The following is a 277,329-nucleotide window of genomic DNA, read 5'->3' on the forward strand; positions in this document are numbered from 1 at the left end:
TTTCGACACAGCCCCCAGCATTCCTTCTCACCATATTGTAACTCCTACACTCTGAACCCCAAGCCTCGCTCACACACAACCCCGTTTCTTCCACAGCAGCACTTCCCTTTGCCTATTTCCAATTTCCTCATCAGCAAAACCTGTTTTCAAAACAAATATTACCCAGAACCCAAAAGGTATGCTGGGCTCCTTCTCACACGTGGCTTGGTGGCTCCTCTCTGGACGGAGGCCTGTGCTGTCCCACATAAAGTTGGGAATGAAATACCTGCCCCTCCAAGTACCCCAGGGCAGTGCTTCTCAAACCTCGATATGCATACCAACCACCTAGGAATCTTGTTAAAGGTCAGATGCTGGCTCACCACGGAGGCACCTGAAAGTCTGCATTTCTAACAAGTTCCCAGGGAAGACAGCACCATCAGTGGGTATCACCTAAAACGAATTTTAAATTACACACGCACTCTTCTCCTCACTATACATTTAGGTGCAAAATCCTCAGAATGGAATCTGGGAGCTGCAACTTTTAAAGCTCCCAAAGCCAATTCTATTTACAAACACAATTCTAAAACAATGTATTTCAAACTCCCTCATGATAAGACCCACCTGAGACACTTTATTAAATTCCAGTCCCCAGACTCTGGCCCAGAGATGCTGACTTAGCAGGTTTGGGGTAGAATTCAGAAATCTATTTTATAACAGACACAAATGATTAGGAGGCCAGAAGTTTGGCAGACAGTGGGCCTCAAACATGATTTTAAAACCATTCAATTCTGGGGGCTCCTGGGTGGCTTAGTCGGTTAAGTGATTGCCTTCCGCTCAGGTCATGATCTCACAGCTCCTGGGTTCAAGCTCTCATCAGGCTCTGTCGTGACAGATCAGAGCCTAGAGCCTGCTTCGGATTCTGTGTCTCCCTCTCTCTCTGCCCCCCTCCACTTGCTCTCTGACTCAAAAATATAAACGTTAAAAAAAAATTTTTTTTTAATAAAACCATTCTGTGTTCTAGTTCTCAGATTTCTCCATTCTTTCATTGTCATTAACTTCTGAATTATCTCCTACAGGTGTTGATAAGCTGCTCCCTTTCTTTATATTTACCTTAATCAGACTTTCCAATGCTGAGTCTAAAAGGAGCCCAAGCATTCCCAGAGGGCAGTTTAGAACGTTTAATTATTGTTTATGTAGGAAAAAAAATAACCCAAACATTTCAGCATGAGCTTTTATTAGAGAATGCCTGGCATGAGAAATCTCAAGAGGAGCAGTCAATTTAGAAGAAAAGAGTAGAATGCTTTATAGGACTTGAGCAAGAGGGGTCTGTCAACGCTCAGATTGTTTTGGGAATGGAGAGGAATTGTTCTAGAGACTTAGCAGCCATACCTTGAGCAATCTGGATTTTACCTGGAGTGATGGAGAGGATCAAAAGCGGCTAAAGTCCTGTACAAGAAGGCAGAAGAGCTGCAGAACAGACACCTGCCAGGTCCTCAAGGGAAAATGTACAGTCTTTCAGTGTCTCGAAAGCTCTCGTCTTGGTCAACAGGGACACCAAGTTTCATATCTTGGTCTGACCATATCTAAGTTTGCTTAGTTCACGAGGTCTACACTACTCCTAAAGACTGCTATCTCAGACTCTGGTAAGAATGAGCATCAAGGCTCCCCATGACTTTTACCTTTGTGGTGAAATTCTAATCATTTGTCAAGTGAGTGGTTGCCCAAAGGAGAAAATAGAGAATGACTGTGGAGACAAATATTAGCATGAGACTTATCTGAAGGTCTTGAACAGTGCCTCTAAGTCACGTTAGTACTGACTGTGTGGTTTGCATGTTTATATCCCCCCAAAATTCATATAGTGAAACCCTAATTCCCCATGTGATGGTATTTGAAGATGGTGCCCTTGGGAGGTAATTATGTCATCAGGGTGGAGGCCTCATGATGGAATTAGTGCCCTTATAAGAAGAGATAGGAGACAGCTTGCTTCTCTTTCTATTTACCACCATGTGAAGATAAAGCAAGACGGTGGTCATGTGTAAAACAGGAAGAGGGACTTCACCAAGAACCCAACCATGAGGCTCCCTGCTCTTAGACTTCCAGTCTCCAAAACTGTGAGAAACATGTGTTTGTTGTTTAATCCATCCAGTCAATGGTATTCTGTTAATTCTGAACTAGCCCACCTGGGGTTAGGAGGGAAACTAAATCTCATTCCCATCCTAAGTCTGTAGAGAAATGAAATTTGATATTAACAGTTTTGTGTAACCCTTTCTTTATCTTCCATATTTACCCAAAGTACCGTATATTAGGGAAGGAAACCTTAAGTATTTAATTTTAACAATAAAAGCTCTAAACTAACAGAGAGAAAAGAAAGCCAAGAAATGGAAGGGAAAGAGACTAAGAAGGATGTGACAGTCAATGACTCCCGGTTTGCCTAGGCCCTGTTTTCACGATCTTGGGTAGAATTTGTTCATGTCTAGCCACTTGCTGTGTAGTCTCAGGCTCTTGGAAAAACCATCTCCTTCATGATGTTTTCTGTTTCTGATAAAGTTCCTCCTGGTGCTGTTAAAGAACAGTCTTACATTGATATGCTTTTCAATATGCCCAAGTCTCTGGGATGAAGGCTTATGAAGGGATTCTTGTGGTTTATCTTTTGGATTTGATTAGAGAACATACCGGGGCACTTGGGTGGCTCAGTCGGTTCAACGCCTGACTTTGGCTTAGGTCATGATCTCACGGCTCGTGAGTTTGGCTCATGAGTTTGAGCCCTGCATCATGCTCTGTGCTGACAGCTCAGAGCCTGGAGCCTGCTTCAGACTCTGTCTCTGTCTCTCTCTCTCAAAAATCAGTAAACATTAAAAAGAGTCTCTGATTACAGAACTTAATTTGTATGATTTTAATACTTTTAAACCTATCAAGACTTATTTTTTCCCTTAGCATATTGTCTATCCTGGAGAATGTTCCATGTGTATTTGATAGGAATGTATATTCTGCTGTCACTGGACGTAGTGTTCTATCACTACCTGTTAGATGTAGTTGGTTTGTACTGTAGTTTGTCTTCTGTTTTCTTGTTGATCTTCCATCCAGTTGTTTTATTATCAAAAGTGGGGTATTAAAGTCTCCATTTATTAAATTTTCTATATCTCCTTTCAATGCTGTCAGTTTTTGCTTTATGTATTTTGTGGCTTCATTGTTAAGTGTGTATAAGTTTATAATTATAATACATTCTTGATGGATTGGCCCTTTTGTGATTATGTAATATCCTTTTTTGTTGCTCATAACTATTTTTGTCTTCATTGTCTGTTTTGTCTAATACTGTTTTAGCCACTCCAGCTCTCTTCTGTTTACTCTTTTCATGACAATTTTCTGTTGTTTACTTTCAGTTGATTTATGTCTTTGAATCTAAAGTGAGTTTCTTGTAAACAGCATGTACTTAGATCATGTTTTTTTTTTAATCCATTCTATCCATCTCTGCCTTTTAATTGGAGTTTTAATCAATTTATATTGCATATATACTGATAAGGAAGGACCTCTACCATTTTGCTACTTTTTTTCTGTCTCGTGTCTCTTTTGTTCTTTCATTCTTCCATTGCTGCCTTCCTTTGTGTAAAGTAAATATTTTAATTCCCTATCATTTGTAATAGTATATATTTTTTGAGTAACAGCAGTCCCCCCATTATCCAGGATTTCATTTTCCATGGTTTCAGTTACCTGTGGTCAATCTTGGCACCTATTTTGAGAACAAAATCTTTGTCCTAATTGAGTCTTCTTTTTTCATGGAGTACACAGATAAAATAAATAAAGGCATATAATAGCTATTGATAATTTCTAAAGGGAAAAAAACAGAATAAAGGGATTAGGGAAAAATAGGTCGAGGTCAATAATGTTTTATATGGAGTGTCAAAGGAGGCCTCACTGGTAAAATGATGTCACTGAGGAAACGCATGGTAAGTGGCACAGGATGGAAAAGGAAGGAGAGAAAGGTGAGAAAAAAATCAGAAACAGTCATGTCCTAGAAACTAAGGAGAAAGAGAATTAATAGTTGCAAATGCTGCAGAGCGGCCAAGGAAGAGAAATGTTTTAAAGTGTCTAATGATGACCTTGACCAGGGCAGTTTCAGCAGAGCTGTGTGGGAGAAGCCATCCTGCTGATGCCAGACCCAGGCAGCATTTTACCATAAGTTTTCAAGGCCCTTGCTGTGCAAATCGAAGGGCAAAATAGTGTGACTGCTGGATGAGGAATACAAACCAGAGGACAACATTCTCAAATTGGTAACTGCACTTTAATTTGTTTCAAATTGAGGAGAAGTGAAGAACAGCATAGACAGGAAAGCTAAAGTTACAGGGATTGACTGATGGAGATAGTACCCAGGACAAAAAGACATGTCTGTAGGAATTACTTTTCTTCTCAGAAAAAAGCCAAAGTCCTTACAATGGGTTTTAAGGGCCGTCCCTGATGTCACCCCCAACCCCCTTGCCCTTACCCTGTTGAGGATTTAGTCACCCTGGGCTTCTTTAGTCTCCCTTCACCCTGGCTGCTCCTCACATGAGCTAAGCCAGCATTTCCACTGCCCTTTCGCTCCCCACCCCAGACAGCTGAGACTCTCCCTTGCTTCCATCAGGGCTCGGCTTACCTTTTCATGGAGTGTCCTTGAACACCCTCGATAATGTAGCAACACCACCATGCCCACCCCAGCATACCCAACCCCTCCCCTAATTTTTCCCCTTGTATTTATTACCATCTGACAAACTCTATGTCTTGCTTATTTCATTGTCCACTGCTTATGTCCCCTCACTAGAATATAAGCTCCACGAAGACACGGACTTCGCCTTGTTTACAACACTGAGGACATTGTGTGGCACATAATAGGCACCCCACAAATATTTGTGGAATTAATGAATGTGCAAAGAAGCAGCAGAGACAATATATGAATTTAGAAAAAAGAGTCGTCATTGTGAAAAGGCTCAGGTCAGAGAAGGCAACATGGATAACAGCTGAGCGGACATGCTTTGGTCACACTAACCAGTGGATAATGGTCTAAGTACTTTACTCGAATCGTCTCCTTTAAGCTTCAAAATAAGTCTAGACTTACTTGACTTCTGCTTTACAGGTAATGGAATGGAGTTACGGGGAAATTAAGTACCACGCTCCCTCGAGGTCTCATAACTAATTCGCAGGGGAGCTAGGATGACCGACCCAGCCAGTCTGGTTTTGGAGCTGGGCCCGTGTAGCTGTGCACCAGGCTTTATCCCCTCAGCCTTCTAGGATCTAGACTTGGTAACGAGAAAGAAGAAAGGTGTTTTAAGCACTGAGTGAAGGGCAAGAATTTACATGTTTGTTTGTTTGTTTTCTGGAGAGAATAAAAGCTCAGGCCAGCTAGAAGGGAGCATCCCTGCACCAGGGACTAGGAGATGAAATGAGGAGAAGGTGGGGGCCAGCTGGTGGAGGGTCTCAATGGCTGGGCTTAGAAGCTTGGATTCCATCAGAAATTTTAACTGGGAATCCCGGTAGGTGTGTGATCAGAGGAGTAATAAAATGAAGACGGCAGCTTTGTACCTTGTCAACCTGTTAATGGCCTCGGAAAATAAAGTACACAAAATAAGGAACGTTGGGAAGGTGAAGGAAAAGCTTTCTCATCACCAAGCTCAAACTACTCTGTATTTTAATTACACATTATAAAAAGACGGAAATATAGCCAGGTGTCCTTACCAACTTTCCCTGTCTCTAAAAGACAGACTCAGACGTACAAGTCAATAGCCAGTGTTAATGGTGGTGACGGAGTCGTGACCTGGCATCACCCATGTTACTTCATTTCACGTCCTTTACATCAAGTATTTCATTTAATCCGTGCAGCAGTCGGTTCAGAAGAGGAACACAATGCTCAGTTCTAGAATCTCAGGCTGTTAGAACAGAAAAGAAACTTTCATGTCACCCACACTAATGCTCAGGTTTTTTTTCTGCAACATCTGAAGATCAGTAGAGTCACTATGATGGAGCTTTGGCATGGTGGGGGTGCGGAGCCAATGGCCAAGGAAGAATTCTTGAGACATCTCCGGTGCAAAAAAAGTGATTTTATTAAAGCAGGAGGACAGGACCTGTGGGCAGAAAGAGCTGCACTGGGGTTGTGAAGAGTGACTGGTTATATACCATGGAGCTGGGGGAGGTAAAGTCAAAAGGGAGGCTTCCAGAAGGACTTTCATATGTTAAAGGAGACTCCTAAGATACCTGAGGCCTAGCTATTGTCAAGCTAAGGTTGTTTTCCCTCTAGTAAAGCATTAACATTATGACAGTAGGGGGTTCCTGGAAAAAACTCTACACTCTGTATTTGCCTCAAATAGCTATCAATGGGCTGCAGGTTATAAGGAAATTTAATTTTATCTGCCATCTCCTTCTCGCTTTGTTTACCACATCACTAGGGAGGGGAGGATGATGTTGGGGCTCCAACATCCTTAGTCCAAGAAACTAAGTCTCTAGGTTTCTGGAGACTAGGTTATTGATAAGATTGCCTTCTTATAATTTACTAAGATATGTGTAAACTGATAGAGACTCCTGTCTTGCACGATTGTGATCTCTATCAGTTAACCATATGTTTTCGTTCCTTTTTTTTGTTCTTGGGCAGCCAGGCGTGACTGAGGAATGTCACACACATCCCACCTGGGGTGGGGGAGGGGGGCGGGTGTTGTTAGCTTGTGCTTTGTCCTCCATTGCCCTATGCTCCCTCATCAACTAGACTCTAGTGTTCTGCCTAGTGAGCCATGTCTGCCTTCTGAGGCAGCATTTCACAGACTGTCCCCAACCCTCAGCCTGCAGTGATCCTCAGAAGCTGAGGGTTGGGGACAGTGCCCGTTCCCCTTTGATTAAATCAACATGTATGGCACTGAGTAGGGCATGTCCTTCAGGTGCATATGGCAAACATAGAAACCTTGTGTATGATGGCTAATAATAACCATTAGAGAGATGCCCCAGCTAGCTCAGTTGTCAAAACTCTACTGAGAATCTGCTAGGGGTAGACACTGTAGGAGAAGCAAAATGGATGAGACTTGGTCCCTGCCTTCAAGGAGCTTTAATATGAATCTCAGAAGTAAACTGAGATTTTGAAATATGCCTATGTTCCAAAACAAGTTCTGTAAAAAAGCAGAGCACAGCAGCTCTAAAGTCAAACTAGTCCACCACCTAATAGCTCTGTGAGCTTATGATGAAGTGACTTGGCCTCTCTCTGTTCCAACATTCTTGTCCATAAAATGAGACAGTGAGAGGTAGGTACCTGTGTCGTAGGATTGAGGTGCAGATTGAATGAGTCAATGCATACAAACTTTTGAAAGCAGGGCTTGCCCATAGAAAACATTCAGTAAATGTTTATGATTATTATTATTATTTAAACTACCAATGAGTATTCTATCCCTGCATGAGTCAAATGAGCTAGAATTTTTATGAACTCAGCACAAGAAGTCCTTGTCTGTTTGTTATTTCAGGAGTCGGAGTATATCTTTACACAGAAACATTGTAATAGATGATGCTTAATTCCCAGGCCCTGAACAAAAGGCTCATTAACCCCACGCTATCACTTAAGACTTGCGTGGTTGTAGCTTAAAAACAAATTTAAGACCATTCTGTTGTAATAGCAGAAAATAAATGGAACAATGATTAAAAATATAAACTGTCGCTTTTTATTTATCTTGTAAGTTGGCACTTGAAGAAAATCAGGGTAGAATTTTAAAAGGATGAAAAGTGTGGAAATTTGTGACATGAGGAAAAGAAATATCTGAGTACTTGAAAGGTTTTAGAGGTTGACACTCTAGTTTTTTAGAAAGTCTTATTTTATTCACTAGTTCTATGGCTTTTGTTTTTCACCACGATTAGAAGTGGTTTTGCACCTGTACATGGAATTTAAAAGGACAGAAGAGGACTAAAAGAAGTTATATTTCCCTTATACCTATGTGTATACACATGGGAGAAAAAAAACCTATCTGGAATGGAATTAAGAAATAGGGCAGGCAGGAACCTGGGTGGCTCAGTGGGTTGACCTTCTGGCTTTGGCTCAGGTCATGATCTCAAGGTTCCTGAGTTTGAGCCCCGCGTTAGGCTCACTGCTGTCAGCGCAGAGCAGGCTTCAGATCCTTTGTCCCTCTCTCTGCCCCTCCCCCATTTGTGCTCCCTCTCTCTCTCCCTCAAAAATAAATAAACATTAGAAAGAAAGAAAGGAAGGAAGGAAGGAAGATGGGCTAGAGTTCCCCAAAAGAAAACATATATATCAGCAGCTCTTGTCTTTCATAATTTCAACCACTGCATGTTTCAAACCTGTACTTTTACGTTGTAAATATTGGGACCCAGCAAATGATGGAGTTAAGCCCTTCTGCAGAGGTTTCTGCTGGTCAACAGTACAGTCGCCATCTTTGTTTGGCATTGTTTGCCATGTGATTTCATACCCTATTTTGTTTTCCCTTGTTTGAATTTTAAAAATGTGAAGAAAACATTAAAAAATGTGAGAACACTTAAAAATAAAGAAAATATGTAGACCACATAAGTAGAACACAATTGAGATAGAGAGGACTCTCAAAGGAACAAATCCTAAGTCTCAGTCAAATATCCACTGATCTACCTGTGAAGGAAAAGAAAAAAAATTAAAGAACATGTGCCCACTAGTAGAAATATATATTTGAAGATTGTGAAATAAAAGTGAGAATTCGACTACCATTTGGCTCTCTGGAAATCAAAACTCCCATAACATATAAATTGATACAGATTACATAAATCCAACTTTTTTTACTCTTAATTATAAGAAATGCTGCGTATAGGCACAAGAGTAAAGAGATTACAAACACAAAGCGAGGAGGCGCGCTCTGCCCGGTGATTCCCTGTGCTGGCCACCAGGGGGCTCCATCAGCTCAGAACTGCCTGGCACTGGGAGCTATGAGTGGGAAGGGCTGTTTCCAGGGCAGTTAAAGAAGGAAAAAAATCAACTTGCTTTTCATGCATTCATTCAGCTGAGATTTTTACAAATTAGCATTTGTAACCTAGAGACTGCCAAAGATTTGGGATGTAATTAGGTTTTTGCTGTGTCACTAAGATACCTTGTATACATGTTTTTAAATGTAGTCTTGGGGGTAACTGACTTCATTTCTCCGTTCTCTCCAGAGCCTGTAGAAATATTCCAGTTCTGACATGGCCCGGTAGCTTTTATCTGCCAGAGTAGATAATCTCATCTCTATGAACTCTGAAACACCAAATCTAAGTAAGAATCTGACCTTAGATTTGTATGTCTTTAAATTAGATAAATTAGTGAGTAAGTACTATTTATGTCAAGAAGGGAGTTAGATTCTAGACCAAACCAAACCTCCAGTCAAGAAAATGGCAGCCATCCAGCCCCACTCCGTTTCCATGGCTCTGCTCCTCATGAAGATACGTACTGTTACTGCACAATAGGTATGGGGACCCCTTTTCTTGCATTAATGCTGTTCAGTAGTTTGCTTTTGCCTTTCAGCTGTTTCCTCTTGCTGATGATCTGCCTTTTTAAGGCCTAAGTTCCTTTAAACCACTTAAAAGACAACTGGGCTGCATGAGAAATTGTAGCTGGTAAGCCTCGCTGGCTGCTAACGTAGGGCGTGCTGGAAAGCAGAAAGCTGGTGGGGACCTCACATTCCAGGGTCTGGCCCTCCTTGACACACAGTCTAAAAATCAACTTAGACAGGGCATGATGGTTGAGTCTTACACTACCACATTCTCAAGAGATTGTTACACAAAAAACAATAAGTTGCAATTTATTAAGTCATCATGAACAACTAGGGCATAGGAATAATGACAGAGGCACAGAGTTTAATGGAAAGAGCTCTTGGGTTATTAAAGTTGGGTTGCTGAAGTTACTTTAACAGATGGCAGTTTAATCTATTAAATGTGAGTTTTGTTGGTTGATTTCCCAGTGGGTACATTATTTACAAGTATGGGGAATACATTTACCTGTAATATACCATATATACTACAATATGAATGTGTCTTATTTTATAGTCACTTACCACACTGTATATCCCTGAACTTTCAGGATCTTAACACCATAAAGGTTTATTTCTCATGCATGTTGGTGTTCTGGGTCAGAGGGTTCACCAGGCAGCTGTTCTCTAAGCAGCAAATTAAGGGACTGATGCTTCTCTATCATGTGCCTCCGCCATCCTGGAACCTTCACTTCCAGCCATGCACAAGGAAAGAAAGCCAGCCTGAGAGATTGAGAGGTGTTTTATGCAAGTGGTGCTGGGAAATGTAGTCTTCCTCAGAGCTCAAAAGGACAATGAAATGGTTCCATGAACACATGGAACTGCCTTTGCCACAATTGTTAATCATTATTTTTTAACAAAGGAACTTCCTATAAACATCAATTTCATCTTTCTGTGTCAATTCCACCTTCCGGATTCTGCAAAATTTCTAGTGACTTTTTTTTTTAATTCCTTTTTTTTTTTTTTTTTTTAAGATTTAAGATTTAAGACATTTTTAATTTTTATCTTTTTACAGATTGTATTTTTAAGTAATCTCTGTACCCAATGTGGAGCTCAAACTCACCTCCCCAAGATCAAGAGTCTCTCACTATTCTGACTGAGCCAACCAGGCACCCCCTTGGATTCTGTAAAATTTCTAATTAACAGAGAGAAGTTAAATAAAACTTTCATGTTCTTGTGACATTATCAAAGACATGTTAACCTACATACTTAACCTGGAGGAACATTTTAATTATAAACCACTCTCCATAGACAGAAGAACCCTCCCCCACCATTCTTACCTTTAGGCTTCAGGCCATGTTACGGTTAGAACCTAGAAATCACTGGTAAGTTCTTGCTTCTCTGCAGTTGTAAAGCCTTAACCCTCCTACACATAGCTAAGAACATTAAACTAGAGTCATGTTTCCAAATTCCTGACAGATACTGTCTTTGGGATTCAGGCATGAGAAATCAGAGTTCCCAGGAATTCCAGAAACCTTAAGTTCTTCTTAAAGTACTGCCAACATTCTTCCTATTCTTTATGCATTGTTATGGATATCTGACAAAATTTAATAATTAATAGACAATAAGTTTACTAATATTACGAAGAATTGCAGCCTATAGCAAAGAGTCAAACACTGAAGAACGATGAGCGAACATTAGTAGTTGCATAATGTGACATCAAGACCTGTAATAGCAGTACCCAGGCACCTGGCTGGCTCAGTCGGTAAAGCATGTGACTCTTCATCTCAGGGTTGTGAGTCCGTGCCCCACATTTGGTGTAGAAATTACCGAAAAATAAAATCTAATAGCACTACCCAAATCACATGTGGAAATTGTCAACTTAAACATTTATTTTGCTTCCTAAATGTGTTATTTCTGTGACACCACTCATAGGATTTGCGTAAGGTATACCATGCACATAAACATGTTAATATTTACTTTATATGCAAGGATGACTTCCTGTTAGCAGCAGATAGGGCCATGAATATGCACAATAACATGGAAAGAGCTACAAGCAACACCGAGTGGTTCCATGGAGACCACCTCTAAGTGCTGACGTCAACCGTTGGCTCCATGTGTCAGCAAAACCTTCCCAAGCAAAGCTGGAAAGGAATTCTGACTCAGACACAGTAAATCGGGGCAAGGGCAGCTAACACCTGCACCAGGACTAGCAATGGTAACCCGGTTGCCAGTTCACTCCCATTGACTGCCAGGCTCCTGCACTGAGGCTGATCTTTTGAAGAGTTCTTTGCCTCTCATCCTCTTCCCTGTATTTATTAAGTAGTTCCTATTCACTTTCTGAGTCTCCCAGCTCCGAATGCTCTTCCAAGTCAGGTTCTCTACTTGTTCCTTCTCACGCTTCATACACACTTCTCCCTGCCCTACATAAGGAGCCTTGGTTCCCCCCACCTACCTCCCAGACCTGAGGACTGCCAGCTCCCATCGACACACTCATGTTGACAATTCACCTTACTTGTGTGGCCCTTAATGGGAAATACATATATAAAAATATCTTAGGGGCCCTTGGCTGGCTCAGTCAGTAGAGCATGAGACTCTTGATCTTGGGGTTGTGAGTTTGAGCTCCACATTGGGTGTAGGGATTACTTAAAATTACAATCTTTAAAAATAAATAAATAAAAATTAAAAATGTCTTAAATCCGGAGCACCTGGGTGGCTCAGTAGGTTAAGCCGACTTCATCTCAGGTTACGCTCTCGTGGTCAGTGAGTTTGAGCCCCGTGTCGAGGTCTGTGCTGACAGCTTGGGGCCCGGAGCCTGCTTTGGATTCTGTGTCTCCCTCTGTCTCTGCCCCTCCCCCACTCACACTCTGTCTCTCAAAAATGAATAAGTGTTAAAAAAAATTTTTTTTAATGTCTTAAATCTATACATTGAGATAAAATACCTAATATATGATCTTAGTCTCATGACATCTCTGAGAGGCTGAAAAGATGGGGGACGCTATTCTCTCTTAAGATGAGAAAAACACGCATACGGGAAGTGTGATAAGTTTAAATAAATGTCTCAACGTGTAACAGAGCTGGACTGGGACTAATGTTTCCTTTTTATTCTTTGAATAGGTATTTGAATGCCTACTGTGTGCCAGGCACCTAATGCAGCTTTTACTTTACTGCTCTGCACTCCTTAGAAGGGAATGCACTCAGAGTAGCAGAGAAGCATAGCATTCTACCATTACAGTATTTCAGCCAGATATTCATAACAAGAGGTTACAGAGGTAGCGTCTGTGATGTTTGAATGTTCCGTAGAAAGCACTGATCATCTCTGATCACTTTCATTCATTATTTCATAATAATTGAAGCACAGAGCTAATTCATCCATCTTCACAGCCCGAGAGGAATTCACAGGGGCACAAGTCAGAGATAGTGGCTTGGAGTTCTTCCCAGTTGATAAAGTGCCTTCAATTAAATGTCCTCTAATATCATCTTCACAATTTTCTGAAGGAACAGGGCCAGGATGATTCTCACCACATAGATGAAACCGGGATGTGGCTGCTAAAAGGATTCGAAGACAAATCTACTCTTTCACTCTTGATGAATTGGAACAGTATCTGAAGAACCCAGTTGGGTGTCAGGAATGCGGCAAGAAAGTGGTTGTGATGAACTATTCCCAAATTTAATTTTACCCAACCGACAAATTGTGACAGTTAAATAAATCTTGCAGTTTCATTCAGAAAGTCACCGAGTTTTTGATAACACATACAGGCTTAGATTGGCTGCATTTGTAGCTTCAAGCTAGCAGCACTTTATTATTTTTTTTTAATTCCAGTATAGTGAACAGTGTTACATTAGTTTCAGGTGTACAATATAGTGATTCAACAATTCCATGTATTCCTCAGTGCCCATCAAAACAAGTATTCTCCCAATCCCCATCACCTATTTCTCTCATCCCCCCTACCCATCTCCCCTCCAGTAACCCTCTGTTGGCTCTAAAGTTAAAGTCTAGTTTTTGGTTTGTTTCATTTTTTCCTCTTTTGCTCATTTGTTTTGTTTCTTAATTCCACATATGAGTGAAATCATATGGTATTTGTCTTTCTCTGACTGACTTATTTCTCTTAACATGATATTCTCTAGCTCTATCCATGCTGTTGCAAATGGAAAGATCCCATTATTTTTTCTTTATCTATTTATTTATTACTAGACACTTGGGCTGTTCCCATAATTTGGCTATTGTAAATAATCCTGCAATGAACATAGGGGTCCATATATCCCTTCGAATTACTGTTTTTGTGTTCTTTGGATAAATACCCAGTAGTGTGATTACTGGATCATAACATAGTTCTATTTCTAACTTTTTGAGGAACCTCCCTACTGTCTTCTATGGTGACTATACCAGTTTGCATTCCCACCAAGAGTGCATGAGGGTTCCTTTTTCCCACATCCTCACCAACATCTGTTGTTTCTTTTTGATTTTAACTTATTCTGTCAGGTGTGAGTGGTATCTCATTGTGGTTTTGATCTGCATTTCCCTGATGAGTAGTGATGTTAAGCATATTTTCATGTGTCTGTTGGCCATCTGGATGTCTTCTTTGGAAAAATGTCTGTTTATGTCTTCTGCCCATTTTTTAATTGGATTATTTGGTGTTTTGGGTGTTGACTTGTATAAGTTCTTTATATGTTTTGGATACTAACCCTTTATCACATATGTCATTTGCAAATATCTTCTTCCATTCCATAGATTGTCTTTTAGTTTTGCTGGTTGTTTCCTTTGTTGTGCAGGTTTTTATTTTTTATGTAATCCCAATAGTTAACTTTTGCTTTTGTTTCTCTTACTTTAGGAGATAGATCTAGAAAAATGTTGCTATGGCTGATGTCAGAGAAATTACTGCCTGTGCTCTCTTCTAGGATTTTTATGGTTTTAGTCCTTAATCCATTTAGTCTAATGGATAGACTAATCCTGAATTTAGTCCTTAATCCATTCTGAGTTTATTTGTGTGTGTGGCGTAAAAAGTGGTCTAGTTTCATTCTTTTGCATGTAGCTGTCCAGTTTGCCCAACACCATTTGTTGAAGAGACTCTTTTTCCAATTGCATATTCTTATCTCCTTTGTCAAAGCTTAATAGACCATGTATAATTGTGGTTTTTTTCTGCATTTTTTTATTACGTTTCACTGATCTATGTGTCTATTCTTGTGCTGGTACCATACTGTTTTCATTGCCGTAGCTTTGTAATATAACTCGAAGTCTGGGATTGTGATGCCTCCAGTTTTGTTTTTCTTTTTCAGGATTGCTTTGGCTATTTGGGGTCTTTTGTGGTTCCACACAAATTTTAGGATTGTTTGTTCTAGCTCTGTGAAAAATTTCTCTTGGTATTTTGATAGAGATTGCATTAAATGTGTAGATTGCTTTGGGTAGCAGACATTTTAACAATATTTGTTCTTTTAGCCCATGAGCATGGAATGTCTTTCCATTTGTTTGTGTCTTCTTCAGTTTATTTCAGTTTTATGGTTTTCAGGGTACAGATCTTTTGCCTCATTGGTTAAGTTTATTGCCAGGTATTTTATTCTTTTTGGTGCAATTGTAGCTAGCAGCACTTGGAAAATAGTTCCTCTTGTGTTTATTACTGCAGGGAAGTGTCCCAACAGTTCTGATTCAGCTGCACGAAGTTGCCCAGTAGTTACCAGTGCACTGAATATCTACACAGAACTTGCCTATAGTCAACTCAACTCCTCTGACTAGCAAACCAAACAGTAGCTGGGATGATACTGAACTTGCCATTGGGAGGCAGCACAATGTAGTGGTTGAGAGTTTGTGACACTGAACAGACAGCTTGATTTCAACATCTGGCTTCATTATTTACAGTGGTACAACTTGAACAATGTAGTTACCTCCTCTGTGATTTGAGCTCCTCAGCTGTAAATGAATAAACAATGGCCCCAGCCTCAAGGTTGTTGCAAAGATGAAGGGTGTTATGGAGATGAAGCGTGGCATAATATGCCACCCCAAAATAGGCCACTTTGGCATAAAGATTATTTTGAGCTAAAGGCACTTAAAACCAAGGTGGGTGCAAGGATCGCTGTCTCTCCTTTTTCTTCCTAATGGCAGAAGATAAAACCCCCATGTGGATGATGTCCTCCTTATACCGCAGAAAGTTGAAAGCAAAAGAATTTTGTACAGACCTTGTTCAAATAATTCTATCTTCATTTAACCTCCTGTATATTTAGTTGCTTTTCCACAATTGCTTCTTTTTGTCCAACTTGGTATAAACGCATTTAGGTCTTGCCACTTCTTTGGGTCTTCATTTCCTTATGAGGGCTCCCATGTCACATAAACCTTCTATTAAATAAATGTGTGCTTTTCCCCTGTTAATGTCTTTGTCTAGTTAATTCTCAGGCCCAGGTGAACACTCTAAGAGGAGAGAGGTAAAATTTTGCCTCCCCAACATGGATTAAATAAGATAACAATGTATCTGAAACAACAGTACAGAAGAAATGTTTACTATTGTTACCTACCAAATATGTGCATATACATGGATATAAATGCAAAACACATGATCTGGAAGGAAGCATGCAAAACTAGAAATAGTGGTGATTCTAGGGAAGTGAGATTTTGGGGGAAGGGGTCCAGAATGATGACTGACTTTAACCATTTACTCCATATATTTCTGAATTTTACTTTTTTACAATGAGAATTTATTTATCAATGAATTATTTGTGGAACTTTAAAAGTGATGTGTAGATATGCATGGTCATTGCAACACTGTTAGAAAACATCACATCACATACTAAAAATATCCATCATTTCATTAAGTAATACAGGTTTTCTATTTTCTAAAATTACCTGAAAATATCTGGAAAAAAATACAAATGCGTTTAAAAATTGTATTGATTCAGGGGCACCTGAGTGGTTCAGTCGGTTAAGTGTCTCACTTTGGCTCAGGTCATGATCTCATTGCTTGTGAATTTGGGCCCCACATTGGGCTCTGTGCTGACAGCTCAGAGCCTGGAGCCTGCTTCAGATTCTGTGTCTCCCTTGCTCTCTGCCCCTCCCCCACTCACACCCTCTCTTTCTCTCTCTCTCAAAAATAAATAAATATTTTTAAAAAATCATACTGGGGTCGCCTGGGTGGCTCAGTCGGTTAAGCGTCCGACTTTGGCTCAGGTCATGATCTCACAGTTCGTGAGTTTGAGCCCCACATTGGGCTCTGTGCCGACAGCTCAGAGCCTGGAGCCTGCTTCAGATTCTGTGTCTCCCTCTCTCTCTGCCCCTTCCCTGCTCATGCTCTGTCTCTCTCTGTCTCAAAAATAAATAAACATTAAAAAAAATTAAAAAAAAATCATACTGATTTTACCATAAGGGATTGCTTTAGGAAATATCTAAAGCAGTGTCATAGAAACCTGCATTAACATGTTCAATCACATCACTTTAGAATTCTCATGTAGTATAATTATAACAGAAGCCAAGTGCATGACAATGTTATCCATTTTCCTTACCATGTTCCTGCATAAAGTCTTCAGTCTACTACAGCCATACCATGTGTATTTGAGTTTCGGCGTCATAAACTTACATTCATGTGATACAAAGCGTTATAGATATGTGTTTCTGTCATTATTTCGTATGGGCCACAGCTATGAGTTTTTACATAGGACATTATCTACAGATAATAAAAGAGTTTCAACAAAAATAAAACGTTTTAATTTAGAGCCAATGTCCTGCCCCTTAAACAAAAAATTTTTGTGATTCTTATGATCAGTATTTGGGAATATTAGTAAGAACAATAATTGAGGTGTTCAAATGGTTTTCTCCCTCACCTCAAGGGCCCAACTTAATTTAAGTTACATAATTCAAGAAGTAAACTGGGAAGCGATGCTTCTGGAGTTCCTATTGCACAGATGGAATCTGAATACACCAACAGAGGTCTCTGTTGACGCCTCTCCTTCATTTTCGGATGTGTCAAGAAACCGCAGGGAGACTTAGCGTTCTCCAGCTGGCAAAAGTGAGTTGAAGATAACCAAGTTAGACCTCTTCAGTATGGTAAACCATTTGCAGGATCTCAAAGGAAATAAAGCCTTTTCCGGAGGTAGCTGAAGGGGAAGATGGCGGGGGTGGTGTTGGAGGGGATGGTTAAGAAAAAAAGAGAAGAGGAGGAGTGCTAAGCAGAAAGGAGCAAGCAACCCCAGGGGTGGCCTTTCCGGAACCAGCCCAGGTAGAAGCTCCTGCCATTACAAGATGTAACCACCAGGTGGAGCCTAGGGAAACATCAAATCTGAGCCCTTACAGAACTCCAGGTTTGTGCTAAAGCCCACCAGCCTACCAGGTTCACACCTGCAATCACATAAAGTAGGGTTTATTACTTGCTGTAGCAAAGATAATTATAAATCTTGGGGCCTGAGCAGCATCTAGATAAGAGGGAATTAGGAGGGGTTTATATTAGGACTTGGGTTTCTGTTAGATGGTTTGGGGGATGATTCAGGAGAGTGAAGTTTGTTCTGAATTGGGAGCTGTCAGAAAATAGGGGTACTATCGAGATTGAGTATCTTGATTTTTATCAAGGAGGTGGCAGGAGTGGGATCAAGATAACACTGACATTGATAAAGAAGTAGCAGGTGCTCATGTTAGCCAGGAGAGTGAGATGTTTTGTTGTTTCTATGGTTCACACAAGGATCTTGTTTTTGTGCTAAAGGCATGATTGTGGAGTGGGCTGTTTTGTGTCACTCTATGACAGCCACAGAGGGACCTTACTAGACATGCTGCTATGTGAAATGGTTTGTGTTTGCTAAGTATTGAACCAGTTCCCAGCTGTTGATGCCAGGCCAGTTCCCAGCTTACACTTGTCAGGACTCTTTTTTTTTTTTCTTTTCACATGCTTTCTATCCACAGATAGAAAGGAGCAACCATGAGAAGGAGCATCCCCATGAGTCCATCCCTGAGGAAAGCTGGGGACGTGGTGGTTAAATGCCAAGCTGTGGCCTTGGACCAACCTGACTTTGTGTCCCAGCTCTGCCACTCATTGGCTATGTGACCTTGAGTAAGTTATTTAACTTCTCTGTGCCTCAGTTTCTGCTTTTGTTTTTTTTTTTTCTTTTAAGACTTATTTTATTTTTAAAGAGAGAGAAAGAGAGCATGTGAGCAAGGGAGACGGGCAAAGGGAGAGAGAGAAAGAGAAAGAGAATCTTAAAGCAGATTCCATACTCCACACAGAGCTTGATGTGAAGCTCAACCCCATGACCCTCAGATCATGACCTGAGCTGAAATGAGGAGTCAGTCACTCAATGGACTGAGCCACCCAGGCACCCCCCCCCCCCGCCCCGCTTTTAAAGAGTTTCTGCTTTTGTAAACAGAACTAAAAACAATACCTAACTCTTATGGAATTTGGGAAAATTAAGTGAGATAACACATATAAGCACTTAAAACAAGTGCCCAGCACATGAAAAGCATTTAACTTAGATTATTTACCCTTTTCATCATTTGTCAGAGGTCACCTTCCCTTGGTAAGGCACAGTCACTCTGGAAACCCATTCAGGTGGCTGAAGAACCAAAGAATATTAGGTTTCTATAAACTTCTATAGATAGAAGGAGCTCAGAAAGGGAGTTGATGGGTTGTCTTCCACATCTGGTTTAACAAATTAAAAAAAAAAAAATTGCCTGACTTAGTAAGAGATTGTATCCAAAAAGACTATTGCAAAACAACAACAGCAACCAAAAACCAAAAGGATTTGCAAGAGGGGAGGAGGAAAGGGACCACTGCAATAGGAGAATGCTGTGAACATGTCTGCCAGCAGCTTAAGAGTCAGGTAAAAAGAGTTTTTCTGTTATAGAGAAGAGTAAACAAGGCTAAGAAGAATCCATGCGGAAGTGAGATGTAAGAGTGGCATGATTGGATAGTAAGCCAGAGAGTGTTTGATCCTAAGGCCTACCCGTTCTCACAAGGGGCTGTGTGCGGGGGCTCAGGCTGACAGTGGGCCAAAGTTCAAGCGCCCAGAGGTAGAGAAGCTTAACCAAAATTTGGTTAACAGCATTTAGTTGCAATTGATCAGAGAGGACAAACAGTTCAGCTAATCATTTATGAAGCAAACAAAGGGAATTTAAAATCCGTGTCCAGCCTTGTCACAGATAAACAAGGGGACATTAGTGACTCTTATTTAAGTCATATGGGGAAGGGTGGTTCTTTGCAGTAGGCCCTTTTCCAGAACATAAAGGGTTGGGGATTTCTTAATCCCCATTACTCTTTTCCAGGAACACAGGGCTCAGGTCAAATTCAACATGTTTCCTAATTCTCAACGTGTTCTATTCCAGATAAAAGACAACATTTGGGCTTTGATATGACCTGAGACATTCTGGGTCCTTATGCAGAGGCACAGTTCTGTAAGCGAGAGGGCTTGGAGAGAGGACTTGTTTATTTGTGATGCCCTTGGCAAACTAAACTGTTTGGAACATACTCGCTTGTTGCATAGCTTGTGTGGCTCTGCACTTCTTCTGACCCCCCAGAGGATCCATGGGAAATAAAACTTCAAATGAGGCAACATCAGCACAAGTGCTGAAACTGTACTTGAGTTCAACCCATATTGAGGGAACAGCTCTCTCTCCGTCGCTTTAACCTATTCTCTGCCTGTAACTCAGCATTGAAATGCTGCTCACCGGCAGACTTCCCCTGCACTCCCTCTGCCTCTGCCACATGGCTGAATGTTTTCCTGTGTTGCTTACTGTGCTTCCCTTGTAGGAATGCAAACATTTCACTTGCAAGTTGGGGCTTTCTCGACCACTTTGCCCCTATAACTTCTCCCCTCTCACTCTTTCCTTTTCATTGCTTTTGTTAAAAGTGACACGGCTTGAGGGCTGATCATTCATTCTGCAGTAGAACCTGGCCATCTTGCAATTCCTACAACTTGCTGTATTTTTCTGGAAGCCAGCCTGGATGGGAAGTAGGGCCTGAGAGATGACTGCAGATCCTCAAGCCTGCCCCCACCTCCCATGAACATCTTTATTAAGATTTCCAGTCAGGTTCTGAGCAGTCAAGCTCTGATTTACTTTCCCCTTCAAGAGCCAAGGGAATAAAGCTGTCAAGTAAGCAGCTGATGATTTGAACTAATTCTGAGGATTTGTGGAAAGGCTCAAAATCCATGTAGGAGGGAGGAGCAGCCTGACAGCTACAAATGGAAAATGGGTCAAGTGTGTCTATCTGCACTCACCCTTCCCTTCCTGCCCCTTCCCTCTTTCCTGAAGAGACTCCTTCCTCTCCACCAGTCTCCACTTCAGGAGCCAATGCCCTCTACCTTTCTTCTTCTCCTTCTTTTTTCTTTTTATTTAAAGTAGACTCCACACCCATGGTGGGGCTTGAACTCACCACCTCCCAGATCAAGAGTCCCATGCTCTCTGGACTGAGCCAGCTAGGTGCTCCCGCCTTTTCCCCTTCTTAAAAACAATACCCCCAAACTGACTGTTCTGAAAGAAGGGCTGTGAATCATAGACCCCTATCCGGAGGAGGAACTCTAGAGAGTTGTCTAATCCAACGCCTTCCTTTTGTAAAATACTTCTCACTCCACATTCGGAAATCTAGCTGTACCCTTTTTCTTCACATCTTGGAAAATTTTAATTATGTATTTTCCTGGGAGCGGAAGGAAAGAAGTAGCTTTTCATCCGCTGGCTTCCTTCCTTCCCCTGGAGGCTGCTTCTCCTAGGAAAGAAGGGCATTTTGTGGCACCTCAAAGGAGAAGTGGCTGAACTTTTAGAACTATCCTTGCATCAGTACACTAAAACAAAGCTGAGGCACTGTGAATCCCTGGTCCAGAGATAGCACTTTTAGAGACATTGATTAAACTGGGGCTGGGGGTAGTATTTAATCAAACAAGGTTGGAAGTCAATGCTCAGTGACACCATAGTGTCTGCAGAAAACTCCTGTATAAGAGGAAGAGAAGCCAGATGTGTTCTTCTGCAGCTACATCCGGGACCTCTTACTCCCTCTTACTTCCCCTCTCCCGCTCTCAGTAAGAAAGTTCGGGAAGAGGGGCGCCTGGGTGGCTCAGTCAGTTGAGCCACCGACTTCGGCTCAGGTCATGATCTCACGGTCCGTGAGTTCAAGCCCCGCATCGGGCTCTGTGCTGACAGCTCAGAGCCTGGAGCCTGTTTCGGATTCTGTGTCTCCCTCTCTCTGACCCTCCCCCGTTCACGCTCTGTCTCTCTCTGTCTCAAAAATAAATAAACGTTAAAAAAAAAAAAAAAAAAAAAAAAAAAAAAGAAAGTTCGGGAAGGGGAGGACTCAGGGCCAGGATGGAACATGTGGCCCAGCCTAAGCCAATCAGTGCATCCTGAACCACGTTCCCCACACCCCCACCCCCCATGTGGCTGTCAGACGTGGGCGTAGGATCTGAGATGTTAACAATCCTTGAATGCCAGGGCATGTGCAGCAGCTCCATGGAAGAATCTCTCTCTCTTTCACTGAACTGGAGCCCACGAGGCTGTGCGTTGGAGCTGCTGTCTGAAGCAACCACTCAGAGCCTGAGAAAAGCACCAGTGCACAGAGGGGAGCAGAGTCAGCCACGAAACGGAGAAATCCGTTTTGCTTGAGCTCCGAGTCAGGCTTCTCCTGAAACCAGTCCTCAATTCCATGTGCCAATCAATTCCCACTCGCCTTAATCTGGTTTAAAGTAGTTTCTATCACTAGATACTCAGAGTCCTACCTGAGAGAATCAATGTGCTTGACACATAGTAGCTACTCCAAGAGGTTTTGGAATGAGTTTATGAATCAAGCATATGTTTGCCTTTAATGTACTGTACTGGTATCCACACCCACTTCAGCCCTTCTTGGTTTCTTTCTTAAAGGAAGTTCAAATTGCTTTATATGTTTCAATTCAAACTGGGTGAGTGGCAGGTATTATTTGGGGGGGCAGGGGATGAGCAGAACTTAAAATGGGGGGGGGGGGCGGTGTGGACAAGAAGGAAGAAGGACATAAACCAGAGATGGTGAGGGTGAGATAATCAGCGGAGGGCTTCCAAAGAGAGCAGTTAGTTGCCTTCTCAGAATAGAGACAAAAATAAAATCCCTTCCGAAGAGTTTAATGCTATTGCTCTCCCTTAAATGAAGTAATTCCAAAACAGGGCAGACAACAAAATCCTTCTAAGGCTTGCACCTTGAAAAGTATAGACTTTTTAAGGCATTATTCATTGTATAAACTGGTTCAGTCCCGTTAGAAATGCTTTTGCCAGCATTTGGATTTTTTTTTTTTTTTTAATCTTTTGACCCATGTCAGGAAGGAAGAATTTCCTCTGCCCTTCAAGGTCCTCCTAGCTGGACTAAGAATTAAATTGACATGAGACAGATTAACAGGAGAAAATCAAATTTAATTTCATGTGTAGAAGGAATCCATACAGAAGACAGACAAAAAAAGGTATGCGTGTCATTCTGAATTAAGGAAAAGTGGGTGAGGATCTTGGACTTCGAAGGGAAGGAATACAATTCACAGGAAGGTGAAACGGAGTAAATATTTGGTAAACAAATATTTGCTGGGCCCCTCAGCAACAATGCAATATAGGAGACTTTGATCTAACCCATCTTGCTAGGTTCCTCCCTGTCTGCCGTAGTAGACCCTCTCAAAACGTAATTATCTACGGTGATAACTCTCTTCCTAGAGCAGGTTGCCCATCTAAATTCTTTTTAGGCAATTGAGGCAGAAGAAAAGAACTTTTCCCGGATCTGCTGGGTTTTAATTGCTTTGCTTTTTAAATCAAAATAATCATGCCAAAGTGGCCCATCTTCAGACAGCCTGCCCTTGGCCCATACACTCATGTTTCAAATACCTATGACTAAGTAACTATCGCAAAATTTAGTAGCTTAATACAACCATTTATTTTGCATGCAGGTCTGTGGGAAGGGCTCTGCTGGGAAGTTTGCCTGGCTCCAGTTTATGAGGTCTGTATGATACATTTCCAAGGTTGTATCTTTGTCCACATGTCTGATGTCTCACTGCTGCTGGGATTTTCTTATTGTCACCTGGCATCTCAGAAACCAGGGATTCTTCATGTCACTTGGGTCTCTCACATCATGGTACTGTCAGGATAATTGTACTTTCTAGAAGCAGGAAATAGATGTTGGGGGGCCAATTAAGGGCTACACTTGAAACAGGTGCAGTGTTACTAATACATTTTTTTTTAAGCTAGGGGGAACCTTTTATTTTTTTCTCTTTACAAATATATATATACATGTATGTATATATATATATATATATATATATATATATATATATTTTTTTTTTTTTTTTTTTTTTTTTTTTTTTTTTAATTTACATCCAAGTTAGCATATAGTGCAACAATGATGTCAGGAGTAAATTCCTAACACCCTTTACCCAATCCCCTCCCACCCACAACCCCTCCAACAACCCTCAGTTTGTTCTCCATATTTAAGAGTCTCTTATGTTTTGTCCTCCTCCCTGTTTTTATATTATTTTTGCTTCCCTTCCCTTATGTTCATCTGTTTTGTATCTTAAAGTCCTCCTATGAGTGAAGTCATATGATATTTGTCTTTCTCTGACTAATTTTGCTTAGCATAATACCCTCCAGTTCCATCCACGTAGTTGCCAATGACAAGACTTCATTCTTTTTGATTGCTGAGTAATACTCCAGTGACAGACATGGTATTCTATTGGTCAAAGCAGTCACAGAGCCCACCCATGTTAAACGGGGAGTGTCAAGGTTGCATTGTGGAAGAGCAATGGGATTGGGAGATATTGTTGTGGCCATCTATAGAACATAAAATCTGCCACAACTTATAATCTTAGGAATTTATCACATGGAGAATATGCCAAAGAAGGTATAAAAACAGAGATGTTCATTATAACTTTTGTATCCCAAAAAAGTGAAAACAACATACTTGTCTACTAATAGATTAATGACTAAGTAAATTATCACACATCAACTGATAGGAAAATGAAGCCATGATAATTAAGAAGATTATGAAACAACATGGACAAATGTTGCTATAAAAGGAGAAAAGTAAAAAATGAAAAGCATGTGCACTATGATGGTAATTATATAAAAACCGGCATGTGTCTGGACAAAGTCTGTAAGAAAATATGTAGAATTGAAAATAATTGCATTGAGGTGGTAAGATTATACATGCCTTGCATTTCCTCCTTTATTGTTATAGCTTCAAAAATGAGAAGAAAAGAAGAGGATTAAAGCTTTAATTGTCAGTGCTCAGAACTTGAAAAGTACATGGAGGTCCAGGAAAGACAAAGGGAACCCACTGTCTCCACACATATTCTTACTTATACCCTTCTGCATTGACCTCTCATCCTTGGAATGCTGATTGTCACGAAAGCAATAATTATTATATTAGTCTTGCTATGTTTCCTCAGCTGTTTATGATATAAGACTGAAAATGCTTTAAAAAGCTTCTATGACACATAAACCTAAGGTAATATTTTCATCTTTCTCATAAATGAATCCATCTTATCTAGGGTTTCTAAAATAGTTAGTGGCAATTTGGCCTGCACATTTACCCTAGAATGCTCTGGTGAGAACTAGATTAACTCTAGTCCCCCTTTTTACAGCTTTTGTTGGCTTGGGGACTCAAGGAAGAGGCTGTGGAGTCTGGAATATTCTATGCTAATGAAGCTGTAAGCGAAATTCCTGGAGTGGCCCTGAATTAACCTGAGTCTCAAGAGACCAGGGACCAGCTCTCCTGGGACTATGACACTCATAGCTATGAGTGACTTCCAACCCTGCACAATCAAAACCGACCTTTGAACGAGCACTGCTGTCCAATATTACTTCAATTTGCCAGTCATTATTGTGGGGTTTTTTTTTGAAGGCCTTTAAAAAGAGTTATTAAGGAAGGTGAAAGAAAATGCAACAAAGGTCAAAGTCTTAAAGTCTGATTAAGTATTGCAAAAACATATTTTAAAAAAGAACTGATTAGTTGGCATGTGTTTATATAGTTAATGATTGGAGAAAACTTGGAGGAGAGAAGGGTTTCTATTACATCCTGGTAAACTATTTTGATTTAGTTCAATTGCCTTTCGGAAAGTAAAAAAAAAAAAAAAAAAAAAAAAAGATTATCTACTGTTTGATTAATGTAAGTACTGATGTTCTTAGAATTCACATTTTAGGGTTTTTTTTTCCTGAAATTTGTGTTCCATTTAACAAATGCTTACATACCAGTCACTACGTGGCATTATCCTGTACTTTACAGATAGTAACCAACTTAATTCTCAATAACCCATAATGTAGTTACTATTATTACTATCCTCATTTTACAGATAAGGAAACTGAAACATGAAGAGGTTAAGAAACTCGTGTGAGATCACCAGCTAGTAAGCTGTCTAGCCAGGACCCAAATCCAGGCAGTCAGGCCCCAGAGACCTGTACTGAACTATTACGCTATGCTCCTTAGATAAGGATTCCATTAGAATTCCATTTCAACAGATATAACTACAAAGTGTCTATAATAAAACACATCCATCTCCAGGTGTGTGCTTTCTGACCAAGTTGTAGCAAAGACTCCTAAACTCGAAATAGTTAATCATCTTTCTCTTATTCTTATTCATATAGGAAATATGCTCTTATTCATATAGGAAAGATGCTCTAATATGCAATGCAGGCAACTCTTCAGGGAATTTCCTCCTTCAGCTACTGGGTAGTTATAATAACAATAAGTAAAATATACTGAGCCTTTGCATAGAGTGCTTGCCAATTTCATTGGCTACCCCCCTGCCCAACCATCCCCATGAAACATTCCTGGTGTTCATGTCCCCGTGTAATCCCTTGAATCTGGGCTGTCTTTGTTGACTCTGTTAGCCAACAGAATATGGCAGAAGTGATGCTGTGCTAGTTTCCAGGCTTAAGTCTTTAAAGGACAGCAGCTTCCACTTTTTCCCTCTTGGGAACCCTGAAGTGCTATGTAGGAAATCCAACTACCTTGATGTAGAGACCATATGCAGAGGCCATGTGGTGAGGGTGGGGGAGGGGGAGGTCCAGCTGAGCCCAGCCTCCAGCCAATCTGTTGCAGCTACACAAGTGACTATTGGCAAGACCAATAGAAAAATCACTCAGCTGAGTCTAACCAAAATAAACAGTTGTTTTAAATCACTAAGTTTTGGGATAGTTTGTTTTGCAGTGATAAATAACTGGAACACTCGGTGCCTTTGCCTTTTATTGCACTCATACAAATATTGAATCTCTAGGAACTGGATATAATGTTGAAAATTAAACAGATAAGTCAACAACGTAAGTACTCTGAATAAGATATAGTCAGATAAAAGGATAAAGAGTGATTGGTAGGAGTGGTTATTTTAGATGGGGAGGCCAAGGAAGGCTCTTCCAAGGACATTACTTTCAAGTAGAGATCTGAATGTAGATTAGAAGGACCAACCACACAAAGATTAGTAGGAAGCAAGTTCCAGATGAAGGGGGTAAGTTAAAAGGCACTGAGGTGGGAGGGGCTTGGCCTGTTTGAAAAGCAGAAGTCCTGGGGCGCCTGGGTGGCTTGGTCGGTTGAGCGTCCGACTTCAGCTCAGGTCATGATCTCACGGTCCGTGAGTTCGAGCCCCACGTCGGGCTCTGTGCTGACAGCTCAGAGCCTGGAGCCTGTTTCAGATTCTGTGTCTCCCTCTCTCTCTGCCCCTCCCTTGTTCATGCTCTGTCTCTGTCTCAAAAATAAATAAACATTAAAAAAAAAAAAAAAAAGAAAAGCAGAAGTCCCTGGGCTGGCCCACAGTGAGTGAGGGTGGAGTGGTGGGGGGACACAAAGAGGTGAAGTGGGACTAGATCATGTTCCAGTTCTGGTAGAGTTGGGATTCTATTCCACGTGTAAAAGACCATGGGAGGTTTTTACACAGTAAAGTGATATGCTCTAATGTGAGCTCTCAGAAACATAGCTCTGGCAGCTGTGTGAAATAAAAACTTCAAGGACACCAGGCGGGAGCAGGGAAATTAGTTAGGCAAGTCTTGCAATAGTCCAGACATAAGTGAGAGTGGCAGAGACGAGGGAAGTGGTTCTCAGACTGTGGCGTCTAGTTTGGTGGTTCCTCAAAAAGTTAAGTGTAGAGTTGCCATGTGACGTAGCAGCTCTGCCTCCAGGTATGTACCCAAGAGAATTGAAAACATGTCTACACAAAAAATTGTACACTAATGTTCATAGCAACATTACTGATAATAGCCAAAAAGCAGAAGCAAAACCAAATGCCCATCAAACGATGAATGATTAAGATGTAATATATCCAGAAGCGCCTGGGTGTCTCAGTTGGTGAAGCTCCCAACTCTTGATCTTGGCTCAGGTCATGATCTCACAGTTTGTGGGTTCGAGCCCCATGTCTGGCTCTGTGCTGAGCATGGAGCCTGCTTGGGATTCTCTCTCTCCCTCTCTGCCCCTCCCCTGCTGTCTCTCTTTTTCTCTCAAAATAAATAAATAAAGTTAAAAAAAAAATAGAGGCACCTGGGTAACTCAGTTGGTTGAGTGTCTGACTTCAGCTCAGGTCATGATCTTGTGGTTTGTGAGTTCAAGCCCCACATCAGGTTCACCGGTGTCAGCCTATTAGCACAGAGACTGCTTTGGATCCTCTGTGCCCCTCCCCCACTTGCATTCTCCAAAAATAAATAAATATTTTTTAAAATTAAAAATAAATAAATACATACGTAAATAAATAAAATAGAATGGGCTATATCCATACAATGGAATAGTATTCAGCCTTACAAAGAATTAAGTATGATAAATGCTACAACATGGATGAACTTTGAAAATATTATGTTCAGTAAAAGAAACCAGAAAGAAAAGATCATATATTATATATGGGTTAAACTTTTGTGATGTGTCTAGAATTAGCAAATTCATAGAAACAGAAAAATTAGTGGTTACTAGGTAGTAACAGGTGATGGTATTGGGGGAATGGGCAATGACTGCTAATGGAATGATGAAAACGTTCTGGAATAAGATAATAGTGATTGTCGTACAACTTTGTGAATATACTGAAAACCATTAAACTGTATAGCTTATAAGGGTGAAGTTTATGGTATGTAAATTATTTTTCAAGTTAAAAAAATATTAAAAAGTGTAGCCTGAGGACCTCTAGGAATCCCTGAGACATACTAATGGGTCTGCTATTTTCAGGTCAAAACTATTTTCATAATAACACTAAGACATTATTAGCCTTTCCTATTCTCATTCTTTCATGAATATAGTTTTCCAGAGGCTATATGACATGATATTGAAGCAGAAGTTATTGAATGCAGAAGTAGATATGAAAATCCCCCCCCCCCTTTTTTTAAACTAGATATTAAGGGGATTGGCAAAAAACTAAAGCAATGCCACTCTTCTCACTTAATTTTTTTGGAAAATATGGATGCATTACATACACATATATAATTTATATTAACATGGTATGGACTTTTTATATTTTATTTTATTTTTATTTTTTAATAGATTTTTTAAATGTTTATTTTATTTATTTTTAAGAGTGTGAGCAGGGAGGGGCAGAGAAAGAGGGGCAGAGAAAGAGGGGCAGAGAAAGAGGGAGACAGAGAATCCCAAGCAGGCTCTGCACTGTCAGCACAGAGCCCAATGTGGGGCTCAAACCCATGAACTGTGAGATCATGACCTGAGCTGAAATCAAGAGTCTGACACTCAACTGACTTGAGCCACCAGCCTCTTCTTTTTAAGAAGAATTTTAGTATTTTATTTATTTATTATTATTATTTACATTTATTTCTTTTTGAGAGACAGAGAGAGACTGTGAGAGGGGGAGGTACAGAGAAAGAGGGAGACACAGAATCAGAAGCAGGCTCCAGGCTCCGAGCTGTCAGCACAGAGCCCAACGCAGGGCTCGAACCCACGAACTATGAGATCATGACCTGAGCTGAAGTCAGACACTTAACCAACTGAGCCACCCAGGCACCCCAAGAATTTTAGCATTTTAAAGCTGAGTGCAACATAGCAGTGTAAACAAACTGAAAGTCAGCCATGGCATTAGGAAAGATGTCAAGATATTTCTCTTTCCATTCTGGACTCAGAGAAATTATTTTCAAAAGCAGAGAGGTTGGATTTCAGTTTTGCTCTGTTTGTTTTGTCTTACAAATAATCAACTTTCTCCATTTCTAGTTCTTGTATAAAATAAATCAACCAACCAATCTATCAAATACAGGAATGTGATTTATAAGATATATTCATTTAACATACTTTCAACACAACAAAACAATGCAAGTATTGCATAGAAATTCTTAAACTCAAAAATTCAGATTCCTATAAAGTTCAATCTGAAAAAAATGTTGTATTACTACTAAATATTATTGAAATTAGATGACTATAAGTAAAACTTGACATTACTGACTGTATATTATTTATAATAAGGTGTTCATTTTTTTAATGTTTGAAAATGGCAGTATGATGATGCTTTTAAAGAAGTCTTTATCTCTTAGATATATATACTACAGTATTTTCTGGTGAAATAATATGCTACCTGACAGTTTATTTCATTTTATTGTTGAGGGCTTTTTTTTTTTTAATTGAAATATAGTTGGCACACAATGTTACACTACCTTCAGTTCTGACAGTTGCTGTTAAATAATCTAGTGTGGTTGGGGTCAGGGGACAGCAGGGTTATAAACAAAATTGGTCATATGCTGATAAATGTTGAATCCAGGTAATAGATACATGAGGACTCATTATCCTATTCTTTCTACTTTGTGTATGTTTGGAAATTTCCATAACAAAAAGTTTAAGAAAAGAGCTCAATATTTATCCAATGTTTGGAGACTGTGGCTGCTGTTCAAAAAAGAACACACAAGATCCGAGACTGTAAATTGTTCTATATTTTACTCACTTGAAGTTTTTTTTTCTTGAAAGGATTTTGTGCAATTGTACGTTTCAAGACAAATATAAAAAGTAGTGTGTATTTATCCATAACCTCCTTTATAGTAAATCCTGGTACCTCCTATACACTTCCAAGCATAGCAATGAGAGTAAATAATTCCCCCTAATTTGGTCTTCTCACTCAACTGCTGTCACATTAATTGCTACTTTTGTGTAGCTACTGCCTGCCTGTAGCCACTGATAACATTTTAAAATATATCACTAGACAAGACAGATATTTTAGTGTCCAAATTCACATGTTAATTTAGCAAGCTTTCCATTTTTCAGTAATTATCTTTAAGTTAGAATTTTTAAATTCTGTTATTGACTTAGTTCTTTATTATAATCCAATCGTATTTTGCCTTAGAGGAGTCTTCAAAACTCACTTTTTACCCACCAGTGTTGAAAAGGTCACTCCATAATATTTTAACATTCCTATATATAAATTATATAATATACACGTATGTCAGTAAATAAGATATTCTGAACCCTTTACACTGCTTCTCCACCCCCTCGTGAGGACATAATGCAAAGATGGCCGACTGCAAACCAGGAAGAGGGCTCTCTCCAGACACGCAATCTGTTGGCACCATAATCTTGGAATTCCCAGATTTCAGAATAGTCAGAAATAAATTTCTATTGTTTAAGCCACCCAGTCTATGGTAATTTGTGACAGCAGCCCAAACTAAGACAAAGAATTTCTGTTTTATAAGCCTGGATAGTCAACAATTTTGTGTAATGATAAAGAGGTAAGCAAAACCAAATTTAAGGACAGAGCAGCTAAATACAAGGAGTTGAAGTTATTTAATTCAACTCAAACCTTGAAGAAATGAGAATATACATTTTAAAAGGTTTCAAGCTCCTGTTTTTTCACTACTAGATAATGCTCTTTCCTACTCTTAGTTAATAACATGCATGTCTAAAATTAAGCCTCTTGTGTTGCCTTGGATTCTGTTACTTTAAATAGGCACCCACCAGATTATAATTTTTACTTGTTTGAAGATTGTTGGAGTCTGATATTAATTTTTTTCCTGCCAAAAAAAAAAAAATATATCACAATGGGCAAGCTGGAAGTCAGAAACAATTATTCAGCATAGTACAATTAAATTGGCTTTTCTCCCGGCATCTTTCTTGCTACCTTTAATTATTGTTTGAGTCTGAAGTTCAAGGAAATCGTCATAGGACAAGAATTCTTTAAAAGAGAGAGAGAGACCATTGTTTTTCTAAGACAGAATAGATACTTTTCACAGTGTATTCCAAAAAAACTATTATGTAAGCTAAAATTGCTCCCTGGAAATGATGCCTACTGAGGGGGCTATCAGCTTGAAGGGTAACAGTTGCTTCGATGTGAGCTAGGGTGAATAAACATCCTGACATTTCTCTCTAGGACCTGAAGCCTAATTCAATGATGGGATTATGTCTAAATTGCTAAACTGAAAATAATTACCTCAGGAATAGTTATATTGATTATGACTGAAAAGCACAGAGGATCCGCCTTCTATTTTTAGTTTAAATGTACATTCTTTGTTGAGGAAGCTGAGGGATGCATTTAGTCAACCAAATTTCTGAAAGAATAAACTGTGGTGTATGATTGTGAGGAAAGAGAAAACAGTTTGTGACCTCCAGAAGCTCTCAGCTACACAAGTTAGAAAGAAAAGATTTATATACCTGAATTAATTAATATTGGAATACTAAATTGTATGGGACTAATTACAAGTGCCTCTGAATTCAGAGTGGGAGCAAATGAATGAGTATGATAACCATGATTTAAAAGAGGTGTTAGAAATTGTATGTTAAGTCTGGAACTGAAAACTCAGTTTCAAATTCTGGCATGTGGTAAGGGTCTAAAGATACTGCATCCAAAATATTCTAGTTAGCTATCCAATTCAGTGCTTTCAACTATAAAGTTTATAGATGAAATTGGGAAAGATTACAAATTTATAACAGGAAATCAAGTTCATCATTGATTAACCAAATTAAATGTTTCTGATGATTGAAAATTACACATACATAAACGTACATATTTTGCTTCATTTCAATATTTATTTACATTCTTGAGACTATTTTGGACCTACATATGTGCAGAACAATATATCTATAGGACTTTTACTCATTTATAGTAAGCACACAGTAAGAATTGTTGAATAATGATCATGCATACATGTGTATATATGCATATATGAATAGATATAGTCATTTGAATTAGTCTCAATAAGTCAATAAAATAATTACAAGTTTGAGTTATTTATATACAATGGCCATGATTCACAATATTGATGATCTTTTCTCACAGAAAAATACATACATACACTTTAAAAAGAAAGGTTTTGAATTAAAAAAGCGATAGATACCTTTTGTATCTATTGTAAAAATTTTCAACAATACTGAAATATGAGAAAAAAGGTGGAAGACTTTCATGGTTTTCTAAAGCGCAGACATGTATACAGCTTATTTTCAACACAATAAGATCATACTATATGTTTTTCTTTCTTGATTTTTCCATTCAATTATATATTACATAATTGTTTCCTATCAGGGCAACCTCATCGCTAGCATTGCATTGTATAGATATACCAGAATTTTTTTAGAATGTTTATTTATTTTTGATAGAACGCACACGAGAGCAGGGGAGGGGCAGAGAGAGAGGGACACAGAGGATCCGAAGGGGGCTCTGTGCTCACAGCAGAGAGCCAGATGTGGAGCTCTGGCCTATGAACCGTGAGATCATGGCCTGAGCTGAAGTTGGACACTTAACCTACTGAGCCACTCAGACGCCCCTAGATATACCAGAATTTATGCAACCATTTCCTCCTGGTGGATATAGAATTGTCTCTCCTTTTTAAATATCACGAATAGCGTTTCAGGGAATATCACTGCACGTATATCGTTTGTGTGTTTTTATAGGAGAGATTCTGAGAAGCAGAATTGATGAATCAGAAGGTATGAGTGCTCTAAATTTTGATAAAAACTACACATTTGAATTCTTGTATTCTTGTATTCTCAACCTTCGGTTAGTAAGAAGGAATACAGCCAACCAAGGAAAATGTTTTCTATAGAAAACATCTTACTAAAATATCTTACTCATCCAATGGACCCTGATTCTAGGGGACAGCCTGCCTTGCCCCCCTGAGGCTCTAGTGGCATAACACTGTCACCTCCTTAAGAGACGGCCCTGGGATTTTTTCCAGAATATGGAATTATATATTTCTTTCCTATTAAATTTAGGATATGGTTTGTGTTTTTTTTAAGTGAAAGGGAACTTAGAGATTAATCCCCTAATATTTGGGGCATACTTTTATTTGCAAGTAAAAGAAATAACTCCAACTGGCTAAAACAATAAAAGGAGTGTAATTGGCTTACATTCACTGACAAATGACAGATATTGGGCAGGCTTCCTGTGTGATTTGATCCAGGGTTCACAATATGATTTGCTTTTTAGAATTTCTCTTGGCTCTGCCCTATTCTGTATGTTGGCTTCATCCTTGGCCTGGCCTTCCTTACAGGGAGGGCGACCAGCAATTCTAGGGACTGAATACTTCCTTATTTCTATCCTGAATCCCACACTAATTAGACCAACTTGGGATAACTGTCCATCCCCGAATCAATATCTCTTACAAGGGAAATAGGTCCACAAACCCTCAACCTAGAGCTAAGTGTAAGGCCAATCCCACCCAAACAATATGAATGCTATGTAGTAAGGGAGGAGGGGAATGGATGCTGATTAAACAACCACTTCTTAGGGAGGAACTTCCTTTCCTCTTGCCTCAGGTTTCTACAGAGAGGAACTTCTAAAGAAGTAACCCCTTCCTTACTCCTCCCCTGACTGGTGGATACTAAATTCTGGCATTCATGTTCATTTCTCCACTGGATAGAGCTAATCTAATGAAAGGTTGCAAGCACTGGAGATTTAGCTATTTTTTTTTCTTCCTGGAGTTTAAATGGGACAGCAATACTGGGATAAATGTGGATCCTTTGCAGGCTCAAATATCCCCTGCTGTGTGCTGTGCTAGGGTCTGGCATAGGGGAGGAGGAGGTTAGAGGGACAGGGAGTAAATTAGCAGCAAGGCTTTTTGTCCACAGGTCTAAATTTCTCTCTTCTAATCAGCTTTATTGATAATAGAGTCTGTATTTTGTTCTCTACCTCTTGGTGTCCTGTGTCTTTACTTCTCAATTGGTTCTGATCTTGAGGCAGAGAGACAAAGTTGCTTATTGACCTTTTAAAACCCAATATTGCACCATTTCAGGTTCTGGTCTTTTCGAGGCTTTTCCTTCCCATGGATGGAAACACCTGAATGTGATTTTCCAGGCCTATTCTTACCCCATTTTCTGCTTCAAATCTAGACCTTCTACCCAATCTAGTCCCTGCATTTTCTATGTAGAATTTGTTATTATGCTTATGTTATTGGAATTGGGCTTCTGTCTTATATGCGAAGTCACTCTCTCTTGATGAGCCCTAGGTCCCATGTATGTTGGGTCCAACTTTGGTAACCTAGGTCTCCAGTTCCTTTTTCAGACTGGACCTTGGCCAGTTCCCCTCTATGTTATTTTCCTAGGGCTGCTGCAACAGATTACCGTAAACTTGGTTACTTAAAAGAACAGAAATTGATTTCCTCAGTTCTTGAGGCCAGAAGGTCAAAATTAAGGTACCAGCAGTGTTGGTCCTTTTGGGAGGCTGTGAGGGAGAATCCAGTTCATGACTCTCTCCTGGCTTCAGGGGTCTCCAGGGAAATCTTGGCATTCCTTGGTTTGTGGCAACATCACTCCAATCTCTGCCTCTGACTTCACATGGTCTTCCCTTCTGTGTCTATAAGGACATCAGAATTGGATTTAGGGTCTACACTGAATCCAGAAGCCCTCATCTTGAATCCTTAACTTTTTTTTTTTTTTTTTAAGAGAGCTCCATGCCCAATGTGGGGTGGGGCCTGAATTTACAACCCTGAGATTAAGAGTCAGATGCTTCAGGGCACCTGGCTGGCTCAGTCAGAAGAGCATGCAACTTTTGACCTTGAGGTCGTGTCCCCATGTTGGATATAAAGATGACTCAAATAAATAAAAACTTAAAAAAAGAAAAAGGTGCTTGTGGATCGGTTAAGTGTCTGACTCTTGGTTTTGGCTCAGGTCATGATCTCTCAGTTTGTGAGACTGAGCCCCATGTCAGGCTCCACGCTGATAGTACAGAGCCTGCTTGGAATTCTCTCTCTCCCAATCTCTCTGCCCCGCCCTCCTCACTTGCAGTCTCTTTCCTTCTCCCTCTCAAAATAAATAAATAAACTTAAAAAAAAAAAAAAAGAGTCAGATACTCCACTGACTGGGCCAGCCAGGCACCCTGAGATCTTTGAATTCATTACATCAGCAAAGACCCTATCTCCAAATAAGGTTATACTCACAAGTAACAGAGATTAGGACTTGGACATATCTTTTGGGAAGACACAATTCAACCCATACACCCTCTTCACTTTTTAGTCCACCTGGAGAAACTGACTCCTGTGACTTCCTGAAGCTCACTGCTTGCACAGACTTCTGAATGCTGCCTGCATTGGAGCCTCCCTTCCGCTCTCCTTTTCAACAACTAAATCTTATGACCCCTTTTGTTTACTGTCTAGACACCATCTAGGGATGTGGCTCACCTTGAATGCCAAGTTTGACGGCCAAACTCCAACTATCCTATTATCTGAGCACAGACTCATGGTCCACCCCACCCCATCACTCTGCTATTTATCATACATCACTGAGTGTGTCCATGGCTAGGGTCTAAAATCCCCACTGCTGCATATGATTATAATTGGTCATGTCCTGCTGTATTCTGAGGTGCTACCCAAGAAGCACTAGACCTCTTAGAAATCTCATTAAGAATTTCAAATATTTAGTGGGGTGCCTGGGTAGCTCAGTCAGATAAATGTCCAACTTTGGCTCAGGTCATGATCTCACAGTTTGTGGGTTCGAGCCCCGTGTTGGGCTCTGTGCTGACAGCTCAGAGCATGGAGCCTGCTTCAGATTCTGTGTCTTCCTCTCTCTCTGCCCTTCCCCCACGCATGCTCTGTCTCTGTCTCTGTCTCTGTCTCTGTCTCTCTCTCTCTCTCAAAAAATAAGCATTAAAAAAGTAAAAAAAAAAAGAAAAAGAGAAAAAAGAATTTCAAATATTTACAATAATATCCAAGCACTAGTTTTCTGATGCCATAAATTCTGTTGAAGTAAACTAATGAGGTATTGTACATTAAAATATTTAGCTCAATGCCTGGCACATAGAAACACCTTCCATCTATTCTATAGTTTCTGTGTACCATGCACGAGGCTAAGCATGTATCTTATCTCCTTTAAACTTTACAACAACCCTATTTTGATCTCTATTGTACAAATAAGAAAATTAAAACTTAATAACCTTAAGCAAGTTGTCTTTCAGGCAAGGAAGGAAGAAGTGAGATCGGAACACAGGCAGTGTGACTCTGGAGGCTGTCCCCTTCACCAGCACACCTAACTGCCTCAAAAAAAGCCAGCTGAAAAATGAAAATTGAACAAGATTTTTGCAAGAGTTTAAATCAGTTCTTGTCAGTCAACTAAAATGATTGGAGCTTTGGAATTGCAACATTTTGAAACATAGAATGCAATTAAAAATTGCCATATATATTTTGGCTATTTTTTCTTTTTAAATAGACTTTATTGAAGTATAATTTACATATATGAAAATGCACCCATCTTAAGAGGATAATTCAATGAGTTTTGACAAATGTATGTATCTGTGAAATGACCACCATAATCAAGATATAAGATTTTTCCTGGGTGCCTGGGTGGCTCAGTAGGTTAAGCGTCTGACTTCAGCACAGGTCATGATCTCATGGTTCGTGGGTTCCAGCCCTGCATCGGGCTCTGTGCTGATAGCTTGGAGCTTGGAGCCTGCTTCAGATTCTGTCTCCTTCTCTCTCTGCCCCTCCCCCGCTTGTACTCTGTCTCTCTCTCTCAAAAATAAACATTAAACACATATATATTATATGTATATGCCTAACCCTAATATATATAGACATATACATATAATATATATATAAGATTTTTGCATCCTCCAAAAACTTCCCTTGTGCTCTTTTGTGGTCAATTCCCTACCCCACCCTACCCCTGACCCCAGGCTGCCATTGATCTGCTTTCTGCCCATTTTAGAACTTCATATAAATTCACGAATGCACTATGGACTCGTCTGGATCTGGCACCTTTTGTTCAGCATATTTTTGACAATCGGCACCTGGTTGCATGTACCAGTAGTTCATTCCTCGTTACTAATGAGTAGTAACTAATGGTGTGAGTATATCACACCATATTTATCCATTCACCTGTTGATGGACATCTGGATTATACATCTGTCAAAAGACAAAAACCAGTCATTTGAGCAGGAAAATGTAATATAATTGTTGACTAGTAAAAGGTGGTTAATGATGTAAAGGGGTAAAAGAGGAACTAGAAGTAGTAAGCAGGGTGAAGGACAGCAGACTCAGGAGGAGCCAAAAACTTACAAGAGGATGTCCTGCCCCTCACAAGGCTTTGATTCTGACCTCTTTGAAAACAGGGTGCCTGATTCTTCCTATTGATATTCCCCCAAATCACATTTACATATATGCTCTTTTGGCTGCAAGTGCCAGAATTCTAATTTAAATTAGCTTAGGCAAAAAAGTCAAATTCATGATAACAATACAGGATGCTTGCTCTGTCTTCTGTGTTCTGGCAGCCTCATTCTTCTCTCTTACCATCTTTCTTCATATAATAGAAATGTGACCACTGATACCTCCTGAGATGTTCAGCTTACAACGTTGGTCACCTGCAGAGAGACCACTTCAACTCTCTGGGCCCCAAGCCCAAGATCAATGGCAAATGGCTCATTGGCCCAGGTTAGGCCACAAGCCTTCTAGATCAGTAAGCTGTTGTAGAGAGGAGGGAGAAATGTGTATGTGAAGTTATATCATATCATTGTAGCTTCTGAGAGAACAATTTGGATGGAATGAAGGAAAAGGGCTCTCGGAAGAAGAAGGCAATCCTGAGGAAACAATTACATATAAATCTACTATCGTATTATTGGGGGAAAAAAGTGTGAAAATACGACTAGATGATGAATAGGAACTAATGTTGTATATTTTATGTGAGGTAAAGGGAGAAAAGAAGTTCTGGCGATTTCACTGAGAAAGTAAGGAGACATTCATGTGAAACTTCAGATAAACAGACATAATCAAAATGTCAACAAATATGCCTCATTTACTTTCAGTACTTCAGTAAAAAAAAATAAATGAAGCAAAATGACAATGTTAATATTAAAACTAGATGATAAGTATATAGAAGTTCATTATTCTCAGGGCGCCTGGGTGGCTCAGTCAGTTAAGCGGCCGACTTCAGCTCAGGTCACGATCTCGCGGTCCGTGAGTTCGAACCCCGCATCGGGCTCTGTGCTGACCGCTCAGAGCCTGGAGCCTGTTTCAGATTCTGTGTCTCCCTCTCTCTCTGACCCTCCCCCGTCCATGTTCTGTCTCTCTCTGTCTCAAAAATAAATAAACGTTAAAAAAAAATTTTTTTTAAAGAAGTTCATTATTCTAGTCTGGTTATATTTGAAAATTTTTCATTATATAAAAAGAAGAAAAAATTATCAAATTCCAAAGTGGATCACTAAAAAGAAGTAAGCAGCATACAAGAGAAAGATTAGTCAACTCAGATAAAGAGATTTCAGAGCACTATAGATATTAGAAGTGAAAGGCCTTTAAGATCCTACAGCGCAGTCTTTCAGGCTTCGCTCCTAGTTCTGCCACTAACAATGTATGTTTTGGGTAAATCACCAAAATTCTGTAAGAGTCACATATTTTTATTCGTAAAATGAGAAGACTGGCTTAGCTGATCTCAAATATTCTGTGTCAAACCCACTCAAAGCTAGGTAAACTAGCATTCAGGGATCAATCCATGAGGTAACTAGAAGAGTGTAAAAACGTGAATCAACCCTACTCCCCTGGCATTCAGGGTTCTTCATGCTCTGGAGCCAAGTGAACTACGGTCCTCTAGACACTCCCTCCCCCCCTCAACATACTTACACATTTTTTACCCCAGTCATTTCTTCTGTGCCTGGAATGTCCCCCTTCCCATCTCTAACTCATAACATCCTATTGCTTTTGTAAGACCCATCTCAAATATTATCACTTTCATAATAATATCTTATTGAATTCCTTAATAAGATTTGACATTTCTGCTCAGTAAATCCTATGTTGCTTCTTGAACTTGTCATGTGGAATATACCATATTTTACTTTTTATCTATTTTTGGTTATTTATTTGAGAGAGAGAAAGAGAGAGCATGGTGGGGGGAGGGGGGGACAGAGAGGGGCAGAGAGAGAGGGTGAGAGAGAATTTTAAGCAGACTCCACACTGTCAGCCCAGAGCCCAATGGGGGGCTCAATCTCACCACTGTGAGATCAGGACCTGAGTGGAAATCAAGAGTCGGAGACTTAACTCACTGAGTCACTCAGGTACTCCTCTATTTTTGGTCTTTTAATTATTTTTGAAAATTATTTTCCTTTCTACTAGACTATAAACTCCTGAAGAGGAGGGATTATGTCTTTTTAAATTTCATATTCTCAAAGCATTAGCACAATAACTTACACAAAAGGAAAATTAATAATATCGAATTCATTATAAAAGGTAAAAACAGATTTATGCAAAATTGTGAGTCAGCTATTTTCCTACCAAGCTCTTATTGGCATAAACTACCCTTTTTCTAAAACTATGATGAGAGAATATGATTACCAATTTTCCAAATCAACTTCTGCAGTGATAAGATTTTCCCAGAAAGCAAAAACCCCAACAGAAGAAAATGGCACTCAGGATTTCCTTTTGTTGGAATTGTGATTATTTGGCATGTTTTGTGCTACTTAAAGGTTAAAGTTGGGATTATTGCCTCTACTGCAGGTTCTTAATTCAGGCAGCAAATACGCAAGAGACAATGGCAGAATGGAAGGCAATGTTCTAAGTATCTGGGTAATGATTTGTTATCTCCGATGGATTCTGGTAATTCCTTAAATGGAGGGCATGATTTATGCTTGGAGTAGCTGAACTCCACTAAGGTCCGCTGTCCGCAGAAAGCTAAAGAATGAGTAATTGAGCACTGCTAACCTGGTGGTGTAGAGTGATTCTGGTTATTAGTAAAATGCGGTCCAATGAATGTCTGCGGCTCTGAAGTTACTTTAGCAATTCCTTCTGTTTTGGTTTTGTGTATGTGTGGATGGCCTGGTGGAGGTGAAGAAAGGTACTGACAAGGGTTGTCTCAGCATGGGAAGAGGTATACGATCCCTCTCCTCCTCAATACAACTTAAATATTTTGGATGACTTATTTCAAGTCATTTTTATTTGTTTAGTGAAATTATATCTATGTCATTATTTTACAGGAAAATATGTATGCAATGATATATAGTTATTCTTGATTATCCTTTTATTTCATTGCAAGTTAATGCAGAATATACCTACACAGTGTAATTCTGAAGTGGTAATTAGGAATGCATGCAGGTAGGGGCACCTGGGTGGCCTAGTTGGTTAAGCGCCTGACTTTGCTCAGGTCATGATCTCACAGTTCATGGGTTCCAGCCCCCGTCGGGCTCTGTGCTGACAGCTTGGAACCTGGAGCCTGCTTCGGATTCTGTCTCCCTCCCTCTCTGCCCCTCGTCTGCTCACACTATGTCTCTCTCTCTCAAAAATAAACATTAAAAAAAATGTCTTAAGAAAGGAATGCATGCAGGTATTTTCAAATTAGAGTTTAATTTTGTAATGTGTGACTCTTGGAAGCTTTGGGAAAGATTTTAGAGATTTTGTCTATTTTGATGGGATTTATATATCATAATTGAATAAATTCTGTTCGTATTTCTATTTTTTCATCTTAAAGATATTAATGCAGGGCTTACAAGCTCCTAAATCCATTGCTTTTCTTTCTTTTTTTTTTTTTCTAAGCAGGCTTCACACCCAGCCTGTAGCCTAACATGGGGCTTGAACTCACCACCCTGAGATCAAGAGCTGGGTTAAGATCAAGTCCGATATTTAACCAAATGAGCCACTCAGGTGCCCCTACTTGCTTTTCAAGTGAACAAAAAATGACATCTCTCTTGGCTAGTGGAAATGGTAAATTAGTTTTCTCTCTTTCTTTCTTTTTTAATGTTTATTTATTTATTGTTGAAAGAGAACGGGGGAGGGGCAGAGAGAGAGGGAGAGAGGATCCCAAGCAGGTTCTATGCTGTCAGTGCAAAGCCCAATGCAAGGCTTGAACTCACGAACTGGGAGATCATGACCTGAGCAGAAATCAAGAGTCGGATGCTTAACTGAGCCATCCAAGTGTCCCGGTAAATTAATTTTCTATTGTGCTTTGTTTGATTAGTCTAGAATCTAATATTCTGTAAGAAGCTATCACCAAAAATAGGAGAAACACACATCCCAGTGACTCCCTCTCTTTCTTATTAGTGAAATTGTTTTATGTATTTCAGTACTCTCTGTAGGAGGAAAAGCAATAATTGTATAACACCAAATTAGCATATGTTCACAAATGTTACAGATACTAAAGTTTGTATATTTTCTCATAGCATCAACAAGTTTTTTACTATCTGAATAACCTTTCTTTCATTCATTCATTTAATAAAAATAAATTAAGGGGCTTAATGGGACCAGGGTTCTTCTAGATACCAGAAATACGATGAAACACAGAGCATGACTTCTGCTCTCTGGAGCTTACAATCCAGCTAAGAAACAGAAAAAGTCATTACAAGTGCTTTGAAGAAAGTACAGGGTGCATTAGGAGCAAAAGGTCAATTACCCAGGCTGTGGTTCATTCTGATTTCTTGATTTTTCTTACATTTAAAAATTGAACAGAGAAAGTGAAGATACAGGAAAGTGAAGAAAGAAAGCTATAGTAAATGATGGTATGCATGCATACATATCTTTCAGAAAAAAACATTAGTCAGTCAAATAATTGAGGTCCATTCTCTCAGTCTACCTCCCTGGAAGGGAGTGGTATTCATGATGCCCCCCACCTCTCACTATGCCCACCTTATACCCAAACCCTTAGAGTAGGGATTGGTACGGAAGGAATGACAATGTGGAAATGGAATCCACTGGGTTTTTCACCTTTCAAAGGAATAAAACCCGGTTAGTGAACTCCTGAGTGGAAAATCAGAGGGAAGAGCAGGGTAAGAAAGCCATGGCCTTGTGAGGAGCAGAGTTCAGGGTCTAATTCTTGTTGCCTTATCAGTCGCTGATTATACCTGCAGGGAGAGCTGATTATATCAACTGAGTACAGCGCTGGGGAACTGGAGTGCCTTGGCTACTTTACATTGACCTGGAAAATGTCAGGGTAAATTACAGAAGGGGAGCGGAGAGTAGGTAATCGTCCTTTTAGAAGTCTCAACGCTTTGTGGATATTAAGTTGTCACCAATTCACTAAGGATGGCTTGTGGATGGGGTGAGAGCTGAGGGAAAGATTCAAGGATTAAGGTCTTAAAACGAGACAGGCATCTGCACACGCCGCAGTTTAAAAGATGTTAATGGTCCAGGCCGTTGTGGGAAATGATCTCAGACCAGCTGGAACCTTCCCCAAAGCCGCATTGTTTTTTTCTTTTTAATTAGGATAGGTAGCATCTCCTTTAGAAGACAGAATCCTGCTCTGCGGCTAACCCCTCCAGTTGGCGGGCGGAGGCCAGCAGGCGTGTGTGCGGCCGCCCCCAGCGCCGCGGCCCCGGCTGGCGGGCATGAATCCTGCGCGCGCCAAGCGCTCCCTTGGAGTCCACGGGGCGCGCGCGCGCACACGGCCGAAGCGCGCGCTCCTGCACCTCGCGAGCGCGCTCCCCCCTCCTTCCCTTCCCGCCCCACGCGCAGGTCTTCGGCGCCCCCGCCCTCCCCGCGCTCCCACAGCCAGAACGCCGCTCAGCTGACCGGCGGGCGCCAGACGCCTCGGCTTCCAGTTCGCAAGCGCAGCTACGGCGGCGCGAGCCTCTCACGCCGACACTCCCCCTGCGCGCCCCTCCCCCACCCTGGACCGGCTTCGGGACCGACTGAGCGCGAGCTCGCGGCCGCTTCTCGGGCGCCGAGCGTGGAGCGAGGCTGCGGTGACGAGCGGCGGCTGCGCGGCCATGGGCGCGCCGGTGTCGCCCTAGGACAGGCGCGCGGAGACCGCAGCCTAGGCAGCGAGCCTTCCCGAGCGGCGGCGGCGGCGGCAGCAGCGGTAGCGGCAGGAGCAGCTCGGCCGGGATGAGCGGCGCGGCGCCCGGCCCCGGCTCGGGCTCCTCCCCGGCCGCCTGCCGCTTCGCGCACTACTTCGTGCTCTGCGGGATCGACGCAGACAGTGGGCTGGAGCCCGACGAGCTGGCGGGTAAGGCCGGGCTGCGGCGGCGCGGGGGTCCCCTCAGGGACGCGAGGGACGCTGCGGGGACGCGCGGGAGGCGGGTTCTAGACAAAGTCGGCTCCCGGCGGCGCCCGCTCTCCATCCGGACTGGCGCTCGGGCGGCGATTTAATGACATTGTTATTTATTCCTCGTGCAGGGTGCGCTGCTGAGCCCGCGGGCGTCCTGCTGCTGAGGGCGCTCGCCTAGGGCTTTCGCCTCCCAGGCGCGGGGTTATTAATAACGGGGGCGGGGGCGGCCCCTAGGGCACGGCCTCCACCCCGCACGCAGGCCCCCTCACCCGCAGCTGCTCGCGGAGGCGGCGGGTGAGTCACCGGGCGCACTAACTCCCCGGCCTTGCTGCGATCCCGTGCATCCTACCTCCCTCCGCCTGGCTGCGAAGTTTCAGCCCTGGCACGTGACGCGGCGCTCAGACCCCTTCGGGGGAGGCGGCGACAGAGACCGCTGGGCGGCGGGCGTCGCGTCCACTGAGGCGGTGATGGCCCGCTGGGCGAGTGCAGGCAGGAGGCTGGTTGGACTTAACATCCTTGACTGTGCCGGGTCTGCGCCGCTTCCCGCCTCGCGTTCTGCGATGACGGTCGACTCACCTTTTGGAATCCTGTCTATTTGGCAGTGTCACGGGAGCTGGCGAGGACCTTTGGACGCTCGGGACTCGGCACGACGCTTTGTTGACACTGCCTACGCTGTTTCTGAGTTTAGTAGTTGGACATTCTCCCCTCAGTTGGGTGCACCGTGTGTTACTGCCTGGCTTTTCTTGGAGGAGCACCGTTGCCTTCTTTTTACTTATTTGATGGCGCAGTGCAGGGCTGAGCTGGGAACCGATGCTGGGAAAGGGGCCGTTAAAGGATGATTGTGTTGAGGGGGGGCGGGAGGGATGAGTGCGCAGTGTTGAGAGGAGGCCGTGGAGGAATGACCGATTTCATTTTTCACGTTCCTTTATGCTTGCCTTCTTGGGATCTAAATCTTGGTTTTTTGTTGTTGTTGTTGCTAATGGGTGACACAAGTGACATCTATCGCCTGAACTTTATCTGTGTCAGTGTCAAACACTTAGCTCATAGCCTTTCAGAACAGCTTGCTTTGGACATAGCATGCCTTATTGATTGCACTAATGTGTATTTTTGTTTTCTCTTTTACTTTTTTGGGAGTAGGAGAGGGGATTCAGAACAATGTATTAAATAATAAACAAACTAGACAAAAGTGTTCAGCTGTAAGGTCCACTACTGATCAACTCGTGTCTTAGCTAAGACAGTATCTTTTAAAGCCGGGCTCACAACAAAACATTTTCAACAAAAACTCTAAGTCTAGTTTTAGTTAAAGATTTTTTTGGAAAAGAGGGATGAGTACCAGGTTTTTCTGTATGTGTAATTATATAGTCATGTTGTTTCTTCAATTAAAATTTCATGTACATATTAAGAATGGCTTTGTTAAGTGATAATGAAGTTAGAAAACATGTCTGCAGAGAGATTTGGAGAGATTCCTCTTTTGGGATTGAAGGGATTATTTTATTTTTCTAGAATCTTTTCTTCCCTAAACTTCGTAATCGTTTGTGGTACTGGATCACTTGGAGGCCTTTTGTCAGTAGTGATGATGAAAGGAAAAAGCCTGTATTTTTTCCTTATCTGTTTCCAATCTATATGCCTAGTAAAGCTAAAACACCTGTAGATGGGGCCTGGGACTCTTCAGGCACAGTGCAGATGGCTTTAATAAAATTAAGTAGTAAAAAATTAATTTTTAATTCATTTTTTAGACACCAACTGGCTTCTCATTTTGCAGTATTATTCATGAGTGTGGATGATTGAGATTTCTGCCCCTCATAATATTTGGCGTTTTGAAGTACTAATCACTTCTGCCTGATAATATTTCAGTACAATGATTCATTCACCAAATAGTTTTGAAAGCCTTAAGGTGTGGATTGTGTTATAGGCACTGGGGACAGCTATGAACAAAGCAGTCAAAAATCCCTGCCGTCATAGTGCTTACATTCTAGTGTAAACAAAGAATGAAAATACAGAGTGCCAGATGTCAGTGAGTGCTATGAGGAAAAATACAGCAGGGAAGTGAGACTAGGGTAGTGCCAGCACAATGGTGGGATGGTGGGGTTGCAGACTTTAAATAAGATGGTTAGGGAAGGCCTCAGAAAAGGTGATCTTAGAACAGAGCCATGAGGGAGATGAGGAAGCAAGCCATGAGGATTGTCTTGGGGAACAGCATTGCAGACAGTACATGCAAAGATGAGGTGGGAGAGTGCCTAGTTTGTGCAGGTAACTGTAGGGATGCCAGGGTGGTTGGAGCTAAGTGGGGAGGAAAGTAGTAGATATGATCATAGAGAAAGGGTAGGGAGATTGTGTAGGGTCTAACAGACAATTGTTGAGCTTTTACTCTGAGATGGAAAACTACCAGGAGGTTTTGAGCAGTGGAAAGATAAGATTGGAAAGATTTGATGCACTCTCTGAAAGGATTGCGATGGCTCTCTTGTTGATTAGACTATGTCAAGGGCAAGGTTAGAAGCAGACCAGTTAGGAGGCTCTTTTTCATTATTTGAGGTGGGAGGTGTTGGTGGCTTGGATCAAAGCAGTAGCAGTGAAGTGGTAAGAAACTGGATATATTTTGGAAGTAGAGCCAGCAGGACTTGCTGATGAATTGGATATGGTATTCATAGACAAAGAAAGAGATCAAAGATGATTCTAAGATTTTTGGCCTAAACAATTTTAAACATCTCTATTTACTGAAATAGAAAGATGGATGGAGAAGCAGGCTGGAGATTAGCTCAGTTTTGGACGTGTTAAGTTTGAGGTACCCATTAGACATTCAAATGGAGATGTCAGGTAGGCAAGGCATCTCTCCCGCAGTCAAAATTTATATATAGACATGAGCTGAAAGCCATGAAATTGGATGACCCAAGGAGTGAGTATAGATAGAAAAGAGAAGAGGCTCAAGGACTGAATCCTGGAGATACTCCAACATTCAGAGGTGAGGAGGATGAAGAGGAAACAACCAGAAAGTGCGGCCAGTAAGATGAGAGGTAAACAAGAGAATGTAGTATCATGTTCTCAACTAACAATCTTCTTGACTGTTTCCACAGAGCTACATTTGAGGATGAGGAAACAAGGCCAGTGAGTTAGGCAAATTAGTCAGGAGGTTATTTTCTGTTTTGCTGCATTAATTTCAAAGTTAAATATAGTTAAGTTTCTATTTTACTTTTATGGAACTGATCTATTTTTATCACACTGTTTCTTAGCAAGTTGTTACCCTGCCTGTAGAAGGTCTAAGTTGACTTCTATTAAACATAAATTTTACTCATTGCTTTACAGATTTTTTTTCTTAACATATACATGTCCCTAGGATTCATGCTTTGCAGGTGGTGGGGCATTGAAATAAAATTAAGAACACAAATCATATGATGAAGTAATAGATAAAGACCTTATGATAGAGTTATCAGGGCTTTAGATCGATTTTTAGACACTCCTCCCAGTAAAGGTTAGCTTTACCGACAGTGGGAAAGATTTCTTATATATATATGTGTGTGTATACATATATACATATACACACACACATATATATATAATTATATATATACGTATATACACACATACAGATATACTGGTATTTCCTATTGTCCTTTCTTTAGCTCATCGTAGCTGTTGTGCTTTTCCTATTCACTGCATATTTTTAAAATGCACTGTATCCATAAAAAAGTCCTTTTGATATTAAAGTAGAAATATTTAAATTTTATTTAAGTATTAAATATATGAAAAGGATTTCAAATTGGTTATTGCATAAGACGAAAGGAGGTGTAAATAGAAGTTGTTAGAATTAGTTGACATGAAGGCAGACGACATTTTGAAATTTTCTTTTATGTCTCTTACTCCCTCTAAGACCTAGCTGTAGGAATTTACATGGCTTGATTTACAGCAACAAATCTTTTAGGCAATTAGAAAAATGAAGGACCTTTATTTGAGTAACATAAATACGCAAGCCCCCGGAGGGGCCTTACGGTCTTTGCCCTCTCTCTTTCATAGAACCGTATACACAGTGTTTAATAAGTGAATGAGTATAAAGTTTACATATGAGTCCACAAATTGTGTGGTGACCAGAATATTTTAAAGCATTTCGGCGGTGGGGCGCCTGGGTGGCTCAGTCGGTTGAGTGTCCAACTTTGGCTCAGGTCAGGAGCTCACAGTCTGTGAGTTTGAGTCCTGCGTCGGGCTCTGTGCTGACAGCTCAGAGCCTGGAGCCTGTTTCAGATGCTGTGTCTCCCTCTCTCTCTGCGCCTTCCCTGCTCACACTCTCTGTCTCGCTCTCTCTCTCTCTCTCTCTCTCTCTCAAAAATAAATAAACGTTAAAAAAAATAAAGCATTCCAATGGTAGCATAGATTCAGTTCTGCTGAGGGATACTGAAGTATGACGGGTGCAATCCCTGTCACAGGCCTTTGTTTAGATATCTTCCTTGGTGCCTCTATTTATTTTTAGCTTTGGTTGTCTTGGGTGTGGTTTCCAGAAGAGCTTTGAGGCAGTGAAGACTATGGTCTAAATTCAAATACAGTTAACCCTTGGTTAGGAGGGCTGAACCCCCCTACACAGTTGAAAACCCACATATTATCTTTTGACTCCTCTAAAACTCGAGAAAACTTACCGATAACATAGTCAACACACATTTTGTACATTACATATATTATGTAGTGTATTCTAACAATAAAATAAGAAAGAAAAGAAAATATTAAGAAATGTTATTGTAAGGAAGAGAAAATACATTTGCAGTACTATGCTGTATTTGTTTTTTAAAATCTGCACGTAAGTGGACCTTCACATTTCAATCATGTGTTGTTCAAAGGTCAACTGTACAAAATTTAGTTGAGACTGACAGTATGATGCCATAATAGTCCTGGAAGGGACCTCGGACATCATTTATCAGGGAAGAAACCAAGGCTAAGAGATTAAGGACCCTCTCAAAGAACACATTTGACTGGCAGCAGACAGACAACTAGAGCCTGGTTCTTGTAGTACACTACTAGGCTCCATAGTTATTTTATTTAAGTTCAGAAAAAAGATGAGCTTGACTTGAGTTTAGCAAGCATTTCAGGCTTGCCTTTATTCCAGACTACATGTCATAGTTAAGACTGCTAAAGTATGACTTTAAAAGCAATGGCCTCATGTACAGGCTTGGGTGGGTTAGAGCTGCCCTGATATGACCACCATTGGAGGTATCTTGGTTGTTATCTGTGTTGACATTATTAATCTTAAAAATAAAGCCGCCAAGTTATTTTACCAGGAAAAATGGGTTTATTCAGGAATAGCAGAGAATTGCAATTCAGGACATGCAAGCCACAGCAAAACCATAGGCAAGTCTGGAGAAGAAAGTAGAGTACTCCTCTTTTACAAAGGAAAGAGGGGAGTCGGGGAGGGCCTCTTATAAACACAAAGTCCATTGGAGTAAACTGGGAATTCAAAATGTGGTGGCTTTGCAGTGTCACTGAATTGTAACAGTCTCTTATTGGGTGGGCTGTTGCCAGGCGAGGAGAAAACCTTTCTTCCTTCTGCTGAGGCAGTATTTTAGACTTGCAAGATCTCTTTCTGTTGGTTCTGCAATCGAAAAAGTGTGGACAAAGGAAGGTATGATTGTTTGTGAAACCATAATTAGAGCTGGATGCACAGGCAGAAGCCAGAGTCCAATCCTGGCCTGATACTTAGGACATCTGTGGGCTTCAGTGTTTTCATCTATTTTGAATGGGTAAATGAAGTGACTGATTTCTGAACATACCACCCCTCTCTTTCATGAGCCTGAACTTGTTTTTGAGTGAAAAAACTAAACGTATCTATTTAAAAAAAATTAATTCTAGATGACATAGAGTAGACTTCACATAGTCAGTGAAGCAACTGCCTTCAGCTCAGGTCATGATCTCATGGTCCATGAGTTTGAGCCCAGCATTGGGCTCTGTGCTGACAGCTCAGAGCCTGGAGCTGCGTCGGATTCTCTGTGTCTCCTTCTCTCTCAGCCCCTCCCCTGCTCCCACTCTGTCTCTCTCAAAAATAAATAAACATTAAAAAAAATTTTTTTTAATGGCATAGTGTACAAGAACTGATATATACCACATATGCCACATGAGGACCGATTGAGAAATTAAAATTTCAGCCACAGGGGTGCCTGGGTGGCTCATTCGGTTAAGCACCAGACTTCAGCTCAGGTCATGATCTCACGGTTTGTGGGTTTGATCCCCTCGTGGGGTTCTGTGCTGACAGCTCAGAGCCTGGAGCCTGCTTCAGATTTTGTGTCTCCCTCTCTCTCTGCCCCTCTGCCATTTGCACGTGCATGTATGTGTGCTCTCTCTCAAAAATAAACATTAAAGAAAAATTTTAAAAATTTCAGCCACAAGGAAAGGGAAAAAAAAGGTCTATGCAGTTCCCTTTATAGGAAAGGTGCAGTTTTTTTTTTTAATTTTTTTTTAACGTTTATTTATTTTTGAGACAGAGACAGAGCATGAATGGGGGAGGGGCAGAGAGAGAGAGGGAGACACAGAATCGGAAGCGGGCGCCATCAGCACAGAGCCCAACGCGGGGCTCGAACTCACGGACCGTGAGATCGTGACCTGAGCTGAAGGCGGACGCTTAACCGACTGAGCCACCCAGGCGCCCTGGAAAGGTGCAGTTTTTAATAAACTTTTTGAAATATTATATCAGTTCACAGACTCTCAATTACTATCTATATTGGTTCTTAGGGAGCCAGGGACCCCTGTTTGAAATCACTGTATTAGATAATCTCTAGAAGTCTGTACTAGTAGTATACGTGACACTGCCAGTTATCCACAAAATAGGCAGTGGGATCTAAGAATAATTTTTTCGGCTTAAAATTCTTCAGTAGCTTCCTTTGTATTTGGATTAAGATTCAAACTCTTTACCCTGTGTCTCAGTTTGTTCAGGCTGCTATAACAGTACTATAGACTGGGTGGCTTGTAAATAACAGACATTTATATCTCACAGTTCTGGAGGCTGGGAGTCCAAGTTCAAGGTGCTAACATATCCTGTGTCTGGGGAGGGCCCTCTTCCTGGTTCATAGATGGCCCTCTTATGTGGAAGGGCTGAGAGAGCTCTCTGGGATCTCTTTTATAAGGGCATGAGTCCCATTCATGGGGGCTCCACCCTCATGACCTAACCATTTCTCACAGGCCCCATCTCCAGATACCATCACATTGGTATTAAATTTCAACACACGAATTTTGGGAGACACACAGATATACAGCACCCTGGTTTGCAAAGCTCTTCATGATCTGGTCTTTACCTACCTTTCCAGCTTTTTCTGACTGGATCATTCTTCCTGCTGTGTTGTTTTTCTTGAAGGTCCTTAAAAACAGCAAGCTGTTCGGGGCGCCTGGGTGGCGCAGTCGGTTAAGCGTCCGACTTCAGCCAGGTCACGATCTCGCGGTCCGTGAGTTCGAGCCCCGCGTCAGGCTCTGGGCTGATGGCTCGGAGCCTGGAGCCTGTTTCCAGATTCTGTGTCTCCCTCTCTCTCTGCCCCTCCCCCGTTCATGCTCTGTCTCTCTCTGTCCCAAAAATAAATAAAAAATGTTGAAAAAAAATTTTAAAAAAACAAACAAACAAAAAAAAAACAGCAAGCTGTTCTTGTCTCATGGCCTGTTCATCTTCTCTCCTCTCCCGGGAATCCTCTTCCCCTAGACCAGTATTGTCCATTATAAATATAATATGAGACACATATGTAGTTTAAAATTTTTAATAGCCACATTCAAAAAAAGGTAAAAAGAAACAGGTGATATTAATTTTAATGGTGTATTTTATTTATCTATCTAGGATATTATTTGAGCATATAATCAACATGAAAATTATTGAGATATTTAACATTCTTTTTTTTCTTACTAAATCTTAAAAATCTCAAAATCCAGTGTATATTTTACCTCATATCTCAGTTTGGACTAGCCATGTTTCAAGTGTTTAATAGCCACTAGTGGCTGGCTACCCTCTTGGACAGTGTAGCCCGACATCTTGGCAAGATGTGCTGCTTCTCCTCATTCAGGTCTCTGCACAAGTATTACCTCCTCAGAGTTGCCTTCTCAGGCCATCCTGTATAAGATAGTGTCCTTCTTTCCCCTGCTTGCCCCACTCTTGCCAGTAACCCTGCTTTATTTTCCTCATAGCACTAATGGTTCCTGGCAATATATTGTAAATGCATTTATTTACTTCACCTTCTTTCTCCTTTTGATGTTTTTATTTTTGAGAGCAAGAGAGACAGAGCGTGAGCGGGGAGGGGCAGAGAGAGAGGGAGACACAGGATCCCAAGCAGGCTCCATGCTGTCAGGGCAGAGGCTGACCTGGGGCTCGAACTCAAGGACTGTGAGATCATGACCTAACCTGAAATGAAAAGTTGGATGCTTAACTGACAGCCACCCGGGTGCCCCATGATTAATTCTTCAAAAAGGTATTTTTCAGTTTTGGGGTGAGCTACTAAAGTTTCTTCTTTTTTAAACAATATTTATTTAGGGTACCTGGGTGGCTCAGTCAAACATCTGACTTCAGCTCAGGTCATGATCTTGGGGTTCGGGAGTTCGAGCCCCACATTGGGCTCTGTGCTGACAGCTCAGAGCCTGAAGCCTGCTTCAGATTCTGTGTCTCCCTCTCTCTCTCTCTCTCTCTGCCCCTCCCCCACTCACACTCTGTCTCTTTCTCTCTCTCTCAAGAAAATGAATGAACATTAAAAAAAATTTTTTTTTAATTTTTTTTTTAACGTTTATTTATTTTTGAGACAGAGACAGAGCATGAACAGGGGAGGGGCAGAGAGAGAGGGAGACACAGAATCTGAAACAGGCTCCAGGCTCTGAGCTGTCAGCACAGAGCCCGACGCGGGGCTCGAACTCACGGACCGTGAGATCATGACCTGAGCCGAAGTCAGACGCTTAACTGACCAAGCCACCCAGGCGCCCCCAAAAAAAATTTTTTTAAAGTATTTATTTATTTTGAGAGAGAAGGAGCTCAAGCAGGGGGAGGAGCAGAGAGAGAGGGGAGAAAGAATCCCAAGCAGGCTCCAGGCTCTGAGCTTTCAGCACAGAGTCCAGTATGGGGTTTAGTCCCTCAAATCATGAGATCATGACCTGAGCTGAAATCAAGAGTCAGATGCTTAACTGACTGAGCTACCCAGGCGCCCCTAGAATTTGTTAGCCTATTACTTCTCTCTTGACATAAACTGTGATGAATAAATGAATAACCTTTTTTTAAAAAACAGCTTTATACAAACAAGTATGCAGGTATTAGCAAGTTTTTTTTGCTCGTTTTTGTTTTTTAAGCATATAACATGTCTTATTTATTTAAAAACTAATGCCAGGTGATGAGCACATAAATGGTGGCTAGTGTTTATGAAATTTTAGAAAGTGGTTGTACTAAAGATCAGTTGTAGCTTCCATTGTGATTTTAGAGGAATATCTTAGGAAATTGCATTCATAGTTTCCTTCTTCATGAGCATCCCATATCAGTTTTGGATATGGTCAGCCAGGACAGTTTCTTTGTTTCTCTAAAGTTTTTGTCTTTATTGTAACCTGCATAATGTTCTGTTCCATCTAAGACTTGACTTGTTGAAATGGCACCATGTAATGACCAAAAACTTTCGGTAAGACTGTCTTTTCCTCTTTACTTTTCAAACAAAATGAGTGTAAGGAGCTAAGAAGTGAGAATTCTAGGAATAAAAGTGGAAGTATTTTATATGCTGCTGGAATAGCACATCATGAGGATAAAAACATGAAACAGTTGCTTTCTTAGACATCCCTGAGCCTTTTCCAAGAATCCGTGACTTCGACTAACTTTATTCTAAATTAAATATTATAACTGTTCTAGTTAACATGAACATTTTGAGTTAATACCTTACATTTTTTTTTTATAAACTTCTATATGTCACTGGTACAAAGCTATTTTTGAAATAATGTTTTCTCTAAATGACTTTCAAAGATATGTGTTAGCATTAAGTCAGAAGGCGCTCTAGGAAGTCACCTTTATACAATGAAGCTATGAAAATAGCTAACATTTATGGAGTCATGAATTGTGGTTGGTGATTTATAAGCATTATTTTTAGTCTTCGTGATAACCTGAAGGTATCATTTCCCTCATTTTATAGATGAGGAGGCTGAGGTTCAGTGAGGTGTTCCCCAAACTCACAGAGACCAAAAACTGGGATTGTATCCCAGCCTCTCTGACTCCAGCATACGCCTCTTCCACTGTGCCTTGCTGCTTCTCCAAATCATCTAGACCAGCTATCCTCAACTCCTAGGTGGTGACATATTAGTGGGCCTGTCTTTTCTGAGCTGAGTCACAGTAATTATTAACAGTAGTTGAAATACTGAGGCTGTAAATGATACGTTTAAAAATAAGTGGAATGAAAAAAAAATAAGTGGAATGGATTCAAGGTCTTCCCTCTAATGACGCCATTCTCTCTCAGTTCCATTCTTATGTGCTTTTTTGGCTGGAAGAGAAAGAGGTGGCATTTTATGCACCACGACAGTCATTGTGTATAGCCAACACATAATGGGAAATATGTGTAGTTAATGCTGCTGCTAAGCTACTGTTACTGATGAGCTGTGAATAGTTTTCACATGTTCGTACTCTCTTAGGAATACCACTACAAAAGTATTCTTACTTGCTTCCCTTCCCTGTAGATTAAAAAAAATTTTTTTTGTTCATAATCTGAGGACATACATGGGAGTATGTTTTTCAACACTTAGGCTGATCTAGACTACTAGATACTTGTAATTTCAGCTCTGCTGTGAGGACCAGCATGCTGAATACTTCGGTATTGGTCTAAACTGTGAAACCCAGTTTAAAGATATTTTTCAGTAGTCTGTCTAGATCTCAGAGGCCTTGTGATGTCAGTCCATCTGTTTTATGTAATTTTCTCCTGGTCAAACCTGGAGAATCGGGTTTCTGCTTTGAAGAGCATGTTTTCTTGCCCTTTCCTGTCGTCCTTTTTTCTGAGTACAGTACATTCTTATAGTCATTTATTAACACAGGGAATTTTTCTATAGTTTGAGGAAACATGGTAGAAGTGATACATAAGGTTCTGAGAGTCTTAATTCTTCTGTACAGTTTGGCATAAATTTGCTCAGACCAGGCTTTTTGTACCTTCCCCGCACCCCCCCCCCCCCCCCCCCGTCCTTTCTACAAAGATCGCCCTTTCACCTTAGTCCTTATGAAGTCACTGCCTATTGCTTTTTTGGTTGTCTCTTTATATGAAGAAGAAGAAATATTCTTTTTTTTTTTTAATTTTAATGTTTTTTAAAAATTTTTTTTAATTTTTAATTTTTTTTTTATTTTTGAGACAGAGAGAGACAGAGCATGAGCAGGGGAGGGGAAGAGAGAGAGGGAGACACAGAATCCGAAGCAGGCTCCAGGCTCTGAGCTGTCAGCACAGAGCCTGACGCGGGGCTTGAACTCACAGACCGTGAGATCATGACCTGAGCCAAAGTCGGACGCTCAACGGATTGAGCCACCCAGGCGCCCCAGAAATATTCTTTTGATCAAAATCTCCAGTGTCATCTTGGTGAAGAGTTGTTAATGTCTAAGTAGATCTTCCAGTTACTTCATCCCAGCAGAAACTGGGCAGAGTTTCTGATTTCCCCTGGCTTTTCAGGTTTAATACTTTGTTTCTACTATACCTTTAGTTTCTTTCCTTTGTCTTTTCTCATCCTTCTTTGAGGAAACAGGGACAATTTGCTAAACAATATTCTTTCTGTATGCTAAATTTATATCATTCTTTTTTTTTTTTTTTTCCTTTTTGCTGTAGTTTGGGACTAAAATAGCAAGGAGGGATTATTACCTCCTAGGCAGATAAGACAGGAATTGTTTTGAAGGGGAGTGAGCATCTTGGACTCCTGTATGATTCCGTGACATGGAAGTCTTCCCTGTCACAAGACTTGGCATTAGCGTGTCAAATGGAATTTGATGAGAATCAGCTACAGACTTGGGTTGGAATAATTTGAGCAGCAGAAATTTAGGACCAGTTATAGGCTTAAAGTTTATGGATGATTCACTTCCAGGACCACAGTGTTTTGTTTTATTTTCTAGGTTACTTTCTCTTCACTTCAACTTTAACCCTAACCTTTGAAGAAATTTAAATGGCTGGGGTAATAAGATAACAGATTGTTTAAGAATGTTCCCCATCTCCTGTCTCAAGTGTATTCTTTTTCTTAATAAACTTTTGTCTGGCTTTTAAAATGTTCTGGCTCAGCTCCAGGGAAATGAGCTTTCCAACTTGACTTCATTTGCTTTGTGCCATTGTTCACAAGAACAATGACTGATTTCACAGTTTATTAAAACACAAGCATTGGTACCATTGAGGTGAGTATGCCAAAATAGGTTATTTTGTTTAGTTGTTCTCACTCCTGTCTGGCAGTGCTTATTTTTTCCATTGGCAGTTCTAGCTACCATTTGATTTAAAATAAATATAAGAAAGCTGTGTGTGCTCAAATGTAATATTTTGTGTACTCCTCACAGTGAAGGATGGACGGGCTTCAATGTACTGTGAACCACTTGTAAACTAACCACTTGTAAACTGTCTTGTCCCTGGTGGAAGGGGTCAGTGGGGAGAGAGTATGGGAGGGTGGAAGGCCGTCGAAAACCCCACCTCTTATTCCAAAAGTCCTCTTTTCCTGATCTTTTGATCTCTCTCTCTCTCTCTCTCTCTTTTGTACTTGGAACACAGATTTTATGGTTAGAGTGTGAGAAATTGTGCAGAGATATCCAGACAAATGTCCTAGAACTTGGAGCCCTCAGATTTAATAGCCTGCTGGAGGAGTCATTATAAAGTCTCCAGCACAAATGCTGCACTGACTGAAAGTTTAACAAAATCACATTCATTCTTCCCTGGAAGAGTGAAAATTTAGATTTTTCTGAATGTGGCCTAGGACCACAAGAAGTAGACATACTTTGTTGAATCATTAGGGGGCAGAGGCCTTGATGTGAAATGTCTGTTGACATGTATGCACATTTAGTATTTATTTCTCTGCCCCATTGAACTCCGTTGAATTCGTCAGGTGACAGCTTTTAACTGAAAGTCAGTCTTTGATGGACAGCTGAAGCATTGGTGTATGTGTGTGAGAGATTTGTTTTTTTTTTTTTCTTTTTTTAATATGTAGGGGAAAGAAGTAACTTCTTAAATTCCTTGCTTTTAAAAATAAATTCTTTTTGAAATACAGATTCGCTTTGGGACTTAAAGGAGAATGTAAATGGTTGTATTATTTTAGTAAATACAACTGAATAGCTTTTGACCATCTCCTGAAATGAGATATAGTCTCCTCTCAAGTGTGGGAACTGTTTTTCACCCTGTTCCCCTGTTCCCTGACCTCTGCCTTTTGACCCTGCTGCTTTGTGATGAGATTATGGGCCTTTGAGCTTTTCCTCAATGTACCCAAGTTTCCTTACACAGCAACATTAAAGCTTTATGCTTTCTTAAAAGATGTTCTTAGAATTGAGGAGAACATTCAGATTTAGTTGTAGACATGCGTTTTTTCTTTAAATTTTTTTCTTTAAGAAGTCTATTTTTTTCTTAACATTTTCCAGAGTATCTATATATTCTCTAATAGGAACTTTGAAGTTTTGTGGGTGTGTGTATGACTAAATATGTTTTTTATTTGGAATAAAACTTTGTAAAGTAATGTTGCTTATTTAGGGAGAGGCCAAAAATTACAGCTTTCTAGGATAAGGAAACCCAAGAGAGACCCTATTTACTCCCCATTGTTGTCTGTTTGGAATGAAAAGTTAAAATCTGGATTCAGAGGGTATCATGCGAGAATAACAAATTGAATATTTTCAGAGAAAATCAACCCTTTAACCTGCTTATTTGATACTAAATGCTTTTTAGACACCTTATTAGATGCCTAAAATAGAGTAGGAAGAGCATCAGGGATAGACAAAAGGAGATCATTTGATTTTGCTACTTGTTGGTAGAGCATATAAGTTTGTTTGTTTTTTGTTTGCTTTTTTAGACAGGATAAAATTAGTGTCAAAAATAAAATGTTGGGGATGATCTATTTTATTATTGTTTTGCATACTGTCTTTAGGTTTACCCAGAAAACTAAGCATTTGCTGTTTCAGACATTTTAGTAGAACTTTCTGAGGAATGTCTGTTTTACACACTGAAATGTTCCACCAGAGGTGAAGATAAATAAAATAATTGGTTTGAATTAATAAAAGGCAGTAAGTGCTTTTTAAAAAGTTGTGGCATTAGAGGGCGCCTGGGTCGCTCAGTCAGTTGAATATCTGACTCTTGATTTTGACTCATGATCTCACAGTCGTGGGATCAAGCCCATGTCAGGCTGAGCATGGAGCCTGCTTGGGATTCTCTTTCTCCTTTTCTCTCTGCCCCTACCCCACTCGCACTCCCTCTCTCTCAAAATAAATAAATACACCTTTAAAAAAATTAAAAAGTTGTGGCTTTTAAATTATAGAAGTAATATATGCTCATTTTAATGAGAACAATAAAAACAAAAATAAATAAAAACTAGAGAATACAGGATTACATTAAAGAAAACAATGAACACCTGTTATCCCAGAGGGGTAGAATTTAAAATAAAAATAGAAGTTCTGATTTCTGGTCACTAATTAGATGCCAGAGTGACCATTTAACTGAAGTGATGTGGCTAAATGAGCTGAGCAATAATCCGAGAAACACAGTAGCATTTTTTTAGGTTGAAGTCATTGCCGCTGATTTAGTATATGACATCTTTAAAGATCTCTGTAAATAATTATTGATTGAAAGAGTGAATAAATAAATGAAATGGAGTTCTCTACCTCAGGTGTTTAATTTGAGGGATAAACATTAAATCCTTAGTACTTGACAACGCTTTCTTTTAACCAAAATGCTTTATACCACCAGGAATTAAAGTGAAATGGGAAAAGAAAGTAGCTTTGAACCCCAGGAGTTTAATGCTAAAATAATCTATTTTTTTTTCCTTTATGGAAAAGAAAGGGGAAAGTGCCGATGACAAATGAGATGGGAAGACAGAGGAAAGAAGCTAATAAGAAAAAGAGGCAGTTAGTTCAGTGACAGATAAGATAAACTCTGGATTTTTGTCTTAGTGGGAATCTGATTTATTTGTAGTTATATAGCAGAATGGAAATATGTTTAGGTGGTATGAGATACCTCTGATGGAAAATCTGATTGTCTCCCTTCAGGTTGCTGGGAGAGAATCATTTTAGGGAGGCTGAATCTAGAAGCAGCAGCAGATTTGACACTTATCCCTCACAGCTCCCTGCCTGCCTCGTTGTAGAGGCTGTGTAAACATTTCATGGTTAATGCTGGCACTAGCTGCAGAGAACACAGTGAATGTCTGCAGTTTTTCTTTTCATGTAGTGGAGTAATAAGAACAACGACAGTCTTTGATTGTCTGGCAGTGTTTTGGCTGTTGGTGCTTTTAGATCCCTTCTGTAAATGACTTTCCTCCTAAAATCCATTTATCGTGAACATATAAAACATCAAAAACATATGAAATATGTTTAAACTAAATGAAGACCTTAAGAAAGCAAAGAAGGGGTATTTATCATAGTAATTGGAAGAACTTACACAAGGGCAGATGTGCCTCTTTTTCTTTATTTTTTTAATTTTTTTGCCTCTTTTTCTTTAAACTGTCAATTTACTGTTATGAATAGGACTTCTGTCAGTAATGACAGTGCATTCTAAAATTTTTTTGAGTAAATGAAACAAACTCTTCTAAAAAAGAAAAAAACTCAAAAAAGAAAGCACAAGAAAGAGAGAGAACCCTAGTTAGTTTTTATCTGGAGAGTTATTATTTGCATTTTTGTTTCTGTTTAGTTATTTTTTAGGATGAGCCAAATTGAGGTGGATTTTAGTTGCTTTAAGTACTGTGACTGGCATTGATCCTTGAAAACATTTTTGGAGCATATAGCATAGTAACTAAAGAAAGTAGAGGGGCACTGTGGAGAAGAAGGGGCTTATTTTTTCCCACATCTGTGTTCCTACATTTTGTTTCTAGGACCAAATGTACATGTTAGTCACTCAGAACAGGTGTGTAGATTAGCCTGCTTTAAGTATTTCATGGAGTGGGAGATGAGTTGGGAAGACAGGCTGAATCTAGCTTTTGGATGATTTTTCTGTCAGAATGCTTCTTGTTATAGGTCAGAGAGGACCTAAGAAATAAAGGAATTTGGCTGGTTCACATAAGTTTTTTTAGGGGGTGGGATGTTCAGGTATAATTTGAACAGAGCTCTAGCTTCATTTCATTGCAGTTCTTTACGCTCTATCACCAATGCTGACTTCCTTTACAGGGTGCCTTCATTCCTTCATGGTTATAAAATGGTAGGGGTGCCTGGGTGGCTCAGTTGGTTAAGTGTCCGACTTCAGCTCAGGTCATGATCTTGTAGTCTGTGAGTTCAAGCCCTGTGTCAGGCTCTGTGCTGAGAGCCTGTTTCAGATTCTGTGTCTCCCTCTCTCTCTGACCCTCCCCCACTGATGCTCTGTCTCTCTCTATCTCAAAAATAAACAAACGCTAAAAAAAATTTTTTTTTAAATGGTGACAGTACTTCACACTTCACATTTGCACATCACACCTTCCTTAGATTTAACTTTCCTCCTCCGCTCCCCAGTCACATCATGAAACAAAAATCTGGGCTTTGCTATGATTAGACCCCTTTAGGTGACACTTCCCTGAGGCCCATTCTTAAAATATTGGTGTGGTGAGGAAGATGGGATTAAATGGACTGTTTAGAGACCAGTTTAGGATGAAAACTAGGGCTGCTTCACAATGGAAGGGGAAGGGAAATGGCTGTTAGGAACCAACCGGACTGAATGCCAGACTATGAACAATGCCCTTTGAGAGACAGAAAAGAGCCCCTAAAAGGTTTTGAACAAAGGGAATGTCATGTTCAAAGCTGTGCTTTAGGAATATTACTCTGGATGAGGGGTGTAGAGTGGAATTAAACTGGGGAGAAACTAAAAGTGCAGATACCAGTTAGGAAATTGTTATTTTGCAATTTTACTGAATTCATTTATTCTAATAATTTTTTGTTGGAGTCTTTAGGATTTTCTGTGTATCCTATGCCATCTGCAAATAGTGACAGTTTAACTTCTTTAGTGATTTGGATGTCTTTTTCTTGTCTGATTGCTGTGGCTAGGACTTCTAGTATTATGCTAAATAAAAGTGGTGAGAGTGGGCATCCTTGTCTTGTTCCTGGTCTTACAGGAAAAGCTCTTAGTTTTCCACCATTGAGTATGATGCTAGCTGTGAATTTTTCTTATATAATAGCCTGTATTATATTGAGGTGTGTTTCCTCAAATACACTTTGTTTATTGTGAATAGATGTGGAATTTTGTGAAATGTAGAAGACAGTTCTACAAAACAAACTAGAGGGGAAGGGCTTGAATTAGGATAGTGGCAGTGGGAATAAAGAAGAGAGGATGGATACAAGACGTAGGAGAAACATTAGATGAATTGACGTGGCAGCTTTATTGTATGTGAGGTTAAAGGGGAGATGAGATGCACATGACTGAGATTTTGGGCCCAGACAGCAGGGATATGATAGTGCCATTCATAGAAGGGAAGAACACAGGAGAAAATAAGTCTCAGAGGATGTTTAGGTCAGTTTTGAATTTGTGATAGTGATAATGCTGGTATAACTTTATTTTCCTTTACAGGAAGGAGAATTAAAACTGCTTTTTTTTGCATCTAGCCATGGTAGTAGTGATTAAATGTTAAAGGGCATTTGTACAACAAATGGTGGAGCTAGAACTTGAATTCAAGGCTTCAGACCAGGAGTTCTGTGTTCTTTCCATAACGTGACACTTACCTCTATTTGTAGACATAACTCATGAATTCTTTCCCTCCCTTCTTCTCGCCCTCCCTTCCTTTTATTGAAGGAACCAAGAATGGGTGCATGTTAATTTACACGAAGTGTAAAAATTCTGTAATTAAGAAAAATATAGAAACTGGCCAGATACAAGCTGAGACTTATTTTTGAATTAGGATAATTTGCTGGGCATTAATTAGTAAATAATTTACCTTCTTTTCTGCAATGCTTCAGTTTGTAGCTAAAATGCACATTTCTTCTGTGACAAGTTTTAGCAGCGCATTTGGAATGCATCTGTATTCTTCAGCTATGAGGCAGTAAACCATATGCTCTTTAACATTTTGGAGTTTGTACGGCAAACAACCATCTAACCAGTTGGAATGATTGCAGGTGCTTGCAGTGGGTTCTAGGCATTCCCACCTAGAATGTCCAGGTCATCTGTTACTGCTCTAGAACTGTGTGTGCCAATTAGCTGATAATGCATATATAGTGTTTACTATAGAGCCTGACTGGATGTAATTGCTCCATAAACATTAGCTATTATCCTCATAAACATAATTGATTAGAGGAAGCCTCAGATACTTTGATGAGATTTAAGGGGTTGATGGAACTAACTCTATTTCAGATGTTCCAAGACAATCCTTGGGGTTGTATCCTTTTTTACTGACAGATAATTTTATCCATTTAAAATAAAATAGATAATACATTTATGTGGTATCATTTTCAGAAGGTAGAAAAAAATTATATTAAAAAGTGTATCTCATCCTTTTCCCTAGCCTTCCAGTTCCTTTCCCCAGACACACTTATAGTTATCACTTTCTTTGTGGATGTTTCTAGAGGTATTCTTTGTGTTCCGATATGGTTTTTTTTATTAATCTTAGATTATACTCTTTGAACTTTGATGTATTTCTCTTACCCATGTTACTGCCTTTTTACTTCACTTTATTTGATGATAATAATAATGAAGGTATTGCTCAAATTATATTTTTTATTTAAAGCAAGTCAGGGGCGCCTGAGTGGCTCAGTCATTTAAGCGTCTGACTTCAGCTGAGGTCATGATCTCACGGTTCGTGAGTTTGAGCCCCACGTCGGGCTCTGGGCTGACAGCTCAGAGCCTGGAACCCGCTTCAGATTCTGTGTCTCCCTCTGTCTGCCCCTCCGCTGCTTGCACACATCTGTCTCTTGCATTATCTCAAAAATAAATAAACATTAAAAAAATTTTTTTAAAGCAAGTCAGATACAGTCCCTAGTTTGCAGTCATGTTCAGAGATGTTAAATGAATTGTATAAGTTTACATTGCTAGTGGCAGAATTAGAACCAGAAGGAAGGTTCTTCTGCACCCAAATCCAGGCTCCTTATTCATTACAGAGGAACTTAGCCATTCTCTTATGTGAAAGAACCCACCTCCCTAATTTGATGGAAAGCAGTGCACTTATACTTAAAACGAATAATAGTAAACCTGTTATATGTTGACTTAAATCACATTCTAAATGAAAACAGGATTAACTTTGGGCCATTTTACATGGGAATCACAAATTTTGTTGACTGCCCATCTGTTTCCAGAGTAGGTTTTCTACATGTAGTTGACTAAAGGCATCCACATAAGTAAGACATATAAATTAGTCAAGAGGGCTCAACCACATAAATGTAAGAGGACTCCATAGATACACTCTTTTCTTTTTAGTAGGTAGTTGAAGGTTATACACATGTTGAATTAATAAAAGTTTTACTTAGAAAAAAACTTTATTGGGGGGGGGGTGCCTTGGCAGCTCAGTGGGTTAAGCGTCTGGCTTCAGCTCAGGTCATCATCTCACAGTTCATGAGTTCGAGCCCTTGATCAGGCTCTGTGCTGATAGCGTGGAGCCTACTTTGGATTCTTTCCTCCTCCCTCCCCCCTTGCCCCTCCCCCCCTTGCCCCTCCCCCCCTTGCCCCTCCCCCCCTTGCCCCTCCCCTGCTCATGTGCACACGCTGTCTCTCTCTCTCTCTCAAAATAAATAAACTTCTAAAAAAAAGTCTCTTTCTCTTAACACCTTCATTATAAATAGGCTTGTCAATAGAACTACTTGATTATGTTAGTTAACTATTCCTATGGGACAAAGTATCCTAACATACAGTGCTCAAAACAGATGTTTATTATCTTGCATACTTTGTGAGGGTCAGGAAACCAGAAGCAGCTTAGCTGGGTGGTTCCAGCTCAGGGTTTCTCTTATAAGTTTACAGTCAAGCTGTTGGAAGGGGCTGCAGCCCTCCTAGGGCCTGGCCCAAGTGTGGCTGAAGCATCAGAGTCACAACCTGTGTGATTGTGGGCAGGCCTCTCTGTTCCTCACCACTTGGGCCTCTCCATAGGCTGCCTGCATGTCCTAATGGCATGGCTGCTGGTTTCCTTCAGAGCAAGTGCCCAGAGACAGAGAGAGGTCCGTGACGGAAGCCAACATCTTTTACAACCTAATCTCAGAAGTGGCATACCATCATTTCTGCCTTATGCTTTTGGTCACACAGACCACCCCTGCTTGGTATACTGTGAGAGGGAACTCCACAAGACTGTGAGTTACCAGAGGCAAGGTCGTTGAGAGCCATCTTGGGGGCTAGCTACCACACTGATTTGGGCAATGTTAAGGCTCTTAAACTTCTGATTTAGAACCTACAAACTTTAGGAACAATTTTTAAATAGAGTATACAAAAGCTGTAGTGGTGTGCAGGATTTTAAAGCAATTTGTATTTGCAGTAAATAATACAGATCTATTTTAGAGAAGCAGTACTGCAGAGTTTGAGCTTGGGCTCTGAAGCCAGACTGCTGTGGACAAGTTACTTCAATTCTCTTTACCTAATAGTAATAGTACTCTTAACTGCTCTTTGGATATGCTGGTCAAATGCTTAGAATAGTGCCAGGCACATAGGGGGTGCTCAGATGTGATGTTTATTATTTTTATTGTTAAAAGAACTTGAGAATACACGTGCACTCAGCTGCTTTTGTGTCTGGAATATATGGTACAACATTGGAAGTTGAGTCTGGAGAGCTAGGCAGGAACAGTGTGCTCTGGGAAGGATGGGCCTTCACCTCTGCTGGCTATGCATAGTTGATTTGTGTTTTTGCTGTTGCTTACCCTTGGCAATTAGTGTTTATTTTAAACTACTTTGTTTAAAAAGAAGTGGTTAGCTTTTGTAGCACTTTGTCCATTTCTGCTTCAGTAGTAACACCTGGATTTATGCTTCAGCCTCAGCAGTTCATGGCACACAGGTGTTCCTTTCTTTTCTCTTTTAAAAATTTTATGTAATAGTCCTAATTTGAAAGAGAAGTTATGATGGTATTGCTCTTTAAAAAAGAAAATGAAAATGAGAAAAAAAGGAATGAAAAGCGTTGTAGTGGAGGGGAACAGAAAAGTGCTTGATAAATTATGTAAGGAAGCATTTGGCTTTGGTCAGAAATTTAGTTGTTAGCCAGCTGTAAGCAAACCCATCTGGCACACTTTTCATTTATTCTTCTGAAATATTCATGGACTCCAGCAGTCCCTGCCTTGTTTCCATTAGATCCTCACATATTCTCATCTTCTGGTAGCCAGTCTGGAGTTACAGTGGGTTGCCCTTGTTTTGTTTCCTTGTTGCTGTCGGTGTAATCAATAAAGAATAGGCACTCAAGGAAAAGTTTATATATACTCAAGTTTCTTACAAAATAAGTTGTGGAGCAAATGAAATAATGTAAGATTTGAGAACAGTCAGTCACTACAGTGCATTATGCTTTAAAGTATTTGTGGTACTTTGAACATCTCTGAATTATGAATCTCTCCTGATTAGTAAGCAGTACCCTTCATTTTTATTAAAGATATTTTATTTTGATTTAGAGACCATGTGATTAGTAAACGTAAATTTTTTAATTTATAAAAGACATTTGCATGTTTCTTGTTAAATCCTGGAGATCTTTTGAAATCAAATGATTGTAGATCAAGGAGATCATAAGTAATCCTTTTTTATATTTTAAAATTAACTTTTATTTTGGATCATTGATACTAGGATTATTATTTGGCATTCAAAAACAAGTTCTGAAAATTTGTCATATAAATTATTCTCAAAGCTCATGAAACTGCTGTTTTACTGAATAGTAACTTGAGATTCACCTGGTTATTCCTACTTCTTTTTTTAAGAAGAAACTTGGCTACTATTTAGGAATGTCGTCGATGTTTAAATATGATTTCCTTCCATTAGCTCCCTGTTTTACATGAGAAGACAGCCCTCATTTTTTTTTAAAGGAGGTTGGCAGTTGTGTTCATACCAACTGCTGAGATTTTACCTAGTTGAGTGATAGATTAAGATTTTAAAAACAGTGGGGTCAGTCTTTTCATTTTTGTAGGTTAACATTGTGACAGCAGTGTTGAAAACTAGGGGCTGTTTGTGTCAAATTTGTATGATACGGATTTTAATGTTTAAGTCGAATCTTCCTTTGGTTTATCTTTTTTTTTAGCTTTGGCTCTTTTGTCTGCTCTGGCTTTGCAAGATGAAGAAACATAATGTCTTTTTTGGGGTCAGTGCTTCCCAGAAACCTGGCTGACTCTAATGGTCAATAGGACCCATTTGCCACCTTTTGAACAAAGGATTTGAAGGCCTTGCAGGCTGCCCGTCTGTCTTGGGAAGCTTTGTGCAGCCAGTGTGCGAAAAGAAGTTTTATTGGCAGAAGCAAGCCTTTTCTACATAAGTGCTAAGAGTGTGTAAGATACAGTTTCTCTGTAAATACTTAAAGTGTATTTAGTTTTGTGCTGTGTTATAAGTCATCTGATTTTGTTCCCATGTTTAGGAAGAGATGAGTTGGACAGAATTAGAATTGAAGTTATTATGCAGTTTTTTTAGAGTTGAAAGAAGATGAAAATTAGTTGCTTGTATCACCTATTATTTCATTCATTTTATTTTTCTTGTAAAATTATCATTTCCCAAATCATATACAAGCCATTTTTTTTTTTTTTTAATTAAATTTGGGAGTCATTCTGTAGTATAAAATGTGTGAACTCTTTACCCATGAGTACTTAATTTGCTATTTTGTCAGGTAGACTTTTGGGCACTGATGAGGTAGGGCTGGTCAGGTGTATTAACATTATTTCTAAGCATATCTTTCTGCCCTCTAATCTTAAAGCTATTTGAGGGAACCAGGTTAGCATGGTAGTTAAGAGCATGCGTTCTGGAGTTTAAAGTGCCTGAGATTAAATGTTTATTTATTTTTGAGAGAAAGAGAGAGAGAGAGAGGGAGCAAGCGAACACGGGGCGGAGAAGCTCCGACGAGGGCTCCGCTCTGTTAGCAGAGAGCCATCAGGAACTGTGAGATCATGACCTGAGCTGAAGTGGGACACTCAGCCAACTGAGCCACCCACACATCCTAAAGTACCTGAGATTACATCACAGTTCTGCCACTTGTTGTGTTGCCCCTTAAACATTCTTCTTTTTTTTTTTTTTTTTTTTTTTTTTTTAAGTTTATTTATCTATTTCAAGAGAAAGGGAGAATTCCAAGCAGGCTCCACACAGGTAGCCCAGACCCTGAAACAGGGTTCCATCCCAAGAACCATGAAATCATGACCTGAGCCAAGATCAGGGGTCAGGCGCTCAACCAACTAAGCCGCCCAGGTGCCCTGTCCCTTAAATTTTCTGGGCCTTACTTTATTATTATTTCTAAAACAGGGACGGGGGCACCTGGGTGGCTCAGTCGGTTGAGCATACAAATTTAGCTCAGGTCATGATCTTGAGGTTCGTGAGTTCAAGCCCCGCATGGACTCTGTGTGATAGCTCAGAGCCCGGAGGCTGCTTCAGATTCTGTGTCTCCTCTCTCTTTCTGCCCCTCCCCCACTCGTGCTCTGTGTCTCTCTCTCTCTTTAAAAAATAAATACACGGGGCACCTGGGTGGCTCAGTCGGTTAAGTGTCCGACTTCGGCTCAGGTCATGATCTCACGGTCCGTGGGTTTGAGCCCCGCATCGGACTCTGTGCTGACAGCTCAAAGCCTGGAGCCTGCTTTGGATTCTGTGCCTCCCTCTATCTCTGACCCTCCCTCATTCATGCTCTGTCTCTCTCTGTCTCAAAAATAAACACTTAAAAAAAAAAGTAAATAAATACACATTAAAAATAAAACAGGGATGTATTTAACTATAAAGTTGGTAGGTTGATAAGTAAGATAATGTACAATATCTGGGATACATAGGAAACAATACATATAACCTATTATTCTTAGCACCTTGTACAGTGCCATGCACATAATAGATGCTCGCTGCACATTTTTTGAAATGGGAAACTTCCAGAATACGTAGCCAGTGTGGTCAATATATTTGATAAATTTACTGAAAACAAAAAATTCTCATGTATTTGATATTTATTTTAAGCACAGTCACCATACCTGAGGCCACATCTGCTCCTATCATGGGCCTATATAACATTAGGTGCTCAGTACATGATTAAATAAATTATTGATTTTTCATTTCCCCATTGAAATGTAAGTTTTTCCAGAAGAGACTCATAAATATGGAGAACAAACTGAGGGTTACTGGAGGGGGTGTGGGGGGGGGGGGATGGGCTAAATGGGTAAGGGGCACTAAGGAATCTGCTCCTGAAATCATTGTTAAACTATATGCTAACTAATTTGGATGTAAACTTTAAAAAATGAAAAATAAAACAAGTTAAAAAAAAATAAATGTAAGTTTTTCTGTTTGTCACTTTATGCTAAACTGATTGTTTTTAGGTGTCTTTTTTTTTTTTTTTAATGTTTATTTTTTGAGAGAGAGAGAAAGCAGGAGCGGGAGAGGGGATGAGAGGGAGACACAGAATCCAAAGAAGGCTCCAGGCTCTGAGCTGTCATGAGGGCACTGAGCCTGACGTGGGGCCCGAACCCATGGTCCGTGAGATCATGACCTGAGCTGAAGTCTGACGCTTAAGCAACTGAGCCACCTGGGTGCCCTTTAGGTGTCTTTTTTGAAAACTGAAACTGTGAATTCAGGAAGTCAGATGTTGGCTAATCGGATTTAAATGATGAGATTCTTTTTTTAAAAAAAATTTTAAACTAAGCATCAAGTCTCAGGTAAGGATCTTAGAGACAAACTGTTAAGGGTATATGGATCAGAAATTATTATTTAATATATTTGCATATGCCTGGAATTAGGGTATATTTTCTTGCTATTTCTCTGTTGCCATGTGTAGGTAAGGAAATGCTTTGCTATGCTTTAAATTGTGTTTTGTTTTCCCCCCATGACACTCTCACATTAGTGTGTAGCAGCTGTATGTTTATGACTCAGATAGAACCTCTGAGTATATACAGATTCTTTTTTGGTAACTGACCTCTTTTCTTCATCCTTTGTATATGGAGTTATCTTTTCAAGTCCCTAAACTTGAAACTTTGTCAAGTAGGGTCTTGACAAAAGGTTCTAGCTAATCCCTTACTCCATTTTCTCATGGGAATATTCCCTGTAATTCTAGTTTTTGGTTTTTTTTTTTCTGCAGTCTTTGTTAGGTGAGATGAGGTCACCAAAGGTAAGTTCCGTGTGTGTGTGTGTGTGTGTGTGTGTGTGTGTGTGTGTGTGTGTAGGGGGGGCTCTGGTTGCAATTCAAATAGCATGGACAGAGTAGGCCTCACTCAGAAGTGATTTTTGAATAGAGACTTGAGAGAAGTTAGGGGAGTTAGCCAAGTAGACACTTGACATAAATGCCTTTTGGGCTAGGAGAACAGGAAGAGCAAAGGCCTTCAGTGGGGCCATGATGGTTTTCTAGTGACTTAAAGGAACCTTTAGGAGACTGGGAGAGTGAACAAGGGGGAAGAATAACAGGGCAGAAGGGTTACAGGAGGTCAGAAAGGCCTTGTATTTTTGAAAGGGCTTTGGTTTTAACTCTAAGGGAGATGGGGAGGCATTGCAGGTTTGAACACAACACAGACCCCTGACTTACTTTTAAAAAGATAAATTTGGCAGTTGTATGAAGACTAAATTTAGAGGTACAGGGAGATTTGTTAGGAAGCTTGCAATAATCTAGGTAAGATATAATGGCAGCTCGGAACAGATGGTGAGATATGATCAGTTTCTGGATATATTTGGAAGATTGAAACAATAGGATTTCATTACAAGTGGTGGGGTGTGAATGAAAGGGGGAAATCAAGGGTGGCTGCAAAGATTTTGACTTGAGTAGCTTGAAAGATGGAGTTGCCATCGACTTAAATGGGGAAGACTGTGTTGGACGGGTTAGAGAAGGGGTGGCAAATTAGGGATTCAGTTTTGAACATGCTGAGTTTGAGATGCCTGCTAGATATCTTAGTCAAGAATGCAGTTAGATGTAGGAGTTTGGAGTTAGAAAAGATTGAGCTGGAATTACAAATTACACATGTGTTTAAGTCCTTGGGACTAGATAAGATCACCAAGGGAGAGATACAGATTCAGAAGAGGAAAAGGGCCAAAGATAGCTCTTAGACATTCTAACATTGAGACTGTATCAGTAAAAGAAATAAAAAAAGAATAAGCACACTTAAAAAATTTTGGGCACAAAATTAAGAGGGTTTTTGTTTTTTGTTTTTTGTTTTTTTTGGTTTTTGAGAGAGGAGAGAGAGTGTGCTTGCGTGAGGGGCAGAGAGAGAGAGGGAGAGAGAGAGAATCCCAAGCAGGTCCTGCGCCATGACTGCAGAGCCCAGTGTGGGGTTTGAACTCACGAACTGTGAGATTAAGACCTGAGCCAGACCAAGAGTTGGAGGCTCAACTGACTGAGCCACCTAGGCACCCTAATTATGAGTATTTTTAAAGGATATAATAAAGAAGATGGCAATAGCACTCAAAGTATCTTTTTCTTTCCCCTTTTTCTTCTCATAAAATTCTTAAATTTTTAAAATTTAGTAGTAAGCTTAAGGTCACAGTAAACACACAGCCAACTCTTTTTCTGGTAGATTAACATCTTTTGATTTTGTTCCTTTCACTACTTCATTGGTGTTCTTTTTTTTTTTTTTTTTTAAGCTTGTTTATTTTGAGAGTAAGAGAGATGGGGAATGGGGAGGGGCAGAAAGAGATGGAGAAAGAGAGAATCCTAAGGAGACGACACTGTCAGTGCAGAGCCTGATGCAGGGCTCAAACTCACAAACTGTGAGATCATGACCCAAGCTGAAATCAAGAGTCGGATGCTTAACTGACTGAGCCACCTGGGTGCCCCTACTTTATTGATGTTCTTAAATCTTTGATTAAACTTCTTTAATTGCTAAACAGATACTAATAAATGCTATCAGATTCTTATATTTCCATTATACTTCCATTAAACTGAACAGTGAAACAAAATACAGACAGAATATCCTTACTGCCAACAATATATTCATCTATAAATTCTGAAAATGATCAGCTATTGAGCACAGTAGGTTTTAAATTTTTTGCTTGTGTTTTTACTCCTTGCCTGAGATAATTCCAAAATATTTGTGTTCTGGCAACTTTATGTGCTGAAGCAGTACATCATAATGAATGATAGAAGGTAGCTGATATAGCTGATGGAAAATCCTTGCCAGTGCTTCCAATTAGATTAATGGATCTGATTCTGAACTAAAATATTGCTTAGGGGAGAAGGTGTCTTCCTTCTCTCCTTCCATTCTGTGTTCCCTGTTCTTAAGCTTGTCTTTGCATTTGATTTGTTGAGGAAAAGTATCTTATGGAGAGTACCTTGATTTGCCATTAGTTCATTTATTGTACTAATGGAAGAGTTCAAGTAAAATAGGTTGGAGATGGATTATTTTCCCTTTCCTTGGTAATAAGGATTATCTGTCAGTACTAAGATGGTAGAAGGTTTGTTTTTCATTTTTCACCTGTGGTTAAAATGTTTGTTCCAAATGATGTATTTACCGTTGAATTAAACTGTATTTGGTGATTGAATGACTGATATTTTTAGGGAAGTATACTTTTCTCTTTCCCATATAGATAATGCTTCAACAGTGCTGAACAAATGACAGTCAAAAGAGTTTTAAAGCAATCCTAATGAAGGATGAAATGGTATTAGTTGCATTTGTTAATAAAAATCAATGTCAGACTATGTTCATGAGGTTTCTAGTTTGAAGAACCACAGAGTTTCAAATACTAAAATAAACTTTCAATTGCTAAATGGACACATAGTCAATTCTTATTCATTAGATTGATTTGTGTCTGGGTTTTTCTCTATAATTGAGCCAGTCCTTTATAAGGAGGGAAGTAAATGAAAGTTGATTTTAGAGCATTGTGCAAAATGTGTTTTTACCCATCAGTGTGAGTATTTTTCTTGTTTTGTTCATGGAGTATGGGTTCAGAGAATTGTTAATACAATACCAAATTTTATTTACAGGGTCAAAATAAGTCTTGTAAATAAAAGTTTGTGCCCCTTGGATACTAAAAGGCTGGGAATTGAGTTATTTGGATCTTGCATCTAAATTTTTGGAGTTCTAGGAAAAATTTTATGTTAGACTCAGGAGGTCTTCAAGTTTCCATAGATCAAGGAACTGTGGTTCGGTTTTCTTACTTTGCCATTCTTTTGGTTTCACTGGAATAATCTTTGATGGGAAAACTGAGAACTCATGTCACTGGGAAGTGTCACCAAGTGCAATTGCCTTTCACTCCATGCCCCAGAAAAAGAAAAAAAAAGGAGGTGCAGGGAAGCTGTGATCCATATTGGTACATCACAAAGAAGGAAATTTAGAACTGCTCTCTATGAGGAGTTACTAAGAAGGACAGTAAAACTTTGTGCTTTGTGATAAACGTCCATATTACTTGAGAAAGGACTCAATGAGTATAGTTACAGCTAGATTATCACCATAGTGAGCTCCTAAAACTGGTCTGTGTGGTTGGTTTTGTTCTGGGGGGTTAGTTTTTGAGAGAAAGAGAGACAGTGGGAGTGGGGGAGGGTCAGAGAGAGAGGGAAACACAGAATCTGAAGTAGGTTCCAGGCTCTGAGCTGTCAGTACAGAGCCCGATTTGGGGCTTGATTCATGAACTGCTAGATCATGACCTGAGCCGAGTCAGACACTTAACTGACTGAGCCACCCAAATGCCCCATTATCTTAACCTTTTAAAACTCCATAATATAATTTGGAGATGACCCCATGTTAGATCTATATTATCCTTTTTTTTTTTTTTCTTTTTTTAAGAGAAGGAGAGAGAGGTAGAAAGTGTCAGCAGGGGAGAGGAGCAGAGGTGCGGGGAGAAAGAGAGAATCCCAAGCAGGCTCCACACTCAGCGTGGAACCCCATGCGGGTTTTGATCCCAAAACTGTAGGATCATGACTTGAGCCGAAATCAAGTTGGACTCAACTTGACTGAGCCACCCAGGCAGGCGCCCCTGCATTATCCTTTTAATGGCAGAACATCATATACTTTATGATGTACTTTTATTTATTTACATATTGTCTTCCTATAGGTTCTTAGATTGTTTCAAATTTTTTATTATAAATAGTATTGCACAGAACTTCTAGTAGGAAGATATTTGCACACATTTTGAATTATTTCCTTAGGTCACATTTCTGAGGGAAACTGCTGGGTCAAGCAGCGTGTGTGTGTGTGTGTGTGTGTGTGTGTGTGTGTGTGTGTACACACATATATTACCAAACTGCCTTCTGTAAAGGCTGTACCAGTTTACTTTTCTACCAGTATTGTTGAAGGAATAGTATTGGTTTTGACTTTTCTTTTTTACCCTCCACTGTGTATTTTGTTAAGAAGACATACTCCACTGAAAAATTCAGAATCTCTTCATTCTATAAATAATAGGTTTCTTAATATTGTTCTGGAGAAACCTCTGGAATTCCCATGTGTCATAAAACTCTCTTCTGAAAATTAAGAATGGCTTCTTATGAAAGCCCATATGGCTGAAAAAAAATTTTTTAAACAATACAAAGATACCATAATTAAGGTAACATTTACCTTTTAAAATAATTTTAATCTAAGGTTTTATTCATAATTTTCCTTAGTCATAATTTTTTCCTTAGAATTAAGGGAAAAAGGCAGTGCTTTTTTAGTGTAACAAGAAGATTTGGTTATCATTGCTGATGGGGTCGGTGGTACATTTTAACTCATTTCTGAACTTTCCTGCTGAAGCCACAATTAGAAAATGAGCCTGGCTTTCAGTATTGTGTTTATTGATCCTATGCTAAAAGGCCCAAGTTTTCAGCTGCACTCGATAATATATTCTCTGTATAAGGAGACTATAGTACTGACCTTTGAAAAAAATACATAGCCATTAATTAATTAAATTGGTCTCCTTGAAGGCACTCTTGCTGAAAAGGTCTGTCCTTTTACCCAAAGGAGGAAGAGGTTTGATTAATTTACAGATTCTGCTCTAGTACGTATTACAGTATTTGGGAAAATGTCAGGTTCTCATGAATTTAAAAATATATATGGGAAATTCATTTGTTAATTGAATTCATTTCCAGAAGGATGTGGTGGGAATCAGCTTTGTTGAGAGGCAGTATGTCATGTAAGGAAAAAACCCCTGGTCTCACAATCAGATACTCTGAATTTTATTCCTTTTGGGAGAGTCATTTAACCTCTTTAAGCCTCTGTTTTCTCAACTGAGTGGAGTAGTTTCAGCTGCCCTTCAAAAAATTTAATGAGGATGCCAGTTACCTAAGGATCGTATTAAAATACAAGCTGGATTAAAAAAAAAAGGGGGGGGGCACCTGGGTGGCCTAGTCGGTTAAGCATCCGACTTCGGCTCAGGTCATCATCTCATGGTTCGTGGGTTCGAGCTCGCATTGGGCTCTGTGCTGACAGCTCAGAGCCTGGAGCCTGTTTTGGATTCTGTGTCTCCCTCTCTCTCTGCCCAGCGCTCACTCGCTCTCTGGCTCCCTCTGTCTCAAAAAATTAAATAAACATTAAAAAAAAAAAAATACAGGCTGGTTCCGTAGGTCTGAGCTGGGCCTGAGGCTCTGCATTTCTAACAAGCTCCTGATATGTCAGTGCTACTGGACCAACTATCACAATTTGAATAGCAAGAAATTAAATATCTGTCTTTCCTTCTAGTTCTGAAAGTCTGATTCTAATTTAAGCTATTGTTGGCATTAAGACTACTATCTTAATGTTTTAAATATTTTTAATATGGTAAGGTTTAAGTAAAATAAGACAAACATTTTTACAACTTTCAAGTTTGCTAGTAAGAATTTTTTCCTGATCATGTCTAAGACTTGTTTTAAGATACTCCAACACTCACTTCCTTCCCATAAAATGGGAGAGGAATAGATAAAACAAGAATAATAAAATACTGATATTGTTGAAGATGGGTGATGAGTACATGGGGGTTCATTATACTTTGTCCTTATTCTCTGTTCTTAGGTATGTTTGAAAATGTATAAAAGAAAAAGTAAAATACAAAAATAAATGTGAATCTGCCAGGGTTATAGACTAAGGTTTTATATATATATATATATTTATATATATTTATATATATATGTGTGTGTGTGTGTATAGTGTGTGTATATATGTGTGTGTGTGTGTGTATATATATATGTGTGTGTATATATATATATACACACACATATATATATGTGTGTATATATACACACACACACACACATATATATATACACATGTATGTGTGTATGTAGCTTCAGGCAATGGTTTCTCAGTACTAACTTGTCTTGTAGGAAGCAATGTGGTAATAACCTGAAGGAAACTCTTGGAAGGAAACAAGCATAATGGCTAATGAAGCACATTTGCTACAAACAGAGAAACTCAGAGCTGCCATTCTCCATGTGCAAGTCTTGGGCTGTTTGTTTCTGTTAAACATTGCAAATGTGTCTATGCCAACTAAACTTGAATGTGTTAGGGTGATATTTTTGGAAATTCACTCTAAAAACTGTAAACTCAACATAGATTTTGGTTGCTGTTGTTGAATGTATCAATCAAATATTACCATATTTTTATAGGATGAAGATACTTAAAATAGGGTACAGGAAGTGCACATTAGGCAAATGTTTTCTTCTGTTCCAAGGGTCTCTTAGATATAGGCTTATAATGTTGCTTTTAAATCCAGAGTAATTTTATACTCTGCCGTAAAATCTTGATTCCTACTAAATAGCTATTTTTGAGGGAGGAGTTGAAAACAAATAAAGTGGAGAAAGAATGTAAGTTGAGCTTTGTTTTGATAAAGATTTGGGGAAATGCTCAGAATATGGTTATATAGAATGATACCTGTTTAGGAAATAACAAATTTAATAGGAGATAAACAAATATCTAATATAAAGTTAACTTATCTGGATTAGTTGTTATATAGGTCCTATATATAGTTCATAATTTGAAAATAATATTTAAAAAGCACAAATTAGGGGTGCTTGGGTGGCTCAGTTGGTTAAGTGTCCAACTCTTAGTTTCGGATCAGGTCATGATCTCACGGTTCATGCATTCCAGTCCCATGTTGGGTTCTGTGCTGACAGCGCAGAGCCTGCTTGGGATTCTTTCTCTGTGTCCCTCCCCCACTGACTTTCTCTCCTTCTCTCTCTCTCTCTGTATGTGTCAAATAAATATACTTAAAAAATATTTTTTAAAAAGCACAAATTAATGCTAGGTTATTAAAGAGAACTAGAAAATAAAAAAATGTTTTAGAAATGTAAACCCCAGCTACAAACATTGTTAATGTTTTGCTGTGGTTCCTTTCATTTTTCAATGTGATTTATATAGTTTTTCTCCTACCTTACATTTCCTTTTTGTCCTATTTTTTTTCACTAAACATTGTAAATATGTACTTTTCATTATTCATTCTTCTGTAAATATTATCTGAATGAAATAATTATCTGTCAGATCTGGGTGAAGACCTCCATGGCCTCAAATAGGAAATCTAGAAATATCTTTCTGCTTTGATATATTTTTAGGCCAGGTGCACGTTGTCTATGATGGTGAGTAGAATGGATACAGGAAGTCATTTTATGCTGGAGAGATGAAGGCATTTGCTCGGTCTGTCCAATATTTGAGTTACTTTTGAACTGAATGAGATTATGCATCCTGGAAAGAATGTAATCCCATGTTGAACAGAGCCACAGTAGTGCTGTTAGTGCAGACCTGTGATAGCTCTGATGCCAGGATGCAGGACTTTAAAAACTCTTCTTTCAAAGTCATACTTCTGAATCAGACCCCAAAGTGAACCTTCAGGGATAACTGGGATGTTATACTGGTAATTCTTACCAGTCCAGAGAATTCAAGGCTCAACAGAGATTAGTTTACCATTGTCCTTATGGACAAAACAAAATATATATACACACATGTGAATTAAGTGAGCTCTAATACAAATAAAGTGTTAAGAACAGTTCTTACCACATCATAAGAATATAAGTGATATTGTATACAGAACTGAAGAGACTTTTACGTCAGCTTTTATGTCTTATGTTAAATGTATCAGGAGCTTTTTGTTTCAGGAAAATGTGAATTTCCTTGAACACTGAATAAACTGAACCAAGGTGAAAATAATGATTAAACTTGTTTCTGCCTCTCCTTCTCTTACATGTCTTACCCATTTAACTGAGGACCCTTTTTGGCTTTATCCATTTCTCTAATTTAAAAGCCTTTTTTCAGATGCCTGGAGTAAAATAGGAGATGAATGTTGACTGATCATTAGGAGCAGGAGGAATTAGTTAATAACCTTTTTGGTAACTGACAGCAGCAACTTGAATTTAAGGTCCTAGGTTTGTGTTCCTCTAAGGTTTAAAGCTTTCAGAAGTATAAATGTTCTTTTAAGGAAATTCTTTGGAGCATGTGTTCAGAGAATTTTCATCATGTCTGAATGTGGCTTGGACTTAACACATTTAATTTCTTATCATCAATGTAATTATTTTTAAAGGCGTGAAAGTGTGTATTCCATTTTTGAAATACAGTGGTTTTTTTAATTCTGACACATTCAGTTCTGCAATTCATTGCAGTTTATTTTGATTTCCAGTTCTCCAGTTTTCAGTTAATTTTCAAACCTGAAATTTTTTAACTGTGTGGATATCATGGATTCTATTGTAATGTTTGAACTTTTTTTTCTAGAAAAATGTATGTACACTCAAAATGTTATATACAATTTTGGACTTTGTTCACAGAAATCCTGAAACTTAGCCACACGTTTTTAAGTTGAAATATAGTTGACATACAATGTTACATTAATTTCAGGTGTACAGCATGGTAATTTGACCACTGTGTATGTTACACTATGCTCACAAATGTAGCTACCATCTGTCACCATACAGCACTATTACAGTACCATTGACTATAATCCCCATGCTGTACCTTTCATCCCTGTGACTTATTCATTCCATAGCCAGAAGCCTGCATTTCCCCCTCCCCTTCACCCACCTGCTTATTTGCCTCCCCTCACAGTCCCCTCTGGCAGCCATAGGTTTGTTCTCTGTATTTATGGATCTGTTTCTGCTTTTTGTTTGTTTTTTAGATTCCATGTATAAGTGAAACTACATGGTATTTGTCTTTCTCTCACTTATTTCACTTAGCATAATACCCTCTAGGTCCATCCATGTTGTCACAAATGACAAGATCTCATTCTTTTTTATGACCAACATTCCATTTTACACATACACACACATACACACCTCATATTTTCTTTATCCATTCATCTATCGATGGACATTTAGATTGCTTCCTTGTCTTGGCTATTGTAAATAGTGCTGCAATAAATATAGAGGTGCATATATCTTTTCAAATTAGTGTTTTTGTACAATAAAGATATATTGAATTCCTACTTTATGTAATGCACTGTATTAGGTCTTGGGAAAGTGGGTGCAAAGAAGAATAAGCAGTTTTTACCACTCAGAAGCTTAGGTTCTAATAGTATAGGTAATACATAACGAATATACTTTAATATATAATAGCAACTGGTTTGCCAGTATAGAGGAAATTATTAATTTTTACTGAGGAGGTGAGACATGGGTGAGGCTTATATTTGAACTTGCTCTTAAAATATGCATAGAATTTTTTTAAACAACTTGATTTAAATATAATTCACATACCCAATGTGTAACAAACATACTATTTAAAGTAAGCAATTCAGTGTCTATTAGTATATTCACAGAGTTATGAAACAATCACCACAATCAACTTTAGAACATTTTCATCACCCCCCAAGGAAACCTCATACCTTTGTCGACTCATTATGCTCCTCTCTGTCTGCTCAGACCCTGGCAACTACAAATCTTACTTTCTATCTCGGTAGATTTTTGCCTATTCTGGACATTTCATATAAATGGAATCATGTAATGTGTCTACCTTATTTCCCTTAGTATAATAATATTTTCAAAGTTCATCCATGTTGTAGTAAGTATCAGTACTTCATTCCTTTCTACCAGCAAATATTCCATTGTGTGGGTATACTACATTTCATTTTCCATTTTTCAGTTGATGGACATTTGAGTTGTTCCTACTTTCTGACTATTATGAATAATGCTGCTGGGAACATTCATATACAAGTTTTTGTGTGGACATATATTTTTAATAATTTTGAGTATTAAAACTGCAGTGGAACTGCTGGCTTGAGGAACATTCAGACTGTTTTCCAAGGCAGCTGTACTATTTTACGTTCCACAAGCAGTGTATGGGGGTTCCAGTTTCTCCACATCCTAGTCAACCCATATTACTGCATTTTAAAAAGATTTTTAGCCTCATCCTAGTAAGTATGAAGTGGCATCTCATTGTGGTTTTGATTTGAATTTCCCTGATGACTGATGACATTGAGCATCTTTTCATGTGCTTATTGGACATTTGTATATATTCTTTTGAGGCATAGAATTTTAATAGATGGAGAGAAAAGGGAAGTAAAGGAAGCACTTCAGGTATGAAGGCCTGAGAAATGGTGAGACAATGAGTAAAACTAGAGTCAGGTCCCTGGGACCTGTTTAGACTCTAAGTTTATTTTTTGATGGGTCAAGTCACACTGTCCTCTGCTTATCTTCAGTTTACATTGCTCAAATTTCAAGGATATTCCTTCTTTTGTAAATGTCAGGAAGTGTTGTGGCTAGCTCATTCAATTGATTCATTCAACACTGAAGAATTGTAGAGGGCCTACTTCATTCTAGGCGTTCTGAGTCCCCTAAGTGAGGGGGGTAAATCAGTGAGCAAAAATAGACAAGATCCTTGGTTTTCATGGAGCTTTTTTTCTAGTGGTAATGATTTTGTACCAATAAAAAACCCTTTTTAGAGGCTGCCTTTATCCCAGCATTTCAGGGTGTGGTAAATAAATCCAGGTCTGCTTTGTTCATGCTGTTGCTGATTTTATTAACTTGGGTCATAGCTCCTTTCAGCTTTTACCTTTTCAGACTCAAGTTTTAATCTTTAATCATCCTTTACACAGCAGCATCCTGAAATCCCTTTTGGCATCCTTGTTTCTTTTCTTTTCTTTTTTTTTTTTTTTTGGACGATTGCAGCTGAAGTCCTTTTTTCCACTATAATTGGTACCAATTAATCAAAAAGTCTGATAAACTATAAAGAAAAAGTGCAGGCATATTTTAAACCTTTTAAAACCTGCATATGTATATTTCACCAACCTTTTGTTTTAGGATCAAGGCTTTTCCTTTGAAGAAGGATCTGCCGACTATAATTTTTTTGTGATGTTTCTTACATAAACCCCACATACAATGAATCATGTATGATTTTTAGTTTCTATATCTAAAGTAGAGTGAGAATTTAAAGCCATTTCAAAGAAATCTGAGTGAAAATCCTCCTAGAGTTTTATGATTTTCCACCCTAATCTTTAGTCTTCTGGTATCTAATTAGCAGTTTTGTGTTTAGCAACTTGGATATATATATATCTATATTTGTCTAGATATAGATGTGGATATCTATATATAGGCATATATATAGATATTCATATTTATTTTCAAAGAAATTACAATTCTTGGGGCACCTGGGTGCTCAGTCGGTTAAGCGTCCGACTTAGGCTAAGGTCATGATCTCATGGTTAGTGAGTTCGAACCCCGCATGGGGTTCTCTGCTGTTAGCGCAGAGCCTGCTTCAAATAATCTGCCCCCTCTCTTCACCCTTCCCCTGCTTGCACGCATGCTCTCTCTCTCAAAAAGAAATAAACATTAAAAAATATCTTTATATAATAAAAGAAATTACAGTTCTTTTCAGAATCTTAATTCATAGGTTTACTTAATAATTAAATTATGAATTCACTATCATGTTATACCTAAAGAGGTTGGAAATGGGTGTGATGAGCAAATTCAAGTAGAGGAAACAGAAGTGCTACTGGCCATGAGCACTTTTGATTTTTGGTCTACTGAGGACACAAGGAGTTTAATCCAGGTTATTGGTTAGGAAAACTTAACTACTATATATTCCAAGTTACGTACTCCCATGTGTTCTCCTTTTGAAATAGTATATGTTTGGCATACAATCATATATTCACTTTTAAGAAATGAATTGACTACAGGCTCAGTATAACTCAATAAAATGACCAGGCTGTCAAAAAAACAATTTTAATGTGACTCCTCGGTTGCGTCATTATATGTAGCGTTTAGAATAATTCCACTGTATTCATATTGTGTTGAACTGGAGTGGTAGATTTTGAGATACACATTGATTAACTAGAGTATATCCCCTAAAGTGTTAATTTTATGAGATAGGGACTATGTTTTAGTTACTGCTGTATATCTAGTACCTACAATATAGAATGTTAATGCCTGGTGGACAATACGTGTAAGTGCATTTAAAAAAAAATTACTGGGACACCTGGGTGGCTCAGCCAGTTAAGCATCCGACTACAGCTCAGGTATTGATCTCATGATTTGTGGGTTTAAGACCCACATTGGGCTGTGTGCTGACAGCTCAGAGCCTGGAGCCTGCTTTGGATTCTGTGTCTCCCTCTCTCTCTCTGCCCCTCCCCTGCTTGTGTGCTCACTCTCTCTTTCTCTCTCAAAAATGAGTAAATAAACTTTATTTATTTTTAAATAAACTTAAAAAAATTACTGAATCCACAGGGAATAGAGAATAGGACGGTGAAGGTTCTTTACTGTTTATTGAGAAATGGTAAATAGAATACAGGGTGTGCTTCCTTAGAAGAGGAAAGTTAGTGAATATATCAGCCAATTTTGAAAATTTGAGGCCTGGTTAGACAGAAGAAAATGTGGATCTCTTAGGTCTGGAGAGCCAAATTGGGACTAAAGAATTATAGGAAAAATATAGGACACCAGATTACTTCTTAAATTTTTTTTCTAATTTATTAAAATTGTTATTAAAATAGATATTACTTCATGAGTTTATTGGAACAGAAGTTTAATGACTTATGTCAGGGAGGTAAAAACAAATTTTTTTAATAGGAGATGTGAGATTAGTCTAGATAAACTCTAAATTCATCTTGTTCTAGGCCCTGATCTCTTGCTTCAGTCTTCTATTAATATTCTTTATCAGAATATTATATTTGTCACATAACTTATATAGGTCTTATGGCATTAAAGAGCAGTAAAAATGATTTCTTGTCTCTCCATTTGATTTTTCTTTGGTGGAAAGCAGATATTGTATATTATTACAGTACAAAAAGCCTTTTTAATGGTATTCTCATGGTCCAGAAATCTTGATGGATTGTCATTTGATAAATCAGATAGATTTTGAAAAGTTCCAATAGTCTGCTTCATTCATTAGTTGTACAGGTGGTTGTGTCAATTAATCTGACATCAGACTGCTAATAGTACAGTAACATTTGTTGAATTTGCTGAGTGCAGTAGTCATTATATTCCTGCATATGATATGTAATGAATCCAAATATTATAATGACTTAAGTTCTGTGAGATATTACTGTGAGATAGTACCATGGAAGTCTGAGTTTTTTACCTTTCCTGCCTCATATCTCTCACAGCACTTAGCAGAGTCTTACTCATATAGCTATTCATTATATATTTGTTAAAATACGGCTGAAAATCTCAAGTCCTTAAAAAAACCAATCACCCTTATGAGGAATTATTTTTTGTTATACGAAATGTTGGCAAATCAAAAGTATTTTGGTTCAAATATCAAGGTTATTAAATTGCCTTGTTAATTTATTGTTGTTATGTCACCAAAGCTTAATTAATGATGTCTTGTTCATTTACCCCAAGCTTCTGTGGTATATAACTATAAAAATAATTTTCCTCTTTGCCTTATTGCCAAAAAATTTACTTGCTTATGTGCCTTCTTCTTCTTTCTTTAGATGAGCTTCTTCTAGTTTTGCCATATTAACATTTGTGGGGCATTCCTTTTTGAACAGTGCCCATTCCATTCATATCTACAATATTACTTTTCTTGTAGACTCATGTGTATGTGGCCAAAAGAACAATTCTGTTTTCTAAAAGATCTAGAGAACATACAGCAAGTACCTTTCTTGCTTCCCTTTGCATTGATCATTTTGACGAATTACTGGAGGATGATGCTTCTAGCTGATAAGACCATAGATTAGCTTTTGAACTTCATATGGAATCTTTTGTTTGTCTTCTTCCGCTCAACAAAATGTCACTAAGATTCATCCATATTGTTGCATGCATCAGTAATAGTTTATCCTTTTTTATTACTGAGTTGTATTACATTGAATGAATGTACTACAATTTGTATGTCCGTTTGCTTGTTGGTGGGCTTTGAGTTTGTTTCCAGTTTTTTTGCTATTATGAGTAAAGCTGCCGTTATTGTACACAACATTTTGTGGATACAGGTTTTCCTAATAGAACTGTAGGTAAATGGGTAGGTATATGTTTAATTTTTTTTTAATGTTTATTTATTTTGAGAGAGAGAGATGAGAGAGAGCTCGCGCACATGCAAGTGAGTGGGAAGAGGGGCAGAGAGAGGAAAGAGAGAATCCAAACAGGCTCCACACTGCCAGTGAGGAGCCCTAACGCAGGACTCGATCTTACAAATTACGAGACTACCACCTGAGCCCAAAGCAAGAGTCAGCCCCTCAATCAACTGAGCCAGCCAGGCACCCTGGCATATGTTTAAAATTATGAGATAAATTGCCTAACAGTTTTCTAAGATGGTTTTACCATTTTTATTTAAAATTTTTTTGAAATTAAAACAAAAATTTTTTTAATTCTTGCTGGAATTTTTTGTGGCAATTTTTTAATGACATTTTACCACAGGGGAATAGATGCTTAGAATTTACGAATAAAAGATAATATTATAATTTATGGTATTCCTATGCTTATTGCTAAGCGTCCTTCCAACTCTTTTTATTCCATGCATTTGTGTATCCCTTCCCATATACATTCTGCCACTGATGTTTCTAAGACATGATGCAAAACTTTTCATGATTAAAAAAAAGTCTCAGTAGTTTTGACTTAAAAGACAACAAGAAGGCTCACTGAGCTATTACAGATGTTAATTAGGATTCATTTCCTTTAATATGCTAGAAAGAATGTTATGATGCCACTTTACTGATGAACAAAATGAGCTTAATCACATCCTAGGAGTTAAGTATTCTGACATTATAATCTCCTCTCAGAGCACATCATAGCAGTCTTAGGATACAAGATCTATTCCTGGACATTCTAGAACCAAATGTGTCATGTATACACTTTGAAGGAATTTATGATATACCTGGTAATCCTGTAGTATTTTTCTCATTATATACTTTTTCATTTTTAAAAATTGAAGTAAAAATTTGCATAACATAAAGTTAACATTTTAAAACGTACAATTTAAGGGCGCCTGGGTGGCTCAGTCGATTGAGCATCCGACTTCAGTTTAGGTCATGATCTTGAGGTTCATGAGTTTGAGCCCTGCGTCGGGCTCTGTGCTGACAGCTCAGAGCCTGGAGCCTACTTCGGATTCTGTCTCCCTCTCTTCTGCTCCACCCCTGTTCTCTCTCTCTCTCTCTCTCTCTCAAAAATCAGCATTTAAAATAAAATAATAAAGCATACAATTTAGTGGCATTTAGTACATTCACAATGTTATACAATACTTCATATATTTTTATTTATGTATTTATTTTATGTATGTATGTATGTTTATTTTTGAGAGAGAAAAAGAGACAGAGTGAGTGGGGGAAGGGCAGAGAGAGAGAGGGAGACACAGAATCTGAAGCAGGCTCCAGGCTCTGAGCCGTCAGCACAGAGCTCAACACAGGGCCTTAATTCACTAACGGTGAGGTCATGACCTTAGCCGAGGTCGGATGCTTAACCGACTGAGCCACCCAGGTGCCCGTATTTACTTTTTAAAATGTTTTTTATTTATTTTTGAGAGACAGTGTGAGCGGGGGAGGAGCAGAGAGAGAGGGGACTGAGGATCCAAAGTGGGCTGTGCACTGGCAGCACAGAGCCCAGTGTGGGGCTCCAACTCATGAATTGTGAGATCATGACCTGAGCTGAAGTTGGACACTCAACTGACTGAGCCACCCAGGTGCCCCTTCATATGCTTTTTAATTAAAAAAATTTTTTTTAAGATTTTTTATTTTACTTTAAGTTTTGTTCATTTTTTTGTTTTTTAATGTTTATTTATTTTTGAGAGAGAGAGACAGAGTGTAAGTCGGGGAGGAGCAGAGAGAGAGACGGAGACACAGGATCTGAAGCAGGCCCCAGGCTCTGAGCTGTCAGCACAGAGCCTGACATGGGGCTTGAACTCAGGACTGGCAAGATCATGACCTGAGCCAAAGTCAGACACTTAACCAACTGAGCCACCCAGGCTCTCCCCTTCATACACTTTTTAAAGAAAGAGTTTATTTTCAGGGAAATGAAGAACAATAAAATTATGGCAAAACAGACTAAGAAGATGTCCAAATAATAACTCAAAAATAGTGTTTCTTTGGTGGAATGATATAAGAGATAGGCCACCTTACCCTGGGGCTACCGCTTTCCCACTTAAATGCCAGTGTCTGATCAGCAGCCAAAAGGCCTAAGCCATCAATCCCCTTCTTGCCTGGTGGAAGCCTTCTGATTCCTCCAAAATTGCAAGAATAGATCAATTTTACCTTCCCTTCCCTCTTCTTCTAGGGAATCCACCAAATTGGTCACCTGTACCCTATGGCTTGAGAGTTTCATAGACACATTCTAGGCCTGAGAACAGCCCTTTCCCTAGGAGTAGGGAAATCGGACATTCCTTAACCTCTCCTGCAGAGTGACTGACACATGTTGGTCTGAAGACTTTGGCCACAAGTTGCAGGGTGGCTGCAAGCCCTGTTCCTTTCCCCCTAAAAGTGGAAAGGTATTTAGATATTTTTGTCATTGGTGCTTTACTGGGATCAGATAAGAAGTTATCAGAGATTTAAAGGTGTTTTTAAAAATTTTGCTGTAGTCTCCCTCCCATACCTACAATAGTCTCAAGAATTAAATACCATCTTTCTTGACCTAAAAAAGAGTGGAGGAATATGGGAGGAGACATCTGTGAAGAAAAAAATACTCTGTCCAGAAGAATGATCATTCCAACATCCATCTTAATGATTAGAATGGGATAGAATAGAAGCAAGAAGAGAAACAGAAAAAATAACCTCCTAAGATAGTAATGATTTTTTTTTTAATTTTTTTTTTAATGTTTATTTATTTTTGAGACAGAGAGAGACAGAGCATGAATGGGGGAGGGTCAGAGAGAGGGAGACACAGAATCGGAAACAAGCTCCAGGCTCTGAGCTGTCAGCACAGGGCCCAAACTCACGGACCGCGAGATCATGACCTGAGCCGAAGTCGGCCCCTTAACCGACTGAGCCACCCAGGCGCCCCAATGATTTTTTTTTAACAAGCTGTTGGGAAAGCAGTGTGGATGATTATGGGCATACTAAGGATAATGTTAGCAACCTTACTATTTGAAATGTCATACCAGCCGTAATCTCTTTGATATTTGCCTCATCTGTGAAGTGGAGATCTGCCCATTTCCCAGAGGAAGATGCATTTGGGACTGCAGAATACAGCAAATTTCAGTTCCCACTATGGCCATGCTTTCCTAAGAAATTTCCTAAGGTAATTTGAGTCTGATTTTAGACTTGCAGGATCCTATTAGAGCCAAACCTCATAAAATCTGACACCAGTGCACATTGTGACAGATGCTATAACAGGGAGTTTAGACCAATACATCTCTGATTTTCCCTGGTGGGAAATGGGAAGAATTTCACTGAAAATATAACACTGAACTGGGAGCAGATGTTGCTAAATGTGCAAGGATTGAGGGGAGGATGTCTTAAATAAAGGGAAAACATTTAAAGGCAGGAAGGAGTGGGAATATGACAGCAAGAAATTTACTACAGCTAACATGGGAGAGAAGAGGAAGAGTAGTAAGTATAACTGGAGAGGTAGCCAAGGCCAAATATAAGTTTTATATTACAAGCTAAGGAATTTGGATTTTTATCCAGCCATAAAGAGCCACTGAAGAATTTTATGCAGGCGACTGTAATAATAGACTGTCAGATTAGCATATTAAGAAGATCATTTTTTGGCAGCAGTATAGAGGCTAGATTGACAAGGAGAGCAGTTAGGAGTCTACCGGAATAATCTGGGCAAGAGATGAGTACTTAAAGTAAGGCAGTCCCCTATGATGAATTCACACAGAAACTAAATGAATAATCTAAGGCTGTGCTATGCAGTATGGGAGCCATTTAGCTACATGTGGCTATTGAGCACTTGAAACTTGACTACTTCAAAATGACATGTGCTGTAAATGCAAAATACTCACAGATTTTAAAGACATAGTATCCCACCAAAATTTTTGTATGTTGATTACAAGTTGAAGCAATATTTTGGATACATTGGGTTAAATAAAATGCACATCATTGCAATTATTTTTTCCTATTTCTTTTTACTATTCTAAAAATGTGGCTAGTAGAAAATTTTAAGATGTATGTCTTACATTAGATTTGTCTCACATTCGATTTCTGGTTTATTTTTTATTGCTGACTAAATGTATTTCTGTTCAATTACCTGCTTAAATTTTATGTTAGTTGTTTGATCAAAAAGTGTTTCATCTTAGGGCTGCCAGGGTGGTGCAATCAGTTAAGGGGTCCAACTCTTGATTTCGGCTTGGGTCATGATCTCACCGTCTGTGGGATTGAGCCCTGCATTGGGTTCTGTGCTAACAGCACAGATCCTGCTTGGGATTCTCTCTGCCCCTCCCCTGCTAATGGGTGTGTGTTGTCTCTCTCAAAATAAATAAGCTTTAAAAGAAAAAAAGTGTTTCATTTTAATTCATAATAGGTATCTGGAAATAGCAATAATGCAAAATTGTTTTCATATATTTGGGAAACAAAGTTGAAAGTTTTGTAAGACCTTATAACTATTTTATTGGTAAGAACCTCAATACAGAGTATCAGTTGGAAACTGGCTTTTGCAGGTGAGGTCACAGTGCGTTTTGAAATCCATAAGTTGGGTAACATTTATTCACTCTTCCTGCAAATAGTTTTTGCAAAGAAGGTTCCTAGTAAGCTGGTGCATAGATAAACTGGACGAGAGAAAAAGTTTATGTGAAAAACATTTTTTGTGAATTTTTATGTGTTGTTTAAACACTCTTAACGGTTTTTTTGTTGTTTTTTTTTTGCCATGTTCTGGTTGACAATTTCAAGAAATCCCTGTACAGGTAACAAACACGACTAGCAATTAGGGATGGCTGCCTTATCAAAAACTGTCTACTGGGGCGCCTGGGTGACTCAGTTAAGCACCCGACTTCAGCTCAGTTCATGATCTCACAGTTCATGGCTTCGAGCCCCGCACTGGGCTCTGTGCTGACAGCTCAGAGCTTGGAGCCTGCTTCAGGCTCTTTGTCTCCCTCTCTCTCTGCCCCTCCCCTACTCGCACTCTGTCTCTTTGTCGAAAATAAATAAATGTTAAAAAATGAAAATAAAAAAAACTGTCTACTAATGGATACAGGGTTTCTCTTTAGAGTGATGAAATCTTTTAAAATTCATGGTGGTAGTGATACACAACTTTGTGAATATGCTAAAAACCACTGAGTTGTGTGTCTTTTTTTTTTTTTTCAAGAGGATAGTAAATTGCTTATTGATTATACATGATAATGGATGATACACAAGCTTTAATCCCATCTATAATTTTATCTGCTACCATAATTCAATTTAGATATATTGCATAGGATGTGCCAGCAATCATATTAATAACCAAATAAACTCTATGACTTTGCTTGGGTGACCCTTTTAACAGTGAACTCCAGGTCACAACACATTAATGTCAGTTCAGCTACACCAAAGTTTGTGGAGACGATGGCTTCTCTGCCCAAGCAAGTTACAAATAAATTTCAAGTGGAACCTGGCATCATCCTGAAAGAATTCCACCTTCACACTGTTGGAGTGGTTTACCAAGATGGCTTCAGAGTAGACTACACAGAACATTTTTAGAAAGACACATTTATTCAGCATCATGGTCAGACTGTTACAGTTAGCAATCAACAGCATGAATGCAAAAAAAAAACACCCCACATTAAAACCTTTTGTTGAAGTGCTTTACACTTTCCACAGAAGAGAAACTAAAATAACCTGTTACACAATTAGTCACAAGTACAATCCTCAGGTTTTTCCCCATGCAGGAGTATCCTCTAAAACATGTCCTCTTTGTAGCAGCTAGGCCCTGCCCCCACTCTGCTTGGCTGAGCTCACAAATCTGTTGCAACCTGTAGCTTCCCTGTCACTTTTCTGGCTCTCCTCTCCTACTAAGCTTTGTTTCCTGGCAATAATTAAAACCTTCTGCCACTGCCGTAGCTACTGCTGCTGCTGGAACCGTCATAGCCACTTTGGTTTCATGGTTTGGCAAAGTACTGACCTCCACCACTACAGGGGCTAGAGCTTCTGCCTCCAAATTTCCTCCTTCCATGGGTTCAGAACTTGAAGATTGTTTGTTGTAATTGCCAAAATCATTATAGCTTCTGCCACCTTCAGAATTGCTTCCATCATTACCAAATCCGTTACAGCCGTCCCCACTGCCACCAAAGCCACCTTGCCCACTGAAGTTTCCTCCACAGCCAAAGTTCCACCTAAACCACTTCCATGACCACCACCAAAGTTTCCAGAAAGAACCTCTTTGACCTCTTTGGCTGGATGAAGCACTAGCCATCTCTTGCTTAGATAGGACTTCCCTTTCTTCATAGTTGCGGCCATTCACAGTGTAGTACTTTTGAATGATAGTCTTGTCTACAAAGTCACGATCATCAGATGTTACAGAAGCAAAGCTTCTCTTCTTGCCACTGTCCTCAATCAGTCATGATTTCAGTCACTTCAATTTTCCCATACTTTTCAAAATAATCTCTTAGATGATGTTCTTCAGTGTTTAATGCCACCAACAAAAACCATTGCCACAGTTAAGTGGGCACCAGGTCTTTGAGAATCTTCTCTTGAAACAGCCCGCTTGGCCACAACTCTTCCATCCACCTTGTGTGACCCTGCATTCATGGCTGCATCCACCTCCTCCACAGTGACAAACCCAAGGTCACTGGAGTGCTCGGTGTTTGGATCCCTTGTTACCACAGCGTGTGAGCGTTCCCCATTGCTAAGAATGGCTCCTCAGTCTCTCATCTGTTGGTCCAAAGCTCAAACCTCCAATGAAGAGCTTCCACAGCTGTTCAGGCTCTTTGGGAGACTCTGACTTAGACATGACGGTGGTGGAGTGGGGGGACTTTAATGACGCCTCTTCGGCTGCGTCCACGGGCAGAAAAGCTGAATTGTGTGCTTTTAAAGGGTGAATATTAAGGTGTGTGAAATATATTTCAGTAAAGCTATAATAAAAAAAATCTCTTGAAGTTACTGACTTACTAGCCATTTAATGAGAATTATGTGAACAGACGAACCAAAAGCAGCCATATGTTCAAGAAATACTGTGATCAGATAAAAATGGACTGTCTTTTTTTGGCTTCTGCAGCAGTCCCACAGAGCTAGTGGTAAATATTTAGGAAAGCCTAGTGGCCTATTAAAAAATACATGTCTAGATTACAGGATTGAAAGGCTGACTGAGTACACTACATTCTCATTTAAGTTCTAGTACAAAATGTGATACTCTGAAAGGTGTAGCCTGAATCCTGCAGTTGAGTAGAAAAAAATACTCCAGTATTTGATTATTTGATGTTGATGTATTTATTCCTTAATAATTTTTTTTAGTCAAATTTAGATGTTTATATCTACCTTGGATCTTATTCGGCATGTCTCCTGTTTCTTATTATACCTCAAGTTTGTCCTGTAGAAAATCATGCTGTGTTTTCAACTCTAGAGTGGCAAAGGATGCATTTCTTTCTTTTTCTTTTGCTACCATCTGAAGTAAGGAACATTTCCTGGCTAGCCACCAAGCACCCATCATCCCAGAAAGAAAGAAATATAGCAAATTTGGTGGATCTCTTTTCTCTCCATGTCCTCTTTCCAAGTTATTTCCACAGAAGTGCCAAAGCGCAGAAAGGAAGCTGGGCCTCAATTTTACTGTCATGAGCAAAACTCGTCACATAGATTTTTACACAGCTGCTGCATTTGTCCTCATCCCTTTCCTCAACAGTCTTGTTCCTGCCGCCTTGCTCTAGGGCTGCTTTCAGTAACCTTTCTGACACAGGTTTAATGCTGATTAGTCCCAAAACAATTCGAGGGCAGGGCTCCCTGCCAGGATAAAGAATGAACAAAATTGGTTTGCACACAGGCCAGCTGCATTTGCTGCAGCTAGAGTCTGTCAAATGCAGACCATTTTCTTGTTTACCAAGATGAGGTTAAATTAGCACAGCATGAAGCGAAGGAATAAAAAAAGAAAGAAAGAAAGAAAAGAAAACTAGCTGTGCTAGTTGAATATGATGCAGTGAGTGGAATTCAGGTGATTTTAAATTCATTTGGGAAGGGAAGGTAGTATAGACAACACTAAGAGTTTGATTAAAAGCTGCTTGAAAGATTTGCTAGCTCTAAATGGGGGAGGGTAGATGGACTGCATAATCTCCTAAAGATTATTCAAGTCTGGCATGTTATGAATTATTCATTTATGCAGTGTTATTTTCTAAAATATTTGAATCAGCTTGTATGTGTTTATAGAGCCATCTTTGGTAGAGGGACTTTCTGTCTGGATGAGGAGGTAAGATGAACCATGTAATGAGAGAACCCAAACTTAAGAGGTTTCTGACTTTCAAGCTTCAGTTTACCAGGCTCTGTTTCCCTACCTTTCATCTCTCTGCACCACTCTTGTTGCAGAGCTCGCCCACAGGAAACCCAGGCTTCTTGCCCTTCTAGTGCAAGGCTAAGTTGAGGAAAGAAGAACCTCCTTGGAGCCTGCCAGGGCAGAGTAAATAGCTGAGGGTAAGAAGGAGAGGTGTGGGAAGGGGAAAAGGGAAAGAAAAGGCAAATCCAGAGAAGAGAGTGAGACAGAAAGGCACAATGAAGGATGAACTCCATGTGATGATGCTCTGCAGTCTCATCAGACTCTCAGGACCTTTAAGCTTCACTTCCCAGCCCTTCAAGAGCTGTGGAATCGAGAGCTTCCAGACTTTTATGTCTGTCCCTCTCTCCCTCTGACCCTTCCAGATTCCTGTCCTGGGTCATTAAAAGTACCCCTATTTCAGGGCTAGGAGAATAGGGAGACTTAACCACTGTAGCCACCTTGAAACACTGTTCTTGTGGGGAGTGAATTCTCTTACAGACCAACCTCTGAATACAACTATCAATGAAACTAAGGCTATTAACCTAAAGTGTACTTGGTATGGTTAGCAAGGGATCCTTCTTTTTTTTTCCCACTGTGCACTTTTCATTCAGTATGGTGCTGTACTTTTCGCTGCCCTTCACCTTGGCTGAGATGGTTTTACCTTATGTCTCAAGACCAAGGCAGCAACTATAGTACCGAATCAGGATGCAGAGCAATGTAGTCAGGGTGTTAACTACTCACAAGCCACTGTAAGCTCAGACTGGAAGAAACCATCCCAGAAAAAATGAAGATCTGCTTATATGAGATACAGAGTGGTTGGGGTTTAGAGAAAAGAGGAATCACTGTGGCTATGGTGGGATAGTTTATACAAGTAGGATTTAAGCTGAGCCCTGAAAGATAGGATGGATGGAGTGAGAAGAGGCTGATGTCCTGACCTTCAAGCCTAAAGCATTCAGTGAGGGGCACAAAGAGCATTTTAATTTTATCTCTAAAGTTTCATTTCTGTTTTAAAAGATTGTGAAGTAAATACAGTATGTTAACATTAGTTGAATTTGGGTGGAAGACACCTGTTTTCAGGTATTCATTATTTCTGTTCTACTTTTCTGTATGTTTGAAATATTCTAATTACAAAAAAGGAAAATAGCCTTAAAGCTGAGCAGCACAAGAGAAAAAGGAAAAAAAAACCTTAAATAATATGCAAATTGGTAGCCAGCTCTTAAGTAGGCAAATGGTAATGGTAGTCATTTATCAGGGTCTTGAAGGAACACACAAATAGTCTATTTTTTTTTTTTTTTGCAACCAAAGAACTGTAAAGTGACCAAGATCATACATAGTAAAGGAACAAATTAATGGAGAAGTGTAAAAAATAATAACAGGTCAAAACTTATTCGTGGCTTGGCCTTAACCTCTTTTAGGTGTGAGATATCCTAACACAGAAAATACATTGTGCATCATTAGAAGAATTTAATATAAATAAATGACTTATTTTAGTCATTATTACCAGAAAGAAAAAGTTTAGGAATACTGCACAAGAAATAAGGGTAATCTGTATACCTGATTTTCACACGTATGTATATAACATGAAAAATAAACATAAGCACTTTTCTGAAAGAGTGGCTTTAATGAGTGTATTTAGTTTTTTAAAAAATATACTGTGTAGTCTCTCTTTTTGATATAATTGTGTTCACCAGCTTGAATTATTGCCTTCCTAAGAATTTCTTCTTATAAGCACTGAGAGAAGAACCATTACTAATAATTTTTCTGTATTCCTAAAATGCTTGGTTAAGCTTATAGCAAGAACTGAATATATTTGTTGATTGGCAGTATAGAATTTTGAACAGTCTATTCACCACCAGTAAAATTGTGTTCCTAATGAATAAATAAATTTGAACTTGTACAAAAAGTGTTTCTACGTAACAGTTTTTCTAAATCACAGTCTACTAATTATACGTATTTGAAGTTCGAGTGTTGTTCATTCATTCATACAAAATTCTTTCAAACTCATCCTAAAGAATTTGACTTATTATATTCTCTCACAGAAGTATAATTTAACAAACTTATGGCAGTAATATTTGTTTACCATATAAGTATATCTGCAAAATTGTAAGTATCTGGAATGGTCTTACAGGTATACAAAATCCATAAAGCAATTTTCCTATTATTTCTCAGCTATTTCTACAGCTATTGTTTAAAAACACCCACTATTTTTACAATTATTAATGATAATTTTTAAAAAAACCTTTTTTTCCAGTATAGTTAACATATAGTGTTATATTAGTTTCAGGTGTACAATGTATTAATTCAGCAGTTCTATATATTACTCAGTGCTCATCATGATAAGGGTACTCTTTTAATTACTTCCCCCTCTCCTATTTCATCCACCTTCCCTGTGGTGACCATCAGTTTCTTCTGTATAGTTAAGAGTCTGTTTCTTGGTTGTTTCTTTTTCTTCTATTGTTTTTTTTCCTTAAGTTCCACAAATGAGTGAAATCGTATGGTGTTTGTCTTTCTCTTATGTCACTTACCATTATACTCTGTAGCTCCATCTATGTTGTTGTGAATGGCAAGATTTCATTCTTTTTTTTTCTTATGTTTGAATAATATTCCATTGTATATATATATACCACATATTCTTTATCCATCTATCTATCACTGGATACTTGGGCTGCTTTCATAATTTGGCTATTGTAAATAATGCTACAGTAAACATGGGGGGGTATATATCTTTTTGAATTAGTGTTTTTGTATTCTTTGAGTAAATACCCAATAGTGTGATTATGGGATTGTAAGGTAGTTCTATTTCTAATTTTTTGAGGAACCTCCACACTGTCTTCCACAGTGGCTGCACCAATTTGCATTCCCACCGATAGTGCACGGGGGTTTCTTTTTCTCCACATCCTCGCCAACACTTGTTGTTTCTTGTGTTTTTTATTTTAGCCATTCTGACAGGTGCAGGTTGATATCGCATTGTAGTTTTGATTTGCATTTCCCTGATGATGAGTGTTACTTAGCATCTTTTCATGTGTCTATTTCCCATCTGTGTGTGTTGTCTTTGGAGAACATGTCTGTTCATGTGTTGTGTACTTTTTAAATTGGATTATTTGGTGTTTTGGGTGTTGAGTTGTATAAGTTCTTTATATATTTTGGATACTAACCCTTAATCAGATATGTCACTTACAGATATCTTTTCCCATTCAGTAGGTTGTCTTTTAGTTTGTTGGTTATTTCTTTTGCTGTGCAGAAATTTTTTACATTTATTTATTTATTTATGTGAGAAAGTGAGTGCAAGCACAAGGGACAGAGGGAGAGGGAGAGAGAATCCTAAGCAGGCTCCACTCTCACGGCTTGATCCCACAACTGTGGGGGAAATGTCAGGAGTTAGATGCTCAACTTATTGAGTCACCCACGCACGCCCCCCCCCCCCCGCATCTTTTGCTGTGCAGAAATTTTTTATTTGATGTAGTCCCAGTATTTATTTTTGCTTTTGTTTCCCTAACCTCAGGAGACATATCTACAAAAATGTTTTTATGGCCAGTGTCAGAGAAATTACTGCCTGTGCTCTCTTCTAGGATTGTAATGGTTTTAGCCCTCATATTTAAGTCCTTAATCCATTCTGAGTTAATTTTTGTGTGTGGTGTAAGAAAATGGTCCAGTTTGGGGAGCCTGGGTGGCTCAGTTGGTTGAATGTCTGACTTTGGCTCAGGTCGTGATCTCATGGTTTGGGGGTCAAGCCCCACATCAGGCTTTGCACTGACAGCATGGAACCTGCTTCAGATTCTCTCTGTCTTCCTCTCTTTTTCCCCTTCTCCTGCTTGCTCTGTCTCTGTCTCTCTCTCTCTCTAAAATGAATAAGCATTAAAAAGTTTTTTAAAAAAGTGGTCCAGTTTCATTTTTTTGCAAGTAGCTATCTGGTTTTCCCTACACCATTTGTTGAAGAGACTGTCTGTTTTCCCATTGCATATTCTTGGCTCCTTGTCAAAGATTAATTGACCATATAATCATGGCTTTGTTTCTGGGCTTTCCATCCTGTTCTATTGATCTATGTGTCCGTTTTTATGCTGATACCATATTGTTTTATTTTATTTTATTTTATTTTATTTTATTTTTTTAATTTTTTTTAATGTTTATTTATTTTTATTTTTGAGACAGAGAGAGACAGAGCATGAATGGGGGAGGGGCAGAGAGAGAGGGAGACACAGAATTGGAAGCAGGCTCCAGGCTCAGAGCCATCAGCCCAGAGCCCAACACAGGGCTCGAACTCACGGACCGTGAGATCGTAACCTGAACTGAAGTCGGACGCTTAAACGACTGAGCCACCCAGGCGCCCCAATACCATATTGTTTTAATTACTACAGGTTTTTAGTATAACTTGAAATCTGAAATTGTGATGTCTCCAGCTTTATTTTTCTTTTTCAAGAGTACTTTGGCTTCCTGGGACCTTTTGTGGTTCCATACAAATTTTAGGATTGTTCGTTGTAGTTCTCTGAAAAATGCTGTTGGTATTTTGATAGGGATTACATTACATCTGAAGATTGCTTTGGGTAGCATGGACATTTAAAAATATTTGTTCTTATCCTTGAACATAGGCTATCTTTTTATTTGTGTCATCTTTAATTTCTTTCCTCAGGGTTTTATGGTTTTCGGAGTACAGGTCTTTTACCTCCTTGGTTAAGTTTATTCCTAGGTATTTTATTATTTTTGGTATATTTGTAAATGAGATTGTTTTCTTAATTTCTCTTTCTGTTGCTTTATTATTAGTGTATAGAAATGCAACCAGTTTCTATACATTGGTTTTGTATCCTGCAACTCTACTGAATTCATTTATCAGTTCTAGCAGTTTTTTGGTGGAGTCTGAGTTTTCTATATATAGTATCTTGTCATCTGTAAACAGTGAAAAGTTGACTTCTTTCTTACCAATTTGGATGCCTTTTATTCCTCTTTCTTGTCTGATTGCTGTAGCTAAGTCTTCCAGTGCTCTGTTGAATAAAAGTGGTGGGAGTGGACATCCTTGTCTTGTTCCTGACCTTAGCAGAAAAACCCTCAGTTTTTCACTAATGAATATGATGTTAACTGGGTTTTTCATACATGGCCTTTATTGTATTTAGGTATATTTCTACAAACCTACTTAGTTGAGGGTTTTTATCACGAATGGATGTTGTACTTTGTCACATGCTTTTTCTGCTTCTGTAGAAATGATCGAATGGTTTTTATCTTTTCTCTTATTGATTCAGTGTATCACATTGGTTGATTTGTGCATTTTGAACCACTCTTTCATCCTGGGAATAAATCCCACTTGATCTTGGTGAATGATTTTTTTTTTTTTAATGTAGGATTCAGTTTGCTAATATTTTGTTCAGGATTTTTGCATCTGTGTTCATCAGAGATATTGGCTTGTAGTTCTTTTTTTTTGTAGTATCTTTATCTGGTTTTGGTTTTGGGGTAATGCTGGCTTCATAGACTGAATTTGGAAGTTTTCCTTCCTCTCTTGTTATTTTGGAGTAGTTTGAGAATAGGTATTAACTCTTTTTTCAGTGTTTGGTAGAATTCACCTATGAAGCCATCTGGTCCTGGACTTTTGTTGTTGGCAGTTTTGTTTTTGTTGTGGTTTTTTGTTGGTTGGTTGGTTGGTTTGGGGTTTTTTTTTGGTTTTTGGTTTTTGGTTTTTTTGAGTCTGGCTAGAGGTTTATCAATTTTGTTGATCTTTTCAAACAACCAGCTTCTGGTTTCATTGATCTGTTCTATTGATTTTTAGCTTTCTATTCCTTCCTTCCTTCCTTCCTTTCTTCCTTCCTTCCTTCCTTCCTTCTCTAATCTTTATTGTTTCCTTCCTTCTACTGGTTTTGGGTTTTGTTCTTTTTCTAGCTTCTTTAGATGTAAGGTTAGGTTGTTTATTTGAGATCTTTCTTGCTTCTTGAGGTAGGCCTATATTGCTATAAACTTCTTAGAACAGCTTTTGCTGCATCCCAAAGGTTTTGGACTATTGTGTTTTCATTTTCATTTATCTCAATGTAATTTTTTATTTCCCCTTTGATTTCTTAGTTGACCCATTTATTGTTTAGTAGTATGTTATTTAGCCTTAATGTATTTGTGCTGTGTCCAGATTTCTTCTTGTGGTTGATTTCTTGTTTCATAGTGTTGTGGTCAGAGAAGATGCATAGTATGACTTCAGTCGCTTTGAATTTTTGAGATTTGTTTTGTGGCCTAATATGTAATCTGTTGTGGAGAATTTCTGCTCCATGTCCACTTGAATGTGTATTCTGCTGTTTTAGGATAGAATGTTCTGAACATTTAACAACAGATATCTGTTAAATCCATCTAGTCCCATGTGTTATTCAAAGCCATTGTTTCCTTGTTGACTTTCTGTTTGGAAAACTAAGTGGGTATTAAAGTCCCTTACTATTATTATATTATTCTCTCTTCCTTTATGTTTGTTATTAACTGCTTTATGCATCTCCTATGTTGGATGCATAAATATTTACAGTTGTTGTATCTTCTTTTGTTGGATTGTCTGTTTATCATTGTGTAGTGTCCTTCTTTGTCTCTTGTTACAGTTTTTGTTTTAAAGTATATTTTGTCCAAAATAAGTATTACTATTCTGGTTTTCTTTTCAGTTCCATTTGTATTAATAAATATTTCTCCATCCCTTCATTTGCAATCTGCATGTGTCTTTAGATCTAAAATGAGTCTCTTGTAGGCAGCATATAGATGGGTCTTTTTTTTTTTTTAATCTACTCTGTCACTCTGTGTATTTTGATTGGAGCTTTTATTCAAATTATTCAAAGTAATTTCTGATATGTATGTATTTATTATCATTTTGTTACTTGTTTTATGTTTTTGTAGATCTTCTCTGTTCCTTTCTTCACTTGCTCTTTTCTCATGATTAGGCTTTCTTTAGTGATATGCTTGGATTCCTTTCCCTTTATTTTTGCATATGTATTACTGGTTTTTGATTTATGTTTAGCATTGGGTTTATATATAACATCTTCATATAACAGCCCATGGTAAGTTGACGGCTGCTTAGGTTTGAATCTCTTCTTTATTCTTCTTTCCCCATGTTTCTAGGTAAATGGTGTTATATTTTACATTCTTTTATGAGTCCCTTGACTGAATTTTACAGATATACTTATTTTTACTGCTTTTTGCTTCTCAATTTTTTTACTTTACTCTTACTTTTGGTCTTTGCTTTCCACTCAAAGAGTCCCCTTTAACATTTTTTATAGGACTGGTCTATTGGTTATGAATTCCTTTAACTTTTGTTTGTCTGGAAACTTTTTATATCTCCTTCTATTCTGAATGATAATCTCGCTGGATAGAGTATTCTTGGCTACCGATTTTTCCCTTTTAGCACTTGGAATATATCATTCCCTTCTGGCCTACAGAGTTTCTGCTGAAAAACCAGCTGATAGCCTTATGAGATTTCCCTTGTACGTAACTGCTTTCTTTTCTCTTGCTGCTTTTAAAATTCTCTGTCACTGCTTTTTGCCATTTTAATTACTAAGTGTCTTGGTGTGGATGGACATGTTTGAGTTGATTTTGTTGGGAAATCTCTGTGCCTCCTGGATTTGGATTTCTGTTTCCTTCTCCAGATTTGGTAAGTTTTCAGCTATTTCTTTAAATAAAATTTTTATCCCCTTTTCTGTCTCTTCTCCTTCTAGGATTCCTAAAATGTGAATGTTATTATGCTTGATGGAGTCGCTGAGTTTCCTAAGTCTATTCTTATTTTGCATAATTTTTTGTTTCTCTCACCTTCTCACCTGTTACTTTCATTTTGTCCATGTCTATGTGTCTGTTTTTATGTGTTAGGAAAGTCAGCTATGTCCCCTGCTCTTGAAAGTAGTGGCCTTATGAAGAAGTGGTTCTGTAGTGCCCTGCAGTACAGTGTTCCCTGTTTACCAGAACCTGGTGCTTAAGGGGTGTCTTTTGTGTGTGTTGTGGTTGAGTCGCTTTTTTCTTCAGTCTAGGTGTCTTTAGTGGCTCTTTGCCTATTGTGGGTAGAGTGTGGTCCCTGTCCTGTTAGTGGGCAAGTCTGAGGCTTGAGTTGAGTTAGATGAGGTGTTTGCCAGAGATGCAGTAGCAACAAACTGCAGGACACTTTCCCTGTGCTGTTCTCTGAGAAGCTTGCATTGGTGGGTAGAGCCTGTAGTCAGACCACATGTCTGCCCCCAGTCCACTGCAGTCTGTTTGTTATCTTTTTCTCTCCCTGGGAAGGAGTCATTTTGGAGTATCCCTGGCCCCTATCCAGGCTGCTTGCACACTACTGGGCCTGTGGCACTGCCCTGGATGGGCCCTGGCCAAGAGCATATTGATGGGGTGGGGGGTGGGGGGGGGGATGGGAGGGAGGTGGGGTGGGTGGAGTACGGACCCAGAATGTGCAGTGGGAGGGAGGGTAGTGGAGTTTGGTGTAAGCAAGTTAGGTAGTAAGTGGGCTGTGCTGGTTCCAGCAGGTAGTCTTATGTTTATTCTGGGGAGGGTGGGAAGAAAATGGCAGCTGCCAGTTCCTCTGTTCTTGGAGGAGTCTCCCAAGGATCTCTGTTCCTCCAGGACACCTCTGAGATGAATAAACTACTCTTCCTCCTGTATGCCCCAGGCGGTTTTTAAACTGCTGCTTCTAATAGGGGCACTTGTACCCCAATGTTTATAGCAGCACTCTCAACAATAGCCAAATTATGGAAGGAGCCTAAATGTCCATCAACTGATGAATGGATAAAGAAATTGTGGTTTATATTCACAACGGAGTACTACATGGCAATGAGAAAGAACGAAATATGGCCCTTTGTAGCAACGTGGATGGAACTGGAGAGTGTGATGCTAAGTGAAATAAGCCATACAGAGAAAGACAGATACCATATGTTTTCACTCTTATGTGGATCCTGAGAAACTTAACAGAAACCCATGGGGGAGGGGAAGGGAAAAAAAAAAAAAGAGGTTAGAGTGGGAGAGAGCCAAAGCATAAGAGACTCTTAAAAACTGAGAACAAACTGAGGGGTGATGGGGGGTGGGAGGGCACCTTTTGGGATGAGCACTGGGTGTTGTATGGAAACCAATTTGACAATAAATTTCATATATTGAAAAAAAATAAATAAACTGCTGCTTCTATGCTGTATCCCCAGGGGCTATTTTTGTACCAGCTTTTTTTTTTTTTTTAAGTTTATTTATTTAGTTAGAGAGAGAGAAAGTGCTTGGATTTGCATGTGTGCACAAGTGGGGGAGAGGCAGAGAGAGAATCCCAGGTGGACTCGGGCTCATGAACCATGAGATCATGACCTGAGCCATAGTCACATGCTTAACTGAGCCACCCAGGTGCCCTGTTGTGCTGTCTCTTTAAAGGCAGGGACTCAGTATCCTTTCACCCGCCTTGCTTTCCTTCCTTATTTTTAAAATTCCAGGTTTGAAGTCCTGCTGGTTGTAAGAACTCACAAAATTCAGATCCTCTGGTTTTTTTACTTTTTAATTTATTTTTTATTTTTTATTTTATTTTTTATGAATATAACTTATTGTCAAATTGGCTTGCATACAACACCCAGCGCTCATCCCAACAAGTGCCCTCCTCAATGCCCATCACCCATTTCCCCCTCTCCTCCACCCTCCCCATCTACCTTCAGTTTATTCTCTGTATTAAGAGTCTCTTGTGGTTTGCCCCCCTCCCTCGCTGTTTGCAACTACTTTTTCCCCCTTCCATTCCCCCATGGTCTTCTGTTAAGTTTCTCAAGTTCCACATATGAGTGAAAACATGATATCTGTCTGTCTCTGACTTATTTCACTCAGCATAATACCTTTCGGTTCCATCCATGTTGCTGCAAACGGCATGATTTCATCCTTTCTCATTGCCAAGTAGTATTCCATTGTATATATAAACCACATCTATTTTTATCCATTCATCAGTTGATAGACATTTAGGCTCTTTCCATAATTTGGCTGGCCTTCTGGTTTTCAAAGCCAACTGTTACAGGGATTTATCTTCCCTATAAAGGCTCCTCCATGTGAGGGTCTGTTTTTTTCCCCTCTCCACCCCCTTGACTCCCTGCAGGCTGCTTTAGCTCCTTACTGCATTTCTACCCTACCTACCCTCCTCAGTATGGTCTCTACTCTGCATTTAGTTGTGGAGACTGTTATGTAGTCTTCGGGTAATTTTCTGGGTTATTTACATAACCATGTAAGTGTTACCTGGTTGTATCAATGGGATGAGGTGAACTTAGGGTCCTCCTACTCCACCGTCTTCCAGTAATAATTTTAATTTATAATTTCAGTACAGTTATAATCACAGATCTTAAATTCTTATTAAACAACCTTTAAACTACTATAAAACTATCCTGAAATTTGTATAAACAGGATAAAAGTCTTCCCACAAAGTCAGTAGCAGTCTCATTCTTTCAACTAGCCCATGTTCTTAATTATTCACTTACTTACTAGCAAATGGTCCTTGAATTTATATTCTACTGGACACTGTGTACGCCCTGGGGATTCAGTAGTAAACAAGATACAACTTTTATCCTCATAGAGCTAAAGGCTTTTCTAGAAGAAATGCCTATAAACTTAGATCTGAAGGGAGGCCAGGAATTTACAGGTGAGATGTAGGGGTGGGTTGGTGGGGGCACTACCAGAGGAAATATCTGTAGCAGAACAACATAGGTAAAAGTTGGCTAATTTCAAAGAATATTGTACATATGGTGAGCAGCTATTAATTTCTTCATGCCTGGAGTACAGAATATAAAGGATATGGAAAATCCTGTGGGAAGGGTTAAGACATAAGCACTCAGATTGTGAAAAATTTTGAAAATCTGTTAAGGAATTTGAGATTTATCCTTAGGATGATGAAGCACTATTGAAAAGTTTCAAAAGAGAGTATATCACATTTGTATTTAGAAAGATTTCTTGGCTGCATTATGGAGTAAGAGTTGGTGGGAAATAAGCTTGGGGGCAGTTAGGACAGTGATAACATGTGTAGTAACTCAGATGAGAGATGAAATTGGATCAGACTCTAGCAGTGGCAGTGGGGATGGGGAGAATTAAATAGATTTTTTGAAAATAGGAGGTTAAATCAGTAGGGTGAAGTATTTGATTAGATGTGGGGAATAAGAGGGAAAGAGGAATCCAGGATGACTAGCTGTCCGGCTTGAGCCATTGGATCAGTGGTTGTTATTACTCACTGAGCTAGAGAAATTACCAGGTAGGGCTTTGGAAGTGATTCCCTCTTTGGTCTGTAAGAACTCTTATGAGTCCAAGAATTTGTGATTCTTGACTAAGAAAACGTATTCTGTTTCCTGCAGATTAGACTATTTTCACTGCTACTCACTTAAAATTGGGAAGGAAGTAAATATGTCATTTCCAGGATATCCATATCTTTGGCTACTCACAGACTTCAAAATAATAGTTAAGATTCATTGTAAGAGTTCGTTGGTTTATTTGTTAGAGAGAATGCTGTTTTCTATAGGTAGTGTATAATTTTGTCTTGTTATATATATAACTTAGTTATATATAATCTTTTATTGTCAATACAATCCATTGTTAAGTAACTTACAAAGTAGCTATAATGATGACAGAGCCATTGTTGTCAAGGGTGACAACATAAATATAATGTCTAACCTAATAAATGTTAAAATATTTAACAACTCAATTGCCAGTTGGAATACAAAATGGTACACTTTGGAAGACAGTTTGACAGTTTCTTACAAAAGTAAACACACTTTACTGTCTGATACAGAAATCATACTCCTTGGTATTTACCTAAAAGAGTTGAAAACCTATACCACATGAAAATCTATACCACATAAAAACCTAAGCACAGATGTTTATAGTAGCTGTATTCATAATTGCCAAAACTTGGAAGCTTGGAAGCGTTGTTTCCAAGATGCTCTTCGGTAGGTAAATGGATAAAAAGACTATGATACATCCATGCAGTGGAATACTATTCAGTGCCAAAGAGAAATGAGCTACCAAGACATGAAAAGACATGGAAGAACCTTAGATGCATATTACTAAGTGAAAGAAACCAAGCTGAAAAGGCTATATATGTGTTATATGATTCCAGCTATATGACTTTATGGAAAAGACAGAAAATGGAGACACTAAAGAGATTAAGTGGTTGCTTCGGGTTAGGGGCAGAGAGGGGTATTCGAATAGGTAGAGAACAGGATTTTTAGGACAGTGAAACTCTTCTGTACGATACTATAAATAGTAGATACATGTCATTACAAATTTGTTAAAACTCTGAGATCACCAAGAGTGAACCCTATTATAAATTATGGGCTTTGGGTGATGATATATGGATCATCTTCTTCCAGGGTTACCTTTTATTCAGAGGTACACACAGACACACATACATAAATATTTTTTTGTGGCTTTTACAATATTTGTTAGAAATACTGCTTATATTGTTTTATATTAGTAACTATAGGGCATTTCTTCCAACTACAAATCAGTCCTGAATAATAGATTCATGTTATTGAAGGGTTGAGTGGCTTTTTTTTTTTTAATGAAAAATTGATGTAAGCAAATGGAGAACTAACTCTACAAGTCAAGAATGCTGTTAGGCATGCTGCTGTCATGCTCACTTCTCCTAACATTTGAAGGAGAATTTTGAAAATACCCTTTATGATTGATAACAGCCACTGGGAAAAAACAGTATGGAGGTTTCTCAAAAAATTAAAAATAGAAATACCATATGATCTAATAATCCCACTACTGGGTATTTACCTAAAGACCACAAAAACACTAATTCAGAAAGATCTATGGGGGCGCCTGTGTGGCTCAGTTGGTTAAGCGGCCAACTTCGGCTCAGGTCATGCTCTCGCGGTCCGTGAGTTCGAGCCCCGCGTCGGGCTCTATGCTGACAGCTCAGAGCCTGGAGCCTGTTTCAGATTCTGTGTCTCCCTCTCTCTCTGACCCTCCCCCGTTCATGCTCTGTCTCTCTCTGTCTCAAAAATAAATAAACGTTAAAAAAAATTTTTAGAAAGATCTATGTATGCCTATGTTTATTGCAGCATTACTTACAGTAGCCAAGATAATGGAAACAACCTAAGTGTCTGTCAGTAGACAAATGGATAAGGAAGATGTGGTGTGTATATACCATGGACACACACAGACACAACCATAGAAAAGAGATCATGCTGTTTGCGACCATATGGATGGACCTAGAGGGTATTAAGTTGAATGAAACAAGTCAGGGAAAGACAAATACCATATGATTTTACTCATGTGGAATCTAAAAAACAAATGAATAAACAAACAAAAGGCAGACTCAGACCTATAAATACAGAGAACAAATTGATGGTTGCCAGAGGAGAGGGGAGTGTGGGGATAAAGGGGATTGGGAGATACATGCTTCCAGTTAGGGAAGGAGTAAGTCACAGGAATAAATGGCACAATATAGGGAATATAGTCAGTGGTATTGTAACAGTGTTGTATGGTGGCAGGTGGTAGCTACACTTGTGAGCATAGGATAGAATTGTCCAATCACTATGTCGTATACCTGAAACTACTGTAACACTGTGTGTCACTATACTCAAAACAATTTTTTTTAAAGAATAGAATCTTTATGATAGTTAATATTTTTAAAACATAACTTCACTTATCACTGCCATATTCCTTTATGAAAAAAAGAAAAACTAGTTTACCCACGGTCATACAAAGCTTAGTTATCTATATGTATGCTCCAGAAACGAACAGCTAAGATTCTCCATGTTATGAGGATATTGAACTTTGTTTATTACAGAAAACACTTTGTATGCTAGAAGGAATTTCTTTCATTGCATTTTGTTTTTCTCCGCCTTTATTTATTTATTTATTTATTTATTTATAATTTTTTTAAATATTTATTTTTGAGAGAGAGAAAGTGTGAGCAGGGGAGGATCAGAGAGAGAGGGAGGCACAGAATCCGAATCAGGCTCCAGGCTCCGAGCTGTCAGCACAGAACCCAACACGGGGCTTGAACTCACAAACCGTGAGATTGTGACGTGTGCCAAAGTTAGAGACTTAACCGACTGAGCCACCCAGGTGCCCCTTTCTCAGCCTTTTTTAAAGAGAAGGAAGAGTCCAAAGGAATAGAGAAAGAAGAGGTAGTCTGAAGGACATACGAGGAGTTCAAATTAGAATACATTGTGGGGTGCCTGGGTGGTCAGTCAGTTGAGCGTCTGACTTCAGCTCAGGTCATGATCCCTGTGGTTCATGAGTTCAAGCCCCACGTTGGGCTCGCTGGGGTCAGCTTGTGAATGTGGAATCTGCTTTGAATCCTCTGTCCCCCTCTCTTTTTGCCCCTCCCCCACGTGCGTGCTCACTCTCAAAAGATAAAACATTTTTAAAAAGCATATAGAATATGTTGGCTTTTAACAGCCTGTGGTAAAGATTTCCCATAGTACTTGAAAATGTTGACCTGGAGCGAAGAGTGATTAGGCTAAAGATATATATTTGGAAGTCATTAATGTAGGTGGTAGTGTGAACTGTGGACTGTAACATGTAGAGTAAGAAAAAATGAACAAGGACAGAACCCAATGGAACACAAATATGTAGGGAGCAACAAAAGAGAAACCCATGGAGATAACTGAAAGCAAGCTCCCTTGATAACTGCTCAGTTCTTAAGAATTGGTAGAGAAGAGAGAAGACCAACTTGGATATGAGCAGCTGAACTTTCCAATCCCAAATCTTATTGGGGATCTCACCAGTCATTGCTGCTACGGCTATGCTGGTCTTGCCGAGTACAGCTTGTTCTTCCTGCACTGGACTCTCTTATTTCTTATAGCTGAAAACAGTAACACTTCACAAAATACTTAAAGATGATAGAAGGAAATCATAAATGGAAAGTGACATTAACCAGCTTAGGAAAATATCAGTGTGACTGCTCTTATTACTCATAGAATCACTTGGCCCCTTGGGACTCTTTAGAGAGTTGTGTTCTTTCCCTGATAGAGGTTTGCCTCCTTGCTGAAACCAAGATCTGCTTCCACATGGAAGATATTTATTTTTTTCCCAAAAGTGAGGAGAGTTGTTAGGCACATTTGGACTGCTCGTAGTCTAGGCTCAAGGTAATGAAGTCTAGAGAGAAGAGTTTCTTCTTCATGTCAGTCTAAGTTCGATCTTTCATGGTTTCTTTTCATGTCATGAGGTGTATTTTCCCAAGCTGATTAACAATGGCACTGTCCATCCACCTCCTTTGAGGGAGACAATACTCTACTCACAAGGGTATAACCTTAGTCTGTGAAGCCACACAAGTGACCATCTCAGAATATATTTGTCCAACAAAGGAATAAGGGCTAGGACCCTCCGTTTCTGTCCTTATGGGCTTTTCCAGAGGCTGCTTGGGCTTTCTGACAGCACTGTATGTAGCTACACTCTAAGGGCATGTATTCCAAGAGAGTGAGGTGGAAATGCATGGCACTTTTCATATGATTAAGCCTTGGAAACCACAGTCTCACTTCTGCTATAGGCTTTCATTTGAGACAGTCATGAGGCCCTACCAGGTTTAAGGACTAGTCATGAGATTAAGCCCCGCATCAAACTCCACATTGAGCATGAAGCCTGCTTAGGAGTCTCTCTTTCCCTCTCTGTCTCTGTCACTCCCTTGCTCACACACACACTCTCTCTCTCAAAGAAATAAACATTAAAAAAATACTTGTTGACAAAAGAAAAAGAGGGACAGAGAGAAGAGAGAGAATGACATGAATTAGAAGGGGAGTTCAGTGTACAGTGTATGGCAGGGAGACCAGTTAGTTAGGAAACTGTAGCAAGATTCTGAGTCTGGCTTGAAGCTCAGAATTCACAAATAGCAGTGAAGATGGAAAGGAAACCCTGATTTGGAGGGATGTTAAGGAGGTATAAACTGCAAAATTTAGTGATTATTTGAATATGGAAGGAAAGGAGATGGGTCCAAATGGAGGAAGAAGAGAACCAGATAGTACTCTGAGTTCTGGAGTAAAAACAGTGAATATGAGTCTCTTGATAGGATTGCTTTTAGTGTTGATTTTTTTCTTCATGGATGAATAAGTAGATAGCAGTACTTAGTAACTACATGAATTGTGGCACTGTTAACAGAGGAAAAGCTTCATGGGAGAGGAATTCAGTTTCCAAGTGTTAAGTAAAGGCTGCTGGTAACTGAAACAGGTGAGCAAGATTCTTGGTGGATAGTAGGAATTGTGATTTGAAACTCAGGGCTTGAGATCATCTTGAGGGTTTTCTTTTATGTTTGTCTGATGGAGGGAGGAAGACCTTGTTTTTCCTATAGGGAAGAGAAAAATTCCACTCTTCGCTCTCATTTTTAGCCTTGATTGTTTTCTGTTAATTTTGAAAACTTTAGGAAGTTATTAAAATTTTTTTTTCTCTCTACCATAGATGATGTGACTTAACTTTTTAAAATATGCTAGACAGTAGCTTTGGGAATCATAGCCTCTGGGAAGGTCCTTGTTATCTGGCAGGTCACGTTGTCTTCGTCCTAGAATATGTGGATCATAATTTCATAGTTCTGTGCTATCCCTTGATACCATTTTAAGAATTAGAGTCCATGCAGTTCATTTTAAATTTTTACAGAATTAAAAAAAAAAATTTATGGGGCGCCTGGGTGGCTCAGTCGGTTAAGCGTCCGACTTTGGCTCAAGTCATGATCTCGCGGTTCGTGAGTTCAAGCCCCGCGTCAGGCTCTTTGCTGATGGCTCAGAGCCTGGAGCCTGTTTCGGATTCTGTGTCTCCCTCTCTCTCTGCCCCTCCCCCGTTCATGCTCTGTCTCTCTCTGTCTCAAGAATAAATAAACGTTAAAAAAAAATTTATGTATTTTTGAGAGACAGAGCATAAGCAGGAGGGGGGCAGAGAGAGAGGAAGACACAGAATCCAAAGCAGGTTCCAGGCTGCATACTGTCAGCACAGAGCCTGATGCAGGACTGAAACCCATGAACTGCAAGATCATGACCTGAGCCAAAGTCAGCTGCTTAATCGACTGAGCCACCCAGGTGTCCCTAATTTTTTTTTTAATGTTTATTTGTTTTTTTTGAGAGAGAGACCGAGTGTGAGCAGGGGAGGGGCAGAGAGAGAGGGAGACACAGAATCTGAAGCAGGCTCCAGGCTCTGAGCTGTCAGCACCGAGCCCGATGCGGGGCTCGAACTCACGAACCTGTGAGATCATGACCTGAGCCGAAGTCGGATGCTTAACCAACTAAGCCACCCAGGCATCCCATGCAGTTCATTTTAATTGTTTTTAACATTTATTTATTTTTGAGAGACAGACCACAAGTGGGGGAGGGGCAGAGAGGGAGGGAGACCCAGAACCTGAGACAGGCTCCAGGCTCTGAGCTGTCAGCACAGACTCCCACATGGGGCTCAAACTCAGGAACTGTGAGATCATGCCCCCCATGCAGTTCATTTTAAAGCCTCAATATTCTAGCTAACACTTAGCATGTTAGAGGAGGGCCTTGAGGGCCTTTGGATAAAAGTGCATACTGATGAAGAGACTCTGAGGTCACTCTTACTTAGCAACATTCACATCAGCACAGCCATTCTAGCTGCAAGAAAAACTCCAAGTAATTGTTGGAATAATAATGCTTCTGCTTGATTCTTATAGGAAGATTTTGTTTCTCAGTGAATTTTAGTAACATTTTTTTGCCCTATCTTGCTCATATGATAATAATTTCATAGACGGTGAGGTAGGGGAGCATTAGTAAATCACATATACTCCTTTTCCTACTTTGTAATGTGTATCTTTCCTTTAGAGAACTTTGTTGATTTCTTATGCAGGTTTTTTTTTTTTTTTTTTTTTTTTTTTTTTTAAAGAGGGTACGAGGAAGAAAGTGGTATTCTTGTATATGTCTATTGGTATCCCTGTGTAAACTAAACTGAGTTACTGGTTTCTGACTCCTTATAAAAATTTTGGGGGGGAGAGTATTGGCAGCAAAAAGTAATGAATGGAAATGAAGGGAAAAATCTAGGTTGGCTCTGAGCAAATAACTGCTTCTTTGAGTCATACAGCAGAAATATTTCAGTTTGAATCATCTTAGAACTCTAGCCCTATAGTGTTACTTGTCAGTTATAAATATTTTAATGCTAGGAGCCTTTCTTTTGTTCCTGGAAACAAAGGGTGGCTCTCCCAATGTCATTTTACCAGAGAATAAGTTCTTTAGCAATAGGGAAGATTTGTTTTATATTGTATAACATGCAGCATCAAATAATAACATTAATATGCTTTCTCAGAAATACATTACATAAATGATCCTCATATAAGTTAGATGTCAATACTAATGTGTTGTTGTTATATAATCTGTATTTTATGTATGAGGAAACCTTTGCTCAAAGAAATTATGATTTGCCCTAAATTACTAGAACCCAGGATATTCACATAGAACTAGAGCCTTGTTTTCTTGGCTATAATTATTATTTGAAAATCACTGTTATATTTTTCAGAGTAATAAAAATCACTTACTAAGCACTGTTTTTTTGATGACTAACCTAAAAATTATGGACCCATTTCTCTTATAGGGTTTTATAATATCAGTTACAGTACTTAAGTGATTAAAGTTTTTTTCTTGTTTCACATTTTATTAAAAAAGGAAAAGTATGAAAAGCATGGCTTAGAAGCAGAGTGCTTTGTTTATTCATCATTATCAGAGGACTCTAGGTCTCAAATTAATTGCAAAGGTTATTTTTGCAAATAATCTGCCTACTGTGTTCTGTGTTTGGTGATAGAAGGCACAGTGCCTAATAAGAATTTGTTTGCTCTCTGTCCTAGGTTCCTGGCACAGATCTCCTAGAAGCCTGGGAATTTCCTGAGTAGTAAGAGCATTATCCTAGTGAAGTAACTAATGAAGCGCCCCTAGATAGCTTCAGAATAGGGGCTAGTTACCAGAGGACTTGAGCCATCCAGGCCTCTGGGGAAGAGAGGAGGTTGGAGATTTGAGTTCAGTCACATGGCCAGTGATTGAATCAGCCCTGCCTATGTAATGAGGCCCACTAGAAACTCTAGATACCGGGGCTCCTGGGTGACTCAGTCAGTTGAGCATCCAACTCTTGGTTTTGGCTCCGGTCATGATCTTGCAGTTTGTAAGATCGAGCTCTGTGTTGGACCTGTGGCTGACAGTGCAGAGCCTGCTTAGGATTCTCTCTCTCTCCCTGTCTCTCTCTCTGTCCCTCCTCCTCTCCCCACCTCTTCTTCTCTCTCAAAATAAATAAACATTTTTTTTTTAAACCCTCTAAATACCAAAGCTTAGTGCAGCTTTTTGGTTGATGGACACATTGTTGTGTATGTGTAGTGGTGGTGAGTGACATACCCTGATTCTACTGGAGAGACCATGAAAGCTCTGCATTCCCTCTAAGACTTCACCCTGTGTGTGTCTTCATTTGGTTCTTAGGATTTGTATCACTTGCAATCAAACTGCAGTCATAAGTATAGTGCTTTCCTGAGTTCTGTGAGTCGCTCTAGTGAATTATCAAACCTGATAGTCATGGGAACACCCCAGATGTATAGCCACTATGTCAGAAGGGCTAGTGGGCTAGGGACCTCTGAAGTAAGGGCTGTCTTAGTGGGGTCCATGCCCTTTAACAGGTAACATCTGTGCCAACTTCAGATGGTTAGTAACAGATTAAATTATGTAAATTGGAGTTGAAACAGAATAACTGTGTTGTATACTCTTTTGGCTCCCAGTGAATGAACTTCAGTAATTGAAGTGTATTTGGTGTTAGCTAAATATAGCATGGCTCTTTAATTTTGATGTAATCAATAATGAAGTATGTTTTGAATTTTTATCGCTTCTTGGCCTTTTGGCTAAGATCAAGTGTAGTATCTGTTCTTATCAGTGAATTTCTTAGAAATTCAAAATTTACTAAGTTGATGTTGATATGCTTATGTTAATATCTTAAACTCTTAAGATTACCAGGATTTATGTCTCTTTAACTGATTTTTATTCCTCAGTAGGGTCTATGAATTTTCAGAGATCCCTTCAGCTTCTTTTGCTTGATTCCCTTTGTGACCAGCAACTTAGACCTGCAGGATCGCTGACTAGATTTAGAAGTTGTGTATTTAGAAAGGCTAACAGGACCATCATGGGTTAAAACCTTGGTCTTGATTAATAGCTTAGTAGTGAGTATATGGCTTCTATGAAAGGTAAGAGCATCCATAAAAAATGGGCAAATTCTCCTCCCATGTTTAAAGAACTGCATTTATTATGTATTTGAGCACACTGAAAAGCAATCTAGAGAATTACCAAGGAAGAGAAGACACAGTATAGTCAGGGACTGGTATCATAGTAAGAAGATCAACAGTAACACAAATAAAAACTCAGGGTAATCCAGAAACATATAAATAGCTAATTGCTATCACAACAACACAAACTGTCAATGGCTTGAGACAGTAAAAGTTTATTTCTCTTTTATTGTTTAATCTAATGTAGGCCAGGGTGGGAGGGGCTCTTTTGTAGAGACATTCAGTGACCGAAGTTTTCTTCCATTGTGTGACCTTCTCATTTTTTTAAGGCCTCATCTCCATTTGCCTTTAGCTGATGGATGGCAAAGGACAGACAGGTTATGTGCCTCAGCCTGGAAGTGACACACATCACTTCTGCTCATATTTCATTGGCAAGAACTAGTGATTTGGCCCTCACCCAGATGCAAGGATATTGACAAAGAGAGAATATGGATGTTGGTGAGCACCTGAAGGCTGTCACAGATCCAGAACCAGTAGTGGCTGCACACTGGTGCAGCATGGCTTATCCAAGTGAGAATGCTTTGGGGCCATTTCTAGGAGTACCAGGAGGAAAAAATGTAATGGAGAGAATGTAGTTTTCAAGGGATTCAGTATCCTGTTTATAACCTTATGAGGATAAAGTAGGTAACCTGTATGCTGGGGATAGAAAGTATGGTTACCTGGGCAGTACAACCTGCATCAGCCCCATAATAGCATATGGAATGGGCAAAGTCTGCTCTCTATTGTGGCATTGGGAAGGGAAGATAGGAGAATGAGAGCTCTCCGGAGGACTGGACTGTACTAATCAGTCCTGTCCGCAGCATCAGTCACTGTGCCTGGCTCAGTGTAGGCATTCTGGATATGTTACTTGAATGAGTTAATACCTCTTTGTCCTTAAACAAACAAAACCCTTTCCCTCCCTTGTTCTCCTTCAGTATTTTCCATTTCTCATGTTTCCAGGAAAACTCTCCAGAAGGCTTATTTATACTCTCTGCCTCTACTTCCTCTCTTTGCATTGTTTCTTGGAACAACTCCACACAACTTTTTACTCCCACTACTCCACAGAAATCTCCTCAAGGTCACCAGTGATTTCCATGCCGTCAACTCTCTCCTTGTTAAAACATTGTCTTTACTTGGCTTCTGTGATACCCATGCTTCTGGTCTTTCTGTTTCATCACTGGCTGCATTTTTCATTTACCTTTTTGCCAGTTCCTCATTCTCTTCCTAACCTCTTAACGTTTATTCTTGAGCCTCCCAGGGCTGTGACCCCAGCCTCTCTTCATTTATATTCATTTCCTCAGTGATCTTATCCAGCCCTGTGATGTCCAATACCATCTATTTGATACTGAATTTTCTAACTTTTCCCTGAATTTTAAATTCTGATTTCTAAATGCTGACTGAAAAATTTCACTTGGATAACTAAGAGGCATCATAGACTTAATATATCCCAAACTGAATTCTTTATTCCAGCCTTCCAACCCTTCAGTAAGACCCTCTCCTTCTGCATTATTCCCCATTTCAGTAAATAGCTATCCTATTCATCCAGGTGCTCAGACCAGAAACTGTGGTATTGTGATATCTTCTTGACTACTCCTTTCTCTCACATCTAACTTGTCAGCAAATCATATCTTTTATGTCCTCAAAACATGTTTCCTAATCACCTGGTATCTTCGTTTCCACTCTTAACCCTCCACAGCCTCTTCTCAGAGCTGCCAGGGTGAGCTTGTTAAAACAAAGTCATTTCTCTGTTTAAAACACTCCACAGTTACTTCCCGTGATGCTTAACACAAGATAGAAAGATCCTACCAAGGCTTGTGAGGCCCTGTCTTATCTGGCCCTAGCTACCTCTCTGACTTCATCTTCTACCAGCTCACTCAAATGCATTGCACTGTCCTCCTTGCTGCATCTCAGCCATGACAAGCTCACTGACACCTCAGAGATTCTGAACTTGCTGTTTCCCCTGCCTGAAATATTCTTTTCTGAGATGACCTCACATGTAGAATTGAAAGCACAGTCTGGAGCCAGACTGTGTAAGTTTGAATTTTCTAGTTGTCTGACCTTGGACAAGTTATTTAACCTTTTTTGTGCCTCAGGTCCTACATCTGTAAAATGGTAAAATAGGAGCTACCTTATAGAGTAATGGTGATGATGAAATGCTTTTAATGTATGTAGAACACTTAGAATAACACCTGCCCTATAGTAAGCACTATATGTTAACTATGATGATTATTATTACTTCATCAGGTCTCACCTTAAGTGTCACCTGCTCAAAAATTATTTAAATTGTGGTAGAACCATTAGAGTGAATAATGAATATGCAGCCTCCTGGGGGAACTGTTTTGAAGAGGACAATTACATGTGATGAAGAGAAAATGCATGTATAGGAAATGGCTTTCTGTGAATGTCAGAGGAGTGCTCCTTTTTTTTCCCCTTTTTTTTTTTTTTTTTAACCAACGTGTAAAGTTGCCCTGCCCCTGCTTCCCTTTCCCTAGTCAGTCTCCCTTGTAGGATCTACTGCTGTCCAGTATTCCCTCTCCAACTCCAACTCATGTCAATTTAGGCAGGGGTTTTTAGAGACAAACAGTTGGGAACCTATAGGGATAGATATGGGAAGGAGAAAAATTACCTCACCACCACATTCTCCCTTCTCTGCCTCAGCATGGATTTCTTAGGCAGCATCCCACTTCCTCCTATCACCTTTAGCAAAATAATAGGAAAAATTTCTTGACCCTAAATATTCTGTCAACCATTTATTACCTATGTGTATCTCTGTGTGTGTTTTTAAACTTTCCCTTTAGAGGGAAAGGGAATAAAATTGAAAAGGGACAGGACAAAAGAGATTACCTTTTAACTTCCCATCTGTTGTCATTGTTCCTATCAGCAAGCTTTTTTTAAAACACCTAGACTTCTGTGGTATTCTTTGGGGACAGAAGGATGGGGAAATACTGTGAGGCTTGTCCTTGTTTTATGGAGAAAATGCTGTGGTCAGACACAGGCTACGGTGGAAATGGATAATGAGGGAGGGGATTCACCGGGACCCTAAGAGTGGGAAGGTTCAGAGAAAGGGGTTAACGCGACCACTCAGGCTGAGAAATAGCTCCAGTGCTCACACATCTCACAAATCCTTCTCCACTTGCAACCCCAAGCACAGGCTGTAGAAATCTCTCACCACTGGCTCAGAGCTATGGGTACCTACTGTCAGTGCCAAATGAGAGGAAGCATGGAGCCACCAAAAAGTCAGATCTTATGCTTCCAGCCACAGTGAAAAAAGGTTATTCTTGGTATTCTAACATCATCTACAAACATAGTAGCAGACTGTGTATTGTAACATATTTCAGATGCTTTATGAGAGTTAAGAATTTTTTGGAGCTCAGTCCTTCTAGAACTACCCATTTACATTCTAGTATGTTAGGTAAAAATATTTGTCATATTTCTTTTTTTAGTTATTACATTATCTTTTAAAATATATGTGTTATAAAGTGAGCTTTGAAATCCAAATTTGATGTAATGGTGAGTCACATTGTAGCTTTGCATGAAGCAGATGCACTTATTTCCCTGGAAATTCTCTGAAATATTTAGACCATGGATAATCAGACTTTGGCAATCTGGAGGCAAGGATAAAATAATTGAATATCTGAATCTAAAAAGATTTTTGCTTATGTATAATTCTCTGTGCAAGTGGATCTGGAATACTTTCTATATTTTTTCTTTTTTTCTTTGGTAAAACCAGAAACAGGGTCTATATGAAGTAATTGAACTACTGGTTAATATTCCTAACGATACCCTCAATGCAGCCAAGAGTTTCTACCTTGATCAGGGCATAATAGCCTTTAGACGAGAGCTAGGCAGAATTGTTAGACTAGTGAATGGATTAGTTTCCCCACTTTGCATCTCATTTTTGTGAGAGTGATATTAGTTGTCAGTTGTAAAGTCCATATTTGTTTTTATTTCCAAATGAGATTTTTTTTTAATGTTTATTTATTTTTGAGAGACAAAGGCAGAGATTTTTCTGTCATGGTCTAATACTTCTCTACTCTGCTACTTCTTTACTCTAATGAGTAGTTATTCCTGTAAACTACAAAGGCAAAAAAAAAATAGGTATATATTTAATGAGTGAGGTCTGCTTCTCAAATTCTTCCTTGCTGGTCCCAGTCATAACAGTTGTTTGCCTCCCAGGAGTGTGCGATATCCTGGAGGAGTGCACTGACTTGTGTGCCCACTGGGGCACCCTCAGCCAGTGACCTTGCACACTGGGTATATGTGTGAGGGCTATTCAGAGGTCCGTTAGGGGACATAATATTCCTGATGACAAATGTCAGTTCAGCATCTGACTGTCTGGAAAGATCCAAATAACTTCCTTGGTGATTTCAGGGTGTCTTTGGCCTTTGTAATGGATCAGTTCCTTTATCTTCAGTTCACGAGTTCCATGGGCACCTTCCCCAGCTCTTTGTTTTGTTGCTGTTTTGCGAAAGGAGAGTGTACAAAGTTTCGGCAAATCTTGATGAGGATATAGAACTCTCACAATATCTGTGGTCAAATAGCCCCCCAGATTAGAAGTTTAGCCTTTGTAATTGCCTTGAGATAATTCAGACTTTTGAGGTATGGATAGGAAGGTTCCCTGGCCTTTAGGACCCTACGTTGTCATTATTTTGCTCTTCAAAGGGAAGACTGAATGTCTAAAAGTTGTAGATATCTGGGTAACCCATTCAGAAGTTTTAACACTCTTCAAAGCTGCTAAGTTAGAGAGGTCTAGTGTGAATTTTCTAATAGCCTGTGTCCTTACTGTAGTAAACTTTCCTTCAAGAGTTGACACTTCCTAGTTAATAGCACATAAAGGGATTGTTGATTAAATGGAATCTCATTAGAGAGCATACTTTCAGCCCATTATACTCTATATATGTCAGATCTCCTTAGTGTTTACTTAGTGTACTTTTTTCTCTTGGGGCATCTCATCCAATGTACCACATTATATTCCGTTATCATATCTCCTTAAGCTCCTCTTGACTATGACTGTTTCTCAGACTTTCCTTGTTTTTAATGTCCTTGATAGTTGTGACAAGTATTCATCAGGTATACTGTAGGCTGCTCCTCTTGGTATTAGGAGCAATGGGATCATATGGTAAGACTGTGCTTAGTCTTGTAAGAAATTGCAAAACTGTCTTCCAAAGTGGTTGTACCATTTTGCATTCCCACCAGGAATGAGAATTCCTGTCACTTTACATATTTGTCAACATTTGGTGCAGTTTTTTCGACTTTAGCCATTTTGATAGGTGCACAGAAGTTGGGATGTAATTTTTAAAGTTGGTCATTTCGTCTATCATATTTTTTTATATCTGACTATGGAAACATTAGTTTTCTCCTAATACTTCTCTTTAAATCAGCATCAGGAGGAATATATGTGCTTTTTTCCCATATGAATAACTGTTACAGATGTTTAAATAGTATTTCACTTATTATGTTGATACAATTACCTGTTCTCTTTGCTTTCTTATTACTAATAGCTTATAAACCACATGCTGTTGGTGTTAAGCTACATTCCATTGATGTTAAAGTCTCATGTTTAATTGCTTTCGTTTAATTTTTTATTCTCGTTTTCCATTCTTCAAAGTCATTTTGTTTTTGTGTTTGTGTTTCTTTGTTTATAAAGTTTTTTGTTTCTGTTACATTATGTAGTTTTGTACCAATGGCTAGAAGCAGATCGTCATGGCAAGAGCCAAGATGCTGCAAATACGACTTCAGGTAAAAATAAAAATAAAAGTAAAAATAAAAGTTGAGATGTTAGAAATTATTTTAATTCACTTCAAGCCCATCATAATTGTTTTTTTATTTGGTTTTGCTTGGGCAAAAAAAATAGGTATTATTTTGTATTTCTGCTCTCTTGTCTGCATCTTAATTTTTGGAAAGACCTCATTTGCTTCAAGCCTTGAAAAAATTATTCACTAGTCTTTAAGCTGTCTTGGCAGATATGTCTTGTTTTCTTGGGAGAAAAGGCTTAATTGCAGCTTAAATTTAGTAGCAGGATACTTGGCAATATGACTTGGAATTAAGTTTATATGTATTTGTAGTGGGCATATTAATATCTGCACAAATTTAAAATCCTTGTTCATTTCAGGACAATGTTTAAAAGGTGGATTTTAAGTTAAGGATGCTTATATATAATTTCAGTTGCCTGGGAACCCAAATTCATAGACAGATTCATTTCTCCTGCCAAGTTCTAGCAGTAAATTCCAAGTTAGGGGTTCATATAACATGGATTCAAAATGAGAAGAATAGGTTGTTCCCCTACCTCTCATCTCCAAAAGGCATCTTCAAGATTCTCTTCTTTGGCTGGTAGGAGTAGTAATAGCTACATATACTCATTTCTAAACCCTTAAAATGTTATCAGAATTTCTACATAGTTGGTTCTTCCCTTAATTTACTTCAAAATAATATTTGCCAAGACAGCTGTATATACAGCAGTGATCTTTCCTATTGCTCCCCTTTTTGGCAGTCTAATAAGTGATGGTGGTGGTGGCAATGGTGGTGGTTCTGTTTTGCTTTGATTAGATTTATGTTTCTGTTTCGTGAGTTTTTTCATCTTCTGTTTTTGTGAAATTTTTTTCTCTGAAAAAGGGTTTTCCTTCTTTATCTCTCTTCTGGGTGATTCATTGTGCTTCAAGAGGTGGTGTTCCTTAGTTAAGAGAACAATCATATTGAAAATAGCACTGTCATGACTTTTCTGATTTATTTTCTGTCCCATTAATAACTTGATATATGAATGAAGATAATGTTACTATTTTAACCAACTTAGGCAGGAATTCATTAAAAGGTAAGTGTTGCAAGGAATTGCATCTTGCATTATGTGCTGTTTCTTTTGCCTCCACAGTGTTTCATATTTTATTTATACTTATGATAAAAATACACATTTCTGGTATGTTTTCGTGGGTATAGGAGAGAGGCTTTCTTGGTTGATGTGTATTATCTGAGGATATCCTGTTCCTGTGTCAGTAAGCAAAGTCAGCAGCATAGACTTTAGAATCAAGAGGGAATATTTGTTTTGTGTTTTCTGTGACTTAAAGTGAAGTGAAAAGTAGTCTTTTTTTTTAATAAATGTAGAAGTGAAATATCTAAAAATTTTTAGTGTTTTCATGAGAATCTAGAATCAGTTTAAAGATACCATATACCCTTCCTGAAATTGGGCATTCTGAACCCTGACTCTTCAGGCATACTGACTCATGGACAGTTCCACATTTTTCCATTGACTTTGTTGATCCTTACATATTCCAGAAGTATGTTGCAAAAACTCATAAACTGTCCCTAGGGACACTTTTGACAGTTTTCCTTCTAGAAGTGAAAGTTCTCTATTCTGTCATTTAGAAGGCGGAAATACGGAGTCGAAAGAGAGATGAAGTGTTTGCCTAAATAAGAGGAATACAGAGGAAAATGACCATTAGCCAAGGGCTTAAATTGGAAACAGTAGGCTAGTTGCTGCACCAAATCTATTTAAACTATGTTCCTTTATTCAGAAAAGCTGTGTATTTTATATCACAGTTTCCAACAAGATTTTAGAGTGTGACTTTTCCCTCCTTCTGTGATCTGTTAAGTTTTGCACTAAAAGGTGTTTTACTATCCATCTTTTCATAATTTTTACCCACAATGGAAACTGAGTCTACCTAGATGCCCCATTATGATTTATCAATTACTTGTTATTTTTACTTGTACAAATACTGGTACTTCATGTTTTGCATTTAATTAGAACTTTAGAAAAAACACAGAAGACAGAATGATACTCTAAGGTCTTCTAAATCTCCAGTCTCAACTTTTTGACATTGAGAATTTAAGAGCCATCCACATTAATTTATTTTATGGAACTAAGGCATTTGGGGGAAACAGGTCTTATGGGAAATAATTTGGTCAAGGAGATAAAGAACTGAGCTTGACAACTCATTATTGAGTTTTGTTTTTTATATATACATATGTAATAATCAAAGTATAGCCTGCCTTTATCTTTCCAGAATTTTGACAGGTGATGAATTTGGCTTAGAATAGCTTGTTTCTTTTCAGAGGTTAGTGTGTTTAATATGTTCTGTCTACTGAACTAGACAACTCAGTGATGATGTTTCTAATTCTGTTAATTCTGTTACTTATAAAAGCCTGGATGCAGTCACATTTGTTGGGGATTTCTGTGGAAGCTGAAGCAAAATTGCCTCCTTTGAGCACTGCAGCATTGTGTCTATTCGTGTATAAAATTTCAGGATCAGAAGAAGTATGATTAGCTTAATTCAAGATGTTTCTTTAGTAAATTAAATGTTTCTAAATAGACTTTTTTTTTATCACCACATATTGAAATAAGAACAATAATTAGGTTACAGCAAAGTTTATTTGTAGTAGACCTTGATTTTTAGTGCCGTTGTCTAGCCGGGATATTGAAATTCAGATTCTGAAGTTTAAAAAAAAATTATTTTATGTTTTTATTTTATTTTTAAGAGAGAGAGAGAGAGAGAGAGCACAAGCAGAGAGAGAGGGAGACACAGAATCCGAAGCAGGCTCCAGGCTCTGAGCTATCAGCACAGAGCCTGACATGGGCCTCAAACTCACGGTTGGTGAGATCATTATGTGAGCTCAAGTTGGATGCTCAACCAACTGAGCCACCCAGGCGCCCCCAGATTCTGAAGTTTTAAATGCAGATCTTTTTATTAACAGTTCCTTTTCAGTCATCCATTGAGAATTTTACCACTCAGACTGTTAGAGGTAGAAATTGAATCAGATTTCAACATCATCTGTTAATACATCTGCAAAGTAAAAATAAAATTTTGGCATGCTTCTGAAAAAATTCTAGATATAACTAATTATTAATTATTTGTTGTAGGTGAAAATTTTGACCAGAGTCCTTTGAGAAGAACATTCAAATCCAAAGTTCTGGCCCACTATCCTGAGAATATAGAATGGAATCCTTTTGATCAAGATGCAGTGAACATGGTATGTAGTTTGTTTTTTTTACCTTTAGCTTTATTTTATTAAGATGACCATAGTGACTGTATTTTGAATGTCAACATTATTTCATTTAATGTTTTAAATAAACAATTCTATATAAGACAGATAATATTTTCCTCATTTTATAGACGTGGAAAATGAAACTCAAAAAAGTTAAGTAACTTGCATAGAGTCCCTACAGCAAATAAGAGTGTACAACAGACCCTCAAAGCTCATTTTCTTTTTTTTTTTTAAGTTTTTATGTAAATTCCAGTTAGTTAACATACAGTATAATATTAGTTTCAGGTGTACAATATAGTGATTCAGCACTGCCATATATCACCTGGTGCTCATCACAAGTGAACTCCTTTATCCCCATCACCTATTTTACCCATCCCCCCAGCCACCTCCCTTCTGGTAACCATTAGTTTGTTCTCTGTAGTGAAGAGTCTGTTTCTTGGTTTGTCTCTCTGTCTCTGTCTTTCTCTCTCTCTCCCTCTCTCCCCCTTTGCTCATTTGTTTCGTAAATTCCACATATGAATAGAAATCATATGGTATTTGTCTTTGATTTATTTCACTTAGCATAATACTCTGTAGCTCTATCCATGTTGTTGCAAATGGCAAGATCTCATTCTTTTTTATGAGTAATATTCCATTGTATTTATATACCACCCTCTTCTTTATCCATCAGTCGATGAACACTTGGACTGTTCCCATAATTTAGCTATTGTACATAATGCTGCTGTACACATTGGGGTGCACATGTCCCTCAAAGCCTGTTTTATTTTCCTACTATTAAGCTGTTTGTGGATTTGTATTAATTAATACATAGATGCTTTGATAAACAATAATATTTCTTGGTTTGCCTGGAGAGGAGCCTGATAGAAGGAACATGATTACACTTTTGGTATTTCAAGGACTGTTGTATGATGGGCCTGTAATTTAACATAATCACAAAGTAAAGAGGGAAAGTAACTTCATCATTTAGGCATTAGTAGGAATTTTTTTAAGGAATTTGAATTAATGCAATGAGTTACCAGTGGTAGTTACAGGTTCCTTTAAAGATTCTTAGAGTCATAGTTTTCAGATCATTTAGGAAGGGCCCTGATTAGAAGCCTGGGTAATATTTTGGCTTCCATGAATAGAACTCTGTGATTATAAAAATCAGGGTGCCCCAAAGTGAGCAAATCAGAGATCAGGCCTAATAGGCACAGAAATAATTAACAGTGGACTGAGACACTGATAGGTGTAGTTCTTTTTGAGTATTTTAAAGATAGAGTCAAAAGATCCCACTCTGATATGGTACTATAAGGGAAGGAAATTAATATATAGTAGATACCTGCTAGATAGCTCATGTATGTTACTTTCGCTTACATGCGTCCAGTGAGGGTTCTTAATCATATTTTACAGAGATGATTTAGCCAAAGTTTTGCAGGGGGGTCTCAGAGGGCTAAATCCAGATCATTTTTACTCTCTAGCTTACTTTTTTCCCATCTTACTGCCTCCCCCAAAGAAAAATGATGTGACTTAGTTTTGACCTGCGCCAAAATGGCATGGGTCACATTGGACCTTTTGTGGTATTTCTGTATCACAGTAACTTCATTCCAGTCTGAGTTTGCTGCAAGGAGGCAGTAGCATGGTACTTTTTCTAAGTATAAATGCCTGAGGCACTGGCATTTTGACATTGATTCTTCATAGAACACAGTGTAGTTGTTTCGCTAAACTGTTAGCCAATACCAAAATAACCAGAGATACCATTTTTCTGGAAATTAATACTGTGGGGCCTAGCCTCATCTTTGGTAAAGACAGCACAACAGATATTAAGTAGAACACAACTCTTTGTTATATTTATGACACTGGAGGAGCACAGGCAAGCCTCTGACTAAAATAGTCAACAAATAACAGTGACAAAAAATAACTTATCAGCTGCTCTGCCAGCAAATTAATAGGAAAGTATTAAAGAAAAGAGTGCCTAAATGAAGTAATAGAAACCTAGATAAGAATGTAAATAGATCACAACACTTGACTTCTTAGGTATTTCAAAGTATAATCTGTGATAAATTAGAATGGTGTCCAAAACTAGGTGCTTATTACAATATGAATCCGTAGTTGTTTGGAACAAAATGCCACACTTGGTATATTTTCTTCTGTTAATCATTTGAATGTATTAATAGTGAGATATCCATGATAGCTTTAGCCTCAGTTTGTAAAACATTCATCTCTAAGAGAGTGATCAGCTTCCTTAATCTGTCTTTGATATTTTCTTTACCCTTGCCTCTGAGATTTTTTATGTAAGCAACCAAAGTTTCTTACGAAGAATAAACACATATGCTTGTATTTTGATGGTTAAGCACCATACAACATTTTGGGTTTTGCTGCAAATCTAAAAGGATTTGCTAGCATTCCTTGAAAATCTCTGAAAAGCATTCCATTAAACTAGTCTGCATTTGGGTCATAGATTTACTGCCCTTAATTTCCTGATTTATTAGTAAGTGCAATTGTATGAAGCTATAATTTATTCCTACCTAGGGATATAAAACTTTCTTCTTGCCTTTAGCAAAATCCCACTCTAATGAGTCATCACCTTCTGCAATATCAGTCATTTCTTTAACAAGCAACAGTGATGGATTGAGGAAGGATCATTAATTTCACACAGAAATTAAATATTCCAAAGCAATGAACTTTGTTAAATAAAAAAAAAAAAAATTCCATGTGTATGAGTGCCATGCAAATATAATAGAAAATAAATATAAATAACAGGTGAAATTGTTTCTAAATTAATTGCTTTTATGTCTCTTTTAGTACCTGATTCAGAGATTTTCACAAAAAAAAAAAAAAGGAGGGGTGGTGTATCATTAAACAGAACAATACAACAGTCATATCCCCAGAACTAACATATATGTCCACATTGACAAATTTGCTTCAGATCTGTACTTTTCTCTCTTTTTTAAGTTTATTTATTTTTGAGAGACAGAGTGAGTGAGGGAGGGACAGAAAGAGAGGGAGAGAATCCCAAGCAGACTTTGCACTATCAGCACAGAGCCCAATGTGGGACTCAAACTCAGGAACCGTGAGATCATGACCTGAGCCGAAACCAAGAGTTGGACACTTAAGTAACTGAGCCACCCAGGCGCTCCTGTACTTCTTCTTTTAAATGAAGCAAAGCAATGCAAATGGAGCTGAAGTTCCCCTGCCTCCCTCTCCCCCATTAAAGATCTCTTTGAGGTAATCTGCAAATTGGCATCCATGGCTATTTATATAATATTCTGGTCAGTAGATCTTATCCTCAAGAATGTAGTGAACCTAGGGAATATTAGGAAGAAAATATGGTCAATACCTTTTTAAGCGAGTTGTGAAGTATAAAGATTCTGTTTTGTATATTTGTACTAAGTGAAACATCTGATATATGATATTTTAAGTAACTAAAAGTCATAACTGTTGTAAAGCTCTTTATAATCTGTAAAGCTCTAAGTTTACAATTTACTGTTTACTTTGATGACAAAGAAGGATAGGGTGGAATGTTAAGCAAAGAGTAAAAAAAAGTAAAGGGTTGACTGAAAAAAACCTATTCAGGTGCCCATCTTGGAACATTCAAAGGAAAAAGAGCTGTGTATACTTTTTATAGATTCAGAAAGTACTTGAATTTGAAGTGGATAACAGTTACATTAATAGATTTGACATTAGAATGAAAGTAGGCCTTAATTTTCATCCAGGTTTTAAGTTTATGTCTCACAATGAAAACTATAGGAATGGGGCTCTAATCCAGCCATTACTGAGGAGCCCACTTGTTTCCTTAACTTTGCAGCTAGAATATTTCACTGGCATCTCAAACTCAACATGTCCAAAACTGAATTCATGATCTTCCCATGAGCCTTGGTCGGTGAACCATTCACCTAGTACATCCACCTAGTTGCCTAAGCCAAAAATCTGGATTGTCCTTGAAAGTTCTCACTTTCTTGCCCTCTCCCATGTGCGATCAGTTACCTACCTACTTCTCTCTGTTTCTACACACCCACCTTAGTCCGAATCACCAAGCTCTCTTACATGGACTGCTGCTCCTGTCCTTTCCATTCTTCACGCTAAAGCTTCTGCTTTTGCTGCCTCTTCTCTGTGGAAGGCTCTTCACTTCGCCTTCCTCTAGTGAATTCTTACTGAACCTTCAGATTCCATTTTAAACACACCTTTTTCAGAGAAGCCTTCCCTGACCACCCTTCTGTCTACCTTTCAGTTAGTTCCCTTCAGGTTCTCTTAGCACCTTGGAGCTTTTTGTAGCATCTGTCACAGCTGCAATTAAATAATTGATTATGTAGCCAGTTATCAGCTGTGTGGGTCCTGCTATCATGTAAGCCCCACGAAGACAGGCACACTGTCTCTTATTCATTGCTCTGTCCCTAGTTTTACACACAGTAGAGGCTGAAATCATTGAATAAATGAAGGAATGTTTGCTTACTCACAATACTTCCCTTCCCTGTCTTTGTCTGTTCAGGTGTTACCTCCACTGCAAAGTCATCTTAACTAGGAGTAGTTAGGTACTCTCTCCTCTCTGTTTCTATAACTTCTTGAACATACTCCATAGCAGCACTGGGCATATTATTTTGTAACCATTGGTTTGTGTGTGTGTCTTTCTTACCAGACTGTAAACTTCCTGAAAATACTATTTTCATATTTGTCTTTTGAATTACTAAGATATAATGTAATATATGACATAAAATAAATGTTTATTAAAGGGAAAAGGAGGGAGAGAGGGAACAAAGGTAGGAAGAAAGGAAAGGCAAATGGACCAACTCTGAATAATTTATCTTTTATTTGTGTAATAAGAGAGGGCATGGAAGTGATAGAACTATAGAAAATGAAAAAAGGAATTGTTAAAATTCTAGCCTGCCTGAAATAGTGCAGAGAGGTAAGGACATGTACTGACATCAACTAGGAGAGTTACCCAGCATTGTGAGCCCACTTTGGCTAAAGTAATCTGATTACCAGTGCAATCTGGTAAACAATGACAACCCTGAATATTTAGTTGTTTTATTGTGGGAGAGTGAGGTGGAGAAGCAATAATGTTAGTATATGGCAGTATTAGGGATAACAAGAGATTGTTGAATGCCATAGTGAGCAAATCTTGATTTATATCTCAGGTTTTCTGAAGAGTAAACCTGACAATTCATACAAGAATTCTCACTTTTAAAAATGAAAAAGCAATAGCATTTTCCAAGTCATGGTTCCCAGATTAGAAATATAATTCTTACTTTTTTTGATTTTAGGAAGAGAATTTAAGAATTCTTACATCTGTTATCTGTAGCAGAGAAAATCATTCTTTACTTTGAGCACAACTTTTGGCAAGCTTTTCCTGTAAATGTTTGAATGCATGCTCAAGAAAGCTACAAAACCTTAAGGGAATATTTGGTAGCTGTTCCAAAACAGTTTGAGCTATAATTTTATGGTTTATGATGTCAGGAAAGCCTATCAATTAAATTAAATCTTTATTTTAACTTTGGAGGTCACTGTGTTTCTGTATTGCCTACTACATGTAAAAAGAGAACTCTACACTTAATCAAGAGAGGAACTAAATCTGGTCCTGTACCCCTAGCTGTTGTTTTTGGTTTTTTGTCCATTTGTTCGTTCCTTTATTCATTTAACAAATACATGTATGTCATGCACTATGCTAAAGAAATTTGAGCAAAGCCTAGAGCAAGAAGGATTCACATCATCCTTTCTGTAATCTTTATTGACTATAATAAATGTGTCAGATGAGTTTTTATTCACAATATCAACAGAGGGTCTCATCTTGTACAATGAAAGCAGTTTGAATGTGAAGACATAATTATGAAAAGGTCCTGACATGACCTTTCCATACACAACTATTCCCAAGATTAGGAATAAACAAATTTTTCCTCTAGCAGAGTTGGGTGTTTGTGTGTTTTACCTGACTCTTTATCTTCTTCTACCCAAATATACATAGTAAGTTAATTATTTTCAACATCTATAAAAATAATTAGGTAAAGCTACTCTAGTTATTTCTAGGTCCCATATTCAGCGATACAGAAGACTTTTTCACTGACCAATAATGCTAAGCTTCATGGTGTTTGCTTTCTATCTTTACTATCAATCACCATTTATGGCCCCAAATAGTATATTGTTCTATGTGTGGTACTCTTGTATGTTTACGGTTCTTGAAATACAGTACCAGTCCTTGAGTCATTGCAGTCTAGAGAGCCAAACAAAATAGAGAAACTAGTAACGTGTGTCAGTGTACAATGTACATATGTATAGAGCGGTATAAGACTTTAATTGCTTCCCCATTCACTAAAGATGTTTTAGAGGAAAAGTGACATTTTAATAGCACTTATAGGATGAAAACAGTTATTTCTTATGGAATGGTAAAGGAAGCTTCTAATTTAAGGTAGTGTTTATGTGGAGACTCAAAGAAAGTAAGAGAGGGTTTCTATTATCTATTGCTGTATAACAGACCATCCCAATACTACTGAAGTGGCCAGAAACATGGGTTGGCAATTTTTTTCATAAAGGGCCAGTTAGTAAATAGTTGAGGCATTATAGGCCATACAGTTTCTGTCAGTTACTCATCCCTGCTGTTAAAATGCAAAAGCAGACACCGACAATGGATGGGCGCTATTGTGTTCCAAATATTTTATTTATAAAAACAGATGGCAGATTGGGTTTGACCTAAGAACTGTAATTTGTTGACTCTTGATTTAAAACAACAAAATCATTACTTTGCTTACAAATCTGCAATTTAGGTAGGGTTTAGCAAGGTAACCCCACTGCTCTACTGGGTGTCAGAGGGTTTGAAGACTGAAGACTGGAATCATCTGAAGGTTCACTCACTCACAGGTATGTTTCCTGTGCTAGGAATATAGCTGGGGCTCCTCTTTCTCTATGCGATCTCTCCTTGTGGTCGCTAGCATGGCAGCTTCAGGTTAGTCAGATTTCTTATATGTTGGCTCAGAGCTTCCTAGTGTGTGTGACCAGAGAGAGAGAGAGGGATGGAAGTTGTATTGCCTTTTTAAGTCTAGCCTGAAAAGCCACTTCGTTTGTCACTTGTCACCTCCATTACATTTTATTTGAACAGGCCAGAGGTGGGCAAACTGTGGCCCTCGGGCCAAATCTAAGTGGCTACCTATTTATAAAGTTAGTTTTATTGGAACAAAATAATGCTCATTCCTTTATGTATTGTCAGTGGCTGCTTTTACACCACAATGATAATGCTGCATAGTTGTGAAAAAGACTATAAGGCCTACAGAGCCTAAAATATTATTTGGCATTTTTTTACAGAGCAAGTTTTCTGGTCCCTGATGTAGGCATTTTCAGCCACCCATGCTCTTAATGGGAGAGTGGCAAGTTTCTGGAACAGCTTGTAGAACTAGAAATATTGTTGGAGTCATTTGTAGAAAATACAGTCTGCCACAGGGAATGAACCAGGTGGAAACTTAGGAGAAGATAGCTCCAGCCGGAAGGAACAGCAAATTTTGGCAAGTACCTACTCCTGCTAGGTGTTTTCCACAGAAGACAATGTGGCCAGTGTTGCTGGAGCAGAGTACGTGAGCTAAAGAGTAGTGGAAAATGAAGGCAGAGAAGTTGCCCATGCCAGGTTCATGTAGGGCCTTATAGGGGACTTCTATTGTAAAGATTTCAGCTTTTAGTGAGATGAGAGGCCACTGGAGGTTCTGAGAAGAGTGACAAGAGCTAACTTCTACTTTTTAAGCATCACTTTGGCTACTCTATGGGGAATAAATTATGGGGGACAAGGGCAAAAGCGGGGATACTGTTGAGTAGAATATTAAATAGTCATCTAGGCAAGAGAAGAAGATGGCTTAACTGAGAGTGATAAGAATAAAGGTAGAAAGAAGTAATTTGTTTCTGAGTATATTTTTGAAGGTAGAACCAATGGTCTTTGTTGATGGATCGGATAGTGGAGTGGAAGAGGAGGAGAGAAGTCAGTGACTGTAAGGCCCTGAGGCATTTCTGCTGCCTCCTGGGAACCTCTTTGAAAACCACAGGCCTTCAGTGTAGGAAGATTGACATGCTAAGAGACACATCTAATTCTGTCCCCCTCCTCCTAAAAACCCTTCAGAGGCTTTGCATGGTCCACTTCAGACTTTTTTTTTTTTTAATGTTTATTTATTTTGAGGGAGAGAGTGCATGTGCAACGTATTTGTACACACTGGAGGGAGAGAGAGAGAGAAAGAGGGAGAAAGGGAGAGAGTGGGGAGAGAGGGGGGAGGAATATCCCAGGCAGGCTCCATGCTGCCAGCGCAGAGCCCAACACGGGGCTCGATCTCAACAAAGAGTGAGAGCATGACCTGAGCCAAAATCAAGAGTCTGACGCTCAACCGACTGAGCCACCCAGGCGCCCCTCCTCTTCAGACTTCTAATATGACTCACCAACCCCCTTCACGATCTAACCTCTAATTATTTCTCTTGTGTTCTCTCTCACTTCCCCCAATCTTGCATTCTGTTCCCCACCCACAAAAAAACATGTGTCAGTTCCTCAAACCCTCGTGTTCTATCTTCTGGGTTTCTTGTACACATGTCCTTTCTGCCTTCTCTTCATCTCACTAACACGTATACTCATCCTTAGGTTTCCACTTGGACCTCTTTTATTTTTTTTTTAAGTTTTTCTTTTGTGTTTATTGATTTTTTGAGAGAGAGGAATGGGAGAGGGGCAGAGAGAGATGGAGACACAGAATCTGAAGCAGACTCTAGGCTCTGAGCTGTCAGAACAGAACCCTGTCAGTGCAGAGCCCGATGTGAGGCTCGAACACACCAAGTATGAGATCGTGACCTGAGCTGAAGTTGAACACTTAACCGACTGAACCACCCTTTCCCCTGGACCTCCTTTGTTTTTATCTGGTAGCTCCTTTTCTAATCTCCTCGTAATGTCCTCCTGTGATGTTGTTTTCGTGGCAGTCTGTATTTACCCTATCGTAGTACTTGTCATACTTTACAGTTTATGATTTTTTTTTTTTTAATTTTTTTTTCAACGTTTTTTATTTATTTTTGGGACAGAGAGAGACAGAGCATGAACGGGGGAGGGGCAGAGAGAGAGGGAGACACAGAATCGGAAACAGGCTCCAGGCTCCGAGCCATCAGCCCAGAGCCTGACGCGGGGCTCGAACTCACGGACCGCGAGATCGTGACCTGGCTGAAGTCGGACACTTAACCGACTGCGCCACCCAGGCGCCCCTACAGTTTATGATTTTTAAGTCGTGTGTTGTCCTTATTGGACTGGAAGCTGTGTAGGAGCAGGAGCATGTCTTTCTCACCAGTGTATCACCATCACAGGGCCTGGCTCATAAAGGCACTTAATAAGTGTTTGTTGACAGCTTGAATGAAGGACATGTAACTTTTAAGGTGAATTGCATTTTCTTAGTAATGTGGGGAGAACTTCTAAATTTTATGCCAGATCAGTTGTTAAATCTGAAAAAGAAAAATGTAATGTAATAACTGGTAAAATTATTTCTATGCAGAAAGCATATTGCAATACAAAAATAGAAAGGAATACGTAAAAATTAATAATGATCATTAAGTTAGGGTAGTTAAATTACAAGTTTTTTGCTTAGTATATTTCAAATTTTCCATAACGTTTTATTTCTTTTATTTAAAATGTTTTAAAGAATCAATTCGAATTGCATTTTAAGAATCTTAAATATGGCATCTTTAATTCTTCAGGTAATTTTGTTCCCAGGTTTGGCTCAGTCCTGAGTAGTTACCAACCGAAAGCGTAATATCTACTGGAACAAATCTAAAATGTCTTTTTTTCTACCTTCTGCTTCAGTAAATCAAAAAATCATTCTATTTTTAAAGTTTCTAAGATCAAGTATCCTGTTGTTCACAATAGTGAAAATGATACTATTATTTTTATTCTTCTGTTTAACTTTTTTTAATTTATCAAATGAGATTTCACCTACTTCTCTATTCGTCTGAAACATTACCATCATTACTCCAAAAGTAGTACTTAAGTATTTTTGTGTGTGTGTGTTTACTTCATCATGAAACTGTTTATTCCAAATTTTTATTGTTAAATGCCTTGTCCTTGAATTGTGGTATAGAGCCTGGCAGCGTGTTCTAACTTGGCACAGACTGGGTCCCCAGGTCTTTTTTGTGTTACTAGTCTCAGGGACCAATGTCAGCAAATGCCGCCCATGCACAAAAGTAGGTGCTGAGTGCACAAGGCTGAGCAGGAAGAGGGTGAAGGCTCTGAAAGGTTGGCAGAACTACCAGGCTCCCCTCACGGAATCCGTCCCAGTGCAATGAGAATGAGAAACCAAAAGGTAAATCAGAAAGGAACTAAAACCCAGACCCCAAAATAGCTGGAAGCGGAGATGGGGAGGCATAGATGGAGACTTTAGGAGAGAACGTTGCAGCTGGAGGTCTCAGGGAGACAGCAGAAAGCACTCGGCAAGACCACCCAAACACAAAATCTGAACTAGCCTGCCTTGGCGGGATGAGTGGGCAGAGCTCCCTTAGTGTGGTGTGGCTCCCACAATGGAGCATAGTACTTAAATATTTTTAAATATTTGAATTTAAATATTTTGTCTTTGAATATTTTGAATACCTCTGAATATTGTCTTTGAATACCTTTGAATATTTTGTCTTCAAGGAATTGATTAGCAAATGTAGATAAAGAAAGTGAGGCTCAGAAGAGTCACATGCTGTGCTGAAGGTCACAGGCTTGGATAAGATTGGGTAAGAGGTTTACTGGGAGTAAGTCAAAGATCTTCTCATTCTTAGTGAAACATCCTGCATGTAATACACAGCAAAGATGTTTTTCCTTGTGTATATATTTCTTTTAAAAATAATTTTATCTACGTGTGAATGAGGAACTTACAATGTATTTCTAATTTAAGACTGTGGCTAGTAATATTAAATCCGGATAAAACCTGTGTTCTTTTGAGTCCTGTTATGTTAAAAACAACGAACATTTTTTCTGGTTTGAAGTTCTTTGTGTACTGCATTCTGATGCTTTTTCCCCTTCCTCCACAGTTGTGCATGCCTAAAGGGCTGTCTTTCAGAACTCAAACTGACAATAAAGACCCTCAGTTCCACTCATTCATAATTACCCGGGAAGATGGTTCTCGTACCTATGGTTTTGTTCTCACTTTTTACGAAGAAGTTACCAGTAAGCAGATCTGCACAGCAATGCAGACGCTCTACCAGATGCACAACGCAGAGCATTATAGCAGCGTGTATGCCTCATCCTCCTGCAGCATGGATTCGCTGGCAAGCAGTACTGACGAAGGAGATACAACTTCCCTTTTGAAACTCCAGCGCTACAACTCCTATGACATCAGCAGAGACACCCTGTATGTTTCAAAAAGTATATGTTTGATCACACCACTGCCTTTCATGCAGGCCTGCAAAAAATTCCTCATCCAGCTTTACAAGGCAGTTACCTCACAGCAGCCGCCACCCTTGCCGCTTGAGAGCTACATCCATAACATTCTTTATGAAGTACCCCTTCCACCTCCGGGGAGATCACTGAAATTTTACGGTGTTTATGAACCTGTCATCTGCCAGAGACCTGGGCCCAATGAACTCCCCCTCTCCGATTACCCTCTTCGAGAGGCCTTCGAGCTTCTGGGATTGGAGAACCTGGTGCAGGTGTTTACCTGTGTTCTTTTAGAGATGCAGATTCTTCTCTACTCACAAGGTAGGTCTTCCCTGGATTTTAAGTCTCTCCCCCCAAAATACTTACGCTCTTCCCAACTACTGCATTTCCATTGGGTATATTACTAGAACCACACACTTAATGTTCAGAAGTCTTCTGTTTTGTGTGAAAGAAGCAGGTATAGGTGGGACCAGAGGCTAAGATGTTACTTCTCTTTGAGGTGTCAGTGGACCGTGGAGAAAAACAGGAAAGAATACAAAAGCATTAATCTGGCTGACTTAAGTGTATTATTTTTTAATGGAAATAGGCCCTTTCTTCCAGATAATGCATCATCATCATAAAAGAAACATTTCTTTTCATAATGAAAGTGAGAGAATGATGTTAGTACCAGGAACATGTAGACATCTTATTTTCTGCAGGTTGGTAAATGTTCACATAAAAACTCAGTTGACATTGGAAAGGGATAAATGAAATTGTTGACTGCAGCTTCCTAAGGCAGTCAACTTTGGATCTTTCCCCGTGGGAGATGTCACTGGATGTGACTCTCTTGGGTCTAAGAGTTTCACCAGAGTTATGTGGAGTTTTTTTGTTTCATTTTGCTTTTTTTTTTAGTATCTAAAAAAAATTTTTTAATGTTTATTTTTGAGAGAGACAGAGTGCAAGTGGGGAGGAGCCGAAAGAGAGGGAGACACGGAATCTGAAGCAGGGTCCAGGCTCTGAGCTGTTAGCACAGAGCCCGACGTGGGGCTTGATCTCACAGACTGCAAGATCATGACCTGAGCCGAAGTTGGACGCTCAACCGATTGAGCCATCCCGGTGCCCCGTGTTTTGTTTTGCTTTTAATTCCAGAAGGAAGTGACCTTTGTGATGTTTTTTATTCAGAGTTCTCCCAGCACATACTTAAGGAACTAACAAAATTTGAGTTTTATTTTTATGAGTGCATTTATGATGTTGAGCCTAGAATACTGGTTCCAACCTGAACATGATTTTGCAGAAGAAATAGAGATGCTTTGTCTTAATGGATATGTGAATTGAAGGAAAATATAAGATGGTTGCTGTGCATTGATGGGTCCTTTGAAAAATGTGGCACAAATACTTGGGTTAGCTTTTTGCTAACTTGTATTTAAGCTAGCAGGATTGTAGTGCAGTCTCCTGACTGCTGCCGTCAAGCTTATTTTACCACTTTCCTTTTTTTCTTTTCTATTTTAAATTATAAGTGAGCCTGAGCCAAGTAGGCTATATTTGTACTTCCCCATCTTGTGTGTATGTTGACACTATTTGTGTGTTGACAGCCCTTCACGAGGTTGTATTTTCTTCAGTTTATCCTACATAATGTTCTTTGATAATGTGTTCTGATGTCTCAGTTTTTGTTGTCAGCAAGTTCTCTCATGACCAATCTAAACTCTCCTTTCCTCTTGCTCTTACTTTCTTAGGGTTCATCATTACCTGTAGATCACTTGTTTGTATCTAAAATGTGAAACATTAAGTAATTCTCCCTCCCTTTCTCTTTCTTCCTCTCTTGCTTTTTACCCTGAGCAGGGTTAGGGTTAGAGAGTTGTTGGAAGAGGCAGGGGCTTGGAGCTTGATTCTCTCAGGTGTATTACCCTATGCAAAAAAAGAACTTAGATCCTAGATTGGCGAGGGATCTTCAAGGTCATTTAATTCAGTTTTAGTTCTCCCTAGGGAAGTAGTTTGGGCCAGACAGAATATTGGTTTTTGAAATCATAGCAATCACAGGTTCAACTCTATTCTCTGTCACGTACCAACTGTAACCATGGACAAGTTATGTAATCTTCCCGAGTGTCAGTTAATTCATCTTTATTGGAGATAATGGGGTTTTTTCCTGTCTCTCACTGATTTATTATGAAGGTTAAATAAAATCTGTACACAATAGTTGGGGCATAATTGGCACTAAATGATAGCTGATATTATTGTAATTATTATTAGTTTTATTAGTCCTACACAATCCTCTATAAATTATGCGTATTTTCAGTTGTGTGGGTCAGCATATTATTGCATTTAAAGTATAGCTTTGTTAAATTAAATAGGGTATTTGTTTCAGTGTTGAGAACCTAATAAATGTTCTCTTATCCTGAATGTTAGGGCTTTCTTTTTTTTTTTTTTTTTAGGAAAAAACCCTTTCATTACTACACTTCCTCTTTTAAGAAGCCCTCTATGTCTCACGGCATGTGGTCTGTCCTGAGCTCTCATCTTTCTGCTGTTTGATTAGCTTATGCCAGCTGGTTCATGGAAGCTGTTAAAAAGTTATAGTTGATTAATATCTACCACTTTAGTTCAGTTTCAGATGAAGAAGCATGAGTATTTATGAGCATGTTTTTGTATTAAATGAAGTGCTTTTTGTTTTTTGTGAGGTTTTTTTGGAGGTTTTTTGTTTTTTGGGGTTTTTTTGGTAATTTGGTTTTATGCTGAGAACAATAGATGAATCCCTAGATTGTAGGACTCTCTCTGTCTCTAAATGAGTACGTGTGTGTGTACATTTTAAGTGTCATAAAAAGGAAAATCTTACACAGTAATTTTATAACCATTCATTGAAATCATTGTGTTAGGAATTATTGCTATAAAAATGCCTTGTATGTTTTAGCTTATTTTTTTCTCTCTTCAACAGTGAGTTACTGTTCTTATCTGTTTTATCAAAGGGAAGTTGAGGCTCAGGGAAGCTAAGTATTCTTCCTAAGATCACGTAGCTATTAGGTAATGTGGTAGAACTAAGAATGGGGCTTAGATTTGTCTTTCTCCAAATACTTAACCACCATGTTAACTGTATTGGGCCTGCACTTAACCTTTCCTTATCTGTCTCAATATTTATTTTTAAATTATTAACTCACTCTGCCAATCTATTATTAAGGTATCATGCTAAATAACTGTACAGCATAGAATGAAAGCTCTGTGTAAATACACATTTTAACATTGACAGTGTCTCTCCCATTAGAGAAAGAGATTTCATTTAAATGAATGAAATAAAGAGTCATTATGTTGATTTGTACTCTGGTGCCCTCCTTCATTTTTCCTGTGTTGAGAGGCTTTTAATAACATCTAATACTTCATTTCTTATTCACTGATAAAGCTATGCCATAAAATTTAAAAACATTGCAAGTGCTAAACAATTACCAAGAAAACCCAAAGTGAATCAGAGTAGATGGATTTTAGTGATGAAACTGTCCTTCTAGACTCATTTGAAATTCTGGTCCATAGCCCATTTAAACAGATTCAATCTGCTATTTAGAGAGTTTATATATCACACTCCCTTCGTGGTGGTAACTAGCTAGAAATTTTAAGTAGAGAATGTACCCAGGAGATGGAGGCTCTTTTCTAGGACCCCAAATCAGAGAATATCACTTTTTTCTGTACCCTGAAAATACCTGAAACAGGACAGTGGGAAGATTGGAGTATAATCTTCTTTACAAAGGACTAGTGGAAGAGGGGTACCTGGGTGGCTCAGTTGGTTGAGTGACTCTTGATTTAGGCTCAGGTCATGATTCCAAGATCCAAAGATTGTGGGATTGAGCCCTTCTTCAGGCTCCACACTGAACGTGGAACCTGCTTAAGATATTCATTCGTTCATTCATTCTCTCTCTCTCTCTCTCTCTCTCTCTCTCTCTCTGTCTCTTCCCCTTTCTCCCCCTCCCGCCTTCCTCCCTCCTTCTCTCTCCAGCTTGAACAAATATATGCACATACTCTCTCTTCTATCTAAAAAAAAAGAAAGGCATAGTGGAGGAATAAACGATAGGGGAACTTAAACACTAGTGTCTAATTTTTGATACCAATAATTAAAGTCTCAGGAACATTTTGAGGCCTTGCTTACCTTCTTTGACTCCTTACAATGGAAATAAGCAGTTACTCACAGCTCACACTAGACTGACATGCCAGCTTGTATGCCTTCACAGTGCCTCTCTCCCCTCCCTTCTTCCCCTCTCTCTTGTAAGTTGTGCATGAATTAACCTTGTCAGAAAGTAAAAGCCACTTAAAAGTTTTCTTGAAAAAGATGGGAGCCTTCTAATCACAAATTGCTACTCATGCTCAACTGAACATCATAGCTTATGGGTTATAGAGTTTTTAAAACATAAAAGTAAACTTGGAATTTTGATGGCAGACAGTAGGATTCCATGACTTATATCCTAAAAGTAGTAGAGTTGTTTTATTTTATTTTTCTATGTTTGTTTATTTTTGAGAGAGAAAGAGGGACACACAGAACCTGAAGCAGGCTCCAAGCTCTGAGCTGTCAGCACAGAGCCCGACTCAAGGCTCAAACTCAAGAACTCTGAGATCATGACCTGAGCTGAAGTCAGACACTCCACTGACTGAGCCAACCAGGTGCCCCTAAAAACAGTAGAATTTGACTAACTTTGGACAATGTCTTTATATTAGCTTTATTTTGTGATAAATAGAATCTTAATATTAAGACTTTTTCTTGTGGCACCTGGGTGGCTCAGTTAAGCTTCCAACTCTTGATTTCAGGTCAGGTTATGATCTCAGGGTTTGTGAGTCCTAGACCCTCATCAGGCTCTGTACTGACAGTGCGGACATTCTCTCTCTCTACCCCTCCCCTGTTTGTGCATGCTTGCTCTTTCTCAAAATAAATAAACTTAAAAAAAAATAAAATAGAAGGACTGGGACACCTGGGTGGCATAGTTGGTTAAGCGTCCAACTTCGGTTCAGGTCATGATCTCACAGTCTGAGTTTGAGCCCTGCATCTGTGCTGACAGCTCAGAGCCTGGAGTCTGCTTCAGATTCTGTTTCTCCCTCTCTCTATGCCCTTCCCCCACTCTCATTCTGTGTCTCTCTCTGTCTCAAAAACAAACACTAAAATTTTTTTTAAAAAACAGGACTTTTTCTTGCTGATGTTTTGTTGTATATTCAAGAAATTAATCTTTTGTATATTATATGTGTAGCACATACCTCCATTCAACATGTGGCTCTTAATTTTCTTTTAGGGGTCTTTGATGAATTAAGATACTCATAATATTCATAAATTCAAATTTACCAATATTTTAATTTATAACTTTCTTTTCTATTTAAGAAATGCTTTAGTCTGAGATCATAAAACAGACTATATTTTTTTCTAAATATTTTGAAGTTGTATTTAGCATTAAAGACCTTACTCTATAAGAAATTAATTTTTGTTTTAAGGAAGAGATCAAACAATATTTTAGAAATATTTATACTAGTTATCCCAGTTCTATTTCTTGAATAGACCATTGTTTTTTCCTGTGAGTAGGAGTGCCACTTCTATCATATATAAGTTCCTGTATGTGAGGGTTTATCTGGTGTATTTTAGTTTATTCTGCCAATCTTTCTGTCCCTGTACTAAATTAAATTACTGCAGCGGGGTGTCTGGGTGGCTTAGTCAGTTAAGCATCCTACTCTTGATCTCAGCTCAGCTCTTGATCTCAGTGTCATGAGTTTAAGCCCCACGTTGAGCTCCATGCTGGGCATGAAGCCTACCTAAAAGAAAAAAAAAATTGCTATAGCTTTAAAGTACGTCTTGGTATCTGGTAGGACAGTTCCCTCACTACCTTATTTTTTCCCCAAGAAATAGACTAATTTATTCAATATACATTTTTTTCATGTGTGTATATGTACATTATAATACAAAATAGTGACATCATTTTAGCACTTAGCTCAATAAGAGCTTTCAAAATCATTAATCTTTTGAAGTTGCACCATCATTAGAGCTTTCTAACATAGATAATGCTGTGTTACAGATAATGCTCACTCCCTATTTTTATTGAAAGTGCATTGAATGCAATTTGAGGACAGTGATATACTTACAATTTAAGTTTCCCTTTCCATAAAAATGTAATCTCTCTCCATTTCTAAGGGTCTTGTTTAATGTCTTCCAGTAGTAAAGTTTTACAACAGTAGATTATAGCAAATAATGACAGTTTTGTTTATTCTATTCCAGTATTTCTCATTTTTACTTATTTTTCTTGTCTTTCTACACTAGGCTCTCGAGTATAATATAGAATAGAATTAATAGTAGCAGACATCCTTGTCTTTTTCCTGATTTTAAGAAGAATGATTTTAATGTTTTGCTATTAAGTGTACCATTTGCTGTAGTGTTTTTGGTAACTACCTTGTACCAGGTTAAAGAAGTTCCCTTTTATTTCTAGTTCAAGTTTTTAAAAATCATGAATTCATCTTGTATTTTATTGACTGCTCTTTCTGCATCAAGAAAGATGATCATGTGTTTATCCTTTTGATCACTTAATAAGGGGAAAAATCCACCCCTGTACTCCTGAGTTGAACCTTACTTGGTCATGATATACTATTGCTTTTTTAATATAGGGCTTGATTTAGTTGGCTAATATTTTTATTAGAATTTTTACATCTATGTTTTTTAATGATTTGACTTATAATGTTAATTTCTTGTACTGTCTTATCTGGTTTTTGGTATTCAGCCTATTCTAGTATTATACATTGAGTTGGAAAGTGTTCTCTTTTTTTCTGGAAGATTTTACTTAAGGAAGTGTTTATTTAAGGTTGTAATTATTTGTTCCATGACTGAGAGAACTTGTCTGTAAACTGTTTGGTCTTGTTGGGAAGATGTAAGATACCAATTCAGTGTTTTTAATGGTTTGTTTAGTGTTTGTGTTTCTCCTTCCCCTTTTGCCCCTCTCCTTCTCCTCCTCTTCCTCCTCCATCGCCGTCATCATCGTCATCATCGTCATCGTCGTCATCGTCATCATCGTCGTCATCATCATCATCAACCATGGACACAGACCAACTAATGTTTTATTATACCACAGGCTGCCCCCTGGTATTTGACCATGGATCCCATATAGCAAAACATGCTGTATCCCGTATAGTTAAAACATGCTGGCACATTACTAGTCCCATCCAGTCATTAACAATTAGTTCAGTCCATCATCCTTATTGTATGAAAGTGTCTTCCAGGCTGAGGTCACTCAGGTTTGCAGACTTCTATTCAAACTTGTTGAAGGTTCCCAAAGCAGTAGTGGTCTGAGCAATATTTGGCTTCACCCTTTCAAGGTATCTGATATTTTTGAGCTAAGAGACAATGTTACCTCTTTCTCTAAGCCTCTTTTGAGGTGTTCATGTATATTGGATTTCCCTTACTACAGACTCATTTATTCTTTCCTTTACCCTCAGCTACTGTTCCTCCTTCATTTTATTTGTACCCAAATTCTTCCACCTTTTGACGGGAAGACACACCTTAGGTTCATTTACAGTATAGGTAGGTTGTTGGGGCACCTGGGTGGCTCAGTCGGTTGAGCATCCGTCTTCAGCTCAGGTCATGATCTCGCGGTTTGTGAGTTCGAGCCCCGCATCTGGAGCTGTGCTGACAGCTCAGAGCCTGGAGCCTGCTTCAGATTCTGTGTCTCCCTCTCTCTGTGCCCCTCCCCCGCTCATGCTCCATCTCTGTCTCAAAAAAATAAACACTTAAAAAAAAAACACAGCACAAGTAGGTTGTAGGATTCTACAAGTGACGATGGGATCTGGCAACTCCTTACACATTCCACAGTCAGTCCTATGGGAAAAGAGGCTCCTGGCTGTATCTCTACCTTGCATTCTCCTTGTAATTAGGTCCTACATAAACAGTTTCCATTTTATTTTGGAATCCATCTTAACATTGCCTTCTCCATTAGAGTGTTTTTCCAACATTACTCGAGACAGCATGAGTATTTCAGGTTTTAAGATTATTTTATGTCTTTCATTCATAGGAACAGTTTAAATTAATATTCCAGTAGCAAGCTAGTAATTGCCTCTCAAATGGGAATTCTCTAGTCCAACATCCCAATACTTATCATTAGGAGATGCTCACAGATTTTTACCTTAACCCCAGATTATGCTCTACACATAGGGCTGTGGTACAGAATTTGTCCATACCATGACTCCTGCTGCTTTTGTACACTGTGTAGGCTCAGGCAGTTATTCCCATTTAGCATGTCCAGTTAATATTGCTTGAAGAGTAATCTATGTGCTTTCTGTTTTTCTTTTGGGGGAGGTTTTCCACAGACATACATAATATCCACTCCCATAAAACATTCAGGTAAAGCCTATTTAAACATTGTAATTTTTACCCAAACTTTTACCTTAATGCCATCAACCTTAAAACTTTTTTATATTCTATCTAATTGTAGCCTGTATTAAAACTTCACTGAAGGGTTTTAGTACCACAGTGCATGAAGCTCCTGAGTAAAGAGTCTCAGAAACTTCTCTTCACCTGCTGACCATTTTCCCCATTCTTGTGCATTAGGTTTGGGTCTCCAGCAGGGGGGTGAGTCAAGAGACCTTAGCCCTTTTATCAATCTTTATCTTGATTAATCTGCCTGACTGTTGCCCTAGATGATTCCAGGTCTGGTTTCTCATTGTAATCTTTGCCTTTCCCATATTTTAAATTTCTCCAGACTGGGGTAAATAGACCCAACTTGTTTGGCGCCCTTTTATTTTATTTTATTTTATTTTATTTTATTTTATTTTATCTTATTTTTTAAGTTTATTTATTTTGAGAGAGGAAGAGTATGAGCAGGGGAGGGGCAGAGAGAGAGAGGGAGAGAGAAGGAATCCCAAGTAGGCTCCACGCTGTCATTGCAGAGTCCAGCACGGAACTTGAACTCACAAACCACAAGATCATGATCTGAGCCGAAACCAAATTGGACACTCAATTGACTGAGCCACCCAGGCGCCCCATATTCACCCCATTTCTTAATAACTCTCTCTTCTATCTAAAAAAAAAGAAAGGCATAGTGGAGGAATAAATGATAGGGGAACTTAAACACTAGTGTCTAATTTTTGATACCAATAATTAAAGTCTCAGGAACATTTTGAGGCCTTGCTTACCTTCTTTGACTCCTTACGATGGAAATAAGCAGTTACTCACAGCTCACACTAGACTGACATGCCAGTCAGATGCTTAACCAACTGAGCCACCCAGGAACCCCTTATACTCTAGGTTAAAAGTTTTGGGTTTTTTTTTTTTTTACTCTCTTAGCACTTTGAGAATAATGTTCTACTGTCTTCTGGTTTCCAGTGTAGCTCTTGAGATATAATCTATCACAATCACCCTAATTGTCATTCCTGACCAGAAATCTGTTTTTTTACTCTGGCTGTATATGAGATTTTCTTTTTGCCTTTCATGACCTATATTTTGACTGTGATTTATCTAGATAGGATTTCTTTATTTGTTATGTTTGTGATTTGTTGTATTTCCTGAAATCTTGTGTCATTGTGTTTCAGTAGTTTCTGGGAAATTTTCAACTATCTTCCTAAATGTTACTTCTGTCCATCTTTTTTTTCTTTTTTTTCCCCTTTGAAACTCTAATTAAATCTGTTAATCTGTTTCACTCAGTCTTTCATATCTTCAAACTCTTTTTCTGTCTTTTCTCTGTGTTCTCCATGATTTCTCCACATCTGTCTCCAGCTTATTTATTTTCATTTTACCTGTGTTTAATCTGTAGTTAACCCTTCCTTTGACATTTTACTTTCAGTGGCCCTAAAACGGTTTTATTTCTTAATTCTTTCTTTAATTTCCTTAAATATATTAAACATATGCATTTCATATTATTTATCAGATAAATTCAGTATCTGATAGGTTGAGGATTGAGGGTTTCTTCCTTCAGGAATGATTTGTATTTTCTTTCACTAAACATCTAAGTTCACTGGCAACACAGGTCTCCTTTATTTTGTTTTATTTTATTTTATTTTATTTTATTTTATTTTATTTTATTTTATTTTATTTTATTTTATCATTTTTAAAATTTTTATTTATTTTGAGAGAGAGTGTGCACAAGCAGAGGAAGGGCAGAGAGAGAGGGAGAGAGAATCCTAAGCAGGCTCCACATTGTTAATGCAGAGCCCAAAATGGAGCTCAATCCCATGAACCGTGAGATTATGACCCGAGCCAAAATGAAGAGTCAGACACTTGAGCAACTAAGCCTCTCGGGCACCCCTTTATTTTGTTTTAAGTAGGCTTCACACTCAGTGCAGAGTCCAACATGGGGCTTGAACTCATAACCCTGAGGCCAAGACCTGAGCTGAGATCAAGAGTCAGAGGCTCAACTGACTAAGTCTTCGGACACCAAAGGTGCCCCTTCACATACAGGTCTACTTTAAATTAAAATTCTTCCTCTTTGTGTTTCTTTGGGTCATACAGATAGCATGACTTTGGGCCCTAAATATACCTGAATGTTGGCCAGTAGATAAGAATTCTCAAGGGGTTTTTTTTTTTTACCTCTTCTTCCCGGAGCAAGGACCAGGACAGATAAATTTCTTGTCAGCACAGTGGCTTTTTTTTTTTTTTTTTTTTTTTAATTCTTGTTTCATTTTTGTTTTTTCCTTTTTCCATCTCTTTTCCCTGAGATTTCTACCATTTGGGGGTCCTGGCTTTATACAACAGGGTCTACTTTCTGAATCCCACCCCTTCTTGGACTTTGTTCTCCAACATGCACAAAAATAAAACTGAAGCTGTAGGCCACCTGGGATCAGTAAATGCCTCAAAGATAGCTAGACTTTTGAGCTTTACCACACTGGACTCTTGTTCCCATTTTGTTTCTGGCCCTAATGACTTCTTCCCCTAATTTTTGCAAATCGATATATTCATGAACTGAATGTTTTAAAATTGTTTTTTTAGTATTTTAGTTTAGGTTAGGAGCTCTGCGGGCGCCTGGGTGGCTCATTTGGTTGAGTGTCTGACTTCAGCTCAGGTCATGATCTCACAGTTTGTGAGTTTGAGCCCCACATCCGACTCGGGTTCACTGCTGTCAATGTAGAGCCTGCTTTGGTTCTTCTGTCCCATTCTCTCTCTGCCCTTCCCCCGCTCATGCTCCTTCTCTCAAAAGATAGAGGGGCACCTGGATGGCTCACTCAGTTGGGCGTCTGACTTAGCTCAGGTCATGATCTCGCGGTCCGGGAGTTCAAGCCCCCCACCTTAGGCTCTGTGCTGACAGCTCGGAGCCTGGAACCTGCTTCGGATTCTGTCTTCCTTGCTCTGTGCACCTCCCCCTCACACACACACACACACACACACACTCTCTCTCTCTCTCTCTCTCTCTCAAAAATAAATAAACATTGGGACGCCTGGGTGGCTCAGTTGGTTAAGCGGCCGACTTCGGCTCAGGTCATGATCTCGCGGTCCGTGGGTTCGAGCCCCGCGTCGGGCTCTGTGCTGACAGCTCAGAGCCTGGAGCCTGTTTCAGATTCTGTGTCTCCCTCTCTCTGACCCTCCCCCATTCATGCTCTGTCTCTCTCTTCTCAAAAATAAATGTTAAAAAATAATAATAATAATAATATAAATAAACATAAAAAAATTTTAAAAAGATATACAGGTAAGATGATAGATAGGTAGATAGGTAGATAGGTAGGTAGGTAGATAGGTAGATAGGTAGGTAGGTAGGTAGATAGATAGATAGATAGATAGATAGATAGATAGATAGATAGATAGATAAAGGAGCTCTAGTCCACCATACTGCCATAAATAGAAGTGTTTGAAAAAGATCACTGGGGCTCCTGGGTGGCTCAGTCGGTTAAGCGTCCAACTTCAGCTCAGGTCACGATCTCGCGGTCCGTGAGTTCGAGCCCCGCGTCGGGCCCTGGGCTGATGGCTTGGAGCCTGGAGCCTGCTTCCGATTCTGTGTCTCCCTCTCTCTGCCCTTCCCCCATTCATGCTCTGTCTCTCTCTGTCTCAAAAATAAATAAACGTTAAAAAAAAAATTAAAAAGAAAAAAAAAGATCACTGAAATAAAATTAAAATGAAGATTGATTGTGTTACTTACTACAGAACATAACAACTGCTAGGTATAATTTAACTATTAATAATATAAAATAGGAAAGTTATCTAGGTCTGTTTTCTCTTTTACCAATAATTACCAATTGTATTTAACCTACTTTCAATAATTCAAGTACATAGTTATATACATAGATACTTAATCTTCTGTTGAAGCAGTAAGAGATCTCACTTTTCACGGGTAGTCATGGGTATTAGAAAATTATATTCTTACCAATAGATACATATATTTTTATTTTAAATAATTTGTTCTAAAAAATGCCTGATGTCAGGGCGCCTGGGTGGCTCAGTTGGTTAAGTGTCTGACTCTTGGTTTCCTCTCAGGTCATGACCTCACACTTTGTGAGTTCAAGCCCTGCATCAGGCACTGTGCTGGCAGCTGACATGGAGCCTCTCTCGCTTTCTCTTTGCCTCTCCTCCATGCACACATGTGCTCTTTCTTTCTTTCTCTCAAAATAAATAAATAAACATTTAAGGGGTGCTGGAGTGGCTTAGTTGGTTGAGCGACTCAGGTTCAGCTCAGGTCATGATCTCACAGTTGATGGGTTCGAGCCCTGCATGGGGCTTACTGCTCTCAGCCTGTCATGGAGCCTGCTTTGGATCCTCTGTTCTCCTCTCTCTCTGCTCCTCACCTGCTCACACTATCTCTCTCAAAAAATAAATAAAACATTAAAAAAACTTAAAAAAGTTTAAAAGAAATGCCTGATGTCAAGCCATTGCCAATGATTTTTTGAGGCTCTACAGAGTGTCATGGCTAACTTGTGATTAATGTACTTTTTACACTTAAAATTGTGAATTAAATAAGAATTTTTAATAATAAAAAAATTCTCGATGAGTCCTTGGTTCACTACCTATTTTGCAAACCTTATTTGACTTTGAGACACGTGTATATTTTTGTAAAAATCATCCAATGTCAAATAAAAAATCCTTTTCAGTTAAATTCAGATTATTCTTATCAATTACCCATTTTTTTGTGGATTTTTTGCCCACAAAGTATCTTTATATAGATTAGATTTAGCAAGTTTTTAGAAAATTGTGTTTAAAGAAACACACGTACAATTGGGGCACAGTTTGTTGAGCATCAGTCAGTTGAGTGGCTCAGTCAGTTGAGCATCCAACTCTTGATTTCGGCTGAGGTCACGATCTCATGGTTCATGAGATTTGGCCCCTCCTCAGGCTCTGTGCTGACAGCATGAAGCCTGCTTGGGATTCTCTCTCTCCCTCTCTCTCTGCCCCTCCCCTGCTTGCTCTCACTCTCAAAAAAAAGAAACATATACAATTCACCATCTTAATTTCTTAGTGAACAGTTCAGTAGGATTAAGTATATTCACATTGTTATGCAGTCAATCTCTAGAATTTTTCATCTTGTAACACTGGAACTTTATACCTGTTGGACACTTCCCTTCCCCATGTCCCCCTCCTTCCAGCCCTTGGCAACTACCATTCTACTTTCTATTTCTATGAATTGACTACTTTAAATACCTCATATAAGTAGAATCACATAACATTGGTCTTTTTGTGACTGGCTTATTTCACTCAACGTAAGTGAACCTTAGGGTTCATCCATGTTTTAGCATGTGTCAGAATTTCCTTCCTTTTTAAGATTGAATAATATTCCAGTGGGTGTATATGCCACATTTTATTTATCCATTTATCCATTGACAGACACTTGAGTTGCTTTATCTCTTAGCTACTGTGAGTAATGCTACTAAAAACATAGATGTGCAAATATCTCTTCAAGTCTCTACTTTTAGTTCTTTTGAATATATACCCAGAAGTAGAATTTCAGCAAGTTTTTAATACCTAGCTGCTGCCAAGCACCCTTTGGTTTTCTATGTTTGTAATATAGATGTGCTTTTAATAGGTCCAGTATATCCCATTATATAACTGGCCATAACTATTTTAACCAGATTCCTCTTGCTAGATATTTAGGATATTACAAATAATTTACTGTTATAAACGACACTTTATACATAAAATATTATGTACATATATTTTTGTACACTTAAATGATAAATTCCTAGAATTGGAACTGATAGGTTAAATGATCTTATCTGTATATTTTCAATTTATTCCATATGTCATTATTTTAGTCCATTCTTTTTTTAATTTAGTGGTTTTTTTAAGTTTATTTCTTTTGAGAGAGAGGGAGAGCACGAGCAGGGGAGGAAAAGAGTGAGAGAGAGAGAGAGAGAGAGAGAGAGAATCCTAATCAAGCTCTGTGCTGTCAGTGTGGAGCCTGATGCAGGGCTTGAACTCACAAACTGTGAGATCCTGAGCTTAGTTGAAACCAAGAGTCAGGTGCTTAACCTACTGAGCCACCCAGGCGTCCCTGATCTATATATTTTTAAGCTTTTGATAGATACTGCCAAATAGAAAGCTCTACCAACTTGTGAAAATACTTTTTCCTCCACACCTTTATTGTGATTTTCTTTCAAATTTTTGTCAACATGATAAGCAAAATGTGGTTCATTTTCCCCATTGAATTTTTGAGGTTGAACTTTTTCATATTGATTTGCATTTGTACTCTGTCTTTTGTAATATCTTCATGAGCTTTAGGCAATCTTTGTTGCTGTTATAATAGTTTATTATGAAAACAGGTCAGGGGCGCCTGGGTGGCGCAGTCGGTTAAGCCTCCGACTTCAGCCAGGTCACGATCTCGCGGTCCGTGAGTTCGAGCCCCGCATCAGGCTCTGGGCTGATGGCTCGGAGCCTGGAGCCTGTTTCCGATTCTTTGTCTCCCTCTCTCTCTGCCCCTCCCCTGTTCATGCTCTGTCTCTCTCTGTCCCAAAAATAAAATAAAAAACGTTGAAAAAAAAAATTAAAAAAAAAAAAAATAAATAAAAATAAAAAAAAAAAAAAAAGAAAACAGGTCAGTGTGGGGACAAGGGGACAAACAAGCATGTTTAGGTTAGCTCAAGTGAAGTGTGGCACAGGTTCTTCACTTTGAAACCATACTTGGTGAGGTCAAGCGTCAGGTTCTCTTTTGTTAGAAAACTTGTAATCCTTGGGGCACCTGGGTGGCTCAGTTGGTTAGGCATCCAACTCTTTTTTTTTTTTTTTTAATGTTTATTTATTTTTGAGAGAGAGAGAGAGAGAAAGAGAAAGTGTGAACAGAGGAGAGGCAGAGAAAGAGAGAGACACAATCTCAAGCAGGCTCCAGGCTCTGAGCTGTCTATATAGAGCCTGACACAGGGCTCAAACTTGTGAACTGCAAGATCATGACCTCAGCCAAAGTCAGATGCTTAACTGACTGAGCCACCCATTCCCCCCTAGGCATCCAACTTTTTATCTCACCTCAGGTCTTGGTCTCAGGGTCATGAGTTCAAGCCCTGAGTTGGGCTCCACACTGGGTGTAAAACCTACTTAAAATAAAAAGAAAGAAAACTTGTAATTCTTGCTCTTGTTTTGAGAGCTTCCAGAGGCTATCCTCTTCATTTTGCAATATTGTAGGGCATTGTTGGCAGTATCTGAGATGAATTTCTGGAGCCAGAGAGATGAGCCGAATTATGCATGTGCTAGAGGCCTGAAAGCCAGCATCAGGTGACATCAAGTGGTAACCAGTCACTGCACCCAGGATTGTAGGTGTGTAATCTTCCAGCTCTATCATCATGTTCACCAAAGGTGTGCTGGACACTACCAGCCTCATTATCTCCATTGGCAGCACTTTGCAGTATGCAAATCTCATTAGACATGGCCTCCCCCTGGGACACTGAGCCACCAGCCAACCCTGGAACTGCCTTGTGCCACTACATGTCCTGTGCCCTCTGCCTCAGGTCTAACTGCAGACCCCTCAGCTGTCCCAGTGGGGCTGACCTTGTTCTTTACAATGACTGGTTAGGGGGCTCAGTCAGTTAAGCGTCCGATTTCAGCTCAGGTCATGATCTTGCGGTTTGTGACTTCGAGCCCTGCGTCGGGCTCTGTGCTGACAACTGGAGCCTGAAGCCTGCTTCGGATTCTGTGTCTCCTCCTCTCTCCGCCTCTCCCATGCTCATGCTCTGTCTGTCTCTGTCTCTCAATAATAAATAAACCTTAAAAAAAATTTAAAAAAAAACAAAACAATGACACTGGTTAGAAAGGGGCTGAGATGGCGGAGGCAGGGCCATCTCAAAGTCTGCATATAAGCCACTGTGAGGCAAATTTTTGACAGTATATTCTGTATAATGTGGTAAAGCATAATTTTTTAAATATCCAAATAGCTTTATTTTATTTTGCTTACCTTAGATATTAGCACATTAATTTTTTTTAAGTTTATTCATTTTGAGAGAGACAGAGACAGGGCGAGTAGGGGAGGGGCAGAGAGAGGAAGAGACTGAGAATCCCAAGCAGGCTCTGCACTGTCAGCAGAGAGCCCCACGTGAGGCTTGAACTCACAAAACCATGAGATCATGACCTGAGCTGAAACTGAGAGTTGGACACTTAACCAACTGAGCCACCCAGGCACCCCAACCTATTAATTTCTTAACATGCATTTACTGACCACTCACTACATAGTAGGCCCTATACCAAGTTCTGAAAATTGTGAGATTAAAAATACAGTCATTGTTCTCTGGCAGATGATGGTACAGTAAGGAAGACAGACACATAAACAGATAATTATAATAGAATTGTAATAGTTTTAGTGAGATGAATAATTACTGTGATGGAAATAAAGTTAGGGTACTGTGGAAACATGTAGATGGGGCTCTAGTAGTGATAAGTATTTAGAGAAGGCTTTGCAAAGGAACTGTTACCTAAGGAAAAAGTGGAACTTAGCCAGACACTACAAGGGAAAGGGACCTCCTGGGCAGAGAAAAAGTGTATACAGAGGCACAGAAACCTATGAAAACATGTTAGATTCAGTGAATGAACTATAGGCAAATTATTTGACTGCCTGTGGGGTGGTGGTAAGAAATGAGGTAGGAAAGGGACACATCATGAAGAGCCTCATATGCCATGCTGACAGATGTCTTAAATATGAAAATAATGTCTTTTACACATTCACCACTTTGAGTATCAAAGAAAAAATAATTTTCCTAAAATATTTAAATATCTCAAATCATACCTAAAAAAGAAAGCTCTTTTATTTCTTGATTCAGTTAAAAAGAATTGTCGTTTCCACTAAGTAATTGCCTTATTAAAAAGAATGTGACATTTCAACCAGTCTTGAAGAAAACATAGAACTGGAAACAATAAACATAGAATATCCACAGCAAGTGGGAGAATTGTGCTGAAAGAAATATAAACCATTTATATCAGTCTTTCAGTGTCTGGTAGAAGAGGGAAAAGTATATAATTGATTTTCACTCTCCATGTGAGAGTTTTCCATAATCAAACCAGAAAATAGCCCAGGGTGCTACTTGCCATTACTAGAAGAATTTATTTTCTTTAAGATTGAACATTTTTCCTACCAATAGTAAAAAAAAAAAAAAAAGTGGCCACGCTATTAGGTATTTGATTTGACTGCTTAAAACCCTGGACCTTTCAGCCTAGGTCCAATCAGGAAACAGATTAAACCATATCTGTACTTTAAACAGAGGAATATAATATGAAGAATGACTAAGCTATAATAGAAAGTGACTATAAAGACGTGAAGAGGGGCGCCTGGGTGGCTCAGTTGGTTAAGCGTCCAACTTCGGCTCAGGTCATGATCTCATGGTTCGTGAGTTCAAGCCCTGCGTTGGGCTTTGTGCTGACAGCTCAGAGCCTGGAGCCCACTTTGGATTCTGTGTCTTCCTCTCTCTCTGCCCCTCTCCTGCTCATGCTCTTTCTCTCTCTCTGTCAATAATAAACATTAAACAAAATTTTAAAAAAAGATAAGAAGAAAACTCGTAACAGATACCCAAGGAAGGACAAACTTGGAGGGTAACCCATTTCCTAGGGCTAAGCTTTGTAGTTCATTGAAGAAAGAGCAGTTGCAGCCCAGTGGAGAAGGTCGATGGGTTGCCTGGTCCAGAGCTGATCCTCAGTCACTGGGCAAGTGGAAAACAAACCTCTGAGGTACAAGTGAGCTTGAAGCTGGTGAGTGGGAACACAGAAGTTGTCAGGACACCACTGTGGGTATGAAATCTGGGTATGTGATATCTGTGTTAGGGGGGCCATGGAAAGATGACTACTGGCCCAATCATTGAGGCTACTCCCACTCGGCATGTGGCTGGGGAAGTATACAACCAGATGTCTTCACATATCCACACTACGGATCAACCGTGCAAAAGGAGCAAAAACAAACAAAACACTGCGGTTGTACCGTGGAACTAGGAAGAGAAGCTCCTTCCTGCAGTGTCTCAGCATTACCTTCTACTGGCAAAGCTTAACATTGTGCTTACTGTAAAAGAAAATGCTTAGACCATTACTAAGTACTAAGTACTAAGTGAATTTGGAACTAAGAGGCAATAAATATGTAACTGACACAGGATCTGACTGCTTACAGTCTTGAGCCTTTCACCAATGTCTGGCTTATAATTGAGAAAGAAATATTAAAGTAGCCCTGACATCGAGGAACTGATCTAGCGCTTAAACTAGGGCTCACTGTAAGTGCACACTGATCCGATGCTCACAGCTGAGCCCTGTTGTTCTATAGAACATATAAATAGTCTCACAGGAACATCTACTTCAAGCAAGATCACTGTGCACCTCACAAAATACCAAACGTCCTCTTCTCTTGCTGAATTAGTAGCTGCTGTTCTACTTTCTTACCAAGTACAGTTCTAGCCACCCCCCTTAGTCTGCATTCCCCATAGGTCAGATTTATTGAGATACCCTGTCATAGAACTGCCTTGATTTTTTTTTTTTTAATTTTAGAGAGAGAGAGTGCACATGAAAGCAGGGGAGAGGGGCAGAGAGAGAGAGAGAGAGAGGAAGAGAGAAAGCGGGAATCCCAAGCAGGCTCCCTACTAAGCACTGAGCCTGATGCAGGACTTGATCCTACAACCTTGGGATCATGACCTAAGCCAAAATCAAGAGTCAGGTGCTCAACCAGCTGAGCCACTCAGGCACTCCTAGAATTGCCTTGATTTCTGACAGTATCTAATCCAAAACAAATCTCTACTTCCTTAGACCCTACCTAAAATTGTCCCAACCCAGCCCAAATGCTGTAATACATTATCTCTAAACCCTGTCTCTTACTTACTAAGACATTCCACAGATCCCCATAGTGTGTGTTCTCCCTCTCCATAAGGAATAAGTAGTAAACCCAACTTGTTCAAATACAGGTGTGTTTCTGAAGTTTTTAACTGAAGTGCATTGACAGAATAAATGATTACTACTAAGTATTTCTCAACCGAATGGATCTTCTCACTCCTCCTTTTCCTTAAAAACATTCTTAAGTAAGGTTTTTATAAGTTGGAGGTGGGTAAGGGACTGGAGGAAGAATATCCCCCTACTTTAAATTACTTAAAGGTATTTTAGATTTTTCTCCCATTTAATGTGTAAAAACTGTAATTCTTTTTTAAAATCTAGATTTTAATGTTTGGTTTTTTTTTTTTAAGAAGTTAGCTAAGTTTGAAACAGACTTTTTTAAAGGAAATAAGTGTCTTAGAAAACTAATCTTTAATCAACAATACCAAAAAAACTCCTGAAAATAGTTTATTTTGATCACGATTTTTAGAACCATAAAACTCCATAGAAACCCACAGTAAATCTAATAGCAGTTTTTAAAAGTTAGCAAACATACACCAGAACAATCAAGTTATTTTTCTAATAGTCCATCTATGTAATACATACTGTACATTTTGAACATAGTCAAATCATAAAATATGTGAATGAGATTACTATGAAGTTAATTTTTTTCTTTCTCTTAAGTTTTCAATGAGCTCTGTGTTTCTCAGACTTCAGGAGTGACATGTGGAATACCTCTCCCTGGTAGAGCAACATTGTGCTTTCATTCTCTCTTTTTTTTAATTTTTAATTTTTATTTTTAGAGAGTGCACAAGTAGGGGAGAGGGGCAAAGGGAGAGAGAGAGAGAGAGAGAGAGAGAGAGAGAAATCCCAAACATGCTCTGTGCTTAGCATGGAGTCCGACACAGGCCTCAATCCCACAACCCTGGGATCATGACCTGAGCCAAAACCAAGAGTTGGACGTTCAACTGACTGAACCACCCTGGCACCCTGTGCTTTCATTCTATCGTCACTTCCAAAAAGCTGTGGAAGCTTCCTGAAGGTCCCTTCCTACTATGAAAGGCCTTTGAAAACTTGCATTATATTCCACTATTAAAATCTTTACATTTTTAATATAGAGGAGGGAAAAAAATGTTTAAATTTGATTGTTTCCAAACAGTAGTTCTGATCCATATAAGTTCTGGACATTTAAACATAGTAAGTATGAGTCAGTTGGTAAAAATTCTCTGTAATGAGCAGTATCCACAGCTTAGTAAATGGGTATTTGAATTTTCTTCATAATGTGGCCATGCAGATAATTAAGTGAATATATGAATATGCAAGAAGTGTGATTTTTGAGTGCATAGTTTATTGTCTGAGTAGTTACCATTTTCTCCTACTGAAAAATTAAAAGTTCTTTAGTCTCTTCTGGACAAAATCTAATCAAGTCTATTTAAGTTGTAGATATGCAGCAAAATTATATAGTATTATTCCAGCAATCATTTATTTATTAAAAAATACCTTTGAGGGGCACCTGGGTGGCTCGGTCAGTTAAGCATCATGCCCAGGTTGTGATCTCTCAGTCATGAGATTGAGCCCCCTTGTTGGGCTTTGTACATGTGGAGCCTGCTTGAGATTCTCTTTCCTTCTCTCTCTGTCCTTCCCTCACTTGTGTGCTCTCTCAAATTCTCAATATAAATAGAAAAAAAAAAAATACACACACACATACATATGTATGTATGTATATTCCTATAAACAGGTTTTCACCTAAAAATTTACATCTTTTTAAAAACTTTTTTTAAATGTTTATTTTTTGGAAGGAGTCACAGAATCTGAAGCAGGCTCCAGGCTCTCAGCTGCCAGCACAGAGCCCAATGTGAGGCTTGAATTCACGAACCACGACATCATGACCCGAGCCCCAAGTCAGATGCTTAACCAACTGAGCCACCCAGGCGCCCTTAACATTTACATCTTAATAGTGAATCAAATAAGGAAACTTCTAATTTACTTAGGCTATGAATAGCTGATGATTCATTACCAAAAACCCACTGTAGACTATTAAAGATAGTTGTATACGAATTATAAAACAACACAAGAAAGACTTTTAAGCAGAAAACATCCTGTTTATGCTTGGACAGGTGTTCTTTGGGTGGACATGAACCAGATAGCATCTGGTCATTTTCTTTAACCTTTTTTAAAAGACTCCTCAAAATCTTCCTTCCCCAGATTTTACTCCTTTTGTGCTTAGTGAATTCTGTGAGAGCGAAATTACAAGTCCATAATATCTCTTAATTTTTAAATTCTTAAATCAAATTCTTAAATCCAAAAAAATTCAGAAAATCAAAGATTCTTTTTGTAACTCATTTATTAGAAAACCAGACTTGAACCAGGCCTATTTAAATTCTTTATCTTGCCTACTAGGACACTCATAAAGTTTGCTGCAGAAATATTAATGTGTTTTTTTACAGGGCCCTGCCCCGGCTATTTCATGTATGTGGTATATGCACAATATTACCTTTATAAATTTAAAGAAAAAAACTGAATTCTAAACACATCTGCCTCTAAAGGTTTAAGTAGGGATTATAGACAGTGGTTATATAAAGTAATCCATGGCAGAGTGGTTTAAGAGGACACTTTATTTGTAACTATGTGAAGTAATGGACATTAGCCAGACTTACTGTGGTAATCATTTTGCAATATATACATAAATTATTATGTGTACACCTAAAACTAATAGTATTATATGTCAATTATATCTAAAATGAGAAGGGGGCACTTTAATATTATAAGCAGTTTTTAGTTTTGATAAATTAATTAATGTAAACAAAACACAGGCAAAAACCAACTTTTGATTTTCTGGTAACTTTCACTTTGTTTTTAAATTTGATAGTTATGTAGTTGGGGGTTAAATATAGGACGTATGATTATGAATGCATGTATTTGTTTGATTTCTTATACCCACGAAATGAAGGCTAAAATAAATATTACCAGGATAACCATAGGCCATCATCACCATGATCATACATGCAAGAAAAAAAAAGAGCCTCTGAATTGGGGATTATATAGATCTGCATGTATACAAAAAGTGATCAGTAGCAATATTCTTATACATTTTCAATAGGAGACATGCCAAGAACAATTCTGTTAGTTCTTGTTTCCTTCACATTTTAAGGGAATGTAAATTTACATACTGGTGATTTCAGAAGCAAAAATATGATAAGGTTTCCCACCTATTCCTACCCCCTTAATACCATTCAAGTGGAAACCATTTAACTCTTTAATTATAGTGGGATAGACCTATTTTCTGCATGATCATAAAGAAACATTTTATTTATTAGAACAAGAGTTTATTCTGGAAATTAATATTTTCAAGCTTAATGCAGTGATTATGTTTTTATTTGGAATCTTCCCCTCCTTTTTTCCTTGTTCTGTACAGATTATCAACGCTTGATGACTGTGGCGGAAGGCATCACCACACTTTTGTTCCCATTTCAATGGCAGCATGTTTATGTGCCCATCCTCCCTGCTTCTCTGCTACATTTTCTTGATGCTCCTGTCCCTTATCTGATGGGCCTTCAGTCAAAAGAAGGAACTGACCGTTCTAAACTAGAACTTCCTCAAGAGGTAAAACTTATAATGGGTGATGAAGCATTTGCTGTTTGTTGATTTAGGTCAAGGCCACTTTTCTTAGCATTGTCTTTGTCTAAACTGTGTCTCTGACTGTCCTGCATTTTCCAAGTAGGGCTAAGGTAGAGCCTGAACCATAGAGTGCAGCTGACTCCTGATGCTTGCTGGGACTAGTCATTAGTTAAGTAAGCATGGTTCAGACAGGACAGTGGCAAGTTTTCACAGCGATAAATCTGTGAGGAGGGAGCAACAGTAGCATTATCTAGTTGCTTTATTATTCAAATAGCATTTAATTCCTTTTTCCCCTCATTTATTTTATAAATTCTACTTTTAAACAAAATAGCCCAGGTTTTCACATCTTCACATCATTAATTGAGATGAATTTGATTCTTGACTTCCTTCAAATGAAAAGTAACATCTTTCAGCAAACTATAGATAATGGAAATATCAAATACTTTAGTATTCTTTGTTTTCAGACCTAAAGCTAGTTATCAGCTTTTTTCTAAATGTCAGCTTGGCTAGGTGATTGAGATAAAAACTCTAACCCCTAGCTTTTAGGCCACCTTACTGTTACTGTGCTTTCTGTGTGTTGTATTTTCAGATGTTGTTTAAGAAAATTAGGAATTCTTGAAAGTATTTTGAATGTAGTTTTTATCTGTTGTTAATGGTACTCAGAATTGGACTGTAAAACCTTTGAAATGAAATAGTGATGAGAGTGCCATGGCCTATTAAAAAACATTAAATAGTTAACTATATGATATTATTAGCTATTTAATTAGCATCTTTCTTAATAAGATCTTTCATGCTGTGCTGTGCTTTTATTTGTTCTTATTTCCCATAGAGATTCTCATTTTAATAAGTGAATTTAAAATAACATACTAAGCTACAGCTGTTATACCCATTAATGATTCCTGTAATCATCCATTGCTTACTTTATTCCAATGAATATTTCCCTTCCAAAATTAACATTTTTGTTCAGGGGAAAATAGCTTGATTGGGATCATATAAAATGCTTGTAAAAGTTGTCTTGCTCTTTTGAGCTTATGCATGTTCTCTGCTTTTGCCTCCCCATTATCTCTCTTTTCTCTATTACCTGAACTCTCTTGTTTTCTCTTTTATTAGATTAATCTAAGTATCTTGTCAGTTCAAAAAGTAATCCTTTAAATGTTCAAGGAAAAAGAAATAGATTAGCCAAATGTATTTTAAATGCAATTTAAGTTTAAGGACTTAAATAGTGACATGTTTTAGTTTCTTGTTGAGTATCTGGTCTGTTTGTATATTAATCAAGTGATATTTTATAAGACAGTATGTTTTGGTATATAAATATTATCTTCCCATTTTTACATGAGTTATAATTGTTGAGAGTTTTTAAATGCCAACTATATATTTTTGGAGTGGGGAAATCTTTCTGTCTCCCTATATGTGTATATTTTCTGACTCTAAAGATAAAAATTCTGAAAGTTCTTGCAGCAGTGACTTTGATTTTCTAACTTTTTACTTTTTAAATCAATACGTTTTTAAGTTTATTTATTTGTTTTTTGAGAGACAGAGAGAGTGAGAGAGAGCACAAGCAGGGGAGGGGCAGAGAGAGAGAGAAGGAGACACAGAATCTGAAGCAGGCTCCAGGCTTCTAAGCGTCAGCACAGAGCCCAGTGCAGATCTCGAACTCATGAACTGTGAGATCATGACCTGAGCCAAGGTCAGATGCTCAACTGACTGAGCCACTCAGGTGCCCCAGTCAATACTCTTTAATAAATGTACATATCCATCTATTCGTAGAGTAGAATAATATGAAATAACCTGGGTCAGCTGTGAAAATAGCAGTGCTTCTGTATAGAAAGTATATGTTAGTACATCATTATTTTGGAAGAAAATGCTAACAGCTGACCCAGATTATTTCATACTCTTCTACTCTATGAATAGATGGGTATGTACATTTATTAAAGAGGATTGATTTAACGAGTTAAAAGTTTAGAAAATCACAGACATTGCTGCATTAGCTCTCAGAATTTTAAAGTTTGCTTATCTTTAGAGTAAAAAAAATACACACAGATCACTTTGTGCTCATAACATTTTACAATGAGATAAATAATCTACTTCACATAATTTGAGGAAGATGTAGGTATTAAAATAGCCATTTTTAAAATTGACTTAAATGCACTCACTAGTAATACTCACCTCCTCCCTCCTTTCCCTGAAAACTATAAAATAAAATAATAGTTAAAAATAGTGATGGGAAAAAAAATAGTGACAGGGCTTCTTAGAATAGTTATGAAGATGATAAGTTTGCAAAATGATTATTTTAAGAAGGTATGATTTTAGTTGTTAGCTAACTAATGTAACTACATAGACTTATAATTAACCACCCACTTACTTTCCCCATAGTTCTAAAATGATAGGCACAGGTAGCCATTTGTTAAATTGTTTTTTCAGGGGGTGGGGTAGAGAAAGTGACGGTAGAAGGATACAGCACTGGGGATGAGCTGCAGAGAAGGGTACTTCACTTATTCCCGTTCTTGCTTGTCTTTACAGTAAATGGTGGGCAAGAAATCCAGAGAAAAACTGAAATTGCTTTTTCTACTTTGTTTTTGTTATGTCTTGCCCCTGAGATTCTGTGGGAATATTTTAAATATTCTCTCCATGGGGCACCTGGGTGGCTCAGTCGGTTGAGCGTCCGACTTTGGCTCAGGTCATGATCTCATGGTTCGTGGATTCAAGTCCTCTTTTGGGCTCTGTGCTGAGCTTGGAACCTGAAGCCTGCTTCAAGTTCTGTGTCTCCCTCTCTCTCTGCGCCTCACCCACTCATGCTGTCTCTCTCTCAAAAATGAATAAACATTAAAAAAAAATTTAAATATTCTCCTCCAGTTTACCCTTATGCCAGCTTAACTTCAGCCGTTGAGAAACTATATTCCTTAGTAAGCATGGAGAGAGCTGCCCTGGCCTCACATTCCTGGATACTTCTTCCTCCTGTGTACATCTTTGGGGTTCCACAAAATGACTGTCTCCTTGAGTCTTATTCATTCATTCACCAAACAGTGTCTTCTCATACACTACCAGTGTAGGATACATTAGAAGACATCAAGATAAATAAGATGTAATTTTTGCTTTCCAAAGTAAGTCATTTACAAATATCAATAACAGAGGTTAAAAAAATAATTAAGAGGAATGAATGAACTAAGCATATATGCAGAGGAAATCAGAATACCTTTAGGGTAGGGACATGGGAAAGCTTCGTGGCAGAAGAAATGATTAAACTTTAAGTCTTTGTTCCCTTTCTTTTAAGGGAACTTTTCTCTTTTTTTTGCATTTTTCATTTTTAACTAGACGTGATTACTTACCATGAATGTGTGTAAGCAGCATTGATAGTAAAAAATAGAGAAATATTTAGTCCTAAAACAATATAAGATTGAGATGTCAAGAGTGTTTTTTATTGCATATGTAATATTTCTTGAGCTCTCCTGATAGAATTTTTATTTTTATTTTTATTTTTTTCTGTTGGAATTTTTTAGTTTAATGGTATTAAAAGTGAAAAAGTGACTTAGCAGAATGCCCTATTATATGGAGTTCTTGTTTGTTTTAGAAAAAAGGCTTTTCGGTTTTTCTTCCATAAGTCTTCAAAATGCAACTTAACAGTCCTATTTTTAGTTCGCGATAATCAAAGCCCCAACTTGGCCCCAATCTAAGCAGTCATAGGAGGGTATGAGAGACTCATGGAATCATGAAGGCAGGCCAGTTAGCTGTGGTGCTGGAACACCCGCCTTGCCCTACGGCCCTTTCAGCTCAGCAGTGGTTATATGAGCATAACAAGCTTTAAAATTTCCCAGATGTATCATTTTCTCTTTTCATAGAAGGATAGAGGAAGATAGCAGGAAGGCATTAATGAAGGAGATGGTACAAAATGTAAGTGGTGGGAGGTTGCTGGCTAACATTTAGATTAACAAGTTAGTGAATTTTTTTCTTCCATTTTGAAAGATACTGAATCATCCATTTGAATTATAGTGACCTACTTTCTCCCCCTAAGTCTTTCAACATACCCTGCTTTCTAGAGACTATAGTTACATATATAAGGATGTGGATTTACAGAAAACTGTAGGCAGCAATACTGTCTTCAGCAAGATTTGACTTCACCTCTTATTTTAATTAGAGGAAACTACTGATGTTGGAAATGAGGAAAATTGTAGGGAAAAAATCTTTTAAGCCACCAGGCTGTTTGAGGATGCTTATCTAGAACAGGTGTCAGGAAGTCACCTAACTTCTTGGGCCTCAATTAGTTCATCTGCAGAATAAACAGTTGAATTCAGAGGTCACTTCAGACTTGAGGAATCGTTACTGATTCTCTGTTCCTAGATGGAGGAAAGTCTTCTTGAGTTTCGATTGAGCTAAATGTAGAACTTTGCTGTACTTCTTGTACATCAGCACCTAACATAAAGATCAGGGATCAAAAGAGAAAAATAAAAACCCAACTCTTTGCTCTCCTCCTTTTATCTTACCTGGCCATACAGGATCAAAGGACAGTGTGAATTGTCTCCTTGCTGACCTGGGTGGCCGGGCTATAGGAGAGACAGGGAGACACAAGGTGAAACTTCTGTTCTGCTGATTGACTTCCACTCTATGCCCTGTGTCCAGCCACTAATGTAGTCAGCATCAGTTTTATGTGTTGGGCTATACCTTTGGCCTCCCTCCCTTCCAGAGTCTATGAGCACAATCTTCCTTTACACTGACAACCTTGTTCTGATTAAGAGAGTGTGAGCAGTAAAAGTAAAATATTGTTTCGGAGTCTACTATAATCAAGTACCTGAGGGATAATCAGAATTGCATGCATGTACTTGGCCTCTTGAATTGTCCATAACTATTTAGAAAATATTTAAAAGTCTTTTTATTCAATATAAAATCAAAATCTATTGCATAAGCAAACTCAAAAAAACTTTCCTCTGATTTCTATTTCCTCTTTTTTTCAACTCAAAAATATCTCCTGAATCAGCTCTTAATTATTGAAGGGGCAATCATTTATAGTTGTCTAAGCACTTGCCTCTACTGCTGTCTCCTGCTATTTGTCTAATAACTTCTGAAACAGTTTGCGGTCTAAGAGGTTGAAGCTAATTTTGGATAAACTGAAAATTTGTGAATTTTTTGTGAATTGGATTGCTCTTTGCCAATTTTATCCCATTTGGGGGTACTAAGCTTGCTAAATTTTAGCAATTATTAATTCTAAATTACAGATGGTGTCAGAGCAGTGGAATGGCATAGGAAGTTCAGGCTGGATTCATCCATTGAACATTTTACCCAGTGCCTTCTATTTGTAAGGTACTATGACTCTGTGTACCTTTACTCATTTAGGAATGCCTAAAGGATGTTCTGTGTTACAGAATCATGTCCAGATTATAACAAATTGCTAAGTCCCAGAGAAAATTATCCGTATATATTAAATATGGTATAAAATACTCACCTAGGGAAAAAAATGCTGGAAAAAGATCTTTTTTTTTTAATAACTGGCTGCTTTTTTTCTTTATTTATTTTGAGAGAAAGAGAAAGTGTGAGCGGTAGAAGGGCAGAGAGAGCATCCCAAGCAGGTTCTGCATTGTCAGCACAGAGCCTGACACGGGGCTCAATCTCACAAACTGTGAGATCATGACCTGAGCTGGAATTGAGTCCCATGCTTAACTGAAATTTGTTTTTGAAGAATAAAAATGCTAGAAAAAAAATTTTTAAAGAATAAAAATTCTTAGCCTTGAGAAAGTTAGCATAAAAGGCACTATAAAATCTTAAACGTTCTCATCACAAGAAAAATTGTAATTATTTATGGTGATGGATGTTAACTAGACTTACTGTGGTAATCATTTCATAATCTATATTGATTCATACACCTGAAACAAAATGTTACATGTCAGTTATATCTTAATTTTGAAAAGTCAGTGTAATCTATGACTTTATTTATAATAGTTGGCAAGAGGGCACCTGGGTAACTCCATCAGTTGAGCATCCAGCCCTTGATTTTGGCTCAGGTCATTATCTCATGGTTTGTGGGACCGAACCCCATGTCAGGCTCTGTGCTGACAGCACGGAGCCTGCTTGGAATTTTCTCTCTGCCTCTCTCTCTCTGCCTCTTTCTCTCTCTCAAAATGAATAAATGAACTTAAAAAAAATAGTTGGCAAGGATATTTTAGAATATAAAATTCCTTTATTTTAAAACCTTTGTATTACTTTTTTTCTCTTTCAGGCTAATTTGTGTTTTGTGGATATTGACAACCATTTTATTGAATTGCCTGAAGAGTTTCCACAGTTCCCCAATAAGGTGGATTTTATCCAGGAACTCTCTGAAGTGCTTCTTCAATTTGGTATCCCTCCTGAGGGCAGTCTCCATTGCAGTGAGAGTGCCACAAAACTGAAGAATCTGGTTCTTAAGGACTTGGTTAATGACAAGAAGAATGGCAATGTCTCCACTCATAACATCAGCATGTATGAGTTACTGAAGGGCAATGAAACCATAGCCCGCCTCCAAGCTCTGGCCAAGCGGACTGGTGTGACCGTGGAAAAAATGGACCTCTCTGCCTCTCTGAGTGAAAAAGAAAAGGATTTAAAGCTGCAGTGTGAAGAGGCTGAGCTAAGGGACTACCAGCTCAATGTGCAGCTCCGCGAGGTCTTTGCCAACCGCTTCACACAGATGTTTGCAGATTACGAAGCATTTGTGATTCAGACTGCCCAGGACATGGAGTCCTGGCTTACCAACCGAGAACAGATGCAGAACTTTGACAAAGTAAAAAAAAAAAACATAGTTTCCCTTTTTTTATGACTCTTAGTGGGCTGTCTTACTAATTTGGTTAACTTTTTTAAACACAGATTTTTCCTCTCTCCCTTCCCGTTAAGAACTTATTCTTATATTTTGTCTTTGTCCTATAATGACGTCTCAACTTGTCCATGCAAAGATAACACTCTAGTTTCAGAAGACAAAGTTTTACCTCATCTTAGGATCAAAAAGAGAGGAAAAGTGAATAAATTAGGTTTTATGACTATAAGTCTAAGGTTCTATTCCAAAGTTTGTGGGAAAGGAAGACAGAAAATGACACTGGCTTTTGATTGTCCTGCTGAAGTTGAAGCTTCTGTCTAAGGTTTACCATAGAGTTTTCTGGCAGATTTTCTTGGCATATCTACCAATTTTTTTGTTTATTTTTGTTTTCCAGATAAAAGCACTTAGAGGTGTGCGTTAACTCTTTTGAGTCACTAGGGTATAGTTCAGTCCCCTGCTTCAGTTTTGCCAAGGCACGATATTGCTATTAGAATGCATTATGGCTTTTTGCTAAATGGTATCTTTGTGTCTTGAAAGACCTCTCAAAGGAGCTAATGTATTCTAAGAAGCTAATTTATAATTATGGAGTCTCTGACAAATATTAATAAAAAATTTTGTAAAGGTGGGTAGTATCAAAGGTTATTTTCTGATTTCCTCAGACATTTTTTCAGTTGAAGTATATAAACTACACTGAACGGTTAAGTTCTGATACATTTTATGTTTGAGAAAACTTCTTCAATAAATTAAGAAGCCTTCACTTCTCCAAATGTATTCCTGCTCTTAGGTTCCTTTCTTATTAAGCTTAACCATTTTTTCCTCTCCAACTTGGAACTAATCTGTGTACACTCATGATTTATCCTTGGGGCAATTCAAATTCTTATCTAAATCGAGCACTGGTACTTTCTTCCTTCTTAATCTTTATGTAGCTTCAAACTATAAATGGAATTCTTTTTATGTAACGACTAGAGAAATGAAAGTTTCATGCGGATTCCAGAAGGCTTGTAACCATCTCATTTTTCACTAGGAAAATGTACAGGACTATCACATGCTAGTTCTCCAAGCCAAGTCTTTCCTGATTTCAGTGTTGTAGTCTGTGAGGGTCTGAATATCAAAAGCCAGACATTTGGTCCATTTAGAGGGGAAAAAAAAAAACTATTTGCTCTAGAAAAAGTAAAATTGATACTCACCTGTAAAATATCTTTTGAAGAGGTGTACTGATTTTTAGAGACTACCGTGAACCTTTCTCTGGCTATTCAGATTTATGTAAATACATCTGAACTATGGAAGCACTTAAATTGAATAAGTAAGTTTCCATAAGGAACTTTTTTAAAGGCTTCCTAAATTTTAGAATGAAAAATAAACATGCTGGTAAGAAGCCAGTGACTATTAAGGAGGAGATTGTCAGAACTTACCCTTCTGTCTTCCGCTTTCTGGCTTCTGCCACACTGCACCTACTCAAAAGAATGGAAAGCAAAACCAACCCAGCAGCTGAAATAGTAATTCACTTCCATATTTCAGCCAGTACCAAACTGTGACTAGAATTCCTGTACACACATGGACCTGACAAAAAGAACACTTTGAATTAGGAACTGGTTACAATTTACTGAACCATTCCGTGCAGCAGAGAGTCTGGTAACAGGAACCTGCAGCTTGTTGCACATGTTTTCTCCAAAGGCTTGAATAGCTTTGGATGGGTTTTCAGGCAATACTTGTTTTAGTTAATGCCCAGACTCTTCAATCAGCACAGGTCTGGAAGGAGTTTGATCTTGAACAGTCTTGAACAGTCTTGATCAGTCTTGAACAGTGTTGGGGCCTAGAAAAACATCCACTTGAAAAACAAAGATTTCACCCATAGGCACAAATTCCATGTTTTTAGAAGGTTATGTCTTATGTATATATCACAGTCGTATCCGTTGATCATGTCAGTGCCTTATGACTCAGAGGTATACTGCATAGACTAGAAATAGAGAGCAGAAAAAAATCATAGCTCATTAGAAAAAGGGTCAAAAATTATTGATAAGTGAGGAGGATGGTTGATGATATGGCAGCATCTGATCCGCCATCTTTCACTAATTATGCCCTATTTTCTATATAATGATCATGAGTTTCAGAATGTAAATTAATTTTGAAAGGCTAAAGGACTAAGTCACCTAAATTCATGACTTTAAAAGGAAAAGTAAATTTAAAAATTTTTTAATTTCATGCATCAGTTTTGCATGTTACAAGATCTTTTTTAAATGACCTCAGCAACAAATAATTTTCAGATTTACCGTGTAGTACTAAGATAGTGTCTTTGCACTAATAATTTCTAATTATCTCATTACAGGCTTCCTTTCTGTCTGACCAGCCTGAGCCTTACCTGCCATTTCTTTCACGCTTCATTGAAACACAGATGTTTGCTACCTTTATTGATAATAAAATTATGTCTCAGTGGGAAGAGAAAGATTCTTTGCTACGGGTCTTTGACTCTCGGATTGAGAAGATAAGACTGTATAATGTAAGGGCACCCACCTTGAGGACATCTATCTATCAGAAATGCAGCACTTTAAAAGAAGCAGGTACATTTGTCACACCTTTTAAAATTGACTTAAAATTCATGATTTCTTTTTACACATTGTTGGCCTTATAAGCTGAAAATTAATTTTCAATTTTAGATTTCATGATTAATCCTTATACTCTATCAAGTGTTTTCTATCCTTTTGTTTCCTTCTGTTTCTGTGAATTAGTGTCCATCCTATTCCTATTTGACATTCCTCTCCCCTTAAAAGAGGAAAAACAGTGAAAAGTTGAATATAACCATAAGGTTGCTATGATTTTTGTCTTATTCTCTTTTATTGCCTTAAGTGAAAAAATGTAAATTTCTTTCTTGCTGTTTATGTTGCCTTTTTACTTCTCACCTCTTTTCTCTTCATTAAAAGAAAGATAAGTATTAATTTAAAATAGTGAATCTGAGATGCTGCCTAATTTACATAACTACAACAATTTATTTACTTTCTAGTGGTGCCACTAATTATAATTCATTTATTGAAATTAAAATCTCTGAATTCTTACATTCAAATTAGAGGTTTTTCTAGGGCGCCTGGGTGGCTCGGTTAAACATCTGACTTTGGCTTAGGTCATGAACTCACGGTTCATGGGTTCAAGCCCTGCATCGGGCTGGGCTCTGTGCTGTCAGCTCAGAGCCTGGAGCCTGCTTCAGATTCTGTGTCTCCCTCTTTCTCTCTGCCCTTCCCCCACTTGTGCTCTGTCTGCCCCTCCCTCCCTCTCTCGCTCACTCTCTCAAAAAATGAATAAACATTAAAAAAAAAAGTAAATTAAAAAAAAATTAGAGGTTCCCCAACCCTGACACCAGTTTTTTCCCTGAGAGAACCATCAGTCTTGGCCATCAGTAATATAGTCCATTAAATAAATAAACATATTAATAGTATTTTCTGAGTACTTACTATGTTCCAGACATCATATCACATGCATTTTTGGATTTGACCTTAACAATGAGGGAGTTTATTTCAGAAACATTTATTTCTGTTTTATGACTGTCCTCATTTTATAGTTGGGAAAGCTGAGAGGTTAAGTAACTTGCTTATGGTTGCTTGGCTAGTGATTGATAGAGCATGATTTGAACTCAGGGTTGACTGATTCTAGCACCTGAAGCCTTACTACCACATTAGATGTTTATTTAGTAAAGAAACATGAAGTGTACCAGTCCACACAATTTTATACATTTCTACCTTGTTCCTAACACTTCCTTTGCCAAATAAACTGCCTCCTATCACCTGAATGCCCCTTTCTTTAATTTTTTTTCCCCTTCAAACATAGTTGCTATTTGAGAGCAAGTTTTTTGCTGAAGCAAAAAGAAGCAGGAAAAGAGTTTCTTTGTTCTGCCTCCATGTTTGCCTTTCTCACTTTATTTAAATAGATCAAAGTCACAGGAGTAGTGATGCTATAGTTGTAGCATATTTAAGGAAAGAAGTATGTGAATGATGTCTTTAGTCTTAAGAGGTCTCTTTGAGAATTCATGATTATGCTGAAACATCATTCTGTTTTATTCCCACTTAGGAGGGTAGATCCTTGGAGCCCCTTCAGGAAATGGCAGTTACCTCCATATTTCTGGAAATTGAGGGAGTGGAATGAATGAAACTGTCTGTGCCTATTCAGAGAATAGTATGACTTTCAGTGCTTTAATAGCCATGTGAATAATATAATGCCTTGTTGAGAAAATTTCATTCCAACCTTCATGACAGAATTTTTTAATGGAGCTAAGCATTGATTCCTTTATTTGTGTGCTTCCAGAAAATCTTTTCAATTAAAATAGATTTTCTGTCAGCCCCTCAAAGAGGTTGACATTCCCACTATCATCACAGAAATTATATTATATAATACTCTTGAAAATACACCATTATAGGTTTAACATATGAAAATGTGATTAGACTAAAGCACTAGACTCCCAGGAACCTAATTTATCAAAAGACTTTTTTTTTAAGTGAAAGAAGGCAGCTGGCTGTGACTGTGTCTATATCCCCCATAAATGGTGCAGTTATTTCTTTCATCATGTAAAATTATCCTCATCCCACCCCAAACAAAAGTATAGAGGTTGGCATTTGTTGTTTATTATTGACTTTTATTGGGTATTTTTTTGTCCTTTGTTGTTTTGATTTTATTTTTTGTTTTGCCTCTAACTAAAAAGAATTTTGATTTGCAGGTGAAGTCTTTAGGCAGAGGCTATCTGCTGTTGATATTGTGGCACCAGAACCGCATGATTTCTGTGCAGAAAGACAAGTTGATAGTAATACAGAGTTTTTCTTTTTTCTTACCAATCACAGAAAATGAGTATTGGCACAAAACCTTGAAAATCTAACAGGCCCGTGACCTCTCAAAGCAGGCATTTAATAATTTCTAAATGTTCAGTATTCACTGGTGGTATAATTACTGAAAAGTAACATTGCGTTACACTCCCAAGGCAATCTTAAATATAAACCCTAGAGTAACTCATTATGAATCATGATTTTTGTTTTCAAAAAGCTTCCTGACTAAAGGAGAATAACTCAGTATCAGATGGATTTCTCTGTCATTTTAAATCCAGCGGAAAAACTGAAGCTACCTTTTTTTTCCCCTTTCATGAGAACAGAAGCATTCATTGGCAGAGATGGAATTTTGTAGTATTTCATGGAACATAAAATTGGCAGGGACTTCAGAGAATTCCATGCCATGAATCTAAGCTTTATTTTGCCTAAACCATCTGTTAATTAAGTGTTTTATAAATATTAGGAGCACTGAGAGTATAGATAGGGTTGTGAAGAGCCAGGGGGCATCACTGAAAACTTAAATATCATTTCATATTAAAACATTGCATTCTTTTGCCTAACATAAAACATATGGACTGTGTTTTAAGAGAAGTTAGAAGTTACACATTAAAAATAAAATGAAATTCAAGAAGTTTTGGATAAATTATTCTGAATTCTAAAGGAAAAATAGGGAAGTTTGAGATAGATATCTAATATTGTGAAGTTTTAGTCCTAGAGGATAATAGTGACTTCTGCAAAGTATCCCTCACTGCTGTCATCAGACACAAGCAACTGACTTAGGTGAAACATCAACCACACACAAGATGGTATTAAGCATGTTCTTTTGAGAAGTGTGGAATATGCCATGGACAGATCCACTTTCCACTCAAAAGGAAAGTTTTTTTCAAAAAACTTTCTACTCAAAAGGAAAGTTTTTAAGACTATGTATGGGGAATAACCAGCAGTACTCAATCTGCTGGTATTGAACCGGGCAAAATAAATTGGTTCCATGAAATACTTATAAAAATACCTTTTTACTTCTCTTAAATCCCAAGATTAGCAGTTCCCACGGTATGATCTGTTTGTCACACAACCACAATTACTGCTTGTTCTCCCCTTTTGGTAATCTAAAGGATTAAAGACCTAGTCTCGCTTCACAAATATATTTTCTCTTGAAAATTCAGTTCATAAAAACATTTAAGATCAGATTTTTTTTTTTACCAGAGAGATCATTTGCTATTTCTTGGGTCTTTGAGATAATCTCCTAGCTTTAAGCAATTTTAAATAGAAATGTTGAGTAATTCCTATCTTTTAACTTTGGCCTATTTTATTCTTCAGAAGGCCAGTTTCTTATCCTCTGGACATTTTCTAAATGCCTGCTTATTTTATTCTCTGCATTACCCCTCCTGATCTAATAAACACTCCTAAATGACTCCTACTAATGAGAATGTGAGTGTTGCTAAAAGTGAAGTCATAAACTTTACATAGTTTCTTGTTTTTACAAATGGAGAACTATGAGTATTTAATGGATCTGTGTACAAAGAAATAAAAGTAAAAAAGGCTACTGTGCTTGCTTTTCCTTCCTTGTCTTTCATTTGAAGGACAATATTTTATTTGCCATCATTTTCTTAAATTTGTACTTAGAACATATTTTCATTAAGAAAATATTTTCTTAAATATTGAAATATTTAATATTGAAGTATTAAAATATTGAGTATTCCACTTAGGGGAGACTTGTTTTAGTACTAAATTATAGATTTTTCAACCCTGCTGCTCTGCAATTGACAAAGGCAGAAAATACCATGAAAATTAGTCATCTAGTGTTTACTTAAAATTAACCTTTTTATATTTACACTGATTTCTAAAGAACTTTTATAAAAATCTGTTTTAGAGTGTCAGAAAGATGGAGTTCCTTGTTGGTGCATGAGTGGAGGAAGCATTGTTTTAAGGTTTAGCCAATGAAATGTCTCTAATTTGTTATAAATTTAATTTATAGCCCAATCAATTGAGCAGCGACTAATGAAAATGGATCACACTGCAATCCACCCACATCTGCTTGATATGAAAATTGGTCAAGGCAAATATGAGCAAGGGTTCTTTCCAAAGCTACAGTCTGATGTCTTGGCAACAGGACCAACTAATAACAAGTAAGCACGTTCTTCACTTGAATAGTCGGTTGAAGGGATAATGAAGGGTAGGTACAATGCTGTGCAACTTTAATGGGGTATTGTAACCATTAACTATCTTATTGATCTGATTACGTTTCCAAAGACCAAAACAACCCATTTGAAATATGGATTGGGGCACCTGGGTGGCCCATTCGGTTAAGCATCCACCTCTTGATTTTGGTTTAGGTCGTGATCTCATGCTTTGTGGGTTCAAGCCCTGTGTCAGGCTCTGTGCTGGCAGTATGGAGCCTCCTTGGGATTCCCTGCCCCTCTCCCCTGCTTGCACACACACAACTCTCTTACTATCAAAATACATACATACATACAAACATACATATTTTTAAAAATATATGGATTGAGGGGCGCCTGGGTGGCGCAGTCGGTTAAGCGTCCGACTTCAGCCAGGTCACGATCTCGCGGTCCGTGAGTTCGAGCCCCGCGTCAGGCTCTGGGCTGATGGCTCGGAGCCTGGAGCCTGTTTCCGATTCTGTGTCTCCCTCTCTCTCTGCCCCTCCCCCGTTCATGCTCTGTCTCTCTCTGTCCCAAAAATAAATAAAAAAAAAAAAAAAAAAAAAAAATATATGGATTGACATTCTATGAGTATTTGACTTTTAATTCCATCATGTAAAAAATCTAAAGACTAGACATATTTTTCATTTTTTAAGTAGTATGTGCTTGGGAATAGTTTCCCTTTATTTATTTATTTTTTTTAATTTTTTTTAATGTTTGTTTACTTTTGAGAGAGAGAGAGAGAGAGAGACAGGGCGTGAGTGGGGGAGGGACAGACAGAGAGGGAGACAGAATCGGAAGCAAGCTCCAGGCTCTGAACTGTCAGCACAGAGTCCAACACGGGGCTCGAACCCACAAGCTGTGAGATCATAACCTGAGTCAAAGTCAGACATTTAACCAACTGAGCTAACCGGGTGCCCCATGGGAGTAGTTTCCCTTTAAATGACCAAATGTAATGCCATCTAATGGAATTAGAAAAATGATACTTTCACTATCTGTATTAGTTTCCTAGGACTGCTATAACAAAATACTACAAACTTGGTGGCTTTTAAAACAACAGAAATTTATTCTTTCATAGTTCTGGAATCTAGAAGTCCAAAATCAAGGTATTGGCAAGGTCCTTCTCCCTCCCAAGACCTCTAAGAAAGGAGCCGCCTTTGCTTCTTCCAGTGCTGAGGCCAACACTGGCTTCAGGCATTCCTTAACTTGTAACAGTATTAACTCCAGTCTCTGTCTCTGTCTCTGTTGGTCAGGAAAAAGGAAAATATAGTAAATTATCTTTATAATATGTGATGGTAACACTTGGTTTAATTTAATAAACACTATTCTAAGCTAGGTACTGTGGTATTTGGAATTTGTTGAGGTGCATGTATATGCGGTAATATTTGTGTATCCTTGTGTTTGTACTGCTGATACTCTATTTTTAATAACCTGAAAGGAAATCCTTTCTAATTTAAGTAAGGATGAAATCCTTACTAATTTCCTAGCTGAAGGTGTTCCTTTATTTTTTTTATTTTTAACTTTTTTAATGTTTATTTATTTTTGAGAGAGAGAGTGGGGGTGGGGGGGGTGGCAGAGACAGAGGGAGAAACAGAATCTGAAGCAGGGTCCAGGCTCTGAGCTGTCAGCACAGAGCCCGACATGGCGCTCAAACCCACGAACTGAAAGATCATGACCTAGCCGAAGTTGGAAACTTAACAGACTAAGCCACTCAGGTCCCCCTGAAGGTGTTCCTTTAAATATGTTTCTAAAATGTGTCAGAATTATTAATTCATTTAGTTCCAAATGTGAGAGAGCTGTATAGTGAGAGCAGACATATTAAAGGGAAAAAATGCTGTGCATGGATTACACAGTTGCAGTACTGTTTGCATTGTTGTTTCTTTTCCTTTCAGAGTCTAGTATTCATCATTCATAAATATATACCCCTTTACAGCTCTTAGTCAGAAAACTTAGAAATTTTCATCACCATATTTTTTCTGCTTTCAAATATACCTTTCCTGCCAGTGGAGCCTTCTCCGTGCCAACACAGGGTTGGTTATGGAGTTGATCTGCTGATAACTAATATTAAGCTGATTCTACACTGGCTTCTCTGCTGACAGCATTGAGTACATTAACTCATTTTTACAAGCATATCCCTATATATAAACCTACATTGTTTTACCTATTTAATGAGTGAGTTTCAGAGAGAGTCAACAACTTACTCCAAGATCACACACCTAAGAAGTGGTAAAACTAGAATTCAGACCTAGGTCTGCTAATTCAGGGCCCAGGCCCTTAACTGTTACACCACATACACATAGTGTCTGGCTCAGCTACTCCAAAACAAGGGTGACACATGCCTTGTCTTACTTTTGGAGTTGGAAACTGTGCTTTGGTAGCCCCCAAGAAATTTTGAGTGACCTAAAATATTGAACATAAAGGTGCACTATGAGGAAAAAAGGTAAGTACCAAAAATTTTGTAACATACATAGTTTTGCAAATCGTCTGAAAGAAACATCTTACTTTTAAGCCATCTTTCAAGAACCTTCATATTATTTACTTATTTAGTTTGGGCCATTTAGTCAAAAGGCATAATTCTACTTCTTTTTTATTCCCTTCACTGAATTCTCTGCTTGCCTCTTCTGAAAATTCAGGTGGCTCACTGCCACTTACATTTTGTGTACCCAGTGTAACAAGATCTTCCACAATGAAAGAGCCCTCAGATACCTCACTTCTACCTTAAAATGGACTCTATTAGGAGGGGTGGCCCCAAAGAAGATAAGATAATACTCTGAGGAGCAAGGTACATGTTAAGCGCCATCTTTCCTAGGGAAGAACTACATGAAGCAGTGGTTGAGATCAAATGGCCTAACCCTGAAGACAGTGGCATTATAATGTGTTGGTAGAAGTCTGAGATTGGGTTACTGGCAAAGTTAGGATTAGAACTCAGTTCTCCTTACTCCAGGGACCGAGTTCGGAATTCTCATTCATAAAGCCTGGAGGTCTGGAAAGTCTTCAGTCCAGTATCCTTTTACATATTTGGAAAAGGAGTGCTGTACAGTGAAGTAAAAGAATTATGTCGGTGGAGTATGCGACTTTTGATCTTGGGATTGTGAGTTCATGCCCCACTTTAGGTATAGAGATTACTTAAAAATAAAATCTTAAAAAAATAAGAATTTTAAAAACTTTGATTAAACTCTTTTATTTAAATAGATTGTCTAAACTTCAATGAAGTCAGTAGTGGAAGATGATTCATGAGGAAGGTGGAAAAGTTATGTATTCACAATGAAATCTTACCCTCCTATAGAAAATGCAAGTCTTTATACTAAGATCTTGGAAAGGAAGATTGTGGAGATAATTTAATGTGCTGCTTACAAGACAGAAATAAATAGCTAATGACTGAAAATGTTACCTTACTTAGGTAATTTGCAGGGGTTTGCCCTCCATTAAAGAAGTGTTTCTGCTCTTTTAACCCTTTTTTTAAGTTTATTTATATATTTTGAGGGCATGGGGGCAGAGAGAGGGGGGTGAAGAGAGAATCCCAAGCAGGCCCTGCACAGAGCCCAGTGCGAGGCTTGAACTCACAAACTGTTAAGATCATGATCTGAGCCAAAGTCAGGAGTCAGATGCTTAACCGACAAAGTCACCCAGGTGCCCCTATTCCTACTTTTTTAAACACTGAACTTAAAAGTGTGCTAAGACATATTGACCAGTATGGGGGTTCAAACCTTCCAGATGATTGTACTAGATATAATATTCTATTTTTCAGAAATGAATGAGAATTTTCCATCAGAACAGACTAGTCATCAGCTTGCTTATTTTTTCCTACGCTTGTAAAATATCCTAATTGTATGAATTACTTTTATATTAGTGGACTATTAATTTAAGTCGTTTTCATTTCATTTAAATAGTATTTCCTTTTAATAGCATTAGGTTGTTCATTCATTTATTTATCAAATATTTATGGAACCCCTACTGTATGTGAGACAGTGTCCTGTTCACTGGGAATTTAGCAGTGAACAAAACAACAGAAGTCCCTGCTTTCAAGGAGGAGGAGACAAAGGAACTTAATATGTAAAATAAATAACCTATCAGGTAGTGATAAGATTTGTGAAGAAAAATAAAGCAGAAAAGGGAAGTGTAGGGAGTGTTAAATAGGGAAGATTTCAACTTTAAAATCTTACTGCAGTATTTTCTTGCTTTTAATCTTGTATATAATCCCAAGGTTGAGCCCTAAGCATTACATTTTCAGGTATATTGTAGTCTGAAAGAGAAAAGGTCTAAGAACTCATGGCAGGATAAAGAGATTTATAACCATGCCTCTGCAAATGGCTGACCAACTATTAGAATTTCATAGGCTGCTTATGAAACAAAAGCAAATAAGCAATCATTAGTATTTCAGCAAATGTGATCATCTTTGGCAACAATATGCTTAGTAAATGAGACTTAATAATGAAAAGAACAAAATAATTCCTTGACAAGACCAGGAATGGGTATAGTTCATCATAATTTTCTCAAGCAGATGATCATTTCCTTGTTTTGAAAATAAAATAGAAACAAAATTAAAAATTTTTGTCCCACAGGAGTGTATAGTGAGATGCTACTTACATCATGTAAATTAATATTTACCCTTTTCTTTACCTAAAGCCTTTTCCACTTTTGCCTGCCAAGGAAACTGTTCTGCCATTTGTATTCTCCTTTTCTTTATTTATTATATAAATTCATTGGCTTGTTTTTATAGTCTATTTTTACTATTTATTTGACCCACTCTGTCCAGTAACCCTAATTTTTTAAATTCCTGAACAAATTTTACTATGTTTTACTGACCTTTTTTGCTACAGGGCTATTTCCAAAGCCCCCAGCCCTTTATACATTTTGTTACTTATACTTCCCCTTTGTTTATTATATAAATTTATCATCTGGTGTTTATATTCTGCTTCAGAGTTGTGAAAGAAAAACAATATTCATGGTTCCTGTTGAAGATTTGAGACACACTTTATTCAAGGGGGGCCATGTAGGGACCGTTGCACTGAGGGCTTGCAGTGGGAGAGAGGGAGATTGAACTTTATTCCAAATACAATATGTGGTAAGTAGGAATTTATAGTCAAGTAGCAGAGTGGAAAAAAACTTACTAAGAGGAAACATCAAAAGTAAGGTGAGGGGTGGATTTTGACTAAACCAACCTGACAGGATTCTTGCTGAAGGCAGGCCTGGGTGATCAGACATCACCTGGGGGGTTATGGATGATGTAGAAACTGATCAGACATTGAGAATGATCAAATACTGAGGATGGGGGCTCTCCTGCTAAACTGACTTAGCAACGTTCTTGTCAAAACTGGATTTTATAAGGAAGTGCACAGAGTGACCTAGGAGAAGGTTCAGAAGCCTAACTAAGGTTTGATCAACTGAAGAATCTTTCTTTGTCAGTGCCTTAATATTCTTTTTTTCTGGATCTTCCTTCTCAGTCACCCCAGTTTTCTTTGTATCCTTTTTACAGTCTTACTTTAATACTTCGTTATTGGGACATTTCCAAGGTCTCTACTTCAACGATTTATCACTAGGACTTGGTATTTTTTGTCCCAATATAAACCTATTTTTTAATTTTTTTATTTATTTATTTTTATTTTAAAGCCTATTTTTTTAAACTATTTTTAGAGGGACTACCTTTCTTGATGTCATTTTTATCATAATTATTCAGTGTTCCTCTAAATAGCAGACTGAAATGAGATGATTCAGAAGCTTGAAACCAAAGGCATGCATAAATTATTTTAAAAGCAACAAAAGAAGCTGCATTCTTATTTTAAGCTTTTTGTAAATTGCATACTTTATTAAATAAAAAAATAAAAATGATGAACTGTCAGTAATACAATATGACTTTTCCTGAGTGGCAAAAGTATGAATTCATTTTTTAAAATTTACATAGCTCTGTGCTATCAAGAATATACACAAGAGTAGATATTCTTAGAAAAGTGTGATGAATACATAGTCATGGGGATAACTCAAGATTTGAGAAATTTTTAAAAATGGTTTGATTTAAAATAATATACGCTCACTAGAAAATTTAGAATACTTGAAAGTGATAGGGTAAATTTTAAAACACCCATAATGCCATCACCATGAGATGTCAACATTTCTTGTCATGCTCTTTCATTGCATAGATCATGGTGTGCATGTCCATGTTTACTTTTTCACAAAATTAGGAGATTATTTATACAATGTTTTATCTTGTTTTTCCCATTCATTATTGTACCATGAACATTCTCCTATCTTAATATTCCTAGCAGCTTTTTTAATGATTACATATTTCATTATATAGCACCCCCTACTGTTGAACAGTTAGGTTGTTTTGAGCACATTTACTTGATCCTGATTAACTCTTGGTTGTAAGATCTGTTATTAACTCAAAAGCTTTTTGGAAAATTTATACATTAAACATGTATATGGAATAGAAGACACATTAATTTTAGGAACATTTAAAGGCCAAACTATGAGTCTTGGATTAAGGAAACAATTTGTTATTACATACATGTTGTGAGGAATGTCTGTAAGCCTAAATGTTAGACTGGATTTCTGATTATGTATTTAGAGTGTATTTATAGAAAGTCCAGGTGATGTACAGACTGCCAAAAAAACAGTGACAGACATACCAGCTCTTCGAGAGTTTATAGTAGAGAGGATTTTATAGGAATAGAGATAAGTGATTGTAACACAATGTGATAGGTAATAAAATTGGGGAGTATAAGAAGGGCAAACAGTTTAGAATTGAAAGAATTAAAGAACATTTTCTGTGTAACATTGAAGCTATCTGAAAGAATAGAAATTGGGAGGAAACTTCAGGGACAAAGGCTCAAAGGTGACAGAACTGACCCCATTGGAAACACTGACTTAGTTGAAAATAACTGGAGTTATAAGATGGTACTAAGTGTAGCAGAGAGATTGGGTGAGCTAAGAATTGAATGATAGCCATTGGATATGACAGTTAAGGATATAAATGGCTTCAAGAGCATTGTCGGGGGAAGCTTATTTGAGCTAAACCGAACATCCATAGGTAACTAAGTAGAAGCCTTATATGTAATCTTTTAAGAATTTTTACAGGAAAGAGTGAAGCAAGAAACTTACACATAACTGTAGAGGGTCAAGAGAGAGACCAGCATGCTTGTAAGCTGAAGGGAAATTATTCAGTTGAGAAAGAAAAATTGGAGATTCAGAAAAAGATGACTAGGGTCACCTGGGTGGCTCAGTTGCTTAAGCGTCCAACTTCAGCTCAGGTTATGATCTCATGGTTCGTGAGTTCAAGCCCCACATTGGGCCCCACACTGACCTGACCATGCAGAGCCTGCTTGGGATTCTCTCTCTCTCTCCCTCTTTCTCTCCCCTCCCCCATTTGTACACTCTCCCTCTCAAAATGAATAAACTTAAAAAAATAAAAGAAAGAGATAGTTAATGCGGCAGGTTGAAGAAAGCAAGAGAGAATTAGTCAAGGAGTTTCTTACAGGTGGCAGTAATAGTTTTGAGCTATGGCCAGTATATTTTATACTTTGGGATTAGAAGAAAGATGAAATGTCTGTGTATACATCGTTTAAGCCAAAGGCAGGCAATTGAGGGGAGGCCCTTGAGGATAAAGCGAAAGGTTTGGAACAGTTTTTGAGGGGAATGGGAGACAGGTGATAAAGGGCATGACAAATCAACCACTAATCTACTATAGATATGAGAAGTTACACGATAGTATTCATCCAGGGTTTGGGGCTCTGTTGGACAGTAAAGTGGAAAGGAGAGGATCATTATGAGGTGATAGTATGTATTTTTTTAACCTCAGTTTTTAAAAAGTACTGATTGTAGTGATGGTTACATGTCTCTGAATATAATAAAAACCACTGGAATTGTATGCTTTAAATGGGTGTATTGTGTGGTATTTAATTACATTACAATAAAGACATTACATATTTAAAGAATTGGTTGAAAAATAAGTATTGTTAGTCTTTTAAACAGTACATTTTTTCTATTTTAGAGATAAGTGATCGCTTTCTTGTTGTTTGTTTTAACCTGCACCTTCTTGGGTATGGCTATTTTTCCAGTCGCTGGGTGAGTCGGAGCGCCACGGCGCAGCGCAGGAAAGACCGCCTTCGCCAACATTCCGAGCACATTGGATTGGACAACGACCTGAGGGAGGTATGTGGGCCGCCTTCCCAGGACGCCTCCATACAAGAGCCATGAACTAGCCTTACTCAGCTCAGCAGTTGTCATGGTGCAAGTTCTTCCGATTTCTTTACAGAATGGTTTTGTTTTATTTTAAAATAGTAATCCTTTTGTACTGACTTTAAAAGAACACCTTTTTGTAATTTTAATACACCTAAAATACGGCCCTAAAACAAGTCTCCCTGTGTACCACATCAAGTAAAGGCTAAGTTTAGGATACATTTTTGGTCAGTATGTCTCCTGTGGGGGGAAAAAGTATACAAGAAACATATTTTAAGTTTCAAGCATAATTTAAACCTAGAATAAAGATGCATTTCCTTGTGCTTTATCCTTGAATTGTGGACACCATTTTTTAAAGTGTTTAGAAATTATTTTTGAATTAAGATTTTTATGCTTTATTTGTACTACTTAAAAATACAAGCATAGTTATACATTTGAATAATTATAAGTAAGTTTTGGTTATTGTAATCAAAGAAAAATGCAATCGGAAGATCTGTTAACTATTTTCTAAACTCAGATGTGTAAAATAAAGCAGAAAACATCATTCCAAATATCTATTGCTTTTTTGTTGAAATGTTCATACATTTATGATTTTAAACATTTTCTTTAAAATTGAAGCATAATCTGTCTAGTGCTTTTCTTTGTGCTATCATATTTTCTTCTTTCCCCTCCCTTTTGCTGTGACTTTATATCATATGCATGCACATTTTGCTGGTCTTTTTCTCCCTGTCCTTCTTTTTTTTTTTTTTTTTTTTTGGCTTTTCTGTCATTGGCACTTCTCCATCCTCTTAGCCTTCCGGGGAACTTTTGGTCTGTCAGAACTCCATGGCATTCTGGGAGTGGGATCAGGGTCTACCTCCTCCTGCACGACTTCCTAAAAAATCCTTCTCTGAGTGCTGCCTGGTATGTTCTTTGCCTGAAAGTGCTTTGCAGATGTTCCTGAATCTTGTCTTTGGTGTCCTTGAATTATCCACATGTGTGTGTGCATATAGCTGTAGAGCCTCACATCACCTTGTGACGTGAATTGTCAGCCCCTCCATTTTGCTCTCCACTTCCTGTTATGTTTGATACCTTTTCTTGGTGGTGTGCGCTAATGCAAGTAATTCTGAACTCTTGGCAGGTAAAACTAATTATTCAGATTCCTTATTAGTGGTATTTTGACAGGTAAGGGGGGAGTTGTGGAGGGACCAGACGTAGCCCTTGTGTTCTTTCAAAGGAGAAATATATTAAATGTTCAAACTCCCTTTAAGTATTTTGCAGAAATTCAGAAATAATTCATTTTTGAGCAGTTTTTCTTTTCTGGCTGGGTTTTACTCCACAGTATTTTAATGAACTTCCTGATCTGTTTTTTGAGGGTTTTTGTTGTTGTTGTTTTGGTTTGGTTTTTTATTGTTTTACTTTGAAACGTGTTTCCTCTCTTCCTGGTCTGTATTTTATGTGGTAAGAAAAGCAGATCATCAGTATAGAATTTTAGTTCTAAGAGGAACCCTTGAGGTCACCTTGTCCAACATTACATGAAGTCCAAGAGACTTGCCCAGAGTTAAATGGACACACAAGGCAGAGCTGGGCCTATAGCCCAGGACTGCTGATAGCCAAACTGGTCCTCTTCCCAGTAACCCTGTTTACCAGGTTGCACTCAACAACTCCTCACCTGAGGACAAGAGGAACTTAGGACTCCTGGTTTGTTATTTTTGGCTTTGACAGAAATGAAGAAGAGCATAGTAGAAATCTCAGAAGAAATCTGGGGTCACTTCCTTTTAGTAGTAAAATGAACTTCTTATAAAGACATTCCTTGTGAAAGATTTCTCTTTCTTCTCCACTTTTCACCTTAAAGTACACCTTTTCCTCCAACTGCCCCAAAGAAAATTACATTTTTATCATCACTTGTTTACTATAAAGGCAAGTGCTCTATTTCTTGCAATGTACATAGGCAGCCTCACTTCTTGTGAGGAAGGGCCTCCTGCCACCCCCTGTATCCTCTGTGTGCATGTCCGAGGAATGTTGCTCATTCCATGGCTTCACCAGAGATGTTCAGGAGAAGACTGGGCCCTATGGCATTCGCTGTTGGCTGATAATCATATTGCCCCATATGTGCTGTGTACTTGGTAAATATGACCAGTCAAAGGATAACCCCATTCTAGCTTGTTTTCATTTATAAAATAGAATGCACACTTTAACAGGGCTTTATTCTTAATCCAGTTATTTACTTAATAACATAATTGTTCGTATATTTTTGAAAAAACAAATGCCAAGACCTGTTTCTAGTCTCTAGCCTGACAGTGTTCCTCACTCCTTCTAGCCAGTGTTTCTTCCTAAGCTAAGACTGAATCTTCACTCTTCTGGAGGACTGAGTCACAGTAGTTCTCTGCATTTGCACAAGTCCTAAAGGTGGAAGAACAGACACAGGGAAGAAACAACCCCTTTAACATTTGCCAGTTAACATTTGTTTTTACCAGCCTTTTATCTCTGATTTGTAATAATCCAGATAATATCTATACCACCTGAAATGTTAGGAAATGCAGGTGTTATAATTCTCATATAGGATCTCTGCCTTGTATCTCAGGTGGGTTTTGCTGAAGCTTTTCATTTCCTGCGTTTTGAAAACTAACCTTCAGGATGTTTTGGTAGACCTTATTACCCTTAACTTCCCTGGTGGTGATAGTTGTCTCTCATTTTCAATTTTCCCTCTTTCTTTGACCTTCTAAAAAAGATTTGAAGCCAAAAATATAGACACAAATATAATGGAAACTAAGTATTTGTAGCGTTCATTTTTTAAAAATCTTTCCTTAAAATGATTGCGCTAGAAAGGAAACATTTTCTGTTTATGCAGTAGCAGGTACACTGATCAGCCAAATCCCTAATCAGTGGGATTTTTTAGAAATTTGTACAAGATTTAGCAGATTATTTGTCTTCCAAAGGGAAATATTTTAAATGTACAAACTCCCTTTTATTTAAAGAATGCAAAGGATTTTACACATCTTCCCTTACAATATCAAATTCTTCCCTTAAGATAGTAAAGATAGATTTCACATATGTGCCTGTGGGAGGATGTGCTAGCTTACAATCTCTCTCTCCCCTCAACAAACTGCTAGTTTTACTATATCACTTAGAGTAGTTATTCTCTAAAAATGGTCCTAAGACACTTGGACTTTGCGGAGATTCTGCCCCGTGGTCCTGATGCAAACGTAAAGTATGTAGATGAGCTTTTGCAGGTGGCACAGAAAGAAGAGGGACAACCAGCGTCCTGTGGTAATCACCCATAGTGATTTTTTTCCTCCTGGACATTCACTAACTAAAGCTCAAGAGCAGTGGACTGGATTTCTGTGGTACTCTCTGAGCCATCACCTTCTCTGAAAGTAATATGTTTCCACTTTCTCTTGATTGTGGAACAAGGCACGGAAGGGGGGAATGTAGCAAACAAGTTCAGAGTGAGTTCATGGTCTTTCTTGTGAGGTATGGGGGCATGTATTATGCCCATTTTACAAGTAAGCAAATATGCCTGAGGTTATAAAATTAGTTGCAACCAGGTTTTAGAGCTCCTGATTTCACTGTTGTGACTTGATTAAAAGCAAAAGGTTGGGTTGGAGAGCACTGCCCAAGAGGGTAGGAGTGTGTTCAGTCTCGATCTGTGGGGAGAGGAGGAAACCAGTGATCTGAGAATCACTGGTTTCTTGTAGAACCTTGGATTAGTAATCCAGAAACCCCAATTTTTTTCATCCCCATCATGCTCCTGACTAATCACAACCTCGGATATTCCCAGTAAAAAGATTAAACTAGATGAGATTAGATTCCATCGTATTTTGAATGTGTTTTAACCTGATGAGGTTTCTGTCACCCTCATTTTCACAGGGGTTAACATTTGGAAAGTGAGGAGAGTACGAATGCCCTCTGCCTTTAGGTGGCGCTAAAACTTGAATTGCTATTGCATGAATACACTTATGGCCTTCTTTGCATCTTGTTGTTTCTGCACTTATTTGTGTAATGTTAAGAAAGGAGAGTATCTGATGTTTACGTATTTAAAAATACTCTTTAATTTTTAGAAATATATGCAAGAGGCGCGAAGTTTAGGAAAAAACCTGAGGCAACCCAAATTGTCAGACCTTTCTCCTGCAGTGATTGCACAGACCAACTGCAAATTTGTAGAAGGCTTATTAAAAGAATGTAGAATGAAGGTACGTATTACTCACTGATGGAAGACGGTGTGCTATCATGTTAATTCCATTTGTGAGGCTAAGATGAACTGAATCAGCTCCCATCTGAGCCTGCAGCTTTCTTCGAAGAAAACTTTTCCTGGGGTATAAACCTCACGTACTCTTTACTGAGGTCATGAATTTTCACGGGTTCTCTGTTGCCCATAGAATCAGTGACATGGGAGCCCTGCACAATTTCTCTCACCTCTTCAGTCATTGCTGTCTTTTTCTCCAACATGAACAGGATAGTAAGCCAGTCAGAAGTTGTGTCAGGAATGTGGTCATCTTATGCGAAAGGCAACACGGTTTTTGTGTAGAACCTTGTTCATGCCCATCATGTATGTATACCCATGAGGAAGAAGACCTTAGCTATAGGTTAGGTTTGTATATATTAACACACTAGTCTCTTCTCAGATAGCTGTGTTCATCAAAGGCGATAATACAAACTGACAAAATTCAGGACATCATTTTAGCCAGTAATTCCATTCTTTTATTTGACAGTCACTTCTGGAGTACCTTCTGTGTATTCAGTATATACACTGGTTTCAGTATCAGCATACAGTGTTGAATCAGAGAGATGGTCTCGACCTTAAAGAACTAGATTCTCTCTCACTTTACATTTGATAAGTGCAGCTAAGACTGCTGTAAGTTGCTTACTTGAAACTAATTTCTATTTCCTTTTTATTTTCTGGTGCATACTCATGAGCAGAGACAAGATAAAAGAGGAAAAGAGGAAGGAAAAAGAGACCTGGTTCACTCACAAATTAGGGAGTTCTGAAAAAATTTAGAGCTGTTTGTGTTGTCGTTTTTGCCTAAGTGTAGTCAAAGCTAACTGCAGGTACCTTCAGTCTGCCAACGTGCAGGGGCAGTGGAGGCTTAGTTGCAGTGGCAGGATGGGTTTCACATTCTTCCCATTTCCTGGGTCTGGTGTGATTCCCCAAAGTTATTCAAGCTAGTATTCTGAAAACTGTCCATCATAAATGTTTACTTGAGGATACTTTCATATAATATCATATTCTCCCACTAGTGACCCCGTATTTGTCTGACAAAATAATAAAACTATATGTGATATTACTGCAGTTATTTGACCACAGAAATTAAGATACTTTTCCCAAAGTGATGAAAAATCTACAATTATAAGTATAATGAAGGGATGGGGGACTGGCTCAGTAGGTGGAGTGTGCCACTCTCGATCTCGGGGCTGTGGATTCAAGCCCCACGTGGGGTGTAGAGCCTATTAAAAAAAAATAATCTTAAAAAAAAGGTGTAATGAAAGGAACCCAGGTGTCTGATCTAGTAGTTGACTTGTTGGCTTTTTTACTTCACTACTGGGATAACACTTGTGACCACATGTGATGTTCTCAGACAAAACGCATGTTGGTGGAGAAGATGGGACATGAAGCAGTGGAACTGGGCCATGGAGAAGCAAACATAACCGGCTTGGAGGAGAACACCTTGATCGCCAGTCTCTGTGACCTGCTGGAAAGGATATGGAGCCACGGCCTGCAGATTAAGCAGGTAATAGTCTCAGGAGGTCCTGGTGATGTGGCTCGTTAGGAACCCTGTCAAGAAATGTCACAAAGAGAAAAAGATAAACATTAAAGGGTATGTTTCTTTGTCACGGGATAACGGGAAATGCACCATAGGCTTTTTAATTCCAGAAAAAGAAAATAAAACCCATGATTAAGAGGTGGTTTGGGGCTCTTTTCCTGGTAAACAGAAAAGGATAAAACAGCACATTTACTGCAGAGGCCATATCCCCTGTTGAGTGTCTGCTTTCGTCACTGTCCAGGAAAAAAAATCTGTTAGCCAGAATTAACCTTCTTTACCATTTTAAGGTACCTAGTTATTCAGGGTGCAAAAAATCAAATGGTTTCTTTGTTTTTGTCCCTCTTATCTCCTGTTCTGATTGTTTTTTGTTGTGAGCATGTTCTTTCTTCCTCCCCTTTTCTTTCTCCTCTGGCTTTTTTCTTCCATAGTTGGCATTCCATACACACAAACATATTTTGCATATGGATACACATAAATACACTCTGTGCTGCTAGAGCCTTTTAATTCTGTGGTTACTAGTGTGGCCAGTGTAGACAGTCCTAAACATACAATTAAATAACAATTGAGCTGAAGTTCAGAAGTCTATGCGTACTTCTGGCGTCTCTTTAGCTGCCCTTCCCCAGGCTATTGCTAATCTTCTCAGTGAGACAAAGGATGACCCTCCTTTCACAAGGAGTGAGTTGCTCAGAATATTACACAGCTGAGAATGGATGAGCTTGTATCTCCAAACATCAAAATGGCCATTTCAACGTGAATGGTTTTGATAAGAAATTATTTTTTGATTAATTAGTTCTTATAAGATGAAAAATTTTTTGTGCCTTGTAATTTCAGGGGAAGTCAGCTTTGTGGTCACATTTAATTCAGTTTCAGGACAGAGAAGAGAAACAAGAGCATCTTGCAGAATCACCAGGTGAGAGTTCATTGGTTTGTTTCTGCGGAACTGGTGGCATTGGACCATGGGAAGAATCAGTAGGATACGGCTTTGTCTATACCTCCTCTCTCTCTCTCTCTCTCAGGCTGAAACTTACCCATCTTGCCAGTAGTGGGGTAAGGCAGAAGGAGCAATAGTCACTTGACCTTTCTGATCTTCATCCACAAGACAGGGAAAATAATGTTACGCTATATAAGACTATAATGTTGATTAAATGAGATAACATGTGAAAACCCCTAATGAATTGTAAAGGATCATACAAGTATACCTTACTCTCACCACTGTTAGGCTGTAGTGTATCCTGGGTTTTTTTCCTTAAAGTTTTATACACCCATCATTAATAATCTTTCAGAGAAAAAACATGTATATGTATATATGCCTCAAAAGTCTTCAGGAGTCATATTTCTTCTTCAGTTTACAGCAAGACATCACTTGTTAGAAGTGTTGTTATACTTTAGCTAGTTAGAGTTATATAGGGTTCGTAGATATGTATTTTTCTTTATGTAAAATAACCATCTATTTCACAAAAAGTAGAAGTAATGGTGGAAATCTAGTAGAGATAAAATGTTTTATATTAAATCAGCTATTTGGGAACCTTTTCTAAAATTATAGATTACCCAGGATGCCTGGGTGGCTCAGTCAGTTAAGCATCTGACTTCAGGTCATGATCTTGCAGTTCACGGGTTCAAGCCCTGCGTGGGGCTCTCTGCTATTAGCACAGAGCCTGCTTCAGATCTCTGTCCCCCTGTCCCTTTGCCTCTCCCCTGCTCATGCTCTTTCTCTCTCTCTCTCTCTCTCTCAAAAATAAGCATAAAAATTTTTAAATAAAAAATAAAGTTACAGATTATTTTGCACATTCAGAAATGTTAAAAAAAAAATAGATTTGAAAAAATAAGCCAACCAGCAGCTTAAGAAGGCATTGCAAATATAATTGAAGCATACCCTTCCATTCCCTTCATTGCAGTACTATCCTAAATGTGTTTATTGTTGGAAACCTAGGGGGTTTTTTGTTTTGTTTTGTTTTTTTAATGTTATTTATTTTGAGAGAGAGAGGGAGAGAGAGCGCGTGCGTACGCACACAACGAGGGAAGGACAGAGAGAAAGGGAGACACAGAACCCAAAGCAGGTTCCAGACTTTGAGCTGTCAGCACAGAGCCCAGTGTGGGTCTCGAACTCATTAACCGTGAGACCATGATCTGAGCCGAAGTTGGATGCTTAACTGACTGAGCCACCCAGGCACCCCAGAAACCTAGTTTTTAAATGTGTTTAATCAGACAGCTAGGAATATAAATTGATACTATATGTTATCCTGGAGCTCCACTAAATAGAATGCCTAGGTTCTGATGTCCCAAGATGTAACTGTATTTGTAAAAATTGAGATCAAGTTTAAAAGCGTTCTCTAGTGTCCATCTCCTTTGCCCTTTTCTCTCTTGAAAAAGTAAAAATGCAGGGCGGTTGGGTGGCTTAAGTCAGTTGAGCGTCCAACTTCAGCTCTGGTCACGATCTCACAGTTAGTGGGTTCAAGCCCTGTGTTGGGCACCGTGCTGACAGCTCAGAGCCTGGGGCCTGCTTCTGATTCTGTGTCTCCCTCTCTCTCTGCCCCTCCCCCTCTCATACTCTGTCTCTGTCTCTCAAAAATAAATACTAAAAAAAATAAAAAGGGGGCACCTGGGTGGCTCAGTGAGTTAAGAGTCCGACTTCAGCTCAGGTCACGATCTTGCAGTTTGCGAGTTTGAGCCCCGCATCGGGCTCTGTGCTAACAGCTCGGAGCCTGTAGCCTGCTTCGAATTGTCTCCCTTTCTCTATGCCCTTCCCCCGCTTGTGCTCTGTCTGTCTCTCAAAAATGAATAAATGTAAAAAAAAATTTTTTTTTAATTAAAACAAAAATAATAAAAAGTAAAAATGCATGTATGCCCTGAAACGATCTCTAACATTTACCTGTGTTCCTAGAAAATTTAACTGTTCGGACCATAAAACCATAACCAAGGTAGCTTACCCTATTTAGAAAAAATAAATTCCTACGAAGAAATAAACCCTTTATAGGATGAAATGTTGGAGAACTGAGCAGAGAGATGGAAGCATTTGACTCTTTTGCCAGATGAGGCATGTGAGAATGTCCAGCTGTTAAAGCGAGCAGCTGCCTGGCAACACCAGCAGCTTCATGGCTTTGGCTGCTCAAATGATGGGTGGTTGAGGTGGAGACCAGAGACTCAGCTGTTTGCAGTGGCCTTTTGTTAGTCAGTAGTGGAGCCAGCAAAACTCTCAAGTCAAGGCTAAAAAGTATCAAACGTGTTCCAAGCCTCATGTAGTCACTATTTTTGCTGCACTGTCAAGTGTTGATAAAGGGCTAGTCATAAGAGAATGAACAAAATCTAAATATTTTTACTGATCCTAAGTAGGACTAATGTAAGCCATGTAGCTTTTGAAATCAAACTTATTATCTGTTAGGTGTAGATTTTATTATAAATATTGCTGTAACACTTCTGATGATTCAGCCCATGAAGTTAGAATTTTAAAATATGACAGTGTGAAATATATATAAAAACATTAGTTAAAAAATAAAATACTTCTTTATTGAGAAGCAGTGTGTTCTGATTATACAGAAATTAGCAGTTTATTGACTTGCTTTTAAATCTGGGTGAGTTTTTTTTCCCCCCAAAATTACTTTTTGTTTACCAACTGTGAAGCATCCTAATTAATGGCAATAAACAGGCTACATTTTCATATTAAGGAGTGATCCTCTGTGTACTTAGAGTTCAAACAGTAGGTTTGAACACCACTGTTACTAGCATTGAGCCAGGATGAGACTAGATGATAGATCATTATTGTTCCTTCAGAAGCAACACTGAACAGGAGTCAGAGACATTTTAAGGGTTGCAGAAGAATGGAAAGTCTGTCTTAGCGAGAAGACCACAGCAGGGTAGATTGTCTTAATTTTTTAAAAATAGACTTTATCTTTTATAGCAGTTTTAGGTTCATGGCAATATTGAGCACACAATACAAGATTTCCCATATACTCTCCACCCCCACATATGCACAGCCCCCCCCCCCCCATTATCAGCATCCCCTAACATAGTGGTACATTCTTATAGTTGATGAACCTACATTGACAGATCATTACCCTAAGTCCATAGTTTAGGTTCACTCTTGGTTTTGTACATATTATGGGTTTAAATAAATGTAGAGTGACGTGGATCCACCATTATAGGATCATGTAGTGTCGCTTTATTTATCCTAATATTTTCTGTACTCCACTTATTTATTTATTCCTCTGTTTCCTTACCTAACTGCTGGCAACCACTGACCTTTTTATTTTCTCCATAGTTTTGCCTTTTCCAGAATGCCATGTAGTTAAGTGTCCTGTAGTATATAGCCTTTTCAGATTGGCTTCTTTCACTTAGTAATGTGCATTTAAGTTTTTTTCACGTCTTTCAGACTGTCTTAATTTTGACTTAGTTAAATTCTGCAGTGCCAAGTCACTGCACCTACTAGTTTGAGGTCCTATTTCAGAGAAGGGATCTTAGGATGCAATCGATCCTAGAAAGACTGTTCTTGACATATTACTCAAAAGTTTCTACCTTTAAAAATATTGGCCAATTAAAATTAAAAAAAAAAATGTTGGCCAGCTTAGGGGTGCCTGGGTGGCCCAGTCAGTTGAGTGTCCAACTCTTCATTTCGGCTCATATCATGATCCCAGAGTCATGGGATCAAGCCCTGCATTGAGCTCTGTACTGCGTGTGGAGCCTGCTTGAGATTCATTCATTCATATTCTCTCTCTCTCTCTCTCTCTCTCTCTCTCTCTCTCTCCCCCCCCCCTTTCTCTTTCTCTCTTAACCCCCCACCCCCTCTCCTCTCCTGTGCTTGTGCTCCTCCTCTCTCTCTCTCTCAAATTAAAAAAAATTTTTTTTTAATGTTGGCCAGCTTAGACATAGATGGTATTCTTAAACTTTGCATCCTTAGACAAGATTCCACTGAACTTTCAGTGGATTTTTTAATCAGTTGCCAAGTAGTAGAGTCGGATGCAGAAGAGGGTGAAAATACTGCTTTTAAATGGTCATTCTGGGTCTAGCCCAAGAATTTTGAGTCACTCTTCAATCATCTTATCTTCATCAAAAGTTCTCTATTAGGGGCACCTGGCTGGCTCAGTCAGTAGAGCGTGTCACTCTTGATCTCAGGGTCATGAGTTCAAGCCCCAAGTTGGGCGTAGAGCTCACTTTAAAAAAAAAAAAAAAAAAGTTTTTAGGACACCTGGGTGGCTCAGTCAGTTAAGCATCCAACTTCAGCTCAGGTCATGATCCTGTAGTATGTGAGTTCAAGCCCCGCAGTGGGCTCTGTGCTGACAGCTGGGAGCCTGGAGCCTGCTTCAGATTCTGTGTTTCCCTCTCTTTCTACCCCTCCTCTGCTCACACTCTGTCTCTCCCTCTCTCAAAAATAAATAAACATTAAAAAAAATTGTTTTTAAGTTCTCTGTTAACTACTTACTTGCCTGTAGACTGTAAATGGTTCTGTAGAAATAATATATACAGTCTCTGCCCTCTACAAACTTGCTGCCTATGTAGCAGCTTTGATTCAGGCAGATATACGAAAGAAATTCCTATGGCTGAATGTTGAATCCACAGTGTTTATATTGAAGGAGAAAGTGACCTATTATATTTGAATGTGGTGAATTAAATAGTAATAGATGTATACATTTAAATAGTATATAAATTTCTCTTCTGGAGTAGACTTCACAGAAACCTTCTTAGAGTTTAGATCTCTAGGTAAAATGTGTGGCTTCGCTCATTAACTCCTGTCTGTTTTCTTTGCACAAGCTTCTTAACTCTTTCCTCTAAAGCCACTAATAAATTATTGTACTGGCTTCCTGGGGCTGCCGCAATAAAGTACCACAAACTGGCTAACAGTCTCACAGTTCTGGAGTCCAGAACAAACAGTCCCAAATCAACGTATTAGCTGTGGTGGTCCCTGCGTTATGAAGGGAAATCAATCCCATGCCCCTCTTCTAGCTTCTGGTCATCTCAGAAATCTCTTGGCCTTTAAATGGTATATTCCATGTGTCTTTACATCATCTTTTCTCTACTTGTGTCTATCTCTTTATCCAAATTTCACTTTGATAAGGACACTGTTCACATTGGTTTAGGGCACATCCTAATAACCTAAAATTGATCAGCTACAAAGACCCTATTTCCAAATAAGGTCAAATTCACAGGTCCTAGGAGTTAGGACTTCTACATCTTCTTGGGGGCATAATTCAAAACATAACAGCTACTGTTGCTGACTTCCCATGTCATCCTCTATCTGATTAGCAAGATTATTCACAAATCTCTTTCTCCAGCCCTAGTCCTACACACCCATCTTTGATGGCCCAGTGGGATCTCAAACTCAGGACATCTTAAAACAAACTAATTATCTCAGCACCTTTCCCTCCTGTCTCTATTTGGCTTTCTCCCTTCTCTCCGTATTATTTAATGCATCAGCACTCTTCTCTCAATCAAGCTTAGCAGCTAGAAAGTCATCTGTAATGTAACAGAAAACCCAGTGGATGTGACATCAGAGTATTCTGCCCCTTTTGATGAATGCATACAGTTGAGCAGGTTTCTTGACCTCTTTGAGCCTCAGTTTCTTCATTTGCAAAATTAAGATTAACAAATCCAAAGGAAAGTAATAATTTGATGAGATAATATACATTAAATCATTTTATATTCATACTTAATATTTTTGATTCTTGAGTCTTTACTTTTTTTTTAACTTTTTCACTTTTATTAAAGGCTTTGACGAGAACTTCATAAAATGTCATGAAATTCTATTTGCTATACAATAAACATCTACTTCTGAGTAGGAGACATATGTCATTATAGCAACCATTTTAATGTGTAAAAGAATTCTGAATTCTTACTATAAGTATTTGGCTAAAATAAGAAATATCTTTGCAATAAAACTGACAGTGTGGCTTCGGTAAAATATCAGAAATGTCTCCTGGAAAACGTGGGAATGTTTCCTTTTGCCAGATAAACTCTGAACAGTTACAGTTAAGGTGCGTAAATTAGACAAAGCTAGAAAGGAACATCGTGTTTCTAGGAAAGAACAGCATGCAACATGGACTTCCTCCATGTCAAACTGACAACCACTTAATGACAATGACTTATTATACACAGGAAAAGTAGCATATGTTCTTCAGAAGGAAATGATATTGCAAGATAATTCTGATAAACCTTTTATTGAAGTCTTGAATAGCTTCAGAGAATATCACAGAATGGGTAGAGGCGATTTATAGGACATTAAAGGATTCCTTTATATTTTGATACCCTCCTTAAATATAAACACAAATCAAATATAAACACACTTGTAAAACTGTGATTCTCTTAATCAAACGGGTTTACTACCACACTCAGCTACTAGCAGCATTTGGATGCAAAGTTTAATCTGGACAAACCAAGGCAGAGACTCTCCAGTGGGCTCCTGCTGCTGCTGCTTCCAGATACCGCTGGTGGAACCCACTTAGGTTTTTTGTTTTCAGCTGAAGGACTGCTTATTTGTAGTGGTTTCCTAGTGGCCTCTGAAGAAACAGAGACCTTTTCTGGTGAAGGCTGAGGTTCTGATTTCACAGCGACTTGAGCAGTCTCCTGAAGTCGCTTCCAGAGTATTACATTTGGATTTAGGTTTCTTCTTCTTTTCAACTGGGGATTTGACCTTCACTTCTTTCTTTTTAATTTCTTTCACCTTATTTTTTCTCATGGTGAAGTATTCATCATTGTCTGCACTCTCACTAAAATCAGAGTCATCCTCAGACTCTTCACCAGTTGCAAAGTGTGGTTCAGAGTGATTAGCACTGTCACCATCACTGCCTTCCAGAAGAATCTTCCTCTGTTGTACCACAGTCTTTGATGCGGCTTCTCTTTTCCCTTGCACACCAGGAAAACCATCTTCCTCAGTAATCTTATCCAAATCTAAATAATCACTGGCTACACTGCAATTGGAGATATGAGGGTCCTTACTCATTGTTTTGGTTTCACTACTGTCACATTTTTCAATGCTTTTATCTCCAGCCTCTTCTGCATCAATGGTGACCGTTGGAAGTTCCTTCACTGATAAAGCTAGTGCAACTTCTAAGTCTTGCTGGTATAGCTTGTCACCTAAAGCCATCCTATTTTTAGGGGTTTTCTCTTGCAGTGGGATATCTTCTTTCTGGAGATTCTTCAGTTTAGGTTTCCTTGTTTCTAGTTTTAACTCCTTTGGTGGTGTTCTGGGTTTCTCATTTAAAGGTGTAGTTGCAGAAATAAAGTCATCATCGCTGTCAGAGTCCTGAAACCATGAGTAATTGACCGGATTCTTATGCCTCACACACCGTGGCCCCCTCCAACACTGAAAATCTGCAGTTTTCAAGTTCTTGTTGGCAGCAGTGGATGAGTCTTGTTCACTTTCTACATCAAGTCATTAAGTTCTGTGTTTGCTGCCACTGCACGTTTCTCCTCTTTGTTCTCACTGGCTGCCACTCCTTATCCATAAGCTGGCCTTTGGAATAACTTGTAGCTCATCTCCCTTACTTCTCTTGTACCATCACACTCTCACTGTGGTTAACTAACTAATAAAAAGCCCTCGGGAGCATAGAATTCTTTTCACAATCCTTCCCCCCTTTCCTAGGAGTTCTGCAGATTTCTAATTTGTCATTCAAGGCTCTGCCATCTGGCCCGAAATAGTCTCATCTTCCTCCTTGAGTATTTGTTGAGCCTGTATGTTGGGCCTCTGCTAGGCCCTTTGAGTATCCTAAGAAAAAGATATGACTGAGCCTCGAGGCATATAGTTTAACAGTAATAGAAATGTTAGATTATGCTAAGTTTATGTTACATGTTCAGTTTTATAGGTCCTGTTAGAGGGAACCACATCTAACAGTGTACCTTAGAGAGAATATTCAGGAAAGATTTCACAAAGAGGCAAAATTAAAGCTAAATTTTATTTTATTTATTGAGAACTTATTTTGTTCCAGGCAGTATTCTAAGTGCTTAGGTATTCTAAGGTAGTTATTGTTACTGACCTGTTTGCAGATGACGAAACAAACCATAGAGAGGTAAAATTACTCACCCAAAGTCAGGGAGCTGTTAAGTTCTCTGTAGGGTTTGAGAAAGCCATGTTCTTAGCTGTTAAGCTATAGTCCTCTCAACCTAAAATGCTAAATAGGCTGGGGACACCTGGCTGGCTCAGTCAGTTGAGCATCTAACTCTTGATTTCAGCTCAGGTCCTGATCCCAGTGCCATGGGATCAAGCCCTACGTCAGGTTCTGTGCTAATCGTGTGCTGCTTGGGATTATCTCTCTCTCTCTCTCTCTCACTCGCGCGCCTTCCCTCCCACTCTCACCCTCCCTCCCTCTCTCTCTCCACCCCTCTCCCCTGCTTATGTGTGAGCTCTTTCTCTTAAAAAAAAAAAATGCTAAATAGGCTATAAACATGGGGAAGGATACAGAAGTGTTAAAGGGCGAGCTAAAGACTAACAGATTGCATGGAGACATGGAAAAATACATCGTATGTTTAAGAAACATTGATTAGCAAAGAGTAGAGGATATAGGGTTCCAAAATAGGATTCCTAGAAAAAAGCTTAGGCCTGTGAATGCTCTTATTGTGGATGCTGCTGCTTTTTTAAATGTCAGCCTCCTTTTTTATTAAGTCTCTCCCCTCTTCTCTGCTTCCAGAGGCATGATTCTTTCTTGTTGTCATGTCTCCCTCTAGCCAAGTTGCTGATTATGGTTTCAGCTCCTTTTTCCTGCCTTGTGATCTTTTTTTTTTTCTCTCTCTCTTTTCAACCTATTTCTTACCACTGGTGTGGCCTTCTTTCATGCTGTCTCATCATCTAGCACGTAGAGGCGTTCTCTAAGGTGTGCTTTCATTAACAACACACTTAAATCGTGATAGTCTCAGACAGGAAGACTAACATAGCACATTCCCTGCAAGTCTCTGGAACAGTTTCCTGGGTGTCTGTTACCTCCTAGGTATCCAGATAAAGTAGCATTTTCAGTGACCCATTGAAAACTCCCTCCCGAAACTGCCATGACAAATGACCTGGTAATGGAAGGCCCTGAAAAGAACTCCCTTTAGGTTGGCCTGGCCACCGTCTCTTTATCCTGGCAGCCTCATCAGTGCTCATTCATACCTGCCAAGTATCAGCCTAGCCTCTTTTACTAGATGCCAAAACATGCAGATCCAAATACAACAAAATGTTCACTGACAGCTTCAAATATATCTATGTGTTTCCGCATTGTATCCTAGTCCCCACAAACTAGAATGGATCTAAAAACTGGGAAAATGGATGTTTAATATACAGTAAAACCCACATCTTAAATTCTAATGTTATCCATGTATTTGCTAAGTGTGATGCTGCAATTTAGTTTTCGTTTACAGATAGTAAAATGGAAATAAAGGGCACAAAACTCCACAGCATCCCATTTAAAGTGAGATTGAGCACTCCAGCTACATTAGCCAACAATTGCTTGCTTAGCTATTGCTATATAAGAGAATAATCTTTCCTTCTTTTATAAATGTTAACCATTCAAGCTCCAAAGAGAATGATTCATGGACATTAAACTTCTAACTGTCCATGACGATTACTCAGTTTGCCTGATATACTATAGTTTGGATTCTGAACTTTGAAGTAGAAACTTATCAGACTAGAGAGCCTAGACTCTTAGATTTTCCTTTTTTTGAAAAAGGAAAATGTTTATTTATTTATTTATTTTTAGAGAGAGAGCGCAAGGTAGGAACAGAGGGGGAGAGAGAATCTCAGGCTCTGCGTTCATGAACTGTGAGATCATGACTGGAGCCAAAATCAAGAGTCAAGACACTCAATTGATTGAGCCACCCAGGCACCCCTAGATTTTCCTTTTTATTTTATTTTGTTTTAAGTTTGTTTATTTTGAGAGAGAGTGGGAGAGGGGCAGAGAGAGGGAGAGAGAGAATCCCAGTCTTCATGCTGTCAGTGCAAAGCCCGATGCAGGACTTAAACTCTTGAACTGTGAGATCATGACCTGAGCCGAAGTCAGACACTTAACCAACAGAGCTACCCAGGTGCCCCTGGATTTTCCTTACTAAGCACTCTTTCACAGCATAAGGAAATTATGTGATTGCAATTTATGAGCCCAGACGTGAATCACACACTTTGTAGCTTAATTTATAGACATTGCTTTCTTGTAATTATCCTGAGCTATTAGAATGAATAACTTTAGCTAATGACTGTTCCTTATGACCAAAAGTTTATTTATTATTTGCAAAAGTAGGCTTTTATGATTCATTTTAAATTTCCAAATGCAGCTTCAGATTAATTAGAAAGAAAATAGCTGTTTTTCTGTATTAATAAAGTAGCAACATTCAGGGAAAAAATTTCTAGCTTTTCTGTTGTCTTTAAAATTTGTTCCTATCGAGGCGGCTGGGTGGCTCAGTTGGTTGAGCGTCCGACTTAGGCTCAGGTCATGATCTCATGGTCTGTGAGTTCGAGCCCGGCTCTGTGCTGACAGCTCGGATCCTGGAGCCTGTTTCCCATTCTGTATCTCCCTCTCTCTCTCTGCCCCTCCCCCACTCATGCTCTGTTTCTCTCTCTCTCTCTCTCTCTCTCTCTCTCTCTCTCTGTCAAAAATAAATAAACATTAAAAAAAATTTGTTCTTATCAAAGTAATTTGAAAGTATTTATTTATAGGATGTGAACCATGTATATATTTTTTTGTCCTTGCTATTATTTTTCTAACACTTTGCTGGTATTTTTTTGTATAGTTGCCCTTGGACCAGAAAGAAGAAAATCTGACTCAGGAGTTATGTTGCCAACACTCAGGGTCTCTCTTATCCAAGACATGAGGTATATGTGCTAATATTTGATAACTGTTAAATATTTGTGGCTTTCACTTACATTGCTCAAATAATTATGGCTATATGTATTTTTTGCTTATGTATTCTGAAGAAAACATTTTTTATAATCTTGCTTACTTTACTGTTTTTTTTCCTGACATTAAATCCAAAGGGAAAATACAACTGAGAAGATTTTTAAAGTAGTGAAATTATTTTCCAGTTTATTCAGTTTTTTAAAACCTCCTTAAATACCTGCTGCCCACAGTCACAGACCAAAAATATCTGCACATAATGCCAGGTTACTTGGCAAAAAAACTGCTATTAGGTAGGTTTAATTTGAAGCAAATGCAAATCTGAGAATTATTAGTTGTAGTTACTGGTCTTAGAAATCATTGGAAAGCACAGGCTAAGCTCCTTCTTGTCATTTGTATATTAGTTCAAATGTTGCTTTGTCTAAAAAGCCTGCCCAGACCACCTGTTAGACCACCTGCTAGCCACCCAGTCACTCTCTTTCACACCCCTGTGTGTCCTCTCCGTAGCAATTATTTGAGTTTGTTTGTTCTAACAACCTTCGTGAGAGAGGTCAATCTGTCTGACATGTAAAACTTTTGAATTACTACTAAATGTTGATGGAGTTCAACATGTAATTGGTGCTCAATTAATATTTGTTAAATGAAGGATTTGCCTACTTTAAGCTCTGTGAGTGTACATGAGAGTGTGTGTGTGTGTGTGTGTGTGCTTATCTAATATTTTCGCATATGCCTTTATATCTTTACCTGATTCTACTGGCCAAACTGCTACTGAACTATTTTGGTTCAAGTTTTGAAGCTTAGAAAGGTGGTGATTGCTGGAAATAATAAAGATTAGAGCAGAAATTAATGCTATAGAAACCAAAAAAATAGTAGAACAGATCATTGAAACCAGAAGTTGGTTCTTTGAAAGAAATAACAAAATTGATAAGCCACTAGCAAGTTTGATCAAAAAGACAAAGAAAAGGACCCAAATAAATAAAATCAAGAATGAAAGAGATCACAACCAACACAGCAGAAATAAAAACAATAAGAGAATATTATGAATAATTATATGCCAATAAAATGGGCAATCTGGAAGAAATGGACAAATTCCTAGAAACATACACTACCAAAGCAAACAGGAAGAAATAGAAAATTTGAACAGACCCATAACCAGTAAAGAAATCGAATTAGTAATCAAAAATCTCCCAAAAAACAAGAGTCCAGGGCCAGATGGCTTTCTAGGGGAATTCTACCAAACATTTAAGGAAGAGTTAATACCTATTCTCTTGGGGCGCCTGGGTGGCGCAGTCGGTTGAGCGTCCGACTTCAGCCAGGTCACGATCTCGCGGTCCGTGAGTTCGAGCCCCGCGTCGGGCTCTGGGCTGATGGCTCGGAGCCTGGAGCCTGTTTCCGATTCTGTGTCTCCCTCTCTCACTGCCCCTCCCCCGTTCATGCTCTGTCTCTCTCTGTCCCAAAAATAAATAAAAAACGTTGAAAAAAAAATTTTTTTTGAAAAAAAAAATACCTATTCTCTTGAAGCTGTTGCAAAAAATAGAAATGGAAGGAAACTTCAAGACTCTTTCTATGAGGCTAGCATTACCTTGATTCCAAAACCAGACAGAGACCCCACTAAAAAGAACTATAGACCAATTTCCCTGATGAACATGGATGCAAAAATCCTCAACAAGATATTAGCCAACTGGCTCCAACAATACATTAAAAAAATTATTCACCACGACCAAGTGGGATTTATACCTGGGATGCAGGGCTGGTTCAATATCCGCAAAACAATTAACGTGATTCATCACATCAATAGAAGAAAGGACAAGAACCATATGATCCTCTCAATAGATGCAGAGAAAGCATTTGACAAAATACAGCATCCTTTCTTGATAAAAACCCTCAAGAAAGTAGGGATAGAAGGAGCATACCTCAAGTTCATAAAAGCCATATATGAACCACCCAACACTAACATCATCCTCAATGAGGAAAAACTGAGAGCTTTCCCCCTAAGGTCAGGAACAAGACAGGGATGTCCATTCTCATCACTGTTATTCAACATAGTATTGGAAGTCTTAGCCACTGCAATCAGACAACATAAAAGGCATCCAAATCATCCGGGAGGAGGTCAAACTTTCACTCTTGGCAGATGACATGATACTCTATATGGAAAACCCAAAAAATTCCACAAAAGAACTGCTAGAATTGATTCATGAATTCAGCAAAGTTGCAGGATATAAAATCAATGCACAGAAATCGGTTGCATTCCTATACACCAACAATGAAACAACAGAAAGAGAAATCAAGGAATCGATCCCATTTACAATTGCATCAAAAACCATCAGATACCTAGGAATAAATCTAACCAAAGAGGTGAAAAATCTATACACTGAAAACTATAGAAAGCTTATGAAAGCCCTTGAAGAAGACACACACACAAAAAAAAGGAATAAGATTCCATGCTCCTGGATAGGAAGAACAAATATTGTTAAAATGTCAATACTACCCAAAGCAATCGACATATTCAGTACAATCCCTCTCAAAATAACACCAGCATTCTGCACAGAGCTAGAACAAACAATCCTAAAATTTGTATGGAACCAGAAAAGACCCCGAATAGCCAGAGCAATCTTGGAAAAGAAAACCAAAGCAGGAGGCATCACAATTCCGGACTTCAAGCTATACTACAAAGCTGTAATCATCAAGACAGTATGGTACTGGCACAAGAACAGACACTCATATCAGTGGAACAGAATAGAGAACCCGGAAATGGACCCACAAACGTATGGCCAACTAATCTTTGACAAAGCAGGAAAGAATATCCAATGGAATAAAGACAGTCTCTTCAGCAAGTGGTGCTGGGAAAACTGGACAGCGACCTGCAGAAGAATGAACCTGGACCACTTTCTTACACCATGCACAAAAATAACTCAAAATGGATGAAAGACCGAAATGTGAGACAGAAAGCCATCAAAATCCTCAAGGAGAAAGCAAGCAAAAACCTCTTTGATCTTGGCTGCAGCAACTTCTTACTCAACACATCTCCGGAGGCAAGGGAAACAAAAGCAAAAATGAACTACGGGACCTCATCAAAATAAAAATCTTCTGCACAGCAAAGGAAACCATCAGCAAAACTAAAAGGCAGTGGGAGACGGAATGGGATAAGTATTTGCAAACGACATAGCAGATAAAGGGTTAGTATCCAAAATCTGTAAAGAACTTATCAAACTCAACACCCAAAGTACAAATAATCCAGTGAAGAAATGGGCAAAAGACATGAATAGACACTTCTTCAAAGAAGACATCCAGATGGCCAACTGACACAGGAAAAAATGCTCAACGTCACTTATCATCAGGGAAATACAAATCAAAACCACAATGAGATACCACCTTACACCTATCAGAATGGCTAACATTAACAACTCAGGCAACAACAGATGTTGGCAAGGATGCGGAGAAAGAGGATCTCTTTTGCATTGTTGGTGGGAATGCACGCTGGTACAGCCACTCTGGAAAACAGTATGGAGGTTCGTCAAAAAATTAAAAATAGTACTACCCTACAACTCAACAATTGCACTACTAGGTATTTATCCAAGTGATACAGGTGTGCTGTTTCCAAAGGGACACATGCACCCCCCATGTTTATAGCAGCACTATCAACAATAGCCAAAGTATGGAAAGAGCCCAAATGTCCATGTATGGATGAACATGTAAAGAAGATGTGGTATATATGCACAATGGAGTATTACTCAGCAATAAAAAAGAATGAAATCTTGCCATTTGCAGCTACGTGGATGGAACTGGAGGGTATTAGGCTAAGTGAAATGAGTCAGTCAGAGAAAGATGAAAATCATATGACTTCACTCATATGAGGACTTTAAGAGAGAAAACAGATGAACATAAGGGAAGGGAAACAAAAATAATACAAAAACAGGGAGGGGGACAAAACAGAAGAGACTCATAAATATGGAGAACAAACTGAGGGTTACTGCAGGCGGGATGGGCTAAATGGGTAAGGGGCACTAAGGAATCTACTCCTGAAATCATTGTTGCACTATATGCTAATTTGGATGTAAATTTAAAAAATAAAATTAAAAACAATAAATTCTTCAGATGCCTGTAAAATAAATAAGAAAAAGAAAGAAAGAAAGAAAGGTGGTGATTGCTGAGATACTTTTTACTAATCGGTTTAAATGTGACAGTATACAAGAAATGTAAGTCCTATTGCTTAGCTTCTTTTTACAGATGTGAAAGCTCAGGCCCAGGTGGTCAAGTCTGAGACCATATTACCAATTAACAGCAGAAGTGGAACTAGAACTAAGGTATCCTGACCATAGGTCAGGTCTCTGTCTAACTAGATGCAAGTACTCAGCCTTTGCCACATCACCAGGAAAATATCTACTGTGACTAGACGCAAATAAGTTGGCAGTAGTGTAAGGGTGTATATCAGTTTAAATATAATTTAGTATAACTCTGACGAAATCTATATTTGTTCACGGTACTCAGCTGAAAAACTGATGTCCTGTGACTTAACACACAACAAATTAAAATTGGACTTTTAATTTTTAGTCTTTGTCTTACAAAAAGTCTAAAAAAGACCCCCGAGTATCCTAAAGTGATGTTTTGACAAAATGATAGATGCTTTTAATAAAACTTGATTGGTTGGCAGGGTGCCTGGCTGGTTCAGTTGGTTGAGCATTAGATTCTTGATCTCGGGGTCCTGAGTTTGAGCCCCATCATGCGCTTAGAGTTTACTTTAAAAAGAAAAAAAATTGGGGGCACCTGGGTGGCTCAGTTGGTTGGGCATCTGACTTCGGCTCAGGTTATGATCTCGCAGTTCGTGAGTTCGAGCCCCACATCAGGCTCTGTGCTGATGGCATGGAGCCTGCTTGGGATTCTGTCTTTCCTTTCTGCCCCTAACCCTGCTTGTGTGCACTCTCTCTCTTACTCACTCTCTCTCAAAACAAATAAATAACTGAAAAAAATAAAATCTTTATTAAAAATAAATAGATAAGTGTTGAGGTAATAATAAAGAAGAATGAAATCTTGCCATTTGCAGCAAGGATGGAGCTAGAGGGTATAATGCTAAGTGAAATGAGTCAGTCAGAAAAAGACAAATACCATATGATTTCTCTCATGTGGAGAATTTAAGAAATAAAACCAATGAACAAAGGCAGGGGGGGAAGACAAACCAGAAAAATACAGACTCAACTATAGAGAAGAAACTGATGGTCACCAGAGGGGAGGTGGGTGGGAAGATGGGTGAAACAGGTGAAGGGGATTAAGAGTACACTTACGAAGAGCACCGAGTATAGAATTGTTGAATCACTATATTGTACACTGAATATAACACTGTGTGTTTTACTGGAATTAAATTTTTTTAATCACAAGAAAGACTATATGTATGAATATACACACACACACACCCATTAAGTACATTCACATTATTGTGCAGCCATCACCACTATCCATCTCCAGAATTCTGTTGTCATCCCAAACTGAAACTCTGTACCCATTGAACAATAAATGATTCCCCATTCTTGGTTCTCCCCAAGCTCCTGGTAACCACGTTTTCATTTTCTTTTCTTTCTTTCTTTCTTTCTTTTTTTTTTTAAATGTCTGTTTATTATTGAGAGAGAGAGAGAGATACAGAATCCAGAGTAGGCTTCTGGCTCTGAGCTGTCAGCACAGAGCCCCGTGCGGGGCTCAAATTCATGAACCACGAGATTATGACCTGAGCCAAAGTGGGACGCTCAAATGACTGACTGAGCCATTTAGGCGGCCCACTCCTATGAAATAGGAGTGAAATTTTCTGTCTCTTTGAATTTGACTATTCTAGGTACCTCATTTAAGTCAAATCATGCTTTTTGCATCTGGTTTGTTTCACTTCGTATATTTTTTGAAATGTTCATTATGAGGGCACCTGGATGGCTCAGTCAGTTCAGCATCTGACTCTTGATTTTGGCTCAGGTCATGATCTCACAGTTCATGGGTTCAGTCCCCACATTGGGGTGTGTGCTGACAGCATGCAACCTGCTTGGGATTCTCTCTCTCCTCTCTGCCCCTCTCCCTTTTATGCATGCACACACATGTGTGCACTCACTCTCTCTCTCAAAAATGAATATTTTTAAAGTGTTTTATTAATATATTTTTTGGGGGTGAAGGGCAGAGAGACAGAGGATCTGAAGCAGGCTTTGTGCCAATAGAGAGCCTGGTGCAGGGCTCAAACTCATGATCATGACCTAGGCTGAAGTCAGACACTCAGCTGACTGAGCCACCCAGGTACCCTTAAACATTCTTTTTAATGTTCATTATGAAAATGTTTAAATCTATGTTATAACCTGTGTCAGAATTTCCTTCTTTTTTAAAGATTAATATTCCATCTTCTATATATATATATACCACATTTTTTTAACAGTAAACATTGGATTGTTTCCACCTTTTGGCTATTGTGAATACTATAAATGTTGGGTATTCAGTTATCTGTTCAGGTCCTGCTTTTAGTTCTTTTGGGTATATACCCAGAAGTAGAATTGCTTGGTCACATGGTAATTCTGTGTTTAATTTTTTGAAGAGCCACCATTCATTCTGTTTTCCACAGTGGCTGTACCATTTTACGTTCCTACCAGCAATACACCAGGGTGCCAGGTTTTCTGCCTGTGAAACGAGAGCATTATTTCCCCAACCAGATGACTTGATGGTCTTTCACCAGTACGGGTATTCTCTGCCTGGAAGCTAGATAAAAATCAGAAGACTGCTTGCTCTCTTCAAAAGAAGAGATGTGGAAGCCTAATCATCCAGCTCCGTGCTACTGATCCTCATGCTCATGGGACTGATAGCGTCTCAGGAAGCCCCTGAGAAAACACTGCCCATGGCTGTCTCTCCCTCTTCTCTGCTTCCATTCTGCCTCCTTTAAATGACGTTTTATACACTGTTGTTCTTTTTCATGATATATTTACTTTAGAGTTTAACTCCTAGTGGACAGGATTATTTCCCTGTTTCCAGGTTCTTGGCAAGTGCTTCATTTTAGTCCCTAATCATTACCTAGATAGCTGACATAGATGTTTTTCCTTCAGGAAAAACACCCAAGTAATATTCTAAACTTTGATTTCTTTCAGTCTACACAATTAAAGAAAAAACGTATTCTCCAAGATTAGTGTACCTCTCTGAGTCTGTGTTCTCTATTGGGCACATGTCTCTGTTGGTACCTCCTGTCTTTCCAGGTTTATCTCTTGAGGCAAAGACATTGACACTTTGAGTCCTCCTAGTTGTCAAGAATCTTGGCACCAAATTGCTTAGTAGCTGGCATGAGTCCAGGATAGAGTCATCTGAAGGCTATCCAGTTTGTCTTGGTATCTTAGACAATTCTGCAAGACCATCGTGGATGCCAAGTATCGCCACACTGTCAGTTGTAGGATGATTTTTTGTTCCATAGAGAAAGGCTGAAGATAGTAAAGAAGTGTATAGATTATCTACATAGAAAAGAGAAGTGTTATTATGATGTTACCAGTATTAAAAATTTCTTTCCAGAGTAACCATGTACATGTCATCCAGCTATTCAAATACTTTTATTCTTGATGACAAGGTAATTAATGTTGAAGAGCACCATAGAACATTACATGACCAAGGAGACTAAGTTCTGTAATCCAAGTCTGGGTATTCTGACTATGTAAACAAATGAATTGGCTGTCTGAGTGAATCCTAGAAAAATTCTGTTTATATGAAAAGATGGGAATAAATTATCTGAGGGCAAATTAGCTATTTCCTTTATCATTTTTAACTAATAATATGTGCATAGGTCCCTGTGAGCCTCTTGCTTTATTCTACACTAAAATTAAGTGGTTATTGATTTCATTACCCCAGGAAGGAATATTTTGAGTAATTTTTTATGTCTGTACGGAATCTGAGCTTAAATTAAAATTGGCCAATCCTTAATTTATCTAAAAAATAATGCTGGGTTTAAAAATAACAAATAAAATTGGGTTTTGTTAATGATACAGTGGAAGTAAGCACTGGTTTTAGACTCGGGAAATGTGGATTGAAATGTAGCTGCTACCACTCTTAGAAATCATTTGGTTTTAGAGAACAGAAGCCCATTCAAACTAGCTTCAGTAAAAAGGAATGGATTTATTGGAGATATATAAAAGTGTTTTCCAGAATCCAAGAATAGGAACTGTGACTGCTAAATCTTGTCACAAGTTACTGTCACTGTCTCACTGGAAGCAAATCATCTCTGTTTCTCCCATCACATCTGCTCATCTTCCCCTCCCTGTCCCTCCTTTGCCTTGCCTTTTTTTTCCTGTTTTATTGTGTACAGGCCCAAGCCCTGGCTTTAACATCCTTTCTTATTTTTAGCATTCAACAAAAACTAACCTGGTTTTCCAGTATACAAATTCCTAGTTTCTGAGAGAAAATCCAGTGAACTCAGTTTAGATCAGGGATGTTCCTCTTACTCAGTCCATTTTAGTGAAGGATTAGGATCATAGTGGTAAGTGGAGTTGTGTCTTCTAGGGGAACTTCTCTAAGAATGTGAGTGTGAGAAAGAATTGATAGAAAATGGGTGACATGTCTAGAATAATACTTATTATCTCTGTGACCTTGACTGGATCACTTAGTCTCAATTAGTCTCCATTTTCTCACCCTTAAAGTGAAATAATGATGATCTCCCTCTGACTAGTTTTTGTGACAGTCAGATAAGACAAGGTACATAGAAACTTTTCTAAATTAGAAAGCTTTGTAGTAGAGTTAGGAATAAATCAAGTAAATAAGTTATTTAAACCATACCATATGTGCTTTTCTGTGAATTAACAGGATCTATTTTGGAAGTAATACTTGTATAATATTTTGCTGAATTCCATTATAGTCATCTATAATAAATGATTCCAATTAAAAGTAGATCCAAATGGCACATAACTACACAGCAAATTTTTAATAGATTCGATTACAGTTTAATAACAAAATGCATATAAATTGTTTTAAAGCATAGAGTTAGATATAGATTCACAAAGCAGCAGAGTTTTTGAGCTCCTACTATGTGCTAGGCCCTATGGGGTACAAAGAAGACTGCAAGGCTGCTAAGGAATCGTGGGGCTCCTTTTCCCAGGAGCTTTTGTAAGCTGAGAAACATGTACACCAAGAGAAAATGATAAAAGTAATAATAAGCAGTACATGGTAAATGCAAGTTAGATTATAGTGTTTCATAAATTAAAGAGGTCATTGAAGGCTGTGATGGTCATGGAAAGTAATCTAGAAGGAGCTGGGATCTCAAACATGAATAGAATCAAATAGGGAAGCAGGTAATGGAATGCAAAGTCTTATGAGTCACTTGTCTGGAATGGAACTTTTTTGAATAAGAGGATATATTGAGACTGAGGGGTAGTAAGTATAGTCTGCACAGTTCAGACTATATCCTGTGAATTTTTGAAGGTTCTGGAACAAAGGAATTATATTATGGATGCAGTATTTTAGACAGCTGTTTCCCTGGTGCCAGTGAATAAGATGGGCTTGCAAAGAAGAGTCTGGTGGCCTTGTCTCCCAACCCCCATGCCTCCTCCCAAGAAAAAAACTAGCACAAATTCTTTAATGATGGGAATGCTGATTGCCACTTAAGATAGATTGCATGTTACATATTCCAATCCTTCTCATTTTCCTTAAACATAGGTTGTTTTCCAAATTACAATTATTTTCATTTTGTCATTCTTAACCTACCATGTCTCCAGATTCTTGTTTAAGGCCAACATAAAGCTTATTTTAGTAAATTTTACTGTTTTAGAATAGAAAGAATACTAAGGAAAAGATTAGACCACATAAGTGCTTATCAGATCTAATGTGGATTCATTTTCAGTTACTACACTTTGAATCAACTTTCCTCACTTATGTGAGCTCTGAGTTGACACTGCACTCAACGGGGGTGCCTTGAAAATACTTTAGAACTTTAAGTGGTAAATGCCTGAGCATTTTCCCTTTGTTGCTTTTGGTCAGCTGTGTCATCATTTGGGAAATGTCAGGGTGGACGAACAGCCAGTGCTGCTTCATTAGGCCCCTACTGGGTTGTCAGGTGTCCCACCACTGCCACTACCATCAGTAAGAACCAGGGTCTAAGAGGGGACTTGCCTAATGACAGCTTTCTCCATTCATGACCATGTATACTGGTATTAGCCCTTTAAAAATAAAATAAGTGTGTCATACATTCTGAAAAAACTTCTTAGAGACGAGGTGAGGTTGGCTAAGCCCTACAAAGATGGCAACAGAATTTTCTTTTAACTCTTCGTTTTGACTTGTTTTTAAGCCACCTCTTCAGTGTGTCTGTGTAATGTGATTATAATGCTTTATATCTTATCAAGAGTCTTTGATCATATATCAACACTCTGGCTTGAGGGCCTAAATCTTCAGATCCAGGGATTAAGAGAGAGGAAGGGAAGGAGAGAGGGAGAGGGGAAAGATGAAAAAAAGGGGGTGCCTGGCTAGGTTGGTCGGTGGAGCATGTGACTCTTGATTTCTGGGTTGTGAGTTTGAGCCCCATGTTGGGTGTAGAAATTACTTTAAAATGAAATCTTTAAAAAAGAGAGGGAGAGAAAGAATATGTGTGTTTTATAGGGAGAATATTCCTTATTTTGAATTATTAGAATCATTAGAGAAAGGGGTTCATTGAAATATTTATAGGTAAGATGAGTCATTCTGGACATTAAAAAAAATCAAGGGAAAGGATGGTGGGTCACAATCACAAAAACTTTAATTTAGTGACTCACTCTAGTGGTTTTACAATTACCCTGCCCCTTAGGCCTGCCCTTCCTGCCCAAACTTCTTCCCCTTTAGGAGAAAAACCATTTAGGAAAATAAACTCACGTCCCTCTGAGTATAGCATTGACTTCTATACATACATGTGACATTCAGTTGGAATTTGACCATACAATTTTCAAAGTCTTTTACAAATTTTGAATTTATAAGTGCAGTACAGCTTGTCCTCAAGGGCTGTGGAAAGTAAGATTTAGTATTTTCCATACGTTTCCAGAAATTACTTGGACCTTGAACTAATTCAATGGATTAAAGTTGTGACAGATATTTAGTTAAACTAGAGACCAATTATTTTGAATAAAAACTTAAATATTCAGCCTTTTTTGTTACTTTTATTTTCCTGAGGGTCAGGAATAACCAACTGCCAGCTTATAGGGGTCCATGAGGCTGAAACAAGAACATAATAAAATCTGAATAAATGAGCGTTAAATGCTTTATCTGAGGTTGATGTCTGTGCATGCTTGTGTTGTAATGGTGATTCTGATGTCATAATGACTTCATGATTCAGACGGAACCTTTGAAGGATTTAATCAATATAAAGTGCATATTGCCGTTGCTTCTGCTAAGTTTGAAAGAAGTATTCTGTGAAAAATGCTGTAATTCTTTAGTTCTTTTCCGGCTCAAGGTTATCCTTAAGATCTACATCTTTGCTGTTGCTACTGTTCTTTAGGCATATTCAAAACATGAGTGAGATCAAGACTGACGTCGGACGAGCTCGGGCATGGATAAGACTGTCTCTAGAAAAGAAGCTCTTGTCCCAGCATCTCAAGCAGTTGCTCTCCAACCAGCCACTCACCAAGTAGGTGATAGCCTCTTAGACATTTCTGCTTCTGTGACCTGTGTGTCTGCAAAGCAGATTGCATTAGCTGACAAACTGGCTTTTTCAGCATGAATTGTTGATTTCTGTGCACCTGCATTCTTTCTTTCTAACAGGCATGTGTTTTGGACACTCCATGGTTTGATTTTACCTCAGAGGGCATACCAGACATCACAGCCAAAGGCTAGATTGCTCTGTTCTCAATCAGAAAACTAACTAATCCACACAGGCTGACAGTAACATCCAAAAGACAGGTTGAATCTATGTAAACCATTTATATCATATTATAAAGATCACAACAAAACCTGAAGTAGTGGGAAAAAAAAGTCCACATTAACGGGTTTCTTCTGAGAGTCATGCCAGTGCTTACATTCAATAGTTTAGAGCCAGGAAAACCAATTGAGTACATGTTAGTTAATTGTTAACTGTTTTGATAGGTTTCCCTTTACTGCATCAAGAAACCTTCTTAGATGAAATACATCATCCATACAAGATACACGTTAGAGTTAATTTGAAGGCTGAGGACATAGTTCTCTAGAGCAAAGGTATGCAAAAAATTCAACAAAGATCTCAAACTTGACAGTGTGGTGGAATCTTACGGTAACAATTCATTCTGTAGTTTTGCATTTGTACACATCAGCATTGGACTACTTACCCCCTAGGGGATCTTAAGATGAGTTTTAATGTCCAAAGAACAGATTTAATAAAGAATGCAAAGTGAATTATAGCCTGTGAACCTGATCCTGTACTCTAAAACTGGTTACTCCCCTTACCCATCCCCTCCCATTATAAATCATTCATGGCCACTGTTGCCAAAGTACAAAGAAGAAAATTATAATGATCATTTAAAATCCTACTACATAAAGGTTGGGCACCTGGGGGTGCCTGGCTGGCTTAATAGGTATAGCATGTGATTCTAGATCTCAGGGTCATGAGTTCAAGCCACATATGTGGCATATGGCATAGAGTTTAAGTTTACTTTACATACATACGTACATATATAATGTATATGTATGTATGTATGTATATATGTATGTTGCGTGCCTGGCTGACTCAGTTGGTAGAGCGTGTGACTCTTGATCTCGGCTCAGGTTATGATCTCACCGTTCCTGAGATCAAGCCCCGTGTAGGGCTCCATGCTGACAGCACAGAGCCTGCTTGGGATTCTCTCTCTGCCCCTCTCCCTCCCTCTATCTTTGTCTCTCTCTCTCTCTTTCAAAATAAATAAATAAACATTTTCTTTTTTTTTTTTTTTTTAATTTTTTTTTTTAACGTTTATTTTTGAGACAGAGAGAGACAGAGCATGAATGGGGGAGGGTCAGAGAGAGGGAGACACAGAATCTGAAACAGGCTCCAGGCTCTGAGCTGTCACCACAGAGCCCGACGCGGGGCTCGAACTCATGGACCGTGAGATCATGACCTGAGCCAAAGTCGGCCGCTTAACCGACTGAGCCACCCAGGCGCCCCTAAATAAACATTTTCTACAGTTTAAATAAAAAAAATAAAATTTTAAAAAATTATAAAAAAGAATAAATTCCTACTGCATAAAGGTAAATTTCAAGTATTTCACATGTTTTCTTCTGTACTTCTATGCATGTTCTCTTACTTAAGATTATACTATATGTATTTAATATACCAAAAAAAAAAAAGAAAAAAAAATGAAAGACTAAAGAAATGAAGAAGACAAATGACCAGATACTGTGGATGTAAATAAAGACTTACCTTCAAATTCTCGTTCAGTCAATATCGTTCAAAGAGTAAATATTTGAGCATCAGGCTCTATCCTAGGTGCCAGGGACAGTTTTGAACCAAATATTGTTCTTGCCTTCATGAAGCTTATATTTATCATGTGAGGGAGACACATAATAACATCACATAAATGGTGATCATTATGATGAAAAGTCAAATAGGGCAAGGGGATTAAGAAGGGTTTTGAGGACCACCTAGGTGGCTCGGTTGGTTAAGTGTCTAACTCTTGATCTCAGGGTTGTGCATTCAGGTCCTTTGTTGAGCTCCACACTGGGTTTGGAGCCTACTTAAAAAATAAAAATTAAAAAAAAAAAACAACACATACTATATGTACAATTCAGTATCCTCCTATTTTTGCTTAGCATTTTATAAACCTTTCACTATATTGTAAGAGCATAAGCTCTGAAGACTGAATGCCTTTGTTCAAATACTGCCTTTACTGTTCACTATTCTAATGACTTTGGACAAGACACTTAACTTTTTTGTGTCTCTGTTTTCCCCATCTATAAAGTGAGAGTGCTGGTAGACTTACCTCATTGGGGTAGTCATGAGGATTAAATGTATTAATAACTATAAAACACTTGGAAAAGTGCTTAAATGTAAGTGCTTAATAAAAATTATTTGCTATTTTTAGTAGTAGTAGTTGTGTTGTTAAAACTCTTCCTAAACTTTATTTTTAATGCTCACATAGCATCCCAATGTATGCATATGCCATAATATATCTTTCCTTTTACAAGTAACGTTTTTTTTAAGTTTACTTATTTCTTTAGAGAGAGAGAGAGCATGTGCACATGCACACACATGCCAGTGGGGGAAGGACAGAAAAAGAGAGGGAGAGAGAATCGCAAGCAGGGTCCTTGGTATCAGTGCGCAGCCGGACAAAGGGCTTGACCTCATGAACCGTGAGATCATGGACTGAGCCACCCAAGTGCCCCTACAAAATAACATTTTAGTGGTCATTCATGAGTAAATCTTTGCCCATATTTCACATTATATTCTTAGGACAGAGTTCTAATAGTAAAATTAATGTGTCAGAGGGTATGACTGGTTTAAAACAATTATTACCAACAAACTACTTGCCTGAAATTTTCAGCCCCATCAACTGTAAGAATGGCTATTCATTGCACCCACACACACACCCCAACCTGGTCAGTACCGGTTAGCACTTTTTAAATCTTTATTAGTTTGATAGACAAAAATGGATTCATGGAGGTTTTTTCCTTTAATTGCTAGTTAAGTTACAAATGTTTCATTAACCATTTGTATGTGCATTTTTGTAAATTGTCTCTTCTTTCCAGGTGAAAGTTTCTACCTATACTGATTAAGTGAAGGTGTTTATTTTTAATGCAAGACATAATGAAAAGCATGAAAACTATACTATTATTTTGTGCTTGTCTTACCCATTCCTAGGAAGCTTTATAAGCGTTATGCTTTTCTACGGTGTGAAGAAGAAAGAGAGCAGTTTCTTTACCATCTTCTTTCCCTCAATGCTGTTGACTACTTCTGCTTCACCAGTGTGTTCACCACTATCAGTAAGTCTGGAGAACTAGCTATTATTATTAGGTGAAGAGTTGCTCAGGTGACAAATGGAATAAGAGTTTATACTTTGAAAAGTGAGATATATGGTAGTTCAGTGAGGTAGACACTGTGGATGAGGTGGGCCCCACCTGTGTTGGAATGAAGGTTGTGTCCCAGCTTCCAGGGGTGCTGTGGGAGGGTGGCCCTCAGCTGTCAACCCCCATGGGGAGTCCTCACCAGAACAAACTACCTTACCCCCAAGATGATCCCTCCTCGCTGGTCAGCCAACATCCTAGGATGATCATAGGGCTGCCCTGGAAATTACCATGGATCAGCTGAGGACTTCACTGTGACTGCATCACAGCTTAACTTCTCTCTCAGCCCATTCTGCTTTCTTCTTCGGGTGGTGATCCCAGGAGGAACATCCTGCATGCAGATTTCTGACAGTCTGCTTCCCAGGAAGCCCAGTCTGCAGTAGGAAATGGGATGGATGTTAAAAAGGAATGTTTTATTAGGGATGTCTGACTGGCTTAGTCAGTGGAGCATGCAACTTTTGGTCTCAGAGTGATGAGTTCAAGCCCCATGTAGGATCTAGAGCTTTCTTTAAAAAAAAAAAAAAAAAAAAAAGGAATGTTTTATTAAACAAATGGTCCAGTATCTTACACAAAACACATAAAATTTTAAAAAACCAGCATACTGTAATAAACGTATAGAACTTTGAGCATCATTAAACTTTGATGATTCAGAAAGACTTCAGGACCTTACTGGATGATGTAGGTATATAGAGGGAGGAAATGCTGACTGGAGATGTGTTTCTGATAGAAAGTCGAATTATAGCATTTATTCTGTTCACCATTACTAATTCTTTTTTTTTTTTTTTAAATATTTTAGAGAGAGAGAGAGCACAGTGGGGGTAGAAAGGCAGAGGGAGAGAATCTCCATGCTAAGTGTGGAGCCCAGTGTGGGGCTCAGTCTTACAACCCTGGGATCATGACCTAAGCTGAAATCAAGAGTGGTGCGCTCAACCAACTCAGCCACCCAGGCATGCCACCACTGTTTCTAATTCTTATGTGCAGTGGCCCCCCTTCCCCACTTGGAGAATTTTTACTTTGTGTCAGTTAGGAATTGTGTTTAGCTGCAAGAATCAGAAACTTGGAAAACAGTGCTTTAAGCAAATTGGTAGTTTTATATTGCTTACATAATGAGAAGTTTCAGGATAGTCCACAGTATGTTCACAGACCCAGGGTCTTTGTCCCTCTCTTCCTAGACCGTTCTCAGTGGGTGCTAGCCACCTCATGGTCATAAGATGGCTGTTCTCAGTCCACCTTCTAACAGGAAGAAGGAAGAGTGCCAAGGAGAAAAGGGTAGAATCTGTGCTAGGAAAACAATTTTCCCCCCAAATCCCAATAATTATAACATTTCACTAGCCAAAAACTTACAGGTTTTGGCTTTCTAGTGTCTGATAGAGGCAGACAAGAAAAAATGGAGTTGAAATGGGTATTGAGCCAACCAGTAATAGCTGTCAACTGTCTGTTAGTATCTAAACTTTCAGTTTAGTAAGTTACTGCTAGTATAAGAAGCTAACAAGGTATATACAGTTTTAAAAGAGAAGAAATAGCAGAGGTAGTTAGGACTCCTAAGATCCTACTTGTATCTATATATTTCATGTAAGTAACTCTTTGAATTTGAGGAATTAAGATCTTCATGAAAGAAATATTTTTAAGTTTGGGACTCCTGGGTGGCTCAGGTCAGTTAAGCGTCCTACTCTTGGTTTTGGTTCAGGTTATGATCTCACAGTTCGTAGAGGATCTCGCAGGGATCCTGCCCTACATCAGGTTCTGCACTGACAGCACGGAGCCTGCTTGGGTTTCTTTCTCTCTCTCTCTGCCCCTCCCCTGCTAGTGCGCATGTGCACGTGCTCCCTTGCATGCTTGCTCTCTCAAACATTTTTAAAAAAGAAATATTTTAAGTTTAATAATATTACTCCTTTGATACTTTATGTAGTCGCTGTTGTGAGTCTGTGGTCTCTGCAGCCACAGAACTGCTGGTCCTAAGTCCCTTTTTTTTTTTTTTTTTTTTTTTTTTTTTTTTTTTTTGTAGCTTTTCTAATCCTCTCAGTGAAAGGAATGAGAGAAGCCTCTGGCACCTAAAATAAAGTCTTGCACTAACCTCTTCTGCTTTCAGTTTCAAAACTCATTTGATTCTGATGATTACTAAACCATGAAAGTGTGGCCTTTCCTCTGACATTTTCCTTTCCTTCAGCTAAAATAAAAAGACAGAAAGGGAGGTTTTATTTGCCCAACCTAAAGAAAGTCTTCTATATAAAATTAGGGAAATGAACCGTTTATCCCATTCATTTTCCTCATCTAAGAGTGCATTGAACCGTGAGCTCATTCTCTGAGGCTGTATCTGGGCACCTTGTACAATAAATGTGTGTCATCGGGTGTGTAGATCATTCAAGGAAGGAGGGGTTCTAATACCCCCTCTTATGACTAAATGAGTAGAAATCCCAAGGATGTCAACAAAAATTGATTGTACCTTGCTTAAAAACAAACAACTATGGCTCTGAGGGATAAAAATGTGTTAGTGTGTTTGAGCCATCCCCATTTTTTAAAAGAATGGAGGGAGTGCGTAATGTCTATTTTGAATTGTCCTACCTTGTGTGAGCAAAAGGCAGTGATAGGACAGTGACATCTAGTGGTGTCCCTTTTGAAGAGCCTTCAGAAGGAAGAGGTTTCACACAGATCTCTTTCCACCTCTTGGTTCTTTCCTCCAGGGCTCCTTGCACGGGAGTCACCTTAATTGTGATTTATAGACTTTATGTCCAGAATGGCATTGTTTATTACTCTTGGCTTTGCATATTGTGCTGTAAAATTGGAATGGGAACATTCTGAAGCATTGTCCAAGAAGATTAGCAACAAAGGGATACAAAGAGACATTCACCCCCTTTTGCATATGAAACCAAATCAGCAACCATGCTCATGTGTACTTGATTTTGGAACAAAATTGAAACATTAAAGCAGGGATGCCTGGCTGGCTCAGCCAGTGAGGTACGTGATTCTTGATCTCAGGGTTGTGAGTTTGAGCCCCATGTTGGGTATGGAGACTACTTAAAAATAAAATCTTTCAAAAGACAAACGAAATAAATAAAATATTAAAGCAGTAAAAATTCTATATAGCAGTCAGTTCTGGTGTTAATGCCTGAGATTGTTTTTTATAAATGTAAAGATTATGGGGGCCCCTGGGTGGCTCAGTCGATTAAGCATCTGACTTCGGCTCAGGTCATGATCTTACCATTTGTGGGTTCAAGCCCTGCATTGGCTCACTGCTGTCAGCGCACAGACTGCTTCAGATCCTCTGTCTCCCTCTCTCTCTGCCCCTGCCCTGCTTGTGTTCTCTCTCTCACTCAAAAATAAATAAGCATTTAAAGGAAAAAGGAAAGAAAAGCAAGGTTATATACATCACCACGTTAATACTCTGCATGCCATGCATACCTGGTGACATATATGCCATGGAAGCCATCACAAGTGTTGGACTTGTGGTTTATAAACTGGACCTCCTATTTCTAGACTGGAAGAGGTGATCTCCTCTTTTTAAGTACTTCTTGATCATAAAGAACAAACTATCTGTGAAAGCCAACAGAGTCCTTAATAAATATTTGTTACAGCATCAAGAGATTTTTTTTGTAATGTTTATTTATTTTTGAGAGAGAGAATGCACCAGTTGGGAAGAGGCACAGAGGATCTGAAGTGGGCTCTGTACTGAGAGCAGAGAGCCCAATGCAGGGCTCGAACTCATGAACTGTGAGATCATGACCTGAGCTGAAGTCAGATGCTTAACCAACTGAGCCACCTAGGTGCCCCAGTATCATGAGAATTTTATTGTAATTTTTAATTAATTTCAGCATGATTTCTTTCAGTGATTCCCTATAGGTCAGTGATCATCCCCATCAAAAAGCTGAGCAATGCAATCATCACATCGAATCCTTGGATCTGTGTATCAGGGGAGCTAGGAGACACGGGAGTAATGCAGATTCCAAAAAATCTCCTTGAAATGACTTTTGAGGTAAGTTCAGCTAATACCTTTCTTAGCAGAAAATGTCTTACATAGTTCTACACAAGGATTCCAGTTTTGCTTTTTTATTTTTCCTCAAATCAAATAATATAAAGGAATACTCAAGCATGCAGGATCATTTTTGTGAGTATAAACCTAAAGTTTTAAACACAATAATTTGTTTTGTATTTTTACTGCGATTAATTTTAATTATTAGGCTGTATTTTTCTACTTTCAGTGAAATACTTTTGGACTTTGCAAGGTCCTATTCCATGATTCCCAGTGCCTAGCACAGAACCGGGCAAATAGGGAGCATTCAAGTCCATGCTTTTCCCACAGTGGTTCTCTTCCTGACTGTCGAGTGCTCCCTGCCTGAACCTGGACAAAAGGACAGGAGAGCTGACATGCATGCTTCTGGCTTGTATACCACATGGTGGCATTTATAGATTGATTCTATAAAAATACCTCTCAATATTGTAGTCCATTTTCAGGTCTCACCTGGTGAAGTATTCCCTTATCTCTGAGCCCACATGCAGGTTGATCCTGGCATGCAGGAAGAAGACAAATATGTGCTCTTGTTTCAGGAGGGAAGTAGCACTAACTGACTATCCTCTTCTATTCTTTATATTCCTTATGGAATAGCAGTTTCCACTCCATCATAACACCCCCAAGAACCTGTTTTGGCCCTGTTTATCTAATGGACTCACAGCCAGCCACCTGTATATAAAAGATTAAAACCCTTGTCTTTTCTTTGACTAGCAGGTGTGGAACATAAACTCTATATAAGTCCCATCATTATTGTTTCCAGACGCTGTCTCATATCTGTCTCGTTTTCCATCTATCCTGCCACAACTAATTCAGGATGCCATCCTCCCTCACCTGGATTGCTATGATGCCTTCTCTCTCACCTTGATACAAACAAGTGAAGGGCTTTAAGAACTCATAGCTCTGCTGTTCCTAACCATACATAGTCAGTTGGGGGGTCTGTGATATTTTATCAGAGTTTAAAAGTCAATTAATTGACATTTATTTTTACTGTCCTGTTATCATTGCTTTTTTTTTTTTTTTTTAATGTTTTATTTATTCTTGAGAGAAAGAGAGACAGAGCATGAATGAGGGATGGGCACAGTGAGAGAAGGAGACACAGAAGCCGAAGCAGACTCCAGGCTCTGAGCTGTCAGCACAGAGCCTGACGTGGGGCTCGAACTCAGGAGCCATGAGATCATGACCTGAGCCAAAGTCTCAACCGACTGAGCCACCCAGGCGCCCCTCATTGCTTTCTTTTGTACTTGTCCACCAAGGGCCAGGAAGGACATTCATAACTATACTTTTTTTATGATAGCTTCAAAGACTTCTAGCAGATGAGGTTTGAAGTCAGTTCTGCCTTAGTATTTATTAGAAACAGAAAAATAGCCATGTCAGTGATTTTTTTATATCTATAGTTGTTTTCCTGAGCACACTGTAACTGAATCTAAATATCATCCTTTTGCCACTTCTTTTTTTTTTTTTTAACTTTTATTTATTTTTGAGAGACAGAGAGAGATAGAGCATGAATGGGGGAGGAGCAGACAGAGAGGGAGACACAGAACTTGAAACAGGCTCCAGGCTCTGAGCTGTCGGCACAGAGCCCAATGCAGGGCTCGAACCCACGAACTGTGAGATCATGACCTGAGCCGAAGTCAGACACTCAAATGACTGAGCCACCCAGGCGCCTCTACTTTTGCCACTTCTTGAAATTCTTCTCATCCTAAAGGCACAAGTTCTGAGTTCCCCAACTAGAAATAATTTTTCCTTTTCCAGTGTTTTTCTACTACTTGCTTACATCTCTAGTTTAGCACCTTGCACAGTCCCCTCATTTGATAGTTAATGTCCATATGTCTCCTCTCTCAATAGATGGGATACCTTAGATGTGAATATATTTCTCTAGTGCAAAGCAGAACCCATTATGCAGGATGGGTCCTCTGTAATTATTAAATTAGATGGGACCAAAGTGCCATCACTGAAGCTAAGAGGTAGCGGCGGTAAGATCAGACACTGAATAACCTGTGGTCCTGTTCCTACAGTGCCAGAACTTGGGGAAGCTGACCACTGTTCAGATTGGTCACGATAACTCAGGACTGTTAGCCAAATGGCTAGTGGATTGTGTCATGGTCAGAAATGAGATCACAGGACATACATACAGGTAAGTAAATGTCCTTGGGAGATCAGAACTCTTTGAGATTCTTTAGACAAGAAAAGGTTTAAGAATTGTTTTCTTTCTAAAGCTTTCTCCCTGCCTTCTGAATTTTAGTTTAGTTTTTTGGGTTGTTTGGTTTTGCTTTTGTTTATGGAATACAAAATTGCCCCCCAAAAAAACTTGTAAAAAAATTGATTGTGTTTGCTGTTAATGCTTAGTCCACAAGTGTTGACAAAGAGTGATCTCTAATTTAAAAAAAAAAAAAGAAGGTTGAAGTAATTCATTTAGTAAAAAGGAAAGGATCTCTTCAACTCTACTAGTTACAGCTGGCACTCCTCTTTGGAAGTACTCTCCTCTTTTCTCCTATAACTGAACTCCCAAATTAACTTCTAGTTTGAAAATATTCTTCTCAGAAGATCTAAGCACAGGATTTTAATATAGACTAGGTATGCGAAAATATTGAATCATTTTAATTTGGTTTAGTGCAATAACAATTTATGGCTGTATAAGAGAGAATGTCTTTATTTTTCAGAGATTCATACTGAAGTGTTTCTAGGAATGAAATGTCCTTATACGCACAATGTACTTTAAAATACTTCAACAAAAAAATAGAGGCGCCTGGGTGGCTCAGTCAGTTAAGCATCTGACTTCCACTCAGGTCATGATCTCACATAGAGCCCCGAATCGGGCTCTGCGCTGAAGCTCAGAGGCTGGAGCTTACTTGGGATTCTGTCTCCCTCTCTCTCTATGCCTCTCCCCCACTCACACTGTCTCAAAATAAATAAACATTTTTAAATACTTCAACAAAAAATAAAAAGAAGCATATGGCCAATCATTAAGTCTAGGTGATAAGAATATGGGTATCTCTTATACTATTCTCTCTACCTTTCTGTGTGTTTGAAATCTTAAAACATAAATTTAAAAAACAACCCATAGGCACTAAAATGATGAGTTTCACCCATGATGCCATTTAAAGAATTCTGATTAAACTAGTAAAGTACTGGTGATTGAGAAGTTGTTTTTCTGACCTACAAGGTTCCCATGTGGACGATGGTTAGGGAAAGGCATTGATGACGGAAGCCTGGAGAGAATCCTTATTGGGGAATTAATGACCTCAGTGGCTGATGAGGATCTGGTAAAGCAGTGTCGGACTCCACCCCAGCAGAAATCCCCCACCTCAGCTCGGAGACTGAGCATCACTTCACTGACAGGAAAAACCACCAGTAAGTACTGTCCTTGTTAAATTTTCAGTGTGCCTCAGGTGTTGCAGGCATCATCTGGGGCCATTTTGCAGGAAACTGTTGCATTAATGAATTGTGGTAAGATTAAAAAGAAGAAAGCTGAAGAAAATTAATTTGGGCGAATGGAACTTAAAAGACGGGAGGGGAGAGAAAAGGGAAAAAATAAGGGAAGAATTAATAAATAATTAAAGGCCTGAAGAATTTAGGTTTAAAAACTGCATGCTCTGTTCTAATTAAGCTATAGAAATATGAATAAATAATACTTTTACTGAAAATTAAAGGAGGAGGGGCATCTGGCTGGCTCAGTCAGTAGAGTATGACTCTTGATCTTGGAGTTCAAGCCCTATGTTGGGGGTAGATTGTACTTTGGGAAAAAAAAGCTGGGGCACCTGGGTAGCTCATTTGGTTAAGCATCTGACTCTTGATCTCATCTCAGGTCTTGATCTCATGGTTGTGAGTTCAGGCTCCAAGTTGGGCTCAAAGCTGAGCATGAAGCCTACTTAAAAAAAAAAAAAAAAAAAAAAAAAACCCTAAATGAGGAATAAAGATAGCTTATATTACAGTATTCCCAGAGAGCCGTATCTAGCTATCCAGAGCCCGTTGTTCTAAGAGAAAAATATAAAAATTCCTCTCCTTACCCCCATAGTCCTACAGAAATGATAAAATATGTAAAGGAGTGACTTCTATGGACAGGATGCTGTGCTTATATGCCATTTTTAATAGTACCATAAACTTCTAATTTATGCTAATGTGGGCTTTACTAGGCTGAATAATGTCTCCCAAGGGTATTAGATCCTAATCCAGAATCAGTAACGTTACTTTTTTTGAAAAAATCTTTTCAATTATTGAGTTAAGGATCTTGGGATGGGAAGATTATTCTGGATTATCTGAATGGTCCCTAAGTACAGTCACATATAGTCTTATAAGAGGGAGGCAGACAGAAATTAGAAACACACAAGAGAAGACAGTATCGGCAGAGATTGGAGTGATAACAGCCACAAGCAGCTACCAGAAGCTTGAAGACATGAGCATACTCTTCCATAGAGCCTCCAGAGGGAGTGTGGCCCTGCCCTGATTTCTGCCTGGTGATAATTTCTGACTTCTGGACCTCCAGAACTATGACAGAATAGATTTCTGTTGTTTTAAGTCACAAGTTTGCGATAATCTATTATAGGAGCCACAAAAAACTAATACAGAGGCAGTATGATTTAATGAAAAATTATGGAAGTTTATCAGTGAAGTGGTTTTATTTTAGCCATAGACAATAAAACCATAAGTAGAATAACAAGGGTACCTGAGAGGGCCTTAGTTTACTTAACAAAGAAGTTTCCCTAGATGTTTTTAGTCCCTATCCATTTATTAGCACATAGTGATATATTAACATTAGAATGATATAGTCTAAAAATCCCCCTTATTCTTTCTCAAATTATTCCCCTCATTCATAATTCCTTGTTGCCTTCAGAAGTAAAATTCACACCACACACACTGGAAAAACAAAAATTACAAAGACTGATAATACCAAATATTGGTGAGGATGGAGAGCAATGGAATGCTTGGACATTGCTAGTGAGAATGCAAAAGAAAAACAGTTTGGCAGTTTCTTATAAAGACATACATACACTTAGCATACACTTGACACAGAATCCCACTCCTGAATATTTACTGGAGAGAAATGAATACATGTATCTACACTAAGACTTGTATTCAGATGTCCCTGGGAGCTTTATTCGTAATAGCCAAGATGGAAACAACCCCAAAATCCACCAGCTGGGGAATGGATAAGCAGAATGTGCTACATGTATTCAGTGGGGTACTAGTTGGCAATATATAAAAACGAGCAAACTGTTGATACATCTAACAACATGGGTAAAACTCAGAAGCATTATACTAAGTAAGTGAAAGAGAACAGACACAAAAGGCTAGATCCTATACGATTCCATTTATATTAAGTTCTAGAAAAGGCAGTATAATAATGATAGAAAGCAGAACAGCAGTTGCTAGGAGATAAGAGCTGGGGAAGGGGATTGATGGAAAAGGACACAGGGGAACCTTTTGGGTTGATGGAACTTTTCTACGGTATGATTGTGGTGGTTGCATGACTATACATCTGTCAAAGCTCATCAAATTGCACACTTAAAATTGGCAAATTTATTGTATGTAATCTTAAATTGACTTAAAAGACTGATCTTAAAAGATTTCAGTTCAGCCCATCCTAATTATTACAATGTCTAAAACAGTCCCAGTTTTATGGGGTATTACTGTTTTGAGAGGTCTTATCCTCTACTTTTGGTCATATTTTCTTTTCCTTACTCAATAAGTAGAAAATTTTAAATAACCTGAAATTCAGAGATGGGAAACTGGCATTTTCTCACCGTGTGTGCAAGGTGATATTTAGAGAACCAAAAGTTTTAAATCAATTTTAAAATATTACTGAATAGGGGCACCTGGCTGGTTCAGTCATTGTATCATGCCGTTCTGGATCTTGGAGTTGTAAGTTCCAGCCCCATGTTGGGTGTAGAGATTACTAAAAAATAAAATCTTTATGGGCCCCAGGGTGGCTCAGTTGGTTAAGCATTCCTCTCTTGATTTCAGCTGAGATCATGATCTCATGGTTCGTGAGATTGAGCCCCGAGTTAGGCTCTGTGCTGATAGTACAGAGCCTGCTTGGGATTCTCTATCCCCTCCCTCTCAAAAAGAAATAAATAAACATTTAAAAAAATAAAATAAAATGGGGCACCTGGGTGGCTCAGTTGATCAAGTGTCCCAACTTCAGTTCAGGTCATGATCTCATGGTTGGTGGGTTCAAGCCCTGCATCGGGCTCTGCACTGACAGTGTGGAACATGCTTGGGATTCCCTTTCTCCCTCCCTCTCAGCCCCTCCCTTGCTTGTGAGCTCGCTCTCTCTTTCTCTCTCCCTCTCAAATAAATAAACTTAAAAATAATAAAATAAAATAAAGTCTTTAAAAATAAAATACTATTGATTAGTACAGGGCTATTTTATAATGAATGAAAGTTTTCAAAATAGGGGCACCTGGGTGGATCGGTCAATTAAGCATCCGACTCTTGATACCAGCTAAAGTCACCGTTCATTTCAGAGATCACAGTTAATGAGTTTAAGCCCTGCATTGGGCTCTGCACTGATAGTGCAGAATCCAAGCCTACTTGGGATTCTCTCTCCCTCCTTCTCTCTCTGCCCCTCCCCTGCTCATTCTCTTTCTCAAAATAAATAAATAATAAATAAAAATAAAATAAATAATAACTATGTAAAAATAATAAAAAGTATATATATAATTCATTTATTTTTTAAAAACTTTTCAGAATAGATCTTCATGTTTTTTTTTTAAGTTTATTTTTATTTATTTTGAGAAAGAGAGAGTAGGTGGAGGAGGGGAAGAGAATCCCAAGCAGGCTCTGCACCATCAGCACAGAGTCCAATGCGGGGCTTGAACTCACAGGTGTGAGATCATGACGTGAGCTGAAGTCGAGTCAGACACTTAACTAACTGAGCCACCCAGGGCACCCCTAGATTTTTATGTTTAAAAGAGAAAATACTCAGGGTGCCTTGCTGGCTTAGTAAAGTATGTGGCTTTTTTTTTTTAATGTTTTATTTATTTTTGAGAGAGAGAGTGTGAGCGGGAGAGGGCCAGAGAGAGAGGGAGACACAGAATCTGAAGCAGACTCTGGGCTCTGAGTTGTCAGCACAGAGCCCGATGTGGGACTCAAACCCATGAACAGTCAGATCATGACCTGAACCAAAGTCCAGTGCTTAACTTACTGAGCCACCTAGCCACCCCAAGCATGTGACTCTTGATCTCTGGGTTGTGAGTCCAAGCCCCATGTTGGGCATAGAAGTTACTTAAAAATAAAAACAAAATTTTTTTCTTAAAAAGAGAAAATATTCAGAGAAAGGAAAAAAATTAGTAGCAACTGAAGAGGCCACAGTATCAGTCCTTCATTTTAACAATTTCTATGCATTGGTATAGAAAAAACTTACCTGAGGGGGCACCTGGGTGGCTCAGTCAGTTAAGCGTCCAACTTTGGCTCAGGTCATGATCTTGCCGTTTGTGAGTTTGAGCCTTGCATCAGGCTTCCTGCTGTCAGTGCAGACTTCAGATCCTCTGTCTCCCTTTCTCTCTGCCCCTTTCTACTCTCTTTCTCTCAAAAGTAAATAAATAAACTTAAAAAAGAAAGAAAAGAAAAAAACTTACTTGAGTTTTACCTGAAGAATGTTTTATGCAAGAAATCCTCCAGCAGTATGAATTCAAGATTCCTTTTTTTTTATAAGGTTTACTTATTTATTTTGAGAGAGAAAGAGAGTGCAAGCGGTGGAGGGACAGAGAGAGAGAGAGAGAGAGACAGAGAGAGAGAGAGAGAGAGAGAGAGAGAGAGAGAGACAGACAGACATAATCCAAAGCAGGCTCCAGGCTCTACTCTGTCAGCACAGAGCCCGATGTGGGGCCCAAACTCATGAACCAAGAGATCATGACCTGAGCTGAAGTCAGCTGCTTAACTGACTGAGCCACCCAGGAACCCAGGAATTCAAAGATTCTTAAACAATAGAATGTGTAGTTTGTCCTTTATGGTGTGATATGTAAACGTAAGAGTTAATCACCACAAGAAAGTACCAAATACTTAAACTTTTCGTTACCTACTTCTATCCCTAGATAAAATGTGTTTAACATCTCTTTTTAACCATTCTTGGGTTTTGGGAGGCAAAGGCGGTTTAGATCCCATTCAGGCAGCCCACCAAGCTCTCCCTTAAAAACAAGACCTGAGCAAGTGCAGGCCGGGAGAATGAAGCAGTACCCAGGTAGACTAAATAGCCAGAAAGGGAAGCTGTTCTGGGCTTTGGGTGCCTCAGTGTACCTGGCATCTTCCCTTTACTTTAAACACAGTAGCAAAAACACAGATTTCAGGTTAGCCATTCAGAGCTTCACAAACCTTGGTCTGTGCCCACTAAGGAACTCAAGAGTTAAGTAGGATAAGGGAGTACCTGGAATGATGCCATGGGTCTTTCCACCTCACTCCTCAGATCCAGGAGTTTGCTAGCACTTTGTGACAAGTACCATGCCAGGTTATTTACACCTGCAATATCTCATTCACTTTTCCCAGTGACCCATGAGGTATATGTTTTCCCTATTTTAAATTGAGGAAATTCAAACTCAGAAGTTAGACATTTAACCAAGGTTATAGATTGCAATGGTAAGGTTGGAATTGGAATCTAGGAATCACAATTCCTTTGTGCCAAGATGCCTCCCCTTGGCCAGACTGACCTGAGACAAGTTTCATGGAGCGCCTGACAAGCCATCCTCTGTGGTGAAGCATTTCCTGCATGGGTGGACACAGTTGATATCCCATAGTACTTTGGTGTATTTCCCTTACATGAGAATTCAGCCACTGTTCATTATTTTTTCAGAACCCAATGCTGGACAGATCCAAGAAGGAATTGGGGAAGCTGTAAACAATATTGTGAAGCATTTTCATAAACCTGAAAAAGAGGTATGATCATCTGTCAAACTTAATGTATAGGATTTCAGGGGCACCTGGGTGGCTCAGTCATTGAAGTGTTGCATTTGACTGCTGATCTCAACTCCTGTTTGATCTCTGGGTCATGAGTTTAAGCATTGCATTGGGCTCCACAGTGGGCATGAAGTCTACTTCTACTTAAAAAAAAATTATATATATACATATATATATATATATATGATTTTAAAGCCACTTTTATACATGATACATACAGTAGAGGGTATGTTTTTATTTGTAAACTTTCTAGTAGCTACAAGAACATACTTCATAGCTACCTTCAACACCCTTTTCTCTAGTGTTTTTCTTTTTTTCTTTATTTATTTGTTTGTTTATGAATGAATGAATGAATGAGTGAGAGGGTGGGGAGGGACAGAAGATCCGAAGCAGGCTCCACACTGACAGCAGAGAGCCTGATGTGGGGCTCGAACTCAAGAGCCGAGAGATCATGACCTGAGCGGAAGTCTGACATCCAGTTGAGCCACTCAGATGCTCCTTCTCTAGTATATCTCTTAAACGTAGGTGCAGCAGATTATTCTTTGGCACTGTGTGTTTTGTTCCACAGAGAGGAAGCCTCACGGTGTTGCTGTGTGGAGAAAATGGCCTGGTTGTGGCACTTGAACAAGTCTTCCACCATGGCTTCAAATCTGCCCGCATCTTTCACAAGAATGTCTTCATCTGGGACTTCATAGGTAAATTAAAACAGGTGTATGTTACTATAAAGGCACTGAGATGTTTCTTAGAAAACTCGGAGACCCAGGAATTTAAGCAAATAAGGGTTAGTGACAAGGGAGTATGTTTTTAAAAAAAAATCTCAAATTAGCACTCTCTTTGCTTTTCATTCAGTCGACAAATATTATAGTGTCCGTAATATTCCAGACACTCACTGTTCGAGGTGCTCAAGATACACATTGAGGCGGTAGAGTATGCAGCTCCTGATCTCGGGGTTATGAGTTCAGGCCTAGATTGAGTGTGGAGCCTACTTTGAAAAAAAAAGATACACGTTGAGATATAAGTAAACAAAACAAAAATTCCTTTGGTTGGCGAACTTACATTCTGGTGGGGACAGGAACACAGATAAAACACAAAAACATAACAAGTATGCAGTTCAGCTGGTATGTTAGAAAGTGATGGTTGATCTGGGAAAAAAAATAGTAAAGTGAAAGGAAATGGAGTAAAGAGTGCTTTTTTAAGTGGGGTGATTATACGCTTTGTGGACCAGGTGATATTTGAGCAAAGACTTTAAGGAAGTGAGGAATTGAGCCATGTGAATATCTGGGAGAAGAGCACTCCAGGCTGAGAGACCTGCCAGGGCAGAGGCCCCAAGCTGGGGGTGTGCTTGGCCATTGCATGGAGTAGCAAGTGTAGTGTGACTGGGGCAGAGTGAGGGAGACAGAGTAAGAGGATACTGGGGGAGAGGGCTGTGTACTGCCAGACCCAGGAGCTTCAGGGCCTTCTAGACCTTTGCAAGGACTTGGGTCTTTATCATGATTGAAATAGGAAGTGATCGGAAGGTTTTGAGCTAAGGAATAAATGACATAAAATAACTTCTGTTTTGTTTTAAAAGGATTACTCTAGCTTTATGTTATCCAGTATGATAACAACTACCATAGCTACGTGTGGCTATTTAAATTTATTTAATTTAAATTAGATTTAAAATTCACTTCGTTAGTCACACCTGCCTTACCTAGTAGCTATCAAATGGAACCTTGCAGATACAGAACATTTCATCCATCACAGAAAGTTCTGTTGCAGTGTACCGCTCTAGCTCGTTAAATAAGCTTTGTAATCTTTATTCCGGTATGCGGTTCTTCTAGAATTCCCAGTTTTCTTAAAAGGGTGATTAATCATTTTGTGTCTTGTAAATATAGTCTAGATGAAGTGGTTGGTTTTATCCAACTTAGAGTTTTTAGACAAGGAAAAGAAGGTTAACAGAGCTAGGCCTCCAGGAGTGATTTTTTTTTTTTCTTTTGGAATGCCCAGAATCTTACTACTCCTGTTTCTAATATATGTATACATATCTCTTCCTCAGATTTCTTGAGTCAGTTCCATTTCAAGGATTTCATTGCAAAATGTCAGCTAGCCACTGTATAACTAGAACAGAGGGCACATCTCGATGGCTACCATGTATTTGCTAGCTGCTCCTAGAAGGTTCCAGTCTTGACCGGGGAGTCCATTTGTTTTTCTTTTTTGCCAGTTTCCATTGCTTGAAGGTATTCTAAAGAGAGTAAACTTTGCACCCTTCTGGAATGCAGTCTAGATTAGAAAATAAACTCTCGGAGCATATCGTTCCACCAGGAAACATGGACCTCTAGAATTCATCATGAAATCAGTGATAAAGTAATGATTTTGGTTTCCAGACTGGCTCTAATGCAAAGCACCATTAGTGTTTCCAGAATAAACTAAGTGATTAATCTTTCTGTGTATGAAGTATTAATGTGTATTGTGATATGATTCTGACTTCCTTCCCCAGAGAAAGCGGTTGCTTATTTTGAAACCACTGACCAGATTCTAGACAATGAAGACGATGTCCTTATTCAGAAATCATCCTGCAAAACCTTCTGCCACTATGTAAATGCTATTAATACTGCACCCAGGAACATTGGAAAGGACGGCAAATTCCAGATTTTAGTTTGCCTTGGAACACGGTATAAAGCCAGTTCTTGACTTTCCCTATCTTTGTTATGTTTTGAACAAAAGTCCAGGAGGGGCTGCCTCAGATCATGCCCCTTCCAAAGCTCTCCCATGGGCTCTTTCATTGCAATTTTTATTATGAAACTATGTTTATTGGGTACTTGCTGTGTATTGACACCATGCTAAGTACTCATTTAATCCTCCTGTCACTTCCCCACCACAATACATGAAGTAGCACTGTACAGATGTATAAGGTACAGCCGAGTTAACAAAGCTTCCCAGGGTCACACAGCTAGAAAGAAGCAGAGCCAAGATTCATACCCAGTCTCACTTGAGTGCCCAAGCTCTCAACCATTACACTACACTGGCTCCAAAGGTGGGTAGATAGGTAATGGGTAGTTTGGTAAGGAATTTGACACACATACGTATATTTACTGTGTAGGGTTTGTGTTGTGTATCTATAGCACCATGTTGTTGGTTTTTTGTTTTTTTTTTAATTTTTTCACCATGTTATTTTAAATTTAATAACATTGTAGAATTCATATGATATAAATAATTCTTAAGTATATAAAGTCTTCTCTTTGACAGTTCCCTACCCCTTTATTTTTTGAAAATGACACATAGGAGCTTTACAATCCATTAATTTTTAAACAGCTGTCAGAATTATAAGAAATGAAACATGTAGGCCTTTAGAACAAGATTTTAAGTTATGTGTAATGTTGTTGTTTTTTTTTTTCCTACAGACCTAGAGCCCCAACAGGAGATTTGCAGGCCTAGTTATGACTGCTTTTATCATGAAAGGCATATCGAGGGGCTCCTGGCCACTAGCTCAGTCAGAAGAGCATGTGACTCTTGGTCTCAGGGTCATGAGTTTGAGCCTGAGGTTGGGTGTAGAGATTACTACAAAAAAATAATAAACTTTAAAAAAAACAAAAGGCATATTGAGAGATGCTCAATAAGGATGTCTTAGATATTTAGTGGCAGGTAACTAATGTCAGAGGTTAATCAGGACACACTGAAGGTTGAGATGTCCTCCTGAAAGAACTGGTTTATAAAACTAAGTTCTATATTTCTTCTTAATAAAAGGGCCCAGTTTCAGCTATGCTTTTAAAATTCCTTTTAAACATGATCCTTATCTCCTTTTATCTCTTTACTTGTTCTGATTTATTAGACCAATGCAACCCCTCTTTTGGTTTGTAAAATCCACTTAATGTTTTTCTTTCCTTTTGTTCCTTGTTACATTGTATAAGTTTTTTTTTTTTTAATGCTAATCCTGACTATTTAATGCAGTCTTTCTTCCCAAAGGGTCAGCGTACTTTGGCATGCCTTGCCACAGATGTCTGAGTAACACCCCTGTAAAAAAGAGATACAAAATGACTTTCTGCCTCTTTTTTTTTAAGTGTTAAATCAGAGTAGAGAATCTCTTTAATGTGGGTAGGTCCTTATGGCCAATTTGCCCAAACTTATTTTCAGTCTCTTGGGTTTTCGCATTAACACTGTATCATTACTGTATCTTTTTAACCAGCAAATTTCCAAAATCTTGAATTTGGTTTCTACTCTGCTGACCTGAGAACTTGGCTGGATTTTGCTCCATCCAGTCCTACACCTTCCCATTGAAAGTTCTAACGTGTGTTGTTCTGCAGCAAGGTGGGCAGGGCTCAGGACTTCTTTCTCTTTGACTCTGTAGGGATCGCCTGCTCCCACAGTGGATCCCACTCTTAGCCGAATGTCCTGCCATTACCCGAATGTATGAGGAGAGTGCCCTCCTGCGAGACCGCATGACTGTCAACTCTCTCATCCGCATTCTACAGACCATTCAGGACTTCACCATAGTCTTGGAAGGATCACTCATCAAAGGAGTGGATGTGTAACCCAACTGGCTAGAAGCTCTCAGTCCAGACCCCTTGCTCCTGAACCTTCCCCAACTATGGGGACCGATTTGGACTTGTCTGATAAGGTAGTGAGTCACTGCAGGGGGCAACACACCATATTCCCCAATTTGAACAATCCTCACACTACAGACAAGGCAAAATGCTGTATTGTAGTTCATTTGAACCTGGAATTTAGTATAAAATAGAGTATTTTCATGTGTTAGATGTGTGTAAATATGCTATCTTCTTTAAGAAATTATATTACTCTAATAAGATACTTTTCTTAGATTGAATATTCCTGTGACTTAACATAAGTAGCTTAACCACATTGGGAGTTGGGAGGGAAAGAGTGGTGCTAGCCAGGAAGAAGCCAGTAAACACGTAATTACAGTGCAACCCAGTCGGGGTTTTTTTTTTCCCTCCAGGTATCACAGAGGAACCCAGAATGCATTGTTATGTCATAGCCATCCATCCTGGTGTGTCTGATCCTTTGTATTGTGAATGTAAACAGCTTTACCTACTGTATGTGATAGTCCTCACTTCTATATTTTAAGTTACACTTGATTTCATACATTTGAACTGAGTTACTTCTCCAGTCTTTTGGGAAATCTTTTTCCGTGGGCACAAGATAAAGATACAGTTCAAATATTTTAAATACTGGACCCCAGGAGCTTGGCTGAACTGGAAAGAGAACACACAAAGCCCTGAGAAGTATGTTAAATTGTAGGATTATCACTTCTTTACACTTTGGAAAGATTAGCCTAGACTAACTTCATTCTTGGCATTTTTATTCTTGTTATGTGAGGTACTTTGAGGAGATGTGAATTTCAAAGTGTTGGTCTTACAGTTATAAGAACTGCAAACGGCAGTTTGATTCTGCACTTATAATTTGGCCATCTAAGCCCTGCAGCAGTTCTTACCTCAAGGATAATCTCAAACCCTGTCTTTGTTAGGTTCCAGTCACCTCCCCCCCTTCCTGTGCCCATCCCCCTCTCAGGAAATGGAAGGAATGTCTAAGAAGGAGGAGGGCTTGGTGTAGCTTGGAATGTTTTTGTGAAAGTATTTGTTGACCATGATAATGCAAATAACAGAGGGAAAGAGAAAGAATGAACCCTTTCTGGGTGTTTCAGGGCAAGTTTTATGTTCCTTTTCTAAGAAGTGGTAATAAATGTAAAACAACTGGCCCAGAGAAGGTAAAAGCCAGTACAGCATAGACTGACAAAATGGGAGCAGAACCAGAGGCGACAGTTTTGAAAGACCAAACATTGTGAGTACCTTTCCAGTTGGGTATTTTATAAGGAAGTTAAATAAACGTGGTATTAGCTAGTTACCTTAAGACTTCGTTTATGGTAGGTCCTGTAACCAATTAGGCATTTGCACATTGTTAGCAGTGAAATTGCCCCAGCACTGCGCCGGGTTTTATTCCCAGTTGTGGCTGAGAGGCCAAGCCATGGCCTCTCAGGACCCCCGCACGATCTTGAGGGTCCTGGGCTTTAGCCAACAGTATTGTTTCTCTTCTTTCCTGAAGGAAGAAACTAATGAACAAGTGCCTCACTCCCTTATCAAGCACTGTATTCAGCCAGGCGACCAAGGCACATCCCCTTTTAATATCTAATTTAGTGTTTGAGGAGGAATGGGGAATTGAAGGCCGCATTTAGAGACCCACGAAGGGTTTAAGAACAGGTTTTTGGGTGACTTGGGTAGACTGGAGATTTGTTCGCCTGAGTCTGAAGTGTGTCTGCGTGACAATGCAGCTCTTCCAGGATCATGGAAAGTCTATTATGGGAGAGACGTCCAGAACCCATTTCACACAGGTTCTTGTGTTGCTGTGATCAGAAACCACTGAATGATCAGGGCAGGGTTTTATTCTTATTACCTTCCTCATAAGACCATGCTTCTGGCACACTCCAGGCAGCCGAAGGATGACTTAGGTGAGCAGGCTAGCATTGAGTGACCATTTTACAGATGGGAACACTTGAGGATCGGAGAGGTTAAATACTTACCCCACAGCTGGTCAGTGACAACAGAGTCTAGAACTCGTTTTTTATTACACCAAGACTGCGTGACACTGAGCTCCAAAGCATTCATATTAAGTCTTTGTACCCCTGGATCTTTATTCATACACCCAAGCAAGTAGGATACAAATATTACTATCCACGGGGCTCCTGGGTGGCTCAGTTGGTTGGGCGGCCGACTTCGGCTCAGGTCATGATCTCGCGGTCCGTGAGTTCGAGCCCCGCATCGGGCTCTGTGCTGACAGCTCAGAGCCTGGAGCCTGTTTCGGATTCTGTGTCTCCCTCTCTCTGACCCTCCCCCATTCATGCTCTGTCTCTCTCTGTCTCAAAAATAAATAAACGTTAAAAAAAAATTAAAAAAAAAAAAAAAACAAATATTACTATCCATTTATAATAAGCATTTATAAGGATTAACATTCTTTTTAACAAATGGTTCTAAAGTGGTTGAGAATTACATGTTATAAAAACTGGGAGCAAAATTGGATTTGGGGCCTGTGAATAAAACCATTACATTAAAAGTAATACCCAAAAATAAATTATACCTAAAGTTTTATCCCACTCTGTGTGATAGGACCATAACAATGGGAATGACCACTTTCACAAGAAATAGTCACACCAGAACTGACACATCTTCTAGAGTGCTGGGCCCTTTTAATTGGTCACATCAGGAGCCCATATACTTATTCCAGTGATACAGCCAGGACTCCAAACGTGTGGGGACCTCCTTCTGAGCCATCTGAATGGCCTACAGCCCATTCTTTTGAGTATTGCCAGTGATGTTAAGTCTTGACCTTTCAGAAGAAATTTAATATTCAGAAACAACAAAAAGTCCTTAGGATCCAAATTGATTAATAAAAAGGGTGCTTAAGCAGAGTTTGAGGCTGCAAAGAAATTCTAAAGAAATAAGACTTCTCTCTTATGTGGCTTATAACTGTCCCTAAGCTAATACCAGAATATTTTGAGCAGGACAGTAGCAGAACCTTTAGAATGAATGTACATAACCGACTTTTGGAAGGACCGTACCTATTTAGAGGTATCCTTTTTGCTATATTAATTTTTAAAATCATATTGCTTTATATAATGACACCTCAAAGTTAAAGTAAGTAAAAATCAACTTTGTAATTTTTTTTTCTTCAGAATAAGTTAAAAGTAATGCCTGGAACCATAGTTAGTATTTTCACATAATAATAGCTTAAGAGGAAATTCTTTTAAAACTAAATTGCCAAAAATATTACCTCTTGAAACATCTAATTTCCAAGTGTTTTCCAAATGTCCTGAAACTCCTAATGTCAGCCTTTCTGACAGCGGCATTACACTTGTTGGTATTACGTGTGAGGCCCTACAAGCGGTGCCCTGGTTGGGGCTCACCAATGCCATAAAAACGACTGAGGCTCAGTGTGGAGTAGCATAAAGTGCCATTCCAGTTGGGGTAAAATCGGCCTTAGAGGGAACAAAAGCAAGGCTTCCCAAGGCCCCCTCTCCCTCCCCTTTCCCACTGGGAGCAAGAATCTGATATAAGAAACCTAAATCTTGCAAAAGTCTGCAGTTGCCCTCTAAAATTTATTCTAAATGTTGCAGACATTTTTGAATCTTTGTGACCCTGTGATATTTATTTTAACATGCCTTTTTAAAAAATCATTTTAATTAGCTTCTGTCACACTACATGAATGATGAATGATATAGGGGAAATACTGAATTGCTTGTATCTCCTTTTTTTGGAATAAAGCACTGTTGTATGTAAACGTAAGTGAAAGAGAGGTAGAAACTATACGTAACAGTTTGTGTGTAGTATATGTTGATGCCTCTAAGATATTTTGAAACAGGAGGCAACAGATGTGGACCTCAGATCCCCAGGGAAATATTTATTTGACAGCATTGAAAGTGTAGCTCTTACTCGAAATATCTTCTTTCTGCTAAGAATTATGATTTTCCAGTAGATTTTCATTTTGAGTATTGTATTTTCTCTCTGAGGTTTACAGAAGCTATCCTTTTCAACGTGTTGAAGGGACAATCTGAACCTTAGCTATTTATATTTCAGTATTAACATACCTTCATTGAGAATGGAGTCCTGGGCTCCTCTCTACTTTTATAAAATGAATCCTGTTTCCAAGTCATCAGTTTCTTTTGAAGTCCCTGTTTCTTTCCTAAGCATTTGTTACATTACCATTTAGCTTTAAAAAGAGACAGAAACGAATAATAAACTTCTAGGTCCTTTATTCCTATTAAAATACATTTACAAATCTCTTGGATTTCCAACCTGTTTTGAAGAGGGTACTGATGATCAGAGGAATCCAAGAAGAAATGCATTGTCCCAGATCTTCCTGGAGCTGATCATCCTCTCAAGGACAGAATAAAGATTAGCTCCAGAAATGTATCACATTGAGCAGTTGACACGAGAGGGACAAAAATATATATCAAAAAATTTCTCCTCATCTAAAGGAATCCAGGGCATCCTTGGGTTATGTGGGAGGGAATCATGCTTGATCCAGTTTCCTGAATGAATTCGTGTGTGGCTCCAGTCTGTTCCAAACCTTGTTCACAGTAGAGAGGTATGGTAAGGGGTTCCTGTTGTCAATCAGCTGAGGGTGTTAAACATAGAAAAATCCTTCTATGTTACACTTGAGCCGTGTGTAAATGTAGTCTGTGTATCTTTTTTTAAAAAATGAACATTTCTGCATTTAAATTATATTGTGTTTCTTTGTATTGTTAACAATGCATCAGAACTGGATTTTTTTTTTCTCATCTGAACATAATAGAAAATTTAAAGAGTATTGTGATATCAAGCACTTTAACATACATATCAGAGAAACTGACGTGGGTTTTTCAGGTTTTGGAGTACATTTAAATATGACTTTTCATGCTTTGTTCTTTACAAATAAAACTGTGGGGTTGATACTTTGTTTTGCTTTGTTATTACAGAATCTTAATACTGAGTGGCAAGTGATTTCAGAAAGTAGAGGGATAAACCAAAACCATTAAGTAAGTAGTAAAAATACTCCTGCTGGGCAACTGGTTATCCAGAAGAGGTTTAAAAAACAATTTTTTTTAAGGTTCAAGAAAACCATACAGAAAAATCCGTTCTTGGCCTAAAAGCCTAAGCGAAAAAGGAGAAACAAAATCTTTAGAGGAAAATACAGAATGCATTTATGAACTTAGGAAAGGGAAGTATTCTTAAGACACTCAAAAATAGCAGAAGGCAAGGTTTCATTGACTACCCATTGTAAGCATTACTTAAGTCATTGCTTTAAGATACGGGCATACAGCATTTTATTTATTTTTTAAATTATTTATTTTTTTGCATATAGCATTTTTAAAAATTTTAATGTTTATTTTTGAGAGTGAGAGACAGAGAATGATTGGGGGAGGGGCAGAGAGAGGGAGACACAGAATCTGAAGCAGGCTCCAGGCTCCAAGCCATCAGCACAGAGCCCAATGCGGGCTCAAACTCATGAACCTTGAGATCATGACCTGAGCTGAAGTTGGACACTTAACTGACTGAGCCACACAGGCGCCCATGCATATAGCATTTTAAACATACATACACATCAAATTCCTGCTGTTACGGGATTTATATTCTCTTTTTTTTTTTTTTTTTTTTTTGGAATTTGTTTTCTAATGAAGGAGTTAAATAGTGAACAGGAGAAGTAATACACATTATACTTAGATAACAGTAACAAGCAAGGAAGAGAGACTGAAAGTATGATTGGGCCATTTGGAGAAGGACTGCAATTATAAATGGGTTAGCTAGAGAAGGCCTCACTGCAAATGGAGATGCCCTTAACTGGCATTAGAAAACGTGTAGGAGAAAACAAGGCTGCAGGATCAACATCAAGAGCTTACTTTTGGGGTGCCTATGCAGCTCAGACAGTGAAGTGTCTGACTTCGGCTCAGGTCACAATCTCATGGTTCATGAGTTTAAGCCCAGCATCAGGCTGTCTGCTGTCAGTGCAGAACCTGCTTCAGATCCTCTGTCCTCCTCTCTCTCTGCCCCTTCCTTCCCTGTTACTGCACTCGCTCTCTCAAAAATAAATAAACACTGAAAAAAAAAATTACTTTTGAACCTAAGTTTGGAATGCCTATTAGACATCCAAGTAGAGAAGCTTAGTAGGCACGTGCATGAATAGATTAGGAGTTCAGGGGAGAACAAGGATATATTTGTCAGGATCTAATCAAGAGACAGAAACCATAAGCTATTTGAAGAGGGATGGTTTTTTTGTTTTTTTTTTAAGTAAAATCCATGCCCAACATGGGGCTTGAACTCATGACCCCAAGATCAAGAGTTGAATGCTGTACCAACTGAGCCAGCCCGTCACCCTGAAGAGGGGGGGTTGAATGTAAAAAACTATGTATGAGAGTTCTCTAGAGAAAAAGAACCAAGAAGTCATGTGTTTGTGTGTGTGTGTGTGTGTGTGTGTATACATACATATATACATATATATATGTATGTATACACACACACACACACACACACACAGATTTATTTTAAGGAATTGGCTAATGCAATTTTAGAGACTTGATAAATCCAAAATCTACAGGGTAGGCTGGTAGGCTGGAGAGCCAGAGAAGCGTTGTAGTTCAAGTCCAAAGGCAATCTGCTGACAGAATTCTTTCTTGCTCAGAGAAGGTCACTCTGTGTTCTGTTCAGGCCTTCAACTGATTTGATGAAGCCTACCCACATTATGGAGGATAATCTGCATTACTTGAAGGCTACCAATGTAAATATTAATCTTGTCCAAAGCACATTTTCACAGAAATATTCAGAATGTTTGATTAAATGTTTGATTAATTAACCATCATAAACTGTAACAAGATATTAGAATAATAGAGGGTTTATTTACTAAGCAACAAAAAGAACTCTTAATACAAGAATAGCAAAAATAAATAAACAATAGCATCTATAGGAAGCAGCCACTAACCATAGGCTTAAAATGCCCTTTCCCTCAGGCTGACAGCCAGATTTTGTTAGAAAGGGTAACACCAAGATCCACTAGGTGTCAAAGAAGTTTACTCAGTTGATGCACCAGTGGCACTTGGGAATCTGCCCTCAGGTACCAAGGAAGCATCCATGGGGAGATGCCATATCCCAGAAGCTGCTGGGAAGCCACTGAAGGTGGCGCCAGGGAAGCCATCCATGGACAGGTGCTATACCAGTAAAACTCAGTGCAGAGCACCCAAGGGAATGCCACACGAGGTGAGCTGCTGAGTAGGAGGTGAGCCAGGAGCTTCCCACTCCAGAAGCTTGCAGAGGGGAGCACAGCAGAAACAGGAAGTGAAACTCCCTCCTCCAGTGCATCTCCAGTGCCATTTTTTTTTTTTTTTTTTTTTTTTAATGTTCATTTGAGAGAGAGTGAGTGAACAGGGGAGGGGCAGAGAGAGAGGGAGACACACAATCTAAAGTGGACTCCAGGCTCTGGGCTGTCAGCACAGAGCCCAACACAGGTCGAGCTCACAAATCGCGAGATCATGACCTGCACTAGAGTCTGACACTGAACCGACTGAGTCACCCAGGCGGCCTCTCTCCAGTGCATTCTACTGACAAAGGTTAACATTGTGCCAGCTGGCAAAGGAAAAATGTTTACAGAAGGGTCTAGCTTCATTGTCACAGAACAGGCAATAAAGGGTAGATTTGGAGCTGAGAGGCAATAACTGATAACTGCCCCAGGTCCTTATATTCAGTTGTGGAGGAAACAAAGGAGGGGAGTAGGAAAATGCAGGAGGAAAAGAGACAATAGAGCAACATCTCCAAACTTTATGGTGCAATGATTTAGAGCAGAAATTGTCTGCCATGTCCATTTTAACTTGGTCCACATGTATCTGTATGATTTACATCACTACCCTTTAAAATATTGACTTTAATTTAAAATATGTGTGTGTATATATATATTAAAAATATATAATACATATTTTATATAGATTATATGTATATTATATATATATAATATATAATATATATATATATATTATATTATATATATATATAACTTCAGTTAAAAAGGGTAGGAGGCTTTTGCAGTTTAAAGGAAAGAAGACCACGGGTAGCAATGAAGGTGATGGAAAGTGTTGGGTACTTGGTGTATTTTGAAACTAAAGGCAGAGAATTTCCTGATGGATTGTGGGGGATGAGCGAAAGAAAAGTCTAGAATAACTCTAAGCATTTTGGCCTGAACAACTGGAAGGATGAAGCTAGAAATTCTGTTAAGTAAGGATGTGGGGAGAACGGGCTTTGGGGAAAGATCAGAAGTTCAAGTTTGGACATGTTAAATTTCAAAAATTGATTAGATATCCATGGAAATGATGAACAGGAAATTGAATGTCTGAGTCTGGATTTTGTGAGCAGTTGGACTTCAGATACAAGTTTGGGAGTTGCCAACATACATAGATGGAATTTAATGTCTTAAAACTGGATGAGAATATAAAGGGAGTGAGTTATTAAATCATCTCCCAAAACATTCACTTTAATTCCATGATAGGCATATGGCATGATTTATCATGTGACATTTAGGTTTACCTCCCAAGTTTTCACTATTCTGTAAAATGCTATGATATAAAACATGTACATAGCTCCCAGTGTTTCACTATTCTGAATACCATAATGAACAAAATTCCTTGCTTTGTGAGAAACTACCATTTTTGTAGGTCAAAGGCAAATGTTAACAACTGTATATGATTCAACCTAATATTTGTGATGATAATTCTTTTGGTTCTTTATCTTGACATGTTATAATTTGATTAAAATAGATACTGTAACCTAGATGGAGCAATTAATCTCTGGGCTGCAAAGCCTAAAAATAAATCACTCTAGTTAGAGCTAGCATGTGGGGCCAGATGTTTCCTAAAACTCCCATAACATAATCCTGAGGTCTGTCATTTACCTACCCATACCTTGTGTTCTTAAACAACCTCAAAACTTCTGGATTTCTCACTGACATCCTATTCAAAAACAGCAGAGCTTCCAAATACATGAAATACAAACTGATGGAATCAATGAGAAAGAGACAAAGTCTCAAGTATAGTAGGAAAAGCACTTTTCTCAATTATTGAAAGTGCGTATAGATAGGAAATCAGTAGAGACATAGAGGACTTGGATAATACCATCAACCAACTTGACCAAATTGATATTTATAGAATATTTTCACGAATGGCAAGATACAAATTCTTTCCAACAACACAAAGAACATTTACCAAGATTGACAATCTTTGGGGCCACAAAATAAGTATCAATAAATTTAAAAAGATACAAGTCATGTAAAGTATGTTCTCTAGCCACACGGGTCAAAAAATGAATCAAAGTGAAAGCAAAAAGAGCATCTAAAGCAGCTCTTAAAGACAAATTGCTAGCACTGAACACCTACCCTACAAAAAGGTTTTCTATGCTACATATGTAACATGTTACTAAGTTCCATCTAACATATATGAGTTTAGAAACAAAAAAAATTAAAAACTAACAAACGAGACAGAAAGTAAAGATTAGAGCAAAATCAATAAAACAGAAAAATCAATGAAACCAGAAGGTAATTTTTTTTTTTTTTTTTTTTTTTTTTTTGAGAGAGAGAGGACGCAAGTGAGGGGTAGAGAGAGAATCTCAGGAGGGGCAGAGGGAGGCAGAGGGGTCGGGGGCAGAGAGAGAAGCAGGGCTCATCCAAAGCAGGGCATGACCTGAGCCAAAGTCAGATGCTTAACCACTGAGTTACCCAGGCACCCCAGAAGGTAATTCTTTGAGAAATCAATAAAATTGTTAAACCTACAGCCAGATTGTTTAGAGAAAAAAGAAGAAAGACACAAATTGCCAATATCAAGAATGACAGAGTTGACATAAAAATAGATTCTACACATACTGAAAGGATAATAAGGAAGGACAATGGATAAAGAAGATGTGGCATGTATCTACAATGGAATACTACTTAGCCATCAAAAAGAATGAAATCTTGCCATTTGCAACAACATCAATGTAGCTACAGTGAATTATGCTTAGCGAAATAAGTCAGAGAAAGTCAAATACCATATGATTTCACTCATATGGAATTTAAGAAACAAAACAGATGAACATATGGGAAAAGGAAAAAAAGGGACGGAAACCATAAGAGACCCTTAACCATAGAGAACAAACTGAGGGTTGATGGAGGGAGGTGGGGGGGTGGGGGATGGGCTAGATGAGTGATGGGTATTGAGGAGCGTGCTTGTTATGAGCACTGGGTTTTATATGTAAATGATGAATCACTGAATTCTATTCCTGAAACCAGTATTACATTACATGTTAACTAACTAGAATTTAAATAAAAATTTGGGAAAAAAAAGAAACAACTATTAAATAACAAGGAAGAGAGAAAGAAAGAAAGAAAGAAAGAAAGAAAGAAAGAAAGAAAGAAAGAAAGAAAGAAAGAAAGATAGAAAGAAAGAAAGAAAAAAAGTAAAGGGGAATAATATGAACAACTTTTTAAAAAAGTTTTATTTTGAAAAAAAGTTCAGAAGGTTGCAGGACACAAAGTTAAATGTACAAAAATCGGTTGTACTTCTATATGCAATAGCATAAACCTGAAATACTTAGGAATAAATTTGACCAAAAAATGTGCAGGATCTGCTCACTGAAAACTACTTAGGGAAATTAAAGAGGCCCTAAATAGATACAGGAGTGCTGATGCATAAGGCACATGTACCCCAATGTTTATAGCAGCACTTTCAACAATAGCTAAATTATGGAAAGAGCCTAAATGTCCCTCAACTGATGAATGGATAAAGAAGATGTGGATTACATATACAATGGAATACCAGTTGGCAATGAGAAAGAATGAAATCTGGCCATTTGCAGCAACATGGATGGAACTGGAGGGTATTCTGCTAAGTGAAATAAGTCAGGCAGAGAAAGACAAATACCATGTTTTCACCCATATGTGGATCCTGAGAAACTTAAGACCATGGGGGAGGACGAGGGGGGAAAAAGTTACAGAGAGGGAAGGAGGTAAACTATAAGAGACTCTTAAGGACTGTGAACAAACTGAGGGTTGGTGGAGGGGTGGGGGAGAGGGGAAAGTGGGTGATGGGGATTAAGGAGGGCACCTGTTGGGATGAGCACTGGGTGTTGCACAGAAACCAATTTGACAATAAATTATATTTAATAAAAAATAAAAATAAAATAAAGAGGCCCTAAGTACATGGAGAGATATGGTGTGTGCATAGAATAGTCAATATTATTTAGAAGTCAATTTAGGGGCGCCTGGGTGGCTCAGTCGGTTAAGCGGCCGACTTCAGCTCAGGTCATGATCTCGCGGTCCGTGAGTTCGAGCCCCGTGTCAGGCTCTGTGCTGACAGCTTGGAGCCTGGAGCCTGTTTCGGATTCTGTGTCTCCCTCTCTCTGACCCTCCCCTGTTCATGCTCTGTCTCTCCCTGTCTCAGAAATAAATAAAAAAAAAAAAGTTTAAAAAAATTAAAAAAAAAAAGAGTCAATTATCCCCAAATTGACCTATAGAGTCAAAGCAATCCCATCCCAAATCCTAATAATCTTTTTTGTAGAAACTAACAAACCAATTCTAAAATTTATAATGAAAACAAAGGACCCAGAAGAGTCTAAATAACTTTGAGAAAAAGAGACAAACTTGGAAGACTTCTACTAACCTATTTCAGCACTTATAATAAAGCTACAGTAATTTAGTGTGAGAAAAATTGAGGTAAATCTAGACAAATAGATCAATTAAACAGAATAGAAATGGTGGTAATAGACCCAGACATATATGGTCAATGCTTCAAAGAAATTTCAAGAGCAATTAAGTGGCAAAAAGAATAGCCTTTGCAGTGACTGTTCACATGCAAAAGAAATGAAGTTTCAATCCATGCCTTATACCATACATAAAAATTAACTCAAAATGCATCATAGATACAAATGTAAATCCTAAAATTGTTAAACTTAAAAAGAAAACAAAGGTAAATGGCTTTGGATGAGGCAAAGATTTCTTAGACATACCAACAAAAGATACGGTCCATAAAAGAAAAAGCTGATAAACTGGACTTAATAAAAATTAAGAATGCATGTTTTTTTTTTTCTAGTTTGAGATATTTATTGATCAGTGTAAACTCCAACACAGTACATCAACATGATTTTGAGCATTTACAGGGGAAATGGTTCCTGGTTAAGTAGAAAATTATACGAATGACTTCCAGAAAACCTTCATTCTAAGCAGCTTTATAGTCAAACATTTCATTTAGAAGTCTGAGTCCTCTTTCTTCAGTTTGCTATAATCTATAATTACCGAGTAATTATAGATTACTCATTGATCATTGCATTGATCATTAGGACACACTTTATTCTGGATTCTGGGTTACTCTCTTCATCCCAATGGATATCTGGATTGAACAATGCCAGACACAAGACATACACTGCTGCTCCAGTACCTCCAGCTCCAATAAATATGAAAAGAGAAATCAAGCTTGAAGGCTTCTTGGCCTAACCAAGGATCTAAGGGAGCAGATCTTGTGGCAAAGGCCTCTGGTCTGAAAGGAGAGGACACTAAAGCCAGGCCCTAACTAAGTAGTCTCTGCCCAAAGGTACACTCTTTGAAAGATACTATTTGGAGAATGCAAAGTTAAGCCACAGACTGGGAGAAAATATTAGCAAATCACAAATCTGATAAAGAATTTGTACTCTGTGTGTCTGTGTGTGTGTACGTGCATATATACATACTTATATGTATGTATATATACATACGTACACCTTCAAAATGTAATAAGATAAACAGCCCAACAACAAAAAGGAGCAAATAACTTGAATGGCCACTTTCACAAAGAAGATATGTGGATATCAAAGAGCCCACAAAAATGGCTCACCACCATTAGTTATTTCAGAAATGCAAATTAAGGGACTCCTGGGTAGCTCAGGTGGGTAAGCATCTGACTCTTGATCTCATCTCAGGTCTTGATCTTAGGGTAATGAGTTCAAGCCCCACATTGGGCTCCATGCATGAAGCCAAGAAGGAAGGAAGGAAGGAAAGAAAGAAAGAAAGAAAGATTAAAACTAAAATGAGATCCTACTACACACCTCGAAGAATGGCTAAATTTGAAAGGACTGATTACAGCAAATGTTGGTGAAGATATACAAAGCAACTAGAAATCTCATATATGGCTACTAGGAATATAAAATGGGACCACCACTTTGGAAAACAGCTTAGCAGTTTCTTAAGTCTGACATACACCTATCATATGATCAAGCCATTCTATTCCTAGGTAATTAATTACCAAAGAGAAGTAAAAGCATGTATCTAGACAAATACTTGTACATGAATGTTCATCACAGTTTTATTTGTAATAGTCAAAAACTGGTATCAACCCAGCTGTTACCAACAGATGAGTGGATAAACAATTTGTGGTATATCCACACAACGGAATACTACTAGTAATAAAAAGAAATAAACTACTGATACACGCAACAACATGGATGAATCTCAAAATAATTATTCTGAGTTAAAAAGGGCAAAAATGAATACATACTATAGGATTACACTTGCATAAGATTAAACAAAAAATGTAAAGAATCTGCAGTGACAGAAGACAAATGGGTTGTTGCTTGGAGACAGGGTCCACTGAGTAGATGGGATGATAAAGAGGCACAAGGAAACTTTGGAAGGACAGACATATTCATCATCTGGATTGTGGTGATAGTTTCACAGGCATATACATGTGTCAAAACTTACCAAAATTGCACACTTTCAGTATATGAAATTTGTTGACTGTCAATGATAGCTCAATAAAGTTTTTAAAAATCTATTTGAAAAGGTGAGAATATGTACATCGTAACTAAAACGGAAAAAAAAAAAAAACAGGAGGGGGGAGCCCAATAACGATGTGCCCATCATTCCTTCTACCTCATTGAATGGGCTTCTTAGTACATCACTTGGTTACCCACAAGCACTTTGGACATCTTAAGACGTTGTACACTCTGTGCCAAACATTGGAAGCAGGTTGGGTAAATCTGGACAAACCCAACAAGTGCCTAGAAAAAACACACATGACTGCAGTCACATGACACACTCCTTCAAAGAAGGCCAACTGGCATTTTAGCTTCTAGGTTTCCACAAGGCATATTCTTACGATTCTTTTTTTTTTTTTTTTTAATTTTTTTTAACGTTTATTTATTTTTGAGACAGAGAGAGACAGAGCATGAACGGGGAAGGGTCAGAGAGAGGGAGACACAGAATCCGAAACAGGCTCCAGGCTCTGAGCTGTCAGCACAGAGCCCGACGCGGGGCTCGAACTCACGGACCGCGAGATCATGACCTGAGCCGAAGCTGGTCGCCCAACCGACTGAGCCACCCAGGCGCCCCTTATTACGATTCTTTTAAGGCCCCTCCTCAAATCCTTGCCTGGCCGTGTCCATCAAACCTGAAGTATTTTATCACAATCCCCAACCACCACTGAAAAACCCTCCTTAGACCAGTCTTTCAACCCCAGTAAAAATCCAGACTTTGCCCTTTTGCCCTCTGACACGCTGCTAAGGCTACTCAAAGTAATACTCTTCCTCACTGTGCAAGCAATAAATGGACTGTTTTACTGACAATTCAGGAAAATATGATCATTCATATTTTCTCTTCTGAATTATTATAGTAATCTTTGCCCATTTCTTCATTTTGAATGTATATTTTGGTTTTGATTTGCAGTTTGAAAACTTTAAATCTTTTCTTTGCACTACTTCATGTAAATATTTTCTCGCTTTCCTCTTATTTACTTTTGTTTAAAGTCATCATAAAAACAAAAAACTTTTGGTGCTGTACAGCCTGGGTTCAAATCTCTCCTGCTACTAGCTGAGGACCCTTATGTATCAGGTAACTCTCTGTGAACCCAGATTCCTCATCTGCCTCCCACGGAAATTAAGCTCCATGAAAGAAGGCATTTTCCACTGTTTTGTTAACAGTTGTATCTTCCATTCTAGGAACAGTGCCTGATACATATAATAAATGCTGGAAAAATATTTGCTAAACGAATGAATCTATAAAGCCAGAACAATCTTATTTACCTCATGCGGTTGTTGTTAAGAATCTATTAATCCTCATAAATTTTAGTCTAGAACAGTGCCTGGCACACACTAGGAGCGCAAGAAATGTCAGCTTCCTCTCCCGTCACCCAAATCCTACCTCTCAGAGAAGTTTTACCTGAAAGTCTCCCCTCCCACCCCCACCTCCCCTCAGTTAAGTCTTTCCCTTTCCTGCTCCCACTCCTCCCACAGGATTTGCACCATTGTTTTCCTTCAGTGTGGCTCACGTGTGACCAGAAGTTCTTAACCTTTGGGCAGCTGTGAGCCCCTCTGAGAATCCAAGGAAAGTTATGAACACTCTCCCCAGAAAAACGCACCTATGCACACACAACACAGACTTTTCCGTACAATTTCAGGGAGCTCACAGAATCCTGCCACTAAACTGCCATTTTAGATTCCTTAATTAAGTGGATATTAACGTCAAAGACTCCTTATTGCTTCCGAGCAGCAAACCTCAACAGGTCACAGGAAATTCCCAGCGCTGATCTTTAGTGCAAGGGTCAGAGTCCAAACCTGGCGTCCCGACAGCAGCTCCTCTGAGATGCAAATTGCCCTCCGCCCTTCGGGCCCAGGGCGCCTATTGTTCTTCCCCGCCGCATTTCAGAGCCGACCCCTCACCCTGGCGGGGGGAAGGGCGCTGCAGGGGAGAAAGAGAGTTTCTAAGTGGAAGCAGAGGGCTCTGGTAGGTTCTAAGATCACTTGTAAACTGTGGCAACCCTGCTCGTGACTTAGTTCTCTCAGGCTCCCAGTCGGTAAGCAACAAGCCCTAACTACCATTACGACCCCTGTTCCTTGTCTTCTGTAACTGGAACGAGGGATAAAACGGGAGGCTGTCCCACTGCTCTTTCAGGAAGAAAGACTGTCCTGTCACGAGGTGAAGCGCTCAGGCCCAGGGGCTAGCCACGTGACTTCGTATAACTCTTGTAACCGTCCGAAGCCTGTTTTGCCTTAGGAAGTATGGGAGTAGCAGCACAGACCTCATACTTTCCCTGCGCGAGGGAGAGGTGACCAAATCGCCTACACAATGTGTTGCACCTAGAAGCGCCGGTGATTGTTAGCGGTTAGGTGTTAATATTAAGGAGCAACTCAGGCCAAGGACGCCGCGGGGCTGGCGTCGCTGCGGGGGGTGGAAAGCTGAGCGCGGGGGAGCTCGGAGCTTGCGGCCCCCACCCCACGCCCCGAAGCCCGGCTGTGTGCGGACGCCTTCACCCTCCAGTCTAGGTGGTCCATGGCTTCTTTGTGTTCTAGAGCTCTCCATGACAAACGCAGACACCCTGGAGGGCTCCACCGCCTTCCCTCCCTCCAGCGCGGGTTAGGACTCCCCCACCCACGAATGGCTCCGTCCCCGGGCCAAAAATCAGTAGACCCAGACAACCTGAAGGGTTGGTTCGGCCTTTTCTTTCATTCTTTTGATTAGAAACAGTCCCAGAGGCGACGCGATTTGCCCGAAGTCTGCAACTTCCTGGAACTGGAAACCAATCGGAAGACTTCCGCGTCGCGGCTCTTTCCGCCGTGATCAGGTTACCCAGCGCCTCGGGACCTGCTTTTGAAAAGGAGAGGTCGACCTGGGAGAGCCGCTGAAAGAGATACTCTTCGGAATCGGTAACTGCTTATGGCAGGCGGTGAGAGAGTGGGGGTGATACAGTGTGGAACCTGCGTCCCCCCAAAACATAATGTCAACAATTTCAAATTGCTTTCCGAGGTCCCGAATTTTAGGGGGTGCATCTTCCAGGGGGGGCCTGGGAACTTACCTGTTTTGTTTACCCGCCCAAGTGCCTAATGCAGAGAAGTTCCCTAATATTTGCCGAGCGGATGACTGCACAGCCGAATGAGCCCCGTTCCATCATAGGGATGTAGGAGGATTTGCGGAGCCAAGCCCCACCTGGGAGGCACCTAAGTCCTTGCCAGTTTTTCTCAATTATGGCTCTGCAACGAATATCCTCTGTGCATAAATCCTTGACTGCATCTCTTGATTATTTCCTCAGGATATTTTCCTCGAAGTGGGATTACTGGGTTGAAGGGTATGCACATATGTAAGGCTCTTGATTCAGAGTCCCTCCAGCCGCGCCAGAATGAGTGAGTCAGCTTCCCAGCAAGCTGGCCAAAACTCGGTATCATCGGCCTTCGTTTTTATTTCTGTCTCTCTTTTTTCTTTGCCATCTTGATAAGATAAAAATGATATCCCATTTTATTTGCATTTCTTTGTGGACTAATTAGGTGGAGATTGGACTGACTTTAAAGAAATATTCTTAAGGAGCACCGAGAAATCCTGTGTGGAAAAGGAGACCGTGACAGCAGGCACATTCTGCCCAGTGAGGTGAAACCAAAGGGCTCCAATGGTCTGGTGTGATTTGACCAGAAGATGTAAACACATTTGAGCCTTGCTCCAGAGGCTTCCCCTGAGCAAGGGAGGGGAAGCTGTGACTTACTAGCTTCCCTATGTTTGTTATTTTTTGTTATTTTCATTTCCTGATGAGGAGTAAATGTTATAAAACAAATGAAAACCCTGTGTAATTATCTTTAAGGACAGCAAGAAAAAGTAGAAGTGGGAAAACTAGTTCACTTTAACGTCAAGGGAAAGGGGGAGGGGGGAGGGGTGAAGTTTGAAGCCTGTTTCCAGGCGGTGGGAGGGAAGTCCCTGAAGATGGGGCTGGCAGTGGGGCGGGGAGGGAGTGAGCAAGAGGCTTCCCAGGGCTCTGGAGACTTCCTTCTGGAAAGACTGCTATGTGTTTGTAGCGCTCATGAGGCCTGTGGTCCCTGGGGACCTGGAAAGGGCGTTTAATGGACTTTTGAGGATCAAAGTTAGATTGCCAGGGACAAAGGAAGGTTGTGAGGAAATGGAGGCCACTGCATCTCCGGCTGTGCTCCGGGAATGGGGAGAAGGTACCTGTGGCATTTTCCCCGGACAACGGGAGATGGTGGTCCCTAGAGCTTTTGTGGGCTGTGAAACGGTGGGCGCTTCTCCCCCAGTCTGAGCCGCTCCCCAGCTCTTACGATATCCGCCAGTTTCTTTTATAAACCACACCCGAGAGGATAACTGATTTGCCAATGTTTACAAGCAGTTTTATTTACTAATCTAGCTCTCATTTACTGTCAACTAAATTTATAGTCCTAATTACAGTCCTCAGCATTTTCCTGATAATAAACATACAGGATGTGTTTTATGTTTGTTTGTTTGTTTGTTTTTAACTGTGGGGGAGTTTATTTTCTTGATTACTTTAAATTTCCTATTAAAGTCTTAAATTTAACCATCAGCTTCTCACAGCAATCTATGAACTTTTCTGCCACTTTAATTCTTCTAAAAGGGCTCAAGCCAAATGCGAACCAGGGGTTCTTAGAGGTTTCAGTGAATGATTTCAAAGCCTTGTCACACTTCAAAATCACTTGGCGGCTTTCAAAAAATTAGTTTTCCCTCCCTCTTGGGAGACTAATTTTTGTAGGGCTGGGACATACTCAGAAACTAGTAGTTTTGAAAAACCTCCTCGGTGATTCTTAAGTTGCTGCTATAAAAGCCAGTTTTGGGAAACTGTTGTCTAAATGCTAAATCTATTTTGCCTGTCTTTGTTTGTTTGTTTTTATTTAAAGAAACTCATGCTTGTGGAGCAAGCAGGGAAGGGGCTGGGGGTGGGGGTAGAGAATCTCAAACAGTCTCCACGCTGTCAGAGCAGGGCTCTCACCCATGAATTATGGAATCGTGACCTGAGCCAAAACCAAGAGTCGGACGTTTAACCAACTAAACCACCCAGGCACCCCTATTTTGTTTGTCTTTTAGTGAAATTTGGAAATGGCAGCTTTAACTTCCAAAATGTTAAATAATGCTTTGCATTTCCAGAAAATACTCTTTTTTTTTCACCTCCATCGCCACCCACCCAGGGCTTGAACTTCCTGAACCCTTCAGTCCTTCCTTACCTAACACTTGATGCCAGATGATGCCATTGTTTTCACCAATCGGTGTCCCCTCTGGTTTTCCTAGATTCCTGCTTTCTCCCTGTGGCAGCATATTTTGGACTTTCTTTTGTGAATGACAGTTGGCCTTTCTTCCTGTGCTTTCTTAAGCCCTGCTGCTCTTCAAGGTGTCCTGGATACTTGAGGTAACGGACCAGGCGCCATAGAATCCGCTCCCACAACTGGCATAAGGTGCTGTGACTCTCAGATCTTCACCTCTCACTGTTTCACTGGGAAGTCTCCAGGTCCCCATATTTCAACTACCTACCAAGCATTTACTGTTAGATATCCCACAAAGCACCTCAGACTCAGTGTTTCTCAAATATTACATCCCTAGCTATGTTGTTTCTGTGAGGTTTTTTGTTTGTTTTGGGTTTTGTTTTGTTTTGTTTTAGTAATTTCACCCAACATGGTGCTCGAACTCACGACCCTAAGATCAAGAGTCACACACTCTTCCTACTGTGCCAGACAGGTGCCCCTGTTCTTTGTGTTTTTTATCTCAGTGAAGGGCTCTACCACATTAGTCAAGCTAGAAACGTGGGGGTAACCCCATTCATTCATTTAAAACCACTATTCTAGGCACTGGGGATAACAGAAACTACAAAAAGTCGTGCCCTCCAAACACTTGTATTCCAGAAGGGGAAGACAGAGAGTAAGCAATCAGTCCCCAAATCTAAGAGATTCCAACTTACTATTTTTTTAAAGGTGAGCCAGCTTTTTTTTTTTTTTTTTTATATTTATTTTTGAGAAAGAGCAAGTGGGGCAGGGGCAGAGAGAGAGGGGGACAGAGGATCAGAAGCAGGTTCTATGCTGACAACAGAGAGCCCGATGTGGGGCTTGAACTCACAAGCCACAAGATCATGAATGGAGCTGAAGTCAGACACTCAACCGACTAAGCCAGGCAGGCACCCCCAGATTCCAACTTCTAATATTTCTAGACTCTGTCTCTCCAGTCACCACCTTAGTTCAAACCCTTGATGGCCTCCCTCTTTCTCTTACTCCCTCCAGTCCATTCTCCCCACAGCAGTGGGGAGCTGAATCTTAAATTGTAGCCTCTAGCTTTAAGCTTTCCATCCCTCCAGGAGAGAGTCTTTCTTTGCAAATCTGGGTTAAAGGGTTTTATAGCCTCTAGGCCCTGCTGGCCTTTCCATCACTGTCTCCACCCAGGTGAGCCACACTCTCCTCAGGCCACACTGAATTATAGCTGCAGGCTTCCCATACCTGCCATTCCACGCCTTCTCTCCTCCTTAGCTGACTCCTGTCTGCTTTGCAGGTCTTAGCTCAGGTACTATGACAGGCAGCTTCTGAGGTGGCCCCCACTGATCCCTGGCTCCTCATATCCAGCCCTTGGGATTCTGAAGAAAGGAATGTGGCAGAAGCTGCCTTGTTGTGAACTGCTCTGTGATGAAGGCCATGTGACAAGGAGCAGAGGGAAGCCTCCGGCCAAAAACCTGTGAGGAACTGAATCCTTCCAGCAGTGATGTGAGTGAGCTTGACACAGGGGTCCCCCCCCCCCAGCTGGGCCTTCAGATGAGATGGCCACCCCAGCAGTCAGCATTAACCGCAACCTCATGGAAGACCTTCAGCCACGAGAGGCAGCCAGTTAAGCCATGCCTGGATTCCTGACCGCCCCCGCCCCAAAAAAAACCTGTGAGATAATAAATGTTTGTTGTCTTAAGCAGCTATGTTTTTGTTAATTTGTTACACAGAAATAGATAACAAATAGACTTCTGGACCCCTGCCTCTCCTCCACACCAATTCAGTGCCCTTCTGAGTTATAGGGCCAATGGTATCTCCACCTGTCATCCCCAGTATTTAGCCCTTAGTATTATAATTAGGGATCTATGCATGTCTGCACCCCTAGATTATGGGCTCTACCAGGAAAAGGAAGAGAGGATAGTAGGATGTTAACTTGATGTTAATGCCTGCTTTGTGTCCTATCAGTGGAATCCTGGTGTTTATTTAACACATATCCTACTATTTTCCCTCTCAAGACTCTGAATCCCTGCTCTGCTTTGGCCACGCTTTTGTACAGCCACAGTGTCCACAGTGATAGCCCCAAAGTGCAGCTGTAACCCCAGGAAGACCCTCTGGCCCGCTGGAGCCAAGCCTCCCTGCCCTCTCCTCCCAGAGACACTTGTGTGCACGCACACACACTCACTCACATTTCGGGCCCACTGCCCTCTACTCGAGAGTGGGTGGAGTCACTCCTTGCTCCTTACACACACACCCTCAGGCTACACTTTTGTGGGTTTTCTGAATGAAAGGTGGGAGGGAGAGCCACCTTCTGCTTTGAACTGCCCAGTTCCTCCACCTTTATTTGCAGCCAACTGAACTGTTCTGGGAGGACATGGGTGTGAGTCCCCTGGGGGAAAAAAAAAGGAAAAGAAAAAGAATGCAAGTACTTCTGGCTGCTTTCATTTTCTGGTGTCTCAACCCACAGGCCACTCGCTATCTGACTCAACCCTGAGATCCGAATGAGGTGCTACCTCTGGGTTCCCAGAGTGCTCTGTGGCACCTCCCTTGGGGCAGATAACAGCGCTGTCCTCTGAGCTCCTGTGCACTCTCCTGCCCTTTGTTAGACAAAGGACAGTGCCCTTGGCCTCCTGGTGGCCCTTCTGTTACCCTGTGTCAGCTCTACATACAAGGGCGGCAACTGCCCCAGACCCCCCAGGCACACTTCCTACCACCCTCCATCCCCCATCCCCTCAACCAATCTACCAACGTGTCTGTTGTGTCCAAGCTGGATGGATAAAATTTTTTAAAGACACGCCTGGGTATGAACACACCTCTTTCTAGTTAAGAAGTTTCTAATAACATTGCACCTCTGGCGTGTGCTTCTGTCCTGTCCGCCTTCCTCCGGCACTCAGGGGCAGATTTCCTCTTGGCCTTCCTTCTGTGACTGCTTTCTGCTCAGCTGCTCATGTCGCTAACAAGGTTATACCCATCAACTGTGCTCTAGACGTGTCATAGTATGATAACAGGAAGGACCCGGACTTGGGGGTGACAGATCTGCCACTTACTGTATTTGATCCTGGCTGGGTACCCAAACTAGGCCTCGTCCTCCAATTGGGTGTACTAATAAGCTGTTTCCCTCTATTGTTCTGAGATTAAATTAAATAAGCTGTGCGAAGCATGTAGTAGTAGTAGTAAGTGTTCAATAATGGCTTCGTGTGTGTGTGTGTGTGTGTTTTAAGTTTATTTATTTTGAGACAGCACAAGCAATAGAGGGGAAGAGAGAGAGGGAGAGAGAGAGAGAGACAGAGACAGAGAGAGAGACAGAGAGAATCCTAAGCAAGCTCCACACTATCAGTGTAGAGCTGATGCAGGGCTCAAACTCATGAACCGTGAAATCATGACCTGAGCCGAAGTCCAGAGCCAGACGCTCAACCGACTGAGCCACCCAGGCGGCCCAAGTTCTTGTATATTTCCAAAAAAAAAAAAAGACGTCAACAATCTTTGTAATTTTTCCTTGAAAATGCAGGAAGCTAAAGATTGTTAATGTCTAGTTGAAAAAGTGCTACATTCGTTTTATTTGTCTTTTTGGCAGGAGATAGAGTAGGAGAAAGTTGAGGGCGATGCTAGGGTACCGCTGGCTTCCTGGTTTTTGATCGGACTCTGCTGCTGTTGTGGAGAAATGCTGTGGAAACCAGCTGCTCAAATGCCCAAGGAATGGATGTGCCTGAACCTGCCACTGACTCCCAGGTGGTAAGGTGTTTGTCATGCTTGTGTTCCAGTCTCTGTGCCTCTGCTCTGGCTGTCACCGTGGAGAGCAAAGTGCCCCCATCATGAGTTCCCTTCCTGACATTATCTCATCAGGTTGATATGTGAATTAAAGGAGATAATGAATATAAAGAAAATAATCCAGTGTCCAGAACAGAGGTCAGCAAACTTCATTCAGCCCCTAGGACAAATCCAGCCCTGCCACCTGGTTATTTCTTTTATTTTTTTAATTGAAGTATAGTTCACATACAGTGTCATATTACTTTCAGGTGTACAATACAGTGATTCAACATTTCTATACATGTCTCAGTGCTCACATCATGATAAGTATATTCTTTTTAAGTTTATGTATTTTAAATTTTTTTCTTTTTAACGTTTTATTTATTTTTGAGACAGAGACAGAGCATGAACGGGGGAGGGGCAGAGAGAGAGGGAGACACAGAATCGGAAGCAGGCTCCAGGCTCTGAGCCATCAGCCCAGAGCCCGACGCGGGGCTCGAACTCGCGGACCGCGACATCGTGACCTGAGCCGAAGTCGGCCACTTAACCGACTGAGCCACCCAGGCGCCCCAAGTTTATGTATTTTGAGAGAGAGAGAGCGAATGTGCGATCAGGGAAGAGGCAGAGGCAGAGGCAGAGGGAGGGGGAGAGAGAGAATCCAAAGCAGACTCCATGCTATGGAGCCCGACACGGGGCCCGATCCCACAAACCCTGAGATCATGACTTGAGCTGAAATCAAGAGCCAGACCCCTAACCAACAAAGCCACCCAGGTACCCCATAGTAAGTGTACTCTTGATCCCTTTGTCTACTTCAGCCCTGCTCCTACCTGCCTCCCCCTGCCACCTGTTTTTGTATGACCCATGAGCTAAGAAATGTTTTCACGTTTTTAAATAGTTCAAAAAATTTTGAAAGAATAAAATTTTGTGACACCTGAAAATTATATGAAATTCAAATGTAAGTGTTCAAAAAAACCAAAGTTTTATCGGAACACTGTCAAGCTCATTCATTCATTGTCCACGGATGCTTTTGTGCTTTTCTGGGATGAGTAGTCGCAACAGGGTATGGACTGCAAAGCTTAAAATATTTGCTATCTGACCCTTTACAGAACAAATTTGCCAAGGGGCGCCTGGGTGGCTCAGTCGGTTAAGCGTTCGACTTCAGCTCAGGTCATGATCTTGCGGTTCGTGAGAGTGGTGTCAACTCAGAGCCTGGAGCTTGCTTCCAATTCTGTGTCTCCCTTCCTCTCTGCCCCACCCCCACTTGCACTCCGTCCTCTGTCTCTCAAAACTGAATAAACGTTAAAAAAAATAATAATAAACAAGTTTGCCAAAAGCTCCAGTTGAGGTCCAGCAGTGATCATGAGAGTTATATGGAGCAAGACTTTTATTAATCAGTTAACCTAGCAGTCTCCACCTTTGGCCACAGTTCAGAACCTTCCTTAGGTGCCCCATTACACTTCCTAACTGGTTCTCCTTTACAACTGCAGCTTATCCGGTAACAAAGCAAGTATGAAGTTTATATTTCCAAATGCAAACCTGGTCTCATATGTTCAGGTTTATGTTTATCTTATTTAATTTCCACAGCAGTCCTATGACAGTGGTATTATGACCCTAGTTTTACAGATGAGGACCCTAAAGCCCATAAAATTTAGGTAATTTGCCAAAAAATGATATAGCTTGGGAAATGGCAGTAATAAGTTTTCTGAGGCAGTTTCAGTAAGTATTCTCACCACGCACGCTGCCTCTCTCTGCCTCTCTGGCTTTGTTTATTCTATTCTGTATGACCCTTGGTCACTTCCTGTTTGGGGTGTGCACCCCAATCCCACACGGAAATCAAACATCAGTCCCCTGTCTACCAAGATGAATGGCTAATTCTCTGGTCGACTCTAATTCGCTGAAGGGTAAAAGCTAACCTCAGCTACTCCTTCCACTCCTAGGTAACATTTTAATCCCAGCGTATTTCAACGCTATCCTTCTGGAACCTACACCGCTGGCTTTTGCCGGGGGGTCTCTCTGTTGGCGGACACTATCTGTGGGAAGAGAACACAATGGCGGGTTGATAGGAATTTCTATTTGGACAAGTGTGACTCTATTAAAATCACACTATGCAGACTCTCACCTTTTCACAGGGCACTTGTGTAATCACATATGTGTTCATTTTGACAAAATGAAAAATGTTCTTCCTTTGTACTTTTCCATTTGGGTGCCTCATGCTGGCTAGTAATGCCAACTTGTAGCAAAGGAAAGGCCCCGAGATAATGTTAAATTCAACGGTACAGTATTTACACCAAGCTTAGTAGTAAACCTTGGTGTTATTTTTTTTTCTTCATCTTTCTTATAGAATCTAGACTTATTTTGTCTCTATTTTCATAGTCCTTTTTAGACCGTTACTTCAAATCAGTCTTTTCCCTTCTGGATACAGTTAATTTCTCCTGCATGGAGCCCATCCCCATGTGGCCACTCAGAAGCCAGGACAGGCCAAGGGGAGAAGAGCACTGAGTTCGTTTGTAGCATTGGCTTTGAAGCAACGACTTCCAGTGACTATGCTTTCAGGAAGTGTGCACTATACTTCTGGGGGCCCAGTGCCAGTTGAAGAGCCTTAAAGACCCAGTTGAAGGTGTCTTGCTAAGTAAGTTTCTGCTTTCCTGGAAAAGCAAGTTTTAAATAGTAAATGATTTTAAAGAAGCTCGTTAGGAAAGGCATATTTTACCTCCTTTCCTGTCATCATTATAATAGAGGATTCAATCAAGTTTAATTTATTCAGCCAGGTGCCTATGGACGCTGCCTCGTTTGTTTGGCTTTGTTTTCACAAAATCCCTTGTCAACTGTGTTCCCAGCGTCAGTGAGCTAATCCTTCCCCTCTGTCAGATCCATGGTAGACAAAGGCCACTAACACAAAGTCTCCACAATGAGAACGGCAGAGGATCTATTAATCTGTCAGTTGCCTGTGAATTATGGCCAAGATATTTGCCCAACATATGGCACAAGGTTATCACGTTGTAAAAGCCACTCATTTGAAGCCAAACATCCATGCATGCACACAGACGCTCATAACTACTTAGTGTATAAAAACATTATGCCCAAGGACAAGTCTTCTTGGGGATTTGAAGCTACCACTAAATAACAGTAGAGTTAATCTATTGGGGGTGTTTTATTTTCTATAGCATAAAAATAAATTTGAGATGAAATAAAATCACAGCAGCTTTCAGGGATAATGTAGATAAACAGCCGCATTTAGTTCTAATCCTCAGGACTGAGGGGCATGGTCCTCTGACAGGAAAGAGTTCTATAACCAGAGTCCAACTCATCCGTGAGGACACTTCAATGGGAAGAAACAATGGGATATCATGGAGGTGGGTGCCACCTGGCCTTCAGTCAGGGCCAGGAAGTTTAGTTCTCACCTTCGCAGATGCGGAATCTTAATCAGTAGCCCAAACAGGACTCAGATACTAACTCACTAACGAAGCTCAAAGATAGGAATATATAAAAGAGAATGCCACATTATTCATTCCCAATGAAAAATACAACTGCCCAACTTTAAAGGGATTGAGTCAGCCTAATCAAAGAATTCTCCCCCCCCCCCACCCCCCCCCTCCCCCGCCAGTAAAAGAGACCCATAGCAGAACATTCCTGTGTGAGCCAAAGCTTACGGTGGGCATGCCCCTTGGGGGACGGTGGTTGCTGGGTAGAGGAGAGAAGTGGCCACAGTGGAGCTGATACAATGGGAGTAGCGTTAACCACTTTCAGAGTCCCGGAATTGTTTTTTGTTGTTTTTTTTTTTTTAATTTTTTTCTTTAACGTTTATTTACTTTTGAGAGAGAGAGAGACATAGCGTGAGCGGGGAAGGGTCAGAGAGAGAGAGGGAGACACAGAATCCGAAGCAGGCTCCGGGCTCCGAGCTGTCAGCCCGGAGCCTGACGCGGGGCTCGAACTCACAAGCTGTGAGATCATGACCCGAGCCGAAGTCGGACGCTCAACCAACTGAGCCACCCAGGCGCCCCCCGGAATTGGTTTTGAACTCCCACAGGGAGTCAGGTATAGTCCGAAGCTGGTCAAAAGGTATAGGGAGGTTTTATGAGAAACTCTATGTGATTCTGACAAAAGGCCATTCAGAGTTAGAAAAGGGGCCCTGTGTTCACTTCCTGGGGCTATGTAACAAAGTACCACAAACTGCGTGGCTTAAGAAAACACAAATTTATTTTCTCACAATTCTGGAGGCTAGAAATTCAAAATCAGGGCATTGGCAGGGGTGGTTCCTTTTGAGGCATGGTGGAACGATCTGTTCCACGCCTCTCTCCTTGCTGCTGGTGACAGGTGGCAATCCTTGGCGTCCCTTGGCATATAGATGCGTCACTCCAATCTCTGTGCCTCCTTCTTTACACAGTGTTCTCCCTGACCACACTCTAGTCAGGCTCCCAACTTTCTTCTCAACAGGGCCTCAACTTCCAAGTTCCATGTCCTTCTTTGGGTCACCCCATTTTAGCCAGAATTTTCACCCTCAACATCTGATTGGGTCTGTCATCCTCCGTCACCCCCCCCCCCCCGCCCCCCCAGGTGATGTCTGCCTCCACTGGGCCGCCTGCAGCAAGAATCCTGTTAGGTTAGCCTAGCAAAAAATTCCCTCCTTACCTCTGATGTTTTTTCCTAGTAATTGTCCATCCACTGACCCCCACCCTGCTCCCTGGCTATAAATTCCCACTTTGCCTTGTGTTCCGGGTCAAGATTAATCTCTCTCCTGCCAAAACCCCATTGCAGTGGTCTCTACACCTACTGCCATAATACCCCGGAATGAAATCTCCCTTCCTATTATTGTTTAACAAGTATCATGACTAATATTTTCTTATAAGGACACCAGTTACATTAGATTACTGGCTCACACTACTCCAGTGTGACCCCATCTTAACTAATTATATCTGCAATGCCCTTATTTCCAAATAAGATCACGTTTTAATGGGTGTCTGGGTGACTCAGTCACTTAAGCATTGGACTCTCTCTCTCTCTTTTTTAGAGACTCTTTTTCATTTATTTATTTATTTATTTATTTTGAGAGAAACAGAGCACAAGTTGGGCAGGGGCAGAGAGAGAGGGAGAGAGAGAATCCCAAGTAGACTCTGCACTGTCAGTACAGAGCCTGATGCAGGGCTCAAACCCATGAAGCTGTCAGATCACGACCTGAGCTGTAAGCAAGAATCGGACACTTAACTGACTGAGCCACCCAGGTGCCCCAGCATTGGACTCTTGATCTCAGCTCCAGGGTCATGAGTTCACACCCTGTGTTGGGCTGTGTGCTGGGTGTAAAGCCTACTTTAAAAAATGCATTTTGAGGTACTGGGGGATTAGGACCTCAACGTATCTTTTTTTTTTTTTTTTTTTTTTTTTTTTTTTTAATACACTCCATGCCCAATGTGGGTTTTGAACTCAACAACCCTGAGATCAAGAGTCACATGCTCTACTGACTGAGGCAGCCAGGCACTCCCTCAACATGTCTTTTTCAATTCAACCCATAGCCATTCAACCCATAACAGGAAGCCTCACTGCTGTACACATAAAACATAGTGTAATAGACATTCTAATGTCACCTCATACACTTTTTCCCCCTCTTCTGGTAGTATTCCTTGCTCATTTCCTCCCGTGGGAGAGTATTATTGCCCAGCCCTTTACACCTGTGACTCCATACCCCCAGCTGCACAGCACTGAGATGTCACTCAAGCAGGGCAAGTAATGTCCTCCCTCAGATTTTTCTACGTAGAGCTAATAGAGGGAAAGCCCTTACTCTCTGGGATGTGGGGTTTGTGCATGAAACCCCAGACCTGCTGCAGCTATGTCCCCAAATACATGGAGAAAACTTATCTGCAGGAGGTGAAAATGAAGCCAAGAGGAAGAAAAGAGCTGAGACGAGGGACAGAGAGCCAAGGCCAGATAGCTTAGAGGTTCTTGCTTCTAGCTTTTCCCAGCGCTCAGCCCCAGCTCTTCCAGGGTCACGACACTAATCATGCCCGCTTTGTGTTCGGACAAGTTGGAGTTGGTTCTATGACTTGGAAGGAAAGGAGTCCTAGGAGATTCATGCAGCATAGTGAAGATAAAAGAGACAGAGCATTAAGGGAATCTTGAGGGCTTTACCTTGTGGGAACCCCCTGAGAGCCCCCAAGGAGGAGGACATCCTCCCAGAGGAGCAGTGGGGCTGGGTGGAGAAGAGAAGTGGACTCTGAAAAATACTTGGTGACACTTTGGGGGGCTGAGGCATGTATCTCTATAGAGGAGCCACTCAATCAGGAATTTTGGTGTTAAAGTTCAGCTGGACTTTGTTATGCCCCCGGGGACCTGAAGAGATTTCCATTAGAAATGAGAGGACTATCAAAAGACTAGTTGACCTGGAGTGACTGGCTGTCTCAGTCAGTTGAGCATCCACCTCTTGGTTTTGGATCAGGTCATGATCTCATGGTTGTGAGACCGAGCCCTGCATTGGGCTATGTGCTGGGCACGGAGCCTGCTTAAGATTCTCTCTCTCCCTCTGCCCCTCACTAATGCATGCACTCTCTCTCTCTCTTTCTAAAAAAAAAAATAATAATTTGAAAAAACATTGAAAAAAAAAAAGAAAGAAAAGAAAAAGACTAGTTGACGAGTCTAGAATCCTAGCAAGGTGGACCTACACAAGCTATATGACATAAATATTTACTGGTGTCAAGCTCTGATGTCTGTTTTCACAGTGTAATATGCCTATCAGGAAGATATTAATTTATTCATCATTCAACAAATATTTATTAAGGGCCTATTATGTCTCAGGTGCATTGTAAGGATGAGTAGTGGTACACAAAAGACATGTAATTTCTGCTCCCATGGAGCTTTCAGTCTATGGGGGAACATATATTCAACAACAAATAAATACTCTAGTAAATGTATAACTACCAATTATAGTATTATAAAGGAAAGTTATGGGAAGAAATTATGAGAGACCTATACTACTTTTTTAAGATTTTATTTTAATTTTTTTAACTGATAATTTATTAAAAAGGTTGATTTAAGTATCTGCAATGGTGACTTCAACCTCGACTCCTGACTCAATACTGATGGAAGTAATCTGTTTGACAATATCAGGACTGTGCAAATCAATGAGTCGCTTGTGGATCCTCATCTAAAAACGATCCCAAGTCTTAGAACCTTCACCACAAGGAGTTTTGCTTGTAGTGATTCTCAGAATCTCGGTAGGCATCCAAACTGGTCCTTTCACTCTGAGATTCTTTTCTTTTGTGCCTCTGATAAAGTCAACACATACCTTCTCCAAAGATTTTATGTTGTGACTGGTTAGAGTAATTCTAATTCAGTGAATCTCCACCTTTGGTTCCACAGGTGTCTTCCTGGTGTCTTTAAAAGCCATGGCTGCGGCCTGGCTTCCTGACCGACTTGTTCCTTGGCCAGAGTGAACAGCTGTGAGTCAGCAGAGATTTTATTTTTAAGTAATCTCTACACCCAATGTGGGGCTCAAACTCACAACCCTGAGATCAAGAGTCGCATGCTCTACCAATTGGGCGAGCCAGATACCCCAAGAAACCTACTTTACATCAGAAGGTTGAAAAAGGCCTGAGGAGAAAGTATCGAGACTCGCAGGTTGAGTAGAAGTTTGTCAGACAACAAATGTATGGGGAGAGGAATGAAAGGCAAGGCAAGGGAAGGAAAGAGAATTCCATGCGAGGGAAATAGTAGATGCAAAGACCCTATAGCCAGAAAGAGCTTGACTAGAAAGGAAGGCAAAGTATAGCTGAAGTGTAATAAGAGAGGGAAGAGAGTGGCTTGAAAAGAACCCAGAGACATAGACAACAGGCCTATGTAAGGGCTCCCGATTCTATCCTAACTGCCACTATAGGACAGAAAACCTTTCCACAGCAGAAAGCCACTGAAAAGCTTTAATTAATGTTCCAAATTACCTTCAAAGAAAAAAAGAATTAATTGAAGGACAAGAGAGAAAAGAGAGACCAGTTAGGAGGTGATTTGCAGTAGTTCAGAGGAGAGGAGATGGCAGCTTGGAGTAGGTGGTGGTAGAGAGGTCTGGATTTGAGCTACACGTGGGAGGTGGAACTGAGGGCACCAGGCCTGGTGTGGGCACAGTAGGTGCTGGAGAGGGAGCCATCAAGAATGACTTTCAGGTTACTGGCCTGAGCTTCAGGCAGTTGGTATTGCCATTAACTGAATTGAGAAATAATGAAGAAGGATGTTGCAAGGAGAAGGGCAAGGAAGATCAAAGAGTGGTTTTGGTTTTAACATGTTAGGTAGAAGATGCCTGTAGCACTTCCAAGTGGAGATACCAAGTACCAGTCAGATATGTGAGTCTCCCATGATACATGAAAGATGGGAGCTGGTGGTATATAAATCTGTGAACCACTTGAAAAACAATAGGATGAGACTACGTAAGAAGGGGGCCTAGGGACTGAGATTGGAGGAACTCCTTACACTTAATTGTTTGGTACAAGCCAATGTGTTAACAGTGGAGACTGAAAAGCTACCACCAGGCAGTGGCAGAAACACCAAGAGCGTAGTGCCACAGATTCCAAAAAGAGAATGTCAGAAGGAGCCACTGGTCACATGTATCAATGGCTGAGAAGTCCAGTAGGATGAGGATGGAAATGTGTATTGGCAAACAGGACTTTTGATGGACCTCATCGAGAGTTTCCCCAATGGAGCCTTGAGGGCATAAGCTAGACTGGATGGGATGAAAAGTGAATGGGAGGTGGGCAATGGAGTCAGCATGGGTAGACAATGCTTTCAAAATCTGTATTTACTGTGGGGAGTAGAACAATGGGACAGAAACTCTAAAGGGAATGTGAGGTCGAGAAGGGCAGATTTAAAGATGGGAGTTACTGCCACATATGTGACTACAGATGGGGATAATTTCAATTGAGTAAGGGAATAAGATACAAGAGACTGAAGAGGACACACTCTCCTCCAGGGCTAAGGTGGGCAACATCTACCTCCAGTTTCACTCTACTTTTATTGCTGATCCACAACCTTCCCTCTTCACTGACTCCTTCAGATTGACATAAGAATGCTTCACTTGCATTAATATTTTTCATTTTCTTTATTTAAACTGTGAGTCAGGATCTTCAAAGGAGACAGCATATCTTTACATTCATTCCATTGCAAGTTGATTTTATAGTTTAGCTCCTTGGAAAGTATTTCCATCTTTCTTAGGTACTATATTGATAAAAAATGTTCTGTCCCAATGTACCAACTCTATTCCATAGGTGATTGCCTAAGTGGCATGATTGGAATAACCTAGTAAAGTTTATTCTTGCCCCAGAGTATCACTCAGTAAGAATTAATAATAATTAATTTAAGGATAGGACTTACCTTTAAAAAGCGTCTTAATTTCATAGATATTACCTCATTTAATCTTCATAAGAGTTGTAAGGTAGGTTTTGTTATCTCCATTTAGAAATGAAGAAACTGACACTACATTACGAGATGTTAAGTGATTTGCAAGATTTCAGAGTTAATAAATGGCAGATCTTGGGTAGTCTACATCCAAAGTTTTAAGAAAACCTCTAGTTGGATCTTTACATATATAGACCTTTACATACATGAGACCTATATAGATCTCATGGACCTTGAGATTGATATAGAAGGTGAGATAATCCACAGATGTTCTGGCCACATTCCTCAGCCCTGAGCCACTAGGAGCAGGAGTAGGGAGGGAAAATGGAAGCAAGAAAGCACAAATCTAAAGTTCAGCTGGCTCAGTCAGAAGAGCCTGTGACTCTTGATCTCAGGGTTTTGAGTTCAAGCCCCATGTTGGGTGTAGGGATTACGTAAATAAATAAATTATTATTATTTTTTAATCTGCTCTGAAACGCACTTTCACGTGCCCTGAATTCATCACTTGGGAATCTTTCATGGATCAACTGTCATTTCACATAATTCAGCTCATGTCCTCACAAGTCAAAATGAGACTGAGAAACAACTTGGTTCCTGTGGACAATCAGACTGAACTCATGCATTTATTAACTGCAATTAACCAGGACAGGCTTATGTTATTCCTCTTCTTGTTCCAGCACATAGGGCGGAGGGTAGAATAAAAATCTTCTGCAACTTAATTTTCTGAGAATGGTGTTTGAAGTTGGGATGAGATAATGGATATGAAATCTCCTTGAAAATGATACCACAACATTGCTGCGTGATACAGTCTTGGTGGTGTTGGAAGGGATCTGGCAGCTCATTGTACGATCTCAGAGTTAGGACCTTGTGAGCCAGTGACTCTGTCTCCTACAGAAGGTGACGGGGATGTTGTGGCTCCTGCATCCCCCAGCTGCAGAGCTCCACTTGCCAAATGACCCACCCCTCTTCCACCACACCAAGAAGATTCAAACAGAAAGCGGTAAAAACAGCCCGGAGGCCCAAGTTGATTCTTTCTTGTTTGTAGTAAGTGAACAAATGTTTGGGGAAATGTCCACTGTGTAGGTAAGCTGTAGGAAGACTCCACACTTAGTGATAGGTAAACCAAGAAGAGGCGTTCCTTTCGCAGGAAATTGCCCTGGTAAACTAGACAAAATGAAGGTTTGTAATGCAGCTTGATTAAAGGATCAATATTTGGATTCAAAAGGAGCAGAGTACAATCTCATTTCCATCACTTACTAGCTGTGAGACTTTAACTTCATTTCTCTTAAGTTTATTTTGCTCGGTGATAAGATGGGTATGATAATAATAATGCTTAGCTCACGGGGATAAGTAAAGAGATAAAGCAGATGAAAGGAATGATGTAGATGAAAGGTGCCTGGGGCCTTCCGTAATGGGGGCTAATATCAAACATTAATTCCCTCCCTCCTTCACCCCTAGTTTAGCCACCATCTACAGGTGCAATTTAAACACCCTGAGGAAAGGTTGAGGAATCAAGTGAGGTGTTGAAAACAGTTTCTCCAGAGCGGATAAAGCGCGCTGGTCTGGAGACCTGGGACGTAGTGGGTGTACTGGGGGCTTGGTTCCCCTGGGGCTGTAGAAAGCCATATGCTTGCTGGTTTAGTAAGGTTTAGACTAGAGGCCATGAAGCTTGTGTCACCAATCATTTCTGACACATTAAATAAAGTCTGTCATATTGGCTTCTAAGTTCAAGGTTTTAATTCACCTTGGAGGGCAAAGCATTTTGCAGCTCGATTCATTGCCTAGTCGTGTTCTCTTTCCTGAACTCATGTGCTTCTCATTTCTCGGAACCAGTTTATCAAGACTAAAGACTAATGCCTGTGCTGTTAGCTCCTCTGGAGAAAACAAAACCATTAACGATAGTTAACATATTAATTGCAGAAAGAGCTTCTTTAAGTTTCTGTTGGCAACAAGTTACCGGTCTAATAGAGTAAGTGAAGTGCATCCAGACTCAATTGAAAACCTGGCCAGGCAGGATTTTTAATCTTCATACTTCAGGTTTTCGTTATTACAGTTGCCAAAACGCCAAGCTTGTAATTTACAAGTAGTACCCATGTGTCACTTAGAAAGAAACCCAAACCTAAAAATAGAAATGAAACTCAGGAAAACACCAACCCAGATAAATAAATCTTCTGTCAAATGTAGAAAGCTTGTAGACCTGTGCTCAAGGTTACACCAATTGTTTAAATTTCAATGGATTAAAGCAAGTGCATTGACCAGTCGGCATGGTGATGCCCAGGGGAACGTGACAATTTTTTTCATGTTTCAGAAAATCTTTTCACATCATTTCTTGCTTTTTTTTCTTCTGTCTGATTATTCAGTTCTTCAGTAACAGACTCTTTTTCTATAACAACCAGGTTAATACTTCTATTGGGACTTAATTTTACCTAAAGCATTGCACATACAGGACCAAGGCCATTGACCATCCCCATGTAGACCTTTGTTACCTTGCCACACATTGCATCCCTAACCCCAGCTAGTCGTTGGAAATGTGTGTGCCATTGTTAAGGATAGGACAGAAGTGAGATGTATAGTTGGTAACCATTGACTCCAAGCCTAAAATTTTGGACTTCTTTTACTCCCATACCCCAGCCAGTAACCAAATCCTGCTAACATTTTCTTAATCTTTTTTTTTTTTTTTTTTTTTTTTTTTTTTTTTATAGTATCCATCCTTCCTTTCTCTGGTGTGATGGTTAGTTTTATGTGTCAACTTGGCTAGGCTGTGGTACCCAGTTATTTAATCAAACACTAATCTAAGTTTGTGTTGCCGTGAAGATATTTTGTAGATGTGGTTAACCTCTACAATCAGTTGACTTAAGTAAAGATTATCTTTTTTTTTTTTTTTTAATTTTTTTTTTTTTCAACGTTTTTTATTTATTTTTGGGACAGAGAGAGACAGAGCATGAACGGGGGAGGGACAGAGAGAGGGAGACACAGAATCGGAAACAGGCTCCAGGCTCCGAGCCATCAGCCCAGAGCCCGATGCGGGGCTCGAACTCACGGACCGCGAGATCGTGACCTGGCTGAAGTCGGACGCTTAACCGACTGCGCCACCCAGGCGCCCCAGTAAAGATTATCTTTGATAATGTGGGTGGACCTCATCCAATCAGGTTAATTAAAAAAAATTTTTTTTTGATGTTTATTTTTGAGAGAGAGAGAGTGTGTAAGTGGGGGGAAGGACAGAGAGAGAGGGAGACACAGAATCTGAAGCAGGCCCCAGGCTCTGAGCTGACAGCACTCTCATGAACCACAAGATCATGACCTGAGCTGAAGTTGGACACTTAACTGACTGAGTCACACAGGCACCCCTTATCTAATCACTTGAAAGTGTAGGAGAGGGAAAGAATTTTCCCAATCCTCTTAGGGCTTGTATATGGGAGCTGCAAATTAAACTGACAAAAGACAGGTGAACAGGAGGGAAAAAATGGGGTTTAATTACCCACTCAATGTGCATATAGCACAATGATGAGACCTCATTGATGAGTAATTCATAGGAGTGGTTAGAATTTGGGGCTTATAGGGGCGCCTGGGTGGCTCAGTCGGTTAAGCGGCCGACTTCAGCTCAGGTCATGATCTCGTGGTCTGTGAGGGCTGTGAGTTCGAGCCCCGCGTCAGGCTCTGTGCTGACAGCTCAGAGCCTGGAGCCTGTTTCAGATTCTGTGTCTCCCTCTCTCTGACCCTCCCCTGTTCATGCTCTGTCTCTCTGTGTCTCAAAAATAAATGTTAAAAAAAAATTTAAAAAAAAATAAAAAAAATAAAAAAAAAATAAAAAAAAAAAAAAAAAAAAAAAAAAAAGAATTTGGGGCTTATATACCATGATGGGGGTGAAGAGGATTGGGAGAAAGGCACTTATGGGGAAAAAAAAAATGACTTTTTGGAAAGATAAATGTGTTTTCAGAAGAATAAACAGGAGATAAGAAAGTTTGTGATAATGTTTGTCTCTACAGGTATGAGTAGTCTTTCTGTCTCCTTCAGGGCCATAAAAAATCTCCTCTGTACAAGGGGTTTGTGGTAGGTTTTTATTCACATTTTCCCTTCTGGGAATAGATCTGCCCTGAAGAGGAATTCATGGTAGCTTTTTATTTCCCAAAAGTTGCTGGTGTTAGGGGGAACTCTGAGAAAGCTTTTTCTTTGTCTCTCGAATCTCAAGTATCTTCAGCTTATGATCATCTTTATACCAACTCTAGGATTCCAAATGGGTCCCCACAGAAGACTGTAAGAGCAAAAACTAAAGTTTCCCAGAAAGGAAGTAATTCTGCCTCAAGACTGCAGTGTCAACCACCACATAAGTTCTGAGTCTCCAGCCTGCCTGCCCTACAAACTTCAGACTTGTCAGCCCCGCACGTGCTGGGCCAGTGCCTTAAAATAACTATCTGTCTCCTTCTCTGTAGGTACATAAGTGAGAGAGAGAGAGAGAGGGAAAGAGAGAGGTCTCAGTCCTCTGTCGCTATCATTTCTATCATCTATCTATCTATCTTTCTATTTATCTATCATCTGTATCTCATCTCCTATTGCTTCTGTTTCTATGAAGAACCCTGAAAGATACACATTGCCACTATCCTTAGTCAAAACTATTGGAAACTTATCTAGTCTCTGTATTTGAAGTGTTTCTCTGCTCCAAGTCTTACAAATCAACTTTAAGTTCCTCTTCCTTTGGCTACTCCCCAAAGCCTGCAGGACATGGCCCAACTCACAAAGGAGGTAACCTAGTCACTCAGCATTTTGGTGCACCCTACCGATCCAGCCTCATTTCCCAGCATGATCTTTTGTTCTAGAAAGCTAGTTTTCTGGTTCCTGAGTGTGCTGTGGACATTGTCATCCTCTCCCTATCTCCATTTTTTATCACCTATTGTCCCATCCCCTCATCTTTGCTTGTACATGTCCTACCATTCTTCTAAGGGCCAGATTTTCTGGCAAATCTTTCACGGCTTGTATTAGTTTCCACTTGCTCTTGTAATAAATTACCGCAAACACAGTGGCTTAAAACAACACAGATTTATTCTTTTCTAGATCTGGAGGTCAGAAGTGAAAAATCAGTTTCTCTGGGCTAAGATCAAGGTGTCAACAGGGCTTATTCTTTCTGGAGGCTCTGAGGGGGAATCTATTAACTTGCCTTTTTCACCTTCTTGTGGCCACTTATATTCCTCGGTTTGTGGTCCCTTCTTCCATCTTCAAAGTGCATCACTCCAAGCTCTGCTTCTGTCGTTGTCACATGGCCTTCTCACTCTCTCTTATAGTAAAATCTCCTTCTGCCTCTGTCTTATGAGGACACTTGTGATGACACATAGGGCCCAACCAGATAACCCAGAATAATCACTCTGTCTTTTTTTTTTTAAAGTAAACTCTATTACCAATGTGGGGCCTGAACTCATAACCCCGAGATCAAGAGCCACATGCTTCACTGACTGAACTAGCCAGGCACCCCTAATCTCTCATCTTAAAGTCCATAATTTAATCTCATCTACAAAGTTCCTTTGGCCATATATAGTATCATTCACAGGTTCTTTGGCATAGGTTATCTCTGAGGACCATTATTCAGCCTATCTATCCTTTCTACTTCCTTAACTCCAGCCAACATGGCTGACTGTTGCTGTCTCTCCAACATGCTCCACTTCTTTGTATCCCTGTTTTCTCTCCCATCTAGCCTAGTAACTTATTGTCTCTAGAACTCCTGAATCCTGCCACAAGGGGAAAATTAGGCAACTACAGATCATCACCACTACCAATTTATGATGTCCCAACTCAGCTGAATCCTCAATCTCCTCAACAACCCTTTGAAAGCACTCTCTCCACTCCACCCAGTGATGGCTCCCTCACCATTCTTCTCAATCTACTCAAGTACAGGAATTTGGCTCTTACACAGACTAACTGGCTTCCATTTCATGGAGAGAAATCAAGGTCATTAAGCAACAGATACTCGATTTCACCTATTCCTAAACATGTGGCTTCGTTTTCCAGCGTGGCTTCAACCATTCCACAAGTCTCAGAGAATGAGATATCATTCTCCTGCTGCAGACTCACTCATCCACCTTTGCTCCTGATTCAAGTCCCTGTTGTTTTCCCCAGGACCTTACTTTATCAGACATCCTCTCTCTTTATCTCCAGGTTCTTCTTCTCAACTCACTGGTCCTTGGATGTTAGCCTATGAGCATGATCAAGTTATTCACACACCAGAACAAAACAAAACAAAACAAAGCATATAAACAAAAAGCTTCCCTTGACTTTTCATCCCCCTCTAGCTTCTACTCCTCTTTCCCCTTCTCAGATCAGATCTGATTATCTTATGCTCTAAACCTGTTCATTTCCCAGTTCTTGTGACCATCATTCAAATTAGAAACAGGGGACTTATTCTAGACTTTGAGCTCTCCTTCATATACATCCAGTCAATAACCAAGTACTTGTTTTCCCTCCTTGGAATCTCCCAAATCTATCCTTTTTTTGTTCATTCCTATCCAATTATGGCCCTTACTGAATGTTGCCTAAACTACAGTGTTAAAAGCTTAAGTGATCAGCCTGCCTCCAGTCTTATTTCTTTTAATCCATCCTCCACACTGCACGTAGAATTGGATACTTAAAAACATAAATCTAATCATGTCACTCCCCTGCTTAAATGCTTTTAATGGTTCCCATTGCCTACAGCCTAAGTCCAAACTGTTTATTAACATGGCTCACAGGCCCTCCATAACCTGACCAGACTTATTCCCCATAAATCCCAATCATGCATGTGACGCTGTAATAATTCTGCGTGTTCCTTCAACATGGCATGCTTTTTTCCGCTTATGGGCTTTTGCTTGTGCTGGTTCTGCAGTGTGGAAAGCCCTGCCCATGTTTGCTCACCTGTCAACCTCATATCCATCCTTCCAGATCCACATGCTTTCCAGAGAAAGCAACATGCTTTCTCTGAATACCAGACTGGACTAAATGCTCCAGCCTTGTGTGCCCTTAGGACCTTGCACATACTTTACCATGTTATGCTGAAATCTATTAACCTATCTGTTTCCTTACAAACTCCTTAACTTGAGGGCACAGACCATCTGAACTCATATAGTAATAACAGCAAGTATATGTCATGTAATATTGAACTTGTATTACTTTATTTTGAGTGGGTATTTACTTTTTATGTCGCTGTTATGTCTCCCTTACGGGGCTGGAAGCCCATTAAGAGTAGGAAGTATATTGTATAACATTGTGTACCCTTATCATATAGCAGATTATATGCATGAAGGTATTTATTAATGATTATTATGGTGAACGTGATGAAAAATAACTCAAGCATACACTTTGTTGATTGTGGGTCAGCTCTATCATCCCTGTGTAATAACAACAGCCCATTTCTGGCCAAATCTAATTACAACAAATTCCAACAAGATTTCTAAATCCTTATACTGATAGTTAATATAATACATGTAGATTTTTGTTGTTGTTGTTGTTGTTGTTGTTGTTGTCATTGTTGTAATTATAAAACTGTCTGGCTAAGAGGCAGACATATTAACAAAAATAGTTTCCCTTAGTGGGCAATTCCTCAGGTGAGGAACACCATATTTTATGAGGCATATGTAGTCAGTCCTGTTTGACCACATTCCTGGTGTAGTCCCCTTAAGTCCTTTTCCCCATCCCAGATAAATTCATCCTTTTTCAAATCACTCCCAGCACTAGCTAGTCCTCTTTTGCTATCTTATAAACTCAAGGGAATTTGGGGGAGCCAAGGCAAATTCTTTATTTTTCCACCACAGTACAATCAGTTTTATTCAAGCGTGATATGGATCAAATGAGGATGTCTTTCAAAGGAAAAGAAAGAGCAAAGCCATCATAAAGGGGCAATATGTAACCTGAGGGAATGACCTAAAAGCCTGTTGTCTTCACTCCTTATGGCTGTTTTGGCTGTTTTTGTGTTAACATCTAGGGTGTGTTTGAGCACACCTCTCTGCCCTAATTGTTTTACCTTTTTTCCTCATATTACACTACTTCCCTTGAGCTTATGCTACCTGATTCTTGCAGTGTCCTCTCTTCACCCAACCACTTGGAGTTGTCTTCCGGTAAAGACAGCTCTGATTCTACATTTGGATTTAAAAAAATCATTAACGATTATGAGTAATTTGACAAATATTTATTGGATATCTGTTTTTCACAAGGCACTATGAACATTCAAAGATGGATCAGGTGTGGCTGAGCATAGCAGTCCTCAACTCTTGGTGTGAATCAGAATGACCGATGCAGGTTTTAAAACATGCAGTTAACCAGATATCAACTCTAGAAATTCTGATTCCATTGGTTCGTGGTATGAACATTTTTTAAAAGTTCATAGGTATGTCGATACCGACGTTAGACAAAGACACTATAAGTAAAGAAAACTACAGCGAAGCATCCCTTATGAACATTGATGCAAAAATTCTCAACAAAACTCTAGAAAACTAAATTCAGCAGCATATTCAAAAGTATTATGCACCACGACGTAGTGGGGTTTATTCCTGGAATGCAAGAATGGTTCAAAATCATTTTAAAAAACAAAACAAAGGGGTACCTGGGTGGCTCAGTCAGTTGAGCATCTGACTTCCACTCAGGCCATGATCTCACGGTTCATATGTTCAAGCCCCACATTGGCCTCACTGCTGTTGGCACAGAGCCTGCTTGGGATCCTCTGTTCCCCTCTCTCTTTGCCCCTCTCCCACTCACACACTGTATCTCAAAAATAAACAAACATTTATTTAAAATAAATAAAGGGACGTCTGGGTGGCTCAGTTGGTTAGGCAACCAACTTTGGCTCAGGTCATGATCTTGCCATTCGTGGGTTTGAGCCCCATATCAGGCTCTGCACTGACAGTGTGGAGCTGGGAGCCTGCTTCAGATTCTGTGTCTCCCTCTGTCTCTGCCCCTCCCCTGCTTGCGCACGCTCTCATGCTCTCATTCTCTCTCGCTCTCTCATAAATAAATAAATATTAACATTTTTAAAAGTTATAAATAAATAAATAGCAAAACAAAACAAAACACATGATTATCTCAATTGATGCAGAAAAAGCATTTTGATAAACTTCAACTGTTTTTTTAATGATAAAACACTCAACAAACTAGGAATAGAAGGCAATTACCTCAACATAATGACAGCCATATGTGAAAAACCCACAGTGAGCATCATACTCGATACAAAAGACTGAATGTTTTTCCTCTAAGATCAGGAACAAGGCAAGGATGCCCCACTTTTGCCATTTCCATTCAACATGGCACGGGAAGATCTAGCTAGAGTGAACAGGCAAGAAAAATAAAAAAACATCCAAATTGGAAAGGGAAGAAGTATAATTATCTCTATTTGTAGATACAGGGAAGAAAAAGATTTCCCTTGGCCCTCCTAGGGTTCCTAGCTACATTTGAAAATTGAATGAACAAAGATTAAGGGGAGAAAGCATACAAATTTATTTGTTATGCAACATGAGAGCTTTCATAAGAAGACCCCAAAAAACAGTTAAATCTGAATATTTTATGCTAAGTTTGATGAAGAATGGACAATCATGAAGAAATACGATAGGTCAAAGAATACAAGGTAAGTGTAGTAAACTTAGCAAGGTCTGCTTGTTCAGATTCTTCTTAGCATCTCTTTATCTTTGGAAATAAGGATGTTCCTTTCCTCTGGTAATAGGAATGGCATCTCTCACATGAGAGTTTTATGATCTCTTTCAGGGGAGAAGGATGGGAAGGAGTGACCTTCCTGCTTCTGCCATTCTATCAAATTCCTTTAGCTTGAAATATTCAATATGCCAAAGTGCCATATTTGGGGCAGTGGGCCTTAAATTTCATCATAGATTATATGATCTTACGTGTAGAAAAGTCTCCACAAAAAGAGTTATTTATTAGTTAGAGCTAATAAATGAACTCAGCAAAGCAGCAGTATACAAAGTCAACCTGCAAAAATCAGTTGCATTTCTATACACTAACAATATACAATCTGAAAAGGAAATTACAAAAATACTTCCACTTATAATAGCATCAAAAAGAATAAAATACTTATCAGGGCACCTACGTGGCTCAGTTGGTTAAGTGTCATACTTCAGCTCAGATCATGATCTCACAGTTTGTGAGTCTGAGCCCTGTATTGGGCTCTCTGCTATCAGCATAGAGCCTGCCTCTGATCCTCTGTCTCCCTCTCTCTGCCCCTCCCCTGCTTGTACATGCATGTGCTTTTTCTTTCTCTTAAAAAAATCAACGCTAAAAAAAATAATAAAGTACTCATGAACTAAGTTAATCAGTGGAGTGAAAGACCTGTAATAAAAACTGCAAAACATTGTTGAAAGAAATTAAAGAAGATATAAATAAATAGAAATACATCCCATGTTCATGGATTGGAAGACCTAATATTGTTAAGATGTCAATACTACCAAAGTGATCTACAAATTCAATGCAATCCCGACTAAAATCCCAATTTTTCAGAAATAGAAAAACCCATCCTAAAACTCATCTGAAATCATAAAGGACCCCAAATAGTTAAAACAATCTTGAAACCTTGAAAGCTGAAGGACCCAAATTTCCTGATTCCAAAATTTACTACAAGGTTACAGTAATCAAAACAGTGTAGTACTGGCATAAAGACAGACATATAGACCAGTGAAATAGAAATGACAGCACAGAAATGAACCCTCACGTATTTGGTCAACTGATTTTTGACAAGAGTGTCAAGACCATTCAATAGGAAAATGACAACCTTTACAACAAATGGTGCTGGGAAAACTAGATATCCACATGCAAAAGAATTAAGTTGGACCCTTTCCTAACACCATATGCAGAAAACTCAAAATGGATCAAAAATTTAAATTTAAGAGGCGCCTGGGTGGCTCAGTCAGTTGAGCATCCGACTTCAGCTCAGGTTATGATCTCGCAGTCCGTGAGTTTGAGCCCCGCGTCAGGTCCTGTGCTGACAGCTCAGAACTTGGAGCCTGCTTCGGATTCTGTGTCTCCCTCTCTCTGCCCCACCCCTGCTCATGCTCTGTCTCTCTCACTGTCAAAAATGAATAAATGTTAAAAAAAATGTTTTTTTAATTTAAATTTAAGACCTAAACCTACAAAACTCTTAGGAAGAAAACATAGGGCAAATCTTCATGACATTGGGTTTAGCAATGGTTTCTTGGCTATGACAACGAAGGCATAGGCAACAAAAGAAGACATAGGCAAATTGGACTTCATAAAAAATTAAAACATTTTCTGTATCAAAAGACAATATCAACAGAGTAAAAAGGCAACCTTGAGAATAGGAGAAAATATTTGCAAATCATGTATCTGATAAAGGAGTAATATAATATATAAGGAATTTCTAAAACTCAGCAACAAAAAACAAACAACCTGATTCTAAAGAATTTAAATAGCTATTTTTCCAAAGAAGATACACAGGTGGTCAATAAGCACGTGAAAAGATGCTCAGTTTCAGGGGCGCCTGGGTGGCTCAGTCGGTTAAGCATCCGACTTCAGCTCAGGTCACGATCTCCCGGTCCGTGAGTTCGAGCCCCGCGTCGGGCTCTGTGCTGACAGCTCAGAGCCTGGAGCTTGCTTCCGATTCTGTGTCTCCCTCTCTCTCTGCCCCTCCCCCGTTCATGCTGTGTCTCTCTCTGTGTCAAAAATAAATAAACGTTAAAAAAAAAAATTAAAAAAAAAAAGAAAAGATGCTCAGTTTCACTAATCTTCAGGAAAATGCAAATCAAAACTACAATGAGATACCAACTCACATCCATTACAATGGCTACTATCAAAAAGGCAGAAAATAACAAATGTTGGTTAAGATGTGGAGAAATTGGAAATCTCATGCACTGTTGTTGAGATTGTAAAATAATATAGTTGGATAATAGTATAGTCGTTCCTCAAAAAATTAAAAACAGAATTACCATATGATTTAGCAATTCTACTTTTGGGTATATACCCTCCAAAATTGAAAATGGGATCTTTTTTTTTTTTAAGTTTTATTTATTTATTTTGAGAGAGAGTGAGAGATAGAAGAGAGAGAGAAAATGAGTGGGGGAAGGCAAAGAGAGGAGAGAGAATTCCAAGCCAGCTCCACACCAGCAGTACAGAGCTCCACTTGGGGCTTGAACTCACAAACTGTGAGATCATGATCTGAGCTGAAACCAAGAGTTGAATACTTAACCTACTGAGCCACCCAGGTGCCCGGAAAACAGGGTCTTGAAGAGATAGTTGTACACCATCTTCATAGCAGCACTATTCATAATTGCTAAAACACAAAGCAACCCAAATATCTGTTGATAAGCTAAATGAGGTATATACATACAATAGAATATTGTTCAGCCTTACAAAGGAAGAAAAATTTCACATATTCTACAACATGAATGAACTTTGAGGGTATTACACATGTTAAATAAGGCAGTCACAAAAAGATAAATACTGTATGATTCTACTTACATGAGATACCTAGAGTAGTCAAAATCATAGAGACAGAAAATAGAATGGTGGTTCCCAGGGGCTGGGGGGAGGGGAGAATGGACAGTTATTTGTCAATGGGTCGAGTTTCAGTTTTACAACACGAAAAGAGTTACAGAGATTGATAGTGATGATTTGTACAACATAATAAAGGTATTTATTATCGTTCAATTGTACACTTACAAGCATTAAGATAACACTCGTTATGTTATATGTATTTTACCACAATAAAAATATTGGAAAAAAGAACTTCACAGGTGATTTTCATGCCCTCCAAGGACTAAAACTATTACACTTAATTCTCATCATATAGAGATCCAGGCTGCACACGAATCACTGAAATATAAAGCAGAAATTGATGTGTGTCTTAAGATGTACTGACAACATATTAGAGGAATTGAGAGGAGGAAAATACTATTTTCTGTTAATGGAATCAGGGCAAAGTCCATAGAAGAGAACAGGACAATGAATCTGGAATTCGAACTCAAAAGACCTGGTTTCCTTGCACCTCCCCACTTACTATGACATGTGACACTGATTAAGCCTCATAACTGCTCAGGCGCATTTTTTCATTAGTAAATGAGGAGGACTGACATTTATGTCACAGGATTATCACGAAGACTTTAAACAATGAAGAGAGATGAAACATGCACAAAGAGTGATACTAGATCAGAGGTGGCAATCAATAAATGATAATTATGTCTGAACCTGAGCTGGCATTGAGTCAGGCCTTGAAGGATGGGTAGGATTTAAACATTCAGAGATGAGGGGGGAAGAGAATTTGGATAGAAAAAATAAAGAGCATTTATGGCCTGTATGGTTTTATAGCTATTTATATGCACACATCATAAAAAATATTTTGGAAGCTTTAAAGCCAAACAGGATATGGCTCTTGAGTTCAAGAAGCTAACAGTTACCTCAGTAATTTGTCAAACTAATATAGGCACTTTTTCTTTTTTCTTTTTTTAATTTTTAATGTTTATTTTTGAGAGAGAGACAGAGACAGAGAGACAGAGTGCAAGTGGGGGAGAGGCAGAGAGAGAGGGAGACACAGAATCCAAAGCAGACTGAGCAGTCAGCACAGAGCCCGATGTAGGGCTCAAACCCATGAACTGCAAAATCATGACCTGAGCCCAAGTCAGATGCTTAACCGACTGAGCCATCCAGGGATCCCAACACTTTTTCTTTTTATATTCCTAATGTGCTACATGTGTTTTAATAGGTGTTTTTCTACCTTAAAATTTTACATTATAAAAGTAATTGATGCTCATAAAAGTCTAAAAAGGAAAAAGTTATATAAAAATAATATAAAATAAAAAATACATAAAATAAAAATCACTCCTCCCACTTTCTTTCTAATTTCTGTCTTCAGAGGTAACTGTGATTAACATTGTGGTATGTCTCCAATCATTTATTATGCATGTACAAACACATGACATCTATATCTATAAATGTCTCTATATATGTACATGTATATACATATACACTCTATATATTCTTTTTTGGTCTTCAAATGAAATCATACTTAGCCTACTGTTCTGGAAATTTCTTTTTATCCACATAACAGAGTGTTAATATCTTTCTATGCCAGTATGTATAAAGCAATCTCATTCTATGTAATAGCAGCATAGAATTCCATTTTATGAACGTTCCCTCATTAATTTAACCAGTCCTCTATTGATGCATTTGGATTATTTCCATTGCAAATAATACTAGACTGAATAACTTTTTTTTTAATGTTTATTTAATTTTGAGAGAGAAAGAGACAGAGAGAAAGGGACAGAGCATGAATAGGGGAGGGTCAGAAAGAGAGGGAGACACAGAATCAGAAGCAGACTTCAGGCTCCAAGCTGTCAGCACAGAACCCGTCGCAGCCCAAACCCATGAACCTTAAGATCACAACCTGAATCTCATGGTTCATGAGTTCAAGGCCCTCGGAGGCTCTGTGCTGACGGCTCCAAGACTGGAGCCTGCTTCAGATTCTGTGTCTCCCTCTTTCTCTGCCCCTCCCCCACTCACACTCTGTCTCTCTCTGTCTCAAAAATAAATTCACATTTAAAAATTAAAAAAAAAAAGAGCTGGATACCCAACAAACTGGGCCACCCAGGCACCCCTGCATTCTATTCATTTTTTTTTATTTTTTATTTTTTAAAGTTTTTATTTATCTTTGAGACAGAGACAGAGCATGAGCAGGGGAAGGGCAGAGAGAGAGGGAGACACAGAATCTGAAGCAAGCTCCAGGCTCTGAGCTGTCAGCACAGAGCCCGACGCGGGGCTCGAACTCACAGACTGTGAGATCATGACCTGAGCTGAAGTCGGATGCTTAACTGACCAAGCCACCCAGTCGCCCCTCTATTTATTTTTTTAATTTTATTTGAGATACAGAGAGAGAAACAGCAGTGGAGGGGCACAGAGAGAGGGAGAGAGAAAGAATTCCAAGCAGGCTCCATACTGTCAGTGCTGAGCCAGATGCGGGACTCAAACGCACAAATCATGAGATCACGACCTGAGCCAAAACCAAGAGTCAGACGCTTAACAGAGCCACCCAGGCACCCCAATAATTCAAATTCTTAAAAATATATATTAAAATTTTTAAAATTAACTATAAGCAAAATATTAAATTCTTCTAGACTCCTGGATATTTTGTTCCCAAAGCTCTTAGAAATGGCAACCCAGCATGTTTCTCCGACTTTCTGTACCATGTGTCTGCTTTCTCTCTTACCTGTTGATGATGTGGCATGCTGACCTTCAGTAATGATTTAAATTATTAGAACAGAGGTTTTCCCAGGAAATGGACTCTATGGCAGGAGGATCAATTTCTTATTGACATTTAGAAAAACAAATTTTCATAGAAGAAAAATATATTGATTAAACTGATTGCAATCTAATCATGTAGGATTTGTCTCTTGAATACTTTTGGCATGCAACTGCTTCTAACTCAGTGTAGGTACTTCCAAATCCATAGGGCTTAAACCATGATTTCTCTTGGTCTCCAATACCTGACACCTGCTTTTTCCTTTAACAGGATTCATGTATGACTTTTATTCAATCACAGACATGACTCTTATAATCATGTCTTTCCCCACCACCCCAAGTACCATCTCTAAGAACTTATTCCTGATGTTGCCACTGGTTCAGTACTCTTTCCACTCTCCAATTCTCCATCTTAATCCTGATGATAATTCAACTTTACTTCCTCAAAGACACTTTTTCTCACTTCCAGTTTAGATCAGATTCTCTTGCCATACATGAGTAGGCTCACAGTACTTTTTTTTCTTTTATTTCTCACAGTTCATAATTATATTTTTGTGGTTATTTGGAAAGGCTGCCTCCCACATTCCATGAGCGACAGTTTCTGGTTTCTGCATTAGCTTATCATTTTATTGTCAGAGACTGATATTTAGTAGAGACTCAGTATTTGTTGAATGAATGAATGAATGAATGAAGTCCAAGCTCAAATCCCATCCTCTCCAAAAAGACATTCCTAACCTCTTCAGCCACAGTGATAAATCCCTCTCATGATTTTGAGGCACTTATTGATGGTACCACTCATTTTCCCCATGAAATCATAGATTCATAGAGTTCTATAGGAATTTAGAGGTAGCAATCTTTATATTGTAAATAATGCAATTCATTGAAATAAAATTTTTGCTTTTATTTTTGTGAATACCATCATTAGTGATGGAGGGTTGACTTCTGAAATATTTTGAACAATCTTTGGATTATTTGTATGTGTAGAGATTTTTTCTCATGTTTAGCACAAACCTGTTTTGTGATTTTCACAACAAATTTGGTTCCTAGGCATAAACAAATGAGACCATTCGTTCTTCTAAAGATGGTCCTTCAGATAGTCAAAGATTGCTCTCTTGCACAATCAAAACACAACTCCTCCTTCAATTATTGCTATTATGCTGTGGTTTTCAGCCTCTTTCATCATCCTGATTTATTCTCTTATGAATTTATTCGAGTTTGTCAATGTCCTTCTTAAAATAAAATTAATTTTGTTACCAGTAATTTTATTTTTTTAAAGTTTGCTATTCAAATGTCATGAGATAGTATAAGACTTTAAAATTTCTATACATTTAGAGGTTCCTTTTTCTAAAAATAAATTTGTGACAATTCGTTTCTTTAAGTTCAAAAATTTGAAAAGCTTATTTTAATTAAGTAATAGACACCTTTTCCTAGAAGCTGTCAAATGGTTGTTGGAAGATTGCTTAGATCACATAACCAATTCTATTCTTATAGCTTAAAATTATCTGACTTGCTCTGACCACTTGCTAGTTGAACTTAAAAAGGTTTTAAACAAGCAAGTAACCAAATACTGTGCTTGTTTTGGTGTGAGGAAAAAATTTAGTCCTATGGCTATTATCTGCTAAGGAACCAAACCCAAGGTTTAATAATAATAATCAGCTCTTTCCTGCGCTCAACAAAATGTTTTGATGTGGTTGGTACCAGCCTCTGATGAGGGTATTAGCCTCCATTTAAAAAACAATCATTAGTTGGAGTTAGCATTAGAAACGTTACTAAATTGCTGATAATATCCATCATTACCAGGTAAAAATTGACATTTTCAGTCCCTTACATATGATTTATCATCAATGCAAAGAATATTATAAGAAATTGTAAAGTTGCTCAATAGTTAAGTCTCAAAAGAAGGCAATAAATGTTACCAAAGAAAAAGTAGCAAATAGAATGATACAGAAATAAGTCAGAAGAGGTAAGGAGGGCTTGAGCTCCTCTACTTCTGAAATGGTTTTACTATCTGGCACATAGTTATGATCTTTAAATGTTTGCTAAATGAATAAAAATGTTCAGGCACTAGGGATAATTCTACGGTGGGGACAATATACTATAAGGAGGGTGGTTGGCTTAACCAGAGTATCTAGTAACTTATTTTCAATTTCAATTTTTCTATATTTTCAGTTTCATTATTTTTGAGAACTCAGTGTGAGTTTAACATAGCACTATAGTCATTAAAAAAATACTCAAATACTTTTAACATTGTGTAATTCAATCTAGTATAATCCAAATTTATGTATTATATTTTTCACTAGTTACCTTTAATATAAAAAAAAGAAGGAAGAGAAAAAGTTTTAAACGTTCAACGATGGGATGTTCTTTGAATAAATTGCGCTAGAGCCATATGTACAAATTTGTAGAAATTAATTTATTGACGTAAAAAGATGTTCATGATACTGAGTAAAGAAGAGCTAGTTACAAATAATATTTAAGGAATAACAACAAAATACACAAGAGTGAGAGACTGGAAGGGGATACAGTAACATGTCAGACAGCTCTGGGTAGTGGTTTTTTATTTCTTTTCCTTTTTCTCTTCCTTCCTTTCCTCATTTCTCTCCTTTCCTTCCTTCCTTCCTTCCTTCCTTCCTTCCTTCCTTCCTTCCTTCCCTCTTTCTTTCCTTTCCTTTCCTTTCCTTTCCTTTCCTTTCCTTTCCTTTCCTTTCCTTCCTCCTGCTCTCTCTTTCTTTCTTTTGAAAAAATCACTTGGGCTATTTATATAACAGTATTTTAAAGTAGCCCATAAATGAGCTCTTGGCCCAGGATAGAGACAGCCATAACAACATGTTCAAGTAACAAAATGAACAAAAGAACCTTTGGAATGCACCTGGTTGTTAAAAAATAACATGTTCTTTTTTTTTTTTTTTTTTTTAAAGATTCTAAGAAACTCAACTTTTTCTTTAAGGACTTTTTTGCTACCTTTCCTACAAAAACTACCAGATTACTTCTTGACCTCTACTTTGAGACCTCTACTTTGAGGAAGTCTTGCGGTACAATATTGACTTAGTAGCTCTGACGCTTACAGGTACTTTTTTATCTGAACATTATATCCTAAATACTGTAATTCCTGTATTGCTTACACATTTAAATCTATTCCATTCCTGAATTACAGTATATATTCTTTACATAAACTTTCAAGAGAAAAGGCATTCATGATACAATTTTATATTATCTATCTGTCTGTATAAAATATATAGATATATCCTATAAGCAATAATTGAAGTTTGAAAAATATTATCACACTTGCAATTTTCATACTTGCAAAAAGCATGTGCTAATTTGAAATTATTTTCAGAAGATCTGTCATAAACCAAATAAGTACGTGAGACAACCCAGGACAACTTCCTAAAATTTTCTTCAAAACGAAGGTAGGTGTTTACGTTGCGGGTCCAACTTGTTACCAATGAAAGCCTAGCAACAGCTAGTAAGCCTACTCCATTTTATTTATTATGATACGAACAGGCATCATAGACATCATATTAATTGAGGTGAGCACTATAACTTCCAAACTCATTTTAAGTTAAATACAAAAATTCTACACTAAAGTAAAGCTGTTTTGATTTGAGCTAAATCTATAATAAATTTGGAAATGTCCATGTATTTAATACTTTACAAGCAATTATTCAGAGTCCATTATCTGCTGTGCTCTGTTTTAGGCATTGGAGTACAAA

At 39.0% G+C, this 277,329-nt stretch overlaps 2 protein-coding genes, 1 long non-coding RNA gene and 3 pseudogenes across 15 annotated transcripts; 3 read left to right on the forward strand and 3 right to left on the reverse strand.

The window, feature by feature from the left end:
• The first annotated feature begins 43,346 nt into the window (after positions 1 to 43,346).
• On the forward strand, positions 43,347 to 226,927 carry DENND5B (DENN domain containing 5B). Of its 9 annotated transcripts, XM_019452383.2 has the most exons (24): positions 43,347 to 43,588; positions 117,183 to 117,248; positions 120,358 to 120,467; positions 131,460 to 132,126; positions 154,359 to 154,546; positions 160,767 to 161,303; positions 163,660 to 163,891; positions 166,033 to 166,116; positions 168,111 to 168,261; positions 176,346 to 176,439; positions 177,259 to 177,369; positions 180,507 to 180,638; positions 182,022 to 182,174; positions 183,039 to 183,117; positions 193,887 to 193,968; positions 205,437 to 205,565; positions 208,743 to 208,864; positions 212,770 to 212,915; positions 214,967 to 215,085; positions 216,115 to 216,302; positions 221,737 to 221,819; positions 222,409 to 222,535; positions 224,317 to 224,491; positions 226,165 to 226,927. In XM_019452383.2, exons 1-24 carry the CDS (start codon positions 43,468 to 43,470, stop codon positions 226,346 to 226,348), a joined length of 4,080 nt encoding a protein of 1,359 aa, XP_019307928.2. In that variant the 5' UTR covers positions 43,347 to 43,467; the 3' UTR covers positions 226,349 to 226,927. The 9 variants fall into 9 exon arrangements, with proteins under 9 accessions (XP_019307928.2, XP_019307931.2, XP_019307930.2 ...); XM_019452386.2 differs by lacking the exon at positions 177,259 to 177,369; XM_019452385.2 differs by lacking the exon at positions 166,033 to 166,116.
• On the reverse strand, positions 88,791 to 89,854 carry LOC128775078 (heterogeneous nuclear ribonucleoprotein A1-like; annotated as a pseudogene).
• On the forward strand, positions 111,073 to 111,276 carry LOC128775228 (U2 spliceosomal RNA; annotated as a pseudogene).
• LOC109268548 (RAD51-associated protein 1-like) lies at positions 189,401 to 191,963 on the reverse strand. Its single transcript, XM_053894719.1, is given in 4 exon segments — positions 189,401 to 189,554; positions 189,556 to 189,753; positions 189,755 to 190,556; positions 191,942 to 191,963. Coding segments are annotated over 4 exon segments (1,053 nt in total). The 3' UTR covers positions 189,401 to 189,523.
• A 15,023-nt stretch (positions 226,928 to 241,950) lies between the features above and the next one.
• LOC109268796 (uncharacterized) lies at positions 241,951 to 246,951 on the forward strand. 5 transcript variants are annotated; one of them, XR_002080795.2, is made up of 4 exons: positions 241,951 to 242,060; positions 242,796 to 242,980; positions 243,364 to 243,489; positions 243,596 to 244,542. It is a non-coding gene; the product is annotated as an uncharacterized LOC109268796 (long non-coding RNA). The 5 variants fall into 5 exon arrangements; XR_002080790.2 differs by having other exon boundaries at positions 242,010 to 242,130; XR_002080792.2 differs by adding an exon at positions 246,597 to 246,951 and having other exon boundaries at positions 242,012 to 242,980; positions 243,596 to 245,515.
• Positions 246,952 to 256,064: 9,113 nt separating this feature from the next.
• On the reverse strand, positions 256,065 to 256,479 carry LOC109268641 (40S ribosomal protein S20-like; annotated as a pseudogene).
• Positions 256,480 to 277,329: the final 20,850 nt, after the last annotated feature.

Source organism: Panthera pardus, unplaced genomic scaffold (genome assembly GCF_024362965.1).
Source record: "Panthera pardus isolate Hobbes unplaced genomic scaffold, ASM2436296v1 HiC_scaffold_6, whole genome shotgun sequence".
Lineage (NCBI taxonomy): Eukaryota > Metazoa > Chordata > Mammalia > Carnivora > Felidae > Panthera > Panthera pardus.

Bases quoted from the DNA above. Each gene is read 5' to 3' on its own strand.
- DENND5B (XM_019452383.2), top strand. From the start codon at position 43,468: ATGAGCGGCGCGGCGCCCGGCCCCGGCTCGGGCTCCTCCCCGGCCGCC. The intron at 117,249-120,357 runs GTAAAAATAAAA...TATTTGTTGTAG, and splicing joins TGCTGCAAATACGACTTCAG to GTGAAAATTTTGACCAGAGT. The intron at 182,175-183,038 runs GTAATAGTCTCA...TTGTAATTTCAG, and splicing joins ACGGCCTGCAGATTAAGCAG to GGGAAGTCAGCTTTGTGGTC.